The sequence below is a fragment of the Ambystoma mexicanum genome, chromosome 6p (assembly GCF_040938575.1).
Source record: "Ambystoma mexicanum isolate Mex_15411 chromosome 6p, UKY_AmexF1_1, whole genome shotgun sequence".
Taxonomy (NCBI): Eukaryota; Metazoa; Chordata; class Amphibia; order Caudata; family Ambystomatidae; genus Ambystoma; species Ambystoma mexicanum.
The window spans coordinates 276293832-276582189 of record NC_090935.1 but is presented as its reverse complement, the minus strand read 5'-3'; the positions used below and the strand labels follow the sequence as shown (position 1 = coordinate 276582189).

The 288358-nt window shown below is 46.1% G+C and overlaps 1 protein-coding gene across 2 annotated transcripts; it reads right to left on the bottom strand.

The window, feature by feature from the left end:
- Positions 1-84364: 84364 nt before the first annotated feature.
- On the bottom strand, positions 84365-287919 carry C6PH18orf54 (chromosome 6p C18orf54 homolog). Of its 2 annotated transcripts, XM_069626996.1 has the most exons (8): positions 287820-287919; positions 261863-262208; positions 246829-247590; positions 222373-222523; positions 179454-179565; positions 176072-176200; positions 112228-112301; positions 84365-84640 (listed from the first exon to the last, which is right to left on the bottom strand). In XM_069626996.1, the coding sequence occupies exons 2-8, from the start codon at positions 262152-262154 to the stop codon at positions 84547-84549; spliced, it is 1614 nt and encodes a 537-aa protein (XP_069483097.1). In that variant the 5' UTR covers positions 262155-262208; positions 287820-287919; the 3' UTR covers positions 84365-84546. The 2 variants fall into 2 exon arrangements, with proteins under 2 accessions (XP_069483097.1, XP_069483098.1); XM_069626997.1 differs by lacking the exon at positions 261863-262208 and having other exon boundaries at positions 287820-287909.
- Positions 287920-288358: the final 439 nt, after the last annotated feature.

The window sequence follows — 288358 nt, the reverse complement described above, 5'->3', positions numbered from 1 at the left end:
AGGAAACATCCCAGGTCTTGCGAGTTCCATCATTGAAACAGAATGGCCATCGCAAGAGGGGGGCTTGTGGGATGTTTTTACCCATGCATCCAAGCCCTGCCTCAAAAACTGTGCAGTACTGGCATTGAAAACATCATGATGGCCAGAGCTTCCCAGAAAATGCACAGGGAAATGCATGAAGAATAGGCTGCCACTCATTTTTGCCAATGTTATGGGCACAGAAGTACACTGCCTAAAACCACCATTGGACTACCCACACAATAGTCTGAAACCATTGGGAATGGCAATGCTGATTGCCAAAAGCAACCTAGAATTGTGGGGAATTCATTTTCTTCAATCCCAAAAAGGGGTGCAGTACCAGTACTCACCACTATCAGAAAGCCGGCGTTTTAAAACCACCAGATTTTGTTTAAAACTGAATAAATGAACCCAAGGCAAGCCAAAGAAAGACTTACTGAGAGGTGGATACAATCTAAAGTTATATTCTGAAGTGACTTGAAGGTTTATAACAAGACTGGCTGAGCTGTGGATTTCAGCAGTTTAAGTAAATTTGGACTGAAAGACACTAAAAACCTAAATGTTTAAAAGAAATGAGTGACCTACTTTTGAGTGTCACATAGGTTGAAATTGTTTTAATGTCATAGTTCTAAACTTAGAATCAGCATCCTAGCTGCATATGTAAAAAATTGTCTTGACTTAAACTGGGGAACAAAAGTGACATTAGCTGGGGCCTGGCTTAAGGAACTGAATTCTGCCCACCAGCTACCCCCGACAGGAGTTGAGACTTGCACAACAGCTGTGTTCCCAGGCCTATCTGCCTTTTGCTGCTCCCACCAAAAGGGATATGACACTTCCCTGATTGAATTACCTGGGCTCTGCAGGAAATTGAACAAAGCCCTGTCCTGACTCAGGCAAATGTTTTATTATGGGGGCCGTAAAAAGTGGCTTCCTCCTGGAAGTAAAGGGGAGGAGCACTGCCTGTGAGAGCAAGCTGGCTTGGCAGAACTGGAAAAACCAGAAATTCAACCTTGTGCTGGGGGGAACCACACCCCTGTAGCCAGAATATGGTTTTAGAAAAAGATGAATAACTCATAGTACGGACTTGTCATAATTATTTAAATGATACCATAATTCTTGTGATTTTTCTGCCCACATTTTAAGAGGTTTTTAGAACCGGTGGCATGATCTGGGGGCAAGCTAGCAGTTAAGAGGGCATTACTGAAAATGTATGCATGTTAAAAATCTGACACTTCATCAATTAATGTCCATACTCCTTGCGCACATGTGTGTAAATTTGGGGTAATGTCCAATATTGCGAAACCAGTTAAAAAGTGCAAATGTTGCCATTTCTGAATGCAAGCTCCCAGGAAGAGCAGATTTTGAACAGGGGATACCTCCTGTGATATGTGATGGGTGCATGTAATTTTAAACAAATGTGTACCTGTGCAAATATGTCTTTTGGATCAAATATAGATTGTGTGTAAAGTTGACAGGGGTGGGTTCTCTGTACCATGAACAGACCTCATCATGATGACACTTCATTTCATTCCCCCAATCAAGGGGAAGAGGATGAAGTGGCCAATGACAAGTGGAGAGGGGTAGAGCCTAGTGATGCTGCACACACACCCATTTTCAAAACACATAAAAGCAGACAGACAGGACAGATAGGGTCATTCAATTACATTTGCTGCAACGCGCTCTGCCGGACCATACCACATCCAGAGATCCAGACTTCAAATCTATCAACCTCCAGAATCCAGAGAGGCTAGAGAGAGAGCAGAGCTGACCCAGATCACTGTTAGCAGAACCAGAGAGCTGACCCAGATCACTGTGAAGTGCAGAGACCAGACCAGAGTCCAGTCTAAAACCTGACCAGATCCGTGGCGAGGCCCATTTATTTCCAAAATATATTGTGAGTACCCAGCAGAACTGTGCAGAACCAATCTTCTAGTTAAAATAATATAATTCAATTTATTTTAATCTAAGTAGAACTGCCTCCTAACTGTCACCTGTCATTTGTAAAGCTGTCACCTGTCATTTCTAGTTGCTAGCTGTCATTTGTCACTTTGAATTTTAACATTCCAAATCCGAAAAACTACCTTTATTTAATTGTTCATAACTCCGTGACCGTTTGTGCTAGAGACTTGCAGTAACTTTCCTCTGAAAGCTGGGAATCGTGGCTTTTCTACCCCCGATACTTTTGCCGCAATCGCGAAAGACGCACTCGCGAATTTACCGCGATTTGCAAATTTCTCAACGTGTGAAAACAGCAGTTTTCTTGCTTTCAGTTGCCAAAAATTCGTTTAACCTGCTAGTTACTCCTAGATCCTTGCTAAAGTGAGCCTGGACTAATATTAACTTGACACCCCTCACCCTGAACCTCTAGAGGGAATTAAAAGCATTTTAGCATATTTTTCACTTCATTGCCAGCACATATAAAAGCATTTTGGGCCTGTGTTTCCAACTTCTGTAGTCTAAGCTTGCTGGGGTGAACTGAATTACAGTTGATTGCATTTCTGAGAACTGTGTGCTTTCCTTCCATTTCCTTGCATTGCATAAAGGGGGGAGGGGATTGCCAGAGAAAAGTGATTACATTGTTTTGTTGAAATCATATTGAGTATTTTCTGTATTGCATTTTCATTCAACATTACATCCATCTGAACTTATATATAAATATAAAGTATTCTCTTCCACCTTATTCTTCTGTTCCTATTCACAAGTGTGCTAGTGCCAGACAATCCATTATTGATTACTGCTCAGATTCAGTGTGATATTCAATTATTAATTTATAACAAAGTGTGATATATATATATATATATATATATATATATATATATATATATATATATATAGTTTAAATTCTCAAATAAACCTTTAAACTTGCAAAACAGAACTACTTCTTGGCTCAGTGGGGTCAGGGGGATTCCAAGGGAGGGGTGTTATATAGGGGTAGTCATCCAGAACGCATGAACTGGACATAAAGATATATCAATAAGGGTTTCCATTCAGTATCCCAGACTAGGCATTGACTTAGCTGTAGTGTTGAATTGAATCCTCTTACAATACGGACACTAGGAAGGATTCTGCAACTATGAGCTGACTGAAGTACGATTGCGCAGGGTTTAGGAGGTTTTTGGCTTCGGGGAAAAGACCAAGTTGCTTGCATTCTGTGCGGTCCATTAGTTTGGCCATGAAGCGGGTATTGGAGATTGGCTTGTAGTTCTGGGGCAGGAGTGGGTCGAGTGGAGGTTTTTTGAGGGAGGGTTTGATGTAGGAGGTTTTTAGGGCTTCCGGGATGGATCCCAATGTAAGCGAGGATTGAGCATGAGATACTGCCTGCACAGGTTGAGGCTAGGATGTTTTTGAGGCAGATGGGTGGGCAGGGGTTCTCAGGGGAGCCTGATGGGCGGCTTTGTGCTAGGTGCGAGAGGAACTTCTGGTGTGGGGGAGAAAGAGCTGAATGTTTGTATCAAGGGGGGTTTTGATGAGGGTTGGCCTGTGAGTGGGAAAGGGGCGGGGGAATGTGTTCCAATTTAGAGTGATGGCGCAATGTCTGTCAATAGCGACATGGTGGAAGTGTGATGAAAAGGTATCACATAGGGTTTGGGAGATGGGTTGGAGGTAGGCTGGAGCAGGCCGGGAAGTTGAATTCGGAAATGATTCTATGCAGTTCCTTGCTCGGGTTGCAAGTGTTTAAGATTCTGTTCCTATAGAATGCTTCCCTGGTTTTTCTTTTTCTTGCAGGTCCATTCCAGACAGTGCTTGAGGGTTTTTAGTGATTCAAGGCTGGCGGTGAACCACCTGGGTGTGGGTCCTGATCTCTGAGAGGTCTGTTTGGTTGGAGTGAGGGGTGTAAGTGCATTTGAAAGCCAGAGGTCGAAGATTCTGATGCGTGGTGGACCTTCCTGGAGGGAAAGTGTGGGGAGAGAGGTTAGGAGGGAGTTTGCTTGGTCTGGGGTGATAACGACTTTATTCCATAGTGGAGCAAGATGGGTGGAGGTTGGTGGTGGCCGTGCGTGGCCTTGGGTGCGCGCCGCTGTAGTCAGTGGTACCGAAAAGAAAATTGCTGGGTGGTGTAAGAAACCTGAAGGTGTCTCACTGGGTAGACCCGAGGATCTGTCATACAGGTGGCCAGGACACGGCCATCACTATTGGATCCAGTTTCTGGGGTGGACTAGTGAGGGAGGAACACCTGGATGGGGAGTCCTTGGGCAGTGGGAGTGGGACACAAATGGATAAGGCGCGGTATCCCCCTTATTTCAGCACCGTTTCCCCATCCAACCATGTAGGATATTCTAAAACGCTGCCCCAACCCTTTTCCGATACAAACACTTTCGCACAACATGAAAGACAACAGACAAAAACCAGAGCCGTTTGCCTGAAATGTCCCAATACAAGAGTCAAGCAAAGTCAGGCAATTGACCAAAATCACACACACCTGGCGGCCCTTTCCCTTCCCCAATGGGATAAAAGGTGGAGCACAAGAGCACATGACGAGCAAAGCAGACCGCACGACTTGAGAGCTAACTCAGCACTGCAGTTCAAGAGGAGGAGAAAGACGGTGCCAAGGAGAGAAGCAACCTTGCCCTTTCCGACCCTGGCCGGTGAAACCTCAGCAGAACGAATTATAGGTCTGTGAACAATTGCCAGCGTGTGATGCAGCAGAGGTCTATGGTACATGAGACCCTCTTCCGCTGATAACCAGGCCAGGGAGAGACGCGGGTCTCTATGGTACCAACCTTGACTCGAAGAAGAAGAAAGCCAAGCATTTGATCACAGCTGGTGAGTCGAGGAAAGAGCCAATAAGAAACCGAACTGTGTTGAACGATAAATAGCCAACGGCTAATTTGAACTTTTGAAGAAGCATAAAGAAACAAGAGGGGGGGCCAGCAGCAGAGCGGTCCAACACCACGTGGGTGCTCGCAAAGGAAACACTGGGCGATTACCCAAAGGTAGAAACTACCGTAACCAGAAGGCCTTGGGAAGAGGCGAAGAGAGGCCAAAGTGGTCATATAGGGGTCTTGTAAAATCCTCTGTACTGTCGTAAGTCTTTGACCAGCAGATGATTGTGAAGCTGAGGGGAATGAATCCCGCATGGTGAAATCAGCATATGAACAGTGTGTTTGTCAAATGTTGGCAAGAGTGAACCCGGCAGCGGGATGCTAAGGAGAAGGGGCAAAGTCTGAAGTCCGATAGTGAACTGTTTGTTAAAAGTTGGCAAGAGTGAACCCGGCGGAAGGATGCTAACGAGAAAGGGGTGAAGTCTAAAAGTCCCATAGCAAACTGTTTGGTAAACGATTGGTGAGAGTGACCCCAGCAGAGGGAAGCCGACAAAAAAGGGACGAAGCCTGAAGAATTGTTTAAAAAGACATTGGGCCTCATTACGAGGTTGGAGGTAGCCTTGCCGGTAAAACTGGCAAGGCTACCTCCAAACTTGCAACCGGGTCCGGCACCCGCGAATGGGCAATTACCAGGGTATTCCAGCCCCGCCAGACCTAGTAATCGCCCTTTTGCGGGTGCCGAAGCCGGTACATCTCCATTCCCATTGAGCCCCATAGGGCTAAATAGGAATGGGGACGTCGGATGCACCGGCACTGTTCACAACGGTGCTGGTGCATCCGACTTGTTGTGCTTGCGGGTGCCGCTCTGCCCGCCAGGTCAGACCTGCCGGGCTGACAGGCACCCACGAGCACAGCTCGTAGTATGGCAGTACGGTAGCACCGATGCCGGTAGCGCTACCGTCACTGTTGTTACCTTATAATGAGGCCCATTAATATTTGTGAATACAAGAGGTACTGAAAGACCAGGGGAAGTAAATTGTCCCCCTTTTCAAGTGGGTCTGAGCCCGGTTGAGGGAGATCCAGGGGTGAAAAGCCATCACCCAACGTTCATTGAGAAAGGCTGTTCAATTGATTGGTTGAATACGATACATGAGGGGTCGTCACCCAGAAGAGTGGGCTCCATGGGTGAAGCCATCACCCAACGTGAACTGTGGAAAATAACTTTTTGTTTGTGTGTTTGTTGTGGAATACATCAGGCCCTATAGGGCAAGAGACTTTTTAATGAAAAGAGACTTTACCATCAAAGAACCGGATAGCTGGAACAGAATTGTCGGCTCGTGCTGAGAAAGCTTGAGCATGTGCTGTGCTCCAAGGCCTCACCTTGTCTCATGATGAAAACGTGGGGAAGGGAGACACCTGACAATCACATCCTGACTTGTTATTTGGAACACTTCTTTTCTTTATTGAAACCCTATCCCACACTCGTTCTGTAATTAGTTGTGAGGAACTGGCAATAGATTTTTCTTTAGTATAGGCCCTTTTATTTTGACACAACACCTCATCTTATTTTTCATTTGATGGTCGACGCTTGCTCCCATCTTAGATTTAGGTTAGGTGTTTTTCCACTCTGCATTCATTGTAAAAAAAAAAAAAAAACACTCAAACTGATCACTCGTGTCTGTCTTTACTGTTGCCACCATGAGTTCCTTACAGTGGTCTGTCCATGATAGAGGGGTGGGGGCAGAGTAGATATGTTTGTAGTGCTGAAGATCGCATTGAGGGTGTGACTTCCCATGTGGGTGGGTGTGGAGATGTATTGTGTCAGGTTGAGTGATTCTAGATTGTCTGTGAGTGATCGGGTCATAGGGTTTGAGGGCGAGTCAAACCAGATGTTGAAATAACCTAGGATGGTAAATTTTGGATGGAGGTTGAGGTTGGTGGCTAGGACTTCGCAGAGTTTGTCTGTGAAGTTTTTGTTGTAACCATGGGTTCTGTAGATGAGAAGGAAGCTATGCGAGGTGGAGGGTGAAAGTTGCAGTTTTACCATGAGGGATTCGTAGTCTGTGGTTTTGGTTGAGGTGTCCTTGATCATTAGTGGGAATTGGGATTTTGTGTAGTATCGCAAGTCTTCCACCCCTTTGTGTTCTGTTCAGGTCAGTAAGGTTGTAACCAGGTGAGTAGACCTTGTGTGCGATGGGCTCATAATCGTCAGCAAACCATGTCTCTGTGATGAAAAGGATGTCTGGATTTTCTTCTGTGATAAGGTCAAAGATGTCGAATTTATTTTTGGAGACTGACCTGGCATTGGTGAGTGTGCAAAAGAGTTGGTGGGGTATCCCTGCAGGTGCTGGACAGGTAGGGTTGCGAATGGTAGGAGGAGCTGGAGTGAAGGGGGATGGGTGAGGCGTGGCCCAAGTTGGGGAAGAGTGTGGTCAGTTGGGGTGTTAGGGGAAAGGGGGGAGTTGCAGTGGGTAGGGGCAAAGAACTGGGAGGTGCAGGGTGAGGGGGAGGCGCGGTGGAGTGGATGTGGAACAGCAGGGATGGGAGATGAAGGGAATAGGGTTAAGACTGGGTTGGGCGATAGTGGGGAGGTTTGGGTCTTATAGTGTGGTGGCAGGGTTTGCGAGCTGGGCTGAAGAATGGGTGATGCTAGGAGGGGTTTGCGGTGGCCTTGGTCTGGGCCTTTTCTTGACTTTTGGGTGGGCCATGGGGAGTGGGTGAGAATGGGTGGGGCTGTGGAGTTTGGAGTTTGGCCAGGGCTGCTGTTGCTGTGCTGAGACTGGGGAAACGCAAGTTGGGTGTGCTATGTTGTAAGTGGTTAGCAGCAGGGGTGGGGTGGGAGGCTTGTTCTACATGGGTCTCTGGGCAGTCCGGTATGTTCCGGGGGACAATGTTTTCTGCACCCTCTCCCCCATCTTGCCGCTCTTGATTGAGCAAAGCGGGGATCTACGTGGTTGGCATAGCAGGTCGGGGGGTGGACTTGTGAAGAGGGGGAGATGTATAGGGTGCAGGTTGACGAGGTGCAGGGTTGGGATGATGGGCTGTGTGTTGGTGGTGTTTGGGCTCGGGTGTAGTGGGTCTCTACAGGCCTATCCGTGTGCCAGCATGCAGCTCTGATTCATCCAGTATGTGGCATGGTGTCTCACTTGTGGGAAGGGTACATCAGATTATGTCACTTCTTTTAACTTCTATGAACTTGAGGAAATGTTAATTTGGTTTCTATTTTCACTGTGTGCTTTGTGTAAATTAAGATTTGTTTTCTTGTTTTATCCTTTTTATGCTTTGTAAATTTGTGAAAGATTTTCTGTAAACCGAAACACAATTAAAAAAAAAATAGATTGTGTGTCTGAGCAGAGGAGCACGTCCAACTGGGGTACCACACTAGATGTGTACTAGATGTGTACTTACCTGGCCTTGGGCACCTGGTCAGGGCACCTGGATAGAGGGGGAGGGCCGTGCCTAACAGGGTACTACAGGAGAAGGTAAGGCTTATTAGCACCTCGATTGGGGATCTTGGGTGAAAAGCCTAAATAGGGAGACAACAGTGGATAGGTGAATACAGCGGCACCTGGATTTGGGACACCTGGATAGTGGAAGAAACGCCTAAATGGGGGTTTCAATAGTCGACAGTTAAATACAGTAGCACCTTGATTTGGGACAGCTGGATAGTGGGAGAGATGCCTAAATGGGGATTTCGACAGTCAGCAATTAAATACAGTAGCACCTTGATTAGGTCACCTGGATAGTGGGAGAAATGCCTATGTTAGGGAGAATTTTCATTTCATGGCTAATTTCCCTTACCTAGTGAGTCCCTCAGCAGCTTTGCTGGATCTCTGGAGTTATTTCTTTCCACTTGGTAAGAGGGTGAGCTTTTCCCCCACTGTTACTTGTGTTTTGCTGTGTGTTTTTACCTGTTTTTGTGATTGTAGACTCTGGAATACACCAATTCAGTAACCCCCATCTTTTGTGTGTCACACAGCACCTTCTGTGCAGCGACACAGGGTTGTCGTTCAGACTTCCCACCGACTCCATTTCTGTCCCCCAGAAAAGGGTAAAGTTACCATTAACTTTACTTAGTCAAATTAACCACAGATCCAGTACACACCATCTTACATGGCGTGCTGGAAACGGTTACTCCTTAGCCCTTTTTATCTGTACCTCCTAGAGCAGAGCATTGTTTCGCTCTTAACATTTAAACATGGCTGGTGGCAGTGGTATCTACCCTAATTTTCTACCGCGGTTATCTTATATAACTGTGGTAATATTGTAGGCTAGTGTGTTAGCCTCGAACTTAAACCCGCTTGACCAAATACTTTTTCTTTTGGCTCCGGTGCAGTTTATTTGCCATTTCTTTTTGTTGAACTCCTTGTGTTTTACTTTGCGCGGCAAACCAGGTTTGCCTTCTTTGTTCACTGTCTTTTGGCGGGCTTCTGCCAAGAAGCCCTCCTCAAGGCGCCTGGGTGTCTAGGTGGGCTGAATGTGAGGGAGGGGTGTAGTCACCCCCTGCACAGGGTATCCTAGGAAACCCAAGTCGCACTTTGTCATAATTGACTGAGGCGGTTGTCCGGGCTGGACAACCCCCCTGCTGTGTGATTGACAGCCAGGCTGTGTGAATGGGGGATTTTCGGATAAAAGGCAAGTCTCTTGGGCTGGAAGTCAGAGAGTTGCCACTGGAACTACAAGGAACCGAAGAGAAGCGGAGGAGAGGTTGACTGCTGCAACTATCCCGTCCCGGTGAAGCCCTGCTGCAGTCCTGAGCTATCTACCCTTCAACGACTAAGAGGAGATCCAGTCCGGAGTCTTCTTCCCTTGAGCCTGGTGGGGATAACCAACTCATCTTCAGCCAGAGGTCCCCTTCGTGGTCGAAATCGCTGCACACTGCTTTAGTGGTCCGGATAGCCACCTGAAGAGCCTCTCCTGTTTTTGAGGAGCGCACCTTTTATTCATCGTCGCTGCTGCCGGCCTCATCCTTGTGTGGTGTAGACCCCCTTCATCGTCCTCCTTCGTGCCGAAGCCAGGAATCATGGGTCTGCAGGAAACTACCAGGAACAACTGCCGTGGCACCAGCTTCTTCTTTGAAAAGGTACTGTGTCCTGCTTGAGGAATTTTGGGTGAAATCCCTATTCCTCGCTTATAAGGCTTGCCCTTATTTTTCCCTCCTTCTTATAACTTTTGCTTCCGAACATTTAACAATATCTAAAGTACTCTTGGCAACTTTGAATTGCGAACTATCCGACGTTTGATCCTCGACACAGGAACCCGGTTCCACTTGACACTGGCTCCGGCCTCTTGACTCTTGCATTTCTGTCCATGAGTGTTCTTCGATTCCGTTTGCCTAACTAACATATTGCCTATGATTTTTGCCCCCAACTCTCTCTGGGTTTCTCAGGCGCTAAGTGTGTTTTTGCCCCAGTAGCATTTCTTGCCCCGGATACGCGTTTCTTTAGTAGACCGAACTGTCAAAAAAAAGTGATCGCTATCGTATTCACGGTAACGTGTATTGTTCCATAATACCGGTTCTCTCAAACACAGGGTACTTACCTTGATTCATACCGTACAAAGTGAATTGGTCAGTTGTAGTGTATTTAACGTGTGGTTTTAAATTTAATAGAAGTGTTGTGTTGATAACAAAACGTTTAAAAATAAATGTACTTATATTTTTCTACCTGAAACCTTGAGTCAGTGTTTGCTTGAGTCACAGTAATTGTGGTCCCTTTGTGTAATCTCTTCTACTGCTCATATACTCTTGAGATAAGCCTGGCTGCTCCGCTAATGCTACCACTTTAACATAGTAGTACAGGCTTGTACCAAAGGTAAAACCTGTATTGCCACCTGTAGTCTTAATTATGTGTAGTGGTCCCGAAGGGCACTGCACAGGATTCTGCCTAACAGCCTACATGAAGGATTTCAACAGTAGACCATTAAATACAGTAGCACCTTTATTTGGAACATCTGGAAAGGTGGTAAAACGTCTAGATGGGGGTAGAGCAGTACTAGCAGTAGCTACAAGGTTTGGGATACCAGGGTGGGGGAGTAGCTCTCGGTGTGATACTAAATGTGAGACGTTTCTACATGACCTACTCCATCCGAATGCAAGATATGTCTAGCTTAACACAGTCTATCTAGATGTGAGTTATGGCAAAGTGACACAGTCTTTCTAGATAAAGTCAGACCCAACAATGTGATAATATGCTAATTAGATGGGTTGGACAGTCTAATGGGAAGCAGTGATTTATGGTCCTCCTGTCCTGACTGCACCTACCTTGTCAGTCACTGCTGGTTGATGGCTGTAGATGTCACAGGCTAACACAGGCCAATACGGTCTGGTGCTGTTTCTGCTGGAGATGTCCTTTGCCTTTGGGTCTTTCGTCGCAGGGTCTGCACATGCAAGGCATTGCCCTGGATGGTTGCTTTAAATGGGTTTCTGTTGTCCAATCAGGGGAGGTGGGAGGGATTGTAGGTAGGCGGAGGGAGGGGAAAGAAGGAAGCTCATGGAGGGGAATGGAGCCGAGGCACTGGGAGCGTGATAGGTGCTGGGTGTGATAAAGAAGCCCACAATCTAGCAGACAAAGCCCATGGAGGACTAGGGTCCCAGGAAGCTCCAAGCACTCACTTACAGTGCCGGAAAACAAGTGGCGAGCAGGTGGAGATCGAGGGGGCTAGGCCCTGGCTGTAGCTGGTTTCTGTTGTCCAATCAGCGGAGAGGGGAGGGATGGGAGGCAGACAGAGGGAGGGTAAACAAGGAAGCTCATGGAGGGGAATAGAGCCGGGGCACTGAGAGAGCAATAGGAACTGGATGAAATAAAGAAGCCCCATATTAAGCAGACAAGGCCCGGGAGGGGGGGACTAGGGTCTCAGGAAGCTCAAAGCACTCCACTGCAGTGCCAGAAAACAAGTGGTGAGTAGGCAGAAATCGCGGGACTGGCCTTTGGCTGTAGCTGGTTTCTGTTGTCCAATCAGGGGAAGGAGGGGGATGGAGGCGGGCGGAGGGAGGGGAAACAAGGAAGCTTGTGGAGGGGAATGAAGCTGGGGCACTGAGGGCACGATAGGATGAAAATAAGAAGCCCCAAATCAAGCAGACAAGCCCCAGGGGTCGGGGGGGCTAGGGTCTCAGGAAGCTCAAAGCACTCACCTGCAGGTTTCATCAATGGACCAGATTGACCGACAGCAAAGGCAGGCATCAATGACGTCATTAGAGACATCACGACATAGTCGCATTAGCCATGAAGCAAATATTCATTCATGCATGAAGTTACACAGACATGCACTTGTTTATTACTCGTAGACATGAAAAACATGCTTGTAACTCCCGTCGGTAGATGACGGATACATTTACATAATGCTAATAACCTTTCTTTTCTTTAGCCAAAGCAGAACAGCAAGACGCACAGTATACGTGGACTAAGTTTGCATATGCTTTATTGCAACTAACCATAAGAAGCCCGGGGCGTGGCAAAGCAGCCATGGCATAAGGCATGCTCAAGACCGTCTCCTGCCAATCCGTGATGATCCTGAGGTGCATGGACACTTTAAACTTGAGTATTGACAGCCTATGAGACAACAGTGGTTGTGGGAACACTAGCTGCAGGGAATGAGCATACCCCGGCTCATATCCGACAAGAAATAGGGCAGCTACGGAGGAAACAGTGCCAGAGGCGAAGGACAGCGCACCCCGAAAAAAATGGCGGCCGGACGCATCCACCGAACAAAGGAGCGCCACAGATGCCATGCGCCCCTGGAGGAAGCACCCTGTGCCAACCGGGACCGCAGCTTAGCAGCGCACATAAGCAGGGGTATGCCTGGGAAGCAGAGGCAATGAGTGAGGAGACAATAGCTCCAACGGAGACCCCGGAGGCGAATCCTGCAGCAGAACGGGGTGAGCCACGTCTCTAATAGCTGCGCGTCCTGACAAAAAGCAGGCGGAGGGGCTGCAGACCGGGAGCACACAGCGGCTCCACTGATCCGGAGGAGCACACCCCGAAAAAAATGGCGGCCGGACGCATCCACCGAACAAAGGAGCGCCACAGATGCCATGCGCCCCTGGAGGAAGCACCCTGTGCCAACCGGGACCGCAGCTTAGCAGCGCACATAAGCAGGGGTATGCCTGGGAAGCAGAGGCAATGAGTGAGGAGACAATAGCTCCAACGGAGACCCCGGAGGCGAATCCTGCAGCAGAACGGGGTGAGCCACGTCTCTAATAGCTGCGCGTCCTGACAAAAAGCAGGCGGAGGGGCTGCAGACCGGGAGCACACAGCGGCTCCACTGATCCGGAGGAGCACAGTTGTTGCAGCGCACGCGGTGCGCAGAACGGGTCGACTACAGGGGGGGATAGACGGAACCTCCCCTGCATATACGGCTGCCCACTGCAAGACGGCCGCACAAGAGTACACGGCCCCAGCAGAGGAAGGCGGGTTGCATGAAGGATGAGAGCCTCTGCATCATTGGTGCTTTACAAACTAAGCGGGAAGCTGCTTGGTATCCTCCTCTGCACACAAGTCCAACAAAGGAGGTGGAAGGGGCAGGAGCTGCCAAACGCACAGATGTGAGGACTGGTGATAGAGAGGGGGACATCAGAGGAAGATCCTGTGGCATGGTCAGCAGGAGACTGCTCCGGATGCTAGGGTGCAGTGGATGGAATACAAGCACCGAAAATGACCGCAAGAGGGCTGTGGCACCCAGCTAGGGCCAGGGAGACAGCGGGCGACAACGAGGGGCCCCCCATGAATGACCTGGATACCCGGAAGCTGGACTGGTAGGCTGAGGAGCCATAGCGCCAGAAGGCTGGTAGACAACCACCTGAACAGACTACAGCTGGGGATAACCCAGCCACCTGAAGTATAGATCCAGGAGTATCTCGGCCCCAGGAAAGAGACACCTAGGCAGCGCATAACACCAGGGCGACCGGTCCCCAGTGGTGCATGCAAGAATCCCCAAGGCCCAAGACAAGGGCCTGGAGGTTTGGTGAACCTCTGCTGGGCATCTGGGGCTCGAAGAGCATCAGGCGATCAGGACTTGTGCGACATCCAAACTCCCCAAATCAAGGGTGAAGCAGCCCATGATGAAGTATTTTACCAAGACCCCACAACAAACGGAGGGGACGAGACCTAAAGACAAGCACCCACAGGCGAACACCACCCGATGCAAGATGATCGACAGATCCTGGAAGCAATTGCAGATTTAAAAGCCACGTGGGAAAGTAAGCTGGAGGCATCCACAGCCGAACTCAAAGCGGCGCTGGAGCTCAAAGTTGGCGCAGTACAGGAGGAGGTCAACTTGCTCAGGCTGGATGAACGGAAGATAGCTGAACACACAGACAAGCTCGGAAAACGAAGTAGCCACAAACACAACGGTCCGAACATCTCATGCCTCGGCGATCCATATTCTGAAGCAACAGGTTAGCAACCTACAGAAGAGAGCAGAGGAAGCTGAAGGGCGTGCCCGGAGGAACAACGTACGCATAGTAGGCCTTCCGGAGGGGGAAGAAGGCCCTAACCCGACAGAGTATGTTGAAAATATGCTGTTGCAGGAAATAGAAACTGGGCCCCTTACGCAAGGATTTGCAATAGAGAGCGCCCACAGGGCACTCACAAGGAGACTCAAACCAGGAGCCCCCCCAAGGCCAATCATCGCCAAGATATTGAACTACCGAGATAGGGAGAAGATATTGGAATACTTCCGGAAAGGGGCCACCATACAAAGAGCTTTGGCAAACATCTCGGCGTATCCCGACTACACGCTTCAAGTGCAGAAACGGCAACTGAATTACGGGACAGTGAAGAGAAGGCTGCGAGATGCAGGGTTGCGATATATGCTGATGTCCCCAGCAAAGCTGAAAGTGTTCCACAAAAACAAAGCCCTGTTCTTTGAGAGTCCGGAGGAAGCAACAGAATGGCTGGACACCCAAAATTGCCCAGAGGGAGTGGACAGTCGAAAGGTGGACGTCACAGATAAGTGAAGCCGGATCCTGAGACTGAGGTGCTGTATATACTGTGACTTTGGGACTTGAATATAAGATGGAGTAGGGTTTTGTTGCAATTGAGGGGCGTAGGATTTAGAAAGTAATATGGGAGGTGCACAACGGAATGTGTCCGACTACAGGAGACGCGAGGAAAGCACTCTTAAACCCCAATAGTTAGGTTAGTTTGGTTACCGGTAGGGAGGTAACCCCCTGCTGTGTCCTAGTATCAGCCTAGCCGAGGAGGTACTAAATGCGGGTGGGCCCGAGATCCAGGGATGGAGATGGCACGTTGGGGCAGGGGAAGAGTGGGGGCCAGGGGGAGGGAGGGGCGTTGGGGTGTTGGTTGAGGGAGGGAGGAAAGCAGGGAGTTGGAAAGTAAGTTGGGGTTGGGACGGGTGGGGGGAGGGGGAGTGGGAGTGGTAAAGTTTGGGAAAGAGCCTACATACAATAGCAATGGCTTATGAGTGAAACCTGCAGTCCAACACAAGGAGGGGCGGGAAGGCATTGGATAATGGGGGACCTCAAGGTATTAACTTGGAATGTTAGAGGGCTCAATAGTTACTTGAAGAGGAACAAGGTTATGAAGTACCTGCGCTGGCAGAAAGTAGACATAGCCCTGATACAGGAGACACACCTAACAAACGAGAAACTAGAGGACATTCGGAAGAAGTGGATGGGGACGGTGGTAGGCGCGACATATTCGGCCTATCCTAGAGGGGTGATCATCAGGGTGGCGCCACATGTCCCGTTCCAGTTATTACAGTCCACAGTGAAAGAGGATGGAAGGATGGCTTCAGTAAGGGCGCTAATTGAAGACAAAGAAATATGTATCATAAATACTTACGCCCCAAATCAGAACACGGTGGCATATTTTAGAACCCTGTATGCTAAATTGAGCAGGTACTTGGGGGTGGCAATGATTTGGGGAGGAGATTTTAATTGCACGCTAAACCCACGAGTGGACAGATCGGATAATAAACTAGACAGACCAGCCCCGGCCGCTATGGCATTGAAGTCATTGTTAAAGGACTTTGGGTTTGAGTACGCTTGGAGGATGCACCATCCGCAGGACAGACAGTACTCACATTATTCGGCCCCGCAAAACTTGTATACTAGGCTAGATTATATGTTTGTCACCCAAGAGTTGAAGGCAGACATAGTGCAGACTGAATACAAGGCAAGGGTCTTGTCAGACCACTCGCCGCTGGCCCTCACATGGCAATACAGACCCCCAAGAGCAAGGATCCCGACATGGCACCTCAGAGCTGAGGTGCTCAAAGATGTAATGTTCAGGGAGGACTTAAGGGAAGAAATAGTCAGTTACTTTGAGATCAATACCGGCAGTGTGGAGTTGGCGGGTACGCTCTGGGAAGCCTTTAAAGTGGTAGTGAGGGGGATAGCCATAGCTAAGACCAAAGGACTGCAGGAAGCGGAAGGGGAGTTAGAGAAAATGATGGGAAATTAAGGTCATACTGAGGAGGACACCGCAACCATAAGCAAGTTGCAACAAGAATGAGTGGAAGACCAGTGGAAGACCATGTAACCATTACTGAGGCAGGCTCCCTGCCAGGACAGTCAGAGGCAGAGCTAAGCATCTGAGTCATAGAACATACACAAGGAGAAACATCGGAAATCGCAATTGTGTCACTGGACGCAATAAAGACATTTGACTCAGTGAGATGGCCATGGCTGATAGCAGCCTTGTCCAGGTATGGAAAAGGACACGGATACCTTAAATGGGTCAAACTGCTGTACAGCGCACCGATGGCTAGGGTCAAAACGGGAGCGATAATATCAGAAAGATGGCAACTGGGCAGGGGAACTAGACGGGGGTGCTTGTGGTCCCCTAAGCTGTACATTCTAGCATTAGAGCCCCTGGCAATATATCCAAGGCAACAATACGGCATTTAAGTGCAGCCCTGCGGCTAAGTGCCCTAAAGCCAAGGGCGGCTCCAACAGATGAGGCTCCAAGAAGTGTCAGCAAGGGAAGCCAGTGGCCAGCTGTCAACCATCAACTACAAGGACCAGTAAGGTAGGAGTGGCCTGGGACAGGAGTAGAGCAACTACTCTACCTTAGATTCCGAGCCACTTACCAAACCCATCGCAAACAAGGTGACTACTCCCCACTGCATCTCTCTCTCCCTCACCCTCAAATGTAATCATAATTTAATACTGTACCAATCTGACTGGCTAGGCACAGACCCCCCTTCCTCTGTCTGTGTCTCTGTATAGACCTATACAGGTCTCTCAAATCTAGTTGGGTTTTGTGTCCAGATTGCATTGTATATTTAAATTGTATTGATAGGCCTCTCTCCCACTATACAGGTCTCTCAAGCGTAGCAGGGGTTCCGTCTCCAAATCGCATTGTGTGATACTCAGATTGCATTGATAGGCCTGTCTCTCAAATCTAGCAGGGCTTCTATGTCCAGATTGCATTAAGTAATATCTAGAATGCATCAATAGGCCCCTCTCCCACTATACAGGTCTCTCAAATCTAATTAAGTTGTGTGTCCAGATTGCATTGTATGATTTTTGAATTGCATTGATAGGCCTCTCGCCCACTAAACAGGTCTCTCAAATCTAGTAGGGTTTTGTGTCCAGATTACATTGTATGCTCCCGGCTCTGCACAAGTGAGGCCCCCCATCTAGCCCCTCGCCTTTTGGTGTGTTCTTCCCATATAATTGTGTAATAAAGTGCTCCGGCGCTTCCTTCGTGCCAGTGTCCCTTCCTTGTTTCTCCCCGCCTGCATCCCACCCATAGCCCCTGATTGGCTACTCGACATCCACACTCCAGCTGGGACCTAGGCCCGCTTCGAGCCGCCTCTGCGTGGCACTTTTGCTCCCGGCTGTGCACAGGTGAGGCCTCCCATCTAGCCCCTCACTTTGTGATTTTGCCCACAGACCCGCTTCCCTCCCCTGCTCGCCACTTCCCTCCCATCCCGCCCCCGAGCCCTGACTGGAGCTTTGCTCCATGTGACACCTAGATTTGGTCCAGAAGCACGGTGAGTGCCGTGCCCTCATACAACCGTGCCTCAGCAATATCTGTGTTGGCCCTGAGGCCCCTTCCTAACCCGCAGTAGTCCTTCCCCACCCGCACCCCCTTCCTTTTTTCCCTTCCGTCTCACCCCGCGACCCATCCCAGAGGCAGGTAAGTGCGGCCACTTCCAGAGAGCCTTTTGGGCCCATAGCATCTACTTTCTGTGCCCATTCCAGCGCCCCAGAGCCGTTGCTGCCCGCTGACCATCTCCCCCGCCCCCTGCTTCCCTCACTGGCAAGCCTTCTTCACTGGTCTTTCCAGTGCAGCCCTCTGCCTGGTAGCCCCTGCGGCTAAAGGCCCCAACGCCAAGGGCAGCCCCAACAGAGGAGGATCCAGGGAGTGTCGGCAGGAGTCCACAGGGGAAGGCATGTGCCAGCCGTCAACCATCAACTACAAGGACCAGTAAGGTAGGAGTGGCCTGGGTTAGGACTAGATCAACCACTCTACCCTATAATCCTAGCCACTTAAACCAATATAAAACAGTTCCAAAATTCATCAGAGTTTCTGTTCCCAAAATGTATTACAAGATATTCAGATTGCATTGATAGGCCTCTCCCCCACTAGACATGTCTCCAAAATGTATCAAGATTTCTGTTCCCAAAATGTATTGTATGATATTCAGATCGCATAGATAGGCCTCTCTCCCAATACACAGGTCTCCCACATCTGGCAGAGTTTCTGTTCCCAAATTGTATTGTATGATATTCAGATTGCATTGATAGGCCTCCCCCAATAAACCGGTCTCCCAAATTTAGGAGGGTTTCCTTTCTGAAATTAAATCATATATTGAATCGTATGACATTCCGATTGCACTTATAGGTCTCTCCCCCACTATACAGGTCCCCCAAATTGACTAGGGGTTCTGTCCCCAAACTGCATAGTATACAGGTCCCTCAAATTGTTCAGCGGTTCTGTCCCCAAATGTATTGCATGATATTCGGATTGCATACAGGTCTCCCAAAATTATTAGGGGCTCTATTCCAAAATTGTATTGTGTGACATTTAGATTGGATTGATAGGCCTCTCTCCCACTATACAGGTCTCCAAAATGTATCATGGGTTCCACTTCCAAATTGTATTGTATGATATTATGATATTCAGATCGCAGTGATAGGCCTCTCACCCAGTAGAAAGACCTGCCAAATTTAACAGGGGTTCCATTTCCCAAACTGTACTGTATCAGATTCAGACTGCATAGATAAGCCTCTCTCACACTATACAGGTCTCCCAAACTTGGCGGGGGTTCTGAACCCAAAATTGCATTGTGTGACGTTCGGACTGCATTGGTGGGTTTCTCTCCCACTATACAGGCCCACCCCCCCCCACCCCCCCAAGTTCATCATGGGTTCTGTCCCCAGGTTGTACTGTGTGGTGTTCAGATTGCATTGATGGGCCTCACTCCCACTGTGCAGGTCTCCCAAAATTACTAGGGGTTCTATCCCAAAACTGCATTGTATGACATTCAGATCGCGTTGATAGTTGTATGTTATTCAGATTACACTGGTGGGCCTCTCTCCCACTATGAAGGTCTCCCAAAATTATCAGGCGTTATATTCCAAAATTGCACTGTTTGACATTCAGATTGCATTGATAGGCCTCTCTCCCACTATACAGGTCTCCCAAATTTGGCAGGGGTTCTGCTCCCAGACTGTATTGTGTGGCATTCGGATTGCATTGATAGGCCCTCTCTCCCAGCGTGCATATCTCCCAAATTTAGCAGTGCATCTTGCACCTTTCAGATTACGTTGATGGGCCTCTCTTCCACTATACAGGTCTCCCAAACTTAACAGGGACTCTGCTCCGAAATTTTTGAATCAAAAGGATTACAATACTCCTCAGGGGCCCCCCACCACACGAGACTCTAGAACACAGTCAGAATTAGTCTCAAGCACAAACTTAGCCTAACCACATTAACATACTCCTAGTGAGGACCAGACCATGATAGAATAATTCGACCGCCCTCACCCCTTCCGAGAGACCTACATAGACAGCACTGAACTTTGACCTACACCCCTGACGACAGTACCCCAGCACCAAAACACCATCAGACAGCGCTCGGAGGAGTGGAAATAAGCATCATGGAACCCACAGACAATGGCTCAAGAGATGATGATGGCACAATTGTCATGACATCGATAATTCTTTATTGGATTCTGCTACTCTCTGCAGGAGAGCATTGCAGCAATAGCAGATAAACCGTCTCCATGGGTGGGTGAACCATCAGCTTTTGAGGCAAGTAGAATGGCACATGAAGGAGGCCTCATTAAAGAATTAAAGATTGCAATAGATTATCAGCGTCTACCAATCTTTTTCCTCAGTCAGACTCATTAGCTTTGATTGAAGAGGAAAGTATAGCTGCAGAACCCATAGCAGAGATCCATTCTTGTATGGATACAGTGCAATTTGCCATGATGATTTTATTATAACTGTGGCAAAATTCACGAAGTTTTGACATCCAATCCTATTCATAAACAAATAACTGCTCCTTCCAATGCTACGAATCAAGCACCCTTTGCTGAAAACAACCCAGTAGCAGCGTCTCAAGCTAGCAAAGTTAAGGACACAGTACAAGACAACCCTATCGAGGATGACTCGTCACTTGAATGTCCGAATGTTAACAAGGTAGATATTTTAGAAACTACTGAAATCTTTCTCTCGCAGAAACAGAGATGTTTAGCATTATGCAATAAGGAAAGGAACAGTACGATGACCCAAAACCCCTCAATACAGCCTGTGCTAAAGTCTGTTAAAGACAAAGAAAAAATCCAGAAAAAAACTACACATAGGAAAAAGAGACAATCTAAGAAAATGGGAACTTAAACTAGCTGGCTTCGGAATAGTGAGAAATCAGTGGCCAGTGTTTACACTGATGAGGTCCTTGATGTGTCGGGTGGGAATTTGATCATTTGGAATAAATGGAGGAGCTGCTATTTATTACTGATCCACCCCTGAACGTACTAAAGTTGTTGCCTCAGGGTGCCAAGTGCAGGTTCAGCTTGAGAAGGAATGTATTTTTAGTGTAGACCGCAAGGTTTTTACTGTGAAACGTCTAAATCGGAAAGCGAGAAACTGCTGGCTGAATCGGTCAGCCTTTCTGCAAATGTTGAAGCAAATTCCCCCGTTGCAGGTTTTAGTAACAGAGGACTTTGATTTTGTAGAACCGATGGAAACTACAAACCCAAACATCACTCTGATCCACTGTAAAGTTAGAGCTACCATGGAAATGATTTTCACTTATAAAATACAGTTGAAAAGTATGGGGGTGGAATTGGATGTGGATGAGGATGAGATTGATCCAAATATTCCTGTAAAAAATATAAACCTCAAACCATGAATTCTACTGCCTCAGAGAAATCATGCAAATACTGGAGGGGATATGGCGAAGTTGGAGGACATCAAACGAGGGTTGATGTGGCTGGCAGATTCATTACCCACACTTTCAGATGAACAAAATTGATAAATTGAGATGACATCCTCGAACTCAAGGGGATCTAAACATCTCCTGAGTCCCGGGATGTCTTTACAGCTGCTTGCGCAAAGTGAGATTTGAATGCTACACGAGACATGGATGATGTCAAAACTGGATTTTGAAGGCTATTGAATAATACAATCGTTAAAGAAGGGGTAAATGGGTAGACCCTACAGATTGTTGTTAATTGAAATTAAGCACTTTTTCCCTGCCTGAAAGATTAATACCTTGGGATGTGAATACCATGTCCTAACAGTAGAGATTGAAGGCATCTGCCCATGGAATCAAGGTTGCATGTTGGTTATTACTATTTACAACATCCCAGGAGGAACCTTAAACGATTCTATATTCGATACATTAACAGACTTATTGGCAAACTGGGTAAGGCGGGGGTGGGGGGACAATGAAGATTGGGTTATACTTGGCAGCAACCTAAATGCCAGGTGCAAATTCACTAATGAAATTGCAATGGCCTATGGAGAAGGAAGCATCATGCTGCAGAACCCCACGAACAAGCGAAGGCAGAAATGGGTAAGGGTCCAAGGCGACTGGGAATTAAATATGCTAAACGTCTGCATGAATACAGACCATCCTGGGAATTATTCATGGGCTCTGGGAGACAAGACCACCCTGGAATATCTATTCATACACCCTAATCTTAGAGGGTATATTAAACGCATGTCAGTAGGGAGGAACGATTTCAGTGACCATGCCATGATCACCATGTCTTTTTGCTCTGGAAAGTTGAACATAATATTGGCTCAGTTGAGGTTAATCATGCAGATAACTAGAACATTTGGTCAGCACAAAATGTGGAGAAGGCACCCAAAAGTGTTAGTGGAATGGGAACCCATTTGTTCGCACAAATTGCCTTGCTGGATATAGATGAGATCGAAAACTTGTTATATCAGTTCTCTAATGAAGTAGCAGTACCTAAATCTATACACGTTATATAAGAATCTGGACGAGGTACGCCCTATGATAAAATTATAAGTGATCAAAAGAGAGACATGAAAAGGGAAATTCGTGCAGCCAAACGGATGGGTTATGATCCTAATGTATTTGGAGCCATAAAGGCGATCAGAAATTGGGTACATTGGTGGCATTCCTCCCACAGAAGTGCTGTTTGGCAAAAGATGATAGCGATTAAACTCCTGTAACACAAGATATATTTGGAAACTGCTAGAGGAGGCATAGGGAATTAAAAATGTTCAAACAATAAAACCTGATAAAGGAACAGCAGTGGATAGAACATCTCGAGTCCGACATCACTCCTGAGACAACAAATACTTGCTCCCATTAGAAAGCTCTAAACAGTAAAAACTGTATCGGCATCAATAAAGTTGACATTCTGAATAAAATTGGATGTTTAAAAGCGTCTCAGTCTACGGGCCCGAATGGCCTAGTGAGTATCATGTTAAAGGAGGAACTTGAAATATGGGCCAATGTTTTGGAAATCATGTTTAATAAAATACTAATAACAGGTAGAATCCCACTGTCATTGAAGACAGCAAATTCTAATACCTGTGTTTAAAAAAAGAGGACGGAACTGAGCCAGACAACTATAGACTTTTGTCTATGTTGGATGTAACGGCCAAATTGTTTGCGTCATTTATATTAGAAGAGCTCCTGAAATGGTCAGAAGCCTGTGGTCTGCTGGACTGATTTCAAACAGGGTTTAGGCCGGGATCCTCCACTTAACATAATTTGAGGCTAATAGATCTATTGACAACAAGTGCAAGTACACTATGCTGTACTCTATGCATTCGATTTCCGGGCGACCTTCAACTGGGTATGTAGAGACAGGCTGTGGCAGAAATTCAAAGATTATGGCTACCCACATCATTTATTATACTTTTTGTAGTTATTCCTCAAGGACAATACTGTTCAGGTTAAGTTGGATGAAAAGGGGGCCTTTTCTAAACATTCCAAAATGGGGATCGGAAGCAGCAGCGCGAACGCGAGAGATGCCGGAGGGCTGTAGAAGCGGACAGAATAGCTTGAAGTCTGCAATAATTGTAAAGTGAATTGGATGTATACTCCGAGAGGAATTTGGGAAGAAAATGTAAATAGTAAATAGCGGTATTATTGTTTGTAGCGCAATCTAAATCAGCAGATGTTTGTAAGTAAAGAATGAAATGATGCAAAAACTATAAAGGCACCGTACAGTGCACCAAGAGCAACAATAAGAATGTACATATATGGCGGAATACAATCCTTGTGATATAAGCAATGGTAAGTCTGAAATAAGCTAAAAAACGAGTTTACATACAATGTACTCAGTGAAAAGAGAGAATCCATACTAATATATCGTAGTGAGTCATATTGACTTTAAGAACTTGAAAAATTGAGAAAGTCATCACTGATATTTGTTCACAGGGATTGGACCCTTAAAATGGAACTCAAACAAACTAACAAGGACAGTAAATGCTAAATTGCTGCAAAGGTAATGTGAAATCAAATTAGATTTTTAGAAGACCAAAATATGAAAACAATACGCTACAGCTGTACTACTGTGTTTTACATTGAACCACTTGTGTCAACCTGACTTTGTATTTTTGTTCATCTCTCTTATTATTTTTGTCTAATTACCCAACAATCCTCCCCTACTCCAACCCCCAATCTCGGTGTATTTTTTTATTTTTTTGTTTATGTTCATTTACTCACGTTTCTGTGTTAATTATACAATGTATACTTAATGAATTACTATTAGTATCAATAGCCCTGATTTGAAAAAGGATCTCAGTAGCCGAAACACGTGTCATCACTAGGGGGCATGAAAATAAAAATTATGGCACTAAAAAATATGGCGCATACCTTGATTTCTGAGTGTACATAAACATTATTTCACTTCCTAGGTGGTGTTGTAGACCTCCTACCACCCAACTCAGATTGGATGCGACAGACGGACAATACTAAGAAACACTTAAAATAAATAAATCAAGCATTACCAAAGTGTCGCCCGGCAGAGTAGTCTCTCAAAGGAGTCCGATCATACATATAAAATTGCAACAAGACTGCACAGTCTGCTTGACATCACCAGTGATCCTCATCAACTCTTCCCTCCACTTCCTCGTCCCAGTACGATGGGCACTGACGTCAATAATGTTTCTGTTTCCCAAAGTCACTTGGTTTCAACTGATAGTTAGAGGAAATAGCAGATGTCATATGAACATAATGTGCAAAAACATTAAATTTAGAATTTTTACCCAAGACAGAACTATTGCAGTCAGGGGGGTACCGCATGTGAGCCATTTATTCTCAAAGTGGAAAATGTATTCTGTTTAGATGGTCTCTCATGTAATAACTTCAGAGCTTTAAATGGGTGGGTTTGGTGTAGTGGCAGAATGCCATCAGGTATTTGGGGATTATAGGATCTTCATCCCACAAAAGAACAAATACCACGTCCCTCCCAAGGGAGTCACCAATTCTCCCCGACAGCCCTCTACTCCCAGGGAGCTCTACTGCAAAGCCCTCGCAGGAGGCTGCGGTGTTGAGCGACCCAGTTATGCAGGAGACGCTGCCCGATTCCACGTAACACGTTGGTTACATCCACGCTACTGTCCTATATAATCTGAGGTTCGGTATCCTCTGCGGAAAAGCCCTTGCAGGACAAGGCCGCAGTGCTAAGGGAGACAGGTTCGGAGGAGACGCTGCCGATTCCACGTAACACGTTTGTTACGTCCACACTACCGAGCCTATATAATCCAGGGTTCAGGACCCTCTGCGGCAAAACCCTCGTAGGACAAGGCCAAGGAGTTGAACGATGCAGGTGTTTGGTGACAAAGGGGTCTGTGGCGTAGACTGAGTGCGGAAATTTCACCCACCTATCTGCGGCTGCGAGGTAAGAAGTTGAAACTTCCTTGCATTATTGACCATTTGCCCTGCGCATTGCCTCGCACTGTCCACTTGGTCCCTCACAATCCTTGACTGCGCAGCTCCTCCCATCCCCCTTATCACGTGTCCTCGCAACTTCATCGCGTTCCGTGACTGTGTGCCCCGTGCATTGCCTCGCGCTGCCCTGTGTGGTCCATCGCAATCCTTGACTGTGTGGTTCCTCGCAACTCCCTAACCGGGTGTCTCGCAACTTCCTCGTGTTCCCTGACCGCATGTTGCATGCACTTCCTCACACCCCCCTAAAGCCCCCTGCTCCCGCACGTCCTCTGCTCTGCCTGGACTGCCCCGATTACTGTTTGTCCTACTTAGGTCATCTCTCTTCATTGCTGTTGTTTTTCCTCACTGACTGTCCTGTTTTGCTTACATTGCCTGTACTTCTCCTTATTCTTCCCTCATCTAGGTCCGCTTACGCCGATTTTCTTCTGTGTTGGTTTTGTGTTGTTCTTGTATTCACTTCACTGACTGCCCTGTCATATTCTGTACTGCTGTTCCTCTGGGTTCTCATATGTCAACGACTTTGTCCTTGTTGTTTTTGGTTTTGGCTTCTTAGCAAATCGTTCATTTAGCAAACTGCTCCACTATTGTCTTAGCTCTTGTCATATTGTTCAATTGTCGACTATTGTCTCATCCCTCTTTGTCTCGTCTGCTTGCACCCCTCCCTGTGTCCTTCCCTAGTGTCTCCCCGCCCCCCTCCAACCCTCTTTCTTCTTCTTCTCACCTCTCCCTATCTACTCTATGGTGCTCTCTGTTTCTCCTATCTTTTGTAACTGCTTCTCTATCGACCATCCTGCTCTCCTCACTAAATAGGGTAGGAAGAAGTTTACAAAGGACATCCTGGTCTCCAAACCAGGCCTTCCTATCGCTGACACCTATACCAGTGCCTCCTCCAGGCAAACCCTCACCAACATCCTTTTTGTCGCATGGTCTCTGTGCTTTCTCCTTTCTCTTTTTCTCCCATTAATGGTAACACCCGGTGTCTAAGGTCCTCATTAATGTTTACATGAATGATATCGTCTAGGTCCAAGGCCCTCAGACCAACCTTCTCCTCTTTGATAGACACTTACCGCGACTAATCAATTTCCTTTCCTCTCCTGCTGTCCCCTTTCTTTCCCACATGACTTCCTTGCTATCTCCTCCTTGGCTACCTTGCCCTCTCCTACTCCCTCTTCTGCCCCCCCCCCGGGCTGCTTCTACACCTCCGCAGGGCGTACCTCTGATTTGTAACCCTCTCCGGAAGTCTTTCAAGGATGGCAACCTTCTCCATATTGACACTCTCAAATCTCGCTCTGCTGTCAAACACTCCTCTGACATCTGCCACCTCCTTGAAGAACTTGACCTCGATGTACTCGGTCTCACCGAGACATGGTTCACGGCTAGCTCTGTCACAAGCTTTGACACTCTCCTCCTTGATGGCTATAATATCCTCTCTGCACCCAGATTCAACCGTTCCGGAGGTAGTGTAGCCCTGATGTTCCCCGAGTGGATTCCTGCCTCTGTCATTCCTACGCAGGCCTACTCCTCTTTCGAATGCCTCGTCTGCAGGTTCTCTCTCCCTCCTGGCTATTCCCTTACTCTGGCTACCATCTATCAGCCACCTAGTCAGATCTCCTCCTTCCTCTCCGAGTGCGCAGACCTTTCCTCTTTCCTCCTGATCTCGACCACTCACCTCCTTCTTGGAGACTTTAACATCCACCTGGATGATTCCTGTTCTTCCTCTGGACTGTTTCGCAACATCTGCGACTCTCTGTCACTTTCTCCCCTCTGGCCAGACTCACTCTGCAGGGCACACTCTGGATGTTCTGATCTCTTCAGACCTTCCTGTGTCTATCCCTCTCACCACTCCTCTCTCCTGCTTTCTCCTTTCCTCCCAGCTCACCCTCTCTACCCCTCAGGGCAAACCACCTTTAGCACTGCCACTTACCTTCTCGATTATCTGACCCATGAAGCGTGTGTCAGTTGAGGCTTTTGACGCCACTTTCTCACCCCTAGCCCTTTGGCTAACTCACATCCTGACACTGCCCTTTCCCTGCTCAGCTCTGCTATATATGATACTCTTGAAATTCTTGCCACGGTCATGAGGATCCGCTTGAAGCCCAAAGCCAAGTACAACTTCTGGTATGACTCAGACCTTGCCACCCTTAAACGCAAGTGCAGGGTGGCTGAGAGGAAATGGCGTGCTTCTGGTAAATCCTCTGACAACTGGCCTACCACCTGCTCCAAAGGCAATACTGGCTTCTTGTCCGGACCAAGAAGAGAGCCCACATAAAGGCCCGTGTATCTGCGGCATCTAACAACTCAGCCAAACTCTTAAAAATCTGCAAGAAGCTGGCCAAACCTGCTGCAGTCTCTACCTCCCCCGTCCCCTCCCAGGCCCTCTGCACGGCTCTAGCTTCTCATTTCATCTCTAAAACTCAGGACATCCTGTCCTCTCTCTCTTCCTCTCCCCCTCGTCCCTCTACTCCCTGCTCTTCCTCTGGCCCTTCTTCGGCCACCTCTCCTCCCTCCTTCTCTGCATTTCTCCTGTTCTCCCCTGATGAGGTGTCTAGACAAGTCCGATCTATGAAAGTCTCATCAAAACAGGTTCACCCCTGTTCCTCCAAAACTATCAAGGACCACATTGACACCCTGGTGGACTTCTGCAACCACTCCTTCACCACTGGAGTCTTCCTTTCCCCCCCCTTAAGAGACCCTCAGCCGACCCGTCCTGCCCGGCTAACTATCGCCCAATCTCCATAACTCCTTTCCTGGGCAAACTCCTGAAAAAACTGGCCATCTCCCAGCTTAATCTTCACACTGAATCTGTTGGTTGTCTCCATGACCATCAGTCTGGCTTCATAGGTGCTGGAAGCACGGAAACTGCTCTCCTGAACATTCCTGAAGACCTGCTCTCCAACCTCAATTCCAACCCCCTATGTCCTCATCTTACTTGATCTCTTTTCTGCCTTTGACATGGTCAACCATGCTATCCTGCTCAACCATCTCCGTGATATCACTGATCAGGTCCTGGCTTGGCTGACTTCTTTCCTCTTCTTTATCTCTGTCTCTGTCTCTACCTGTGGTGTTCCCCAGGGGTCTAACCTCTCTCCCTGGCTGTTCAACCAATACTTGGCACTTCTTGTCCACCGCATTGCCGCTCTATGCCCGAACTTTCATTGCTATGAGGATGACTCAGCTCATTTACAGGCTCCCTTCAGCCACCTCTTCTTCTCTCATCTCTGACTGTCTGCTATCCAGGAGTGGTGTGCCGCCAATGATCTCTGCCTTAATTCCAGTAAGACTGAGATTCTCCTCATCGGCACACCTGCTCCCTCCTTTCCTGTCCCTCTCTGGCCGGCCTGTTTTAGACCTCTTCCTGCTCCCAACTGTGAGGCTAAAAACCTTGGGGTCATCTTCAACACCACACTCACCTTCTTTCCTCACATCTCTGAGAAGTCACACTACCAGCACCTCCTCAGAGGTATTCTTCCTTTCCTCTCCTTCCCCCAGAAGCTCACTGTCTCCAGAACTCTGGTTCTCTCTAGGCTGGACTACTGCAACAGCCTCTTTCTAAATCTGCCTGCCTCTACTGTCCGCCCTCTGCAACTAATCCAAAACAGGACTGCAAGTCTTGTCCTTGGGCCTCAAGCCCAGGGATCGTATCTCTCCAGGATTGACATCTCTGCACTGGCTCCAAATGGCTGCAAGGATTAAGTTCAAAACCCTCTGCATTGTCCACGAGGCCTTCTGGGGGTTGGGGCCTCAATACCTTCAACTCTCTCTCCCTAAATATCTTCCTTCTCGAGCTCTTCATACATCCGCATCCAACTGCCTCAGGATTAGTCGCTTATCCAAGCAATTGTATCCTTTGTATGTATGAAACCATTAAGCCTAAGTATTCTTGTAACTGCTGCGCCCGGCTACCCCTGGGTTTTGGAGTGCATTATCAAAATAATAAACTAAACTAATGAGTTGGTGGTAGATTTCTTTCTTCGGGTGGGGCCTCCCTCTGGAACAGCCTCCCTGCATCTCTGCAACTTGAGGAGAATGATATCCGTTTCTGGAAGCACCTCAAAACCTTCCTCGTTGCTTCTGCTTTCTCTCCTCCTCTCCCCTGCTGAACTCCAGGCTGAAACTGAATTTGCACTGGTCACCTGGCTACCCTCTGTTCTCGAGCCCAGGTCCCCTCCCCACCAGTTGCATACCTGCACTGCCCCCCTGGCAACCCTTGCACACAGGGGCTGTTTCTGTATCCCTACAGCCACCTACCAGCACTTAACACCTGATGTCTGCACTTACCCTTGCACTTTCCACCAGCTGGCCGCACTTTTTTTAAAATGTATTGTGTTTATTTATTTACCGTTTATCCTATGTACTGCCCTTGCCCCTTTCCCCTCGCACTTTCCCCCTTCCCGCCTCGCCTGCACTTGCACAATCTTAATGTCACCTGACCTGGTAAGATCGTTATCTCCATCTTCCCTCTGTTCCCCTTCCCTTGCCTTGTCGCACCTTGAAACACGTGTGTATAGACGCATTATATTTGCCATATCATATATCACATCATGTGATCCTCTCTCAGAATGCCACCCCAGGGTCTTCATCAGGTAGCAGCTGCCTTCCCCTGGCCACATGGAAGGAGACTGTAGGCCGGGGACCAGTGATGACTCTGCAGGATTCATCACACTTTACATAGTCTGACTGTTGGTAGCGGCAAAGGTATACCAGACTGGTGCTATTTGACTCTTCACTGGCTTCCTGCTCGTTTAACACACACAATTTGCCTTCCGTGCAGCTCTCTGGTGCTCATGTAGGTCAGCCCCCTCAGGGTGTGCCCCTCTGCTTTTTCCTTCTCAACACCAGATGTCTTTTGCTACATGGGTCAGAAATCAAGGACCAGTGATCTAACTCGGCGCCAGACTTTCTGGGTATTACAGAATCCTGGCTCAATGAGTCCATCCCCTCTGAGGCCACTCTGGCCACTTCAGTTAACTATCATTTGTTCCGGAGTGATCGACAGGGAAAAAAAGGTGGGGGGGTTGTTATTTTCTGCAATAACCTTTTTAACTAACATCTGACCTCCTGTGAGTCACCTGATGACTGTGAAAGTCTCGTGGTAAAACTTAAAATTAACCACAAAGTTTCCCTGACTATTCTTGTCCTCTACAGACCACCCAAAGCCATGCCTTCTTTCGAAGAACAATTTATCGTCCTTCTAAACAAGCTGACTAAAGCCAACACTCCCGTCATCGTGCTCAGTGACCTTAACCTTTGGGCAAATGACACCCCTCTGCCAAACCTGCCTCTATTGGCAGCCTCAGACACCATAGGGTACTCTCAGCCAGTGACCGAACCAACCCAAACCGCGGGGCACACTCTTGACTGGATTCTCTCACACTGCTTGTCCATGTCAGCCGCCTCAGTCCTTGCATGCCCATGGTCTGACAACTTTTTGTGTCTTCTCTCGTTCACCCTCCTGTCCCACCTCTAAGTACTAATGATGCCCCTAGTTGTGCCATAAAATCAAGAAATCTAAAAAAAATTGTTTCAGAGAACTTATCTCCCATCTCATTGGTCTTGAATAATTTGACAATGCGACTGATCGGACTACTTTTCTCGTGGGCACTCTGAATGAAGCTGCCAATTTCCTCGCTCCCCTTCAAACCGGAGTAATCAAACCAGCCTCCATTAAAAATTCCCGGTTCAATCACAACATTCATGATCGCACTAAAAAGGCAGCAGAAGGAAATGGGCGTAAATCCCCCTCCACCCATGACTCTCGCCCATTACAAACAAGTGGCGCAGTACTTAAAGGCAGGCATTATGGATGCTAAAACCGTTACTTTGACCAACAGGATCACCCAGGCTAAAGTTCCCATTAAGGACTCAAAGTGGCATCAGGAAATCCACGATGAATTTAAATGTTAAATCACCAAACATCAGGACTCTATCTGTGTCCATATGAAGGCCACCCCTTCCTCATTGGTGGACACCACTGTTCCTGGTTCAACTCCAGGCCTGCCCCAGTCCACAAAGATAATGAGTTCACTTTCGCTACTTGCTCCGATGAAGACTTGTCCAAAATCATTAGCGTCATGAAACCCACCGTTTTTCACAGTGACATCTGCCCCTCTAGTGTCTTTAAAAACTGTCTCGACATTTCAGCTCCCTGGGTGACCAAGTTGGTGAACATCTCCTATGCCAAAGGTCATGTGACCCAGTTTCTGAAAGAAGCATGGATCACCCCACTTCTAAAAAAAAAAAAGAGCAACCTTGATCCATTCCAGGCAAAGAATTATCGTCCCATTACGAACGTCCCTTTTCTGCTTAAAATACTGGATAGAGTGGCTTTTCTTCAACCTCACAGCTATATTGAGAGAAACAACATTCTTGGTTCTCGTCAGTCTGGCTTCAGAGCTAAACATGGCCCTGAGACTGCCCTTCTCGATTTAAAATAGAATCTCTCCCTCATTGTGGATAATGGTCACCCCGCCCTCTTAATGCTGCAGGACCTCTCGTCTGCCTTTGAACTTGTGGATCATTCTCTCTTGATCACTAGACTGCAAGATGTGGCAGGCTGTTCAGAGGCCGCTTCTTAGTGGGTTGTGTGTTTCCTGGGGCCCCGCAATGCAAGAGTTGTGGTCGATAATGCAGGATCCATTTCAGATGCCATCTCTTGTGGGGTACTGCAAGAATCCTCTATCTCACAGATTCTTTTCAACATCTACATCCTGCCTTTACTGACGCTCCTCAACAACCTGGGTGTTCAATATGCCAACTACGCTGATGACACCCAGGGTGTCCTGAAGTTCTTGGGCACCTACGCACAGGATGCTGAAACCATTAATGTGATCTATAGCGCCATTCAAGCATGGATGGCAGCCAATGCCCTAGCCTTGAATAATGATAAAGGAACAAGTTACTTACCTATAACTGTTCTCCAGCATGGGTCTGGCATGGATTCACATGCTCATGAATATTCCCCGTCAGGCTGGGAATCCTCGGTAAATAAAAAAATAAAAAATCGGTTTCAGTTTCGTTTCTGAACTGTCTTTCTACTAATAACCAATCACTGGTCTCTGGGTCATACTGCCCCCAGCCAATGACTGCCCTCTACCTAAGCCCCTCCTCTGGCAGCCATCTTCAGATTTGGTAGCAGGTAAAGTCGCAGTAGGACCAAGAGAAGAACCGCAGAGGGGTTGGAGGGAGGGTTCACATGTGAATCCATGCCAGACCCATGCTGGAGAACAACAGTTACAGGTAAGTAACTTGTTCCTTCTCCAGCATGGGGTCTGGCATGGATTCACATGCTCATGAATACAAGAATACATAGCAGTACACACTTGCACAACCACGGGAGGTGGCAAGGCTCAACATTAAGCATTTCAATAACTCAACATTAAGTATCTCTTACCTCCTCACCAGGCTCACCTTCAAGCGAACAGTTTGCACAGCACTGCCTGGCCGACTCTGGACTCCTCCCTAGAATCCCGGTCGACGCAGTAGAATCTCATGAAGGTGTGTGTCGACCTCCACATAGCAGCCCTGCAGATGTCCAGCAGGGGCACACCAGACAGGAACACCGTGGTAGCAGCGATCGCTCTGGTTGAATGGGCTCTCGGACGGCCGGGCAACGGTCGGTTTGCCAACCAGTGACAGTGCATGATGCAGCCGCAGAGCCATCTGGAAATGGAAGCCTTCGAGAGGGCCTTCCCTTGGTTCACAGGTCCAAAGTTCACAAACAGCTGTGATGTCTTCCGAAGACTCTTTGTGCGGTCCACGTAGAACTTCAGCACTCTAGCCACATCCAGCGAGTGCAAAGTCCTCTCAGCCGGCGACGAAGACGATGGGAAGAAAACAGGTAACACCAAGAGCTCGTTGAGATGGAAGTCCAACAGCACATTGGGCATGAAGGAGGGGTGCGTCCTCAGCACTACCCTCATCTCGTGGAATGTCAGGTATGGAGGTTTACAGGAGAGGGCCTGGATCTCTCCCACTCGTCGTGCGGAGGTGATGGCCACAAGAAACGCTGTCTTCCACGATAGGAACTTCAGCGATGCCGAGTGCAAGGGCTCAAATGGGGGAACCCATGAGCCTGGTCTGCACCATGTTGAGCTCCCAAGCGGGGCTGGAGCCTTCACCGGCAGCACCGAGCGTAACAGTCCTTTCATGAACTCATTCACCAGGCGGTGAGACCACAGCGACGACTGCCCCAGAGTTCTGGTGTAGCAGGAGATAGCCGCCAGGTGGATCTTGATGGAGGCATGTGCCAGCCCCGCCTTGGCCAGCGACAGCAAGTACGGCAGCACTTGAGGGGCTGTAATCCGTAGAGGGTTGATCTTCTGTGCACGGCACCAGAGAGAACCTCTTCCACTTATGTCCATAGCACTTAAGAGTGGAGGACGCCCTGGCCTTTGCAAGTACCTCCTTGCAGTCCGCCGGGATATCGTAGCCTCTGAACTCTAGTGCTGCAGGAGCCAGGCCTTCAGGATCAGCGATCCCTGGTCGTGATGTAGGATGATGCCTCCTTCCCTGGAGAGAAGATCCGCATCCGTCGGCAGTTTGACTGGGGGGGACGCTGACAAGTCCAGCAGGTCCAGGAACCAGATCTGCCCCGGCATCCTGCACCGGGACCGTCTGAGTTGATTGATGAGTCGCAGAAGTAACGCAACGGTGGGAACGCGTACAGGAACAGGCCATCCCAGGGGAAGGAGAATGCATCGCCCATGCTCCCCGGCTGGGGAAACCTGCTGGCGAACCTCCGGCACTTGGTGTTCGCCACCGTCGCGAACAGGTCAATCTGGGGACTGCCCCATTGTCGGAATAGGAGAGCCAATTGATCCTACCGAAGCTCGCACTCGTGGCAAGAGCGCAGCTCCCTGCAGAGTGAGTCGGAGACAGTGTTTTTCACTCCTGCCAGATGAAAAGGTACCAGGAACATCCCCTGGGCGACGGCCCAGTGCCACAGATCGTGCGCTTCTTTGGGTAGGGCTGGGGATCTGGTGCACCCCTGCTTCCGGATGTAGAACATTGTGGTGGTGTTGTCGGTGAAGATCCGTACCACTTTGCCCCGAGGGCCCAGAACATGGCCCAGAGCTCCAGGATGTTGATGTGCAGGGACCTCTCCTCCGGGACCAAAGGCCTCTTGTGTGGAGATCTGCGGTGTGCACTCCCCATCCTTCCAGGGAGGCGTCCGTTGTCACCGTCTCCTGATGCGCAGGGGTCTGGAAGTCCATGCCCGCCGCGAGGTGCACGCTGGCGCCCCACCACCGGATCACTTGACGGAATGTCTCGTTGAGGGAGATCCTGTCTTCGAAGCTGCCCACTGCTTGCATCCAACGGGTGTCGTGGAACTCCTGCAATGGCCACATCCGCAACCTGCATAGACGCACGAGGTAGATGCACGACGACATCATGCCGAGTAGGGACTTGATGGGTCTCACCCTGGACACTTCCATGGTCAACAGCCGTTGTACCTTGCCCAGGATGGCCTTCGTCCTTTCCTCCGATGGTGAAGCCAACTGTGCCACTGTGTCGAGTCTGGCTCCCAGGAACAGGGCGTCTTGCGACGGTACCTAGTGGGATTTTGCAAAGTTGATCGAGAACCCCAGATCCGTGAGAAGGCGGACAGTCTTCGCTGTGTGATCGACGGCAAGTTCTCTTGACCGTGCTCGGATTAGCCAATCGTCCAGGTAGGAGTATACGTGGATCCCTTGCAGGCGCAGCCGCGCCGCCACCGGTGCCAGGCACTTGGTGAAGATCCTGGGTGCTGACTTCAACCCGAAGGGCAGGGCCTTGAAGTGGTAGTGTCACCCCTCGACCACGAATTGTAGGAACTTTCAAAGTCCTTTGTGTATGTGGAAGTAGGCATCCTCCAAGTCCAGTGAAGACAGGAAGTCGCCCTCCTCCAGCTGTCCCAGCACGTGCTGAAGGGTGACCATCCAGAATTTTATGTATTTGTTGAGAAGGCGAAGGTCTAGGATGGGCCGCCAGCCACCGGTCTTCTTTCGGATGAGGAAGTACAGCGAGTATACTTCGGTGCCCCGGAGCCTCTTCGAGACGAGTTCTATCGCACCCTTTTTTAGCATTGCTCGTACCTCCAGAAGCAGTGTGGCATGTGGATTTCCTTCCCGGCCACGGGTGGTAGACGGGGACACTTTCTTTGGAACTCCAGAGTGTGCCCGTGGGCCAGGGCATCTAGCACCCAATGGTCGGTGGAGATTGACTCCCACACGCTGATGAAATTCGCCAGCCGGGCTCCCACCGGGGTGCTCGGGTGGGGGCCCGACATCACCGCCAGTTCAGTCTTGCTTTGCAGAGGCCTTGCCACCTTGGCCTCCCTAGCGACGATGACGGTGTCCTCCACCTTTCTGCGGCATCTGTATGCTTCCTGGGATGAGGAGCGGGCCGCCTGGCGGTACGATGCGGAACTGCCGCCGAATCCTTTGGAGGCACCTTGAGACTTGCCTCCGGAGGTCCGAAAGGACGGCCGTAGTTGATGGAGAGAACCCAAAGCCCGGGCCGTCTCGGTGTCTGCCTTGATGGTTTGCAGTGACTCGTCCACTGCCTTGCCGAACAGGCTGTTGTCGTCGAAGGGCATGTCCAGTACCCTGGTCTGCACGTCCTGATGGAAATCGGTGGCCTTGAGCCAACCATCCGGGGAAGGCAAACGCTGTTGCCCATCTGGCGAAAGGCGATGTCCATGGCCACTGTGATGGCGTGGTCTGAAGCCACCTCGCCTTCCTGCAGGATTTCAAGGGCTTTCGCCCTCTTGTCGTCTGTGAGGAAGTGCAGGAGGGGAGCGATCTGGAAACACAGCGCCCTGTCGTAGCATGCCACAATTGCGAGGGCATTGGCCGCTTTGATGGTCGTCGCTGCCGCCGAGATGACCCGTCGTCCCATGGCGTCCAGCTTCTTCCCACTCGCCGTCCGACAGCGAAGTGGAAGTTGATGCTGTCGCCCCTGACGATTTCTTCTTGGCCGCCGCAGAGACCACTGAATGCGGGGACGGCTGTGCTCTGAGGCACATAGGAGCAGAGTCTGGGACCCGGTACTACTTCTCATACCGGTCCCTCTTCGCAGGGGCCGTGGACGGGTTCTTTAGCAGTGACAGTCCTTCGTCCCAGATGTCATCCAGTAACGGGACTGAGAGGACGGTCTTTTTCTTGGCCTCCTGTCCTTGGTAGAGGAAACCCCCCCTTCTGCTCTTCGGGGCATAGCTTGAACAGCTCTGATGCCCTGATGATCATGGCGTGAAAGGAGCCAATTTCATCGGGGGGGGGGGGGCCAGGCAGGGGGAGATGGGAGATCTGTCCCATCATCACCACCGTCGTCATCCGTCTCCATCGTCGCCGTCTCCATTCCCGTCTCATCCCTCGGAGGAGGGGATGGAGGTGAAGGATCGTAGGGAGGGGGAGGATGGATTCGCCTCCGCTTGTTCGGTGGGCTCCCCGACGGTCCTGGTGCTGCTGGATCGGTCGCTGGGGGTAAGGGCAACCTTGTCCTTATCTCCGTACACAGGGTCTGAAAGCCATCAGGATTGCTCCTGAATTGTCGGTTGCGACGGGAGCGACGGCTGGGGCACGGGGTCTTCCGTTTCCTCTGTGGCCCGCTGCTCCTCGTGAGCCCCACCGTTGCTCTCTACGTCCGACTCATCGGGATCCCTCCCGTAGGACCCGACTTCGTCGAACTTCTTGTGCAGGGTCTTTTTGATGCCAGCCAGCTCACCCTCAGAGGTGATATCCGTGTCCGTTATGGCTACCGTGCTTCCCCCTCTTTCTCGTCCTGGGGTTTCACTGGGGTCTTCTTGATAGGTTGGAAAGATGATTCCCTCTGGGGTGGCAGGGAAACTCTGGGTCCGGAGGTCATCTCCACTGGGGTAGCCTCCACAGGCTTTGCCAGGGCCGCCAAGACTCCTTCAATCAAGGCCTTCGCCGGGTGAATCAGGGCCTTCACGACCTTTGGCGCATCTGAGGCCTTCACCTTAGGGGGAGGGTCACCGCCTCGCCCCCCCCCTTGGCTTTCTCAGTCGGGATCGACCGGGGCTTCTCCCGAAGCTTACCTGGGTTCTCCGACTTACTTTTCCCCGAGCCAGAGCGTTGGCTCGTGGGTGACGGTGACATCGCGCCCTGCCTGGCAGCCGAGGAGCCCGAACCAACGGCGCTCCCGGTGCCCGTGGACTTGCGGTGCTTTGCCTTTTGTTGGGCCCACGTCACCGGAGCGCCCTCAAAGGTCTAGAAGACTGCTCAGACTTCTTCTTCTCACCTGCTGCTGGGCTCTTCCCCTTCAGCCAGTTGGTGAGCCGAGTATGACGGTCCTTCATTGTCCGGACGGACATGTTCTTACAGAACGCACAGTCCTCCTCCACGTGCGACTTGTCAGCATGAAGGCAGTTGAGGCACCGGGAGTGCTCATCTTCCTTGAAGACATTCTGTAGTCCACATCCTGGGCAATTCCTGAACAGTTTGGATCCAGTAGGTGTCGAAACTCCTTTGTCCTGGGCCATTTCCGAATCAGGGTAGGCCTCAAAGGTCTTCCGGAATCCTCCAAGAAGTGTCATTCAACGAAACTCTGCCTTTGAGGGGCGTAGAAAATTCCTAAACGGGTCCCCGTTGATCGGAAGAAGAATCGGTGGAGCTTGAGGCTCGATTGACCGAAAATATAAGAGTAAACTCTTCGAAAAAACGCAACACGCAGTAAAAGCTCGAGAGCTACAGCACTTGAAGGTGCGGTAGAAATCTGAAGATGGAGGAGGGGCTTAGGTAGAGGGCAGTCATTGACTGGGGGCAGTATGACCCAGAGACCAGTGATTGGTTATTAGTAGAAAGACAGTTCAGAAACAAAACCGAAACTGATTTTTTCTTTACCGAGGATTCCCAGCCTGGGGAATATTCATTAGCATGTGAATCCATCCCAGACCCCAGGCTGGAGAAACAGAGCTTCTGATTGTTGTTTCAGGGCCTCGGCTGAAAAAGCTACCTGCAGACTATCAAAGTTTCGATTTGGCTGGCTCTGTCATCCCAGTGGCAAAACGTGTGAAGACCGTTGGGATAATGTTCGATGCTGAACTCACCATGAAACCTCAGGTTGCCCTCCTTCGGGCGTCCTGTGGCTATATCAATACATTTGTTGGCTCCATTTGTCCTTTTCTGTTACCAAAGAATAGCTGTCTACTGGGATCAGTATTGGTAAACTCGCGCCTGGACTATTGTAACCCTGCAGGCACATTTTACAGCACTACAAGTGATTCAAAATGGTGCAGTGCGCACCACTAAGGTTCTTGCAAGACGAGTTCACATAACCAACACTAGGAGAGAGCTCCACTGGCTCCCGGTGAAACATTGTGTTACTCACAAGGCCTTAACGCTGAGCCACAAATGTTTTAATCTCCTGGCCCCTGTTAGGGAGAATTCTCTCTTTAGGCTGAATTTCCTAACCTAGTGAGTCCCCCAGCAGCTTTGCCGGATTTCTGGAGTTTGTTTTTTTCTCCTGACAAGAGTGAGACTCTTTTCCTCCCACTCTTTGACATGATTCATGGTGTTCCTTTGACTGTGAATGTGTTTTATGGGCTATGGGGTCCTTTACTCCATAGGATCTCATGTGTTTTTACTATGTGTGTTAAACAGCACCCTCCGTGCAGTAACACAGGGGTGTCATAGTGACACCCCACCATAGACTCCATACCCTGGGACTGACTACTGTCTCCCAGGGCATGTAAAGTCACCATTGGCTTTACTAGTGCCAAATTATTAACAGAAACCAGTACAAACCATCATGCCCCGGGGTCTGTTAGTCGAGGGGGCACGTCTCTGTCCCCCTGATCGAGTTTTGGCTCGTGGCAGTGAATACTACTTTTTATATTCGACCGCGAATATTTCCTCATGGGATTTTCCCATTGTTCGAGGCTACCAACTTTAATTATTTAATTCTCATAGCCTCAAACATACCGCCGGTTTATTTCATTAATATTAATTCGCCGGTTGGTATTTTTTGCCAGGACGCGATTCTAAAATGGCGTTTGTGTTCTCTTCTGTGACTCCAACCCAAGTCGAGCCCTTTGTTCCACTTTTTGGCAGGCTTCTCCACAGAAGCCTCCAAAAGTGGTGCCACTCTGTCTGGGTACCACAGAGGGTGTGGGAGGGGGTTTAGGCACCCTGGACTGAGATACCTTGGTAACTAAAGTCACACTCTTGTGTGATTGGCCCAAGTCGTGAGCCGGCCTGCTCACCACTTAGCATGTTTGATTGACAGCTAGGCCGAGTGAATGGGGGTATGCTGCATAAAAGCAGGGCTTTGGGGACTGGAACTTCAGAAGTCGCCACAGGACCTGAGAATCCGACGAGGGAGAAGCTGAGCCTTTTTGAACCGTTACAAGACTTTTGTGCACTGCAACCGTGTAACCTTGGACACATTTCGTTTGGATCCTCTTAAAGCGGATCCGGCCTACTGACTCTGAATTCACTGTGTTACTTTGTCTTCCTCTCTTGTTGTGTTCGTGAAAAAGTGTTGGGATCTGTTTCAATTTATTCTCTGCTTTTCTCTCCCTTTTTAAAACAAATTATTAGAGTGCCATCTAGGTTAAGCGCTCACCGCTGTCTGAAAATAAGTGGGGCTTTACTTAAGACTTGTCTAATATTCTTTTAAGGGAGTGTATATCTTTAAGTGACCGTGTTTTTGAATTGCTTACTATTAGTGCCTGTGTGTTTTTCTAGATGTGGTTTTAAATAAATAATTATATCTCTTTTACACCAAGCCCTGGTCAGTGTTTACTTGTTCTATTGTGTTCTCTTGACCTATTGTGAATACTCTGTATACTGCCTAACTCTTCTTGAGGGAGGTCTGACTGCTCAGCCACAGCTACCAAGTGAATCGGTGTGGTACAGACTGCTACCAAGTGGGTTTACTGCCAAACACCTGTAGTCCTAAATCTTTTGCAGTGGTCCTACAGGGAACTGCACAGGTTTCTGCCTAACAGCCCCCTCCTATCTCATTGAGTGCACAAAGGTCTACCAACCCTACCCACTCACTGGTCCTGCGACAGGTTAGCCTCCAAAAACCCAAATTCAAGCTCAAAGGGTTTAGTGGCAACACGTTCAAAGTTCAGGCCCCCTTAGCCTGGAACGCACTCCCCGCCCCCGATCTAAGAAAGATAAAGTCCTTGAATGACTTCAAAAAAACTATCAAAACCCATCTTTTCAACCTTGCCTTGTAACCGATTCCCTGCTTCTCCCCTTCTGTTCTTGATTCTCGTCGTTAGAGTGTGGTTTTATGTGCGCACTGAGACCTATGGGTGAGTGGCTCGTTATAAACATTGAAATAAATAAGTAAATGAAATGTGCAATGAAAGGGTACAGTTTTAAGATTGATAGGTTTTTAGGATGTGATTATTAATCAATTTGGAATGTAATGAATGTGTTTATATGTGTTTTGAGTACTGTCTTATGAAGATAAAGTGCATTTTATGTTTAGATTTTATATGTTTAAATGTGTAAAGTGTTAAACTATAACACATTAACACTTTACAATAAATACAAATAAATGAACTCACAGTATGGGGGTTAGGAATATCACAATTGTCTCTCTGGGCCTTCTTAGGACTTTCCTCCTTAGTCCTGTCTTCTCTCCCCCAAGTCAAAACAGAATAATTTGTGGAAGAAAAGTCTCTCATACTTTGGAAGTTATAGTCCCCCAAACATTTCTTTCTTGACTCTGTCTTTCTTGGTTATTGCAGATGTTGACATGCGTAAGCACTGGTCATCTGTAATACTCGTACAAGGTACACCCACCTGCTAACCTTAGGTCTGATGGGGTTGGGCAATGTGTAAAGGGTTGGACCCCAAGGTAACATCAGCTTTCGCCTCCTTGCTGCTGTGCAAGCTACTTACTCAAATTGGCCTAGCCTTAGATTCTTTGGTTCCTGTTCAAGCATTTAGTGCGGCCCCTCCTCCACTACTTCAAGAATGTTTCTTTTAATCCAGGTGGTTAAAGACATACCTTGCTTTGACCTTCTGCCCTGGATTGGTTCCCTTCTCTCCTCTCTGATGTCTCCACGTCCTTCCTGATCTTGGCCTAAGACTTTTTTTTATCATTCTCTCTGGCCCCTTGTTTTCTGCCATGTTCATTCTCTACTTTCTTTGTCTCTTATCTTTCTCTTACCCTATGTCTTCCCTCTGGTTTTCCTCTGGCTTCTCTACTTTCATCTTCAGCTACTCCTTCCCCAACGTGTTTCTGTGATGTACCTCCTCAACCTCCCACACTGCCTCTTTCATCCATATCTTCCCCTTTGGTTCCTCTGATGTTCATCCTTCTCCTCGCGTCTCGAGCTCTTCGCTCCTCTAACTCCCTCAGGGTCAGTCCGATGTGAACGAGCGGTGAGCATCTCTGCTGTTAGGTATACCATGAGTGTATTATCATTTCCTGAGGTAGCTAGTGTTGCTTAGCCATCCATTCCACTGCTCTGCTTTCTGCCATTGCATAGGAGATGTCCAGAACCCAGGGTCCTTGCACTCCTTTGCCTCTTCCTCTTACTGCCAGTTCCATCCTGTCATGAATCTTAAATCTTTATTTGGAACTGCTGCGCTCAAAATCAAAACCCAGTAAAGGAAATTATATTTAATGTAAGCTTAGAACATCCGTTTTTGACTTCCCTTTTGTTAACTCTGTTAACCCCCTTGACATTTTACTGGCTTTTTGGAAAGCTTGCTTAATTTTGTTGGCAGGGAAGCCTCTATTGAGGTTTCCCTGAAGGCTGCAATGAAGTTTAACTTGATGCCTTAAGTAAGTCATATGGCTACTAGGGTAGGCTGTCTATAAAGTGCCTCAATTTATCCCAGCATATGTCGCCTCATCCTGTAAATGTGTTAGTCTCACAAAGTGTGTATAGCTCTAAAAATACTCACTGTGTACTTGCATATTACTAAAAGCACATGCATTTTTGGTGAAATAAATTCACCTAACGTATTTAAAAACACATTTTTCTTAATTTATTCAGATGACAAATCAAGCAATTGATGAACGGGGTCATGTCACAAAATGCATACATAAACTCTGAATGCAAACAGATTATAATGCATTTAGAAGATTTAGTAAACATTTTTACAGCAGTATCCAAGTACATTTAGTTCAATACATTCTATAAAGTGCCAGTGTAGACAAAGTCTGAACATTAATTTCTATGATTTATATCTTATCCTATACCATCGACACTTTATATGATAGGTCATTTATAACGTGCCTGTTTCTAGGTGTGGAATATGCACACTCACAGGTAAATTACATGTCCAATCCTAATCTGTTCGTTTAGATTAGACACCTTAAACTTATTTTGGCCTCAATATCCTCAGGTAAGATCGATTCAATCATGTCTACAAAACAACACACACATATTGTTTCCGTTATATACCCATTCTTCTTCATTCAATGTTTGTTTCTCAGATTTCATTTTTACAAAATTCATTAAAAATGCCCTGACTCTCAAACTATACAAGAAGCTTTCCACAGGTGCCTGTTACATTCAGTTTGGCTAAGAGTGTTTAACCGCCAATATTTTCTTTATTATCAGTGGATCCATTTCTTTAATCCAAAGCATTGTCTTTCTCATCTTTGTTGTGAACTGATCCTAAACTGATTTTCAAAAATATAGAAGCCATTTTCAAACATACAACTCTCTGCCACCTTACACAGCCACTCCAAATTTGCCTTATCTTTTTAATCAACTCCAGCTGATTGAAAACTGTGCCCTCTGTGCATACATTACTTAAACTTTACCCGTTCACATGACCTTTGCTGGTAACATACATCAGAAATGAAGTGTAAACATTATGTGGACCAACTAGACTGTTACTGCTCCCTTGATAACGTTAAATGACGGTAGCGTTTCTCGTACGTAGCATCCCATGGAGAATGTTATGAAAATCACACACAAAATTTGAACTTTTTTCTAGTCTTCCCAAAACTGGCATACTTCCTGACATTCAAGGCTTTTACACTGCTGGCAAACATCATGTTATGCCATCACCAAGCTACAAAGGCTTAACAAACATAAGTTTACTTAACTAAATGTGTCTAGCAGCCATTATTTCCAACAATAAATCTCATAGTAGTCGAATTATATTCAAATATAATTTAAAGCATTATTTTCAAATGGAATGTATCATTCACCTGTTACACTCATCCGTTCACTAGGTCATTCAGCTCTTCTATAGGAGATTGTAAATTATAGTGAGTGCCAAGAGGTCCGTCACTTTTGCAAAAGTAACCTGGGGTAATTTGCCACTTTCCACAACTTTCACTGGAGAACACACAGCGTAACCCTCCACTAATTTACCATTTTGATCCCGATAACGCAACCCAAACACAAAGTAAATTAAGTCTGCATTGTGTAAGGGAGTGTCAGTGAAGTCAGCCCAGGTGTTAAATGTCTGTAATAGCAACACAGTCATGATCTTCTGTATTGTGTGGCTCACCACTGGGGAGTAGAGGATTTGGGTTCAACAGTGGGCATTGGGCCAGGGTAATATTAGAAGAATTGAATTATAATACTTCATACTTGTTTGGGGCTAGACGCAGACATGTTGAGTTTTCGATTTCAATAATAAAAGACACCACAAAGTGAAGCACAGCTACTTTGCAGAGGCAACGCTAACACAACGCTCATTGCTGTACTGCCATTGCTGCTGCAGCCACTGACCATAAGCGAGGTGGCATGGCAGCTGCCACTGCTTTACTGTAATATATCTCTGATTAGACCCATGTTTCTGTGTTAGCACTGCAAGGGTGAAACTAGTTGTCTTATCCAAAATACATGGTAAACTATTTCTTACAGTCCGGTAAACCCAAATCAGGTGCTTAAACCAATTTCTTTTTTTATTTTAGAAAATGCCTCTTCGGCTTTTGGTGAACATTTGAAAAGTTCCATTGAAGAGGAAGTGCCAGACATCGTCCGCACTCCAGCCACCCCCTTCGAAGTGCCAGGAACGTTCACGCCAAAATATGTGACGTATGGAGAACAGATAAACCAACAGAGAGCTGCAGTTGGGCCGCTGCCCAATGCCTATCGGAATAACAGCACCTAATGAAGTACCGACACCTAAGCAAACCTTGACAGTAAGGTACTGTTATATATATATATATATATATGTTGATTCCCTCCCTGACTGCCCCAGCCTCCGGGGGCCGTAAAATAAAGCTCCTACTTACCTCCACTGGTGTCGCAGTTCATTACAATTGGCGACGAGGTTTCTCTTCCTTGACACCCAGCCCCCGGAGCTCCACTGCCGGTGCCCCAGCCTTCCTCCGGCGACAGCGACGGCCCGGCGGCTCTTTTCCCCTCCCGCTGCCGCCTCCACCACCACCACCCCAGTCTTGCCATCTGTGGGGAGGGGGCCATCCGGCAGGCCACCCGGCTAACACCAGGTACCAGATCGACAAAAAAAAAAAAAGGTACAATTTCAATTTCACTGTTGTGTAAATCGACGTATGCCACCAGCGCTGTAGTGCATTCTTTGAGCACTATCCAACGGCCGTTCGAGGAAAGGACCTCGTGACGTGCCCTGCGTGCGGCCATTTTGTCTGGGCCAGCCTTAGTTTTTCGTGTCCCAGCGACCGCCACAAGGCCGCGCACCACAACGCCCCCGCAGGCCGCAGGGGGCACTATACAAACATATCAGCTGTTTTCAGCCGCCGCCTCAAGGCCGCGTCACACAGCGCCCTCACAGGTGCTAGGAGTAGAGAACTCTAAAAAAAAAAAAAAAACATTTTCTGGAAAAGCCATAAGACGTTCTCGGCGACCACAACAAGGCCACGCACCTCAACGCCCCCCAATCTCAAAAAGCAGAGAACCTCATACTCAACGACACAAACTTCCCGCGACTCAAAAAAAAAAACTCTGAGATTACAAGTTGTGCAAAACATCGTGCTCTAGCTAGCCTCATCATCCTCAAACATGCAGAACGTGCCGCACCACACCAAATTTCTTCCTTGCCCCGGAAACCCAACCTGCCCCTGGGAGCAATGGCTGGACAGCTTCCAAATATACCTCAGGGCAATTGACGGAAGTAAATTTAGCCACGACCTTAAGGAAGCGACTCTTCTAAACTGTTTAGGAACCGAGGGCCTCAGGATATTCAGGGCGCTCCCAGAGCCAGACGGCGCAAGTGGAGATGGCACCCGGAAGTTCGACACGGCATTTACAAAGCTCACCAAGCACTTCAGCAGCAAGATAAACGTAGTACTAGAAAGATATACATTCTTTTCTCGGAAACAAACGAAGGGTGAGCCTGTCGACGCATATTTAGCCTCCTTCAGAATACTCATGTCTATGTGCGAATTTACAGGTGTCAGTGATGAGTACTTGAGAGACCAGCTGGTCCTCAATGTAGCAGACCCTCGCATATAGCAAAAACTATGGCAAACAAAGAATCCCTCGCTGGACCAAGCCACTGAAATAGTGAGGAGCATGGAATTCGGGGACCGTTGTATGAAAGAGAGGCAGGTTCTGAAGGAGAGTACGGGAGTGGAAGTGAAGTATGTGGAAGACAGTTCCGACTACGACCATGATGGGGCATTAGTAGCGGCAGTAAAAAATGCCCCCCAAAATACCAGGAGAAGTTCTAGGAGGGGGAGAACATCAGTGTACGATAATCAAAATCCCACGAGTTGTCAAAAGTGTGGATGGTACAAACGCCATATTGCTGGGAGGACGTGCCCGGCCAATAATGTTGAGTGCTATAAGTGTGGCCAGTTAGGCCACTTTGCTAAACTCTGCCGAAACACCCGTGGGAGACCACGTGGACCTGGCAAAGGCAGCAGACAACCCATCAACAGATATGGGTCCGTGAAAACAGTGGACTATGAGCAAATGTCAGACAGTATGCTATCTGTCAATCAGACGCACCCACAGGCACAGATTCTCACAGTGGCCTTCCTGTAGTGTCAATTGTCTTGTTCCATTCTTCTGGTCATAGTAATTTTTGTACTTCCTTTGTTTCTCTTTTATGTTTCTATGGATTTGTTCCATGTTCGCCTTCCGTTCTGTGTTTATTCTTGCTTCGGCAGTATCTAAGAAAATCCATGCTGGTCTCAGTTGGTTGGTTGCTGTTCTTCCACGCATCAAGGTGAAGGGTTCTGAGTTGGTGGTGGAATGCGGCGTTGTTCTGTATGCGAGCAGGGCCTCCTTGAGGGTTTCTCTCCATGGCATGCCATTGGCTGTGGCTAGTTGGATGACACTTTTTATTAGTCTGTTCATTCTTTCCACCAATCCGTTGGACATTGGGTGGTAGAGTGATGTGGTGATGTGGTTGATGGATTTCTTTGCAAGAAATTCGCAGAATTCCAACGAGGTGAACTGGGACCCGTTGTCTGAGGTCACCTTCCCTGTTGAATATTTTTGTTAGGAAGTCAATTACCTTTTTCGTGGTTGCGCTGGTTTCTACCACACCCCATTCGGTCCATTTGGAAGTGTAGTCCACGATCACGATGATGAATATTTTTTCGGCTTCCAGATTTTCAAAAGGGCCCATGATGTCTATGGCCAGCTTTGACCATACGTGTTTGGGGGCTTCTACCGGCTGAAGTGGTGTTTTTCTTAACATTTTCGATTTGTTGCTGGAAGCGCAGGCACTACAGTTTTTTACTGTTTCTTCTGCTTCTTTCCACATGTTGGGCCACCAGTAGTTGCTCCTTAACCTGTTCTTTGTCAGACTCCTTCCCAGGTGTCCTTCATGGGCTAGTTCAAGTAATTTTTTCCTGAGTGCGACAGCTGGAATTATTCTGTTACCTCTCAAGATAAGGTTGTCGTTAATGGATATTTCATCTTTGAATGGGGTGAATTTTGCCAACTCTTGCCCGACATCTTCCCAGTCGTTCATTACGGCTCTTCTGATTTCTTGCTGCTCCGTGTCAGCTTTAGTGATGAGTGTCCACTCATTGGAGGGAATGGTAGAATGAATGGTAGCTATGATGTCTTCATCTTGAACTTCATTTTCAGAGTCTGGTTTGTCTTGAATGGTGGTTAGTCTGGAGAGACAATCTGCCACTTGGTTTAGTGAGCCCGGATTGTAGAGAACCTGAAGATTATATTGCATCACATCCAGGAACCAGCGTCTTATTCTAGGGGATATTAAGTGTGGCGTTTTGGATTGTAGGATGTTGACAAGAGGTTTGTGATCAGTCTTTAAGAGAATGGGTAGACCCCAAATTAGATTTCTGAAATGTTGTAGAGCCCACTTGACAGCCAAGGCTTCTCTCTCAATGGTGGAATAATTCAATTCTGCATCCCTGAGCACTCTCGATGCATTGGCGATGGTCACGATGTTGCCCTTCTGTTGTTGTTCAAGTACTGCACCAAGGCCGATCTTACTGGCATCCACTGACACTATTGTCTTAGCCTTGTAATCAAACATGCTTAAAGCTGGAGCTTGATTGATGTCAGACTTGAGGCTCTCAAACTCGTTTTTGCAATCCATGGACCATTGGAATCTGCTACTTTTCTTCATGAGTTTCCTCATGTTCTCTGTCTTATTAGCATAGTTACTGACAAATTTGGAGTAGTACTCCGTCATTCCTAAAAAACTTTTCAACTGGTCTTTATTGGTGGGTTCAGTCAGACTCAATATTGTGTCCAGAAGTTTTTTTTTGGGACGGATGCCTCTGGCATCGATGGAATGGCCAAGATAGGAAACTTGATTGCACTTTATGTTGCATTTCTCTAACTTGAGGGTGAGTCCACTTCTTTGGATTATCCGCAGCACGCCCATCAGTTTGGCATCGTGATCTTCCTCGGTTCTGGCTGATATAAGAATATCGTCTTGGAAGCATCGTACTCCATCAAGACCTCCAAAGAGATGTGACATGAGTCTCTGGAACACTGCCGCTGCCGAAGCAAGCCCGAATGGCATTCTGTTGAACATGTAAGCTCCCAAAGGTGTGACAAAAGAAGTGAGGGCCTTCGAATTGTCATCTAAGGCAATTTGGTGGTATGCCGAGGAGAGATCCAAAGTGCTAAAAAAACTTGCCGGTTCCATGGTTGAAAGAAGTTCTGTTATATTGGGAAGTGGATGTCTGTCGACCCATATGTTTCTGTTTAGATCTCTTAGGTCAACGCACATGCGTATGGAATTTTCGGGTTTCTTTACAAGGACGATGGGGGCAAGCCATTCAGAACTCTCTATGGGATGTATAATGTTCTCATTGCATAGGCGTGTGAGTTCGTCCTTGAGTGCCGCCTTGGTCCCAAAGGGCACACCACGCACCCGATCTGGGGGTCTGTGTCAGAGAACCCAAGAAGATACTCAAGGGCGAATCGAAATTTAGATCCCCACAAAAGGTCACGCGCTGCCACGGAAAGTCAGTCACTTTAGAGGATGGAAAGAGATGGTCCCATGACGATCTTGTGAAAATAACGAATGACAACCACAGACCGAGCACTTCCAAAAACAACCACATTGGTACCCGGTCAAGAGAAGATGTGAAAAGAACAACCATCGACACCTACAGACCCAGTACTTCCACAGACTCACACGTCGGCACAAACTGGCACAGCGAACACCGTCCCAACGATGAGGGATCCTCTGCCAGAAGTCTGTTGAGAAGGAACCGCACCATCATCCAGAATTTCAAGAATGATTTCGTTTACTATTGATCAGCATCTGTTCACCCCGTCTACCCTGCACTTCTTTCCTCTGTTTTTCCCGTCCCTTCCCTCTTCCCAGTTTTTATTTTTTTCCATAGATAAGGAGATGATATATATATATATATAAATATATATATATATATATTGATGTTCCCATGCATTCCGTTCCTACCAGAACGGAGAATGTTTGCCTCCCCTTGTTCCACCACGGAACGCATCGGGGATTCCCTCCCTGACTGCCCCAGCCTCCGGGGGCCGTAAAATAAAGCTCCTACTTACCTCCACTGGTGTTGCAGTTCATTACAGGTACCCACTGAGAAATCCATATCCACAGACACGACAAAAGGACGTTTGTCAGAACGGAATACTCGAAGAAACCACGAAGATATTAAAAGAAGACGACTGGTGACGCATGAGAAATTGAACTGACGCACATATAGAATATAATGACCTAAGAATGCTGATAAAGAGACGAAACACCATGGATAAGTGACATCTGAAGCCTAAGCTGAAACAGTTGATTTCAAGATGAAGAAATGTAGGCCATAGGTGGAGACATAAAAAGTCAGTTAAAACGTGTACATACGCAAGAAACCGCAAGAAGCAAAGAAATCATGCAGCTTGCTTATGCTTCGTAGAAAAATAGATTGCGGCAGGCACCAACTATACATATATCTACCTCAAAAGCACTTTACAGATGAGCGAAAATCCACTACGCACATGAGCAGAATGGAATAGAGGATACTAAAGGCCTCAAGAGGAGAGGGCCGCAGCCACAAATCAAGAAGGAAAGACGGAGAGAAACCCCGCTGAAGATAACCCTGCAAAGATGCCAAGGTTGTATCAGGCTGGAACAGGCTAGCAATGCCTACAGTTAAAGAGAAGAATAACAGAGTCTCCTGTTCAGCAAGATCGAGATAAGCCGCAGATGGCATACGACTGACAGAACTAAATCAAATACACAAAACTGCATGAAGAAGAGGCCCATTTCACGGTGTCCTAGTCACGTGGCAAGGCGGCAGAAAGGGATGAGACTTTCACACTTAAGCATGAAGCCTCGTTGTTCCAATGCTCCTTAACATTCTCAGACCAAGAAGCAGACTCAAGGCCAAACAAGGCCGTGTGTCAATTACAAAGCAGTAATTGACACACAGCCACTGAGGTGATAAATGGTTGTACCATAAATTGAAGGGAAGCTGGGGTGCAGGCTTACTCCCTGCACCTGGCTAATTATTCTGCATGCTGCTAAGCACAAGTGGATAAGAATGTGTTGGATCAATGCCAACCCATTCATAGTGGACCAAGTAATCTAGGGTCCTATAGAGAGTATAGCCAATGGGACGTCATAATTTTAGTGACGTTTACAGTAGCCAGTTCAAAGGAAGGGCTTAGTTGCCCCACCTGACATTATTATCCAATCCCATCTCCCCGTTACCATATACAGATATAGTACCTATGTTAAAGTTACCTTCCTATAACCAATCAAGTTGCATGTTAGGTTTTTAAGATTACACATCAATGATGACGAGTTTTTGGTATAAAGGTTGTGGTTTTTCTGAAATGAATCAGAGATTAAGCGAGAAAGAAGACTGAGCGGTTGCTGATGTTCATGAACTCCCCGTTTTTTGCACTTGTCATTAAACAGGCTCCCTTTGCTAACTATTGAGTTGTCATTATTATTTGATGCGAGAGTACGAATTTGCATCCCCATCCCTCTCAAGGGTGCTGCTGCTCATCTTAAAGGGCTGTTTGGGGACCCCCAGTCTTATGGGCCGGCTGGGGTCCATCCAGTTCACTTGGTAGCAGAGATTAGATGGTTAGATTAGCTAAGACACCCTTTGACCTAAGTAACTTCGGGTCCTCGGCAATATCACGAGTCCTTTGCCATCCGGCTGATAGAACGAGAATCTCCCCGTAGATAGTGTCTAGTTTAATTAAAAATCTGCAGGTCTGAAGGAACCTTTGTTTTCCCCCAAAAATCCCTTCCCACTTCTACGAGCAGCCGATTGGACGAGCAGCACGGAAAGGCGATAACGAAGGTAGTGATCCCGAGCGTCCAGAGAGGAAAAACATGCGAACAGTGAGTGAAAAAGACTGAATGCTTTGGCAAAAAGTTGCATGCCTTAAGAACAAGTAAAGGGAAGGTAACGGAGGGAGGCAGGAACAAAAATAACGTCAGAGTAAGAGTATAATGTATATAAAGGGGAAAATATTGACTCGAGAATGGCCGAGTAAGAGAGATACTGGGAGTAACCGAGGTAGATAGTATACGCCTAGTTTCCTAGGTTTTAAAAGAGCGCTAGAAGAAGCCTTCATTTAAGGTCCCGAATTGATAGGATGACGTAGAAGACCAGAATCGATTAAAGACGATCTGAAAGAAATGGGCTTACATTCCATGTCAGAATACAATTAGGGCAGAATGCATCTGAGGAAGCAGATGGCATGGGATTTGTGTAGCCGGCCGGAGTCTGTCTTGTCCGTTTTATGTTTTTTTCTTCTATGACGTTATAAGGTAAAAAAACGTTTTAAATAGCAGGAACATTGCGCGATAGTGATGATATGACGTTGCATGGCATGGATTGATGGTTGTAGTTAACAAAAGTAAAAGTGACATTTTTGTTCAAAAAACAGGATTGGAGCTTGCAACTATTGGTGCTCGCTCATATTGTTGATTTTGTTTGTGAAACGTAAAGCATAATAAAGTGTTATACAAGGATAAGATAAACAGGTTAAGCATGGAAGACATTAACCCATTGGCACACATGTGCAAACAGCTGCTGAAACATGCACCTAAGCTTAAACAGTACAGTACAGTGCAGTAAGGGTTAAAGGGACCGCAGACAAAATGTGTATGCCATGGCCCCAGGGAGGATCGCTCTCGACGGTCCTGCAGCACATGACGACATATTTGCACGCCACATACACGGGCAGAAAGTTAGACAAAGGCCTAGCTAGTTTAGCACTTTTGAAAATGTACCAACAAGAAAAGGAGGAGGAGCCACCATTAGATTGGATACTGAAAATATGCACAGAGGGGGGTGAAAAGCCTTCTGCGCCACCCGACCCGTCTGAAGTGAAAACCGAAACTAGTAAAGAAGGATTATACCCGTTGAGGGAACTTAAAGCAGCCACGGGATATAGCAACCCAGCGTATGAGTCACCTAGGAAAAGTTTTGTTTTGTTTGTTTTATTCGTATTTATATAGCGCACAACAGCCCGAGGACATTGGGGCACTTGTTACAGTACAAAGCTTAGTTACTTAGTGACATGGTCATTAGCAATATATATACAGGTTGCAATATAGTTACATAGTCATTAGCAGTATATATACAGGTTACAATATAGTTATATTACATTTGTGTTATATTACAATATACATGGCAGAAGTGGAGGAAGCAGTCCTCCACTTGCTAGTTGAGGAGAGTGGCCTTGAGGTTGTTGCGGAAGACGGAGATGGAAGTTTCAGCTCTAAGGGTGGCAGGGAGTGAGTTCCAGAGTTTCGGTGCAATATAGGAGAAGCCTAGACCTCCCGCTGTGGCTCTCTTTATGCGTGGTATGTGTAGCTGGTTGGTGTACTGAGCTCTGGTGGGGCGAGTGGATGTGGTCCTTGATATTGCTTCAGATAGGTATGCTGGAGCGGTTTTGTTGATGCACCTGTGAGTGATGGTGAGGATTTTCAGAGTAATACGGTCTTTGACCTGGAGTCACCTTGCTTCACGTCTGGAGTGGGATATATGGTCTCTTCTAGGGATGCTCATGGCGGCTCTGAGGGCATTGTTTTGTGTGGTTTGCAGTTTGTGAGTGTTTTTGGCGGAGGTGCCAGCTAGAAGGGCGTTGCAATAATGGAGTTTGGCTCCTATAGTTGCTCCAGCTATGGCCAAGCGGTTGGGGGTGGATAAGTAGGGTTTAATGGCATTGATGAGTTTGGTGCTGAACGCTGATGCAGAGGCTATGGTGCTGACTTGTTTGTTCATCGATAGATTTACATCAATGTGAACACCTAGAGTCTTGACAGAGGATGATACGGAGATGGTTGAGTTGTCTATGTTGAAGTTGTTGTATTGGGGGCTTAGTTTCGATAATGTGTTTGTCTGGCCCAGGATGAGAATTTCAGTCTTCTCCCCATTAAGTCAGAGGCTGTTGATTGCCATCCAAGCTTGGATAGTGGCACAGATGTTGTGAAGGGCCGTGGCGTCTTGGTGATAGATTCCAGATAGGGGTACGAGTACTTGAGTGTCGTCTGCATAGTTTGTATATGCAACACCCATGGAGTCAAGTAGATCAAAGAGGGGTTTTGTCAAGAGGTTATAGAGGGTGGCGGCTGTACAAGATCCTTGGGGGACACTGCAGTTTATAGTGGTAGGATCTGTGTTAGCTGTGTCGGAGTAGACCTTCATGGCTCTTCCTTCAAGGAAGGAAGTGATCCAGGATGCTGCTTGATTAGAGAAATGGGCTGCATGGCTGAGGTGGGTGGTGAGTGTTTGGTGATCTACCAGGTCAAAAGCAGCTGACAGATCGAGGCGGAGGAGCAAGGCAGGTTTGCCTTTGTCCATTATCTGTGAGATTTGATTTTTTAGGTCTAATAAGGCGGATTCTTTTCCATGCCCGACACGGAAGCCAGATTGTATTTTGCCTAGTATGGAGTTAGCTTCTATGTATGATTGGATCTGGATGTGAGCTGCTTTGTCCAGGATTTTTAGGAGGAACGGGACTGTCATTATCGCTCTGTAGTTGTTGGGTTGCGCTGGGTCAAGTGTGGCCTTTTTTAGAAGTGGCCGCACCCAGGCTTCCTTGAGATTGTTTGGGACAGTTCCTGTTTGGAAAGATGCGTTAATGAAGCAGTAATCAGGGGTGCTAGGTCATTGGCGCATTCCTTGATGATATTGGGAGGGCAAATGTCTTCTTTGCAGAGGGATGGTTTGAGGTTTTTGATGAGATTAAGGACCTCAGGTTCAGTGACATTTCTGAAGGAGAATTGAGCGTGATTGAGATTACTACGCTTGTTTTGTGTAGGGCGGTTGGTTTTTTGGTTTGGGAGGGCTTTGCAGTGGTTTTGGATTTTGTTCTGGAGGAGTTTTATTTTGTTGAGTATGGCGGACTGAATGCTGGCACACCAGGCTTTGTCTTTAGTTATCTCGTCAGCGGCAGCCTGAGGAGTGACTAATTCATTAAAGATTGTGAATAGTTCTTTAGCTTGGGAGTTGGCCTTTGAGATCCTATCATTGAAGGAGTTGGATTTTGCTGCCAAGATGGCTTTTTTATATTGGAGGGCTATTTGTTTGAAGAGGCTCTTCTTTAGATCACTCGGATCCGTTTGCCAGTTTTTAAGCGACTGGTAGTGACGAAAGCTAAGAAAAGGGCAAAGAGAGATATTACCTCCAAAGTCCCGAGGGATAAGGAGAGGTGCGAAAAGGAAAGAGGAGACCAAACACCAGCAAGTACATCTCTAGATACGGGAAGAGAGGGAAAGAGATGGAAAGAAGATGAGGATAGGACTGATGAGATGGCATTCGCACAGAACAAATGGATGGGAGGTCAGATTTTATTGAAACTCAATGGTAAAGGCATTGAGGATATGAGAAAAGGGTGAACGGGACGAATTAGAAAGGAGGGAAAAGGAAAAATGATCAAGAGACGAAGGGACTAAGAAAAAGGATAGACAGAAACAAGAGCAGTTATATCATGATGAACATGGTCAGAAGACAGGAAAAGGCAGAAGAGCAGAGAAAACGCGATCATAAGCAGAGAACAGCTGATGACCGAGATAGAATAGAACAAAGAAGGACAGAAGAAGAAGAAAAAAAGATACGGGAGAAGAGAATAAAAAGACAAAGGGAGGAGGAAATGTGAAGGGCAAATGAACAAAGATGTGAGGAGACAAGAAGAAGATAGGGTCAGAGAGGAAGCGAGAAAGCGTAGAGAGTTTGATGATGAAGACATAGAACGTAAGCGAAGACAGAGAGCATGGGTTCTTGAATATCTGGAAAGAGAGGTTAAAAAACCTGAAAGAGTAGTAGACTGGGAAGATATAGAAGAATTCTTCCCTGAGTACGATTCAGTACCAGGCACGTCTAGGGAAAATATCGAACATGACTTCGACACCAGAAGCATCAGAGAGACGATCGATAGAATATATGAGCTGGGGCTAGAAAGAGTACCCCAAAGGGAAGGAGAGGATGATCGTCCGGAGAGCACTCAGTTGTACGATACTGAGGACGCCTTACAAAGTAGCAGAAACAGAGAGCTGTCATTAGATAGGCTGACCCTAACCAGAAATGAGGAGGATGAGAGAAGTTGCACGAGTTGGGCACAGACAATATCGGAAACAGAAAAAGGAGAATGAAGAAAGAGAAGACGAGAGAAGACGCGAAAAACGCTTCTCGAGGGGAAAGGGAGTAAGATGATCAGATTCTAGTGGGTCTGCACCTAAGACATCAGAGTCAGCCACACCAGCAGATTGGCATGAAGGAGTATCATATGGTCAGAGGGGGGTGTCTCCACCACCCAATGTGAGCAGAGACATTGCCAGGTAGACGGCGATGCGGGAATATTACCCCTGAGATAGACAGAAGAATGATGAGAGAGGAAAAGGAGGGTCATGTGTCACAGTTCCCTTTAGTAGAAAAAGGAGGTGCAAGGCCACAATATATACCCTGGCCTCACATGAACAGAGAGAATCTGAAAAATAAGCTCCCAATGCCGACATCGGGAGCCGGAAAATGGATACATGAGTTAGAAAAAATGACAGAAGGGAACACGTTAGCTATAGGAGATATTAAGGGTCTTTTAATCGCCATATTTGGTGATAGAGCTGACGATGTGTGGGCACGAGCAGGTTACCCTGGAGTGACTACAGTTAATACCGCGCATGACGGAGCACCGTTTAACAATTGCAGAACCGCTGTATGGAACGCAATTCGAGTGCTATACCCGGACACTTCTGACACAGGAGCTTTAATGACACGCAAGATGAAGGAGTCAGATGATCCATTGCTTTACATTCGGAATTTCCAAGATGCCTGGGTGCTGGAAACTCATGAATCTTGGGGAAAGTCTATACCCATATTTTACCATATATTATGCTAAGGGCTGCCAGAACAAGTGCAGAAGCAGCTCAAGAAATTGGTAGGGATTGAGGCTAAGCCATGGTCTGAAATACAGTTGACCATCGCGCACTATTGCAGGCTGCTGCAAGAGAAGAATCACAAAAAGGATGCTGCACGAAAAGGTGAAGAGGCTAAATTAGTGAACAAAAATTTATCAAAGTATGCCATTGAGGCGGCAATGATAACTAATACAGATGGATCAAACATGCAGCAGGCCAATAGCCAAAGACAGTTTGATCAAAACAATAACAAGCTTTACCCAAAGGGAGGAGGCTTTCGAGGAAGAGGATGGCAGAGTAATCAAGGAGGTTTTCAAAATATGCAAAATGGAAACCAGGTTATGCAAAATGGGCAAATAATCGGACCACCGCCAACATGTTGGACATGTAGAATGACAGGGCATCTAGCACGTACATGCAGAAGTCAAGGCATGGTGCAGAACGACCAAGTCACAAGAGGAGGGATGCTGATTCCACAGCAGGGTGGAAATGGAGTTGGGCAGAATCACGCGGTGCAGCAGCAAGCGCCGAGAGTACAGCAAAGTCTGCAACCACAGAATGCGACACATTTTTCACAGGGTCAGTCTCAACAGTCACCAATGCAACTGTCACAAATAACAGGACAGATACTGAATTCAGGAATGAGAAATGCCACAAGTGACGGAGGAAATCCGTTCACTCAAAATGGGACAAGATTATATAGATTAGGACAGCTCACTGGGAGACCTGATGTGTTCTATCCTATCAGTGACACCGGACCCTCACCAGGAATCAAGGGTAGATGTCTGTATAGGGGATAAAGAATATTCTTTTTTAGTTGACACAGGTGCTACACGCTCATGGATACGTGAAGGCAAGTTTTCTTTGTCCGGCAACGCCAATAATACTAAGGTCTTCACAGGAGCAACAAGTTGTGTTCCTTTTACAACAGAACTTCCAGTCTCCAAAGGAGAAGGTGACATGAATGTGCCACTGCAATATTCAAGGCAAGCTCCGGTGAATATATTGGGAGGAGATCTGATGACAAGGTTAAACATGACAATCTCGTTCATGGGGAAGGGCATAGTATGTTCAACTCGCAGGACAAATGGCTATGAGAGCTATTCCATTGGAACCAGAAATATTTGCTTACGGAGTGCGCATATTAATGTCATGGCTACCAGGCCTTGCAGACAAAACCATGAGAATGCCAGATGAGTTTTTATTCAGACTAAGGATACCTATGCATGAGGAAAAGGGACAAGTGTTTCCCTTGACAATACAAGCAGCCATAGTGCGAAGAGAAATGGCTCTGCTTGACGGTTGTGATGATAAAGGCAGACAATGGTGTGCAGTAATTGCCATTGGGGAAGGGTACAGATTGACGGACGTCACTGATGACGATCTGTTTGAAGAACAAACAGGTGAAGATGAGATGACAGTTGAGGTTAATCTAATTTATTTGGTGAAAATGATCAACAGAAAAGTACCTCAGAGAATGATGCTGGCACAAAAACGTCTAAATATTTTGATGACAACATGGCAAAGGTGAACTACAGGCCCCTATGACGTAGGCTTACTGAAAGGAGTCAGAGAAGTGAAAATTAAATTGAAACCAGGGGCAATTCTACCAAAAGCACGACAGTATCCCATGTCTAGGGAAGCAGATGAAGGGATTTTTAAGACAATTTCTGCCATGATGGATCAGGGCATCTTAGTGACGTCAGAGTCGTCATGCAATACTGCAGTTTATCCGGTTAAGAAATCAAAGAGAGGGTCTTGGTATTTAATCCAAGATTTACGACCAATAAACCAGATAGTCGAGGCAGAGTTCCCTCTACACCCTAACCCGTCCACGATCTTATGTAATATACCCGTTGAAGCAAGGTATTTCACTGTGATTGACTTGAAAAATGCATTTTTCTCAATCCCGTTGCACAAAGACTCACAAGATTCGACATTGTTTACGTTCAGACAAGTTCGTCTGAAAAGCACAAGGCTGCCTCAAGGGTACTGCGAGTCTCCTTCGATTTTCAACAGAGTCCTGCAGTTGGACTTGAGCAATATCACAATAGAGAGTGTTGTCTTACAATACGTGGATGACATTCTAATTTGCAGCACGACAGAGGAAAAGTGTAGACACGATTCTATTCAGCTATTTATTGACTGTACTGGCTGAGAAAGGATACAAAGTTGACAAGGAGAAGTTCCAATATTGTCAACAAGAAGTGCTCTATATAGGCCAGCTAATTGCACATAAGGGGAAAAAGGTTACCCCTGAAAGAGCTGAAGCCATTTTAAGGACAGCCAAACCACACACGATAAAACAAATGCAGAGCTTTCTCGGATTATGCAACTATGTCAGGGCATGGGTCTTTGACTACAGTTCATATACCAGACCATTGTTACAAGCCTTGAAGAAAGCACAGACAATGAAAGAAATAATCGTGTGGACCGAGACCATGGAAGAAGGGTTTGTTGAACTAAAAAAGGCCATTTGCACGGCACCAGTTTTAGGGATTCCCAATTATGCAGAGGAATTCTACCTGTTTTCACACACAAATGGCAGTGTTATGACAGCAGTACTCACACAGAGAACCACGTTGGGGTACAAGCCCCTTGCATACTACAGTGGGAATTTGGACCCAGTGATGAGGGGTCACTTCCGTGCGAAAAAAAGTTTAACTACCGCACCGTTCACCATAGAGAAGGCTACAACCATTGTGATGGGATGCCTAAATAACTGATGTGCATGAGAGAATGACTGCTATAACCTTCAGCCTTGCTTCGCGCAACAATCTGGCAAGAACTCAGTTAGTAGAGCTCTAAGGGGAGGCACCACAGGAAGAGAAGAACCTATGGAAGCGACAAGGGTGTTCTTTAAACCCCTCCGATAACTTGTAGCGACAAGACAGCACTGGTAAAACGGTGTTGCCTATAGCCTTATTAAAGATAGCACTGGAACAGTTACACTATCCAGCGCACATGACAAAGGAGAATCTAGCAGCAATGATTGCTGAAGACTGGTTCATACCAAACTTGGCAGAACACGTTGGATTTTTATGAACTGTATAATTTCTCAGCAGTTCACGACTGGGCATACACTATGTGTGTGATTAGAGGAGTCATCCCAAGGCCTAATGGGCCTTTTCAGCACTTGCATATCGATTATGTCGGTATGATTCAAGTACGTAACGGGTACAGGTATCCAATTGTTGTGGTGTGTCCATTCTCTAGATGGATAGAAGAAGGTCCATGTACACACCCAAACTCTACCTGTGCGGCCAAATTCTTGGCGAGGGAGGTGTTTCCCAGATGGGGAGTGTGTGAAGTCAGACAATGGTCCTCATTTTGTTAATGCAGTACTTGAACAGATTAGCTTGTTGCTTGGTATAAAGCACAAGTTTTCTTCGGCGTATCATCCTCAAGGAAATGACATATGCAAGAAGCTCAACGGCTTGTTAAAGGAAAGGATAGCCAAGTTGAAGCTTACTCTGAGGAAGGGATGGCTACACAGGTTGTTTTCTGAGTGCAGAAGACCACTGGCACTTTATGTACTCAGAAACCAGCCTGGTTCTGACCATCATCTCACGCCACACAAAATCGTGACAGGCAGAAGGATGCGCACGCCATTGACACCTCAAAATTGAGCTAGATGTGATGCCCAGCCAACAGGAGAAGTGTTAGGATTGGATATGCAAAACTACTTGAATTGCATGACATCTTGTCTTACTTTAATTTCAGTACAGCTGCAGCGACAACAAGAAGGGTGCAGGGCAACACAGAAGGAGATACTACAACAGACGAAATTCCAATTTTCCCAGGGGACACAGTCCTGGTGAGAAACCATACAAGAAAAAAGTGGGACGAGCCAAGGTTCAACGGTCCCTTTAAAGTAGAGGACGTTACACCCTCTGCAGTCAAACTACAGGGAAGAAGAGCTTGGATTTTTCTGGGCGACATCAAGCCGTACATCGAAGAGGACCCTCTGCCCAAACCCCACCGTTTAGAGACTACAGACAACGGGGAAGAAACACAGCACGTGCAGACGAGATCCATGACGAGGAAGAAGGACGCATGACCAGCAAAGTAGAGACAAAGAACATACTGTGCAAGTTGTGGCTTATGTTGGACACTTCCTTTGAGCAAAATAAGAAAAAAAAGGGACATAAAAACACAGACACTCTGTGCATCCTAGTTGCAGGGTGAAGAAGAAGAATTCCACGTAAACTACAAAAGTAGCTGTTGATATGGACTTTGGACTGAGGCATAATGAAGCCTTGAAAAGAAAAGATATGCCAGATTTTGATCGAGGGCACGTAAATTGGAAGAGAATACAGTATCCTGAATCGTTTGATACAGAAGCCTTATTTGAACTTACTCATGGTTTCACGCAAAAGTGACCTCACCCAAGACGTTCTGATCGGTTTCGAGTTAGTATTGAGTTCATACCCATCGTTGGTGGGAAGAATCACAAGCATAACAGAGAACTGTGAAAACGAAAAAACAATCAGTAGGCTGCACACAGTGATTGCAGAGCAATTCCTTTTGCTTCCAGAATACAGCGAGGACAAGACAAATGTCCAGGTCACGAGAAGAGAAGGATCAGTGATGAAGATACCTGAGAATCCTCCAGCAAGAAGAAGCTAAACAAATGTGTTTAAGGATGTTGTTTAGCAAACTACAGGAAGACCTTAAGAATTAGAAGGATCACACAAGAAGACAATAATGAATTGATTACTTGGACAGCACAGCACACTGTGAGAACAACATATGGTACCAACACATGAAGGAAGTGGGAAGACAAACTTCAGAGGAAGAATGCTTTGTGTGTGCACTCCTACCTTTCAGTATGGGGAAGTCAAAAATCTTCGTAGCCGTTGAAGTAGATGTGCAGACAGCACACTGTCTGTCACTCATAGCAATGTGCAAGACCAGAGGTCAGTTCATGGGTAGTGATGATGAAAAGCCTGGAGTTAAAGGAGCAGAAATCAGAAGAGAGACAAACAAAAAACTGAGCGTCGAAAGGAAATCTCCAGAAGAAGCGAGAAGATGGAAGGACAGACGTCAGATGCAAATCTGGGGAACAGTGCTTTCACCAGACGAATGGGAGAAAGGAGTAGCGATCTGCAGAGAATGGATGATCATTGGACACTAAAAGAAAACTTTTGAAAATGCACAGAGGGTATGCAAACCATTATGGCCGAGACTGGCAAGACTGCTAACATGGGTCGAAGACAGAGGAGGACTCCTACAGATAGTGACATTGGAGAATTCCAAACTGTGCTTCAGATACAATGGTACAAGGAAAATGGGGGAAAATCAGAACTGTGGACGAATATTCAACGCACCAGGAATGATGCATGGAACAGCAATAATCATGAATCACTATTGGACTTGTGGATCAAAAGCCTACATCAGACTGCCTAAAGATTGGGGAGGAATTTGCACATTGGTAAATGGTTCCAGCGTTGGTGATCCCAATAGGTGACCTGAATATCGACAGTTTCCGGAAAGCAGATGCTCATATGAGGAAGAAGAGATGTGTGGAACTGATGAGCCGAATGAAGAGAGAAAACTATTTCTCTGCCAAGTCAGAAGAAGCCTTTCATGCAATCCCATATGAACACGGGTTGTTCGGCTTGACCTCATCAGTGTGTAAGTGATTTAAATCCGGCACTTCACCCAAGTCAATGCCTAGCGTGGGATGCACAACTGAAACCCTTAATTATTTATTTGTGTCTATAAGTTCTTTTATTTCTGAACGATGTACCACTTATATCACGCCCCTCTCTTTGAATCCCCCCCGGTCACACTGAACCAGGAAGCAGGCTGATTTGCAAAGTTAAAAATATTTATGTATTTCACAATATATATATCACACTATTTTTAATGGGTATACGATGATCACTAATGGGGTGATGTCACACTAGCAATCTCTTTAATCACAAGGAGTAATGATGGGAAAAAACAATGCAGCATAGAAATAATAGAAATAATACTTTTGTGTGTGTTCAATCAAATGGCAATGTGGTTAATATTTCCCCCTGCACACTCCTCAATCCCCCCTATATGCAATATAAAGAAATAGAAGGCGAGAGAACAGGTTTCAGGAATGCAGAATTCAACAAAGATATCAATCGCAATTTCCCCCCCAGCAAACAGCAGAGAAAAACAGAAATGATTGGCAAACTTTACACGTTATAGATTTGAGCCAAATGAAAAATTCGCGGAAAAACTTTTCCACGCGTGGTAATTGTGATTGCTGAAAAACTATAAGGAGTTGAGAGGCGGTTATGGGTTCTTTATATAGCTTAGGATGTTAGCTTCAAGTAGTAAATTCCGTTTCTGGCATAAAATATGAAGAGGTTATGGACGTTTTTGTGGAGATCGATTTTTCAGAAAGAGGCAAAATTGTAAAACAAGGATGCGCTTTTAAAATAAAAACACTGTTTCTTTACACTAGGGATGGACTAAGAAGAAACAAACTACACAGATGCTCAGCCACTTGATCAAGGCAACTGCCAGCCGAGACGCTTGCCTTCTTCAGATGCAATATATCAGCGCAAAGATGATTTTAACAAAATTATTACAGAAGGACTATAGGATAAGAGAGACAAAAAGGATTTCTAACAATACAGTTCTGGATATAAGATAGATTTGATTTGGATAGGGATGACTATGGACAGTACATAGGCTAGTGACAATCCTATACTATGGATACTCACTACCAATGTTTTTAATGGAACGGTCTGGGATTCTGGTTCTGGTCAGGGATACTTTCTGGGACAGACTGCTGGGCACACCGGACTGGTCTGGTTCAGCGATCAGCAAGGCACGCTGAACACCGCACAGCAGGACTGGACAGCAAGGCGCTCTGGTCTACACTGCACAGCACGACTGGACTGGATCTGCAATGGCTCTCTGGTCTGCACAGCATGGCACGACACTGCACGGCACCAGATTGGGATTTAATCGGCCCTTCTGGTTATGAAGATAATTCTTTGGCAGGCAAGCAGTTACAGCACAGCCTGGATGCTTCTTTGGTTTCCCCTTTAAGTTGAGGGATGGGTTCTGGAAGTTAGGCCCAGCTGAAAGTGGTTCAGCTATGCTCTGAGCCTTTCTGCTTGCAGTTTTTGGAGTCTGGAACAAGGAGTATGGATGGATCTCCCTCAATGTGCTTCACCAAATTCGGGATGGTGGGTGGATCAGTTTGTTTTTCTAGGTCCTCAGCTGTCTCTATTTATGTGTTTGATAAAGGGGTGGATATGCTGAATTATCCTAGGCGCACCCCCTAGGTAGTCTATTGGCTAAAGTCTGCTCTCTCCCTTGATTGGAAGGGAAAACAGGGCGTCATCATGATGATGTAGTTTATGAGGCAAAACATTCTACTCTTTGCCTTTTGCACATAAAATCTATTTTTGATATAATACATATTTACATGTGTACAATCTTTATACCACTACCATACATAGATCACATATTTTGTGGAGCACACCCTCTTCCAAGCCTCGTTGCTGTGAGATCTTGAGTCTGGATTTGGCAAAATTTCACACTTTTTGTCCGGGACACAATATCTGATTTGTCCAGAATTTTGTACATATGTGCGCATGATATCTGGACATAATCGTATGAAGTGTCATGCTTCTGACATAAATACAATTGCTACAAAAACAGAATTTTCACTGTGCCATCTCAGAACATCGCACAGATTTCTGGCACCTCTTAAAATATCAGTCTTTTTAGAAATATGCTTTGTGTTTTGTGAATCAACAAAAATGTCTGTCTCCGCCTCCATCTCGATCTTGCAGCTCAAGAGCAATCTCTGCCCTCTTCCTCTGGCAGAAGCCACTGTTGACACTTTACAATCTGCATATCCTTTCAGCCACGGAAGGTTCATTGTCTCTTCCCGGAGCAGCCCAAAATCTCCTCCCCTCTTAATCAACATCTGAATGTGAGTTCCTGATCCAGAGAGCAGAAGGGAGGTGCCTTGCCCAGTGGGGAAAGTTGCTTTGCAGTTTTGGCTCAAATCAGGCATACTTTAAAAGTCACTTTGTTAAATTTTTCTTTGTTGAAAATAAACTTGCAATTTTAAAACAGGCAACTAGAACTCTAATTCCAGTCTCTAAACCATGGAGATTAAATAGTTGCAACCTATATTACTTTTGATAACAGGTCACTTAATTTCCAGCCATTTGATTTCAATTGCACAAGTTTAAGCTTCTGATGCAATTAATGACAGCTGTCATACAGGCGGTCGCTGGTACTGCGCCCATATTTTGACAGATTTTCACAGGCAAGCACACTTTTTACTATGGATATTTTCATGACAGATTCTGCTTTTCCTGACATTGTGTGTTCCTATCGATTCCTTAAATGAAGTTGCGGGTAACACCCAGCAAAGATTTTGGATATTTTGTGGTGTTTTGGTCCGGTATTTTGTATTTTCAGCAACCAAGAAAAAGGGGCTTTAAGAGCACTTTCTGGGTTTCCTTCAATAAAGCACTGCCTTTCATGAAGTGTTCATTTTTCCTTGGTAGGCAGCCCCGTAACATGTTCCAGCAGTGAGGTCTCCTTTCCACTACTAGCAACAGGCAAAGTAGATTTGGCAGCCATCTTTGCGGGTTTCAAAGCACAATTTTCATAGGTTTTGGCGCACCCAGAGGTTTTGCGGCCATTTTGATGATTCCTGCACCATCAGCACACAGGGATGTCGCAGGGCAGAGCCTAGTGGGTTAAAGCATCCCACAAGTGTTCACGGCAATCCTGATGCCAATAGTTTAGGTTGGAGCCAATATTAAATGGTTGCAGATAACCAGATGGGAGTTACTGCAGACCATCAACACCACAATAAAGGGATTCAATGCAATCAAAGAAGAGTTAAGAGTGATCCGACTAATGACTCTCCAGAACAGATATGTCCTAGACATTATCACAGCAATGGATGGAGGTGTTAGCGCAAAAATTGGAGAATCATGTTGCACATTTATACCATCTCACGACGACGAAAATGGAACCTTAACAGAGGCCATAGGTATGCTGACAAAATTACAGAATCAGATGATTGATGAAGCCGACGAAGTTGATGATGACAGTTTACTTGGATCACTGTTTTCATGGGTTCCACCATGGATGGCAGATGCATTCAGGTTCCTAGGAGCCCTGTTGGTGATGATATTGCGTGGATTCCGCATTATCAAAATAATAATCTCTCCGCTGCAAAAAAGGCCATAGGAATGTAAATCATGGTCGACGTTGAGTCAGGATGGAAACCTAAGGACCTGACTGACAAAGAAATCAGAGACTTTGTGAAGGCCAGCATTTATGCACCAGAAGGAACAATGTTTCGTTATCAAAAGAAACAGAGAAAATATGTGGGAAAATGGATCTAATGCAATCCAAGTGGAGAACACAACTAATGACATGGAACAAAGACGAGCATGTAAGAACAGCATGATGTTTAAAGGGAGTGATAAAGATATGGACCCCAAAGGAACAATTCTGCAGACCTAGATGCCTAGATCCAGAAGATGACAGAAAAGTAAATGCAGAGAAAGAAGTAAGAGTGGTCGATGAATCGCCCAGAGGGGGGAGTGAAGAGGAAGTGCCAGACATCGTCCGCACTCCAGGCACCCCTTCAAAGTGCCAGGAACATTCACGCCAAAATATGTGACGTATGGAGAACAGATAAACCAGCAGAGAGCAGCAGTTGGGCTCTGCCCAGTGCCTATAGGAATAACAGCTCCTATTGAAGTACTGACACCTAAGCAAACATGGACAGTAAGGTACCCACTGAGAAATCCATATTCACAGACACGACAAAAGGACGTTTGTCAGAACGGAATACCTGAAGAAACCAAGAAGACATTAAAAGACGATGGGTGATGTCATGAGAAATCGAACTGACACACGTATAGAATATAATGACCTAAGAATGCTGATAAAGAGAGAAAACACCATGGATAAGTAACATCTCGAGGCTTAGGTGAAACAGTTGAATTCAAGATGAAGAAACTTATGCCATAGGCCTGACGGAGACATTAAGTCAGTTGAAATGTGTACATACGCAAGAAACCGCAAGAAGCAAAGAAATCGTGCAGCTTGCATACACTTAGTAGAAAAATAGATTGCGGCAGGTGCAAACTATACAGATATCCACCTCAAAAGCACTTTATAGATGATCGAAAATCCACTATGCACATGAGCAGAATTGAATAGAGGATACTGAAGGTCTCAAGAGGGGAGGGCCGCAGCCACAAATCAAGAAGAAAAGACAGAGAAACCCTGCTGAAGATAACCCTGCAATATGGCCAAGGTCGTATCATGGCTGGAACAGGCTAGCAACGCCTACAGTTAAAGAGAAGAATAAGTCTCCTGTTCAGTAAGGTCGAGATAAGCCGCAGATGGTATACGACTGACAGAACTAAATCAAATACACAAAACTGCATGAAGAAGAGGCCGATTTCACAATGTCCTAGTCACGTGGCAAGGCGGCAGAACGGGATGAGACTTTCACACCTACGTATGGAGCCTTGTCGTTTCAATACTCCTTAACTTTCTCAGACCAAGAAGCAGACTCAAGGCCAAACTACAAAGCAGTAATTGACACACGGTCACTGAGGTGATGAATGATTGTACCATAAATTGAAGGGAAGATGGGGTGCAGGCTTACTCCCTGCACCTGGGTAATTTTCGGCATGCTGCTAAGCGCAGGTGGAAAGAATGTGTGGGATCAATGCCAACCCAAACATAGTGGACCATGTAATCTAGGGTCCTATAGAGAGTAGAGCCAATGGGACGTCATACTTTTAGTGACGTTTACAGTAGTCAGTTCGAAGGAAGGGCTTAGTTGCCCCACCTGACATTATTATCCAATCCCCTATCCCCGTTACAATATACATATATAGTACCCATGTTAAAGTTATCTTCCTATAACCAACCAAGTTGCATGTTAGGTTTTTAAGATTACACGTCGACGGGTTTTTGGTATAAAGGTTGTGGTTTTTCTGAAATTAATCATGTGTTTAGCGAGGAGGTTGCTGATGTTCATTGAACTCTCTGTTTTTTGTACTTGTCTTTAAAAAGACTTCCTTTGCCAAACTATTGAGTTGTCATTATTATGTGATGCAAGAGTGCTAATCTGCATCCCAATCTATCTCAAGGGTGCTGCTGCTCACCTTAAAGGGCTGTTTGGAGACCCCAAGTCGTGTGGGAACGCTGGGGTCCATCCAGTTCACTATCATGTTAACACTTGTATAGAGCTGCAAGTTCTTCACCAGCTATGCATAACTCAGAATTCAATGCCTACCGAAGCCCACCATGTCAAGAAAGGCTTTCATTTGTGTGATCTGTTATAATGTAGATGTTTCAATAATAGAATGTTATTGTAGAATACCAAATGTTAAGGGGTTCTATTCAGAGTCCTCTCCCTGTTTGATTCTGGAACAGAGGACATAATCACACGGGAAGAAGACGGCCTTTGTACCGGGAGCCGTAGGGGAACTTCTGTATGATTAACATTCTTTAAGTGACAGAATAACCGTGTGGCCATCTATACTTTTCCATAACATGATCACAATGGGCTTTGGAATTTTGCATACAACCTCTTTTCTGGAGGCGGCTATGACACGATGATCCATATCAATATAATGACCCTGATAATGTACCATTTACATGCACAGTGGTAATTTCTGTTTGGAGGTTTTTTCACCTTTCTCCACCAAAGCAATTAATAACACCCCTGGATGTCCATTTTACAAGTCTCATAATAAGGGGAGTAACAAATTGTCTACATACTGCACCAGCACTGATTTCCCCGGGAATCAGATATCATCTAAATCATTAACTGATGCTGGGAAAACAGGGTAGGGGATTCCGTGTAGACCTAGGGTGCCTAGTCCATGTGTACTGGATACCTCTATGGAAAACAGCAAATCGATATGAACTGTCTTTAGGTATAGAAACAGAGGAAAGCTAAACAGAAATCTACCACTGTAACATGGGTTCCCATTGGAAATATGCATGCAAGAATGGTAGCTGGGTTGGGGATAACAACAAATGATGGGATGACTATTGAGTTCACCACTCTCAGGTGAATCTGCCATGCTTCTTGATCTGCAATATTCAGTGTTTCACTGACTAGTGTTAAGAATGATAAAGCCTTGCCTCAGGAGTGATTTAATGACTCGAGTGGTACCTTGTCCGCCTCTGGTTTCAAAGGGTATTGGGGGAATGTGTAGTAATCTCTTAGAAGAATGAATCTTAATATTTTCAGGTTCAGCATAATTAATATAACCAACGTCATTAATGTGGGCTGACCACAGAGACTGGGGTATAGAATCTATCAAATTGGGCAAATCAGCTGACTATTCCCCTACTCCTGGTTGCACCATCTTATCTGTTGAAACTACAGGGCTACCCAAACTGCATAACTGTTCCAGGTGTGGATTCTTAGAAGCACCCCTTTTGATATGCAGAAAATAGTGCAATTGAGTTCACACAATAAATCCCTACCTAATTAATCAAAGGGAGCAGAAGACCTGAGAAAGAAAGTGTGTGCATCAGCTATAGGCCTAGTATAACAGTGAGGGGGTTTTGTTTCCTGGTGTACCACAGGAACATTGAATATTCCCACCACCTTCACCATCTTGAGGGACAATGGCACCTCAGGGAAACATTCAGAACGCATGGCAGACCAGTATCCACCAAACAGGGAATATACCTTTCTACTACCACACATTGAACATATGGCCCTTCTTGATGTATTGGCATCAAAGGGCTATCAGTGGGGTACTTTCCTGTTTTTAGTCATAATGGACATAGATCTGTTGGCACCAGGTTGGGCTGACTAGGGGCACTGCTCAAGGGATTAGCAAAGGGGCCAGATGCAGTAGTATTTTGGTTAGGGTAAGAGCATGATGTACTCAACGTGGAGTTTGGGGTGGGTCCCTGCTCCATGGAACTGGGGAACCCAAATTGCTGGGCTCTACAACGGCATTAATTCTATACGTGCCCAGGTTCTTTACTATAACTACACATTGACAGTTCAACAAAGGATCCCCGATACCCCTGCCGTCCATGAGCTGTTGGATTTTGGGCTCCTCTGCCCTCAGATTTTCCTTCCTTGAAACCCAAATCTCACAACAGATGAGATTTGGCCCATGCCACTGCAGACTTTGCAATTACAATGTCTGCAATGCCATTAGTTGGTTCTCTTTCTTTTGTTATCAACAGGCCACACAGGAATTGGCAACCAAAACAAGCTGTGACAATGGTTTATTCTGCCATCCAATACAGACGGTCTTCAACTGTGCTTGTATCTTGCACAGCAAAAAACAAAAACATTTTTATTGCTTCTTGAGCAGTCTCAGAACACTATTTTCAATCGATCTTAATAACCTACAGGTGATTCCCCCTTATTTAGTTTACCATTCACTAATCGTTTTGGGGGAGGGGGGGGAAGATCTCAGGGATGGCAATGATCAACCTCTTCATGTCTTGCTCAAGGGCATCCCCAGTGCTAGCATCTGCTACTGGCCAATCAGCAGGTTGTGTTCATTTCTATCTAATTTATGTGGGTATTATTATTCTCACGAGCTGGTTCATATCATCTGAGGCAGGGTTACAACACTAAATACAAGTATGTTCCCAAATGGAACACTGAGGCTCCTTCCTAATGTTCAAGAATACAGGTGACATGGACAGTAAGTAAATGGGGATTCTCTCTTTCTGTCTTAGTGGCACTAGTAGGAGAGTCTAGAGGCACCAGAGGTATTAGGTCCTGCTGCGCTTGTGCAATAGTTGCCAGCATTTTGTGCATCAGGTGCTTGTGCGATATTCAGCATCGGGACCCTTGGACCTGCCGCTTACCTCCTCAGAGATGCGGTCCGAAAACTAGTGAAAACATCAATAATGTACTCCACTGATTGTATGCCTGAAGTGGGCAGGTGTGCCCTTCGGTGGGGCTTCAAACTGCATATGTTGTTACTTTCCCAATTTCTGTCCCCCGTTTTTGTGTCAATCATTCAGTTCCACATGCCTCTGTAGCCCACCCACTTTTATTCCACTCTTCTGCGATCAGGAGAATGAGGGGAAAAGTACTGCGACTCTGCCGAGTGATCCTAAAAGGGTATATAGGGCACTCACTCTATACCTGCCCTAACTATTCCCTAAAAGAGATTGGTTTTCAACAGGCCAACCATAACTATCCTAAAACTGACAGTATATTGCCAGATCTTTATCATGATATAACAAGTATATCACTTCCAAAATCATAATAATAGGACAGACAAAAAGAAGCAGCAATATTTCCACTCCATATTCAAATAAATCAATATCTTGTTTAACCATTGTGACAAACTCTTTGCTCCCATGTGAAGCCCATGAAAATGCACCACTTACGACTATCCTGCTCCTAACTACCGCTTGGAGTTGTTTAACCAGGACTCCTTACCTCTTCATTTGGTCATGCACATGGGGTGTTTGGAAGGAGACCGTCCAAAGGTTTGGTGGTGCACCCGTGTTGCTCTACAGATCCAAGCATCGGTCACCAAACATTAGGAGAAAACCGGGCTCATCCTTCAATTTAGCTGGATGCCAAAGCAAGATGATTTTTTCATAGGCGTGCACATCAAGGAATCCAGCATCCTGTCCATAGTGAAAAACCATGTAAGTTACTTGACTCACCTTCCAAACCCAGACCTCTGGTCACCTGACCGTGGAAGGTTCGGGAACATCCTGGCAGATATATCCTGCCAAATAATGGGCCTATTCACTGGAGACTCAAGTACATCTATAATCAGACCCTCCAGGATTTGTCAGTGTCACAACCCCGTTCCAAGACTGATTTGCACTTCCTTCATTTCGGCATTTGCAACGCTCCATGGTGTTTGAACCAATGCTACGGCCTCAGGTGATGTTCTGTTCCCTCTCGACTGCGCCTCCTTGTTGTTTCCATGGTAGAACGATGCTCAGCTAACTCTGCTCCTACGCGTCTAGGTCATCTCCCTGAGACCCCAACACCAAAGCATAAAATAGTCGTAAATCATGTTGCGAGTGCTTCTGATTAAAGTAAGACCTTTGTTTCTATTCCCATAGTTGCTTCCTCTTTTGATCCTTGCCTTATGAACGACCTTTGCTTGACAGTCTGACTAATTCGATTTACTGTTTCCTACCTTTGTCTACGGCTTCCGTGGGATTACTGTGGTTTACCCTTACTGATATTTACCTCTTCAATCATTTCGTTTTACTACGTTGCTCAAGAAAACCCTGGAATATTTCCTCTTACCGTCCTAATAGAGATCATTGAACGGAGGACGCCTTGCTCTCTGTTTTTGTTATGAGAGAACAAAGGAAGCAAATATGGCAAGGGAAACATGCACAAAATCACACAGTGAATAGCTTTGAGTCAAACAACATGCACACAGGAACCAAGACACATGTACACTAACGTCCAGGATGTGCACGTAGAGCGGGATAACAATACAAATATATGAAAAGGGATGTCAGGTCATGCTTATGATTAGAAAGAAAGTCGGCAAGCTCCTTACCCACAATTGTGTTACAGGGCAAGCAACGACAGGATCTGTGAGCCAACACCCTTGATGGTATTTGATAAGGTAACTTAAAGACAATACTCACAAGGATGAGAAATACCACCTGAAATGTTAGCGAATCCCACAAACCATGGTGATCAAACATGGACCCAGAAAGACTTCAACAGCAATGGGAAATAACTTAATACATACGACTCGTGACAAGTAGGACTAGTGATTACAGAATAGTGAGGAAAACATAGGCATTCACAAAGGAGCTAGCTACAACAGCACACCACACCTAATAATCAATAGGAAGCAAATGGAGAAGTGCAAGGCAAAACCCTGGAATAAATTGAGAGAAATTAAAGGAACAGGATCAGGGAAAACCAAATTACAAAGACAAAACCTCCCCCTCCCCATCCAGGAAAAAAAAGCAAAATGCTAAATCTATAAACGGGGAGAGACTAAACGATCAAGGTTTGAAAGCAGAATAGGGCAAAATCAAAGAAATCTAGAACAGAGGCAAACTGCACAGAAAAAGGAAAGCACTGGGTAGTGGTGCCTGCGTAGCAGAGGAAGACAAAAAGGGATTCAAGGAAGCAGAAATCACGAATAAACACATTAAATTCGAAATCCAGGAAAAAGGAACAAGAAAATAGAAACTAGCAACTAGACAATAAGCTAAGAACCAGGAACAAGGGACCAGGCACAAACAGGAACACTGCATCAATGACCAGGGAGGGACTGAAGCACACTGAGGCTTTTAAAGCTGCTTAACGAGCACACGCCTTAAGTGTGCTGCTTTCTGCACCTGCCAGCCACAGGTGTTGCTTATCCTCCACCCAACCTTGACCTGCAAGGGTGGAGATGAAGTGGGCCAGGCATTCTGGGAAGCATAGTCTTTTGATTAAAGTAGCATGCTGGCTGCCAAAAACCTGGAATGGATCGGGAAGGGAAGTAGCATGGAAAATAAGGATTTAGCGCTCCCAAATCACCACAGCACTGTAGCATAAGGTTCGGAAGGAAAGTCCAGTAAGGAATAAACCTTAAATCATGCCCCCAAGTGTTGGGAATGGGAGCAAAGGGAGCGAATTGTGACAGTTTTCCCTTAGAGCGTCCTCGTTCCGTTTGGGTCTACAGTTCCCTACTAACCATATTAACCCCTCTCTCCATTCACATTACCAATCCAAGAGATCCATCGAACAACAACAATCCCATAGAAGTGTTTTTGGCACCTTTTCTGCATTTTCTTTAAAGCTCACTTCCCAGTGTGTGCAGGTCAGTGTTCGTTCATGTTTCCTCCTTTTGTACATTGTCTTTTACCTTGAGCCACGAATTCTAAAGCCTTCCTTCCTCTTTTGCAGCCTGGTGATTGTCTGATGGTATTTTTCCCTTTCATGTAAACCTCTGTGTCCTGTTCTTCTAATATCTTAACTGATAGGCTGGTAGTTCACAGGGAGGGACACCCTCTGAGAGGAGGTCCAAAACTGGACTAAACAACAGGCTGCCTTGAATCTTCCTGCTCGCTACAGTTTTCCACTGCACTCCTGTTTCTATTGTGTATCGGCTTCTGTTCATTTCGGGCTCACATGGGTATTGACAGTCAGTATGGTTATTGGTGAGGTGTGAATGGGACATATATAGGATACACTGCATATGCAGTTGAACATTGATGTATTTATATACACTGTTTGTATTTTATTAACTGTAATGTGATCATAAATAATTTTGATATACATTTTCAAATCTGCTGTTTGCCAATGAGTTTGCTCTAAATGTACATAATACCCTCTTTTTGGATATACCTCCAGGATATTGTGTCATGAAATTGAACATTATGTGACATAAAAAAGAGGAAATTGTCTAGCATACAATTGTATTTAATAATGCATTTTTGCAGGACATTTTGTATTGACTGGTGGGTTCTAGAGAGCCAGGGTGTAATTGGCAGGTCATTATATAGAGGAGGTATGTGTGAGGATGCGAGAGAGCCAGACTGTCATTTTTGTTTGTGGTCTCTGCTATCAATTCTAAAAGGTCCCATATGTCCCCGGCTTCACAGAACCCTGTTTGCTTTGCTCTACCTTTTTGATTTGATGTGCATGCCTTTTTTATTTTATTCATTTTCTTTATCGTTATCAGTTGTAATGGTGCAAATATTCCCCTTCTATTCTCCAATCACCACGTTCTTTAAAGCGTACCAGGACGGTGCCTCTTCAAGTACATTAGGTTATTGTTGTTGGGTCTCAACAGCATTGAACCAGGATTTTCAATGTTGCACTCAGAGTCTGGGTGCTTTTGGCAGTGGCCCTTTGCCGAATCATGGAGCAGCTGCCACGGTTCCAACAATATAGTTCTGTTCAGCTTTTGCATTGGATTTCAGGTCAACTCGGTCAGAGGTGGCAGGCAATGCTGGATCACCAGCACTGGAAAATCCTACAGCCTTGCATGAAGCGAGGCAGAGACTAGCCTTTATCTGTGAGTGGCATCAGCCGGGCCAACATGCCTTTGGGGTACTGCATGGGTGTCAACTGGAAGCTCGAAGAAGCAGGTAAGCAGGTTGGGGGGCAAGGGGTGGAGTTTGAGACGCTGCTAGTTTCAGCAATGCCTCAGATGGAGTGATGGTGGAGCTTTAGAATCGGCATCTAGCAACACTCAGATATAGAGAAAATCAAGCATCAAGGTCAGAAAGGACCCCGGAAGTTCCCAACCACCAGCTTGGATACATTGAAGGTGCCCAAACGATAATTGATGCAGGGAGAGCCAAGGGTCGCTGCCTTGATTCTTTGTTGGTTGCAGCAAGATCCAGTCCAGGGCATCATGGCAAGGTAAGTCATTTTTTGTTCTTCCCAGACAGAAAGGATAATGGAGCACACTTTCAGGGACCAGCCACCTGCAGTAAGCAGGTTCCTGGGTACTAGTGTTTATGTTGCAGAGGCTTAATCTTCACCAGCATCGCGCCAATTGCCCCCTGAGGATAGTTGCATGCCTCTGCCTGGGATGCATCCAGTCTTCACCTCTTTAGCAGAGGACTTTGGGAAAGGCTGTATCCACAACTGAGGTCCAGTGAAATATTCATTTTATCTTTTGGGTCCAAAGAAGAAAAGGATTTCCTCTCATAAATGTAAAATGTCACAACCTGTTGTAAGGGGTTCACTCCAGGGTGCTGTGGCAAGTGCCTTTTGTCTTCTAACATCACACCCAGAGTGCCTTCAACTCAAGATGGTAGAACCCATCTCAGCCCACCTCACCATTCTGGATACTCTTAATCTGCCTCTTCCCAAGACTGCTGACTTTAATGGGATGTCATGGTCCGCACCCTGGTGTGAGTGCGGCTTTGAAGTATTGACTCTCAGGAGATATCCTAGTGAGGGTTCTGTGCCCATGGAGTAAGATGTTGCCCTTCCTACAAGAGGATCAAAAGGAAACACCCTGGCTATTGTCCTATAAAGCAACTTTGGAGACAATCAGACCAGACACGTATACATGTGTATTATCATAACTGGGCCCTGCTCACAGAGCAGAGACTAGCTTGTAATCAAACTGCTGTGGCTTTTTAATTGAGTGCTCTTAGTAGTGACCATGCAAGATCGAGGCGTGGCTTATATTTAAAGATTTACCAGACTGATTAAGGCATACAATTATTATGTTTATAAAGCGAGATGCAGAAGTTTTAAAAGTCTAGCCCGTTGTCAGTTTCTGTTCCAGCAGCATCAAGAAAGCACTTTTTTTCTTAAAAGTGTTAGTTTGTGATACAAACTTTTACATTATGTTGTTTCTTTACAAGAGTGACCTTCATCTGAAAAGAACAAACAATAAAAGGTTCCTCTAGTTAATTTCGTTTGACATGATGAAAATCCAGAATTGGATAATTGTGATCATTAGTTTCCGATTATTGCCAGAGCTTATTTGGCACCATGTATCTTCATCTCTGTGACTTGTACTCTGCTGGTTCATCATGCTAGAGAATTGGTTCCTTCATTCTGTTAGCAAGGGGCACTTCACCAGATGAATTGTCTCTGTTTGATCAGTGTCTTCACAGAATCTGCAGACATGTTCTTCCTTAGTTATTTGACTGGTCGCTGCCAAGTATTCTTTTGTGGGGTGGGGCATGGCTTATCAGCCATGGAATAGGCTGCTCTTCCTGGGTGCTCCTGAAAATCCGAAACTGATCCTGACGCGCAAGAAGAAATGAGATGACTGAAATGACAGATAAATACACTCGTAGCTGTTGGAATGTGGGAAGCGTGTATTGAGCGTCCTACGGAGTGAGCCATAAGATAAGAGACTCGGTCCTGCGAAGATGGCATCAAAATGGTGGACACCAACAGACAAAAGAACATGCCGCAGCACTGAACTGGGCACTGCCAGTGACTACCGATCAACATAATAATATCGGGACTAACCTGTGAGAGAGTTTGCATTGCATGCACATCGATGGAATCTACTGCCGCCAGCTGACCGCTGCAACGAATACACCGCAGTGACACATTGCTTCATCAGATCACAGAGCAGACAGGAGAGTATACAGCCGGGCGCTCCCGGTTGCTGTGCCAAGCGATGCCAGCGCATACCCTGCCATGCACAGGGATACTACGAGGACAACGAACAGAAAGAGCACTACCAGCCAGATCAAACGGGTGACCAAGGTGCAGACAGACCTCTGGTAATGAGGAAGGCGGCACCACAAAGAACACAGGATAGGTTATGCAAAGAGACCACCTGCTCCAACGATCAGCGCAGAGCCACACATAGCTGGCAGGTGCCTCCCGGAGCAGAAACGACGGACGAGTAGACTAAGCACGGCGAGCACCTCAGGCATTGGGAACAGCAGCTGCAGAGTTAGCGTTTGCAATACAATAACTTTCCTGGAAGATACAATGTAAGCAGCGAATACGGCGTGCTTATAGATAGGTGAGGCTGCCTGCCAATGATGAGCTCTCTGGCACAGTGGAGGAACATAATTGCGGGCGAGCGGAGTGCCATTATTGATGGTATAGTGCCAACTAATACTGAATAGGAGCGGCCCAACTTGAGACAAATCACAATTAATCACCGTGGGATGAAACGACAGCCAGGGTGGGTGTCATAACAGAGCAGAGCATTGCCCAATGCGACGGTGGGCGACCGCAATGACCCAGCGAGGAACCGGCACACGATCTACACATAGTAGAGACATGCTGCTCTGAATGGGATGCATACGGACCGGACACCATCACATGTGCAGCTGCATAATATGAAGGGGGCGGAAGGGTCTAACCAATAACGCATGGAGAAAGGGCAACGCCAGCAACATTCATGGGACTGTATGAGGAGCAACAAAAGCAATAGTGAGGCGGAGTGAGATGCCGGGGAACTTTCCAACATACCGCTGAAAACTGAAATCTTTTGTAGGGTGTGGCAATGCCTGAGAAAATACACCCCACGCCCCTTGCAAGGCTCCAGAACTTAAATCAATGAGTAACAGACCACAGAAGCCAACTAAAGCAGCCACATCAACACGAGGCGGACTTAGAAACCAACATACTCCACAGCAGAGCTGGGGAAAGGCGCGCATGCTGCCATACATGCTGTAGCGCTGTGTGAGACACAGTACAACTGCAGGTCCTGACAGGCACGGCTCAGGAACGGGATCTGGGAACACTGGATAGACACCAATGCATAACAGAGAACCCAGCTAACTATAGCAGCCAACTGCCAACAACAGAAGCAGGCACAGGAAATACTGAATAAAGCAACCAAGTGGGTGCAGAAGAATATACTGTTAACCGCCAGTCCGTGCAGGGCTAACATATCTGCTTCAAAGAGGTTCCCATACAACCAGGGTCGGGAGCTTGAGAGGTATCGGACAATACAGCACGGTGCAGACCAGCAGGACAGCGAGCCATATGGCGTCCACAACCAATAAGGTTAAGGGGAAGCAACTAACAATGGACATCTTCACCAAACTGCCTCAATCACCGGATGCGTCTGCACCCACAAAAGTGGGGACACGAGGGACAGCCACCCCGCTGCACGATGATCACCAGACCCTAGAAGCCATAGCTGAAATAAAAGCCTCATGGGAGAGCAAGATTGACGCAGCCATGGCGGAACTAAAAACTGCACTGGAATTCAAAATTGGTGCGGTCAGTGTCGACGTTAACCTCCTAAAACAGGATGTAAGAACGCTGGCAGAGCGCACGAGCAGCCTGGAAAGCAAAGTGAAAGCCAACCCAGACGTCAGCATTGCCAACGCCAAAGATGTCCATATACTACATCAACAGGTGCGCAATCTAGAAAGCCAAGCAGAGGAGGCGAAAGGACGAGCAAGATGCAACAACATACAGGTGGTGGGACTACCGGAAGGAGAGGAAGGCAGGGGCCCAACAAACTACGTGGAGAACATGTTGATACAAGAGATAGGAGAAGGCATGCTCACCCAAGGGTTTACAGTCGAGAGGGCGCATCGAGCCCTACTTAGAAGACCCCAACTGGGGCTTTCCCCCCCCCCGAGCGATCATCGCTAAGATACTGAACTACAAGGATAGAGAAAGGATCCTAGAACATTTCCGCAAGGGTGGAACGATAAGTAGAGCATCAGCAACTGTTACAACTTACCCAGATTACACCATGCTGGTACAGAGACAACGGGGGTCATTACGAGGTTGAAGGTAGCCATGGTGCTATTAGCGCCATGCCTACCCCCTTACCACATACCGGGTCCGGGATCCCTGAATGGGGAATTACCGAGCCATTCCAACCTTGGAGGACCCGGTATTTCCCCATTCAGGGAACCCATCCCCATTCCCATTCCCATTCGAGCCCCCATAGGGCTCAATGGGAATGGGGACCATGCTAACAACGGGCCCGTTAATAACGGGCCCGTTGTTAGCATGCTGGTCCTTTAGCGGCTCCCACTAAGGGCGCCTGGTAAAACCAGCCACCTTTAGCTGGACCCGCTAAAGGACCTCGTAATGCGGCGGTAAGGGGTTAACGGCACCAGCACCTTTACCGGCACCGTAAAACCCTTACCGCCAACCTTGTAATGACCCGCAACGTCTACATTACGTAGCTGTAAAGAGACGGCTGAGGGAATCTGGCTTCAAATATATGCTTGTGTACCCTGCGAAATAGAAATTTTAACACAAGGGCAAGGCGTTCTTCTTTGAAACACCAGAGGAATCGGTGAGCTGGTTGGACACACAAGGTTGCCCGGCCGATGCGGACAACCATGACCAGAGTGGACCGGATAAGTGAACCGGCTCTGTACTATTGATTGACTAGGCCGTGGTTAGTTTAGTGGCTCCAATATTGTAATGGTCACAGGATAGTTCTGACACCCATAGGGGCTCTCTGAGATAGATATTGACTGCCGCGTGTACTCAGCATGTAGACCCTTGGACTCGAATATTACACATAATAAATGTTATGTATGAGTGGGCGCAAGATGCAGGCGTGCGTAATATATTGCAGCATTACTGCGGGAGATACGGTTGAAGACCGCTCTTACCCCTAGTAGTTAGTTTAGTTGGGATACCAGTAGTGAGGTATCCCCCCTGCTGTGCTCCAAGTACCAGCGCAGGCCAAGAAAGGACTAGATGCGGGGTAGCCTGAGATCAAGGGATGGAGCTGGGCATCAGTTGGGGTCGGGGTGGGAAGGGAGTTGGGGAGTCTGTAGGGGTGTTAAGTAAAGTTGGGAAGCGAGCCTACACCTATAAACCACTGCGCATGGAGCGGAAGACAAGGGCGGATAGGGGTGGAACGGGGTATAGATGAGATGGGGAACCTTAAGATACTGACCTGGAATGTCAGGGGGCTCAATTATCTGAAGAGGAATAAAGTTATGTTGTATCTGAAGAGACAGAGAATTGATATTGCTCTATTACAAGAAACTCACTTGACAAAAGACAAACAGCAATTGTTGGGGAGAAAATGGAGAGGGACCACCATAGGAGTAACATACTCGGAGTATACCAGAGGGGTAATTACGTGGTTAGCACCGCATGTTCCCTGTAAGTTGTTACAGTCCATCATAGAGCCTGATGGGAGGATGGTGCTAACAAGAGGGTTGGTGGAAAACAGAGGGCTGAGTATTATTAACACGTATGCCCCAAACCAAGAAGCCACCGGCTATTTCAGAACTCTATACAGTAAAATCAGCCCATACATTGGCCGGGTCAGTTATATGGGGAGGGGACTTTAATTGCATGTTAGATCCCAGGGTTGACAGATCAGATGAGAAGAGATGGATAAGCCTACTCCAGTAGCGAGAGCCCTGAGGTCCCTATTGAGCGATTTTCCACTAGGGGACGTATGGAGGATGCACCGCCCACAAGAAAGGCAATATTCTCACTACTCGGCCCCACAAATCCTGCACACGCGATTAGACTATATATTTGCTACAACAGAGCTGTCGGGGGAATTAATGCAGTCGGAATATAAAGCGAGAGTCCTCTCAGACTACTCACCATTGATTATAGCATGGCAGTACTCACCGCCCAGAGCACAGATCCCGACATGGAGACTCAGAGCCGAAGCTTTGAAAGACACAGTGTTCAGGGAGGACCTGAGGAGAGAAATAGTGGAATACTTCGAGCATAACACCAGGAGTGTAGGAATGGCTGGCACATTATGGGAAGCATTTAAGTGGTAATGGGGGGCTATACCTAAATCCAAAGGCCTTCAGGGTGGAATAACACAGGAGTTAAACAAAGCAAAACGAAATTAGAAGCAATAATACACAAGGGTGGTCATTCCCCAGGTGAAGCTGGAACCATACGACGATTACAACAGGATTGCAGGGAGTACTGGATGAGATTATGCAACCTGAACTATAGAAAGTATGTTGAAAGGCAGCACACGGAGCGAGGTAAGCTGGGAAGATTGTTAGCCTGGTTATATAAGAGTGAGACACCCAGACAAACAATTAAAGCGGTAAGAGGGACGGATTGACAAATGCTAGATACACAGGAAGCAGTGAACAAAGGTTTTGTAGAGTTCTACCAGAAGCTGTATATGGAGGTGGTCAAGGGAGAAGAGATCGATGTGATGGAAACATTGAAAGATATCGACCTTCCTAAACTGGAGACAACGGAGAGAGAGAACTTGGAGGTCCCAATTACGTTAGATGAATTAGAAGCAGTGATTAAGCTCTTACCCACTAGCAGAGCTCCAGGGTCAGATGGACTCCCCAGCGAGTTCTATAAAACATATAAGGTTGAGTTACTACCGCCCACTGCTGGCAATGCACAATGAGGCACTGGAGAGGGGGACGTTGCCGGAGTCTCCAAGGGAGGCAATTATCATCCCGCTTCTTAGGCCTAATAAACCATGCATGGACTGCGGGTCATACAGACCGCTATTCATGCTTAGTCAAGACAGCGAGATACTTACAGTGGTGCTAGCTAATAGTCTGAGACTGGTTATCAATAAACGTATACATCCTGACCAGACCGGGTATGTTCCGCACAGAAGCATATCCGATAACCTCAGAAGGCTCCATCATGTTATAGAACAAACAGAAAAGGACCCCCAGGAGGTCGCAATAATTTCATTAGATGCAGTAAAGGCCTTTGACTCCATCAAATGGCCCTGGTTGATGGTGGCCTTGAAGGAATATGGTATTGGGCCCACGTACTTAAGGTGGGTCCAATTGCTGTACAGTAAACCGTTAGCCCGAGTTAAGACAGGAACGACCATCGCAGAATGATGGCAACTCGGTAGGGGTACTAGACAGGGATGCCCCTGGTCCCAGATGCTGTTCATTTTAGCACTAGAACCCCAGGCGATGTATTTGAGACAACAATATGGGGAAGTGGGGATCAACACGAAAGGAGAGCAACATCTGATATCAATGTATGCCGATGATATGCTGCTGTATTTGAGATATCCTGAAGAGAACCTACAATATATTCTGGAAGTAATGGGGCGATATGTGGTGCTGTCGGGCATAACAGTGAACCCTAAGAAATCATGTATATTTCCACTGGGCTCATAGAAGGGGATACCACGGGAGGAACTGCCAGTATTACCAATACAATGGGAGATCAAGTCCTTTTGATACCTGGGGATTGATGTGCATCACAGTGTCGACGTCGAACACAAATAAAACGCAGAGGCGGCCGTGGCTAACATCGAAAACAGCATGAGGCTCTGGACCAAGCTCTCTTTAAGCATGATGGGGAAAGTGGCACTGTTAAAGATGGTTGTGTTGCCTAGGCTGTTGCACTACTTTGTGAATATACTGTATATAATACCCAAGATATTCTTTGTTAAAATCCATGGTATGTGTAGGGGGTTCATATGGCACAACACTAGGAATAGAATGGCACTATGGAAACTGCAAAACACGTATGACCAAGGGGGCATTAAATTGTCCAACTTTGAGATTTACCATCTAGCCGGCCAACTACAATATGTCGCAAGGTAATTGTCAGAAGACTCCACATCAGAGTCCAGGTTGTTGAGGGTTGAATGTGGCCCGTTTTGCCTTAAAGAATGGATTTGGTTGCCAAAGTCACAACTAGTTGGAGGGACGAGAATGTTAAACTTGGGATGGAAGATATAGCGGAGGGCTTGCCGGGTCATGGAGAGCCCATTCCTGTGCTCCCCACAGATGCCACTAGTAGCACTGAATGGGGTGGAAGAGCAATTGAGGAAGATAGTCCGGAAGCACTGGGAACCGAACAGTATAGTAACGCTGGGGGACGTATGACAAGATGGGAAGGCGTTAGAGTTTGACAAACACTGGTGAAAAACACTGGTCTACACCAGGAACAAATACATCACCTATACTAGGTTGGTGCGGAAGATAAAAGACACTTGGTCAGAAATAGTGTTGGAAAGCCAACCCGACACGGCCATCGAAATATTTTATGATGTGTCAGACGGAGGCCATGAGATCTCCCAAATATACGAACTGTTGATGTCAAGGGTGGGGAAGGAGGTGATTCAGCTGAGACGGGATTGGGACGAGGAAGCTGGAGAATCTGAGTTGTGGGTAAGGGTACAGGGATACCAAAGAAAAGTGTCTAGGAACGCAAGGTTGCAACAAATCCAGCTATATGTTACCCATAGAGTGTATATGACCCCTCAGAAGATTGCTAGGTTCATGAACGCAGGAACACAAACATGCCCCAAATATGGGGGTGGAGAATGTAGGACTGATGCATATGTTCTGGGCATGCCTGGAAAAAAGGAGATTTTGGGGGGAGGTGGCTCACCTTGCTGAGAAAGGGATCAGTCTGGAGGTGGAGTCTTTGTGGGCATGCATGGTGGGGGATGGAGGGGTTCCCTAGACCGCTTAATTTGGAACATGTGAGTAAACTCAAAGACCTGGTGTACATACTTGCTAAACGTAGAATTGCCATGGGCTGGAAGGTGAGTGATAGACCAAAAGTGGAAGTTTGGTGGCACGACCTTCAAAAGTGGGCGGATGCAGTAACGGTAGTGTGGAACGAAGCAGCTAATAGAGAGGGAGATGAAGAAGCAGATACATTGATAGCCTGGAGGCACTTCGTGGCTACACTGTCTGGGTCTGCCCAGACTTGCCTAGAAGACAATGGTTTCTCAGTGGGAGCAGAGGGAGGGGGGTCCTCAGACAGAGTGACGGAGGGCGGTGATGTGGGGTAGGCTCGTAATAGAGGGGAGGGGGTAACGGGTAGACGGTAGACAAAATATGAAACGATAAATGAGACTGCAAAAGTATAATTGTTGTTTATTTTAGTTGTGTTTGGTTGTTGAAATTAATAAAAATTCTTTAAAAAAAAAAGGCTTCAGAGGTTTGTTCTGGTGCCGATATACCTGAAAGTGCGCAAAAAGGTGTACAGGGCTCTGCACTTATTGAGAAAGAAAATCTGAAGAGACACGACATTAGACCACGCACCACCCGCAAGACACCCAAAAAAATTATAGAATAAAAAATAAAAAAACACTACATTGTTCAGGGTAAACGAGAACAACGTGATTAACAAACACCAGAGCAATGCCAACGTTGGCACATTGCAAAAATACAGACAGCCTAATGGGTGATGCAGAGGGATTTTAATTTGATCCTTGCAGCAACCGGGAGCCAGTGGAGAGATTTCAGGGCTGGAGAGATATGGTCCCTGGGCTTAAGACCAAGGAGAAATCTTGCAGCCCTATTCTGGATTTGCTGGAGGGGGCAGATAGAAGAAGGTAGGTCAAGGAAGAGCCTGTTGCAGTAGTTCAGCCAGGAAGAGCCTGTTGCAGTAGTCCAGCCTGGAGAGTACCAGAGCTCTGGCGACATTGAGCTTCTGGGGGAAAGTGAGCAAAGGGAGGATGCCCCTGAGGAGGTAGAGTTGGAATTGGTCCTTCTCGGCAAGGTCCAAAATGTGTGGAATGAAAGAGAAAGGAGTCAAAGATAACTCCCAGGTGTATGTGCATTGCTCTCGAGACCACACCTTACCTTTCTGGTACTTAAATGCGATTTCTTTTTAAGAAATATTTTTCAACCATCGATATCTATTCAATGTTAGGTGGGCACTGTCACTGACTTCCTGCTTAACTTGTGCTCTTTTATTTTGAATTATATCCCTGTCTATTTTTTATTTGTATGCTTTGCCTAACATGTTTGCCCCACCTTCCTTTTTAAACTAATTACCTTTTCTTTTACTTCCCAATTATAGCAGTTGTCATAATTGTTCATGATTCAGAATCGTTGAAACGTGGCAGTGATATGGATCTTATTAAATCGATCATAACAATCTAAATTTTGAATTAAGGAACCTGGCAGACAGGAAGAGTAGTAGTAAACGTGTCCTTTTGTGAAGGCGATGTGCATTTTGAGAATTGGAAGTAGTTTCAAATTCTTTTAAATATATAGCAGTCCAGCACAAGACCATAATAGAAAAAAATAACAAGGGGGAAATAAGCTGTGTGGAAGTGGAATATCAAATACACACTTTAAGACACGCCTGGATACCTAACCATTTCTAATATGACACTTCTGAAACCATGCCAGATGGAATCAAATAGACGCATTTTTAAATCGTTCAGATTTTTGGGCTAATTATCACATTTATTTTGCTTAAGATAATGTTTTTACACAATTAAAGCAATGCTACACAAAAGGTGCTTCATAAAAAGTCTACATATAAAAATACATACAAAATCATCAAAATATATTAAAATATCAAAATATGAATATGTTTTTGAGAATACTGATTGGTTGCCAACATTTCACTCTTTGACTTCGTGGTTCACACTTTCTTGACCTTGTTTCACACCAGTCTCCTCAACCAACTCTTTTAATCGTGAGAGATGATGTAAAGCCCTAAAGAAGAAAACAGTTGCATTAGAAAAGTCTAGCTAAAAAAGTAGCAAGCTGCACACTAAAAGGAAAACATCTGCCTTGACAAATTCTCTGTCTGCAATCAGAATTAAGATTATGGGGAGGCAATTTGGATATTCAAAAATGGTCCTGCATAACCCCACAATCAACTATCCCCCTGTACTGAGGACAGTTTTGTGCACTCCCTGTAAAAACTAAAAAGGTGTTGCACAATACAACCTTGGAGTCCACAGACCCAATTGGTGCATATTTGTTGGCTTCCCAAACAAAGAAAAGAAAAGTCATAGGGCGTGATTTACACCCAAGGAAATAATGAGGCAGTGCATGGTGCATCTAGTGTGCACCATGCCTGCTGCAGGTCCTGGGAGGCCATATTTTTTTTATCGGTTGTGATCTGACACAAAGTGCACTTTAAAAAGCATCTATATACAGCAGTGGAAATTGTAGCTCCTGGGTGTCTGGGATGATCCCCAGAACGGGAGCTACTCAGCATGACCAGGGCCTACTAAATTTAGTTTCATACATCTATGTGTAGGTTGTCAAATTAGTGAAAATGTCAAATTAGTAAAAAAGACACGAGCAGGACAACAGAAATAAAAGATGGATCATAAAACATTCAGATACTGCTTTGCATTTTTAAGATTAACAAACCAGTGCAGCAAATATTATTTGAAAACCAGACTTGGAACAGTTACTAAACAGCTTCACGCTCATGTACAAATTGGAACATTGAAGACTGCCATCAAACTTTCAAAAGGTATTAAGGTCCTATGACAATACAATAATTGAATCGCTGTCCCAATTGTCCGTTGGAAGGTCCACTGGAGGAATATGTTGTATTGTATTTTTTGCAACACAAGTACTTTCTGAAAGTGAGTGTAAAATGTGACCTCACAATCCAGTCAACCGGGATTGTAAAGCTCAAATTGCATTAAAGAGCTATAGAAGAAGGGTGCACCTGAGGTAGTTAGGCACTTTACAAATAGCCACATGACAATAGGCTAGCTTCACAGAGGTACAAAGTAAATGTTCTTAAGAAAAATCCCTCAAAATGCCAACAGCTGAACATATTTAAGCGCTTTTTTTTTTAACAGGATTATAAGGTTCCCTAAATTTTAAGACTTTACGGTGAAACAGCGAAAACAGTTAGGATCAACATTTACACAAGGTCAGTTGGTAAAAGCAACCTCAGCAAATAAAGGTGAAATAAATTGCTTGACTTATGTTAGGCAGAAACCTGGGCTGTTCCCTCTGGGACCACTGCAAAAGATTTAGGACTACAGGTGTTTGGCAGTAAACCCACTTGGTAGCAGACTGTACCACACAGATTCACTTGGTAGCTGTGGCTGAGCAGTCAGACTTCCCTCAAGAGGAGTTGGGCAGTATACAGAGTATTCACAATAGGTCAAGAGAACACAATAGAACATGTAAACACTGACCAGGGCTTGGTGTAAAAGAGATATAATTATTTATTTAAAACCACATCTAGGAAAACACACAGGAACTAATAGTAAGCAATTCAAAAACATGGTCACTAAAAGATATACACTCCCTTAAAAGAATATTAGACAATTCTTAAGTAAAGCCCCACTTATTTTCAGACAGCGGTGAGCGCTTAACGTAGATGTCACTCTAATAATTCGTTTTTTTTTAAAAGGGAGAGAAAAGCAGAGAACAACTTGAAACAGATCCCAACACTTTTACCAGAACAAAACAAGAGGGGAAGGCAAAGTAAAACCGTGAATTCCGAGTCAGTAGGCCGGATCCTCTTTAAGAGGATCGAAACTAAATGTGTCCAAGGTCACACGGTTGCAGTGCACAAAAGTCTTGTAATGGTTCAAAAAGGAGTTGGATCAAAGAAAGGGACCAGTTAGAGGGTCAAGGAGGCCAGCCCAGTCCAGAAGGTTAAGGAGTTATTATTACCTTGTTGCAATCTTCAGAAAGGGAGGCCTGGCGGACACGGTACCTTAAAGTGGTGAGAACGCTCCAGCGGGGGCAGTTGTTCCTGGCAGCGGATGCAAGTCGGTGCTTGGTCCGGGGGAAGAGAGGATCTCGTCGTGGAGGAAGACAGGAGTCCGTTGCACTGCCAGGGAAGAAACCAGCCGCGGAGTTTCTCAGGTACAAGGAGCGGTCCGTTGATTCGCGGCTCAGTGGTGAGTGGCTATCCGGCTGACAGGGTGCTTGGCACGGGCAGTTCGACCACAAACCGGGCTGGGGTGCGAAGAAAGAAAAGTAAACTGGTTGTGCACACCAGTCAGGGGAAGAAGCTTCTCCAGCCGGGAGATCTTCTCGGTCGTCGGGAAGTGGTGAGTCGGTTCTGCAGGGCTCCACCGGTGGTGTCGTCGTGGTAGGTCGGCTCAGCTTCTCCCTCATCAGATTCTCAGGTCCTGTGGCGACTTCTGAAGTTCCAGTCCCCAAAGCCCTGCTTTTATGCAGAAAACCCCCATTCACTCAGCCTAGCTGTCACTCAAACATGCTAAGTGGTGAGCCGGCCGGCTCACCACTTGGGCCAATCACACAAGAGTGCGACTTGAGTTACCAAGATAACTCAGTCCAGGGTGCCTAAACTCCCTCCCACACCACCTGTGGTACCCAGACAGAGTGGCACCACTTTTGGAGGCTTCTGTGGAGAAGCCCGCCAAAAAGTGGAACAAAGGGCTCGACTTGGGTTGGAGTCACAGAAGAGAACACAAACGCCATTTTAGAATCGAGTCTTGGCAAAAAATACCAACCGGAGAATTAATATTAATTAAATAAACCGGCGGTATGTTCGAGGCTAGGAGAATTAAATAATTAAAGTTGGTAGCCTCGAACAATGGGAAAATCCCATAGGGAAATATTCGCAGTTGAATATAAAAAGTAGTTTCCACTGCCACCAGCCAAAACTCGATCAGGGGGGACGGAGACGTGCCCCCTCAACTAACAGACCCCGGGGCAATCGAATTGCCCCGACCAGTATGTCCACAATATGATGGTTTGTACTGGTTTCTGTTAATAATTTGGCACTAGTAAAGCCAATGGTGACTTTACATGCCCTGGGAGACAGTAGTCAGTCCCAGGGTATGGAGTCTATGGTGGGGTGTCACTATGACACCCCTGTGTTACTGCACGGAGGGTGCTGTGTAACACACATAGGAAAAACCACATGAGACCCTATGGAGTAAAGGACCCCATAGCCCATAAAACACATTACCAGTCAAAGGAATAATATAAATCATGTCAAAGAGTGGGATAAAAAGAGTCTCACTCTTGGCAGGAGGAAAAAACAAACTCCAGAAATCCAGCAAAGCTGCTGGGGGACTCGCTAGGTTAGGAAATTCAGCCTAAAGAGATAATTCTCCCTAACAACTTAATTACATGAGACTTCTAATTTTGTCATTAAAGCATGATCAGAAGGGACATAAAATATGCCTGGGCACCAATGGAAAATTGTGAAGTGCTTAACGATGCAGGTTCCGAAAATGGCAGCTTTCCCTTGCTTACTGGTGTATCTAGAGATTGCCCGCCAGATGCACTTTGATGGATGAGTGAGACAAACCCTCCATTGCAAACTGTAAAAGGTATTGTAGGATTTGGTGAGGCTCCACGTCTAACTGATCTATTTGTTTTTGGGAGCACCAAGTACAAAACCGATTTCACGTGTGCACATGACTGGTTTGTTGACTGGCAGCCTTCAGGATGTTTCTGCACTCATCGTCAGCGGGATGTGTTCAAACTCGTTGAAGTCAGGAGCCAAAAGTTGATTGTCCCTGGGTTGTGGCATCTCACCTGTTGGTTGCAAATAGTCAATAGGTCGGGGTCTTGACCCAGAGGAATGAGACGGTCCTGGGACAGATGAAGAGATTCTGAGAACCACAGTTGCCTCACCCAAGTCGGGGCTATGAGAATGACTGTGCACTTGTATCTAGCGGTCATTGCGTATGACTGGCGATGGGAGAAAGGCATAGGCAAATATTCCTTCACATGACAGTGTGAATGCACCACCTAGTGATTGATGGTATCGATACTTTATTGCGAACAGTGGCCATTTTTTGTTCAAATCAATGGTCAGTGTTCCCCACTTGCTGATTTCTTTTAGCTTCCTGTCCGGTAGTTGCCATTCGTGTGACAAGTCGTTGGATCTGCTGAGTTGATCTACAGTTTCGGTTTCCCTTCCTGGAAGGTGAAAAGCTTGTAGTTGCATGTTGTTTTCGATGGCCCAGTGCCAAGGCTGTTGGGCTTCCCTGGACTGTGCCCTTAATGTCATGCCTCCCTGTTTTCGCACGTAATCTATTGTTGTTGCATTTTCTGTGAACACTCGTACCACTTTCCCCTTGAGCACTGGCTGGAAGGAGCGCAGGGCATGTGCTACTTCCTTGAGCTCTAGTACGTTGATGTGGACTTGTGTCTCGGTTGGGGACCAACAGACTTACTGATAACTGGTCTGTGTGCATGCCCCATCCTGTGAGTGATGCATCGGTTATCCGTTATTAGGGTCTCCTGGCATGGGCGATCCCTGAACAAAGACTCCTTTGGTGATGTGGGCTAGTGTGAGCCACCACCACAAGCTGTTTCTCAGTGACCTTGTTACTGTTATTTTGTCGTTCCACGTCCCAGTTAGTTGGGACAACCGATCCGTTAAGAATACTTGTAGCGGTCTCATTTTAAACCTGCAGTGTTGGATAAGGGGAATGCAGGAAGACATGGTGCCCAAGAGATGCATGACGGTCATGACCGTGATTCTGGCTCTCGGAATGAATTTCATGATATGGGGGTTGGAGGGGGGTCACACCCAGCACTAGTCAGTGTTGAAATGTGCCCCTAGGAACACCAGCTTGTTCGATGGCCTGAAGCAGGATTTGCTGGAATTTATAGCAAAGCTGAGGCGTAAGAGGGCGTTGGATCACTCTTTCCACTGCTAGGCGTGATGATGCTTGGAACCAATCGTCAAGATATGGATCCACATGTTATCCTTTTCTCCTGAACGACATGCTATAGGGTCTAGGTATTTTATGAATGTTCTTGGGGCCAAGCAAAGACCAAACGGCAGGACTGATAGTGATTTGTGCCCACAACAAATCTTAGGAATTTTCTCTGGCTTTTGCCGGAACGTGAAAAAATGTGTCTGAGGTCTAATGACACCAGGAAGTCACCATTGACTTTATTACTTCTGCCAGGATGACCATTCAAAATTTTTGTTTGACATATTTGTTCACACTTCTTAGGTCCAGCATGACTATGAGAACTAGAGAGTAGGTGAACTTTTTTGTGAGCAGTGTTTCTACTTCGCACTTTAAGATGTTTAAGTGCGGTTGGTGTTGGAATATTGGGGGCGTCAGAGGCAGGATTCCTTGACATGCCACTTGAAGTAGATGATATTGTAGGTTTCCTCCCACTTGCTGCAGTTGGGCCATGGGTGAAACTGGTTGATGGAAGTCAGGCTTATTTTTGCTCTGACTGCCTCTAGTGGCTGACGTTGTATGTCGCCTGATTGGAACTTGCTTGTAGTCTTTGTTTGTATGGGTATGCCCTGCAATACCCCTGGTAGTATGTTTGCAAATATGAGGTTCCGGTTGCTGTGGAACAACCTGAGGCTCCTCTGAAGGAGCGAAAAGTGTGTCTCGCAGTTAGCATGGCAAGTGATCTTGCTGCATCTGCGTCCGCTTTTATGGCTTTTAGAGCATCCTCGATTTTGGGAACAACAAAATTGGTCTCCCTCAAAAAGGCTCGTCTATTACCTTTGCCTGCACATCTGCCCTGACATCGGTGCATTTTAAACATGCCTGTCTTCGCTGCACAATGCCATTTTATAATTTTTTTAACCCAGTCTCCGCTATAATTGACTGCACTGTTGATTTCATGATTAAAGGCATCTTCTCAAGAGGATGTCTAGGACCTGCTTTCTTTTATCTTCTGGCAAATGCTCTAGTAGCAGAGCCATATGGTTCCACATCTTGTGGTCGTATCTTGAGAGTATTGCCAGTGAATTTGCCGTTTTTACTAACATGGCTCCTGTGGCTAGAATGTTCTTGCCAAATGCGCCGTTTCCTGCTGTCATTGTCAGGCGGAAATGCGCCTTTGTGACCTTGTGAATTGGATCTTCTGCACATTGCCGCTGAAACCGCTGATGCAGGGGTGCGGTGGGATGTAAGGCATTTTGGGGACACCTCTGGTACCTTCAATTTTTTCTCTAGACAGCCTTTCAATGGCAGTTCTGTGAAAGGTTTCTTCATGAGGCCCTTCCTCCCATACATGATCTAGAACTGGCGTTGACATTACCGCTTTCCTGAGCTTGTGCATTAAATCGAACAGGAATCCATCTTATTTCTGCTTCGATGGAACTATGCTAAATTCTTCACAAGCCTTTAGAACTGTATTGTGGAATGCAATTATGTCATCAAGTGGAGACTGACATGATTGTTCTTCAGCGTCTTGCTTTAGACCCAAGTCGGGGTCCTCCCAGTTGTCTAACTGTGGTGATTTTGTGGTACAAGTGTCATTATCCCTGTTTGCTCCCTCGTCGTCCATAGTAGGACTGTAGTTCTCCTTCTTGACTGTATGGAGAATGTTGTAGTCTAGTTGGAGAAGACCCTTGTGATCTAGTTGGGTTGTGCCGTCGCCTATGTCTCATAGGCTTGACCAGTGGCATCCGTAGTGAGGTTGTATGTCTTGTGGGTGCATTACCTCTAGGTTTGTTAAGGTGGTCCCTTGCTGTTGTATCAGATCTGTGGGGTTCATTCCGTCTTCTGACCTAGCCCTTTTATGAGTGTTTGGCCTGTCAGACTTGTCCTCCACCACATTACTAGAGGATTCAGGCTCTGAAGGTGGGTACATGCCCCTATTCAACCAAAGTGCTAGTCTCTACTTTCCATCTTTGAGGGTTTTTGTGCTAAAAGTGGCACAAGCTTCACAACCCTCCTGGATGTCATTAGGATATAGACAACAAATGCACTCATAATGCTCGTCTCCCTCATATACATTTTTAATTCCACAAACCAGGCATGCTTTGAAAAGAGCGTTATGCTTTTCTTCCATATTTGAAAGTTAAAAGCAGTTATCTGTTTTTTGAAGAAAGATTTGCGAGTTTTGAAGGAAATATTTTGGCTTCTGGCCTTATTTCTCCAGGAGAGAAAGCCTCGAGAACTCAGCACGGTGTGTGCTTAGAATCTGAAGTGGGGCTTGTCACTTGTCGTCTCATTGACTGAGGCACAATGCACCCAAAAGGACAAGGATGGGCTACTAAAGTGAGCCTAAAAGTTATTATAAGATTCAATGCTGGAGAACAATTGCTCACTGTGTTTTGCTGATGGCCAATCTATTGGATTAAAGGAGTATTCTGAGCACATAATCACAAACCTCTTCCCATTCATTGCAGTAGCAGGTCTGTGTATTCGGGTTGCATGCTTCCCTCAGAGTGACCATGCACCTTGATGGAAATTGCAAATAATCAAACACTTCACCGCAATTCCTTTAGGGTCCATGCTACCAAGTTCATATACCGTAGGTTTGGATTGGATATCTGCTGCTCTTGTGGGGCAAGCAGAGAACAAGAATCCTTGGAGAAGCTGCAACAGTAAACATAGGCCGATTGAGACACCAAACCAATGTGGCGACTTGTTAGGGAGAATTCTCAGAAATGTTTTACCTGGAGAGAGCAAGGCCGTTTTCCCCCACTCATGTATTTTAATGTGATTTTCTACACAGTGTTTCTTTTGGTTATGGGGTCTAACAAACTCCAAAGGCATCATCTTTTACAATTGTGTCCCAAAGCACCTTCAGTGCAGTGACACAGGGCAGTCTTCCAGATTTCCCAAGGTTTAAATACCTTCTCTGGGATAAACTACTGTTGCCCAGAGCAGTAAAGTGAAATTGACTTAGCATTGTAACTTTCTAGACCCAGCACACACCATCTTACAATAGAGTGCTGGGGGGGTTACTTAGTATCCCCTTTGTCTAGCTTCTTATGTAAAATGATTTATGTTCCCCTTTCCTCACTGAATGGCTGGTGGCAGTGGTTTCGTTTTGAACTACTGTGGTTTGCATTTACCAACCACGCCCACGGGCTGGAACGGGTTTCTTTCATCTGCTTCTCACTGGGAGTGAGGTCCTGTTTCCACCCTCCTGGCCACTCCCGTCTGCTCCCTGTCCGCTTCCGGAACGCTAATTGGGGTCCTCCCTGCACCTTCACCACAATGATGCGGCCACCTCTCTCCTCTAAGAAATCCGGACTGCCTTGACTTTGCCACCTCCAGAACTATGGGTTAGTTCCCTACTTATGGACTCACATCTACTGCCTTTGACCATCACTGTTCTTTCCGCTTGTTGCTCCCATGTTGTTCCAAGATTGAAAAAGTCAAATCTTGTTGTTTTTGCTTTGTGCTAAAAAGTCAAATCTTGGGGGGCGTGGCCTGGAGCGCCACGGATGAGGCTGCTCCATTGATGGCCTCTGTTGGGGTCCGCGGCTCTGATTGATCTTTAGCCAGTTCCCGCTATGCTGTTACGGTCTCCTGGAAGGGATCTGTAGCAGAACAACTCCTGCACCCGTGGCTGCATTCCTGTTCCCTGCCGCGATTCAAGATGGCGGTCGCGACCAGGGCTCCTCACCACCGCAGCCCGCTGGCACTGTCCTGCAAGCCTTGCCCAATGCGGGGGGAGGGGGTTGGCTCCAGCCTGCAATAGCATTACACTTGTAATGCCTTCCGTCTCCCCCATCCCTCATCCTCACGGGGTACTCGACTCAGGCTGCTAGGTCCTGCGACCATTCTGGACTCTTCCTACTCCAACGCCGAGAGCTGCAGCGCTGCATCCTCCCCTTTGCCTGGGCCTGTTGGCGCGGGGGCTCCCAGCGGCCACTTCAGCTTACGCTCCCCCACATTTTGAGCTCCGGCCGCCCGACGTGCCTGCAGCCACAGGGGGCCCTTCTGGAGGAGGGCTCCCCAGCCACCATCTCCAGCGCGGTTGGCGTCCTGAGACCGGACCACAGTCCAGGTGAGCGCCTCTGGCCCCATTGAGCGAGGTGGGCTCCGTTCCTCTGGTCCCTGAGCCTGCGGGGGGCCACCCCACTTGCACCTGTGATCTGCTTCTCCCGGGGGGCTTGCTCCTGGAGGCCCGCTGCCATCTCTGAGGCTCACCGGATCGCCCCTCCTACCCCCCCCTTGATCGTGGTCTTCAGGCTCCCACCCACCGGGCCCCTCATGCCCTGATCCCTCGGCATCTGCCTCCATAGCGGTGGACCTGGTGCCCCTGCAGCTTCCTGGGGCGCCCCTGCCCACCATCACCACGCACCATCACCATGCACCAGCGGAACGGAACCACCTCCACTCCATTGCCCTGGATCCTAGCTGCGGTGGAGGGGCCACTTGTCTCTCCCTTCTTACCCTGTGTGGCTTCTCATCACGACACTACTACTATCCCGCAAAGGCACTCCTGCACTTCAAATCTTCCAGGATCTATCGCCTCTAACTGTTCAAAAACGCAGAATGCTCCGTCCTCTCACCCTTTTTCTCCGAGACCAGCAGATACGTTACCGATGGCCGTTTCCTACGGCGCTACCATTTTCATACAAAGGCACTCCTCGCACCATCAGCCACCTCAACGACGTAGCCTCCATTCTGCGACCGGGTTCCCTCGAGGGCGCAGGGTCCTTTCTCCCGCCTCGGACGGACCCGGCCCTGGAGCCTGGCTCCCCCAAGCCGAGACGGACCCCCTGGTCAAGGGTACAGAGATCCTGCAAACCCAGATGATGGCCCACGCTTCCCTTAAGGACCACACGGCACCGAGACTAGCTATATTCTCTCAAGCTCGCTGCGGACCCCGTGCGGCCTACACCCTCCTCCAAGGTGGATGTCATCGTATTACCCTTGGAGAAAATTTCGACCATGTTGCCCAGGTCGCCTGTCGCCGGCCTGGGGCGCCCGGGGACCCGCCGACAGTCGTCAATCGGCCCCCCTGGCCACAGTTAGGTCCTCCCGTTGGAGGCCGAAGTTGGAAGTTTGGATCTCCTGTTGGAGACTATTATCAAAAATCATCAGCCACAGGAGCTCTAACTCCGCTGAAACCTCGCAGCTATGGCTAACCTAGCTCCCTCACAATCCCCCCCACCACAGCAAATGACCTCAGACAGCCAGCCCCTGCACCAGAAATTGAAACTCACCACTTTAAAAGTTAGGGGCTTGAACTATCCCCCCCCCCCCGAAGAGAAAATCCATCTTGCACAGGCTGTAATCCGACGGAACCTCAATCGCTTTCCTTCAGGAAACACATCTAATTCCAGCAGACTTTTCCCGCCTCCGAAGCAGGCTCTTCCCCACACAATTCTTAGCGTCCAATGGCACCAAAAAGGATGGCACCGCTATTCTTCTTGCTGCGGGCTTGAACCCCCAGGTCCTCGATGTCTTGCGATGCTGAGAGGGTCGCTTTGTGGCTGTCAAACGCATCAGAATGGGCCAACTCTACACACTCGTTTCAGCGTATGCCCCGAATAAGTTCCAAGGAGGATTCTACCAGGACCTGGAAGAGATCCTCCTCCCGTTCACTGAGGGACAACTTGTCATCGGGGGTGAGTTCAAAGGGGCCCCGGAACCCCTCAAAGACAGATCGCACCCCCCAACCTCCAAGGATCGGAAGCTAGCTCTGGCCCTGCTCCACTTGTTCCGCACGCTTAATGTCGTTGACACCTGGAGGGTGCTATACCCAGAGGAGGAGTTCACCTTTTACTCATACGTACATCGCACTTTCTCCAGAATCGACTTGCTGTTGGCCTCACCCCAGATCCTGGCCTTCACGGATGACGTCACAATCGGCCCCCGCATCCTCTCGGACCATGCCCCGGTCTCGCTCTTCCTCCGAGTCCTTGGCCCGGACCCCCCTCCACGTCGCCAATGGACCTTGTATGACCCTATTCTGGGGGACATGACGGTGAGAGATGCGAATGCCAGGACAATCAAAAACTTCTTTACTGAGAACCGTAACGAGGACACGTCCCCAGCTAACACCTGGGACGCCATGAATGCTGTGCGCAGAGGGGAACTGATCGCCCCAGGCGCCGCGTTTCACAAACAGAAGGCGGCGACCCGGGACGCCCTGGAAGCCCAAAGTTTGTGCAGCTGAAGCGATCCACAAGCGGAAGGGCTGGTCCCCGAAATCCTAAGAAGCCTTGCAAATGGCGAGGAAAAGGCTGGAGGCGCTCCACGCCGACACCACCGCAAACCTGCTCGCTAGAACCAAACAAGCTCCTGGTCAGCAAGCTAACTAGGGAGAAGACTCGGAGATCCATCCTGGGGCTTTGCGACCCACAAGGGTCGGTTCACTATGCAGACCAAGAGAAAATACGGCTAGCCGCTGCCCATCAATCCAAGACTATGACGGCGGTCCCGAGGGACTTAGATGCGCAGCGCGCATACATCCAAAAGGCTGCCCTTCCACGCCTGACCCCAGAAGTTAGCCAGGAGCTGGAAACGCCAATCACGGACGAAGAGGTGGAAGAGGCTATAAAGAGCTTGAAGCCTATGGCCGATGGCCCGGACGGTTTCACCACCCGTTTCTATAAACTCTTTCGTCCCCAATTGGTGGCGCCCTTGACCCGCCTCTTCAATTCATTTGCGGCTACCGGAACAATCACTCCGTCCATGCAGGAATCCATCACTGTCCTCACTTTAAAGCCTGGAAAGGACCCCCTTGAGAACAGCTCGTACAGACCGATCTCCCTGCTCAACTTGGACGCCAATATATACTCTAAGATCTTGGCTAACCGCCTTGCACCGGTCCTACCGAACATCATAGATCCGGACCAAACCGGCTTTATTAGCCACTGGTCCACGAAAGATAACATTTGCAGGGCTCTAAACCTCATAGAGGTGGCCACACAAAACTCTCAGCAACTGGCCTTACTTGCCCTGGATGCGACCAAGGCCTTTGATAAGGTGGACTGGCCATTTCTCACACTTACCCTCGAAGCCTTTAGCTTTGGCCCAACCTTCAGGAAAATGGTCCTGGCAAACTATCAAGCTCCCAAAACCCGGCTCAGAGTTAACGGCCGCCTGTCGGACCCTATCCTTCTTACCTGCGGAATGAGACAGGGATGCCCCCTGTCCCTCTTGCTTTTCGTCCTGGCCATGGAACTGTTGGCCCAATGGGTTTGGATAAACCAACAGATAAGCGGCAAGAAGATAGGCGCCACCCAGCACAAGATTGCCCTCTACGCAGACATTGTCCTGCTAACCGCCACAAACATCCAATCCTCCCTGAGGGTGGCCCTAGCGGAGCTCCGAAGCTTCAACGAGGTAGCGGGATTTGCCATCAACTTCTCAAAATCAATAGCCCTCGGAGTGGGCCTGAGTCCGGACGAGAGGGACGCCCTGGAGAAGCAAAGCCCGTTCCAATGGAGCACCGAAGCAATTCCATACCTGGGGGTCCGGATCCCGGCACAGCCAACAAAAGTCTACCAAGCCAACTTCCCCCCGCTCTTTGAGGAATTGGAGAAAGACCTCTGGGCCGTATAACGACATGCAAACCTCCTTCCCCGCTTTCTATACGCCTGCGACTCCCTTCCCATCTTGATCCCCCTTCCTCCCATCCAGAAGCTTCAACGGAAAATGATTGACTTTATATGGAAGGGCAAGAAAGTGAGGATTCCCCAGAAAACTATGATGGCCAGCGCCAGACTGGGAGGGCTGGTGGTCCCGGACCTTCGCAAGCACCATATAGGTATGGGGACTGGCCTCAGGTCGCCCAAAGTGGGTGGAAATCGAACAATCCCGCCTGCCCCTGCCTCTTCGCTTCCTCCCGTTCCTCCCCAACGCCTTGCGCTAGAGCTGGCCAGATGTGCTGATGGCCACGAAAAACTCGATAAAGGCATGGGAGTGGGCCCGCAGATACAGAGGGATCCCAAGCAACCTGAGCGCGCTCTCCCCAATCTTCCACAACCCGGCCTTCTCCCCAAGAGCTCATCCAGCGTACTTCAGGAACTGGGTCGCAGGAGGCCTCGAAACGCTGGGACAACTCTTTGCAGGAGACTCCCCCCTCAACTTCGAACAATGCAAATCCTCCTTTCGGCTAGCGGAGACAGACAGATTCTCCTATGCCCAATTAAGACACTGGTGCTCCAACCCCCAGACCCGAATGGCGGCAGCTCGGCCCCTCACTCCCCTGGAACTCACAGCGGCTGATCTGCCTGCCTGAGGGAAGATCTCCGCCCTCTACAAGCTACTGCTGGACGACCCCCTCCTCTCTAAACCCTCCTACATGTCTCTATGGGAGGCGGACCTGGGTCATGTCAAAGAGGACCAATCCTGGGTGGACGTCTGGACCAGGACGCGCACGGCATCCCGTTGCATTACCAACCAGGAATGCGCCCACAAACTGCTTTTGCGATGGTACTACCCCCCCCTTGCATCTTCACCACTTCCAACAAGCCCTGGACCCTCACTGCTGGCATCTTTGCGGCCACTCAGGATCCTACTTCCACATTCGGTGGACCTGCCCTAAGGTAAAGAAGTTCTGGACCTAATGCCTCGCCACTATAAAAGACATCACCCAAGTGACTATTCCGATAACACCCGAACAGGTCCTTCTAGGGATCCCGCACCAAGACGCTTACCCGAGAACTGGGAGGGCGGCCACGCTGATCACTCAACGCTGCCAAAACCACAGTAGCCCGCACCTGGAAAACTCTGGAAGGCCCCCTCATGCCCCTATGGTGGATTAAACTCTGGGACATATTGATAGCTGAAAAGCTCACAGCAGCCAAGGCGGGCAGACTCCAAAGTTTCTCTGACATCTGGGCCCCGGTCCTAGACTATGACCAGAACTATCCGGCGCTCACTTTTAAGCCGCGCCTGATCGCGAACACTCTCCATTCTATGAGGGACACCTTGCCGGCTTGCTGAATGGAATGAGGCCCAGGAACAATGCCCTCTAAAGTCAAATCTTGCTGTTTTTGCTTTGTGCTAAAAAGTCAAATCTTGCTGTTCCTGCTTTGTGCTAAAAAGTCATATCTTGCTGCCCATTGCGAAATTCTCTGTATTTTACTTGTATACTGTTTCTTCTCTGTAACTTGCCAGCCCAGTGACCTCACCACTCTCTTTTGTCTCACACCTACCTGCCTTAGCCCCCCCCAGGTATCTCCATCCTCTCCTTACTTCCACCCCAATGGCACTTTCGGTTTCTCCTATCTTCTCCAACTGCTTCTCCATTGACTATCCTTCCCTTCTCACCAAGTCTGGTAGGAAGAAGTTCAAAAAGGATATCTTGGCCTCTAATCCGAGTCTTCCTATCGCCGACACCTACTCCAATGCTTCCGCCAGACAGACCCTTACTGACATCCTCTTTGTCGTTCCTTCACCAGATCTATGGACTCCTCATATGGTCTCTGTGCTCTGCCCTATCTCCTCCTCTCCCATTAATGGTGGCACTCGCTTGGAAGTTCTCATGGCTTCCTTCGACTCCTCTAAAGTCATCATTAATGTCTACCTAAATGGCAATGTCATGGTCCAAGGCCCTCAAGCCAATCTCCTCCTCTTTGATAGGCGCTTCCCTGGCCTCATCAATTTCCTCTCATCTCCTGCTGTCCCCTCCTCTCCCCCCTTGGCTACCTTGCCCTCTCTCTCTCCTCCTCCTCCTCCTCCTCCTCCTCTGCCCCTCCTAGGGCTCTTTCTCCTCTGCAGGGCGTACCTCTGATCTGTACCCCTCCCCGGAAGGTCTAAGGCTGGCAACCTTCTTCATATTGCCACTCTCAACTCTCGCTCTGCCGTCAAACACTCCTCTGACATCTGCCACCTCCTTGAAGAACTAGACCTTGATGTCCTTGGTCTTACTGAGACATGGTTCACGGCCAGCTCTGTTACGAGCTTTGACACTCACCTCCCCGATGGCTACAAGATCCTCTCAGCACCCAGATCCTCCCGGTCCGGTGGGGGGGGGGGGGGGTCGGGAGTTTAGCCATGATCTTTCCTGAGTGTATTCCTGTCTCCATCATTCCCACTCAGACCTACTTCTCTTTTGAATGCCTTGTCTGTAGGCTTTCTCTCTCGCCTACCCATTCTCTTACTGTGGTTACCATCTACCGGCCTCCTGATCAAATCACCTCATTTCTCTCTGAGTGGGCAGACCTCTCTTCCTCCCTCCTGGCCTCTACCAGTCAACTCCTCCTCCTCGGTGACCTAAATAAATTTAGACTCTCCTTGCTCCTCCTCTGTACTCTTCCGTGACCTCTGCGACTGCCTCTCCCTGTCCATCCTCTCCTCTTGCCCGACTCACTCTGCAGGGCACACACTTGATGTCTTGATCTCCTCTGACCTCCCCCTCTCCATCCCTCTGACCAATCCTTTCTCCTGGAGCGATAACTCCGTCCTCTCATCTCTCCCTCTCATCCCCCAAGCCAAGCCTACCCCAACACTGCCACCTACCTTCTCAGACATCCGTCCCATGAAGCGTGTGTCAGTTGAGGCTTTTGCCACCACTTTCTCCCCCCCCCTACACCTTTGGCTGTCTCTCATCCTGATACAGCCCTGTCTCTGCTCTACTCTTCAATTTCTGATACGCTTGATGTTCTTGCCCCTGTCATGAGGATCCGTTTGAAGTCCAAAGCCAAGTGCAATTCCTGGTATGACTCTGACCTAGTTACACTTAAACATAAGTGTAGAGCAGCTGAGAGGAAATGGAGGACTTCCTGTTCATCCTCTGACAAACTGGCCTGTCGCCTGCTACAAAGGCAATACCAACTCTCTGTCCTCACCAAGAAGAGAGTCCACATTCAAGCTCGTATCTCTGCGGCATCTAACAACTCGGCTGAACTCTTTAAAATCTGCAAGGAGCTGGCCAACCCTGCTGCAGTCTCTACCCCTCCTGTTGCCTCTCACTTCATTTCAAAAACCCAGGACATACTGTCCACCCTCTCCACACACACACCACTCCTCTTCCCTCTCCATCTGTGCTTGGTGACCCTCCTTTAGCCACCCTCCCACCATCCTTCTCGTCCTTTCCTCTTTTCGCCCCCGACGAGGTTGCTAGACAAGTCTGATCTATGAAAGCTTCTTAAAAACAGGTTCATCCCTGTTCCTCTAAAACCATCCAGGACCACATGGACACCCTTGCTCCGGCCCTTGCTGATTTTTGCAACCACTCCTTTGCCTCTGGATCCTTCCACTCCCCTCTGAAACACTCCTTTGTGCATCCTCTTCTCAAGAAACCCACAGCTGATCCTTCCTGTCCAGCTAACTATCGCCCAATTTCCATTGCTCCCTTTCTTGGCAAACTCCTGGAAAAGTTGGCCATCTCTCAGTTTACCCTTCATTCCAATTCTGTTGGCTGTCTCCATGACCACCGGTCTGGCTTCAGAGCTGCCAGAAGCACGGAAACTGCTCTCCTAAACATCCGTGAAGATCTGCTCACCAACCTTGACTCTAACATTCCCTCTGTCCTCATCCTCCTCGATCTCTCTTCTGCCTTCGACACGGTCAACCATACCATCCTGCTCAACCGTCTCTAGGAAAACCTGGGTATCACTGATCCGGCTCTGGCCTGGCTGACCTCTTTCCTCTCAGATCGACCCTCCCAGTCCAACTTGGGTCCTTCCTTTCATCTATCTTCCTCTCTACCTGTGGTGTTCCCCATGGGTCTAACCTCTCGCCCTGGCTTTTCAACCAATACCTGGCAACTCTCGCCCACTGCATTGCCATTTTCTGCTCAAATTTCCAGTGCTATGCTGACGACACTCAACTCATTTTCAGGCTGCTCTCTGCCATCTCATCTCTGATTGCCTAACTGCCATTCAAGATTGGTGTGCCGCAAATGATCTTTGTCTGAATGCCAGCAAGACGGAGATCCTCCTCATCGGCACACCTTCACCATCCTATCCCCTCACTCTCTGGCCGGCCTCCCTTGGCCCTCCTCCTACCCCCACCTGTGAGGCTAATAACCTCGGGGTCATCTTTGACTCCACCCTTTCCTTCTCCACCCACATCTCTGAGGTCTCTAAAAAGTCAAATCTCCGACTGCACCTCCTCAGAGGTACTCTGCCTTTCCTCTCCTTCCCCCAGAAGCTCATGGTATCTCAAGCTCTGGTTCTCTCTAGCTTGGACTATTGTAACAGCCTCTTTCTAAATCTACCTGCCTCTACTCTCCGCCCTCTGCAACTAATCCAGAACAGGACTGCGAGACTTGTCCTTGGCCTCAAGCCCTGGGATCGTATCTCTCCAGCTCTGAAATCTCTCCACTGGCTCCCAGTGGATGCAAGGATTAAATTCAAAACCCTCTGCATTGTCCACAAGGCTTTCTGGGGCCTGGGTCCAACATACCTTCAGCTTTCCCTCCACAAATACCTCCCCTTTCGAGCTCTTCGCTCCTCTACCTCCAACTCACTCAGGGTCAGTCGTTTTTCTAAGAAACAAGCTGGGTGTAGATCTCCGTCTTTGGCTGGGGCCTCCCTCTGGAACAGCCTCCCTGCCACTCTAAAACTTGAGGAGAACCATCTCCCGTTCCGGAAGCACCTCAAGACCTTCCTCTTTTCTTCTGCCTTCGCTCCCCCTCTCCCCTGCTGATCTGTTCTCTCTTGGCACCGTGCACCTGGCCACCCTCTGTCTTTTGGGCCCATGTACCTGCTCATCCTGCCACCCTCCCACACTGTCTCCGGGCCACCCCTTGCACTGGGGTCTGTATCTGTACCCATACAGCCCCCCCTTTTTCTTCCTGCACTTATCGGACCTACCCTGTCTGCTGCCTTAAACATAGCACTTGCGCTGTTTGTTGCCTTTATTATTTATTTATTGTTATTTATCTGTTTCTCCTCTGCTTCGCACTTTCCACCTCTCCCCCCTTCCATGCAATTTTCCCCTTCCCCCTCTCCCATGCACTTGTGCGTTCTCAATGGCACTGGGCCTAGTAAGATCGCTGTTTTGTTCTCCCCTGTTCCCCTCCCTTGCCTTGTCGCGCTCTGAAACACTTGTGTACGAGCGTGATAGAAATAAAATATCAATCAATCAACCACGACCATTCGTGGCTCCCGTAAAGCAACCGCGGGAGCCATCTTTTTCAAAATGGCGCAGAGCCATCTTTGATAAAATGGCCCCCGGTCTTCTTTTTTCACCATGTCTTTGTGGAAAGGTCCTTCTGCGAGGTTTGGTCTCTGTTCATTTTGCCTTTGGCTGAGTTTCTGAGTGAAACCCGACTCTGGCTCCAGATTATCTGCGGTAGGCACGAAGTGAGGGAGATGCCCAAAACTTCCTGTGCTTAGTCTCCTAGGAGACGCAAATGCACTCTGTGGTGATTGGCTGGCTGACTGTCCGGCAAGGACAGCCACCCTGCTGGGTGAGTGACAGCTAGGCTGGAATGAATGGCAGAGAACTGAATAAAAGGCAAGTCTTTTGGCTTGGGAGGCAGAGTCGACCACTGAACGAAGGAACCGAAGATGAACTTGAAGAGGACGTCTGCTGCAACTCCTGGACCGTTGGTTTGACCGGTAAAGCCCTGCTGCAGTGCCAACTTGCCAAGTTCACATCGACAGAAAAGCCCCTGCAAGGAGGACTTCTCCCTTTGAGTTGCTGGGACCAATCAACTCCAAAGTAAGCCACCTGGACATCCATCTCGGAGCTGGTTGATTTTCCACAGAGTGCTGCTGGAAACCGTAGAGCCAGGGAGAGGAACACCAGATTGTGTGCGTTGCTTTTAAGCTGGCCTAGAACTTTTGGAAGATCCTCCGGACTCCCAAGAAGCAGGACTGACCAAGCCTGATCCCCTCAACAGAGTGTGGGACCCCAGAAGCAAGGAAAGCCCACCTCAACAGCTAGGAATCCCATTGTTGCTAATTGTGGTGGTCGAAAGGAGCTAAAACGCGAAATAGCCACTGAAAGTGAAGTTTGCCGGTTGCAGTTTTTGCCAGTCCCAGTGCAATGCAGGAGTCCCCTGACGTCCTCCCTCTTCTCCCCATGACTGAGGCCCAGGAACAGTGAGATCTGCAGAGCTGCACAGGAACAGAAATCATCAGCTGCATCTTTTCTTCATTGCTAAGGTACTGTAAAACAAGTCTAAGAGAACATAAGCCTATTGAAATGTATGACTCTTCTAAGAGGATCTGAAAGTATTTGCTCTGCTTAAGAATATTGGTGATCTCTTGTGTTCTAATAACCTTTACCTTTTACCAATTTTTAAGAGTGTTCTGAATGCCAACAGTAAGATATTAATGTCCCCAGCACACTTGTTACTGAAGTCACCTGTGGGTGTAGGTTGTGCCTGTGGGCCTTCCTAAAAGGGTCTTGTCTGATTTAGAAACTCGGATTGTACAGTATTGAAGTGTATGTGTATGTTACTATTATACTGCTCCCTTCTAAAGAAGGCTTTATAACTGACTGATAAATAAATGAATAATTGTCTATGCAAGAACCCTTGAGTGTAAGAGTTTATTTGAATACCTGTAACTGTGAATCTTTGCTCACATTTCCCCTCTTGAGATAAGCCTGGCTTTTCAACACGCTACCAAAACTGTGTAGTACAAGCTTATACCAAAGGTTGGGTTGCCTATACCTGTAGTCATAGTTGTTTGTAGTGTTCCCAATGAGTACTGCATTCAAACTTTGCCTAACACGGCTTCACCAGAGCTTCGTGTTTGCTGTGGCAATGTTTCAGTTTTGCTGCTGATATTTCTTGGCTGATATTACTGGACATTCCCTGTAAATATAGAAAATAAACTGGCTAGCATCTTGGGTTACAGGTTTTGGGCAAAAAAGATGTTACTTTTCACATTCTCGCAACTGCCACTACCCCACCCCCCAGGGTAGGACTTCCGGAACAGTGGAGGAAGGCCTTGCTGGATGGCTGCACCAATGAGTTCCAGGTCTAAAGCAGGATGCTCCTCTTCTTAGAGATCTTGGCTCCAATGTTGACCTGAAGAATGGCTGCAAAAGTCCTCCGATTGGACATGGATTCGCCCACAATCCCATTCAAACTGGCATGGGCTGTCCAATCCTGGACTGCCTCTGACCACAACATCGGCCCAGCAAGAGTCACACTAGCATGCGTGTGTACTGGGACCAGCCAGTTCCAGCCCCCAAATCCAGCCTAACACATCCACCGCAAATTGAAAAAGCTTTCCATATAGGACAAATCTGTCCTGAAGAGGGCACAAAGAAGGCCGAAATATAGGATGGTCATGTACAAATCGTGTGCCAGAGCAAATTTAGAGTGTATGGTACTCAAAAGGCATTAAGCATTAAAATGTAAAGGTGCACAAGAGAATAAAAAAAAAACACAGTAGAAAAATATCCCAAATAACCACAAAGTTATGAAAAGCAAAGTTATAGGGACACAAATTACACCTACCACACTTCACTGGAAGGTGAAGAGCAAAATTAACAGAGAATTTCACAATGGGGAACAGATGTCTACTGCACTGAAAGCCATACAGCAGTGCCACCAAAACAGACAAACTTAGCAAGACAAGTGAAGTAAGGATTAACTTGCTTCCAAAGGTCAGGACAGGGTAACAGCAAAAAGGTGATGGGGGATCCATAGAGGGACAATCTTTCTTAACACTCATCAAGAGTGAAAATGAATGGGAACTATTCGAGATGAAGTCCAGGAGAGGCACAAGACAGCTAGCTACCAATTTATTTGCAGAAACAGAAGGCTTTGCGAGATGGGTGAAAAGTAGTGCAAATAACCAACGTCTAAAATTTAGCAACACTGAACTCTCCATGTTCGCAAGCGAAAGATTGGTTTCAATATTGGACCTTAAAAACTCCCTTCCAAATCTTATGGGAGAACTAGGAATAAAGCAAAAAGTTAGGCCTTTAAAATTAATTATATCAAATTTTCTCTCAATGAAGTAGAGAAAAATCACTGCTACAATCCTAAATCCCTTTCCAAACAGAGAAACACCATATAAAATACTTGGGTGTTAACCTCACGCCTAAGGTTTCTCATCTCAAAATCCAATTTTACTCGATTGCACGCATCTATACGTGAGGACTTGGCAAAATGGAAAAATATATCCATCTCTTGGACAGGTAGATTAAAGAAATGCACTGGAAATGGTGGTTTTGCTGTGATTATTACACTTTTCCAAAACTCTTCCAATATATACTCCCAGAACTGAACCAGCTGAAAATTTCTCCGACATTTTATTGAGCTCCACCAACTGTGGAAGACCTGGGTGAGACACACCACCTAGGATTTTGTCAAGCCACTGGTCTTGTTTTATCGGGATTATCATTGTAGAAGGTTTAACCATTGCATTCCTTTTCAGGACATATTTTCTCTACCAAGCTATTGGCTGCCAAGTTAGTTCTAGGAGTCACGTAGCGTAAAACAAAATCTCATCACATTCACTTGCTGAAGCGATAGCTTTGGTTTCTCTTGGTTTTGAAATATTAACAGCGACCATTAATGAGGTACAGTAGGAATTAAGAGAAAACCGGACTTCTCTTTTGCAATTTGTAGCAAAAAGCAAAAGATTATAGAGAGTTATGTCCAATATGTTTGAGAGGACATGTGTTTGATCTTCACAGAATATCATGATAAATCAGGCTTGTAAGGTTATGTGGGATGCAGGTTACATACTTCGACACAGCACTATTGTGCCAAACAGTTGAGGGAACCTAGATGGACTTCAGAATCATATTAAAGGTTCTTAGATTGAACACCATCACTGAGAAAAGCTGGAAAATGCTAATTTATTTATTTTTAATTATTTGAGTATTTATAATGCACCTATACACAAGTGCTTCAAGGCGCAAAAAGACAGAAGGGGTAGGAGGAAGGTGAAGAAAAACCAAAACAGTCCTACTCGGCCTAGTGACATTCGGAACAGATCATCACTAGTTGAACCTAAGGGGAGGAAGAATGGGAAGAGAACAATAATATAAAGCATGACAAGATGTCAATCTTTTTAAATAATAATGAGTTGGTCTCCTCATATTATCTGCATTTTCTTCACTTATTAAAATGTAAGCTCACAACATAGCAATACAATTATTTGGAGAAAAGAAAAAAAGAATTGCCAAACAGTAGGTTCAGTCTTATATATGACTGTCAAAACCTAAATTAGAAATCGGATCTGTGTTCTCATGGAAAGGTTTGACACATAGGCCACCATCATTTTCAAAGATTGTAAGATCAAAGAAATCAATATTGTATTTACTATATTTCTGGTAATTGTAGATGCCTATTGTGCATTAACTCCAACAATAGTTGTCCTTATCCTCTTTCTTACAACTCTAACTAACTACTAGAACATCATCGATATAACGCTTCCATTCAACAGGATTCCATTTAAACAGATTTGATGAACATATTTATTCTAGTTTCAAACACATTTACATTAATATTAGTTAGAATCAGGGCCATGATAGAATCAAAGGGCACGCCTTCAATTTCATGGAATACGGACTTTAACTCTGTTTTGATATACTGGGAAACCAGACCTCCCTGGTGCTAATGTTGGCTTTTGAGGTACACTGAATGGCTGACTGACCAAACTTTGAATGCTGCATTTCTCACCAACTGGAACTGAGGATCACCTTTTACCCCCGGTGTAGGAATAAAGCAGATACTCTAATCAAGTACTTTGTCAAATGCTGGGATTCAAGTTGATGCATTGGGAGGGAGGTCTCGCCAAAGAATGGCGACAGAGGCTCTGCACCAGCATCTCTTGGACCCTTGAAAACCAGATAACATAGCTCTGCCTCTCCTGGGACCAGAGGAAACTGATATCAGTGCTCATTTCCCCTTATCATCAGGACTAGTCAGAGCCATTCCTCAGAAAGGTGCTTTGTGTTCCTCTGGGTATGCCTGTATTGCCAAGCATGATCTGGTACTGTTCTTCCGATGGGAAACGCTCCAGTGTTTGGTCTCGTTGGGTAAGAATTGATGCAGTCCAACTGGTGTGGGACTACACAAGACTTATCTCTTGGTATTAGGTAACCCACCTTTTAATATAGGCCTGTACTACACACGTTGGTAGTGTGACCGAGCAGTCAGGCTGATCTTAAAAGGGGTAATGTGAGCTGTAGAGCTTTACAATGAAATCAGTAGATACAGGTATCCAAGTTAACACTTACACACAAAAGTTATATTATAAATAGGTATTTATATACACACAAACGATATTTAAAGCATTCTTCAAAAAGCAGCAACTAATAGTAACATTAATCCCAAAGTTAGGATTCAATTTGTAACAGAAGCAATAAGGCAGGTGAGTAACTTTTCATTGCCGGCCACAGCATGGAACCGAGACCGCCCTACTCGACCTAAAAATACAAACTGAACAAACGACAGACAAAGGCAAACCAGCTCAACTCTTGCTGCTTGACCTGTCTGCAGCCTTCGATCTGGTAGATCACATGACCCTATGCAGACACATCAAGAAGGCGGCTCACTTTTCACAGCAAGCTACCACATGGATCACCTCCTTCCTTGAAGGAAGACTAATGAGGGTATTTTCAGACCAAGCATGTGCCACCCCCACATCCATCCACTGCGGAGTCCCGCAAGGATCCTGCACGTCACTGACTCTATACAACAGTTTTACGCTCCCTCTCTTCAACGACCTCGACGATCACGGCATAATTTACACCAATTATGCTGATGATACGCAAGTATTACTCCCACTCACTGGCTCGTTTGAACAGGACGCGGCCAAGCTCAATGAGATCTATGCCATCATCAAGGCCTGGATGGCGGCTAATGGCCTTTGTCTCAATGGAGACAAGACCGAAATACTCCTAGTAGGTACTAAACAAACACTCAACCAATTGGACAGCAACTACTCCTCCTTCATCATAGACAGCACTCGCATCACCACATCTGAAACAGCCAAAACACTGGAGTCCACTTAGACTCAACCCTATCCATGTCAATACAAGTTAGCGCCATCGCCTCTTGGGCAGCTCTAACCAACAAAATCATAAATGCTGTCAAACCTTACCTCTCACCTCAAAACTGGCTGTCCATAGCCAGAGCCACAGTAAGGGCTAGATTAGACTACTGCAACATCCTATTCTTAAGCACTTCAGCCAAGAACTTAAGGAAACTCCAAACCACACAAAACAACACGCTCAGGGAAGCCCTCAGCATACCCAAGAGGGAGCACAACTCCCAAGCTCGGAAGGATACCCATTGGCTCTCAGTCAAAGAGTGCATCCTATTCAAAGCCCTTTCCATTACACACGCTTGCCTAGCAAACACAGCACCTCCCTACCTCTCAGAAACCATTCACAGCGCCACATCAGAAAGACCTAAACGTACCGAACACTGCAACCTGCTCGCTGTCCCGACCTTTTAAAAGAGCTAAAGCTGGAGGTGCTAGCTTTGCAGTCCTAACACCAAGAAATTTCAACGCACTACCACCAACACTCAGAAAAGAGACCTCATGCTCAGTCTTCTGCAAGTTGCTGAAAACTCAACTATTCCAGTAACCAGACACACCTTACAATAACTGTATTACCTTTCCCATCTACACATGAGCAGGGGGATTATGTATGCAAAAATGCCTAAACTGTAACTGAACTGTATACAGAAACTGTACCTGAACTATATACTTATGTAAATGTACAAGTTATGCTGTTTGTCGAAGCAAGTATCCTTAACAGCACCACAATGCGCAAGGGCCGATGTGCGCTATACAAATATGTTATTCATTTCCCACATTTTTCAACACAGAGTGGCATCATTTGATGGCAGTAATAACACTTATTTGTGATCACCATAGCAATATTGAGTTATAAGAAGGAAATGTTATAGTTGGATCAGAACAATCTTTGTACTTAGCAAAACAATTAGATTCTCCCAGAGGGATGTAGGCAGTCTTTTATAAGGGCAATAACAGTGTTCAAGAATTAAAACCTGTAAGGGGAACAAGCACTGGCAAAACCAACAGGTCCAGAAAGGGACCTTTAAGGAGCCAAGACAGCCAAAGTCAATGACCTAGTTCAAAGTTCTTATGCTCTCTTATTAGAAAATGTTTTTTCTCAACGTCAGTAGTTCAAATTGAAATTCACACCAACTCAAGAGGAGTCACCTTGAAGAAGCACAAGCTGAAAGGCCAGTGCAAGTGAGTTGAGGTAAGCTCCAAAGAGGATAAAAAAGCCCTCCCCAACGTAGGAAGCACCACAAATGGCAAACGGTTGATTTACCCCGAGGCCCACAGTATCTGTGAACTGAAGAATGTATTCCAGCTGTATAGCAGACCCTTGTTCCTGTTACTTGGTTGTGTTGAAGAAAGGTAGGACGCCTAGCGGGCTGTTGCAGCAGCACTCCAGAGAGAGGGACTCGGCAGCAATGGATTCTCCTTGATTCAGAGGCTCTTTATGGTTTTGGCGCCTTTTTCTCAGCGCCAAAGAATGAACAGCTCTGGTTAAAAATTACTTGATCCCTCAGTCCTGGACTCCGGTGAGGGGTCTCTGGACTCTGGATGACGATTCTCTGCTTCTGTAGGGTCCTCTGGACGCCCATGACATTTTAGCCGGATTCACGCTTCTGAAGACAATGCACTCGATGATGGTCATTGTGATTCTGCAGCCTTGGCAAGTCACAGCAAGTCGGGGGTTGCACCAAAATGAAGCTTATGTTAATGCTAGTTGGTCCCACCAGCCCAAGGGAGTGATTCGTCCCATACAGGTCTTCCTAGTCGAAAAGAAAACAGGGCTAACACAGCTGCAGGGCTTCACCGGACACTTTGAGGTCCAGGAGGGTGCTGCTGGCGTCTCTTCATGTCTTCTTTGTTGGATGTGGTCCTCCAGTGGTCGACTGCCTCTAGTCCCAAAACCCTTGCCTTTTAAATAAGTTCCCATACATTCACAGCCTCAGGCTGTCAATCACCCAGCAGTGTGGCTGTCCTTCAGGACAGCCAGCCGTCCATTCAAAACTAGTTTCACGCAAATACACCTAGAGACAAAGGACAGGGACGTTTCGGGACCCTACCTCACTTCCTGCTTTTCCAGACGCAATAGAGCCTGGGCGGACTTCAGGGCTGAAGCCCGCAAAAGGCAAAATGCAAAAAGGACTCAACCCATATTCAAACAAGAGAGTAAAAGCCCAGAAGAAACTAACAGACAAGAAATGGCAAAAAAGTAGCCATTTTGGGAAAATGGTCACCCTTGGGTGCTGTACTGCAGCTCAGAAATCAGCCTGCAGATACATGGCACAAGGTAATAAAAAAGAAACCACTGACACCAGCCATGCAAGTGAGTTAGTCTAACAGAATGTTACATGATGAGTGGGATAAAGGAGTTACTATGTAACCCCCCAGCACTCCACAAAAGAAAAGTTAAGTAAGACAGGGATCGTCGTACTACTCTTGGAATCAGTAGTTCAACCAAGAAAATGTAATGAAACATTAAGAGAAGTCCAAGGGACTTCTCAGTGGCACTGCACAATAGGAATGCAAAAAGCAGAAGCCTATGGAGTTTACCAGACTCCATTAATCAGTAAGAAACACAAAACTTCTACTCAGAAAAACCACATGAGTGAGAAAAATATCCCACTCACTAAGGAGTTAGAATTAAAAAGGCCCAAGTCCAGCAAAAGAGATGCAGGTCTCTAAGGATAAAGGGAATTGGCACAGGAATGAAAAATAGCCCCAACAGGTCTTGGCACCTTTTGACTTGAACTGTGACCTGTAACCCTGGCTGGGATTAACATTATACTAGCCTCTTCAGAAAGCTGCAGCAACGTGTCCAGTTCCGGAGCATGTCTGGGCCCTCAGATTTCATCCAAAGTCTGTTCTGCTTCCCTGGGGCTATGGTCTATGGATGCAGACAACCACGACCTCAAGTTGTTGCTATATTAGGACACTGATAAGCAGGCTTTTCATTGATGAGACTGTGTTGCAGTTTTGTCACGTTGCCTTCTTCTTTAGATTCCCTGGACTCCAACTGGGCCTTTTTGTTACATTCGTCGGTGTTTGGGTCTTCTGTCACAGACTCTTCCCATCCAGATCTGAACCATTAATTTTCTGGCTGCTCACATCAGACCTCCACTGCGTCTGCCGCGACCGGACTACTTCAGTAGTTCCCCTCAGTGTCCCCTTTATGCTCAGGCAGCATGGTGGGCAACATGTGAACATTCTACATCCTTGCCAATATAAAAGCATTAAGCCATTGACTAACATTGGGGAACACTCCGCTAAGAACAGTTGAGTTTTACAATAAAGGGTAAAACTGTATTCCAAAGTCTCTCCAAAAGGTCTGGTCGCCTTTCATCAAGACTGGACTATTTTTGCGACTCTACTGATGGGTTTCCTGCTCTGCGAGTTCTCTTCCTAAAAGTTACTTACTTGTAATTGTAGTTCTTTGCACAACTGACATATAAAGAATATATTTATACAAACACATTTTGTTGACCTTCCCTTATTTTTAATCCTCAAAGTGTTTACTGTACCTTCAGCTACTAAAAAGTCAGCATGCTCATCCATACTGTCACTTGAAGAGTGAAGATAACCCAAACGAAATATCCAATAAGCCAAACAGGTTGAGTTATCTTGGCCCTAGAAATAGGACCGAAGAAAAATCTAGTTAACATAACAATACTTCATACTTACCAGAGGATCGCAGGCAACAAGAAAACATCTGAGAGAATTATCTGCAATGCAAGGGTCTACTTACTTCTGTAGAGAATTGTTGACAGGCATCATCTCCTGATCAAATAGGTTGGATTCAGACGAGCCTTCTGTTGACACCTTGTGAGGAAAATGAGTAAGTCAGCAAGAAATAAAGACCACACACAAAAGATTCTTTTACAAAAAGGGTGGGAAAAGTAGGAGTGAAAGGTAATATAGTATAATGGTTACGGTGTATACTTTAATAAAAGAAAACAGGCTAAATAACTAAAGAGCATACTTCATTGTGAACTATTATGTACCTAGTTAAAAGCACATTTCGAAGTTGATACTATGACCCAATGAGTATAACACACTTTGTCCCATCTCACTTGATGCCCATAGCCAATGTGAAGAAATATTGTATTCACAAAACAATACCAATACCAGAAAATGAAAGTCACATAAGGCGATCCAGCCAAGCCGAACTTGCTAATTTCCCAGTCGGTTTAGAACTACCGATGTATTCTGTCAATACGTTGCTTTTTGTTAAGCTACATTCACGGGTCTCCTGAGATTTGTTCCAAGGCTTTCTGAATTTTATAACATCACCAAATGTCCAGTGAAATACAGTTAAAAGCTTTTACCACTTCAGTGAATGGGCATGTCCATGTTTTACTCCCGAGCTACTACCTACAGCCAAGCAAGTCCTATCCTGAAATATCATCCCTTTCACACTTACATTATATCCATTAGGCACACAAATGTTACTTCTAACATAGTCACTGGGCCAACTCTCCCTGGATTTAAGTCTTTGCTTGTTTGCATATGATTCCAGGTGAAAGCCTTTACCATCCAACTACCTCTTATCTGAACCAAATTCAATCTAGCATTCCACTAGCCGCCAAAACTTGGTAATACCTTAGATGAGAAATTGTCAATAAGTTTGTTAGCATCCCCAAAGCTGTGTTGACTCTTATTGATTGTGCATTACATGCCCATCTATTCCTAGAAGTTGGTTGCGGGGATTGAGCCAAAGGCAGGACCACTCCACTGGATACACCTAATTCTATACCATATACTCTAAAGACTGTGCTACATGCTGCTCTTTCTGTCATTCAGCAGGAGTAGGATGTCATTGTTTCCTTCTTTGGGTAGCTTGCATAAGGTAGCCCTGGAGAAAATCAAATAGTGATAATTTCTTTTAATGTTTCCTGATACCAAGAAACCATGCAGACAAAAATTGCTTCATCTCTTAGCAGAAATTCCTTAAGCAATGATTATTTATGTTTTAAAAGGGTAAAAAAATCAGCGAGGCAGGCCAGAGGGGTAGGTGCCGAGCTAAGAACACTGACAAAACAAACTGGTTATCCATGCACCAAACTGCTCTGCTGCTGAGTCAAAATGCGGATATCTCCAAAGGAGAAGCCTCTTCAATCAACGATGGGGTTACGCGTTTCCCCTCTCACATTCATTTTAGATGGTCCTTCTGTAGCGAAGCTCAGGTCATGCATCAATACTAGATTCAGCTGTTTTTCATTTGAAAAAAACAAAGCATTTATTAGAGAGAGTTTTGACATTGTAGGCTCAGGTTGAGCCAAAATTCGTCTTTTCTTCAGCATGAATTTCTTTGCCCCTCTACTTGCCTGATGTATGTTTTTTAATGAACAATATCGACCACCTTATTTATATGGTTCAGTTTTCTGCAAGTTGGGTCGACACCTCCCTCCACAAGTACTTTTTTTCAATAATTATCAGGATGAGTGTTGCAAGCAAACGGCATGGTGTTTTTAATCAATCTTTTGGCTTACAATTTCTCGAATGCCAAGCTGCTCCACCCATGTCTCTTCCTCTCAAAGGTAGATCAACTGAGAACTGAGGACAGCACAACTGCTTCTAGGACTGGCCTGGACACCAATTCCAACACAGTGGGCCTCCGTCAGTGCTCCTGAACTGTGCTGGTAAGTGCTTCAATCTCAAATCTCCTGTGCATTAGCTCGGCCATTTCTGCATCAATTCCGTCCTTTCGGTCAGGGACACTGCGCCATTTTCCTGCAGCACTTTGACAACTGCTTCCCCTAAACAAGGTTATGTGATTACAGCTTCTTTACTCAGTTCACTTGAGTTAGATACCTCTCGTCCGTGTGCTTGAACTACAACTTCCTCTATATAACGCTTAGTATAGCACTGGGTCTAGATTTGTTTTGCAAACCACTCTCCACCCACCCCCCGACCACCTAAAACCATCAACCAACTGTAGGCTTGTCAGACTTTAGAAGTAAAAAACACCCACTTCCTTGTTTGAAGAGTCCAGCCCTGTAGATTAAAAATGTTTTCCACGTTTCACCTTCAATAATAATGGTCTGACCGCAGTGTGTCTAATTAATAGCTAATGAATAGCGTAATGAAGGACATCCAATTCAAATGTGGCTCTAGTCCAGAGGCAGTAGATAACATCCCAATATTCAGCGCGGCAAAAGCTCAATCACGGTCCGAGCAGCTAATCGCATGATGTCCCTGCAGTTCTTTTTAAAGCTCAAACAGTTTAGTGCAGGACTCAATTGGACGAGCTAATAAATATGCTTTGCTCCTCAAGGACGTTTTTGACATTTTTAATTAAAAAAATATGTATTTTAAATGCAAGGACTGTCCAGCAATTGTCGCGGCTTCCTGCCACTGTTCAATGACAGAGAACATGAACATGTCCAGCCAAACGTTGCATTTAAAACGTAACCCTGTTAAAATGACTTTGCTGGATTACTAACAGTAAGGCTCATTGCTTTTCAACAGAACAAATATTTATTTCCATGACAAGCACACTCATGGTCCTGCTGATCTGGTGGAGTTAGAGGGGTAAACAGGCAAGGATAAACAGGCAAGGATAAACAGGCAAGGATAGCCTATACCCTGCGGCCTCTAATTCCTAAACAGTACGTTTTTCTTAGATATTTTAGCAGGATGCCTGCGCCCAAGAAAACGGGCATTAAGCCATTAGCAAGTACAGGTATGGGGGAGTCAGAGGGCCCGGGGAGCCACATGACCTGTTCCCCAGTGGATAATAGTGAACAAGCACTTGAGGTCTTGGTGCCTGGTAAATGCAGAAGACCAAGAGCGCAGCACAACCAGAACAAACCTTTAGCCACTAAAATGCCCCCTTCTAAAATATCTATCCCCCCTGTAAGGCATTAGTGTCAACACAGATTGCGGATAAATCCTCTGTGAAGGCAGGCCACCCAGGACATGTTCTGGACAATAATCCAGGAGATGTGTTACTGGGCGGCCTGCTCAGCCCTATGGATGAGAGGGAGTCAGTGCTAGTTGTAAATGTCCCACTAGCTATTAGTTCTGAGACACTTCCTATTCTACCATCTCCTGTTACTGAAGGGAGGGATGCATCACAATTTGAGCATATTGTATCCCCCGAATGGCCTGAGCTCATGGCTAACATTGCTAAAGAGCTTATCCTATGTAAGGAACCTTTTGAGCTCAGTCTCCTAGTGGACGCCTTAAATGATTTGGTAGCGGCTTCTCGGCTCTCAAAGGTTAATGCCTCCCCTCAGATTCAGGAACCTCATAGCGAGAACTCTCTGGATCCGGTGTTGAGGGTTAACATCACCTGTCGAACTCCCATATTAAAGAAAATGATTGACCAAGCTACGCAAACGGTTGTAATCATCAAACCCCTTTTGGTATACTCTGAGCCTCTGCCAGAAAAGAGTAAAAGCTTCTAACATAGACCCTATACAGGAAATTGATCCATCTCCACCTTTACAAAAGTCAAGTGGGGACCCCAAAGCAGCTAATCAGCCCTTACCCATGAACTCTAAATGGAAAAGGATACTATCACGCAATCTCCAAATAAAAAAAGCACAATGCCACGGCTAAAACATTCGAACTCTCCTGACTTTATTATGGATGAGAGAAATTTTATCATTACCAATATTCAGAAATCAACTGGAATTGAGTCCAAAGAAGAAGTGCAATTTAAAACTCTTGCATGGCTGCGCCAGAGAACAGGTCCGGGGGCAGTTAGACTGGACGATTTATTGATCATCAAAAGGCTGGACCTGAGTGAATGGTGCACCTCTCCCAATAGTGACTGCATATTAGTTGGATATGGGAAGAGCTTGTTACCGGTGTATCTCAGACGCTGCAAATACCTGCCCAAAGGGCCTTCGAACTGCAATTTAATTCTGTGATTTTTGCTCGCAAAGTCAATCATCTGTATGATCATTTGGTCTATCATTCCTATGTTCTGCTCTTTTGCTATCGTTGTATATGTTGTATTCTGTTTGTCTTTTGTTATGTGTTCGCCCTCAAGCCTTTGGGTCCTTAGGTGCGCAATATAAATGTATTAAACATAAACATAAACATAAAAAAGGCCTACAGCTAAGGACTTGAATGTACTGGTTACTAACAACAATCGATGGGTGCCGAATGGGTAAATGGGTACTGCCAGCTGTGCTAATTCAACCCAAGCCTTTTTTACCGCTTAGTTTTTATAGCTTATTTATTCTGTACAGGAGACAAAAAGGGATGTGACCTGGTAAGATTTTTGGCCTGCTGCATGTGTTCACTATGTGTAAAAAACGTGCATGTGTAGATCATCTGTGCTTAATGCCCTCGTTGTGGGCCCAAAAACAACTGGAAAACATGTATTCATATACTCAGTGGTACAAAACGCAGGTTGCAGGCTACTAACCAGATCGAACATTTAATTGCCCTTCAATTCTCCACATACAGCACACCTAATTCCTACTTGCTGAGAGTCCATTGTCTCTAAGCAACGGCTAGTGGCAAGCACACATTTTGAGGCTAGTATACAATGTCTGCATCTCTTGCATATGCCTGTGTACAGACAATCTATATAGCCAAATCTCTTTCTTAGAGGCAATACGCATCTGTAACGTGCATCAAACATATGTTTTATGTCACTAGATCCTTTATCACCTATCCCGGTTCAGACAGTAGTCTATAATGTATGGAGACTGGAAGAAACTGTGTATAGATCTGAGAACCTAATCTGGACACCAATATGAGACCATCTACAAGTTAAGTGGCAGAGGGAGTATGTTTAAGTATTTACTCATTGGTATGTTGTACATCTGGTTTTGTGATATATATGGCTCACTTAATTTACTTCATGGGCGGGTTTCAGCAGCTGGATGAGGTTTTGCATAGGGTATTCGACCCTTAATGTATAGTGTCATGTTAGCATGACTGACATTTACAAATCCAAACATTTTGTACACCTTACTAAGCGGGATACGCCTGCTTGTGATAAACGTGGTTGATGGTTTTCAGAAGCTTGGCTTGCTAGGTTTCTCTTACCATGTTTAACAAGTAATATGCTTTGTAAAATGTGTGAAGTACAAGATCTCTGGTGTACATTTAAAAGACATATGCATTTCAGCATATGTGTGTTTTGTAAAATAGGTTTATGGAGGTAAGCAATTCTAGTCCTGGCTTTCTTAAAATTTGAATAGATGTTCATGTATGCCTAGGTATATGGTCACGACTCATAGGCTAATATTCGATGTATTTAAGTGGCCGGTGAACAAATATAGTATGCAAAAAAAGGCATTTGACTAAAATGGTTAATGTTTATTAAACAAGGGAAGAAAATATATCCGGACTCAATGTTTGAAAAGATAATTCAAACATTTAAAAATTCAAAAAGTAGTTGACCCGTCTGTCTTTTCGCTGGCCTGTTTGGAATCAAAAGTTTTTTTCCAATGTTCAAAAGTAGAATTTTTTCCTTTCTCCTTTTAGTTACTGCTACTTTGGTGATCTACCCACTGTTGCTTGATTTTGTTATATGCGGCATGGTTTCTGTTTAGGAGATGCTTGTTGGTGACTGGTCAGTGGGCTCTAGGTAAAGGGTTATTGGCGTACTGTTAGTTTCTTTTTCTTTTTAGCTTCAGATACATTTTCTTTTGCCGACTGTTTTGCAGACAACAGCAGTTTCGGGTAAAGCATATGCAGCAGCAGCAGCAGCTTGCACTAGCATGGACTAATGCCTATCGGAAACTTTACATCCGACTGGGTCAGGTGGATAATAGCAGGCATGGTTTATTTAGCATTTTATGACGGACAAAAACGCGAGATAAAATTCTGTTTTTCTCCATCTAAAAATGCTTAGGTATACGCAGATACCTCCCCAGATCAACTAATTCCTTTCAATCAAACCATGCATTTGTTAAGGATTCCAATCGGGCATCACACACTGGACCAGGACACTTAGTCTTAGCCTGGAATGTAGTGCTCAATAGGAATGCTGCTTCTTTAATTTCAATTAATTCAAATTGAGCCGGTACCTGACCCGTCTCACACCCCCTTTTAGAAATTCCCCGGGTCACAATGGACCATAAACCAAGCCGGTTGGTGAAAATAGAATACAAAATATCGCACACATTTTTATATTGGGCAGCATTCACCAATGGGGTGATAATGACAATGGAAATGAAGCGAGGCACTTGCTTAACCTTCTAGTAGACCATATCCAAAGCACAAGTGAATAGGAGCACTTTTTGAATTAGGCTAGATAGCACCCAAGTTAAGGTTTCCCCCTGCAATGTTCCCTCAACCCACCAATAATCGAATTCTGAGTGGATAGAAAGAAGCAGCAGGTAGTCAGGGATAAGAGGCAGCAAACAGAATCAAAATCCGTTCGAGTGCTTTCTATTTAAAATGTTATTGTAGTTTCATAAATTTAAAAAATGCGTGTCTGTGATGGTTAGGAAATAGAGAAAGAAAATCTGCACAGGTTTTCTGTATAGGAATTCTAGAAAATGACCATCTGATATCTATATCTATGACTAATGTGGCTATTATTTGCACTTGATTTCATTGCTTTGGGCCCATTTATTACCACGTTGATAAACGGGGAATCTTCTTTTATCTTTATTGGGAGACATTCTGTCGTTTCTATTTCCCCTGTTTTTGCTATGAGTGAGATAGCATATTTTGTTAAGATGCTCTTTTTGTGGCACACTAAATGTACAGCCTTATGCATTTTTTTCATACAGTTCCAGTAGCCACCATGCCAGGTACACCTTTTGGGGTTCTATGTAGTGCTCCATTTCTCCACCATTCAGAAGTGGTACGTTCATTATTGAAATATCTCCATTTATATTCCATTTCTGTATTTTCCATAAACAATATTTTGCCTCCCACCTATTGCTGGCAACAGAACGGAGGGCTGCTCATTGCATCCGCCTCTTTTGAGCAATAACATAATAGTACCATGGGGACACAGGCATTCCTTCCGAGGGTTTGTACTGTAATAAAGTCTTGCATTTCACAGAAGCATGAATTATGATTTGCCTGCTGTTACTATGTGACTGGGAATGAATATGACCTTAATGCGGCCTTAATGTGGGCGTTTGTATTTACTGAAGGAACAATGGTAAATTAACAGAGGGTTAACTCGTTTTAGTTAATATTCAAAATGGACCTACATTTGTGTTTGGGAAAGGTGCACATTAGTTTTACACTAATATAATGAAGTTGGCTGGGAATCAAATGATAATTTAGCATAAAAAATGTATTGGGGACAAGAAAACTTGTTTTTAATTTTCGAATGTACCTGCCATCAAAACTTCTCAGACAAGGTTTACCTTTTGAAATTGCAATATAGTGACTAATTAGGCACACGTTTCAGAAAACGTCGCTCCAGTGCCGAGCAGGCTCAATAAACTTGCATGAGCATGAGCAGAGACTCCTCTTGTGATCTGTTGCTAGCTTGACAGATTATTTAACTATGGTGTTTGGCTAAACACTATACATTTTAGGCTGGTAGAGTTGTTTTCGCATTTGTTCATTTGCATTTACTTTCGTATAGTGGAAGTGTTTCTAAAAACTATTTTCTGTGGTGTTTTCTATATGCTCATTAGAGAACCATATCCCCCCTGTCCCCAAGATTAACAGGCTCAATGTGTTCCTATGTGAACGTTTGTTTGAAGAGAGAGCACAGTTACACGGAATAATGGTATGGTATTCGTGTGGAGACTCATCAGCACACAGCTATCTCGCAAATTGATCCCTGCTAAATGTAAAGTAAATGTTTCTCAGTCGAATTTACATCTTGTGACCTGTCGGGTTGCTATTATGATGGAGGGCCCCACTCTGGAAAGATAAAGTGCATAAATGTTTCTTTTTTTCATAAACTTGTCCGCAAGCATGCACAGCTGAGATAGAATCTTCCACTATCATTGTCGACTGGAACAGCGGGTTCTTCCTCCAGCAATCAATGTCGACTGGACCAGCAGGTTCCCATGCAACCAGAAGAACAAGTTACTCTCTTACCTGGTAACGTTCTTTCGATGGGATGGTCCAACGACGTATTCCATATCTATGATAGGTAATGTCTGCTTCGAATAATTTTCGGCGTCTGCATCCTGGGTCGATGACATTGATACGCTGTCCTCGAGGGCCTCCGTCGAGCCGACGTCACCGGATGTTATAAGTAGGACTGCTGGGTGTCCTGACCCACGTTTGGACTATTATGCTGCAACATTTGGTGCTGTGGGCTTAGGAAATCCAAGAGGGCGGAAAAGCCCACATTTTGCGCCAGAATCCTAGAGAACCGTGCAGTTTTGCGCACAACAAAGCGGTCCCCTGACCTGCCACCCACCAGTGCAAGCATGATGGGCCAGGAGTGTCATGAGTGAAATGTGTGCCAAAGGAAAAACAGCAGTGCCGGTTGGCTAAAAAAGCGCTTTAAAATCACCTCTGTTTCCCTGAATGCAGGCTCAAAATGCCTATTTTAAACATCACAAGATATTCAAAAATCTCAATGAACACCAGCAGACATTTGGCAGAATGTATTCTTTCGTGCATACTAAATCTGGAAAGAGAAAGAGCCCAAAACAATGTTTATAACAAAACTGGCTGAGCTGTGGATGTCAGCAGCTTAAGTTAAATGGACAGAAAGCCACTAAAATCGAAATGTTTAAAATAAATGAGTGACCTACTTTTGAGTGTAACATAGGTTGCAACTGTTAAATGTCATCGTTTTGAACTTAGAAACAGCATTCTAGCTGCATGTGCAAAAATTGTCAGTTTGATTTGAATGTAGAAAACTGGGAACTAAAGTGACATTTAGCTGAAGCCTGGCTTGAAGAGAGTGAATTCTGCCCGCCAACTACCCCCGACAGGAGTGAAACCTGCTCAGCCACTCTTCCCAGGCCTGGCTGCATTCTGCTGCCCCTGCCAAAAGGAGATGACACCTCTGTGATTGGATCAAGGGAGAAGCACCTGGGGACTACAGGAAACTAAACAAAGCACTGTCCCTGGCTCAGGCAAATGTTATATTAGGGGGGTCGTAAATGGCTTCCTCTTGGAAGGAGAAGTGGGAGGGGCACTGCATCTGTGAGAGCAAGCTGAGCTTGGGGGGGGGGGAGTGGATAAACCAGAAATTCCACCATGTGCTTTAGAAAACCACACCCCTTTGGGGCCAGAGCATGATTTTAAAAAGATGGATAATTCATAGTGCGGACTTGTAAAAATTATATAAATATCATCATTCTTGTGATTTTTCTGTGCACATTTTAACAGGTGTTAGGACCCTGTGGTATGTTCTTGGGGATAGTAGCGGAAAAAAGGGTTGTTACTCCAAATGTATACATGTTAAAAATCTGACACTATCATCTGAAACCCATATCCCTGGTGCACATTTGTGTAAAATCCGGAAAGGTTTCGAGGTTATCTGGATGAAAAGGGGGGAATTCTGTCATAAGTGGACACAACATCGTACAAAGGCAGGGATCGGATGGTTTGGTGCTACAGAAAATATGTTAACTGGACCTATAATATTAGAAAAATGATACATCGATAAATATTTATTTGGATCAGAAATAGATTTGTGTGCAATTTGCCAAGGGGAGGATCCTCTGACCATAAACCTACCTCATCACTCTGACTCACAACCCTGTTCCCCCAATCAAGGAAGAGAGGAGAAACTGGCCAATGGTAAGTTGAGAAGGTTGGGCATGCAGAATGAGCCGACCCACCCATTTTCTAAACACATAAAAAGAGCCACTGAAACGCAGGTAGGGACATAAACTTTCCACTTTCTTGCGGGACGCTTTGCCGGGAGACTCCAGACTTCAAATCCATCAATCTCCAGAGACCAGAGATCCAGAGAGACCAGAGATCCAGAGAGACCAGAGATCCAGAGAGACCAGAGATCCAGAGAGACCAGAGATCCAGAGAGACCAGAGATCCAGAGAGACCAGAGATCCAGAGAGACCAGAGATCCAGAGAGACCAGAACTGTGCAGTGCTGAGAGCAGAACCAGAGACCAGACCGCTGTGAAGAACCGCCAGGAGTCCAGTCCAACCGGTTGACCCAAGTCACATTCCTGTCCAAAATCTAGTGTGAGTACCCAGCTAGCACTGTGCCAAAACCAATCTCTTAGTAATCCAAACTATTTTAGCCTATTAGAACTGCCTCCTAACATTGTGCCATTCTGTCATTTTTAAAACTGAAAACTGTCATCTGTCATTCTGAGCTTTAAAATTTCAAATCCGAAAAACTACCTTTACTAAATCGGCCGTATCTCCTGTGCTAGGAGCGAGTTTTAACTGTCATCTTAAAGCTAGGATTCCAAGCTTTCCAAAGAGCCTAGAACCGACTTCCTACTCCTTATAGTGCCTCCGTAATTGCGCTTGACGCACGCGACTAAATTTGCCGCAATTTGACATTTTGCTTAATTTCAGCCACGTGTAAAAATATTTGTCCTTGCTTTCCTTGCTGAAATTCGTGTGCAACCCGACAATCATTCATAGAGCATTGCTAAAGTGATCCTGAATTAATTTAAGTATCTCTCACTCACCCTGCACCTCCTATATGGATTTAAAAGCAATTTGAGTATATTTTTCACTTCATTGCCACCACATTTAAAAGTATCTTGCCTGTGTTTAAAACTCCTACCTGTTTTCCTCTAAGCTTGCTAGGGGGGGGAACTGAATTATATTTGATTGCATTCCTGGGAATGGTGTGCTTTGCTTCCATCTCTTTACCTTGCATAAAGGGAGGAGGGTGAATTGTCAAAGAAAAGTGATTACATTGTCTTTTGTTGAAGTCATATCAAGTTTATTTTCTGTACTGCATTTCATTCGTCATTGCATTGTCCTTGAAGCCATAAAAGCATTCTCAGCTACTTTATCCTCTCTATATCACTTCTAAGCCATCAGAAAGAGTGTACCACTATAACATTATCCATTGTTGATCACTATCATCTTCACAAGTGTGCTATCAAACATTATTTATTATAAAAGTGTGATATATATATGTATTGTTTAATTTTCAAATAAATCTTTTAATTTGCAAAACAAACCTACTTCTTGGCTCAGTGGGGCCAGGGGGATTCTAAGAGAGGGGTGTGATATAAGGGTTGTCATCCAGAGTAAACAAACTGGACATAAAAATATATCAATAAGGGTTTCCCTCAGCATCCCAGACTAGGCATTGACTTAGCTGTAGTGTTGAATTGAATCCGCTTACAAAGTGGGGGCTCGTAGCCGGAGATTCTGGATTAGAGTTACCACTTGTGCAGTTTAATACAGTGTGCCAACTGACCGGATACACATATTCGGTTAGATCACCACGCTGTTTTACACTGTGAAAGCACTCCTCAAAGGAACGCTCTAAGGAAACGGTCTGTTTTTCAAAATAAAATACAAACTTCTGTAAGTCAGGAAGGAACATAATTCCAGAATGACGACACTGGTAGACATCAAAATAGCCAGAGAGCACTTCTTACATAAGCTATTTGTGAGAGGTGAATGGACTGAGCAGGGCCAGGATGTGTGGTTGCAGGCAAGCACACAACAGGTCACTGCAACTGGGTTAGATGTCTGGAGAGATCAGGGTCCCTTACATGTGGCCCTGAGCGAACTATACATGGCTCCTAAAGCTAAAGATGAACACGACAAGATGGTTAGGATAGCGGCATATTTGTATCTATATATGGGAGCCATGCAGGACAAATGTGATGAAGGCCAAGATCTGGCAAGTAGGCAACTGCTGGCATTAGAGAAGGCCCAATCTGACCTGGTCTCTTCTGAGCAGAGGCTGCAGAGGAGCCAGGAGTCAGAAAATTATGGTAGGCAGTATATCATTAAAATAAAAGAGGACATGGATATACTGCAACAGGAAAAGACAGACCAGGATACCAGAATTCTGGCTTTGCAGAAGGAGCATCAAGACAGTTTGGACTCCCTACTGCAGAACCAGAAAAAGCTGGAGCAACAGATCAATTTCAACAGGGCATGCACAGAGCAGGGAGCCACCCGGCAAATCCAACTAGACAGAGAGAAAGAGGAAAGTAATACATTGATTTTGAAAGACCTGGATATCCAGGCAGAGTTTGATGAAGAACGCCAGAAAGCTGGTGCCTTTCCAAGGCAGAGGGACGACCTGGGGTCACAAATGCAGGCTCTTGGTCAGGAACGGGATACCTTAGGCCAGGAAGTCTGCCATTTAAAAAGAAACATTGAAGAAAATCACTTGGCCCTCCAGGGGTTGGGTGACCTCCAAAAAGAGCATCAGGGCTTTCTAGATCACACCAGGAGGGTGGAGGAGGCTCTGGCAAGAAAGGAGCAGGCCAGTAGGGGTGGGACTCAGGAGGTAAACCTCATGCAGCAGAGACTGGCCCAGTACTCCAGGACCAATCAGGCGGCACAGAGAGAAAATGAGGCTCTCTGTCAGCACAGTGATAGGCTCCAGCAACAGGTAGCCATGCAGGAGAGACTGATCGAGTCTAGTAAGGCCTTAACTGAGGAACTGAAAGCGCAGGCTCTTGCATTGCAACAGGGAGCAGGGGCTGACGGAGATTAAGTTCGCTGGGAAAGGGAAACACCTGAGCATAACCTCAGAAGCCCTATTACCAAAGGCCTTCATCTCTCTCAGTCCCTGGACTCTGCCACCCCCATGTCCCCTGGCGCGCATGAGCACAGGGCCACAGGAATGGCAGATTATTATCCAGCCAAAAGTATGGGGCTCATAGGCCAGTACCACCCAGGAATGGATGGGCGGGCACCCGAGTATGGGCACCTAAGTACAGTGCAATTTAGTGGGGAACCCCAGGAAATTAGGCCCCCTAAGGGCATCCTAAAAACCTCTGCCCAGTTAGGTCACTGGGGGGGTACCCATCAAATCCTGGTAGCAAGGAGGGATCTGAAGACTCCTCTGAGCGTCACAGGACACAGGAGACCAGGTCCCCACATTCTGCCAGTTATTCCCAGGCTCGCAGAATCCGGGAAAACCTGGAAGATCACACGGGCACCTCTGGGAGCAGTGCTTCTGAATCAGAGGATGAATGGACCAGGGTTACCCGAACCAAAAAGGCCAATAAGGTGAAAAGGGCCTTGCTTAAGGACCCCTTAAAACAGATTAAGGCAATCAGGAGTGTCATCACGCCTTATCATAAGAACACCAAGTATTCTGATTGGGAACACTTGGAGCTCTATGAGCAAATGATAAAGACTTTCCATATGAAGGACAGCAGTAGCTGCATCCAGTACGTCAAATGGACATTCTCCCCTGAATACTCCAGTTTCTTTGCGGGGCTGGAGGACCAAAACCATTCAAGATGGTCCACATATAGGGCGGCCATCTTGAAACATTTTTACATACATAGAAACCCCCAAGAGGCTCGCAAGGCAGCCTACAATTTGCAATGTGGGGAGGATCAGGCCCCACAAGAATTTGTGGAAGAATTGAAGCGTGCCTTTGCGCAGACCACCAGAAGGGTGCGCACAGACAGCAGAGAATTCATCAACACATTTTTCCCTGCTCTTCCCAAGTACATAATGACCCAGCTCGTGAGAGATTTTTTACGAGAAAAGATCTTTAGAATGGGTCATTGAACAAGCCAACCGGATCTATGATGTGCAGAAGCCCATAGAAAATAAAATGAATGCACAGAAAAACCCCAAAACCAACAGCACCCCTGCTTCTGCCAAGGTGGCGGAGGTAAAGGTTGCCCCCGTTTTAGATTTGGAGATGGGGGGGCCTAAAAACCTGCCTGCGCAGGATAACTAACACCAGAAGGCCCTCGGGCCAGTCTCAGACAGGGAGTCAAGGAGGTCGTCCCACAAATGGGGTCCCTCGCTCCCCTGATTATGTAAGTCCCTGCTACAAGGGAAACTGACCCATCCTGGGTTATGTGTGGACTCCTCCAGCCCAAGGGGGGGGGGGGAGAGAGATCCAGTCAAGCACCTAACCCAGAGAACTTCCCTCCAAACTTCCCAAAGGAGGGCAGAAATTCACCAAACCCTGGGCCGAACTTTTTCCCCAGGTATCCACAAGGTTTCCAGCCCCAAACTCATCCATCCTTCTTTCCCCAATTCCCTGAGCCCAGACCACCTAATCCGGGAGAGGGAAGGCCAAGGGTGGAGGGGTACCCAAATCTTCCCAACCCAGGGTATTACCAGAGAAGGGATAGCTACCCTTCCCAGGATCAGCCCAGGGAAGAAAATAGAGCCCCGTATTAGCCTGAGCGGGTTTCCCAGTTAGAGCGCCAGGTTCAGAACATGGCACAGGATTTGGGCCGCATGCTGAGGGCCCAACAGAACCCTCAGATGGGCATGCCGGCACAGAATGCCCCAATCTCTGGACCTAGTGCTCAAACAATGACGGGGGCAGCACCCCGATAACCCACCGGTTCCCAGGGAGGAGGCACAAGGGGAAGGGGGGTGTAAAGCCTTGGAGGAAGCTTCCTTCCCAACTTGTAAACAGCCCCTGGAAAACCAGGAACCGGAAACAAAATCTCCTACCCCTGAAAGTCTGCCACCCAAGGAACAGAGGGGAGGTAGGAAAAACAAAGTACCCAAACAGATGACCCATTTTGTGGAGGAGGTACAGGTCTTCCAATTTGAGGGAGAGGGATCCTCAGAGGATCCTGGGGAAAGGATCTTCTCCTTCAGAGATGGGGGAACTCCTCCCAAGGAAAAATGGGTCCCGAGGGATTTCAACCCAGACTGGGTAGATGCGGGGATTGAGCTGTCGCCGCCCATCATCCTATCCCAGAACCAACAAAAACAAAAACCCCTGGTTCAAACCCATCCTGATGACTGCCTTCAAAAAAGGGGGGGCAACCCAGAACCCGAAACCATTTCCAGTTGCCAACTTTTTCTTTCAGATTCCCCAGGCTCTCCACAGAATTCTGCCCAAAATCTCTTCGCTAACAACGTCCAAAACCAGAAAATTAGCCCACCAGTTGTCCAAAAATGTGCATTATCTGTGCCCCCTTGAGGAGAAGGAGGGAAGATACTATGCCCGGGTACAAGTACAGGGGCAGGGTACAATTTTGGCACTGGTGGACACTGGATCCCAAGCTACCCTTCTGTCCAAAAGAGCCTTTGATGAACTAAATGCAGTAAGGGGGGGAGAGACACCGAATTCCTCTCACCTCTCTTCCTGGACAACTGCAGAACTTTGAAGGGAAGGAAATTCCCGTCGAGGGGACTGCAGACTTGGACATTAAAATTGGGCGACACAAGGTGAAACACCCGGTTATAGTAGTGACTCCAGAGGGCACCCCTTGTTTACTAGGGAATGACCTCCTGAGAAGGTTGTCACCCCTAATAGATTGCGTAAACAAGGTCCTCTGGACCCAGACTAGCCGACCAATAAAATTAAAACAGAGTGTCAACCATGTTAGTTTAAATGGCACCTGCCACATGGTTGAACAAAAATCTGACCAAGTCAAATTTCACTTCCAGAACAACCAGAATCCAGATGTGACAGTAATAGCAGTAGGACAACAGACTGGTGATGGGGGGTCCTCTCTATTTCTGAAAATCAACCTTCCTTCCAGTTTAAGGTGGTATTCCACACTGGAAGGAAACACTCTGAAATTCTTTACCAATCCACAATCAGACACTCATAGTCCAGAAAGATGTGAAATCAGCTCAGAGGCTGGCTGATATTCAGCAAATGGGAGATCGGTTGTTCATCCCTGTTCAGTTAAATGATGGGAAGGACTCTGTTCTCGCTCGAGTGTGTGTGAACAACGGTAAGAGCTTCATCAGCGAAGCCATGTTCCGCAGGCCATTCCCACATTCAAACTGATAGACAAATGGGAAATGGATCTGGAAACACCCAATTCGAAACATCTCCTGCCAAGCAGGTGTATGCTCAAAGTCTCCATTGGCAACAAGAGCATAGTCCATAATTGTTGGGTTGTGCGAGACGTCACTGCCGCCTTTTACTTAGGCAGTGACATTCTCAATCGCTTTGCCATTAGTTTGGACCTAATCAACTTCAAAGCTTGGTCCCGATTAGCGGATAATCCCATGGGCTTTGATGATCAAGAAAAAGCATTTAGGTCATCTCAATTGCTACCTTATGCAGTTGAAATTCAGATTAAAGAGGAAGTCACCATCCCAGAAAGGACCCGACAATTCTCCCTGGAAGTGAAAGTTAAAAGAGGACAAAAATTGAAAAACCCTGATGCTTATATTCATCTAAATGCTTCTCTCCAACAGCAAGGGTTAGGGGTAAACCCAACACCATTAGTCAACATAGAACATGACACCATTCCAATAGAGGTGGATAACAGCGACTTAAAGAGTATTACTCTAGCCGCAGGCACCATTATTGGAATGGTGGTTGATGACCGACATTTCTCCATTGATTTAGGAAATGAACTGTTAGGACCAATCCCCAAGGACTATTTTGACAGTGACAGTGAGGACAATACAACACAAAGTAATAGACCGAAGCGAGAGAGGAAGGGCATTCCCGTTAAAGGGAGCAAGAAGCTGAAAGGATTGAAAACGATACTGAGCACATGGAGGGCGAGGGACCACAAGTCTGAAAAGAAGAAGACCGGAGAGAAGGGGTCAGGGTATAGAAAGATACAAACACAGCAAGGTAATTAGGGGCAAGTCCATATAGGGATTTCAAGACAAGGCAAAGAAAGTGAAATTTAATTTGAGAATAGAAAGGGAGCCAGTCCAGTGTAGCAAGAAAGGAGTAAATAGAGTCACGATAGGGAAGAAGACAAAGTAAACGAATCAAAGAGTTAAAGACTGATTTCAGTGCAGCCAGATGATAACTTGGAAGCCCAAAGAGAGTAGTGGAGCAGTAAAAGAGTCAAGAGAAGATCAGTGAAGATATTAAGAGTTTAGATGCCTGGAAAGTGAGGGGGCGTGCCGTATGTATATTATGAAGGTGTAAACGACAAGAATGGGAGGTGGGGGAAATATGATGAAAGAAGGAAAGTTTAGAATCAAAGTGGTGGTCAAGATTACGAGCAGTAGTGGAGATTGGATAATTAGAGGGAGGGAAGGATATGAACGGGGGTCAAGAAGGAGGAGGTAGAGTGTTAGCAGGAATAACAGAACCTCCGTCTTCCCTGCGTTAAGAGTGAGAAAGTGAGAAGACATCCATGATTTAATAGCAGTGAGACAGGCTGTGATGGTATGGTGAATTTTAGGAGTAAACAAAGAGAAAGATCGAAAAAGGTGAGTATTGCCGCATAGAAGTGATGGCAAAGATCAAAGGAAGACATAATAGCCGCGAGTTGTGAAGTATATAATAAAAAAAGGAAAGGGCCTAGAACTGACCCTTGGGGAACCCCATGATCCTGAGGAAAAGATGAGGAGGTTTTGCCCGCCCTTGAGACAGAGAAAGTCTGATTGGAAAGATATGAACTAAACCAAAATAGAACAGGGCCCTTAAGACCAAAAGAGGGGAGTGAAGTCAGAAGGAGAGAGTGATCTACGGTATCAAATGCAGCAGATATTTCAAGAAGAATAAGAAAGGAAGAATGTTTAGAGTACCGAGCTGAGAGCAGGGAGTTGAGGACAGTAATCAGAGCAGTGTCAGTTGAGTGGAGCGGACGAAATTGAGATTGGAATCTAGGATGAAGAGCAAGATTAGTGACAAAAGACGAGATCTGGGAATACACAAGGCGCTCAAGGAGCTTGGAAAGATATGGTAAAAGAGAAATAGGACAGAAATTGGAGACAATCAAGGGATAAACTGTGAGCTTTTTAAAAATGGAAATAGTTGCATGTTTAAAAGAGACAGGAAAACCAGACGTCGAAAGGCAGGTATTAAAGGAGACGAGATGTTAAGGGTTTTAAGAGAGGATAGCCCTTGGGTATGAGAGCAGAAGCAATTGGATCTGTAGGAGTGGCAGTAGGTTGGGCTTTATTAAGAAGAGAAAGAACGTCAGTGCTAGTAATAGGAGCGAAGTGAGAGATAAAGACTGAATGGGTAGAAAAAGAGTGAGGTGATGAGGTGATAAACCTAGGGGGAGGGAGGCTTCAATGTATTGACAAAGAGAAAGAACCTTTGATGTAAAGAATCAGGCAAAGTCAAGAGCGGACACATTGGAGTTAAGAGAGTGATTATGTGTAGGAGGAGAAAGAAGGCGTGCAAGGTTTTGAAAAGGACGTCTAGGGTGGGCAGATTGAGTGTGAAGATCAGAAAAGTAGGAGCGCTTAGCAGAAAGGAAACAGTCATGTTCAGATTTAGATTTGAGCCACCACCTTTCAAGTTGGCAGAGAAAGCGTAGCATAGAGCGAAGGTGAGGCGAGAGCCACGGTTTAGAGGGTTTCCAGGTGGGGTGGAACGCAAATAAAAGGACACAGTTGATCTGGGCAGAGAGAAAGAGATTAAGAAAAGGCAGAAGCCACCTTGTCAGCATTGAGTGCGGAGAAAGATGAGAGCGAAGGAAGGTTTGCAGCAAAAGAGTGTAGAGTCAAAGCTGCATAGGTCATGCTGAAATAATGTTTTTGGAAGAGAGGGGTGGGGTCGGGGGAACATTGCGGGTTGGAGGACAAGAATGATGGAAAGGAGCAACACAATTACACTTTCTTTCTTATTCATCAATAGTTTGGATAATTGTGCAAGATTGTTTGGGATCTAAATCCCCAGGTTCAATCGAGTAGTGATGGAGCCAAAACAGTGCCTTGCCACCAAGGACCTACAGGTTGTCAGGCTGTTTCAATATGATTTCCCAAAATTCACTTTGTACCCTGCTTATGGCCATGTGTGCTTCAAGGTTCTCCAACAGTGAACTTATATGCTCTTTCTGCTTGGCCACATACAGCAAGGCATCTCCATATAGCAAGATCTTGTTTTCACTGTTGCAGACATAAATTCCCTCTAGCTGTTAGTGTTCCCTAACTGCATGCTAACGGTCTGATTATTGCCAGTGCATATAACATTTGGGACAAAGGGCAGCCCTGTTTAGTATATTTGTGTAAAGGGAACGCTGGATAAAGATAACCACTTCTAAGATAATATATAATAGGGATAACATATAGTAGACTAATCAATTAGATAGAACTTATGGTAAACCCAAGTCTTTCTAACAAGGCAAACATGTACTCACATTTGACAAGGTTAAATGGCTTATCAGCAATTAATAACAATTTGTGCCAGAGAAAGAGGCCCATTTGTTCAATCACCGCCTCACATTATCAACTGAGTGCTTTCCCCGATTAAATCTAGTTTGGTCATGGTCAATCAGTGCAGATATAACCGCTTTCAGTCGACGAGTGAGGCATTTTGCCTAGGAGATTGCTCTATGGGAGCGGAGCTGAGGGTCCCTCCAATTTATGAAAGGCAGCAATTATGGAATCATAGAAGGACTGGGGCAGGGAACCGACAGCATGCAACTCCTCATAGCCCAATTTGAGTTTTGTAGAAAGACCCAAGGCATATTTATGGTAGCAATTAATTGGGATGCCATCTGGTCTGCTACCTTGATGGTGTAGAAGTTTAATGGCCCCAATTATTTATAAAATAATGTCAATTGTTTAGTAATGGAGATGGTTATTGACTTCCTCTCAGCCAATCAGAATTTTCAGAGTGCTGTCAAGAACTACCGTTATTGACTGCATTCTGAACAGTGTCTTCAGAAGCAGACAGGCTAACAACAATGTAATTTCCAGGGAAGATTACATTCAGCCAGACACTTTCACTAAAGGAGGACATTTTTTCCCCCTGCAACATCCTATTTAACGCACCAAAGAGAAAGCTAAATCATGGGAAAAACTTTTCACTTTCTTTTAGATCTAGTTTAACCATGTCGCAATTAAATTTCTTAATTCATGAAGACAACATTGTTTTTTAAAGTTCTACTAAATAAAAGTAAATTTCATTTGCTTAGATAGTTTGTCTATTTACCTTACTCGTTATAAAGTAACATTTACTTCACCATGCAAAACTCCAAAACATGTAGTGCTACTACCAATATGTGCCAATAGCCTTAATGACCTCGGGAGCGGTCATTAATCGCTTGTGATAATGACCCCTCCCTGGTCTAGAAGGCTATAGTATCCACCCAGCCTGTCACACTCCGTGAAGAATTCCCATTTCCTCTTGGGAAAGCACTTGGGAAAGCACTTGCGACTCTCGTAATGAATACTTCTTCATTACTGTTGATTTCCTAGTATAGCATTTTGAATCACTTCATCTGGAGATATTCTAGAAAGGATAAATATAGCTTCCAGTGAAGCAGTGGTTTGCTGCTGCAGGTCCCCAAACACCCGTAAGTCCCCCCCCACTCCCTCCGGCTATGCACTTTCTGAAAAGAGGGGGGACCTGGTAAAATCAGAGTAATGGGTATCAGATTATTCAATGCTATACCCTCTGACAACACAATGGGCAAACCACATGTCTAATCGTGAGTAAGTGCAATGTAGGTGGGAATAGAAAATGAAATAGTGTTCACTTGTCTGTAGGGACCTCGATGCATCAACATAGTACAATCCATCTGTCAAACCGGTTTTGGGCCTTTCCACACTGGAAAATTTGCCGGATGAGATTGGCTTCCTATCCATCTTCGGCAACATGAAAATATTAAAATCTCCTTTTAAGGATGTAGGTTTGTCTTCAATGGTGCCATGAACATTAAGAAGGGTGATAAACCGCAATGTCAGAAAGCTTTTTATAACTATAAAGCATCCTTCAGGGTAAGCTAGGGTGTCAACATTTTGAATAGGTTTAGCAAGCAAAATAGATACCATTGTTTTGGTATTATATGTTGAAGGATAGGCCTGGCCCATGCAGCTCCTACACAGACACACATTTGAATTCTACTATTAAGGCATGTTTCTTAGAAAAACATTATGTTGGCTCCGATATCCGAGCCGTTGTAGCAATTGGTGTCTTTTGATGGGATGGTCAATGCCTTTGACATTATAAATAACCAGCTTAAAATGTGCCATTTCCCCACGGCATCATCACACACAGAGCATTAGGCACGAATCTCAGCTCATCTAAACCAAGAGGGTCTATGTCTAGCAGCAATAGGAAAGGGGGCTTAGAACAGACAGTACTTACTAAGTGTACAAGCTTACTGTGGGTGGAAGCTTTATGAGTCTGAATCAAAATGCATATCATATTCAGTCAATTTTACCATAAACAACCAAAACTAAACATAGCCCCAACAACAGGTTGTTAAGTTAATGGAAAATACTTTTACAGCTGCCTGGACGTACCATAGGATCAAATCTAATCTCTCTTCTATTATCAAGGTGTTGCATGTATTGCAGGTGACCAACAGAATGTGGTATTTATGGTGTGGAGCATTTCATTGAGAATCAAAGGTGTCTGATCCCAAGTCCCATTCAGTGCTAAAAAGGGCAAAACAAAGAGCTTGATCAGTAGTGATCTAAGCAGCCATCCTCCCTCCAAGGAAGTGACAAGACCATGGTAGCCATAACATACAGAAGGCTAATGGTTCCTATGTTATGTTATGTTATTGAAATTTATAGAGCGCTCGGTCACCCAGGGATATCATGGTACCGGAGAAAGAGAGAGGTCAGTAATCCATCCGCCATCTCACTGAGTCATTTAAAACAAATACGTTTTAAAGCCTCTCTAAATGCTAGGTGGTTTGACAAGTTTTTCAATGTCAATGGAAGATCATTCCATAATTAAGCAGCAACCACTGAGAAAGCTCGGCTTCCTATGTGGGAACGGCAAAATGAAGGAATACACAGCCGGCACGCCGAAGCTGATCGTAATGACCGAGTGGGGAGATAGCGAGTAAATTTAACGGCAGATATTCAGCCCCTTGATTGTGCAAGGCATGATGTACCAAGTAAAGTGCCTTGAACCCACTGCACTGGGCAACATGCAGCCAGTTCAAGGAGAGCCTGTAGCCACCCGGGTGGGTAGATTTTACAGGTGCTGAAGCCGCTGGGCCAGATATTATGCATTGCAATAGTCCAGACGTCTCCTTACCAAGGATGCCACCACTAGCGGTCGAAGGAAGGAAAGGAAGCACCTTTCTTAGTAGCTTGAGGTGGAAATAATCAGCTTGACAGACCACCAAGACTTGTGCCTTCATTGAAAGGGTAGCAGAAATAATCACACCCACATTCTTTACCTTAGCAACTGGGGTCAGAAGAGGGCCAAGGGAGGACGGCCAGAAGGAAGAAACCCAAAGTGAGGAGTCAGGGAAAAGCCTACCACAACACATTGGTCTTGTCTCCATTAAGCTTCAGCCAATTGTGGTTCATCCGAACCCCCACGGCAGACAGGCACGACAACAATTCAGCCTGATGCTGATCCAAACGGATGAGGATCTATGTGTCGTCGGCATAGGAGTAGCACCTGATGCCGAAGGAGCGGGTGAGACACACAAGAGCCAAATATAGATGTTGAAAGGGATAGGAGACCAGGCGGAGCCTTGCGGATCCCTGTATCCAAGAACAGACTAACCCAAAAGAAAAGGTGAAAGTGAGAGAATTTGAGTTCGATCGGGCAGGCAGGAAGTAAACCAGGCGAGCACTTGACCCAAAATACTAGCCAAAGCCAGACGGTCTAGCAGGGTGGGGTTGTTTATAGTATCAAAAGCCGCCGAAAGGTCTAATAGAATCAGGGCGCCAACCCCACCTGCATCGACCAGCCTGGCCATATCGGCCTGGACCGAGACTAGCATACTTTCCGTACCCTGGCCCGGCCTAAAGCCTGACTGAGCGGGGTTAAAATGATGTGAAGATTCCATAAAGGAAGACAACAGAGGAGAAACCAGAGACTCATAAAAGCTTCAAAAAGCTTCATAAAAAAAGATAGAAGTGAGATAGGGCGGTAATTAGATGGCACAGTAATTAGATGGCAGAGTGGAATCCAACAATGCTTTCTTCAAAAGAGGCATTAAACTCCGGCAGGATACAGCCTGTCTGACAGGAGGTGTTGACCGCCGCTGTGATCTCACTCAATAGCTCAGAGGAGATTTCCTTCATTACCGCAAGAGGGATGATATCAGACGGAACCCCTGAATATGTTGAATGGCAATAGATATTTCAAGTTCAGTGAATAAAGGTAATAAAAGGGAAGGAGGACCAGCCCTCATAAGCAGTCAGGCGAATAGTCTCAATTTATTGTGATAAAAAACGGTGACAATGAGACACAGAGTTCATGAGACGGGCTAACAGAAGGCACCAATTTAGCAGAGGAAGAAAGCGATTTCACCACAGCAAAAAGGGCTTTAGGCTGACATAGCAATGTCTCAATTTTCTGGGCAAAAGGCATTTTCTTTGCAGCAACAATTAACGCCGAATATGCTGCAGCACGGATTTTGTACTGAATTCTAAGGCCAGGGTCGTAGGCTGTCTGGCACTTCTCTCCGCATGTCTGAGATCAAGACGCATCAGTTTAAGGGGCTCTGAAAACCAAGGCTCGGAAGGGGGCCACCATGGCTGGACTAGCCATCGGGGTGCAACCTCATTTGCTGCTTCCAACAGAAATCGGGTGACCCGCTTTCTTGAGGGGCCAGTCTTTTGCTGTACTCGGGGCCTCTTAAGCGAATAGGTGACCAAATAGTGATCTGACCAAAGTACTGGTTCAACTGAAAGTGTGGTCAGTAAGGCTACATTAGCTCAAACCAAATACAGGGTATTCCCCAGCTTATGAGTAGGTCCTGACACAATTTGTACAAGGCCCAAGTCGGCCATACTATCAAAAAAGATCAAGTGCTGGGGCCCGAGGGGCATTCAATTTCAAATGAAAATCTCCCAGCACCACCAAATGTGTGTTTAGTTAAAGGTTAAGAAACACAGCATATAATCCCAGCGGACGATAAATAACCAGAAGGGACATGTAAAGGAAGGGGAGACAGCACAACAAAGCAGTAGGGCTTATATTGCCAAAGAATGAGAATGCTCCAGCTGTGTGACCATTAGAGTGGTTTTAAAAAGCACTGCTACCTACCTATGAAGCCCTGCTGGCCAACACACCACTTCAAAGAGAAAAGAGAAGTGACTGTCATCAAACGTCGCTTGATGTGTCCAACGCCTAGTCCTTATGCTACTAATTTCCAGGGTTTGCCATCTCTTCCATTTGGTGAGATTTTTATTATTTTTTGGGGAATTTTGCTATTAATTTCGCAGTCATGTTCCGGTTACTTGAGAGAATTTGTGCCATCCTGGACAAGTGGACAATTGAGTTATTCTGCCTCCTCCATATACAGCAGCAGCAGTCCGAACAGTCCGTTGTTGTGGGGAAGTCAGCACGCTCTCAGGTGATATAAGAGCGGCCCTGATGCGCCTGATGTGTCTTTATGAAATGACAAGTAGCAACCACAAAACTATTTAGAAATCAGTTAAAAGATCAAACAGAATTCTGAAACGCTGCATTAAAATAGGTTCAAAGTACTTTTAAAAAATGCACAATTCTAGGTATGAAAATACTCACTACTAAAATCTCGACTATCTAGTTTGCTGTAATCCTTCCCACAATGTAAAGTAGATATAAAAAATACCACAACATTCTTCTAATGGAATACCTTTGGCAGGACAGCATAGCAAATGTCTTGTTCTACAACAGTTTGTCAGGATGGTAAAGTTACAGTTTATTTCTACAACACCTTTTTGCCACAATCACACTTCAAAACAACTGTTTCTTTCCTGTTATACTTGCCTGCCAGGATGCACTACAAATCATCCATTTTCTGGTTTACTCGCCTGCCAGGAAGAAAAACATCTACAACTACAATTGGCATTTTCAGTTAATGGCAATATTTGTTCCAAGGTTCTCCACACCAGTATCCCATGTGCGGAGAGTTAAACAATGGCTGCCTGTCTTTATGGCCTCTTGGCAATGTGGTTTACAGGTTTCCCCAAGTTGATATCTCATAAAAGGAGAATTGTGCCTTTTTACTGCTTCTTTATAGCCTCTGGCTGTTGGCAATGTGAGTTATAGGCTTCCCCAAGTTGATATGGTTCCATTTAATAATGACCCTGCAAAAATATCTCCTGACAAAAAAAGTTGCAGTTTTTTGTGGAGACTTTATTACATTGAACAGGGACTTCCCCGCAACCCGTCCCCATATATAATGTCACCATATATAATGTTGCCAATGGCTTTTCCCGACGGCATTATGTATGGGGACATTATTACCCAATACCGTTGATATCTCATAAAAGGAGAATTGAACCCTTGTAGCCAATTGCTCCATTTGTTTGATATTAAAAATTATCTCTTACAGCAAAATGTTATGCTCGGAGTGCCCCAAGGTTACCTTTTCATTCAGGCCAACTCACTGATCTCCTACGTCATCTCTGCGTTACTCCCGACGGTTGCGGCAGGATTTCTGTGGTCTGACCAGAACATGGACAGCTCCCGTGTAGCTTCAGCAGTCTGCGCAGGCCTTCTGCGGAGCCCCACAGGCTCCGTTGGGTCTCTGCGTCCTATGGTACACCTGAGCAGCTCACGTAGGGTTGGGAGCACATCTCCCACATGGCTCAGTTTCTCTCCCCGCTGCCATCCAAGACTCTGCTTCCTGTTACATGTACTCTGCAAAGCCATGCTAGCGTTCCGCCTCCTGCGGCAACATCTTTTTCGGCCATCAGCGACCTTCCCGACTTCATCAGCTGCTCGCCTGACTGCTTCTGCCTCTGCTACTACTCCTCCCAACTGTAGCTCCTTCCTGCATCTAAATGACCCCCTTAGGTCTCTTGCTTGCAAACAACTAGACAAGCACATTCTTTTCAATAGCACCTCTGATCTTCACTAACTCTTGGTCCCTCTTCCTCGTCCAAGTACAACAGGCATTATGGATCTTGAAGGCCATAGTGGTTTTGCTAAATTTACATTCATTTAGTTCTGATTGCTTTGTGAACTGAATGTAATAAGAGCTTGGAGATGTTATGTGAACAGCCGTGGCATTGTTTGGCTCAGCTTTACATTATGCCATCAATATCCCAGGGAGAACAGAAGAATCATGCTTTAAAAGGGGGCACCACTGCCTCCTGGTACGAGTCTCTTACCACGTGATACTTCCTCATAATACCACCCTCAGGGTCAGGATCAGATAGCGGCTGCCTTTCCCTAGCCACGTGAGAGGATGGCCATAACAGGGTTTTAGTCATGCTTTCGCTAGATTTATAACAGAACCCACTGGAAATAAAAAGGATTGACCCACGGAGGAGACATGACAAAATAATATTGGGCTAATAAAAGCTGGCCTGAGGAAAAATGTACACCAGTAACTGTTGCCAATAGGAGAAATAACCTAGGAGCATTCTCTCAAGAGTTGCAAAGTCATGCATTGCACGCTATTCGTTTGACAAATATGCTGAAATTAGGGAGAGAAATTAGAGAATTTAAAGAGCCTGAAAAATAAGGTTAATCAACTGGATAAGGTAACGACGAGGTTGTTGGGCAATCATTATGGATGACAGAACCGACTGTGTTTGCACCCCATGCACAATCAATGCTGATAAGGCAGGGTGCGCAATTGCCAGGAGCTGGCAGTTATTTAGCTCCTATTAACAGCCAAGGGAAGCCTGGTTAGTTTGAAACAAACAGCTACCAGGAGCTACTTTTGACTCCCCAGGTAAGTGGTGACATACAAACATAGCTATGTAATATTAACTGTGTAAAACCCAAGGAAAATTGAAAGAATATTGATTAATATATAATGGGCAAAAGGTGGAGTTTGCATCTTATGCAAAAGTTAGATTTGCTATACACTATGTACTAGCTCTTGGTTTCCTAGAGGTAGCCCCTGCCTAATGGGTGTTGCCTGATACCCAGGAGCTGCTTCCCCTGTAAGGATAACATTAGTGTTACACTTGGTAACGCAGCCTTGGCAGAAGGCCACTTTGGCCTTGAATTAAGATCATTACCACCAAAAGACCCAACTACTCTAGTAAAACCCTTTTGTCCATGCATTAGCGGAGATAGGACCCGGGGGCCCCAGACGTAATTACATATATGGAGGATGTTAATTATCACTGGGTGCACTATGCCTGATCAGTAGCGGAGGCAGTTTTTGTTGCCATGGGGTGTGCGGAGAATAGGGCACCAGTGGGAGACTGGGGGTGCACTGGGCACCAGGAGCATCTGTGGTGGGGGGGGGGGGGGGGCACCCGCTGCACCACTGTGCCTGATGAAAGTTTTATGCATTCAGAGACTGGGAGTGCTCCAACATTGGGCGAAATTCGAGTCCTCTCTTGGAATTTTGCAGGCCTGAGGAAAAATGTACACCATAATGATTGGTGTTATTTCATCAGACACTATCACAATATCGGTTTCAAGGAGACCTGGATGTTGGAAAGAATTCTCATAAATGTGCCAATTCCTTTCTACCTTAGAGACCCGCAGCTCTTTTGCTGACCTTTTTTTTAGATAACTCCATAGGCCTCATCTTTTCATGTGTGTTACACAGCACCTTCAGTGCAGTGACACAGGGGTGTCTTTTAGACTTCTCACAGTCCCCTTCTATGGGATAAACTACTGTTTCCCAGAGAATGTAAAGGGAAATTGACTTTACTAGTCTTTCCAGATTCATAGACCCAGCACACACCATCTTCCAATGGAGTGCTGAAGCGGTTACCTAGTATCCCCTGTGTCTAAATACTCATGTAGCAGTCAAATGCTACCTTTTCCTATTGAAAAGGCTGGTGGCAGTGGTTTTACAACGAACTACCATGATTTTTCCCAACCGCGAACGCCGGTAGCTAAAAATCACGAGAATCATGTTTTTCTCTGGCGTGATTGGCTGGCTGACTGTCCGGCAAGGACAGCCATCCTGCTGTGTGAGTGACAGCTAGGCTGGAATGAAAGGGAGAAAACTGTTTAAAAGGCGAGTCTCCAGGACTGGAAGGCAGAGGAACGAAAGAAACCGAAGACGAGCTGGAAGAGGACAGCTGCTGCAACTCTTGGACCATTGGTTTGCCCGGTGAAGCCCTGCTGCAGGTCTGAATTGCCAAACTCGTTTCGACAGAGAAGCTCCTTCAAGGACAGCTTCTTCCTTCTAGTTGATGGGACCAATCAACTCATAAGACACCTGGATATCATTCTCAAGGCTGGTTAGGATTAACCAGGGAGAGGGACACCAGCTTGTGTTCTTGAATCTAAAGCTACTGGAACTGAAGTGGCTCCATCTTGTTTGCTTTCTTCAACGATCCCGTGCAGTGCAGGAGTCCCTGGACGTCTTCCCTCTTGTCCCACGACTGAGGCTCAGGAACAGCGAGATCTGCAGGACCTGCCAAGAACCACGACTTCAGCAGAATTTGTTTCTTCATACAAAAGGTACTGTGCCAACCCGATTGAGAGAACGCCACTCTTGCGGTGAAAGTTTGTGAAACTTTCCCAACTTGCAGGTCTAATCAGCTTGTGAGCCGACATAGGATTCTTTTTTGCCTAAACTACTTCTAAGAACTTTCGCAAAGACTTTACCGTTTGACACCAGAACTGCTCTTTCCAATCCAGAACACTAGCCCATTGACTTTGGCCTGGCCAATTGACTTGAATTGAACTCTTCTGGTGAACTGAAACTATTTGCACTGCCTAGAAAGTATATGTGATCTATTCTACTTACTTTTGTCCTTTCTGCTAAGTAACTGATCTGCCATATGGCTCCTATTTCAGGGCAGCTCAAACTGTCTCAAAAGCTTACAGTTTTGTATTTAAGTGTATAGGTATATAATATTAAGTGACCTTCTGCTAGTAAAATGTTTTCTAAATGATTGTGTAATAAATTACTAAGTGTTTTTACCAAGGAACCTTGAGTATAAGAGTTTACCGGAACTACTGTGATTGAAAGTCCTCTGTGCAGCTACTTGTACTGCTCACATTCACTCTTGAGATACGCCTGGCTGCTCAGCTCGCTACCAAAAACTGTGTGGTACAGACTTATACCAAAGGTTGGTTTGGCTAGCATCTGTAGTCCTAATTGTGTGTAGTGGTTCCAGAGGATACTGCATGCAATTCTGCCTAGCACTGGACAACAGAGAATTATATCTTGCAGGGGTACACAGTATTCGAGCGGCTTGCCAATAAGGGAGAAGGAGGGAGACCAAGTGGAGGACTTCTGATCTGTATTGATTCCATATTATTGACAAGATCTCCGAGATAGATTGGAGTTGCAGCGATTTGCAGCAGTCTTTTCTAAAACTACACGATTGTAGTAACCTCCTACTTTTTAATCTATAGTACAGACTTATGTCAGTGGACGGCACTAGAACGGTCTTGCAGGTGGATAACCAAATTAGAACTGGGAAATGAACCATCCAATCAAGCCAACTGTTATTTTACTGGGACAATCCAAATGTGCAGTCTGAATCCTTACATACAACAGATGGCTTGTCAAAAGTGGAGGATCAGATATTGGATATCCCAGATCTGGCCATGAAACATCAAAAACAGCAGAAGAAGTATGCCCTTGAGATTGCGCCGACATGGTTTAATATGAACCTTTGGGCTTGTAACTGGAGGAGTATGGGCGATATCCCGGGGTCTAGGGTCTGACTGACACCTATAGATTATATGGCGATTAACATCCAGGCTTGGGTGCGCGTGGTTACATGCAAGGTAACTCCATGGAGCTAAAGTGATTATCGCCCCCTGGCATCTCCTACGGAGATGGTGAATCACATTACCACGATGGAAATACAAGCAGCAATATGCCAATTGAGGTTGGGGGACATGCAAGAAAGTCTGAAGTGTGTACACTTGAACATGGGACATGGCTTGCTTTTCTTATATGGCAACCTCTTGCAACGCTTTGAACAGGTACTAGGCAATCATACCATTTCAGACCGTAAAGTCTTTGAATCATTTGCATAAATAGGTGCAGTCATAAGGGGCTATGTGTCTGCCACCGGCAAGACTGTTGGGAGAAAAAAACAATTAAAAATACCCCTGGTACGATGAGATTTGGTCAGAAGCAAAAAACATCCTGATTGAATGTGCCAAAAATGCAAATAGTGTAGGGAGGGACGGATTAAAACAAGCTAGACTTACATATAAGAAGGTCATAGCCAAGAAGGAGCAGGATTATGAAGTCAACCTATGGGAGGAGATATTAGCGGCATCTCAAAGTAAGGATTCCACCAGGTTTTGGAAGCTCATTACTGCATGCCTTAATGCCCTTGAAAATACCATTCACAGGAGTATTCGCGCCAAATGCTTGGAGTAATATTTTACTGAGCTTTATTCTGAGAAACAAGAGCCATTTTTAACTAATACCTGTGACGAATCTAGCACCATCGTCACAGATTCCCTGGAGAGAAGCTTCCCTTACGTGGCCAGGGAAAGGCAGAAGCTTCCCGACTCTGACCCTGGGGGTGGTATTCTGCAGGAGGACCATGTAGAGGAAGACAATCCAGTAGGGCAAGAAAATACTAGATTGAAATAAAATACTAGATCGAAATATTCTAACAGCCACATTTTCTAATGACATCTCAGTGCCCTTGAAACAGACCTACATGGCTTATTGTAATTTAATTGACGAATAAGCAATCACCATGTTTTCATGTTCACCCCACATTTGTACTGCCACAAGGAAAGGAGTAATGAAGATGACTAGGACCGGCAAACCAATGCAATCTTCTAGTGTTCCGTAGTCTTCTAAACATGCTGGGAAATTTAAATTCGACGCTGCTACAAAGCCGGGGATTGAGGTACAGAGGCTGAGTTGTGTGAGGCGGATTGTCCTGAAGCCAGTCAGAATGTAGAAAAACACAGGCCATGAGAAGCGGTGCTGTGTCTTTCATGAATAGCGAACAGAGGAACCGGAATGTAGGAAGCACGCAGCTTGGCAGACTGAGGTAATAGGAGCCGCGCATAGCAGAAGACGCGGTGAAGTAAAAGCGATTGACGGGATGCACGCTGAACCAGCAAATTGAAGGAAGCAAATACGGCAAGACACTTGAGGCACCCGGTAAACTCAGGGAAAGTAGACAGTTACCGGGTTGTCAGAGTGTGTATGCAGCGCCATATAAATAAATCAAGAGAAGCAAAGTGAAGCCAGTAAAGAGATTGACACTTATGAACTGTATCACGAAAGGGTTGGTCACCCCATATATAGCAGGAAAAAATCCTGTGTTTGAAACGAAGAACATATATTGAAATGTGGAGTCAATACGGCAATATTGGACACATATCATTTCATGGATAAAAAGAAAAGTGATTACAGGACGGAAAAGCCATGTCAGTTTAGTGAACCAGGCAAGCCAGGAGTCTGAGGGTCACAGCCAGGAACAAGAGGAAAAGAGACCCCCTTATGTGACATCCTGGCAGGAGAGTAAACCAGGAGTAGAAAGCGATGTGAAGTCTAACTTGGGAAATAGTTCTTAACTTTGTGGAAAGCTGATGTGACATCTTGGCAGGATAGTTGACAAGGGGTAAGGAAAAGAATTGGACTTCATGTTATGGAACAGTGAGTGAGTATCCTGTCAGAGGAGTAAACCAGGAGTGGAGAGTGTAAAAAGTGTAAACTGGAGGAAAGAAATAGAAACCTGTGTGCATAAAGAAAACTTAATGGGAGGCTCATACCACTAGGAAATTGATTGTGAAGAAAGTGGCAAATACCCTGACAGGAAAGGATACCAGAGGTACAAGGAAGAATACCTCTTTAAAGTTAATAGAAGTAAAAAGGAGAATCTAACAAACACTGCGAGAAAGGTATTGTAATAAAATGGACCTGAGGTTAAAGAGGAATGAATTTTCCATAGAAAGTCTGAAAGCCTAAGAAGTGGAGAAATTCAAGGCATTGAACTTATAAAATCTTGAAAGAAAAGAGAAACGTGGGGAAGAATATGTTACTAATGTTACTAACACCATGGTAACGTTCTTTTGACTGGATATTCTTCCCACATATTCATCATCTTTGATATAACCAAGTCTGCTTGCAGCTTGCTTCGGAATTTCGTTTTCATAGGGTTGAGCGTAGTGCAGCGTCGAGACATGGTCTTGACGGCCGACATCGACGATGGTATTTGAAGCCTGCGCACTGACTGTTATCTCAGTTCTAGTATGTTCCTCCTTTAATTTGCATGCTATGTCATAGGAGGATACAACCTTGACATTGCGAAAAAAGAAGGTTTAAGACAGGGAAATTCTAGACAAGCATAGAGGGGATGGATGAAAGGGCATTGTGGAATGCGTGGGAGGAACATCCAGTCCAAAGAACGTTACCATGGGTAACTAACTTGTTTTTCGAATGTATTGTGCCCTCTCACATATTTCTCATATTTGACAGACTCCCAAAGCAGTTTGCTTTAGGAAGTGTTTGGCAAGAATTTCTATTAGTTGATATTATGGAGGACTGATTTGCCAAATTTGGCCTCCTCTCCGGATAAAGAGTCTATATAGTAAAATGTACTGACAGTATGAAGGGACAACCAGGTTGCTGCTCCGCAGATGTCCGGCACTGAAAATCCTCTTTCTAGAGCCGAGGAAGCAGCCACACATCTAGTGGAATGCCCCCTCAAACCATCAGGCAAATATTTGCCTGACAGAGAGTAGTATTATTTTAGACACATGACAATCCAGCTAGAGATTGGTTGTTTTGTGACCGCCATACCTAATCTTTGTCCAGCGTAACCAATGAAAATATGGTCATTTTAGCGAACATTAGCTGTCCGTTTAATATAGTATCTTAACACCATTTAAGGTTCCAGACGATGGAGTCTTTCCTCCTCTTTTGATGGGTGAGGAGGAGGGTAAAAGGTTGCTAGTACAATCCGTTGTGCCAGGTGAAAGTTTGACTCTCGAACTCTTAAACTGCTTTGACCTTGAAAAAGGATGTGAAAAGTGGCTTTGAAGACAGTGCTTGCAGCTCACTTACACTGTGGGCAGAAGTGATGGCTAACAAAAAAGCAGTTTTTATAGTAAGCATTCGCAATGGACACCAATATAAAGGCTTGAAAGGAACTCCAATAAGACATCTTAATACTAGGTTCAAGTCCCTTGTTAGCACGATGAACCGAGTAGGCGGAAACAAATTTGGTATGCCTTTAAAGTACAATTCCTCATCAGGAGATCTCTTACAAATGTACAGTGCTGCCAAGTAGCTCATCACTGTGGGCACTTGTAACCCAGAAGGGGTCAAGTGGAGCAAGAAAGATAGAACCGTGGGAAGTTTATATGTAAATGGAACAAGTCCCTGACCAGCTATAAAAAAGTATTCCAACGGCAGCTGTATAGAAAAGGACCAAGTCTTTATATCTCACCCTTTCAGACACCAGGCGTGAAGGTTGAGAGTCCTGATCACTGGGTGAAGAATGCAACCCCCGCTTGCAAGAGTAGGTCCTCTCTTTGGGGAAGACGAATTGGAGGCAGATGGCATTTCTAGAAGGTCTTGGTGCCACATTCTCCTGACCCAATCTGAAGCAATCAGGGCCACAGTTTTCCTGAACTTCCTTAACCTCCTGATGACGTGAGGAATGACGGGGACTGGTGGAAACACGTAGAGCAGTGGAAAACTCCCAGTCCACTACAAATGTGTCCCCAGGAGTTCCTCTTTGGGAAAATTCCCTGGAGCAGAACAGTTTGTGTTAGGCAAGATTGTATGTAGTAACCCGGTGGAAGACTACACCAGCCATGTCCTCAGGTAATAGGTAACCCACCTATAGGTATAGGTCTGTGCTACACGAGTTGGTAGAGTGACTGAGCAGCCAGACTTATCTCAAGAGGGGTAAATGTGAGCTGTAGAGATGTAACACTGAGATTCACAATTACAAGTATTCAAATAACACTTATATATGATATATGAATATATGATTGGGTATTGCACTTAATACCCAGAGGTTTCTGTTTTTTACAAGTTTATTTATTGATGGTCTCGGCAGATACAACATGACATCTCAACACTTTATCGCATGCCAGCACCGTAGCTTAATCACTTTCGCCTACACATTACAGTTTAAGGAGAAATATCATCTGAAATCATTTCACACAAATACATCCTGAACGGGGCCCATATGTCCTTGGGGCGACTGGTGCTGGGAAGTGTCAACACATACTGTTCCTCACATTTATTGACAAATGCCAATTCCCTAAGGAAATGTACTATCTCTAGTGGAGCGGGGCGTTTCCAGCACTGGAATATGCATTTTTTAGCTATTATGCAGGAGATATTAAAAAGTCTCCTGGTGGTCTCCGAGCTCTTACCAATGTCCCCAAACAGGTACTTTTGTGGGGTCAGGGAGGCTGGTATTTGTGTTATCTCCTCTATAATATCCATGTTAGGCAGAAACCTGTGCAGTTCCCTCTGGGACCACTGCAAAAGATTTAAGACTACAGGTGTTTGGCAGTAAACCCACTTGGTAGCAATCTGTACCACACAGATTCACTTGGTAGCTGTGGCTGAGCAGTCAGACATCCCTCAAGAAGAGTTAGGCAGTATACATAGTATTCACAATAGGTCAAGAGCACACCATGGAACAAGTAAACACTGACCAGGGCGTGGTGTAAAAGAGATAATTATTTATTTAAAACCACATCTAGAAAAACACACAGGCACTAATAGTAAGCAATTCAAAAACACGGTCACTAAAAGATATACACTCCCTTAAAGAATATTAGACAAGTCTTAAGTAAAGCCCCACTTATTTTCAGACAGCGGTGAGCTCTTAACGTAGATGGCACTCTAATAGTTTGTTTTAAAAAGGGAGAGAAAAGCAGAGAACAAATTGAAACAGATCCCAACACTTTTACAAGAACATAACAAGAGAGGAAGGCAAAGTAAAACCGTGTATTCAGAGTCAGTAGGCCGGATCCGCTTTAAGAGGATCGAAACGAAATGTGTCCAAGGTCACACGGTTGCAGTGCACAAAAGTCTTGTAATGGTTCAAAAAGGAGTTGGACCAAAGAAAGGGACCAGTTAGAGGGTCAAGGCGGCCAGCCCAGTCCAGAAGGTTAAGGAGTTATTATTACCAATCTTTAAAAAAGGGAGGCCTGGCGGACACGGTACCTTAAAGTGGTGAGAACACTCCAGCGGGGGCAGTTGTTCCTGGCAGCGGATGCAAGTCGGTGCTTCGTCCGGGGGAGGAGAGGATCTCGTCGTGGAGGGAGACAGGAGTCCATTGCACTGCCAGGGAAGAAACCAGCCGCAGAGTTTCTCAGATACAAGGAGCGGTCCGTTGATTCGCGGTTCAGTGGTGAGTGGCTATCCGACCGCCGGGGTGCTTGGCACGGGCAGTTCAACCACAAACTGGTCTGGGGTGCGAAGAAAGAAAGGTAAACTGGTTGTGCCCCCCAGTCAGGGGAAGAAGCCTCTCCAGCCGGGAGATCTTCTCTGTCGTCGGGAAGTGGTGAGTCGGTTCCGCAGGGCTCCACTGGTGGTGTCGTCGTGGTAGGTCGGCTCAGCTTCTCCCTCATCGGATTCTCAGGTCCTGTGGCGACTTCTGAAGTTCCAGTCCCCAAAGCCCTGCTTTTATGCAGCATACCCCCATTCACTCAGTCTATCTGTCAATCAAACATGCTAAGTGGTGAGCCGGCCGGCTCACCACTTGGGCCAATCACACAAGAGTGCGACTTGAGTTACCAAGGTAACTCAGTCCAGGGTGCCTGAACCCCCTCCCACACCACCTGTGGTACCCAGACAGAGTGGCACCACTTTTGGAGGCTTCTGTGGAGAAGCCCTCCATAAAGTGGAACAAAGGGCTCGACTTGGGTTGGAGTCACAGAAGAGAACACAAACGCCATTTTAGAATCGAGTCTTGGCAAAAAATACCAACCAGAGAATTAACATTAATTAAATAAACCGGCGGTATGTTCGAGGCTATGAGAATTAAATAATTAAAGTTGGTAGCCTCGAACAATGGGAAAATCCCATATGGAAATATTTGCGGTCGAATATAAAAAGTAGTTTCCACTGCCACCAGCCAAAACTTGATCAGGGGGGACGGAGACGTGCCCCCTCGACTAACAGACCCCAGGGCAATCGAATTTCCCCGACCAGTATGTCCACAATATGATGGTTTGTACTGCTTTCTGTTAATAATTTGGGACTAGTAAAGCCAATGGTGACTTTACATGCCCTGGGAGACAGTAGTTAGTCCCAGGGTATGGAGTCTATGGTGGGGTGTCACTATGACACCCCTGTGTTACTGCACGGAGGGTGCTGTGTAACACACATAGTAAAAAAACATGAGACCCTATGGAGTAAAGGACCCCATAGCCCATAAAACACATTACCAGTCAAAGGAATACCATAAATCATGTCCAAGAGTGGGAGAAAAAGAGTCTCACTCTTGGCAGGAGGAAAAAAACAAACTCCAGAAATCCAGCAAAGCTGCTGGGGGACTCACTAGGTTAGGAAATTCAGCCTAAAGAGAGAATTCTCCCTAACAATCCACCACACCTCTCCAGAACACAGCCACCACCGGACACTCCCAGTACATATGGAACGTTCCTGCCTGTGGCATTCCACACCTCGGGCATTCACCCGTACAGTTAACTGCAAATTTGGCCATCTTTGCCGGTGTATAATGCAGTCTGTTCAGGACCTTTAACTGTATCAAGCGAAGGCCAGCATTGAGTGATACCGTTTCATTAAGTTCATAATATTTGGACAACTTCTCATCTGTAATTGTCACGCCCATGTCCCCTTCCCATTTGCCTTTAATATCGTTCAATGAGGGGGGGTGTGTTTGCACAAGTGCATATATTCTAGTAATTCCAATGCCTCCACCAGATGTTGCCGCTTGTAAGCATGCATGTGGGGGGGGGGGATTCATCGGGGAAGTGTGGCCATCTTGCATTGAATGCAGATCTCATGCGGTAGTATTGGAGTGCCCTGAGTGGTCCTCTCCCATTGAGTTTTTGAAGTCATCTAGGGTCACGTACTTTCCATTGGGGAACATGTCACACATCTTGATTTCTTTATTTGGGTCCCATGTTTTATGGAGAGTTTCATCAAATGAAGGGGAAATGCCTAGGAAGTTCCATAAAGGGACATCGGGTCGTATTTCGTCTCTATCTACAGTCTCTTGCAGATCGCCGCACAGGCTCGGACCGTTACACTAACAGGGTCAAATTGGCAAGTATCTTTATGATGTAGGCTTAACGGGATGGAGCGTAGGTCAACTGGAGATGCAGCATAGCGCTCTATCCATATGTGGGGTGCAATGTCTACAGGGTCATACCAATACTTGACAAATTGTGCCTGTGCAACCAGATAATATAGTTCAAAATTCCAGTGCAGCAATGCCCCCGAACTATATGGCTACCGATTTTTTCCCCCATTTCATTCTAGCCGTTTTCCCATTCCAGATAAACGCTGTAACCATGGGGCGGAGTTTCTCGAAAAAAGTTCTACCCGGCCATATGGGTATGTTCCCGAACAGGTAGAGCAATTTGGGGAGCATCACTATTTTCAGGCTAGCGATCCGCCCATAAATGGAAATGGGGAGTTTGGCCCACATCTGAAATTTAATGCCAAATGATTGCAATACTTGCACGTGATTATCTGTGTATAGTGTCTGCTTGTCCACGGAAACCAAAATACCCAGATATCTGATTTGTTGGGTCGACCATTTTAGTGCACAGACATCCACAAGGCACTTGGTGGCTGGGGTCAGCGGGAAGATCTCGGATTTAGCGTTGTTGATTCTGTAACCTGAATATACAGCTAATTCGTGTACATCCGTCATAATGGGTGCCAGGTTTGTTTCGGGGTTTCGGAATTGTAACAGTGTGTCATCTGCATAAAGGGATATGGATTGGGTTGGGCCTGTAATTCTTATCCCTCTGTCACCATGTTTTTGTTGTATAAATGCTGCCATTGGCTCTATAGTTAAGGCAAACAATATGGGTGAAAATTGACAACCTTGTCCGATACCTCTTCCCAGTATAAACATCTTAGACAATGTGCGGTTTGTCAGGACTCTGGCTCCAGGTGCCCTATGACATGCATTATTTACCGTAATAGCATTTCTGATGATTGTATCTGCTTAGATTCACATGCTGTGCATACAGTCCGAAATCCAGTGGTAACCGCAGAATATTGCATCTTGTCTTTCGGGGACCGAAAGGGGACATCGGCATAGGAGTGTCTGTAACACTATCCCTATCGTGACGTGTAGTGTACCCAAAATCCCTCACGCGCCGAGGTCCCTCCGATTGTATTATTTCTGCCATGAGGGAGCCCAAGGCTATAGTGAGTGAGTACATAGAGAGAGAAAGTATTAAGATGTCTATGTTTCTTCCACCCCGAGCGGGGAGGTAGGGAAGGCGCATGAGAATCTAAGCAGATACAATCATCAGAAATGCTATTATGGTAAGTAATACAGGTCTTCTGATGCTTGTTAATCTGCTTAGAATCGCATGCTGTGCACAGACTAGCGAGCAGTACCCGGAGTTGGAGGTGGGTTGCGAGAGGGAACAGGGAAAAGATGTCTTAGTAATGCTTGTCCCACCTGAGAATCAGACCTAGAATGAGTGTCTAGGCGATAGTGTATTGTAAAGGTGTGTACAGAACTCCAGGTTACCGCTTTGCAAATGGACACTAGGGGAACATTTGCAAGGAATGCTATGGAAGCCCCAGTGCCCCGAGTAGAGTGTGCTCTAGGCTTGAAGGGCAGTTCTCTCTTAGCAAGAGAGTAACATAGTGTGATGCGTTTGACAATCCATCTTGAGATAGCTGATTTAGAGACAGGATCCCCTTCTCTACCAGCTGCCACTGAACTGAAAAATTGGTTTGTTTTCCTTAGTGGTTTAGTTCTTTCCAGAAGAACATGACTGCCCTATGCACATCTAGTGTGTGTAGGCTTCTTTCGGCCATGCTAGTGGGATTCTGGAAAAAGGTAGATAGTTCAATAGACTGGTTTACATGTAACTTCTATATGAATTTAGGCGCAAATCTGGGGTGAGTGCGCAGAACTACCTTATCCCTGTGGACTGTAACAAAGGGGTCTAGAACAGAAAGTGCCTGTAGTTCACTAACCCCTTTGATAGAAGTGATAGCCACTAGAAAGGCTGCTTTATAAGTCAGATCTTTTACAATTGCTTTATGTATAAGCTCAAAGGGAGCTCCCATGAGCCTGGTCAAAACCACATTTAGGTCCCACCCAGGAGCTGGTTGAGAAATGGGAGGATAAATACTCTTAACCCCTTCCATAAAGGCCTTATCACCGGTATCTTCCACCACAACACTTTTTGTTGTGATGTGGTGTAGGCTGACAGTGCAGCCAGATGAACCTTTAGGGAATTAAAGACTAACCCAGTGTCCAACAGATGGTTTAGGTAGAGGACATTGTATGTGGGTGAGCAATCGATTGGAATGACACCCTTGGAAGTACACCAAATTATAAAACGTTTCCATTTGCTGGCATAGCAATAATGTGTGTTCGGTTTCCTAGCTTCCCTGAGTATGTCCATGCACCTCTCATGGAGCTGTAGGTGTCCAGACTTTATGATCACAGGAGCCAAGCTGCTAAATTCAGAACATGTGGGTATGGGTATAGGGTCTCCCCCCTGTCCTTAGACAACATGTTGTACGGGCAGTGTAGTTTCACTGGTGGGTAGAGGGACATTTCCATCAGGTGAGCGAACCAGGGTTGGTGGGCCAACATGGAGGCCACCAGTATCATGTTAACTGGTTCCTGGTGCATCTTGTGCACTATCTTGTTGAGAAGGGGAGACGGGGGGGAAAAGTGTAGACAAATTTCCCTGACCATGTTATCCAGAGACCGTTCCCCTTGGAGCGGGCCTGGGGGTACCTGGAGGCATAGTATTGGCATTGGGCGTTCTCCTGAGATGCGAACAGGTAATTCCCTGGGAATCCCCATTCTGCGAAGACGTTGGACACAATGACTTCGTACAGACGCCATTCGTATTCTTTGGGAAGAGGAAAATCTCTGCTGAGCACGTCTGCCAGAAGATTGAGTTCCCCTGGAACATGTTGGGACAACAGAAACATCTTGTGTCTGAGAGCCCGTATCCAAATGTTTCGGGACAGCTTGGATAGCCCTGGAGAGTGAGTGCCCCCCTGTTTGTTGAGGTAATACATGGCTGTAGTGCTGGCCGTTAGAATCAGCACCGTCTTCCCTTGCAGTTGCATCTGAAAGGCCTTTAGTGCTTTGAACACCGCTAATAGCTCCATGAAATTTATATGGTTGGATGCTACTTGAGGGGACCGCACTCCATGTGATGTCTGCTGAAGCAGGTGAGTCCCCCACCCCCTGAGAGATGAGTCTGTCATGAGAGTGGCTTCCACTGCAGGGATGGTGAAGGTTTTCCCCTTCAAGAGGTTTTCTCTTGACCACCACTGCAGAGAGAGAACGAGGGCTGGCGAGACAACTACCAGATCTTCCCATTGTCCGATGGCCTGACACCACTGGCTGTTGAGCCACTGTTGCATGGGACGCATGCACAGCCGCGCGTGGGGATCCAAGTATATGCACAACGCTATCATTCCTAGCAAGCGCATGTCCTTGCGCACAGTCACCTCCCGACTGGCTACATATTGAGGAATCGGAAAAAGCATGTTCTGAACCCTCTCGTTGGAGAGGAAGACAAGACCGTCTTCCATCCGAATTAGAGCTCCCAGAAATTGTTTTGTTTGACTGGGGACTAGACTGGATTTCTTGGGTGTTCGAAAAACATGTGTTGTATGAGTCCCCTGTGATGAGCCAGTCATCGAGGTAAGGGTAAACTGGGACAGATAGTCTGCGCAGGTGTGCTGCAGCCACTCTCAGGACCTTGGTAAACACCCTTGGTACCGAGGCGATGCCGTAGGGGAGTACCTTGAATAGGTAATGCCTGTCCTCTATCATGAACCTTAGATATTTCCTGTGCGCTGGCAACATTGAAATATGAAAGTATGCATCTTTCATGTCCAATTTTGCCATGTAGTCCCCCCGTTTCAGCAGTGGGATTACCTCCTGTAGTGTTACCATGCAAAACTTCTGGGGTTTTATGAACTTGTTCGCTGGGCGCAGGTCTAGAACAGGGTGCATGGTGAGGTCCTTTTTGGGTTCAAGGAAGTACACTGAATAAATACCCTTGTTTACCTGAAGAATAGGGACGGCTTCTATGGCGTCCTTTCCCAGCAGCGCTTCCACCTCTTGATTCAGGATCTCCAGATGGTGCCATGTGATAAAATCGTGGCAAAAAATGCCATGGTTACAAAATATCGCTGCAAAAATGCTGTGGTTTTTGTGCCGCAATCCATGTAAATGATGCGGGGGACACCCCTGCAAACAGCGGACCCATTATACAATTTAAGAGGAGCTGGGGACACCCCAGGAACCCCCGCTCCCCTTAAATGGTATAATGGGGCACACCTTTACCGGGTCAAACCACAGCATTTTTGCCGCGATTATTTTTTACTGTGACATTTTTGCCGCAATTTTATTACCCAATACCTTCCAGAGGGTCCGGTGAAAGGCGTTTTGAGCGCGGCGGTCTGAACTGTGGAGGTCGGGCGAATTCCACGCAGTACCTGTGGGCAACAGTCTTTATGACCCAATGGTCTGAAGTTCTCCCCTCCCATGCCGTGAGGAAAGATGTTAATCGCCCCCCGACCAGGGTGACATGGGAAGGGACCTGGATTTGGTGGTCATTTCTGACCAGAGGCTGCGGCTCCTCTAGGGGCCTCTACTTCTGCCTTTGCCGTGTCGCTGACCCCTTGAAGGGTAGTATGCAGGGCTTCCTGAAGTTTGTCCTGTGTTGAAATTCCCTGTGCCATAGTTGTTTTGACCTGCACGGGACTGCCCTCGAAAGGACCTCCGAGAGTTATTACCTCTCTGAGGGGAATGTTTCTGTGTGATCTGTTGCAGGGACTTAAGAGTCTCATGCTCTTTCTTGGCTGTTTCCAAGGCCTTATCAACCACTTTCCCAAAGAGGTTAGCTTCCCCAATAGGCTTATTGATGAGAGAGGCCTGCATTTTGGATTTAAACCCTAGTACACAGCCAAGCATGTCTTTTGAGTAGGGTCCCTTGGGCCAGAGACCTGCCTGCTGTTTCATCCGTGTCCAGGGTGTTTTTAATCACATTCTTCACTAGTCGTCCCTCGACTACAATAGAGAGAAGCTTGGATTTGACGGGTTCTGGAGCCTCTTGGAGGCCTTCCTGGAGCAGGTTAAACTGAGCATCAGCATAACTTGCCAATAGCGTGGTATTATTTGATAGCAAACAGCCTCTTGGATTCCTTGTCCGGAGGTGCCTCCTCAGTGGCAAGGGGTACCCCTGTACTTTTTCGGGTGGTAGTTACTACCAGAGAGTGGGGGATGGTGTGCCCTCTAATGTATAGAGGGTCGGAAGGAGACGGCCCAAAAACAAATTCCACTTTGGATTCAGTGCCCGAGTTTGAGCTGGTGATACCAAGGAGGGAGCCAACCTTCTCTTGATGGAATTAAGGAGGGGGATGGCTTGGCTAGATGGAGGCTTCTCCTTAAGGATATCCTCTACAAAATCCTGATCAGGCACAGCCTCTTCAGTAGAGATCTGAAAGTGTTCAGCTGCCTTTTTCAACATACAGTTGAAGGCCACCTGGTCATCTACAGGTGAGGCCTGGCGAACCTGGGTGGATGGAGGGGAATCCAGACACAAAACATCAGTGTCCTGATCTTGATGTGGCAGTGTCCATGGGTCCGTTCCCTCCTGCTGGGTTTCTTCCCAATTTTCTGTGGCACCTTGCTGTTCCGCTTCATAATTCTGTAGAAATGAAGCTTCTTCCTCTTCATTGTAGATGTCCCTATAGGTGTCCATGTGGACAATGTCTTCCTGCTGGACGGGGACAGAAGGCTGATCTTCTTGAAAATGAGAAGAAAATTCATGGTTAGGCTCTCCATGAGACCTTTTCGGGGATGGATGATTAGAAAAACTGATAATTCTCTCCAGCTGATCCATTCACCCTTCGAATTTCTCTCTAGTCCATTTGGAGGACCCAGACGGGCCTACGGGTGGAGAAACGTTGTCTTCCGCCCTACGGCGCCGAAAAGAGTCTCTTAGGGTGTCGGAAAGAGGCTCTTGGCTGTCTTCATAAGTATCGTGAGAATCGGGGCCCCAAACCGCATCCGAAGATTTTTCCGCGGCTTGCCCTATTATTTTAGGTGAAACCGGGATAAGTCCCACCGCCGACGTAGTCCTCTCGATGCAGTCTTCGATAATCGCTGAATCGGCGTGAGATAATTGCTCCGATTGTCTATCGGTAGGTGTGTTACCTTCCACAGCATTAGAGGGCCTAACGGTCGGTTTTTCGACTAGAGGCCTAGTCGTAGCTTTTGGGCCTACCGCAGCCTTCGGGACCGTCGCAACGTCAGATTTCCACGCTTCGATGTGTGAAGTTTTTGGAGTAGCGCCCTTACTTGTTTTTGATTGCCCAGTTGCAAGACGCTGCCGCGGATGCGGGGGAAGGCTTTGATCTCCGTGATCCTAGGAAACCGTTGAAATTTTAGACGGCCCCGTTGGCGCTCTCACCTTCTTCGAAGAGAACGTTGAAACCGGTGTAGGGGTTGTATGCTTAGTGAGATGCGTTTGTACGCCCCTGTCGCCGGGTGTTGTCCCTGAAGCGAGACCAGAGTCAGGCCTTAAAGGGTCGGGGACGGGAGTGGCAGACCTAGAAATGTCTGCAACGGATGTTTGGTCATCTGAGGTGCCCCCGTCACTCTCAGCGGGTGTGGCGGTGGGGCAAGGGCGTTCCACCCACGACATACCGTACGCTACCCACCGCTTTACACAGCACTCCTTAAGGATCTTAAGCCGAAGGAGTTTGCAGGCCACACACCGCTTTTCGTCGTGATCTAAGGAGAGACAGGCGTTGCGCGTCCTGTGTTCGTCCTTCCAAGGATATCTGACCCTACACTTAGGGCAGAATCTAAAAGGAGTCCTTTCCATAGCCAAAGGGGAAGATGACCAGACCAAAAGGGTAAAGAGGGGAAAAGGAGGAAAGACATACTGAAAATATGGCCACCCTGACACCACTCTCCCTACTGTAAAGGTCAGCCAGAGGGCCTCACCATGTTGAAAGTCCGGCTGCTGGATCTTAGATGCCAAAATCCACCGCCGTAGACGCATCCCCCGCAGTCTTCATCGAAGATGTTCTTGTGACCGACCGAAGTGACTTAACGGGGAATAACCGACAAGTTGGTGTAAGATAAACAATGACTCTTCTGTAAGAGCTCCGCTATAGGGCGACCAGTTATCTGGGCGGAAAAAAACAATCTGAGGGACCTCGGCACGTGAGGGATTTTGGGTACACTACACGTCACGATAGGTATAGTGTTACAGACACGCCTATGCCGACGTCCCCTTTCGGTCCCTGAAAGACAAGATACTTAATAAACTGGGGGCCCATTCCGAATGTTTCCAGGACTGAAAAAAGATACTCCCACGACACTGAATCAAAGGCCTTTTCTGCATATAGGGAGACCACCACAGCACTGGCATTGGGGTCTATTTGTGCCATTACCCCAAACAGCATGCACAGATTTAAGGCAGTGGATCTAGTTGGGACAAACCCACACTAGTTGGGGTGCACAAGGGTCGGGATGTTAGGCAGTAGCCTGGTGGCCAATACTTCGCAAATATCTTGGCATCTGCTTTAATTAGTGATAGGGGTCTGTAAGATGACATGTCCAGGGTGGGCGCCGTGGTTTTGGCAACACAGTGATTATGGCTTCCCTCATAGATTCAGGCAGCATATTACGTTCTCTTCCCACACCTTTAACAGTAGCGGGACCAGCTCAGCCTGGAATTCCTTATAAAGTTCAGCTCCCAAACCATCAGAGTCTGGGGCCTTCCCAGAAAAAAAGGGCCTTAATTGCTTCCGTTATTTCCTCCCCGGTGACCGGTTGTTCCAGTACTAATTTGGCTTCTAGGGGTAGCTTCGGGAGTTCTAAACCCGTTAAGTATTCATGCATTTCTTGAGCTGTTTTTTGGTCTCGGTTGGAATATAGTTCTTTGTAGAACTTTGTAAATTCTAGGTTTATTCCCTCCTCCCTCGTCATCACCCTCCCATCTACCGAGAGTATACTGGTAATTGGATTCTGTTGACACTCCGCTTTTATCAAGTTGGCTAGGGGCCAGCCCGCTTTATTGCTTTCCCCATATCTGCGTGCTCGAGTTGGGGCGGCAATGTATTGTATTTCCCTTGTAGCAAGTTTATCGAACTCTCGCAGAACTTTATTAATGTCTGCGAGCGGGTCTCTGTTGTGGGTGTGGCTGTACGCTATCTCAAGCGTGCGCAGCCACGCTTCGACATCCGTAAACACCAATCTAACAGATTTCAGGAGACCGGTTGTTTTGGATATCAGTACCCCCCCTCATCCAGGGTTTAAATGTCTCCCAGATTGTGGCGTACTGATCAACCATCCCTTCGTTATTGGCAAAGAATTCAGCTATTTTGATATGGGATTCAACCACGTTAGGATCTGTCAATATCGTGGCAGGCATTCTCCATCTCTTGGCTGGTTTGAGGGTATCTCGTAATACCAACTCCAGTGATAACGGAGAATGGTCCGACAACGTGCGGGGGTAAATATCACATTTCGTCAGGGCATCCGAGTTAGAAGAGGAAAGGAACCAGTACTCAATTCGCGACTCAGAGTCGTGCACCGAGGAATAATATGGGTACTGCCTTGCCCCTGGATGCAACTCCATCCACGCATCTATTAGTGGCAGCAGTACAGGGATCTGGTGCGGTGTAACTACTGTCCTGGTGGATGGCCTCTTCGTTTCTGTGGACCTGTCTAGTGTGGTATCTAGCCCTGCATTAAAGTCCCCTCCCCAGATTATAAAGGATTCGTCCAGCGACGAGTATGTCAAGGATATCAAGCTAAAAGTTTGGGTTGTCTATGTTAGGACCATAGGTGTTGACCAACGTGACTGGTTGTCCCATTATTCCCGCCCGCCCAAACCAGCACATATCTCCGCTGGGTATCGGTCTTGCTTCCTTTGTAATGAAACCCCAATGATGGGTGTATAATCGTGAGCACCCCTCTGGCCTGTGTAGAGTACTCTGTGTGGTAGCATTGTTTTCCCCAGTTTGTCAGGATGTTGATGTTGCTCGCCCCTTGCGCAGGAGTTTCCTGCAACATTAATATGTGTGGTGCATGTCTAGAAAGGTAGGAACTAATTTTTCTGGACTTTGTTGGGTTGTTAATGCCCGCGTACATTCCATGATATCAGGTTAATTTTCAACCCATCACCTGTTGAAGGGTTGCGTGCATTTCTAATCGGCATCTCACTCTGCGACTGTATGTGTACATTTAAATGAGGCATCATCTACACTGGCAAAATCATAAATATGAAAACATTTAACTCCAGCAACTTGCTCAAACCACCCATCTCCCACAACCCCCTTTGGTCTTTTTGAAGCAAGTTCCCCCTCCTCCCGTATCGCAGACACCTCCCGCATCATCCAACCAATCTTGACGATGTTCCCATTTTAACTTGTGGAATTTTCCTGAGATCACCATGCTGCCACCACATGGGTATCAGACCCAGGCCCTCGACCCAGTCAATCATAATGTGCAGAGCCACCTACTTAAGAGTGAAACATTTTAACCAGTTTAAAGGAAATCAAGCTTCCCATAGTTCAGTCTGCAGGGTCTCGCCTTTCCTTGTCTGGGTGAGGTCCACAGTTCTGGTCCGGTCTGCGCTCTCTGTCCATGGCTGCAGCAGGAGTTTCAAAGAAATGTGCTCTTCCCCCATGTTGGATCCTCATTTTAGCTGGGAAGATCAGTGCATATGGTACCTGTCGTGCTCCGAGTAGCCATTTGATTGGTTCGTATGACCTTCCATTTGCCTGGACGCTTGCTGCGAAATCCGGATATATGGTTTTCTTCGTAGTGGAGCGTACCTTGTTCCCTTGCCGTTCTAAGTATTGTGTCTCTGTCCCTATAGTTATGGAGGTAGGCCATTATCGTACGGGGTGGTTCCCCGGTTTGGGTACAGGGGCCTGCTTGCGGTGCGCCCGCTCAACCAGGAAGTGCTCGCTCGGAGAAGGAACCTTCACCAAAGAGGGACTTGAGAATAGACTCAACATGGGTTTCCATTGCACCTTTGCCGAATTGTTCCGACACACCACTATTCGAATGTTATTTCTTCTAGATCTTGATTCAAGATCCTCACACTTATTGTATATCCTGGACAGGTTCTCCTTCAGTTGGGCGCGGCCATGTCCATGATGGGTGATTGTGTCTTCATTTAGACTCATTTTACCCTTAGCTTCACTAATGCGTGTGCTTTCCAATGGTGGTGGAAATGTTATCTAGTTTGAGGTTTACAGCTAAGAATTCATTTTGCACAATGGTTGTTAGGCGGGCCTCTCTGTCATCTCCCCCATTTGCAGCTGGAGTATTAGGAGCATTTGGCGTTACCATTGAGGGGCCCTGTGCCTGGCTGCTAGTAAACAAATCCATTGGGCCTTCCTTTTTTGCACCCGCTCCTTTTGTCATTATCCTGAACTGCTGGAGATTTTGGCAGCTGGCACTATGACGAGCAGGGCTATGGCTCATATTTTGCCCAATATGTAATGGCCACGAGACGGTGGCTGTGGTCCACCCTTGCGAAGGCTTGTTTCCAGTTTTCCCACGACTGGACTGTGTTCTCCCGCGTCGGGTGTTCATTTTGTGCGTAAGAATTATTAGTAAGTAATGTTTTCCACACGGGTCCGATTTAATTTCTGCATTTGCTTCTAGGAGCAAGGTCTCCTTGCATTTAACTCTCCTCCACTGCCGCGCTAGTTCACCATGCACAGTGTAATTTATCAAAGTCTGGGTGGTATCACACCCCTGCCCCTCCCAGCGTGAATCTCCCAGCCATTGTACTCGAGCCCAGCGTGGGCCAGTGAAATTTTACTTAGTGATTGTATGGGGCCTGTTCACAGCCCAATCTAGTGTTTAGATCGAGAGATATCAGAGGGAGTGTCCGGGGGGTGATAACATGTGTCTTCAGTTTTTTTGAGTGTGTTGTAAGCACTTTGTCCGGATTGTCTAGTTTAATTGCATGAGATCACACTAAACAGTACTGAATTGGCGTTAACCAGGTTTCTTAACAGCTTCACTTACAGTGGGTTATCCAGGCTTCTCCGGCTCCTCTTCCTTGATCAAGGATGCTACCAGGGTTCTGCCTCGGCTCCGTGTGTGGTCGGATTTCCTGTTCTTCTCCCAACTTCGAGTGCACTGCTACCGGATCACCCAGGGTCACAACGGATGATGCAATTGGTGACCCCTAATCTCACTCGGGCCCGTCCTCCCAACTGCTATGGGAATCGGTAGTCGCAGTCGCTGACGTCCCCCACCGCGATGTGGCCACTTGGGCACCCCCGTGGTCCTCAGCCCCCTCCGGATCTCCAACTGTAGGGTGACAAAGTGCACTGCTCCTGTTCCACTGGGTGAGCACCAGCGTGGCGGAGTTGCGTCGCCGATTTGGGTCCCACCAGCAATGTGTAGGAATAGGGCCGGGCCGAGTTCAGCCCCTCTCCCAGCGCCGACCAACCTCACTCACACTCAATGAGGGTTTCTGTCCCACAGGCAACAGTCGCCTCGCCAACGACTCCGGCCATTGCAGTCACGGGGCACGTCTCCTGTCCGTCTCTGCTGCGTCGTAGAAGTCTGACCATCCCGATTCGATGCAGCCAGTCTGTTCGGATATTTCCCCCCGCTGCTTCAGTTAAAGGATCGCAGCGCTCCTTGGGCCATGTGCATCTTCACTTGCGGCTTCTTATGATTTTTCAACGTGTCTCAGACAGCAGTCCGACCGTTAATCCCATCCAGAGGCCTGGCACGCTAAGTGGGTCTGCGGCTCCTCCCCTTTACAGTCTGTTGCAGAGCTCCCCCAGCAACTAAGGTGACCCATCTCCTGGTTCTCTCAGGCGGCACACGCCATTTCCCAGGCTCAGTGGTTTTGCCTCACTGTTTTACAGGAATTTCACGCGTTACTCCCAGTATCTTCATATATGAGCTCAGAGGTGTTTCTGGTCCATAGGTGGCTTCTATGTAGGGTAGATTTTTAATCAGGATTTATGCTGGATAGGAGCTCTTGGATCGGGTGGCCATCACTGTGGTGTGCAACAGCGCACCCCCTCCCCCCAATACCCAGAGGTTTCCAATTGGGGACCCGGGGGTTTGAAACTGAGGTGCTCCGTGTTGTCTTGCTTCCAAGGTGAGCATGTTGCCCCTGAGCTATCCTCCTGAGACTACTCAAGGTTGTCTAGTAAAATAATGATTTTTTCAGTTTTAAATAAGCCTTCTTTAGAAAGGGCAATATGCAACAATAAAAATACACTTCCTCAGATTTAAGATAAGCAAGTAGATACCCTTTTGCGATGTCACACACACACACACACACACACACACACACATACACACAATTCCTACACCCTGATGTGACTTAAATTACTAGGACACTGTGGACATAGATATATCACTTTGTACACTTAATACGATGCAGAGGTTGTGGAAAAGGAAAAGGTTATGGGAGGAAAAAGGTGAACAGGTTCTCAGAGCATGTGAATACTTTTCAATCTCCCAAGGACGTTTCCCAGCAATACAAGTTAAACTTATGCACCACATATGAGGGACGGTTAAAACCAAAGTCAATGGGTCAGAAGAGTCTGCAAGGAGCAAGGACAGCCAAAGCTACTTTGCACAATGTCTAGGGAGCTGAGGGACTTCTTTAGATAGAACAACAGTCTTGCACAAGGTTTTAAGAGAGTATGTAGAAAGAAACACTGTTGGGCCACAAGCTGCTAAGACTCGTGAAGGACAAAGCTGCAAGCAACTTTGCAGAAAAAGCAGCTACTGCAAGTCTCCAGTGAGAACAAGCAAGCTACAGACCAAACAGTACCCCTTAGTCAAGACAGTACCTTACGTTAGAAGAAGAGGATCCAGTTGGCTTCTGTTCAGGTTGCAGTCCTGCAAGTCCTGGGTTCCTGGGCCTCAGTCGTGGGGACAAGAGGAAGGACGCCTGGAGGACTTCTGCACTGCAGTTCGAAGGTCGTCAGTGGCTATGGGCAATTTCCAATTCAGCAGCACTTCGCGGTTTCATCTACCGGTCAATAGGACCACTGCGGTTCCTGGAGTCCCCTGTTTCTGGGGTCCAGCACTCTGTTGAGGTGGCTCAGGCTTTGTTCATCCTGCTTCGGGAGGGTTCTCAGGATCTTCCTGGTGATCGGGTCCGGCTTAAAGACGATGTGCTCGATTCAGGTTTTCCTGACCCTGGCACCCGGTGTAAGCAGCAGCTAAGAAGTACAGCCAGCAGGGAGAGGTTTTCCAGCAGAGTTCGTCTTGGGGTCAGTTAGTCCCACCAACCCAAGGGAAGAAGTCATCCGTTCCAGGTTTCTCTAGTCGATCGTAAAAAGTGGACCTTCAGCACTGCAGCAGAGCTTCACTGGTCAGTTCAAATGGTCCAGGAAGGTGCAGCAAGCTTCCACTTTCCTTCGTTGGATGTTTCTTTAAGTGGTCGACTCTGCCTTCTGTTCAAGAGAACTCGCCTTTTATGCAGGTTTCTCCCATTCATGCACAGCCTCGCTATTACCAACACAGCAGGACAGCCAGCCAACCAATCAGCACTGGGTGCATTCAGGTAACCAAGGAAACTAAGGGCAGGGAGTTTCGAGCCCCTCCCTCGCTTCCTGCCCTGCCGGACACACTGGAGCCAGAGGCGGGCTTCAGCACTGAAGCCCACCAAAGACAAAATGAACAGGGTTAAACCTGATTTGGTGCACATAGTAAAACCCAAGAAAGACCTCACAAGAGCCAGAGGCGGGCTTCAGCACTGAAGACCGCCAAAGACAAAACGAACAGGGTTAAACCTGATTTGGCGCACATAGTAAAACCCAAGAAAGACATCTAAAGCAAGAAATGGCAAAAAAAGAAGACCGGGCCATTTTAACAAAATGGGCATCCATTCATGCAATACTGCAGCTGACGATTCAGCCTGCGGTAAAAATGCACAATGGTAGGAAAATTAAATCACTGCCACCAGCCATTAAATGTAGTGCGGGTAACATATAAATGTAACATGAGTAAGTAAGAAAAGGGGCTACTAAGTAAACCCTCAGTACTTCCACATAAGATGGGGTGTACTGGACCTGCATACGAAAAACAGGCAAGTAAAGTCAATTTCACTTTACTACTCTTGGGAACAGTAGTTTACCCAAGAGAAGGTATTTAAACCTTATGAGAAATCCAAAGGACCTCTGTGACACTGAACTGAACGTGCAGTGTGTCACAATACAAAAGGTGATGCCTATCGAGTTTGTCAGACTCCAAAAACAAAGAAACAGAGAGTCCAGATCAGATCAAAAATATATGAGAGAATGAGAAAAAGGTCTCACTAACTCCAGGATAAAAATGAAAAGTCCTAAAGTCCAGCAAAGGAGCGGGGGGTCTCTAAGGTTGAAGGGAATTAGCACAGAAATGAGAATTCTCCCCAGCAGTTCGCACTTCCAGTTGATACTGGTCGTGAACAGATGAGAATAACCAAAGAGAATATGGTGCCCAAATTGTGGACAAGTGCAGATACAGTCCGCCGCCCCATATAAAAATGGTGGGCGTGAATCACCATGTAACTATAGTCCTGGTGTCTCTATTTCTAGGATCCCTGAGGGGACAAGCATGGAACCTATACTAGCCAAGCCCCATTCGGGCCACTATACAAAAAGGACTATGAATTACAACTACAGGGTATTTAAAATATATTTTTTGGTCACCAAAAAAAAAAACACCCACTGTAAGAACTGGATTTTTACTTTTATGCACTGGAAAATATCATTTTACTCAAAACTTCACAAAATAGAGAGTTCAAAACTCCTACTTTAAAAGCCTATCTGAAGATTTGGGGGCAAGCACACAAAAGGGCAACAGAATGAGACATGCTTTGTTGAGAAGGGCACAGACTATTCAGCTCTTAATCTGGACAGGTGATCCTCCTGGGAAAGTTAGAAAGGCATACCAGTTGGATTGTACTCATTTAGAAGTACCCTAAACAGTTCATGTTCTATGCACAACCGGTTCTTATAAAACTGAAGGCCAATGGTCAAATAATAAGAATTATAGCTTGATACAGAGGTAACAATATACATTTCATGGAGTTGAACAGAGACGCAATACAACCCAGCAGTGGCGGCTGCTATCATGGGGCGGCCGGGCGCCGCCCCCCCCCCCAGAAAAGAAAGAGGAAGCTAAAAGAGATTCAATCAGAAAACTTCTACGATTGAATCTCTTTTAGCTTAGAAAATGCCTGCATTTCGTGTACCAGGCCGGGCCGGCTTTAACAGCGGGGCGCGTCCCAATTTAGTAAATGTTTTTCTATAGTAGAGTGCGTGGAGCTCCTAGCCCCACGCACTCTACGTAGCCCCTTTAATTGGAAGTCTGGTGGGGCGCTCCAGGGGTGGCCCCGCCAGTATAAAATGTGCGCAAACAGCGCACTTAAATTCAGATTCCCTCCCCTGCCATGGATACAGTAATGTCATTGGCTGGCAAACAGCCAATGACATTACTGTATCTATGATGACTCACTGGCGGCGCAGGGTGTGTACGTGCGCCTGCGCCGCCTTCACACGTCTGTTTCTCTTTCTAATCCGACGTCGAGTGAACAACACACGACACGAGTGCTGCTGCACGGCGCCGCGGTAAGTACCCCATGATCCGGCCATCCCCATGTTTGTTTAACTTTTTTTTCTTCTCTGTTTGGGACCGGGGACTCGGGAGTGAGTGTTACACACACTCCCCTCCCCGGGCCCAAACTATGTGGTCCACCACGGCCCAGGCCCAGTCAACACTGAACGACGTGTAGGCCTTGGCCTACACGTCGTTCAGTGTTGCTGCCGGGCTGTGAGCCTTGGTGGTAGCGGGCCGCCCGCTACCACCAAGGCGAGGGCCGCCTGGCCCTGGCCTGGGCCTATTTGTTTTTTAACCCCACTCCGTGCCCCAAGGGCCTTGCCTTGGCCAGTGCCTGCCCATGGCCTTGCGCACGGGGCGCAAAGCCCAGGGCAGGCACTGGCAGGCCTGCGCTGCTGCTGCCCAACACAGCCGCGGCCCGCGACCACGCATCTGCCAATTGTGCCGTTTTATATTTTCGGCATTTGTCGGAAAAAAAATGCCGAAAATATAAAACGGCACAATTAGCAGATGCGTGGTCGCGGGCCGCGGCTGCGTTTGTGTAAACAGATTGTCATCATTCTGACTGACTAATTGGAGATAAACTTAATTGTTAATTTGACTTGGCGTGGGTAATAACGCGACGAATGCATGCTGGTGTGCTGCTTTTTCGACCTCTTCCAGTAAAGAGTGTATTAAAATAAGAATGGCATCATATGCACGATACCGTGTGACTATAATGTAAAGCGTCAGCGAGCAATTTGTCAGAAATCATGGTAAACTGTTGATTTCAATGTATACCTTTTTATTGTCCTGTTATAATACATTTCCGGGAAACCCCTCTTTCACCCAACCCCCGGCTGGTAATGCTCGTCCCTCGTGTACCAAAGAAAAGATAAAAACCTGTTGTTTTATATTGGGTTAACATGCTGCGAGACAATGCAGTATGCTAAAAACCTGTTGCGGGTAACCATTATTTCCAAACTCATTCCTCACTCTAATTACAACACCAGGCCCGTTGTAGGGCACAGATAGGGGAAAGTGGTGCAGCAGGCCACGGGTTATATCTCTTCTGCCTGGGCTAACCCGTAGGCGCTCCCCTGACAGGGAGAGGAACTCCCGAGATCACTGCTGCCTCCCCAGAGCGCCGCTCCCTGTTGAAGCAACGCTCACACGCCCATGACGGCGAGTCCGACCAGGCACCCAATGAGATAGACACAGATTGGACACACTTGTGATGATGTCGCTAGTGGCAGTGTTGGAGAAGTCAGTGATCTATAGGTTGAGATCACTGATTGATATGAGCTGATTACTGAAGAATAGAGTTTTTGTCATACAAGCTGGACATTCCTCTAGGAAGATGCTGTTGGGCCCTGGGGTGGATTATTATTATTATTATTATTATTATTAATAATATCTCTTTTCGTGTATCGATCGATATTGTGTTCAACCCATAGACTAATGACCCCTTCAGAACATCATGTGGCTGTGGACACAATTCACACTACTGGGTAACTACCTAGGGAGGCACTGACTTGACTATGGTGTATTTAGCATCTGCCCTTTGAGATATTCAGCCCTCGCACAGACCTCCTGCTTCTCTGTCTTCTAGCGGCCCAATGAGGCATACGGTTCTTATCATTTGCCCTCTGGATCTCTGCGCTCCTCTCTGATTCCTCCATTTACCTTTGGCTTTGGGATCAGAGCAGATGGCTGTGGCACCGCATATCTATTTGCAGGCAGACAAAGTGTGAGCCTGTGTTGTCGTGTTTGCAGGCTCAGATTGACTGATAGGGCATTAGGGCTATGGCCGAACCAAAAACACAAAATGCTGGAGTGGGCGAGTTTATGGGGCCAAAGTGGGCCACTTTTTTGGCCAATGTCGGCCAGTTTGTTGAGTTACCTCACTATGCGCCAAATAAGTTTGACCAGTGTTGCTGAATACATATTTTTTTAAATGCACAATTTGCATGACATTTTATCAAAAAATCTCCCCCTTGGGTACTATTCAAACAGTCTGTCACAAAAGGAATGGCTTGTCATTTGCAAATATGGGCCACTTTTTCATTGATGTCCGATACAATTGTATGGCCCAGTCTGACCCTGACTGTTTGTACAAATGGCACTGGCACTGGACGTGCAGTTGCCTGGGCACGCAGTTATCTTCCCCGTTTCCTCCCCCATTGTTTAGTTTACACCTGTTCTCATGGTGCTGTCTTCTAACCACTTTCCAACCTCGTCTCGATCCCTGAGTCCTGCTATAGTAGCACTCTTTCCCAGTGTCTTTCTGCCGGCTGCCTGGTCACTCTGCACCTTCCTCGGGCTGCAGTGAGCAAGCGAGGTTCCGCTGATAGCGAGTTCCCGATGGTGTCGGCATCGGTTTCAAGTCACAGGGAAACTACATCACACGGCTAGGCTGCAGATATTAAACGCATTAATTCAGAAGGTTTGGACACTTCCTCACAGGTCAGAATTCTCTGAATTTGACAAGAGGAAATCTTTTTAAAATGGCTCTAGGTTGTATCTAAAACATCACACACAGCTTGCTGGACTGCTGCCATTGCTACCGTGCTTAGAGGATGGACTACAGCATGGAGCGCGATATTACAATGCAATTTAATGTATTAAACCCCACATGGTTGTTTTGCGATCTTGCACTGCTGCTGTCAGGAGCAGGGCCTGTGGTTTGGTGACTGCAATGGGAGCATTTATCACGGATGCCCTTGAAAGCTCTGTGTGCTGCTGCCCATGCATTGCATGTTATCTGTGTGTGAGCGAGGTTTCCACTGCTGTTATTTGCACTGCATCTGTTGCCTATGCTAGGCAAGTTTGAACTTCAGCTGCCTGCGTTGTAAATGTTCCGTCTGCTCATGTTAAGCGTGCACTGTCACTGACTGTTTCCTGACCATGGACATCCTTCGATGCTCCTGCCACTGCTGAATTAGTTCACCGTGTGTGGGGGTAGCTTTCGGCATCTGTCCTGTGCGCGAGAGCAAGGTGTGCTCGTCTTATCCCGCGCCGTACCGGTTCGGTGTATGTGTGATGCTTTTGCTGCTATCGCGAATGCTGTCCCTGTTTTGTTTTTTAGTGTAACACTTATGTCAACTGCCCTCATTGTACTTGCTGTGTGTTTAAAGGCACTGTGCACTTCTTGCACGCTTGCTGTACCTGTTCGTTGCGTGTGAGAGGAAAGTTTGCTCTTGTCATCCTGTGCTGCACCTGTTGAATGTATGTGTGAAGCTTTCACTATTATCGCCAACGCTGTCCCTGTTTTGTTTTTTAGTGTAATATGCGTTGCTGTATATTGTTTGCGTGTATGCTTGCTGTAGCTGTTCGGTGTGTTTCGGAGCAAGCACCCATTGCCTGAATGCTGGTACGGATTCTAAGTACATGCTTATCTGACTATATAATGAATTTCTTTATGCAGACACCATAGTACCAGCTATTCTCAATACAAGCTGCTGTAAAATACACCATCACACTTGCACACGTAAGAATAGTGCACCACCATTAATATGTAAAACCGAATGCTTTTTTTCATATTTCGGTGGGTTTTTTGGACAGTAAATTGCACATTTTGTAGGCCATTTTCCAAAATTTTCGAGGGGGGAGAACCCCCCCGCACCACCCTTGGGTGGGTGGGCTCACGCGCTGCGCGCGCTCGCTACTAAATTCGCCCTGGAAAATTTACGCCCCACCAACTTTCAAACTCACCAGCCGCCACTGCAACCCAGCAGGGAAAATGTCAGGCATCAACGCCCAGAAAACTATATTTGGTAACACTCTAGATGTGATAGATAAGACCCGGGATAAACGTGTGCAAAATGTAACCAAGTGAACTTCCAAGTGGAGCGTATAGATTAAGTCTATGAAACATCATAATCGTAAATATTTAGGTTCAAGAAACATCCTCAGTTATAGGCTACAGAGCTTGCAAAATCTACTAACCCACTTGCATTGGCACTGCGATTTTAGGACGAGTACTATTTGCATAGTTCACGACCTTGCTGGCGAGTATGGGGATGTTTGAAACTTTTATTTGACATTTACTGCAGGCAGTAAATGGTAAATACATGTTTTATTGTGCATGGCTGGCCTTTAGGTGGCAGCATTGCCCCAAATATGAAGTGTGTTTATGGTGACATGCACCATTTTCCAAAAAGCACACGTAAATATTATGTCACCCGTCCCCAGGCGGTGAGTGCATTCCTCTTAGGACGAGCATGCAAACTAAGGAACTCGCCGTGCAGGTGTAGTATGATGAGAATTATTCAAGGCCTTGGCCAAGTAATGGTTTAAAAAATAGCAGCTTCAAAACGGCTACATTCATGTTTTGTGATTTGTAACACAGTGATATAGGTTCTAAACTACAGAAAGGAACAAGTTACTTACCTGTAACTGTTGTTCTCCAGCATGGGTCTGGCATGGATTCACATTCTCACGAATATTCCCCGTCGTCAGGCTTGGAATCCTCGGTAAAGAAAAAATCAGTATCAGTTTCGTTTCTGATCTGTCTTTCTTAGTAGTAACCAATCACTGATCTCTGGGTCATACTGCCCCCAGCCAATGACTGCCCTCTCCCTAAGCCCTGCCCCTGGCAGCCATCCTCAAATTTGGTAGCACGCAAAGTGGCAGTATGACCAAGTGAAGAGCCGCAGAGGGGTAGGCGGGAGGGTTCGCATGTGAATCCATGCCAGACCCATCCTGGAGAACAACAGTTACACGTAAGTAACTTGTTCCTTCTCCAGCATGGGGTCTGCCATGGATTCACATGCTCATGAATACAAGAATACATAGCAGTACACACATGCACAACCACGGGAGGTGGCAAAGGCTCAACATTAAGCATTACATCCAAAACTCAACATTAAGCAATTCTTATCTCCTCACCATGCTCACCTTAGGCGAACAGGTTGCGCAGCACTGGTTGGCCGACCCTGGACTCCTCCCTGGAGTCCCGATCGACGCAGTAGAATCTTGCGAAGGTGTGCGCCGACCTCCACGTAGCAGCCCTGCAGATGTCTAGCAGGGGCACACCAGACAGGAACGCCGTGGTAGCAGCGATCGCTCTGGTCGAATGGGCTCTCGGACGGCCGGGCAGCGGTCGGTTTGCCAACCGGTGACAGTGCATGATGCAGCCGGAGAGCCATCTGGAAATGGAAGTCTTCGAGAGAGCCTTCCCTTGATTCACAGATCCAAAGTTCACAAACAGCTGTGACGTCTTCCGAAAACTCTTTGTGCGATCCACGTAGAACTTCACTGCTCTAGCTACATCCAGCGAGTGCAAAGTCCTCTCGGCCGGCATCGAAGGAGACGGGAAGAAAACTGGCAACACCAAGGGCTCGTTGAGGTGGAAGTCCGACGGCACCTTGGGCATGAAGGAGGGGTGCGTCCTCAGCACCACCCTTGTGTCATGAAAAGTCAAGTATGGAGGCTTGCAAGATAGGGCCTGGATCTCTCCCACTCGTCGTGCGGAGGCGATGGCCACGAGGAACGCAGTCTTCCATGATGGGGGCCCGACAACCCGGCCGGGTCAGTCTTGCTTGGAGGCGGCCTTGCCGCCTTGGCCTCCTTGGCGATGACGGCGGGATCCCCCTTGCTTGCCGCGACCTCTGTAGGCCTCCTGGGAGGAAGAGCGGGCCACCTGGCGGTAGCTGGAGGAACCACCGCTGGATCCTTTGGAGGCACCCTGTCTGCCTCCGGAGCTCCGAAAGGGCCGTCGCTGTTGGAGCACCCCTAGGGCCCGGGCCATCTCCGAGTCGGTCTTGATGGCCTGTAGAGACTCATCCACTGCCTTACCAAAAAGGTTGTTGCCGTCGAACGGCATGTCCAACAATCTGGCCTGGACCTCCTGGCGAAAGTCTGTCGCCTTGAGCCATCCTCGTCGTCGGAGGCAAACTCTGTTGCCCAGTTGGCGAAATCCGGTATCGGCAATGTCCATTGCCACCGTTATGGCGTGATCCGACGCCCCCTCGCCTTCCTGCAGAATTTCTAGGGCCTCTGCCCTTTTGTCATCAGGCAGGAAGTCTAGCAGGGGAGCTATCTTGAACCAGACCTCCTGTCGTAGGGGGCTACGATCGCTAAGGCATTGGCAGCCTTAATCGTCATCCCACAGAGTCTAACTTCTTCTTAGCCGCTGCCAAGACGACCGAGTCTGGCGTGGGCTGGGCCCTGAGGCACAAGGGGGCTGCATCGGGGACTCGGTACTTCTTCTCGTACCTGTCCCTCTTGGCGGGTGTCGTGGAAGGGTTCTTGAGGACAGCAAGCCCCTCGTCCCAGATGTCGTCGAGTAGAGGCACCGCGAGGACGGTCTTCCTCTTGGCCTCTCGTCGTTGGTACAGAAACCCCTCCTTTATCTGCTCTTCAGGGTAGAGCTGGAAGAGCTTGGAAGCCCTGGTTATCATGGCGTGTTAAGAGCCAACCTCGTCGGATGGAAGACGCCCGCGGGGGGGGGGGGGTGATGACGGGATGTCCGCCGTGTCATCGCTGCCGGCATCGTCCGTGTTAGGGCGAATTCTCTGTTTAGGCTGAATTTCCTAACCTAGTGAGTCCCCCAGCAGCTTTGCTGGATTTTTGGGGTTTATTTTTTTCTCCTGCCAAGAGTGAGACTCTTTTTACCCTCACTCTTGGGCATGATTTGAGTGTGTTTCTTTGACTCTAGATGTGTTTAATGGCCTATGGGGTCTTTTCCCCCATAGGGCTTCATGTGTTTTTGTGATGTGTGTCACACATCACCCTCAGTGCAGTAACACAGGGGTGTCATAGTGACCCCCCCAGTATAGACTCCATACCCTGGGACTGACTACTATCTCCCAGGGCATGTAAAGTCACCATTGACTTTACTAGTCTTGAATTCTGAACAGAACCAGTACAAACCATCATATTGTGGACGTACTGGCTCGGCAATTGAATTGCCACGGAGTCTGTTAGTCGAGGGGGCACGTCTCTGTCCCCCTGATCGAGTTTTGGCTGGTGGCACTGGATACTACTTTTTATATTCAACTGCAAATATTTCATTATGGGATTTTTCCATTGTTCGAGGCTACTATCTTTATTTATTTAATTACGATAGCCTCGAACATACCGCAGGTTTATTTAATTAATATTAATTCTCCGGTTGGTATTTTTGCCAAAACTCGGTTCTAAAATGGCGTTTGTGTTCTCTTCTGTGACTCCAACCCAAGTCGAGCCCTTTGTTCCACTTTTTGGCGGGCTTCTCCACAGAAGCCCTCCAAAGTGGTGCCACTCTGTCTGGGGTACTTAGGCGGGGTGGAGGGGGATATTTAGGCACCCTGGACTGAGTTGCCTAGGCAACTCAAGTCACACTCCTTCCTGATTGGCCCAAGTGGTGAGCCGGCCGGCTCACCACTTAGCATGTTTGAGTGATATCTAGGCTGAGTGAATGGGGGTTTTCTGCATAAAAGCAGGGCTTTGGGGACTGGAACTTCAGAAGTCGCCACAGGACCTAAGAATCCGAGGGAGAAGCTGAGCCGACCTCCCACAACACCACCGGTGGAGCCCTGCTGGACCGTCTCACCACTTTTCCCAACGACAGAGGAGATCTCCCGCCGGAGAGTCTTCTTCCTTTGACTGGTGGGGATAACCAGTTTCACCGTCGTTTCGCCTTCCCGACGTATTTTGTGGCCGCATTGCCTGTGCCAAGCACCCCGGCAACCGGGATACTACGTTTTACCACGACCGCGAATTAAAGGGTAATACCTTTAACCGGAAAACTCTGCGGCTGGTTTCTCCCCTGGCAGTGCAACGACCTTCATCTTTCCTCCAAGTCGAGATCTTCTCTTCCCCTGGACGACGACGAGACTTGCACCCACTGCCAGGAACAACTGCCACCGCTGGAGGATCCTTCCCACTTAAGGTACCGTGTCCCGCCTGGCTTCCCTTGCCACCGACTGTATGGGGTAGATTTAGCCCCCGGCTTTCGAACCTGGGTTAGCCTGGGACACCCTGGCTAAACTTTTCTGAGCCTCTCTAAACTCTTTTCAAACTCTCTGCAAGACTTTCTAAGCCTAGTGTAACGGTGTGATCTTGGGCGCATTTGTGCTCTGCTCTCTCTAAGAGTGGGCCCAGCCTATGGACTTTGGCTCACAAGTGACTTTTGCTCTTCTGCCTTGCTAATAGTGGTCCTAAATCTTAGAGTGGTGTACCTTTCCATATTCTGTCTTTTTCCGTTCCTTTTTCATAAACTTATTGGAGTGCCATCTATAGTTAAGCGCTCACCTCTGTATGAAAATAAGTGGTGTTAACTAAGACATATCTGATAAGGAATAAGGGTTGTATATATTATAATAGTAACTGTGTTTAGAGTATTTTACAATAAGAGTGCTGGAGTGTTTCAAACAGTGTTTTTAAATAAATAATTATATACTTTGATACCAAAGCTCTGGTCAGTGTTTGCTTGTATTATTGTGTCTGAGTGCCTATTGTGTATACTCTGCATACTGCCTAACTCTTCTTGAGGGAAGTCTGACTGCTCAGCCACAGCAACCAGGTAAATCTGGCTGGTACAGACTGCTACCAAGTGGGTTTACTGCTAACACCTGTAGTCCGTCCACGTCGCTGTATCCGTCGCCGTATCCTCTCTAGTCTCCGGCAAGGGGGATGAGGGGTCCACCGGTCTCGCAGGTACGAAGGGCGGAGCGGGGTGGACTCTCCTCTGCTTGTTCGGAGGGCTTCCCGACGGGCCTGGTTCTGGCTCCTCCGTCGGGGTGCGTGGTAATCTCATCCTTATCTCGGTACATAAGGATTGGATTGCCAACAAAATGGCCGCCGAGCTATCTTGGGGCTCGGGCAATGGCTGCGACAGACGGGATGGCCGCTCCACTGGGCCCTGTTCGTCGTCATCGTCGCCATCTTCGATCACATCAGCGGGAACCGTCCCCTGGGATCGAACCCCTTCTTGAGGCTCATGAACCTCTTGTTGAGGGCTATGGACCTCTCGTTGAGGCCCTTCTCGGTTTCCACCAGTTCCTCCTCAGAGGCTGATTCCGAGTCTGTATTGGCCACTGCCCCCACCCTCTTTTTCAGCCGGGGGCTTCACGGGGGTCTTAGCGATGGGCTGGAAAGAAGATTCCCTCCGTGGTGGCAGGGATACTCTGGGCCCAGACGCCGTTTCCACTGGCGTAGTCTCAGCCGGCTCCGCCAGGGTCGCAGCGACCACTTCAGTAGAGGCCTTAGCCGGGTGGATCAAAGCCCTCACCACCTTAGGTGCGTCCTGGGCCTTCGCCTTGGGGGGGAGGGTCAACGCCTCGCTCCCCCTTCGAGATCGACCGGGTCCGCTCCAGCGGCCTACCCGGTTTCTCGGACTTCCAGGGGGCTGGCTCGTGGCCGAACGTGCCGGGGAAGTAGCGCCCTGCTTGGCAACCGAAGAGCCCGACCTTTCAGCGCTCCCGGTGCCCACGGACTTGCGGTGCTTGGCCTTATGTTGGGCCCCCGGCACCAGGGCGCCCTCACAGGACTTAGAAGACCGCTCAGACTTCTTGTTCGCCTTTTCACCTGATGTACCCTTCTCTAGCCAGGCGGCGAGGCGGGAACGACGATCTTGTTTGGTCCGTTCCGAAAGGTTCTTGCAGAACGCACAGTCCTTCTCCACGTGCGTCTTGTCCTCATGAAGGCAGTAGAGACATCGCAAATGCTCGTCCACCTTTAAAACGTTATATAATCCGCATCCAGGGCAGTTCCTGAACAGCTTGGATCCGGGCGTCGAGCTTCCCTTGTCCTGGGCCATGTCCGTTGAGGTAGGCTGCATATCTTCTGGAATCCTCCAAGAAGTGTAAACTCGACGAAAACTTCACCCTTGAGGGGCGTAGAAGAATTCCGAAACGGGTCTCCGTTATGGGAAGTAGAAACGGTGGTGCTTGAGGCTCGATTAATCGATAAAATGAGAAAATCTCCTGAAAAAGTGTGAAAACGCAGTAAAAAACTCGAGAGCTAAACACGAGGACTCCCAACACTTGAGCGTGCGGTAAAAATCTGAGGATGGCTGCCAGGAGCGGGGCTTAGGGAGAGGGCAGTCATTGGCTGGGGGCAGTATGACCCAGAGATCAGTGATTGGTTACTACTAAGAAAGACAGATTAGAAACAAAACGGATACTGATTTTATCTTTACCGAGGATTCCCAGCCTGACGACGGGGAATATTCATGATCATGTGAATCCATGCCAGACCCCATGCTGGAGAATATCAACAATCTATATTTAAAATGGTAACTTTTAACCTTATGTAAAAAACAAGGGGGGTCCTGGGAGTCCCTCTGCCGGACATTAGTCCCGGGTTACGAGAGCCTTACCCAGAGTCTTTAGCTCACTATCTTTCACAGAGGAGAAATATCATCAGTCTTTGTCCTGCCCTTGGGAAATCCGGCCCCGAAATGCTAGTCAATTCTCCTCTGAACAAGAGTACCAACAGCAACCCCAGACACATATTTGGCTCACTGTTCTTAGAGAGGCACAGCTCCACCTCACTGACAAGGCCCAACCCGGCCGAAACATGTGTCTGGGGTTTCTGTTGGTACTCTTGTTCAGAAGAGAATTGCCTGGCATTTTGGTTCTGGACTGCCCTTGGGCAGCACAAAGGCCGATACCTAGTTGGAATTTCTGTTCTGTGAAAGGATGGTGAGCTAAACACTCTGGATGAGACTAACAGGCCAATGGAGAGACACTCCCAGGACCCCGATGGTGTGTTACTTTTAATATGAACCATCTGTATCAACAATAATCAACACATAATTGTACCTTGTATCCCCCGGTCCCAACGGCCCACTCTTCATATACATCACTTGCCGCTACAAGTACGCATAATGTAATGTATAGGTATATTAAGTGGTGGGATGGGAATAGACAACAGCCCCCTTTAACCAGCCACTAGACTACTTTAAAGTTCTGTTAAATATGCCTTGACATAGGGGATACGCCTTATAACCCCAGACCTAGGTTTGTGATCAATATAGTCACAAGACAATGTAAGTAATAAGGGCAAATAAACTATTGAATGTAGCATTGGCTACATACTTATCAAAGGACGATGCTGCACATTTTTAGCAGCAAATAGAGTGTGAATGCGCATCAGCAAGCCCAACTCTCCCATACACAAAAATTCAAACTGGCTTCATGATCTAGGGCAACACCTTACTTTTATCTCTTTATTTTCTTCAATGGATTGACCATGAGCAAAGCTTTGCTGCACAGTCTGAAGATTAAATAACATCTGTTTAAGGGCTTCTACAGGACCATGATGGTGTCCCCCTGAAAGAGTGCTCTCCTACAAAATAAAGACAAATATGCATGTTAAACAGTTTGCTTCATAACTATTTCACATTATCTAAGTAAATTCAATAAATACGATTTCTGATGTTACACAATGCGAGGTCTCACGTTTACTGTAGTAATTCTACTCTTCAAAACCAACATTTCCATTTATCATTCTACACATTAAACATACCCTGACTGTTTCAAATAAATTTCTCTATGCAGGTTCACAAGTAGTTGAATAAAGATTAACTTATAATTAAGAACGTTTTGGCTAAAATTAACTAAAGTAATGAAGCTTAAATGTGAAGGCTTCAAGGTTTTAACCTTTGTGGTTAAAGGAGATATGCTTAGGTTATTTTAGAAAGATAGGGTTATTCTTGTCAAAGAAGAGGTTTAATGCTATTAATAATCAAGTTGAGTGCTCCAATGCTGGATTTTAATTGCTTCAAAGCACTATATTGGCAGATTTCATGAACCAATTCAGCAGTGTGGAATGTTTCTATCTCAGGAGGAAGAAAAGTTAAGCCAGACTTCCATGATTGAAATCTGAGTAGGAGTTGCACATGGATCTCAGTATGTACTGATCAATTCGAACTTGTGCGCTTTGGGTTTCATAACATAGACCTATTGAAACTAGAGCTATAAAGAAGAACGTTTTTCATATTTCAGGAATCTGACAGAGAAACTGCATGAAGTCCAGAAATGAGTAAGCTACTAATAGGACAACAATGGAGGGAAATAAAAGTTTTTTTTTTTTTTTTACCAGGGGGAGGAGGGCCAAAGAGACTCTAAATCACCAGTGGCACCCTTACAAGATGGTTTAGTTGAGCTTTAGGTTTAACCCTACATGAGGTGTTGGACAATACACTGAACAGCAAACACAACTAAAAAGAACGAAAATACAAGGTAGGGTCCAGCTAACCGTACACATGAAAACAGTAAGAGCTTACTGGTTACATAATATTAAAAAGAGGAATCACAAAAAAAAGAGCAGCTCAGTAACATAGTATTGAAATGTCCTCCGGAACTATGGGCCTCAATTTTACTCGTATTATTAAACAACATTTTACTGTCAGTCCACTCCAGTGACTTGGAAAGTTTCGAACATCATTACGATTTATAAAACGCACAGGGAGAACTATCTGATGCAATACCTACCACAAAAGGACTACTTCAGGTGTTCGCATTAGCTCCATATCTGTTTAATCTTTATCTTTCAGATATGGGGGGAGTATATGGGAAAAGTGGCTTTTATCTCCCCCAAACTGACAACAACAAAAGTCTGCTGGATTACATATGGGGATAACGTGATTTTGATGGATCATACCCAATTGGTCCTACAAGCTTAGTCAATTTTATGAATACACAATGGAAAACAAATCTCGGGTAATAAGAGGAAATATGGTTTTACTTGGAAATTGGTAACAGAGTTGCGAGGTGGTACAAGACATCACATATCTGGGTTTTCACTTTGTCTTGAGAAAATGTAACTACATATTTGTTGAAAGACTATGCAACTCATATAGATTTCTATCGAGTCAAAGTGGTTACGTCCCTATTATATGGTCTGGAGTTTAACCATCAAATCCAGGAGTCCATTTAGAGAATTTGGAGGGGAGAATCTGGCATAAAGGCTTTGACCTTACCGAATCGTGTGCCCATTAATATTTTAAGGTTTGAATTGGGATGGATCTCTCTAGTAGCATACTATACCAGAAAGTTCTCTGCTTAGACAAATCAAGACATTAACCATTAAACACATTGTATTATGACCTTAGACAACAGATAGTAACGAATCCTGTGAGCATTCTGGCGGCCATGGAAAGTAAGACCTTTTCTACATTATAAAAACTATATTTTAAATTTGAGGCCTTGGAGTGCAACCCCACTTTTGCAAAAAAGAAGTTATTTGAGCGAGCTTTGTAGGTGTGAAATGTGCGAGGGTAGGGCTAAATATAAATTGTATAACACTAGGTTGCATGAAAATAAACCTCTTGGCCGTCTCCCGAATTATCTGTATGCCTTCCCAAGTGTGCGTGATAGCAACGCGTTTGAATTCTCGGCTAAATTTAATACCCACTGAGGAAATCCTGGGAATAAGGAATGGTCTGCCAACATGTTTAAATGTTCTGTGAGCAGTCTCAAACCGTGGAAACAAGCATGTTATAATAGAATGCAAAGGAAAAGAGGGGGAGGGAAGTATACCCCCTTTCTTCAAACTGTAGGCAGCGCCATCAAGAAATCATCCACACAAAGTAAAGTTTAAGATGAGTTTATAATTGCTGTGCCCTATAGTGAGACACGTGTTTCGGCAAATCCTTGCCTTTTTCAATCAGGGCAAATAAATGTATGGTTTGGTTGGTTGCCGACGCTTGGAGCCCGAGTAAACTATTGCCAGGCGGGATTTAACCTATTGACGGGGCAACCAGAAACCTTTCTAAGCGCATCAGACTGCGATACATTTATTTGCCCTGATTAAAAAAGGCAAAGATTTGCCGGAACACGTGTCTCACTATAGGGCACAGCAATTATAAACTCATCTTAAACTTTACGTTGTGTGGATGATTTCTTGATGGTGCTGCCTACAGTGTGAAGAAAGGGGGTATACACTTTACTCCCCCTCTTTTCCTTTGAACCTACAACGGAAGAAGGGGTGTACTCCATTCCTTCACCAGGCAGACGACACTTCCCTATGCGCAGGACATAAACAATTTGATATACCAAGACTCCCATTCTGGGATTATAATAGAATGCCCCTCTCTGACTTGTCTAAGATCTGAAGGTTTCTTGGACAAGATGAATTCTGGTCTATTGTCACATAATGATAATCTTTGGGGCAGTCTATATAGTGGGAATCATGTCTTCACCGACTATAGCACTTATAACATTTTTAGTAAAAATGTAACATATGATTTTAAATGCTTGTGAATATAATTTGTATGGTATCTGTTGGCTTAGTAAAGTCTTGTTTGATGTAATTGGATGCATACGACTGAAAATGTTACTAACATAGTATTCTTTTTCTATGTGTAAGATTTGTATTAACCAGCACAATATTATTTTTTTTTTACAGTAGCAAAAGGGATGAAAATAAAGGCAACACTCTTATACAAATTAAACTGTATTACAGTGCACACACGTCCAAAGGTTTTCCTAAAAGCATTAAAGTAAAAACATTAGGCTCCATATTAGTTTACATTTAGAAAATGCATTCACTGATAGCAAACAATTTTCAGGTGAGTAGGAAAATTAAGTTAGCCCACCTGTTCTTGCCCATCATTCTTTAGAATATTCTTATAGCAACTCCCTTCACTGGATTCTTTAACTTCTTGGGTGTCTTCACCATCCATACAAAAAACAGGTACTGGGGACTTGCTAAATAAAAAAAAAACACATTTTTTAACATCATTCAAACATACAGCTTTGTTCATATTGCACACTGCTAATACCTTCATCCTGATCTATGATCTACTTCGGATCTAGTGTTCACTTCACTTTTGCACCCACTAACCTCCTTCGTTCCTTAACCACAATAGCCTGTATATGTCCAACCTTTGGTGCTGGCACTTGTTTGTTTGGCAATTGCAGACTATATTCTGTTAAAGGGTTGGTATGTTATACATTTTATCTGGTAAGAAGCCTTCATACTTCAAGGTCAGGCTGACATAGAAGCTCTAGCTTGAGTGGTCTTAGCCAGATTGAATATGATCTGGGTGTAATCTGCAAAGGAATCAGAAAGAGACCAGGAACCCTTCCGTGGCTTTCTAGTTTATTGAAGGAAGACAACAAATCCGACAAATCCAGTTATGTTATGAATGGGGCATGGGACTATTCAGAGAGAGACACTCAAACTATGTGTTGGTATCAATCCATGGAATGCATATATTAGCATAATCTCAGGCTACCTGACAGACTGTCAGGAGCTTTGCCTTGACTGAACCACTGGATGGATTTCCGCTTACAGGAGAGGCAGATGACATAAGACATGAATTAAGTCTAACAGATGTGGTCTGTAGCCCTACTATGCACCAAGTTAGAAGCACAAGCTAACAAGTGTATGAGGAGAGGAGAAAACCAAAGTAAAACACTTATCTGTTAACCAAAGGCCAGCCTGGTACAGACTGCCTACCATAGTGTGCATTCAACTGAATCATTCTACTCTGATCTCTACCAATGTTCCTTAACCTCCCCCAACCCCTTGTGTCAAATGCAACTCTACCTTGAGTGTATATGTCCCACAAAGTCTGTTCAGATGGGAAAACGTTTCCCCCGATATGCAAGTTGTGTAAATGTATTGATCATAACTTAAGATCCACATACCTAGGTGTAACAAGAGTGAGATTCTTGAAGCTACCGTAGTGAATGCCATCTATAAGACTAGAAGAGTAAGCAGAACAAAAACTATCATATAGCTACAGTGTTCAAACTTCATTGTGAATAGCTTCTTAAATGGGTGGCTGTCCACCCAATGGGATCAGTGGAGGCACTACAGCGCTTTATACCTATGAAACTAAAAAGCTATGGACTCAGAATAACCAACCATAAATGATTTATCAGAGACAATCAACAGTAGCTTTAATTTTGACATGGCACACCAGCTGTTTACTGACATTTTCTCCATAGTGGATCAGCTCTCTTAAAGGGTGAGGAGATTGAGTCGGTATACAGAGTACGGAGAACAAAATCAATATTTGACCAACCCAGACACTTGCTGGTGCACTTCTTAAGGTTCTCATTGAAGGCAGGCATACTTAGTGAGGCTATGGGATAGAAGGAATGCCCCTGGTGGGGGCACAGAGTGAGTATATTTCAAGATTTGCCCTTGAAGGCGAATGGCAAACAAACTGTTTAGGGAGGGATGAAAGCGGGCAAAAGTTATATGTTAAAGGATAGTTCCGGGACTTTTTTTTATTGTCCCTACGGTTCGGCCATGTGTTTTTAAGCATAACTCGGTAGATCGTAGAAAACTTTCCTATGGACCTTACCCGACTTTTCGTCCATTAACGCACTCGAAATCAGCCGCCATTTTCTGATAATCCTATCATTTCCCCCCCATCGCCCTGGCTCACCTGCTTTTGCGGCACTAAATCAAATCCCCCGCCCCTGAGCCTGACATCAGCAGACGCGTACCACCCATTTCCCAACGCCAAAGCACGTTTCGTGTCAACAATCGCTGTGCCTCAGCTAATGAAGTGTCGCCATGGAAATGGCAGGACGCCTCTTTCCTCAATAAGTATAAACACACCGTTTCACAACACACAGCAGCAGATTTTCGATTCCATTACTCTCTCTGTGTTACTTTGAGTATTCTGTGACTCGTTTCTGTGCTCTGGTCAGCTACCTTCGCCGCTTCTAGGCCTTGTGAACACCTGTACCATCTCTGTAAATTATTTTACTTTCTTTACCACACAATGGCTACAATAATGCCGTATATGTACGAGCCCGAGTACACCGAGCAAGAACTACTGGAAAGGCAAGCACGCGAAAACGATGGGGATTCGGACGGCAGTTGGGAGGACCAGTCAACGGATGAAGAGCCTGGACCATGTCGCATGGACGGCGTCTCCACCTGGTGCACGTGCAATCGGTGCGAGCTAATGCCAACTGAGGACGAGAACTGCTGCTGCCGTGAAAATTCCGGGTGCTTGGCCTACATTTCGGAAGGCGAGCCAAGTCCGCAATGCATCACCGAGCTGCCAGAGTTCAGGGAAGCCTGCCTCTCACGGACCGTGTTGAGGATGATGATGGTGCTTATGCACGAACTTCGCGGCACCGTTCGTCTGCGTAATCCGAGTAACGAGTAAGTATACTATGGTTTTGATGTCAGTGATGCCACTACTATGTCATGGTCGTCTCCCACATATAAAATGACATCTACATATCATTCGAATGCATGTAAATTGGTTCCATATTGTGCATTTTCTAGATAGAATTTTTTTCAAAGCAGAATGACATTTTTTACCTGAATCGACAGTGATAAGAAAGTTTTGTCATTTTAATACAGTTTGCATCTTTCATTTTCACAGGTGGTACAGGCTGGTGGCCTATCGTTGCTTCACTTGGTGGCTTCACGGGAGGCTCGGACACCGCGTTCGGAGAGTAATACCTGCCTGTGCGGTACTTGCCATTAGACAACATTTCCCCAGCGACAGTGGACAATACCGCGGATTTTCCCTGGATGTTTATTATTTATGTTCAATTGAAATTAAGATCTAAAATAAAACCCAACATATATTTTAACAATGGTTGTTTTGATTTTTTAAATTAATCTAGTGTGTCTCCATTGAATAGTCTTCCTGTGCCTTGTCTTGTCACACCACATGTCTCCGGCCAGCATCCTCCCTCACGCTGGCCGCCCACCTTCAATCCACATAACCGTTGAACCCCTATGCAGCAGACATACATATGTTATTTTGCGGGTTGGCATCAAGCCTCCCGGCCTTGCCTCCTCCCCCAAAAATACTTACCACACCACTTTGTTCAAGCGTTGGCAATAAAAGGAAGGCCGTTGGATTTTATTGATACAAAACATGGTTATAGGTAAATAATCAATATGGTTGATCATAATAAATCATCCTTTTGGGCACCAGGTACAGAGATGACCCCCTCTGGCCCGTGCCGCCTTGCCACCACAGGCCAGCCTGCTGCTGACTAACTGCCTAGGCATCCAGGGTCTCCAGGGTGAACTGCACCCATATATTCTCCTGGGAGGGTGAGGTATTTATAAACTCACCCCCCTGCCTTCCATGTACTAGATCCTGCAGCCTGCCTCTTACATGCAGTTAGATGGCCTCTCCTTGGTGAGGCCCTGCGGCAAACGAGTCTTGTCTGCACGACCACCGCCCTAATCCACCCCCCCCCCGCCCTATCAAAGGCAGTTTGCACCGGGGTACTTGTGCTGCCAAGTGGAGCTGTCAGGGAGCGATAAAGGCCAAGAGGTGCCAAAGACCATGTACACTTCAAAGTGGTCTATAGAGCATGGGTTGTTGTTCCCATGTCTACCTCCAGACCCCGTGTCTCCTGCGAAGCATCCCCCTTCACGCTGGACGGCCCCCTGCAAACCGCATAATGCCACGACATATACACGTCATTCATTCACAAACACACCCCTGTTTCGAATTCTTTATAACCCACTTCATATTTCTAATGAGAACTTCTTTGCGCTTTGCTAGTCAACCCGTGAAGGTGCTGGTTATCTGCTCTTCGTCTCTGTGAACTTCCGTGACCACTTCGAGGAAACTCGTCAGTTTGCAACCTGTGAACTGCTCCCTGTTCTACGACAAGAAACTACTCTGATCCCTGCATCTAACTGTTTGTTCGTCAAGGTAAGGCCATGTACCATAATCATTTTGCGTCCAATTTCTTTTCGTTCAAGACAGTACATGCAAGGAACTAGTCACATGTTCTGAGTTTAGTCAAATTATCTTTCTATTTTTTAAAGTTATTCAAATAATTATCCGCATGTGAATAACGTGTATAGTTCCAAGAACCAAAACGAACCTTGCATTGAACCTTTTATGTGTCATTTAATTTTTTAACACATTGGTATTCATAGAGAATTGTTGATCTTTACTTTTCAGAACTTTCCACAATGCCTGCCTGTTCCATTGGCGGTTGCCCTTCGAAGACCCATAATAAATCTGAAGGTACTATAATGCATGTTTTCCCTAAGACAATAGATCAGATAAGAGAATGGGTCCGATATTGCGGATATCCACCGTCTGAGCTTGAAAGTAGAGTCCTAGAAGTCTTTGCGGACAAGAGGGGTGATCGATACCGCATCTGCAGCAGGCACTTTAGCTCAGACATGTACTCCACATCATTGCTAATAAAGAAGAACACACCGCGAGCGAGGCGAAAATTGCTCTCAACCGCTATTCCCACTCTATTCGTCCACATCCCTCCACTGGTGAATCAAGTTTACGTATTTATCTCTCGGCCTTGCGGTAGTGTGTAGCATTAGCTAACAATAATTTCCCCATTTATGTATCCACTCAATATGAAGGCGGAAGATTCTCCATCCGTGTCGTTATTGCAGTCATCAGCCACTTCAAGCGCCTATCGGGTAATCTTACTTAGCTATTCTGCCACTGACTTGTTTTAGGCATGTAAATCAATAGTTTTAATTTATTGTGTAATTATTTTACCTAATGGTACACCCTTGTACTCGTCCTCTAGTCTTTGTTTTCAGTTATAATTATTGTTATCCAAAATAATGCAAGTACTGTCTTTCAGGGAGATGCTGAGGAGTCCAACGCATTGACGACAACCGTTGATGTCACTCAGATGCTCGAGGTACGTTTCCGGACAGTTCCATCGATGGAGATCATCAGATCTTGCATTCTTGTAGCGTGATTGTTACACACAATGTTTCTTTCGTTTTTAGCCATTGATATGTCCTTCTGTCGTCGCCCTCCTATGTGTCTTCTTTTTTCAATATTGTGTTCATTACTAATGAAAGTCCTATGTTTCAGGGAGTCGATGGAGCATTAGTCCAAGAAGAAGGGGGAGCATGCAGTTATGGGTCGGCGCAACAGCTTGCAGAAGTGTGCACCGCAGTTACATCGTCCCTTGATGTTCTTATGCATTTCGAGGTATGGATACTGACAGTTCGATCAAGCGAAATCATATGACGTGATTACATCCGCTATACTTCCTTCTTTATTAACGCAAGTACTATGTTTCAGGGAGATGACGGAGCTTCTTCTACAAGAACATCACCCCTAGTAGTTGATGCAGATCTCTGGGTGGTGACACTTCCAACGATCGAGCAAATCGAATCATATTTACATATCCATTATTTAATTTAGACAACTGATCATTTGTGCAGGTCTATTTAGATGAGCCGTTGACGCCTGCACAAAGTTTATGTTCTTTTTAACAAAATAGAAAACCATACTAATGCAATTACTGTGTTTCAGGGAGTTACTGAAGCATCATCTTCAATAATATCATCAATGGAAGTCTATGAGGAGCCCGAGGTATGGATCTTGACAGTTCCATCTAACTAGATCAACAATGCGTGAATAATTGTCGTTTGAATGTTCTACACAAAGCGTTCATTCGTGTTTTGCTATTGAGATGTACGTGGGTATTAGTCCCCAAGTACATTTTGTGTTTTCAATATTATTATACATACTAATGAAAGTTCTATGTTTCAGGGAGTCGATGGAGCGTCAGTGCGTGATGGATGTGCTTATCATGAAAATATAGTCGTTGCAGCGCAAGAGGAAGTGGAGACATGCACACACGAGTCGGAGCAACAGCGTCCAGAAGTTGAAGTTCGAGGCAAGAAAGTTTCAAAGAAAAGAAAGCAAAAGAAGGTTAGTGTCCTGGTCACTATATTATGTTGTTGTTCACTGTTAATAGTTCAATACTGTAAGTTGTGTTTAAACTGAACATCCCTTTTCCAATCTGTCCTCTAGTTGCGAGTGGGTGTACGAACTAGATCTACACAGAGAGTGAAGCGAACGAGAGATGTTGCTTGTCAAACCTTTTGGCAGGGACTCGAGACTGGAGATGCATCGTGCCAATGGGAAGAATATGAAGTGAATGACAACGGAGCTATACCACATCCAGCCATTGATAGTGAATGTCCTCCTGGTAGTTCGGATGCAGTCGGAGATCAATTCACAGAATCCACACCCGCAAAAACTAAGACCGCGAGAAAGTTGAAGAAATTGTTTTATTCACCCATCGCCGGAGAAGGAACAGATGTTGCAATGGAAGAGAATGAAGTGGACGACAATGAAACACCATCAATATCACTGAACATAGCGGAAGACGATATCAGAGATTCTACCTTTCATGTGAGTGACATGTCCTCAACGTTACAGGCCGACCCAGCTGGGATGCAGAGTGACAGTATAAGGAAAGAGGCCAAATTCATTGTATTCGATAGTTGTTTGATTGATATTATTATTCGGATGAAATGTGGGCATTCGGTTGGTGGGGAAGTATGTGGGGAGCCATTCATTAATGTGACTTGTGCAATTCGAGGCACTAACCTTAAAATACATGCCACCTGTAAAAAATATCATCCTTTCTCATGGTCTGCACAACCCATGCTGGGGCAACTGCCAGCAGGCAATCTACTTTGGCAGCGGCTGCACTTTTTAGTGGTTCAAGTTTTAAAAAGTTAGAGTCTTTCTTTCAGTTCGTGGGAATTCATTTCATTGCGAAAACTCAGTTCTACAAATACCAAACCGATTATCTATTTCCAGCCATTAGCGAAGCTTGGAGAATGGAAAAAATGTCTATTGATAGTACATTCGCGGGCAAACGGTTCAGGCTAGCCGGTGATGGACAGTGCGACAGCCCAGGATTTTCAGCCAAGTACTGCACCTACCACTTTCAGGACATGGAAAGTAAGAAAATTGTGAGTTCAGTGGTCGTGCAGGTGTCACAAAGTACATCCTCAGTGGCCATGGAGAAAGTTGGCTTTGTAGCATCATTGCAAGAACTACAATCGCGGGGAATGGTGATCGACCTGATAGCCACGGACAGACACGTTTCAATTGCCAAGACAATGAGAGAAGAGTACAAAAATATAAATCACCAATTTGACGTTTGGCATCTTGCAAAAACAATCAATAAAAAAATGTCGGCTGCAGGTAAAAAAAAAAAGATATGCAAGGTATTTCACAGTGGTCCAAGTCAATCAGCAACCATCTTTGGTGGAGCTCAAAAACATGTGGAGGGTCGTTGGAAATTCTACTGGAAAAATGGCGGTCAGTAATGCTACACTGTAGCAACCTTCACCGCTGGAACACAAACCAACATTTCCACAATTGTGAACATGGCCATTTGTCCACAGAGGAGGCACGGAAGAAGAAGTGGTTGATTCCTTCATCACCCACTCACAAAGCCATTGAAAAGATTGTATTTGATAAAACTATAACAAGAGATTTGAGGGGACTCACGGAATTCTGCCACACAGGAGATTTGGAGTGTTCCACAATATGTGCCTAAAGTATAGGCCAAAACGATTGCATTTTGGCATGGAGGGCATGATAAATCGGACTCTTCTAGCGGTCTTGGCACATAACCATAATGTTGGCCGTCAACAAAGTAGGACGACCGGAACTTTAGGGACGCTTCGCTACAATAAGGCCTTCACTAAAAGAAGTAAACAATGGGTTATCAAACCAGTGTTTGAGGATATGCAATATGACTTTATTGAGAGACTTATTGTTGATGTCCTAGATAGGCACATACATGGAGTTGTGAACGAACCTGTGCAGGGGACAACTGCATTGCCACCCAACATTGCCTCTGTTCCATGTCCACCTAAAGAAGAGCTCATTGAGAAATACACATCACGGTTTAAATGATTGTAATTTGATTGTCTGTTCTCTCGAGTCTCCTCATGTCGCAGGCCCATTGAATATGTGTGTCTATGTAATGTGTAAATAAAAGTGATTGCTCAGTGTACATGCAATGTGTCTATCCAACCTTGTTCATTTGCGCATTAAATTAAACCAAACAGTAATATAAATCATTTTTCAAAAAATATAGAATGTCTCCGTATTTATGGTTCTCTGGGGCTGCAAATGCACGCAGACAAAATGCAAAGATGGAGTGTAAATTTCAAGTCCTGTGAGACGGCCTTACACTGAATGTAGCTAACTAGGAATGTGTGCTCGTTCAAAGTGAAGGTCAGCTGCTTTGATTTTTTGCTCGGGTGCCGGAATGGCCCACGACTCAGTATAAGGTTCTATTGTTATTTGACCTTGACAGGCCGGGACCATCCCGAAAGACTTCTTTTTGGGGGTGTGGGGCAATAACGTAAGAAACGATAATGAATATAATTTCAGAAACGAAAGCCATTTAATGTTCGTTCATTAGAAGAAATAACGTCGGCATAGAAGGAGTGGTATTTCGGGGCTGCCCTACGCACAGACACAATGGAAAATGCAAATATATTGTAAGTAACTCTTTAGATGAGTTTATACCGCAATTTAATTACTATACAGTAGCTTTAAAGACAGGTTAAGTTGTACTTGTTCGTTCTATGTGGCATATTGTTTTGTGCCGCGCACTATCTTGAGGAGAACCATCTCCTTTTACGGAAGCACCTCAAAACCTTCCTCTTTGCTTCTGCTTTCTCTCTCCCTCTCCCCTGCTACAACTGGTCCACTGTCTGCGACCTCGGTCCTGGGCCTTTCCACTCTCCACCTGCACTGCCTCCCTGTCAACCCCTGCACTGGGGGACTGTTTCAGTATCCTACAGCCCCCCCTTGACGTATAATACCCAGTTGCACTGTCCTAGCTATGAAATAATTTCCTGACCTAATATATAAAATGAATAATTTTAATAAAGATCTGATGGTGAGACTAATTTCATTTTTTATGTTTTTAAAACAGGTACATCCTTCATTATTGTATGTGTCACGAGTACCAGACACCGGCGGATGGCTTTTTCAACCGCCAGTTGCTTCTCCGCGTGAACAACGTTACCACCCTGACCATTTTATGGGACGATCGCCAAGTACAAGTATGCCCTTACGCGGTACTAACGGCTAGATGCAACATACAGACCGTTGTGGTGGCCTAGTGCCTCGTTGTTGGAACAGCCATGCGATTATCAGTGCGACCGAAGAGCTTATTTTATCGTAAACCAACACCCTGTGTACTGCACACGAACATCGCTTGCCTCAAGACAAACTATTTTGGATCGAGAGCAAAGAAAAATGCAAATCGCTGAATATTCTCAAAACATTTGATGTCAAATAAATGTACTTTGCCAAATGTACAATCTTGCCGTTTGCTTTTAAACCACAGTTACATATTCCGAATTGTGGCGCTGTATTGTGAGATGATCTAAGACCCTGTGTACAGCAAAGGAACACCGTGTGCCTCAAAACGAACTTTTTGGAAGGTGAGCAAATAAAAATGAAAATCGCTGAATATTCTCAAAACATTTGATGTCAAATAAATGTACTTTACCAAATTTACAATCTTGCGGTTTAATTTAAAAGTACAGTTTCATATTCCCAATTGTGGCGCGCTGTGTTGTGTGAGCTCATCTGTGTTGATTTCCGGGTTCTGTGTGGAGTCGCGTAGAAGACGCCTGGGCGCGTTTGCCTACGCAGCTCAGTCACGTCACGGATAGAGGCGGGGAATATGAATGTTTTGATAAAGTCTGTTTCAGGGGCGGGGGATTTGATTTAGTGCCGCAAAAGCAGGTGAGCCAGGGCGATGGGGGGAAATGATAGGATTATCAGAAAATGGCGGCTGATTTCGAGTGCGTTAATGGACGAAAAGTCGGGTAAGGTCCATAGGAAAGTTTTCTACGATCTACCGAGTTATGCTTAAAAACACATGGCCGAACCGTAGGGACAATAAAAAAAAAGTCCCGGAACTATCCTTTAAGACTACATTCATGAACCTAACTTCCCTAAAAATACACTTCAACCCAGAGATGAAAATTGTCGAGTCTCCCACTGAAGTTCTTTATATTATTGTTTTTATTTATATAGCGCACAACAGCCCATCGGTATTGTGGTTCTGTTACAGAGGTAGGTAAGCTCCTTAGTTAGAGGTACATACAACGGATATCATAGATATTACAGCGGAAGGTAACTTAGTTACAATGGTAAATGACATAAAATATCAAGTGTACACAGTTCACTTGGTTTCAGGGAACAGGAGTACGCAAGAGTAAGGCAAAAAGCGGGGGTGCAGAGGTTAGTCAAACAGCCAGGTTTTGAATGCTTTGCGGAAATGAAGGGTGGGCGGGTTCGTTTCTGATATAATATATAATACTTTGAGTAACATAAAAGGGAATTTGTGTTTTGTTCACTTTGTTCAACAGCCTACATTTTGTGGGTTACAGGCTTTTCACTTTGCTTTAGGACACAGATAGTATTGTGTAAAATTAAAATTGTCTTAAACAAGGGCTGCATTTCTGCTTCATTTTCCTCGGTCTTAATCCGCTTTAAGGGACAGCGCAGTTGAAGCAGCATGGGCATTTCATTGTCTTTTCATCACAGAAGCACATCAATAGCATTCAATGGCTTGGGGTCCTTGATCACTTGGGAGAGCCCCCCAGCATGCAGTTGCTAGGCTTTTGTGAGAATGAAAAGCTTTTTTGGTGTTCCATATGAAGATGTGTTTTTTTAGTCTTAAGATTGCATGTGTTTGTGTGCATGAAAGGGCACTATACATAGTTTCTTTTCTTAGATAGTAACAAATAGGTAGGCATGTTGTCTGAACTTGGACTACCTTTCTGACCACCACCAGCAAGCAAGTTTCATGTATACCGCTAGAAGCAGTACTGTATATATTTTCAGTGACAAAGATTGTACCTGTACCTCTCAACAGGACTGTTATATATTCAGGCAAAGAAGCCCAATTTATCAACGGAGCCGATATAGGCATGTCATGGCACAATGACAAATATTCACAGAAGAGCTGATTACATCATGCCCACATTTCTTAGCAGGACTGCTATGTTTTGGGACAGTACCTGAATGTCTTAACAGAGCTGCTGTTAAGAAAGCACAAACATGCGTTGGCATTTTCTACAGCAGGCTAAAGTACTGAACAAGAACAGTGTCTGAGATCGTCCCCATCAACCTCAAAGTGTGAGATGATGGCATTGCTGTCATACTTCAATACCTTCTACTTGGTCTTGGGCTTTTCAAAACATCTGCTTCTCCTTGTTAGGGAGAATTCTCATTTCTGTGCTAATTCCCTTCAACCTTAGAGACCCACCAGCTCTTTTGCTGGTCTTTAGGGCTTTTTAATTTTAACCGTGGAGTGAGCGAGACCTTTTTCTCACTCTCATGTGTTTTTACCCGATTTGGATTAGGCGTTTCCTCCGTTTTTGGAGTCTGACAAACTCCATGGGCATCTACTTCTTGTATGGTGACACACAATATCTTCAGTGCAGTGTCAGAGAAATCCTTTAGATTTCTCATAAGGTAAGGTTGAAATACCCTTTCTTGTGTGAACTACAGTTCCCAAGAATAGTAAAGTGAAATTGACTTTACTTGCCTTTTCTCTCTGTAGGTCCAGCACACCCCATCTTATGTGGAGTGCTGAGGGCGTTACAGGGTGGGTTACCTAGCAGCCCCTTGTCCTACATTCTCATGTAACATTTTTTATGTTACCCTCACTAGTTAAAATGGCTGGTGGCAGCGGTTAGGTATCCAACCAATGTGCGTTTTTACCGCAGGCTGAATCCTCAGCTGCAGTACAGCACCCAGGGGTGACCATTTTGTCAAAATGCCCTGGTATTTTTTCACCATTTTCTGTTTGCAAGGTCTTTCTTGGGTTTTATTCTGTGCGTTGAGCCAGGTTTGAACCCTTTGTTCGTATTGTCTTTGGCGAGCTTCAACCCTAAAGCCCACCTCTGGCTCCAATTTGTCTGGAAAGGCAGGATGTGAGGGAGGTTGCCGAAAATCCCTTGTCCTTTGTCACTCGGAGTGCATGAATGCAAGCAGTCCTGAATGACTGGCTGGCTGGCCTTTCAGGACAACCACCCATGCTGTGTGATTGACAGCCTAGGCTGTGCATGAATGGGAGAAATCTGCTTAAAGGCGAGAGTTTTGAGACTGGAGGCAGAGCCGGCCACTGGGAGAAACACCCGACGAAGAAACCATGAACGAAGCTTGCTGCATCCTCCTGGACCTTTGAATTGCCCGGTGAAGCCCTACTGCTGTGCCGAAACTTCTTTTTCAATTCGACAGAGAAGCTCCGGAAGCGACCACATCTTCCCTTGGGTTAGTGGGACCAACTAACCCAGAGACGAACTCCACTGGACCATCTTCCCAGATTGGCTGCACTTCTTCTCTGCTGCAAGAACAGAGTGCCAGGGGTCGAGAAATCCGTAGACGAGTTCAACGTCTGAAATCCAGCCAGAAGCTCCAGGAGTCTTTTAAGGACCCTCCAAAAGCAGGACGACCAGAGCTCGAGTCCCTCACCAGAGTGCTGAATAATGAAGGAACCCCAACCAGTATCCGAAATCCTCGAAGGTGCTGTATACCAAGCACTGAAACCCTGAAGTGCTGCTGAACCAAAAATAGCCCATAGCTGGCGAAGCCCTCCAAATTTCCCCCGCAGGAGCCCTCCAGACATCCTCACTGTTATCCCCATGACTATAAATCAGGAACCCATGGTCTGCATTGCTGCAACAAGCCAGAATCCAGCTGGACCACTCTTCTAACCAGAGGTACTGTTTAGACTTGGGGTACTTACCTCAGTGTTTTTTGGCTGTGCTCGTCTCAGGCAATTGCATTAGCTTATCTTTAGAGAAGATTCCAACTTTGATTTTCGCAGCCTTCACAGCTTGTGACCCTACAAGTGATTTCTACAAAATCTCTAACTTTATGCAAGATTTTTTATCCAAGAGGTACCTCAGCTCCATAGGCTGTGTTCCAATTGACTTTGGCTGTCCTGGCTCCCTGCAGACTCTTCTAGCCCATTGACTTTGATATTTTTGTCCATCATAGGTGGTAACTTGTTTTAGACTGTCATTTCTGGGACAGACTTGTCTAGATTTCATTGGAAGATATGACATGCATTACTCGCCGTAATAGCATTTCTGATGATTGTATCTGCTTATGCATATGGTCTGACATCCAGTGGTAACCGTAGAGTATTGCATCTTCGTCTTTTGGGGACCGAAAGGGGACGTCGGCATAGGCAAGTCTGTAACACTATCCCTATCGTGACGTGTAGTGTACCCAAAATCCCTCACGCGCCGAGATCCCTCCGATTGTATTTTTCTGCCATGTGGGAGCCCAGGCTATTGTGAGGGAGTACATAAAGAGAGAAAGTAGTAAGACGTCTATGTTCCTTCCACCCGAGCGGGGAGGCAGGGGGGCGCATGTAAATCTAAGCAGATACAATCATCAGAAATGCTATTACGGTGAGTAATGCCTGTCTTCTGATGCTTGTTAATCTGCTTAGAATCACATGCTGTGCATAGACTAGCGAGCAGTACCCGGAGTTGGAGGTGGGTTGTGAGAAGGAACAGTAGTGAATAGATGTCTGAATACTGTTTGTCCCACCTGAGAATCAGATCTAGAATGAGTGTCTAGGCAATAGTGTTTTGTAAAGGTGTGTACAGAACTCCAGGTTGCCGCTCTGCAAATGGACACTAGGGGAACATTTGCAATGAATGCTATGAAAGCCCCAATGCCATGAGTACAGTGTGCTCTAGGCTTGAAGGGCAGTTCTCTCTTAGCAAGAGTATAACACAGTGGGATGCATTTGACAATCCACCTTGAGATAGCCGATTTAGAGACAGGATCCCTTTCTCTACCAGCTGCCAATGAAATGAAAAACTGGTTTGTCTTCCTCAGTGGTTTCGTTCTTTCCAGGTAAAACATGACTGCCCTGCGCACATCTAGTGTGTATAGGTTTTTTTCGGCCATGATAGTGGGATTCTGGAAGCAAGTGGGTTGTTCAATTGATTGGTTCACATGGAACTTCAAAATGAATTTAGGCGCAAACCATGGATAAGTGCGAAGATCCACCTTATCCCTGTGGACTGCAACAAAAGGGTCTAGAACTGAAAGGACGTGTTGTTCACTAACCCTTCTAATAGAAGTGATATCCACTAGGAAGGCTGTCTTATAAGTAAGGTCTTTCAGACTTGCTTTATGCATAGGTTCAAAGGGAGGACCCAGGGGTCTGGTCAATACCACATTTAGATCCCATCCAGAAGCTAGGTTAGAAACGGGGGCATGAATTGTCTTAACCCCTACCATAAAGGCCTTAATAACAGTTATTTTCCATCACAACACCTTCAGTTGTGACGTAGTGTAGGCTGAGAGAGCAGCTAGCTGAACTTTAAGGGAATTAAAAACCAGTCCCGAGTCTAACAAGTGGGACAGGTACAACACAATGTGGGTAGGAGAGCAGTCAATAGGGTTGATGCCCTTGGTATTGCACCAGATGACAAAGCGTTTCCACTTACTGGAATAACAATACTGTGTGTTAGGTTTCCTAGCTTCCCTAAGTATGTCCATGCATCGTTGAGGGAGTTGAAGGTGCCCGAACTCTATAACCTCAGGAGCCAGGCTGCTAAATTCAGAGTTTGTGGGCATGGGTGTAGTGTTTCCCCTCTGTCCTGGGACAACATGTTGTACGGGCAGGGAAACTTCATAGGAGAGGAGAGGGACAGCTCCATCAGATAAGAGAACATGGGAGCCACCAATATCATTGTGACTGGTTCCTGGTGGTGCAACTTGTGCACTGTCTTGTTGAGTAAGGGAGTCGGGGGCAGGGTGGAGAGCGTAAACAAATTTCTCTGACCATGTTATCCAGAGCCCGATCCCCTTGGAGCAGTTCTGAGGATACCTGGAGGAGTAGTCTTGGCATTGGGCGTTCTCCTGAGTGGCAAACAAATCGATCTCTGGGAAGCCCACTTCTGCGAAGACGTTGGAGACGATGTCTTCGTGTAGACGCCATTCGTACTTTATGGGTAGTGAGAATGCGCAGCCTTGCGTTAGGAACTAAATAAATATATGACGCCCTCATTCCTAACAGTTGCATGGCCTTGCGTACCGTCACTTCCTGACTGGCTACATATTGAGGGATCTGAAAAAGCATGGTCTGAACCCTCTCGATGGAGAGGATGACGGGCCAGTCTTTGGTCTGAATTAGAGCCCCCAGAAACTGTTTTACCTGACTAGGGTCTAAGCTGGATTTCTTCTCGTTCATGGAGAATCCCAGACTGAACAAGAGGTCTATTGTCTTCTGAGTGTTCAATAAACATGTCTCGTAAGAGTCCCCCGTTATGTGCCAGTCATCGAGGTAAGGGTAAACCGGGACAGACAGTCTGTGCAGGTGTGCTGCCGCTACTGCCAGAACCTTTGTAAACACCCTTGGCGCCGAGGCAATGCCGAAGGGGAGTACTTTGAATTGATAGTGCCTGTCCTCCATCATGAACCTTAGATCTTTCTGTGCGCTGGCAACATTGAAATATTAAAGTATGCCTCTTTCATGTCCAGTGCCGTCATGTAATCCCCCCATTTCAACAGTGGGATTACTTCCTGCAGAGTTACTGTAAGAAACTTTTGAGATTTGACAAATTTGTTTGCTGGGCACAAGTCTAGCACAGGGCACATGGTGACGTCCTTTTTGGGTACAAGGAAGTACACAGAATAAATACCATTGTTTACCTGAAGAACAGTGACGGCTTCTATGGCGTCCTTTTCCAGAAGTGTTTCCACCTCTTATATCAGGATTCGCAGATGGTCTGGCGTCCGGCATCGTGCTTTGGGTGGTCTAAATTGTGATGGTCGGGCGAATTCCACACAGTACCCGTGGGCGACCGTCTTGAGAACCCACTAGTCTAACGTTATCCCCTCCCATGCTGAAAGGAAAGATGTTAAGTGCCCCCCGACCGGGGTGACTTGGGAGGGGACCTGGATCCGTAGGTCATTTCTGACCAGAGGCTGTGGCTCCCCTGGAGTTGGGGCCTCTGCCTTTCCTGCGCCGCTGTCCCCTAGGTGGGTAGTTGGCGGGGGTGTTGGATGCCTGTCCTGAGTTCCAGGTATTTCCCGTATTATACTGGTTTTGTGTGGAACGGGATTGGCCCCGACAGGACCGGGGGTACCCCTTACCCTCTGGGGGGCAGGCCTTTGGGTGATTTGCTGAAGGGACTTAAGAGTCTCATGCTCCTATTTGGCAGTCTCAAGAGCATAGTCGACTGCCTTACCAAAGAGATTTGTCTCCTCGACAGGCTTATTAATGAGAGCTACTTGGGTTTCCGGCTTGAAACCAGAGTTCCCGAGCCAAGCATGCCGTTTGAGCATGGTGCCTTGAGCTAGTGATCTTCCTGCTGTCTCTGCAGCCTCCAGAGTGTTTTTTAGTATGTTCTGGTTGACCTGCCTGCCCTCGGTCACGATGGTGAGTAATTTGGTTCTAGCCAGTTCAGGCACCTCCTGGGGATCTTCCTGCAGTAGATTCCACTGCACATCGGCATAACTGGCAAGCAGCGTAGAGTTGTTTGCTATGCGCGTGGAAAAGGCAGCCGACGTGGTGATATCCCGGCCCATTTCCAGGTGGTGGTAACCACTACGGAATCGGGGGTGGCATGGCCCTTAATGTATGTAGGGTCAGTAGACGATGAGCGAAACAATTTTTCAATACTCGGATTTACTGCCCTAGTCTGGGCTGGTGTGATCAAGGAAGGAGCCAATCTCTGCTTAATGGAATTCAGAAGAGGGATGGCTTGGCTGGAGGGGGGCTTTTCTTTGAGGATATCCTCCACAAACTCCTGTTCAGGCAAAGCCTCCTTGGTGGCCGTTTGAAAATATTCAGTCGCCTTTCTCAAGGTGGCGTTGAACGTCATCTTGTCATCCACTGGGGAAGCCTGGCTGGCCGGAGTGGAGGGAAGGGCATCCAAACATAAGACATCCTGGTCTAGGTCGTGAGTAGGGAGCGCCCATGGTTAAGCCTCAACCTTGTGACTGTCCTCCCAGTCTTTTGTGGGATCCTCCTGGTCATCCACAGTGTAGTCTTGTAGGAAGGTAGTATTTTCCTCCTCATCATAAATGTCTTGATACGTGTCCATCTGGATCTCGTCTTCATGGTGGATGGCAGTGTCATCTTCCTGAGAAGGTCCTACAGTACAGAAATTTAGAAGCAGGCACAGAGGGAGGATCCTCCCAAGGTCTCTTCGGGGTAGGGTGCTCTGAAAGCGAGACAAACATCTCCAACCTATTCATACACCCTTCAAATTGTTCTCTGGCCCATCTAGATGAACCAGAAGGTTCCAAGGGTGGAAAATTCTCATTTTCCTCCCTATGGTGCCAGAATTTGTCTCCAAGCTAGAGCTAGACAAAGGCACAAAACTCTCTACGTAGTCCTCGCGAGCATCCGGGTACTGTGGCGCGTCTTTCGGCACATCCGTGGGCTGCTCCTTGCGCTTTGTCATCTCTTTAGACCTCTCCTTCAGCCCCACTGCTGAAGCAATCCTAGCGATGCTTTCGCAAAATGCTTTAGCGGATGCGGGGAAGGCTGTTCATCTTGAAGATCGGAGGATCCTGTCAAAGTTTTTCGGCAGTCCTGATGGCACTTTTGCCACTTTCGACAGTACTGTCGAACACGGGCAAGGGGTTGTGTATTTAGTGTAGCGATCTTGTTCGCCCCTGTCGCCCGGTGTTATGCCCATAACGTGACTCGCGTCAGGCCTAGTGGGGTCGGGGACGGGCGTGGCGGACCTAGGAGTGTCTGTCATGAGGTCGATGGCATCCGACACGGATGCCTGATCATCACTAGTACCCTCGTCACTTTCGGTGGGGGGGGGAGAGAAGATCTAGCCTGCGGCATGCCGTGGGCTGCCCACCGCTTAACGCAGTACTCCTTAAGCGTTTTAGGGCACAAGAGTTTACAGGCCACGCACCGCGCTTCGCCATGGTCAAGGGGTAGACAATTGTTGCACTTAGAGTGCTCGTCCTTCCAAGGGTATCTGGCCCTGCAAGAGGGGCAAAACCTAAATGGTGTCCTTTCCATAGCGAAAGGCAATAAGGGCTATGACCAGACCTAGAGGGCAAAGAGGGGAAAAGAGGAGAGACATAGCTGAAAGGATATGGCCACCCCGACCCCACTCTCCCGACTGTGTAGGCCGGCCCCAGGGCCCGGCCACGTGGACGGCTCCGCCGCTGGATCGCAGGCGTCGAAAGTCCATCGCAGGAAGCACCGTCGAAATTACTTTAAGGGGATAATCGACAAAGTCGATAAACAAGGTGATAACAATGTCTCTTATGAAAGAGCTCCGCAATAGGGCGACCAGTAATCTGGGCAGAAAAAAATAATCTGAGGGACCTCGGCGCGTGAGGGATTTTGGGTACACTACATGTCACGATGGGGATAGTGTTACAGACACCGCTATGCCGACGTCCCCTTTCGGTCCCCGAAAGAGAAGATGCAATACTCTGCGGTTACCACTGGATGTCGGACCATATGCACAGCGTGTGATTCTAAGCAGATCAACAAGCATCAGAAAAGTGTCCTCACATATACTGAGGACCTGTTTAACCTTTTTCCTTGCTTAAACCTTTTCTTTCTGCAACCTCATGGTCTGCAAAGTAACTAATGTGATATATGAATGCCATTACTGTCCTTGTGAAGGAAGTCACCTCAGGGTGTAGGAAGCGTTTAAGAAGCATCCCCAAAGAGTATCCACTAACTTGTGCTGATCCTGAAAAGTATTTTTAAGTATATTAAACTTGTTACACGAATTGCCTTTTTAACAAATGCTTATTTAAAAATTAATGTTAAATAAATAAATTATTATTTAAGTGTTACTCGGTTACCTGCAGCCCTACAGTTAAGGGATGTATCGGACACCTAGCCTCCCTAAAAATAGGTAAATGCTCCCAAAAAATAAAAATAGTGATTAAAAATACCCCCAACAATAAATGGGAAACAGACACGTTGGACCTTGTGCTCCTGCTTTCACCCACACAGCCCCATGGATATGTTTGTACATAGTGCACTTATTACCACAGGAAGAAACTACTACTTCCAATCAGTCAGTAATAATAGTGCATCTTTTAAAATAACTAGGTGCAAAAGAATAATTATTAAAAAAACATTTACTTTTCCCAGTTAAAAAAATATTTACTCCTCACTTATAAAATACTCCCATTGTGAGTTGGACTTACATTTTTACTCCCTAAAAAATTATGTTACTCCCAACCTAAAACAGGGAGTAAAATACTCCCACTACAAAAACGTATCTGCCTGGCTGCTCAGTCACACTACCAACTTGTGCAGTACAGACCTATACCAAAAGGGTGGTTACCCAATACCAAGCAGATAAGCGTTGTGTAGTCTCTCACGGTGTGACTGCACAAATTCTTAGCGAACACTCCCATGTCCAATTACTGAGCACCCTGCCAAAAGAGTTTCACATTTTAAAGCCTCATTATGAATCTCCTGACTAATGTAGGATAGTCCAAAAAGGCTTAGAGCTCTTGACAAGCCATTTATGTCAGGCAACCCTCACATGAAACTGCCAGCGCCTTAACCCTATGTCGCTTTCAGTGTCAACAGCCTATTGGGAAAGGCAGCTCAGTGGGTCAATAGCCCTGCTGCAGAGATTATTGTGTAACCTGTTTGTTCAAATCCTGTTGATAGGTGAGCTAATGAGTCTGTATCAGAGATAAGCATTTAAGATGCAGGGAACAGTCAGTTGTAATAGTGTTGACTTAACTTTCAAATTATCAAAACGACTACTAAATGTTCAGTGATTCAGAACACACACATTTCATCCAGGATGCTCTACTTGTAATGGCTCATAACACAACTCACCAGGGCTGCTATACCTGTGATGGCTCAGAAAACATAGCGTTTCAGGGCTGCTCTACTTGTAATGGCTCAGAACACACAAATTATCAGGTCTGCTATACCTACGATTCCTCAGAACACAACTCTTCAGGGCCGCTAATGGCTCAGAACACACACCTCATTTGGTTGCTACACCTGTGATGGCTCAGAAGAGACATTACATTTCGCCTGCTATACTTTTAATGGCTCAGAAAAAGCACATCCCATGAGGACTGCTATATGTGTAATGGCTCAGAACACACACCTCATCAAGGCTCGTATACAGCTCAGAACACACAACTCATATGGGCTCCTATACTTGTAATGGCATACAGTGTTGGTAAAGCATCTGCATTCAAGCAAGTGCTGCATCTGGTCACACAAACCTCTAACTCTACAATTCCCAAGCTAATGGCCAAAAGAAAGTTTGCACACATCTAAAGAGGAGCACACAATGGTAAAGCCGTACTGGGTTTTAAATAGAAAAGGCTTTTCAGCTTTTAGGATATTTATTACTGCTATATTAAAAAAGAGAAACAGAAAAACAGAAGAGGAAAAGCAACTCTGAACCTAAGCAATATACAGGAGAACAAATATGTTGCGGCGGGTGGTGAGGGGGGGCACAGAAAACAAAAACATTCTAGACAATCCAACACAGGAATTCGAGCAACAGGAAGAGAGAGCAATGAGCTATATGAAAGGGCATCAAAGAAAGTGTGCAGGGAAACAGAATTAATAATATGACACAAACACAACAGGAGTGAGGGATAGAAGCAGAGCAAAAAAGAGACATTTAGAGACAGTAAAAATAAAACACTGATCAACAGCAGGTGGGGAGCGATGGAAATAGGAAAGCAAGACTAGGGAAGGGCAGGCCAATAGAATAAGAGACAGTGCAAGAAAAATAATCAAAAGGAGTAGCAACCACAACCGACAAAATGAAAAAACAGATCTAGCCAGAGCAATGACATGAGAAAAGAAGGAGTTAAATCAACGCTAGAGCGAGATACAGGAGGGAAACAGCAACAGTACAATGCAGAGATGGGAGAGGCACAGTGAAAAAGAAACAGACCACAAAACACGGCATCACAACTGTTCGGCAAGATTGTATGCAGTAACCTTTGGGTGCACTACAACAACCCTGACCTCCTGGCAATAGGAATCCAACCTTTGGTGTAAGTCTGTACTACACAGGTTGGTAGTGTGGTCGAGTAGCCAGGCTCATTTCAAGAGGGGTCAATGTGAGCTGTAGGGGAGTTACACAGAGATTCACAGTAACAAGTGTCCAAATAAACTCTATTAATTTATTTAGTTATAGTAAGCCTTCTTTAGAAGGGAGCAATGTTAAGCAACACACAAATATACTTCAACAAAATACACACCCCTAATTTTCTAAATCAGCAGATACCCATTTGGGATGGCTCGCAGACACTACCTACACTCTCAGGTGACTTCAATTGCTAGTAGACATTAATATATCACTGTTTGCATTTAGACTTTCTTAGGAGAGTGTCAAAGAAAAGAGGGATCAGAATAAAACAAGTATTCATACAATGGTTCTTAAGCAGGTAAATACTCTCAATAACACCCCAATGTAAAGTCAGTTAACCCTTTCCTGTAAGAAAAGTAAAAACACAAATAGAGGAGAGAAGAATCATTCAGGGAGCTATGCCAGCCAATGTTCAAGTTAGCAAAAGTCAAGGTGAACTGAAGCACTTCTTGCAGGTAAGTAGAAAGTCTTTCACAATGTTTTAAAAGTCTTGGTAGAATACAAGAAATCAAAGGAGGGCCACAAGCTGATTAGGCGTGTGAGGTAAAGAAGCTGATAGCAACTCTACAAATGCAACCAAGAAAGTCTCCAACGAGGACAAGTGGCTACACAACAAGAGGTAAGTTCTCTTAGACTGTACAGTACCTTTAGGTTGAAGAAAAAGTGCTGCAGATGACTTCTGTTCCTGTGCAGCTCTGCCTATCCAGCTGTTCCTGGGCCTCAGTCGTGGGGACAGGAGGGAGGATGTCTGGGGACTCCTGCACTGCAATGGGACGGTCACCGCTCGCAACCGGCAATCTTCAAACAAGTGGCACGTCAGTGTTTCAGCTCCTTGTGTCTAGCGCAAATAGCAACACCACTGTTCCTGGCTGCGGAGATGGGTTTTCACTGCATCTGGAGTCCCACACTCTGGAGGGGGCTCAGGCTCAGCAGTCCTGCATCCTGGGAGTCCGGAGGATATTCTTGGAGCTCTTGTCCAGTTTAAAAGCATCACACACAAACTGGTGTTCCTCTCCCTGGCAATCCGGTTCCAGCAGCGTTTGCGGTTGAAACTCAACCAGCTTTGAGAGGATGGCCCGGTGGCTTACTTTGGAGTTGATTGGTCCCACCAACTCAAAAGGGAGACGTCGTCCTTGCAGGGGATCCTGTTGATACGAATTTGGAGTTTCCGCAAAGCAGTAGGGCTTCCCCGGGCAAACCAACGGTCCAGGAGTTGCAGCAGGCGTCTTCTACAAGTTCGTCTTCTGATTCTTTCGTCCAGTGGTCGACTCTGCCTTATAAGCCAAAAAGCTCAACTTTTATGCAGCTTGCTCCCATTCATTCCAGCCAAGCTGTCAGTCACCCTGCAGGATGGCTGTCCTTGCTGGACAGCCAGCTGGCCAATCACCTAAGAGTGCAGTCCTGTCTCCTAGGAGACTAAGCACAGGGAGTTTCAGGCACCTGCCTTGCTTCCGGCCCCCGCCTGGAGCCAGAGGCAGGCTTCACTCGTGAATCCCGCCAAAGGCGAAATTAACAAAAGAACCAAACCTGGTTTGGCGGGGAGAGTAAATCGCAAGTAGGACCTTTCGACAAAAAAATGGTGAAAAAGAAGACCATGCCATTTTTACAAAAATGGTACCCATGGGTGCTTTATCGTAGCTGTGAACGAAGCCCGTGGTAAAATCCCATAATGTTAGTAAAAAGTAAACCACTGCCACTAGCCATTCAGTGAGGAAAGGGTAACAAAAAAATGTTACATGAGGAGCTAGACAAAGGGGATACTAAGTAACCCCTCCAGCACACTATTGTAAGATAGTGTGTGCTGGGTCTAGAAAGTTACAAATGTAAGTAAAGTCTATTTCACTTTACTGATCTGGGAGACAGTAGACTTCTCAGTGTCACTGCACTGAAGGTGTTGTGTGACACAATGTAAAAGATGATGCCTTTGGAGTTTGTCAGACTCCAAAACCAAAAGGTAACACGGACAGAAAAAACAGATTTAAAAAGTACAAAGTCCCTAACTTCAGCATAAGAGCTGGGGGTCTCTAAAGTGGGAGGAATTTAGCACTAAAGTAAACTTCCTAACAACAAAACTTAAGGGCGAGAGGTAGAGTGTCAGAAAGTGAGAAAGGAACAAGTTACTTACCTGTAACTGTTGTTCCCCAGCATGGGTCTGGCCTGGATTCACATGCTCATGAATATTCCCCGTCATCAGGCCGGGAATCCTCGGTAAAGACAAAATCAGTATCAGTTTCGTTTCTGATCTGTCTTTCTCAGTAGTAACCAATCACTGGTCTCTGGGTCATACTGCCCCCAGCCAATGAATGCCCTCTCCCTAATTCCCGCCTCTGGCAGCCATCTTCAGATTTGGTAGCACGCAAAGTGGCAGTATGACCAAGTGAAGAGCCGCAGAGGGGTAGGAGGGAGGGTTCGCATGTGAATCCATGCCAGACCCATGCTGGAGAATAACAGTTACAGGTAAGTAACTTGTTCCTTCTCCAGCATGGGGTCTGGCATGGATTCACATGCTCATGAATACAAGAATACATAGCAGTACACACATGCACAACCAACGGGAGGTGGCAAAGGCTCAACATTAAGCATTACATCAAAAATTCTAATTCTTACCTCCTCACCAGGCTCACCTTAGGCGAACAGGTTGCGCAGCACCGCTTGGCCGACCCTGGACTCCTCCCTGGAATCCCGGTCAACGCAGTAGAATCTCGTGAAGGTGAGCGTCGACCTCCACGTAGCAGCCCTGCAGATGTCCAGCAGGGGCACACCAGACAAGAACGCTGTGGTAGCAGCGATAGCTCTGGTCGAATGGGCTCTCGGACGGCCAGGCAACGGCCGGTTTGCCGACCGATGACAGTGCATGATGCAGCCGGATAGCCATCTGGAAATGGAAGCCTTCGAGAGAGCCTTCCCCTGGTTTACAGGTCCAAAGTTCACAAATAGCTGTGATGTCTTCAAAAAACTCTTTGTGCGGTCCACGCAGAACTTCAGCGCTCTAGCCACATCCAGCGAGTGCAAAGTCCTCTCGGCCGGTGACGAAGGCGAAGGGAAGAAAACAGGTAAAACCAAGGGCTTGTTGAGGTGGAAGTCCGACAGCACCTTGGGCATAAAGGATGGGTGCGTCCTCAACACCACCCTCGTGTCCTGAAAAGTAAGTATGGAGGCTTGCAGGAAAGGGCCTGGATCCCTCCCACTCGTCGTGCGGAGGTGATGGCCACAAGAAACGCAGTCTTCCACGACAGGAACTTCAACGGTGCCGAATGCAGGGGCTCGAATGGCGCCCCCATGAGCCTGGTCAGCACCACGTTGAGCTCCCACGCCGGGGCAGAGGCCTTCACCGGCGGGAACGATCGGAACAGTCCCTTCATAAATTCCTTCAACAGGCGATAGGACCACAAGGACGTCCGTCCTGTGGTTCTGGTGCATCAGGATATCGCAGCCAGATGTATCTTGATGCAGGCATGAGCCAGTCGAGCCTTGGCCAGCGACAGTAGGTACGGCAGCACTGGAGGGGCCGTAATCCGTAGAGGGTTAATCTTCTGTGCACGGCACCAGACAGAGAACCGCTTCCACTTCCGTAGCACTTGAAAGTTGAGGACGCCCTGGCCTTTGCAAGGACCTCTCTGCAGTCAGCCGGGATATCGTACCCTCCAAAATCGAGTGCTGCAGGAGCCATGCCTGCAAATTCAGTGACTCCGGGTCGTGATGAAGTATGGCGCCTCCTTCTCTGGAGAGAAGATCCACGTCAGTCGGCAGCTCGACTGGTGAGGGTGCGGAGAAGTCCAGAAGGTTCGGGAACAAGATCTGCCTCGGCCACGCCGGAGCGACAAGGATCATCCTGCACCGGGACCTCTTGAGCTGGTTGACGAGTCAGAGCAGCAACGGCAACGGAGGAAACACATATAGGAACAGGCCTTCCCAGGGGAACGAGAAGGCATCGCCCATGCTCCTCGGCTGGGGGAACCTGCTGGCGAACCTCTGACACTTGGAGTTCGTCGCCGTCGCGAACAGGTTGATCTGCGGTTTTCCCCCATCGTCGGAAGAGTCGATCCACTTGATCCTGATGTAGTTCCCACTCGTGGGACCAGCGCTGCTCCCTGCTGAGTGAGTCAGCGATGGTGTTCTTTATCCCTGCCAGATGAAAGGGCACTAGAAACATCCCTTCGGCGACGGCCCAATGCCACAGATCCTGGGCTTCCTTGGAGAGGGCTGGGGATCTGGTTCCTCCCTGCTTCCGGATGTAGAACATTGTGGTGGTGTTGTCGGTGAAGATTCTCACCACCTTGCCCTTGAGGGACGGGAGAAAAGACCTGAATGCCCAAAACACTGCACGAAGTTCCAGGATGTTGATGTGAAGCGGTTTGCGCTCCCCACCCTTCCAGGGAGGCATCTGTTGTCACCGTTATCTGGTGGGATGGGGTCTGAAAGTCGGTGCCTGCCATCAGATGAGTTCGGGTGCCCCACCACCGGATCGCTCGTCGGAAGGTCTCGTTGAGCGGGATCCTGTCCTCGAAGGTGCCCGTCGCTTGGATCCAGCGGGCGTCGAGGAACTCTTGCAGAGGGCGCATCCAAAGCCTGCACAGGCGCACCAGATATATGCAGGAGGACATCACGAGGAGAGACTTGATGGACCTCACCCTGGCCACGTCCGTGGCCAGCAGACGCTGCACCTTGCCCAGGATGGCCTTCGTCCTTTCCTCCGACGGCGAGGCCAGACGCGCCACTGTGTCGAGCTTGGCTCCCAGAAACAGTGCGACTTGCGACGGGACCAGGTGGGATTTGGGAAAGTTGATGGAGAATCCCAGGTCCGTGAGCAGCTGGACGGTCTTCGCTGTGTGATCTACGGCAAGCTCCCTTGTCCTTGCTCGGATGAGCCAGTCATCCAGGTAGGGGTAGACGTGGATCCCCTGCAGGCGCAGCCGCCCCGCTCCGGTGCAAGGCACTTGGTGAACACCCTGGGTGCCGACTTCAATCCGAACGGGAGGGCCTTGAACTGGGAATGCGGGGGCACTTTTTTAGAAATTCAAGGGCGTGCCCCTGGGCCAGGGCATCCAGCACCCAACAGTCGGTGGAGATGGACTCCCACACGTTGACGAACTTCACCAGCCGGCCTCCCACCGGGGTGCTTCGGTGGGGGCCCGACACCGCTGTCGGTTCAATCTTGCTTGGAGGACGCCTTGCCGCCTTGGCCTCCCTGGCGACAACGGCGGGGTCCACCCGACTTGCCTCGTCCTCTATAGGCTTCCTGCACATATACTGCACATCTGCATTAACAAAAGCTATGTAACATCCTTATTGCCCGGACTACAAACACTCCAGTGTCATCCTCCTCCATGACGCTTTTGCCCCATAACTTGATGGAAAACTTAAAGGATGTTTCATGTAGGGGAAATGGGGTGGTGAGACTGGGGCTACAGGTTCATCAAGCTTCTTCTTGAAAAAGTATAACCCATGAAAGCAGCCCGGTAGCTCTATTAAATGTGGAGACAGAGCATATTAGTAATCAGTGAGTGTTACACTATCTCATCAGTAAAAGGGGAATACTATGTCCCTCCAGGAACCTATTCACCCTTCTTAATAGCCTCATATTCACTTATGCTCTGTGCCAGCATTACAAATATCAGAGCAAGAGGGCACCTCTGGTCAATGGACAGCTAGAAATTGTAGACCAGAATAGAGGCTTGGGGAATACTTATGGATCCAATCACCTAACCAGTGAGGATAGGAGATCAACTGTTCACACCCTGCTGTACATGTTCAAGCCATGGTTTATGAGAGGGTGATGACATCACCCTTAGAGTCAATATCAGTGACTTCACAATTAATGTAATAAATGTGTGCATATGTGTGCCAGGTATACATCGTAAGTCGTCAGATGCAAAGAGAGATGGCAATGTAATACTCTCAATGCATGCACAGATTATGTTAATTACATGGAACGTACCCTGAAGAAAGGAAATTTATTGTAGATGCCCTAGAACTGGGGCAAATAGACATCTTTTTTATTAGAACAAAGGCATATGGATTTAAAACTAAACTAAATGTGTGTTTCCTTTCTTGTTTCTCAGTTAAACTCAATTATTAGAACCAAGAATTTCATAGCATTATACCAATTACACAATGTTGGTAGTTTTAAAAATGTTTTTATAAAAAGGTGTCCAAACAATATACATACAAACTTTCATAACACATCCACTAATATTACAAAACATATAATTTACAGTAAGTACAAGTACATCGCTGTTGAGAAGAATTTTCATTTCAGTGCTAAATCCTTCCCACTTATGCTGGACTTGGGACTTTTTAATTTTAACCCTGGAGTAATAGAGACCTTTTCTCACTCTCTCATGTGTTTTTACCGGACTGTTTTTAGAGTCTGACAAACTTCATAGGAAATCTGCTTTTTGTATTGTGACACACATCACCTTCAGTGCAGCGTCACTGAAAATCCTTTAGATTTTTCATAAGGTTTAAATACCATTTTTTGGGGGTTGACTTGGTGGCCATGCGTTGAGGAGCAGAATCTGGAACCTCCCACATGATCCGATGTAAGATCCTGATAGCTGGAGGAAAACGCAAAGGAAACCACAAGGAAAGCGGTATAGAGGCGTCTGAAGATATGGAGGTCAGCTGGCCGAAATCCACGAGCATCGGACCGGGCCATGGCCAGGCGGACGATTGAAGAGATCGCCGTCCTACCCCACAAAATGGCATGCGCGACTGCCCGTGCCATCGGAGAAGCCACGCAGAGAAATTAGGGAGGAGTGAAGCGAGAAGCATTGTGCACAGCATATATCTCAGCACACGCGTGGGATGCAAACACCGGCACACTGCTCAGTGGGCGACAGGGAGCCTGACAACACCTTGGGGCTGCAGCAAGAGACCGGGCCGCCACGTGGGGCGGACGGGAAGGGACCCAAGCAGGACGCACCATGACCACACATCGGCTCCAGCGGAGGACACCGGGGGCGAGATACAGCAGGCGGAGGGGACAATGGGGTGCTTGCAGTCCGAGTCAGGGGAATCGTGCTGTACCCAGTAAGGGTGTGAGGGAAGGCCATGTGAGGAAGCGACGGCAGCTCAGAGTGCCCGACCCACCAGAAGTCATGAGGGACAGCTGAGCCGAGGAACCGGAGGAGCCACCCCTGGTTCATCCTGTGCGGACCTGGGAGGAATCGCCCCGACACACAGGTACGACTGCGGCCAGGGCAACATGCTGCAGAGACAGGAGGCAACAGCCTGGGGAGTACCGCTGGCGCACTAACAAAGCCGGTTGCTGCTGCAAGACTGGGAGCCGTGACCGAATTGGGGGACGCCTAATATGAGGGAGGACACAGTCCACTGCCTCGGATACGTGTTATTCTTGAAGCAGGGTGAACCCTGAACAGGCGCATCGGACCCCCAAGGACAGGGAGGGTAGTCCGTGGGATTACCACCACGCTGCCCTAACACGGCGAGCCTGCCATCAGCCGCCGCCAATGTACGGTGGGGGCTGCAGGATCATGGGGAGCGCCGGATCGCCCGGAATGGAGGCCTAAACAAAAGGCAGTGGCATCAGCAGACCCACACTGGAAGGATTGTCATCAGCAGCGGCGACCAGCCAGCCGGCAAGCCCGGGACAGACATAGGGGAAAAAGTGGCAGTGGACAACCTAAGGCGGAGGGGCTCATCTCCATACCAAAGGGTATCACAGTCCTACCAAAGGGCGGGGCATGATAAACCTGCAAGCGAAGGACAACTAGTATGTGAGAGGGCACAGTCTATTCACCCTCAAGGAACAAGCCCGCCTTGGGAAGGCACCAGAAGCCAGTAGTCATAGATGGAACAGGGCAGCCGTGAACTATGCAGAACAAGATGACAGCCTAGGCACGCTCAGTGCCATCATTAACATTGGCACCACCCGAGAGACAGCATACATGGGTGAGCCCATAGAATCCTAAACTAGGGGACGGCAAGGCCCCCACCCCCGCAGAGGTGATATGACACCATATTGCTCTGCCACTGCAAAGCAGTCCCCAACTCGCAATGAGGGGCGAGGGACAGGGAAGTCACGCCGGCACAGTGACTGCAAAGGCGAAACCAGAGAGGTGCAGCATGGAGGGGTGTGTGTGTGTGTGTGTGTGTGTGTGTCTCTCTCTCTCTCTAGAGGGAAGACCACCTGGAGGGAGCAGTAGGTAGAAGCAGCTATCAGACTTGGGTGACGACACTAGCTGGAACCACTGTATCACTCGCCTGACCTGCCGAGGCAACCCATAGAGAACCCTTAGGCGGGGCCCCCCTGGATTACGCTGACAAGAGCCACATAGCAACTGTTTCGGACATGAAGGTGGCACAGTGAACGGGCAGGAGAGGGACGAGACTCCATCCATAGTTAACAGGGCCAGGTGATAAGAGAAGAAGCTGGGGCCCTGACACAGACACACACGTGCCACTGATACCGGAATGCCGGACAAACAGAGGCGGCAAAGAAAGGCAAAATAGCATGCAGGCATTCGCCAGGAAGAATGGGGAGCCTCAGGCCGAGGAGCCGGAGGGTGGCATGAGCACCTCTAATCCTATACAGACGGGAAGAGGACCGGTGAAATGCCCAATACTTGAAGCCCTAGCAGCCCTTAAAACATTGCTGGAGTGCAGAATTGATGCAGTGAGTGTAAATGTGGCACTCCTCAGGCAAGATGTGAGGAACCTGACGGAAAGGGTGAACACAGCAGAACAACAGGTGCAAAGCAACACTGCTAACATCACAATATACCAATCCCAAATGACAGAAGCGCTGGATCGCATCGGCACCCTGGAACGAAGGCCGGAAGGAAGAGCCCGGCGTAATAACGTACACATAGTGGGACTGTCGGAGGGTGAGGAAGGCATAGACCCCACGAACTATGTAGAAAACCTACTACTCCAGGAAGTGGGTGCAGGGATCTTATCCCAGGGCTTCGTAGTAGAGAGGGCACACAGAGCTCTAACCCAGAGACCCCGCCCAGGGGTACCCCCGAGACCCATGATAGCAAAAATCATGACCTTTAAGAACCAGGAGAAGATCTTGGCATTCTCGAGAGATGGAGGAGTGATATTGAGGAATGCTGGCAGAATAACCATCTACCTGGATTACACAGCATTGCTCCAGAAACAGCGGGCCCAATTCTGGCAGATTAAGGACCGGAGTGCCATTCATGCTACTATACCTGGCAAAACTGAAGGTGTTACACAACAGAAGGTCACACATCTTTGAGACCTTGCCGATGCTCACGAGTGGATGGACCAGCAAGGGATCCGGGAACAGAGAGTGGGAAACGGACAGAACAACAGAAATGCACCTTAACGGATCATAGTGTGACAGAGGAGTGGGACAGGTTAAAGAGGCCATTATCAGCAGTCCAATAAGCGGGAGCCCGAACCTCCTGCAGTGGACCGTCAGACGCCACAAGAAATCCTACAGAAAGATAGAATTTGTGATGCCAGTTTTGGGGCATTCTGCTGCAGCAAGGGCACCCATGGATAGGAGGGTGGCACGAGGAAAGTGGCGAAGGCCGAGCGGGGGTGTGGGTTGGCTGGGCGTTTGTTAATAGTTACAGTTAGTGTGTGGGTAGGTCGGAGGAGTGAAGGCACAAACGTTGGAGGAAGCACAGAGCAACACGAACACGGAAGAAGCGCAAGAAGCTGGCCTGTGGGAACAAATCCTAGGGAGAGTTGCCACAGCAATGCAATGAGAGGACGGACCCGCAAAGATCTCGCGCAGACAAGAACAAACGAGGAGGAGGAGGGTCGATACCACCCCTGGAAGGGGGGGGGGATCTAATGGAGGGAGTTACGAGGAGATCGATTGCAAGGCACAAGACGGCATATGGGCCCATGAGAACAGACTGTCCGCAAGAAACAGTAATCAAATGGGCCGGAAAGAAGCTGTAATAGTCACCTGGAATGTCACGGGGTTGAATGCTGAGGGTCTACACCTGGCTGAATAGGGCGAGAGCCCAAATCACAATGCTGCAAGAAACGCACCTCACAGCCGAAAAGAAAAGATCGCCAAGAAATGGGGTGGATAAATGTACAGCTCAAAGTACTCTAATTACGCTAGGGGAGTATTGACGTGGATTGCCCCAGAACTACCTTTCCAGCTCATAAGACAAGAAAGAGACATAGGGGGCAAAATAATACTAGTGCATGGAATGCTGGAAAACAAAGAGGTGTGCCTGATAAACATGTATGCTCCCAATCATGATGCAACAGTCGTTTGCACCCCGGCTGGCCCGATACAGGGGGGAGTCACTTATTTGAGCAGGCGACAAACTGTACATTGAACCCGCAAATGGACAGATCGGATGACAAACGGAAAATGCCAACACCACCGGCCATAGCCCTGCAAAAGATACTCAACCAGCTAGAACTGGAAGATGTCTGAGGGAAGGTACATGCCGGCACAAGGGGATACCCATACTACAGTGTTCCACATGGCATATACACCTGAATAGATTATCTATTTGCGGGTAGGGAGATCCTGGGGTAGTTCATGGGCATACATATTAAGGCACGAACATTATCAGATCATGCCCCACTGACAGCAACATGAGTACACAAGTAGAGGGGATTCCATACGTACATGACGACTGAGGGTGGAGGGATTGACTGACAGGACTTTCAAAAGCACATTAAAGAAATTATCAATTACTACTTTGACCACATGTGGGGAGCGTGAACAGCACAGGAACGGTCTGGGAAGCTTTCAAGGTAGTGGTCAGGGGGGCAGCGATAGGAAAGATGGGTGGTCTCAGAAGGGAAATACTGGCAGAGCTGGGAGAGAGAGAGAGGGAGATAGAGCGAATGGAGACACAAACGGGCACGAACGGGGAAGAACTCGCCACGCTGAGACTGAAGTGCAGCGCTATTTGGGAGAAACTGGGAAGACTGGATTATGGGAAGTATATACAGAAGTTGCACGTGAAAGGGGACAAGCCCAATAGACTCCTGGCCTGGCTAACCAGACAGGAGAGCAGACATGACCCCATAAACATAATTGAGGATGAGCAAGGGGAGGAAGTGAGAACAGGAGGGGGATCAATTAAGTATTCTCTTGATTTTATTAAAGGTTGTACTCCTGGCACCAAGAGGTGAGGGAGGAGGATATACTTGACGCCCTGAGAGAGATAAACCTCCCCAAGCGAACAGAAGAGCAAGCACAGATAATGGAGGCTCCCCTCACAGTAGACAAGCTGAAGGCGGTGATAGCCGATCTACCAACAGGCAAAACGGACTACCCGGGGAATTTTACAAGAAGTATAAAGATACCCTGGCCCCGCGATTACTGGAGATGTACGAGGAGGTGCTTGAGAGGGGACGGCTACCATGGAGTCTCTTGGATTCCATCATAATACCTTTACTGAAACCAGGGAAGCCGTCCCTTAAGTGTGGCTCATACAGGCCGATCTCCCCGATAACCAGGAGTCTAAAATCCTGACTGCAGCCCTGTTGAACCGGCTTAAGTGAGTCATTCCTGCACTAGTACACACTGATCAGACGGGATGTGTACCAGGGAGGAACACAACACAAAGCATTAGATTCCGTTAATTGGAACTGGCTCTTACGCACGCTCACCCACTTTGGGATGGAGGAGGGATACCTCTGGTGGATAAGACTCCTATACAGGGACCCGAGGGCGAGGGTGAAAATGGGTCAACATATTTCGGAGGGTTGGCCAATTGGCAGGGGTACAAAGTAGGGATGCCCACTTTCCCCGATGCTGTACATATTAGCCCTGGAACCATTTTCGTTTTTTCTTAGGAAGGAGTACAGAGAAGCTGGAATAGAGATAGACGGGGTGGTTCACCAGCTCTCGTTATATTTAGACGATGTGCTCCTCTATATTGAAAGCCCGAGGGTACACATGCCAGACTTGTTGCAAGCCCTAGGGGCCTTTGCCAGACTGTCAGGCATCACTATTAACAAAGAGAAATCATCGCTGTTCCCTCTGCCGGACTTCAGGAGGGTCCCCCCGACCAACTGCCTGAGTTAGGGCTCTCATGGATGACAGTAAGCTTCAGCTTCTTAGGAGTGGACGTATATCATGACACTGCAGTGACACACACACACACAGCGAATACACAGGCGGCCCTAGACAAAATACAGAAGACTATTGTATTGTATTTTTTCATTTATATAGCGTGCCTGGCCCAAGGGCATCTGGGCACATATCTTGAGGGATACAGTCATAGCATCAATATACATAATCATTACATATGTTACATAAGCAGCAAAATATAAATTTACAAACATATTATACAAGGTGAAATATATACAAGTGGTAACAGATATTACCAGAATGTGGTGGGTAAAGGCAGTTACCGGGAATGAGTAGTTCCTCGTCTTAGCGTTACATAGGGGGATTGATTGTGTCTTGGGTCAGAAGCCAGGATTTTGCTTTGTTCTTGAAGGCCGAGAACGAGGGTTCTAATCTTAGTGAAGTAGGTAGAGTTTTCCACAGTTTGGAAGCGAGCACCGGGAAACTAGTCCCGCCTGATTTTGTTGTTTGTATCTGGTTATGGAGAGGCAGTGGGTTTGGGCTGCTCTTTGTGGTTGGTTCGAGGCTTGTTGTGAAAATCGGATGGCCAAGTAAAGGGGAGCATTGTCCGTCAAGCATTTGTGTGTGAGGGTCAGGGCTTTAAGGGACACTCTTTGAGTGACAGAGAGCCAATGCAGATTGCGTCGGGTGCCCGAGATGTGTTGGTGTCATGCATGGTGGACATATCTCTGGACCTGGAAGACCGTCTTCACACAGACAGGATTATGCTCATAGAACTGCTAGACCTTTCAATACTAAATGGAGGTTGTTTGATGTCCTGCCTGGAAAAACGACGTTTGCATTACTCACGTCGTTGAAATTCCTGTGATTCAGGTTAGTCACGTGTGTTACTGCATTACGTTCATAAGCAGCGTGGAAACATTGCTTGCTGCTTCTGATTGAACCAACATGGCGTTTGGTAGCCGAGTCCTTGATCTGCGTCCTCGCATCTCTTCAGTTACTTCTTTGGCTTTCTTCTGCGTGTTTCTTCCACACGCGAACTCCTGGAGCTGCATTCTAGAAGTTAAGGCAGTTTTTTCCTGCTCACGTGAACATTTCTATACGCCATCCTCGGCAGTCGTCCATTAGAAGACCAACGGACAGCTTTCCTTCACACGCGAGTTCTGGCAGCACTGTCTGCGTGCACTTCAGACGCGTGTATCAACACACGGGGGTTCCTGAATCTTTGCATGCTGCTGTCCCGGCTGTGTGTACTTCTGTCGCGTGTAAAACCACATGCGGTCTACTGTACTCTTTACGCGATGCGGTCCTTGCTGCGTGTACTTTTGTTGCGTGTAAAACTCCACTACTGTACTTTTTAAAAAAAAAATGTATTACACATCACTTGGTTTTAATTAAACCTTAGATGCAAACATGTACAAAACATAACATAAAACACAAAAATAATATTCATCCTCAAAAGGCCCATTCTACAATCAAGATTTAAAAGAATAGAAGGAAAGAAGAAGAAAAAAGCAAAAGAAGAAGCAGAAGAAGAAGGAGAAGAATAAGTCTAATGCTGGTTTCATCCCACAGCTAGGCATTTAGTATCCTCCATAGCGGTGAAGATTCTTCTAACCAGCTGTAATACGGCTAAGGACAGTGAAAACCATCCACCCCATTTTATGGAAGCCCACCAATCCTCCTGCGATTTCATTGGTGATTACTCTATAAATCTACCCAGGAGATTATTTCTTATAGAGTTGAGGGGCTCACATACTAGTACTAAATGCTGCAAAGTCTCCTTACTTCTATTACAAAATCGCCAGTTTAAGATTTTTACTTCATGGGCCTTTGTTCTCCTTGATATAACCTCCTGTGTTGGATAAAGGTTCAAACGGAGTCACAAGAAGTTTTGCTGCTCCAATTTTGAGTGAAATTTGGCAAGGTAGGACACCACATGTCATCTTTTATAATGTTCCTCAGGATCGTCAGCAAACGATTTGTAAAATTTCACTGTCTGCTCAGTCTGGAACCAATCCAAATCCAACAATTTATGCTTCACCCTTGTTGGATTTTTGGTGAGTGTCGTTTCCGTAAGAGCGATATTTGTCAGTATAGAAGAGCAGGCCTCGTACCAAGAATTTAAAATTGCTAGCTGCTGCCCTTCCATAGCCTCCTTGATGATCGAGAAGCCACTCACTGCTGGTGGTTGGAGACATTTCCTCATTAAAGATAAAGATTTCCATTCCATATGGGAGTATAGAGAAGTCAGGCCCAATTCCCTTCGTACCCGTTCAATAGGTAGTGAATTTGGCAACACATAACCCTTTTCCAAAAGAGACTTTCCAAACGGTTCCAAATTAGGGGGTCCATAAATAAATTTGCTTCAGCAGCACAGGTTAGTATTAGCGCCACTTTCAATTTATAGAAATCCAAAATGAGTACCATGGAAAATTTGCAGTAGCGTCTTTTGATGAGTAAAGCTTGCGATGCCAGGTTTTTAGCTTTGCTCCTCAGATGTGCTATTCCTGGAGCATCATGTCAGCTGTTATTTAGAGACGACCCCAGATACACCATAGAACCAACTCCTGGTATCTGTTCTCCAGTAAGTATCCAGGTCCATTTCTTCCGCTTTCTCGCCTTTCCACTATCTCCCAGAATAAGTATTTTGGATTGTTTTGCATTTATCTTTAGGGCATTTTTGTCAATGTACTGAGACAGATCCGTTAATTGTCTCTGCAGCCCAATTTCCGTCTGATCAAGGAGCAGCAAATCATCTGCGAATAGTAAGCGTCCCACGGAATGACAAGCTATTTTCGGTGGAAAAGATCTGGTTTTTATGGACACTTCTGCCATGTCACATATAAAAAGACAGAAGACCGCTGGTGCCAGGCAACAACCCTATTTTAACCAGTTTTCTGAGGTTATTTCATCAGACAATAAGCACTTTCTGTCCAGTCTGATTTTTAAAGTGGTGTCCCTGTGTAATGCTTCCAAAGGTTCTCTCAGGGCTTGAGGACAACCCCATTTCTTCAATTTGTCCCACCAAATTCTGCCGTCGACTGAGTCGAAAGCCTGTTGCCGGTCAATCGAGGCGATGTAAATTACCCTTATCTTCTTTAGATGGACAGGCACTCAAGTATATTTATGATGAAAATATTTAAATGAGTCCCTATTCCCTTACGGAAACCAGACTGCCACTGGTCGTGATGGTTGTATTTGGCACTCCATTCGTTGAGGTGTCTCAAAATGATTGCTGCGAACATCTTGCCCACCACGTCTAAAAGGGTGATAGGCCTATAATTACTGGGGTTTGACCCATCACCCTTCTTAAAGATGGGGACGATAATTGAACAGGTCCAGGATTGTGGTATTTTCTTCTCCCTTACCACAGTTGTAAATCATTTTAACATGAACGCAGCCCATCTGTCTGGATCTTTCTTTAGGATCTCGTTGGTCAGGCCATCCGGGCCTGCCGCCCTTGATGAACTTGAATTTTGTATCAAGTCAACTATTTCTTGGTGATCAAATTTAAAGTCTCCTGAAGCTTCTGTATGTAGTAGTGACTCAATTTGCTCCCCTCCTTTCGCTGCATATACAAATTTAAAGTGAGCCTCCCATGCATACGCAGAAACTGAATTTGTAGTTCTTGACCCCTCCGGGGTATTTAATTCATTGAATAACTTCCACACACTTGCTGTGTTTTTGTTAATGTTGAGCTGCAGCATTTTTTCGCCTTTTTGCTGAATAATTAGTTGTTTGTAATGGTATAACCAGTTCTTGAAATTAAGTTAATTTTTGAATGGTTTTATGTTTTTTCACTTGTCACCCCAGTCTATTTATCTTTTGTTTTCTTTTGGCGATCTGCTTATTGTAGGCGTACTTGGATAAGTATGCCAGCCTCTTGAAAGGTACTGGCTTTTCTCTAAATGCCTGTAGAAGGACTGGGTATTGAAGTATGCCCCCCGTAGCGCAATGTGGATCTGAATTCAAGGCCAACAAGGACGTTGTTACAAACGGCAGATTTCTTTTATTTATCCTTAAACGATTTCTTCCCGATGAGCCTCAAAATTCTGGTCTTCTTGATGGTACTCCCACAAAGGATTTCCAGCTTCCCAGTCAGTACATACAAGCTCAAGAAGGTTGTGATCACTTGAGTCTGTGGGTATCACTTGCAATGAAATCAATTTTGCTAATAGATCTTCTGTGGCAAAGAAATAGTCGATGGTACTTGCTTGTGTCCCCCTCTTCCATGTTGCTGCCGCTGGTTTGTCACCCTGCAGATTACTGTTAACCATATAGATGTTTCTTTCAATTAACTCTGCCTCCAAGTCCAGGCCTCCTCTTATATTTGTAGTTGCATCTATAGTTAACGTTTCTATTTTGACACCTTTTTTATCAAAACACTCCATAATAAGATCTCTGCAGAGAAGTAGCGCAGAATTTGGCCAAATTGACCTTATCTCGTCAATTTCCCTTAGCAATGTGTTTTTAGTACTATGCTTGGCCCCTAGGCTACTTCTCCAGTATATATTACAAATTAGGAGCATCTGTTTATTTGGTACCCAATGTGGAGAAGTGATTTGAGCCACAGTGATTTGAATTTCAGAATTTACGTTTGTAGTGGATTACAGTTAGACCACTCAATTTTTTTGTGGCCGTTAGAAGACCGGCCATTGGACGTCCTTTTTCCACTTTTGTTGCTGGATATATGTGGACTTCATAGCCTTCCAGGATTGGTGTCTCCCTTAACCAGGTCTCCTGGAGACAGATAAGATCGTATTTCGTTAAATTTAGTTCACTTCTGCCAAATATGTGCGCAAAACCCCTAGTATTACAACTAACTATTTTCTTGGTAGTAGGGGAATTAATGTCGTTCTCATTCTGGCGTTATAGTGAACCTGCCAATGCTCCCGGCAACCAGCACCAGTCTTCCTCAGTATCAACCTTTTGCCCCGTCATTTTCTTCAGAGTGACCTGCCTGCTGCCCTTATGGATGCCAATTTTGAGTTGAACCGTTCCCATTTTGTAGCTACTTCCTTTGTACTTCGGGGCCATGGACTTTACAGGGTGAATGGCTTTTTCACCTTCTCCCCGTTGGACAAATTCACTGGTAGTTGTACTCAGATTGTCCTAATCCTTCAATACAAAGCCATGAGCATTCAATGTTGGCCCTTCTTTATGCAGTAGATTTTTAATGTATTGTGATGTTATGTGGAGAATCACCTTGTCACAACTGGACTCGCTTGGAAATTCAATTAAATCGATGTCCTTTGATTTGACTGGGTCCAAAGCCGATACACATTGCAGAAGCGTCATTACATTGTTTCTGTTCATAACAAGGTTATTCGCAAATCCTAGAGTTCTTACCAAGGATAGTTTGAACACTTTGGTTTGCATGAAGGATCCAGTGTCTTTTGTTGTGGCTAACTTGGCAGTCTTGGCTGATCCAACCGTCTTGCTGTTCTCCGCCCATGACACCAAACGTCTTTGGTCGCCAGATGGGTCCCCCTGGAAGAACTTGCTTGCGTGTTTCTCCCCCTCCTCCGTTGAGTTCCTCTGTGCTACCCTGGTTCTTTTCTCCTCCATTGTCATGAAATGTGTTTCTTGTTCAATTTGAGGACTTTCTTCACGAGAATTAGAAGAATAATCAGAAATGTCCAGGTTATTGTTTAGCTTAGACCTCCATTTTGGAGTTGTCTTTTTCTCTTTCAGGGCAAAGGGTCCCAATTCATCCCTTCCATTGAAGTCGACCCCCACAGTTTCCTCTTGGTTATTATTTGAAGCCTTAGATGTATGGCTTTGGGTACCTTGGACCCTTTGGTGGGGGCCACTAGTGACCTCCTGCTGGTGTTTATTTGACTCCTGTCCCGTTGTACCTGAGGTTTCCGAATAAGTAGACAAGTTCATCAAATCCTTATCAGAATCACCGTCAGATGTAACATATTCAGAATCATCTTTGCCGACAGTATTTAGGTCAGTCCCCCTTTGGGATGGAAGGCCTTTGGTCTTGAACATTTTCATCATGGAACCTAATGCTTGTCCTGGAATATGAATGTTTATTGGCAAGCAGAATTTGTTTTGCTTGCACTTTCCCCGAGCACTCTTTTTAGCCCCATCTGGGGCTACGTGGTTTCCCAAGACCTTTGATTGTCCATTTTGGATTTCTGATGAGGATGGTAGCTTCTTCTGATAAGTATTTGTTCCCTTTTTGTTGAGGACCATGGCTGGACCAAGCACCTTCCTCAATCCTTTATTTTGAACTTTAAACATATCGTAAATTTTGATTTGTGAGTGTTGGGCTCCAGTCACCATTTCTCTTATTTTATCTGACTTATTGCTGCCAAATGACGGTGGAATGCAAACATTTGCAAGAATACAAGAATAGGGCATAATATAGACCCCAGGGTAAGCCAATTAATTCACCTTCTGCATCCTAATCTTGCTTTTCCCCCGTTTTACTGTAGCAAATTAACAATACTTTCTAAAAACATGGAGCAATAGAATTGCTTACTTTCAAGCAAATTTATTTTTATTAGGCTTTTGGCTACATCAGGCAACAAATTTATATGTTGATTTGCTTGCAACTTAGCAATTTATCCTTACTTTGTCTTATTTTATCCAACTCCAGTGACTGACATGCTCTGGATTTCAAATTAAGATTCCACATCAAAAAATCTTTGTATTGAAAACAAGACTTGTAATAGGGATAAGGTGAGTAGCACTAATAAACCACGCTCATCAATAATTATCTCCAACAAACTATAATTGGTCAGAAATAAGAGAATGATGATGTTTTTTCTTAATATATGTGTAGTCAATCTTTTCATTAGCTTATAGTTTTCACAATTTATTGACTGATGAGATGACATTTGCAAAATTAGGTTCATGTAATTTTTCTTGTTTTAGATACTCTCCTGATGAGCCCCCTGACTTTTAAGAGGGTGAAACACGTGTAGAGAGTACATGAAAATACAATATAACGGCTTTTCAATGAAAATAAAGGAGTAGCCTTGTAAAAATCAAAAATTGTGTCATTGGACTAATTTGGCTCTCACCTTGAAACTGAACATCAGATTCTCAGTTTGGCGCAAAGGGCACAATACTATTCTCAAGAATCTACACTTCTCAATCTCTCGCAGTCAAGATAGCAGTATTTGTCCAGTGCAAACAACTGGCCTAATGTAAAAATCAAAAAATATAATTCACAGTGGAATTCGCCAAAAGAAAAAAGTCCTTTTTGACTGCATCAGATTTATAAAAAGATTACTCTGGTGGTGTCGAAGGCATCGAGGATTTTGACGACTTATTCAAATCAGTCAGTTAATAGGTAGACTGTTTAATGTGCTTCGACTTCTTCAAATGAATTGCATGTATTGGCTGTTACAATAGCTTTGAAGAAGGCTTTGAGGAGCAAGTAACGGGCTGTTTCTTGTGTGTCGATGAAGACTCCTTCGACATTAGTCGAGGATCCTCTCTTCCAAGGCTGTTAGGCGCACAGGCAGGAGACACACGAGACTCCCTACTGGTCTTCTCAAACACAGAGGGGTGTCTATGTTTCCCTGACGCCTTAAGAGGTGTACTTTGAGGAGCTTGCCTCGTTTTCGGTGTCGAGGACATGTCAAAAACGTATTGAATATGTGATTGAAGTATCTACACAATTGAAATTTTGCTGAAGCGAGTAGCTCCGAAGCACACAGCAAAGTGGAAAAAACAGAACTGAGGTAACAGCCAGCGTGCATGCTTCGTATACCTGTGTCGACATCACGCAGGACGCTACGGAGATCGTCAAAGACCAAGACTAGAAACTGCCAATGCTCAACCCTATAAAATAGAATTCCGAAGCAAGCTGCAAGCAGAATTTAATATCAAAGATAAGGAATACGTGGAGGGACACAATCCATTTCAAAGGCGGGTTTTACAGCATATCCTCTGAGTTTTGAGGAAGGAGAGACAAGGTTAGTATCAAGAGTTGTGAACGGTTTGGTCGCACTAGATGTCTGAGATGTTTTATCTTCCCTTTGCTTGAGGGAAGTCAAGGGGTAGGACGGGACTTTGATGACAATATCCCATTAACATAGAGGTAGGATAGGACGGATTGGGGCAAGGAACTGGGGAATACCATGTCTCACCTTTGGACGCCCTCCCTTAGCACCCTCTGCCCAGGTGATGCTCACTTGTCCGCCCCCAGGGTTGGGATGCAATAGTGATGGCCCTTCCCTGACCACGTGAACAACGGATCCCCGGGGACTATGATAGAGAGAAAGCGAGAAGGTCCCAAAGAGAAAGCGAGAAGGTCCCAGAGAGAAAGCGAGAAGGTCCCAGAGAGAAAGCGAGAAGGAGCAAGAGAAAGCGAGAAAGTCCGAGAGAGAAAGCGAGAAGGGAGCAAGAGAAAGCGAGAAGGGAGCAAGAGAAAGCGAGAAGGGAGCAAGAGAAAGCGAGAAGGGAGCAAGAGAAAGCGAGAAGGGAGCAAGAGAAAGCGAGAAGGGAGCAAGAGAAAGCTAGAAGGGAGCAAGAGAAAGCGAGAAGGGAGCAAGAGAAAGCGAGAGGGAGCAAGAGAAAGCGAGAAAGTCTGAGAGAGAAAGCAAGAAGGGAGCAAGAGAAAGCGAGAAGGGAGCAAGAGAAAGCGAGAAGGGCGCAAGAGAAAGCGAGAAGGGCGCAAGAGAAAGCGAGAAGGGCGCAAGAGAAAGCGAGAAGGGAGCAAGAGAAAGCGAGAAGGGAGCAAGAGGGGGCAAGAGAAAGGAGAAAGGGAGAGGGGGCAAGAGAAAGGAGAAAGGGAGAGGGGGCAAGAGAAAGGAGAAAGGGAGAGGGGGCAAGAGAAAGGAGAAAGGGAGAGGGGGCAAGAGAAAGGAGAAAGGGAGAGGGGGCAAGAGAAAGGGAGGGGGAAAGAGAAAGGGAGGGGGAAAGAGAAAGGGAGGGGGAAAGAGAAAGGGAGGGGGAAAGAGAAAGGGAGGGGGAAAGAGAAAGGGAGGGGGAAAGAGAAAGGGAGAGGGAAAGAGAAAGGGAGAGGGAAAAGAAAGGGAGGGGGAAAAGAAAGGGAGGGGGAAAAGAAAGGGAGGGGGGAAAAGAAAGGGAGGGGGGAAAAGAAAGGGAGGGGGGAAAAGAAAGGGAGGGGGGAAAAGAAAGGGAGGGGGAAAAGAAAGGGAGGGGGGAAAAGAAAGGGAGGGGGGGAAAAGAAAGGGAGGGGAGAAAGAGTGCAGAGAGTGGGCACAAGACAGGGAGAGAGAGAGAGGGTGCACAGAGAGGGCGCGCACTGAGGGAGCACTCAGATGGCAGGCACAGAGAGAGGGAAGGTGCACAGGGAGCGAGAGAGACTTGAAAGGAGGTACAGAGAGAGGGTGCAGAGTGCAGAAAGAGGTTGCAGAGTGAGAGATGGCGTTAGAGGGTGAAGAGGTGCAGCAAGCGAGCGAGGGGATGCAGCAAAGCAAGAGTGGGTGAAGCAACTGTGAAGTTGCAGCGAGTGGGAACAAAACAAGTGAGACAGAGTGTGCAGATAGAATGACAAAGGATTGATTGCTAGTAAAGCATATGTTTGCAGTAAAAAGAATAACCAACTTCAGTATCAGGTACCACATAATGTTTTTCTTACATTTGCAAGCGCATATTATTGCTTGATTAATCTACTTACAAAGTCACTGCAATCTTCTCCCAAGATCTATCTGCTTCTAGGATGTCTTCAGTCTGGGGGCTGCATTGTGTTTTAACAGGAACTACAAAGCCTCTATTGGAAGACTCCAAAGTTCTCTCTGCTTTTAGGATCAACAGCTCAATCTGGTCGTCTGAGGGAAAAGAATCCAGTGATCAACCTACATAAATTTGGGATGCATTCACTTTCCATTTACAGAACAAACTATAGAAGAAAACTTGTTTAGATATCGGAGGCATAAACCAAAGAGATAGAAGTACTATGGATACCATTTATCATGAACTCTAAACAGTTGTTCTGAATAGATGACCATAAAGCAAACCAAATAGGGACAGGTAAGTTGGGGTTAAATAAGGTCTATTTGATATGTAAAGTCAACAAAGTGAGCACAGGCAAACTGAAATTCTAAAGTTATTTACACAACATTTATGGGCAAGGAAGAAGAAAAAAAAAAAAAGAATCCCACTCAATAACGTGTTGCGTATGTTGTAATGAAGAAAATGCCTTACGTGAAATATATCCACCTCAGACAGGATACAAATATCTTAAATGCTGCAATGTCTTAGTGAGTTTAGACAGCCTCCCTCATGGGAACATGGGCAACTGTAACAGGGTCCTAAATCTGTCAATGGGGGGGGATGTGGACGTCGCTCAACCTGTGCCTACCACAGGTTTGTCAGACCCAGTCCTGTCTCAGAAGTGGGGCGAGATAGTTTGGAGGGTCCAAGTGTCTGTTCCCCCTTATGTGTCTTGTAGCAAGTGCTACTTTTAACCATCCCATGCCTGCCGCACAACATGCTGGTGTAAGGCAAGACCTCCAGACAGCTAGACAATAAAACCACTCCTCTAAGGGAAAAAGCTTGGTGCACTGCTTTGCAAGGATAAGATTTATTTTGTAAACGAAAAGTAAAAAAAGTATCGGAAGGTCCCACTGAAACACAGCTCTGTTAGTTCAAGCAAGTATGAGGTTATAACCCCTTAAGTGCAGAGGACAAGCTTTCTCATCCTCTGCACTACTCATCTCTGGGGGGTGGATCACCCCCCTGCTGTTGCACTGCCACCCGCCCCCGACCCCCAGGCTGTGAAGTAGAAGACTCCCCTTGCCTTGCTTGGGGGGGGTAGGGGGAGGGGGGGAGTGTCGGGGTGCAGCCGTGATGACGTTGGTGCACGTTACCGGTAATTAAATTTACATGCTGAAGCCAAAAGTCTTCTGCATGTAAATTTCCAGACAGGCATTTGAAAGCCCCATTTCCTTAAGTGAGGCCTTGTTGAAAAGGGGAGACTTGCCCCTTTCCAATGAAGCCTCATTGGAGATTGCTGGTCGGGGATCATTGGATCCTCGACAAGAAATAACCACTAGACCACAGGACAAAACAGCCCCCTAGCCCCATCCAAAAAAAAAAAAGCCACAATGTTTTGCCTTCTTTGGGAGCAGATGGGCGCTGTTTTGCACCCATTTGCCTCCAAGGACGGCAACACATTTTTTTTTCATAAAGATAAACTTGGGGGCATTCAGGAGTTGGCCCTGTGCCTGTGGGCCAGCCCCCCCAGAAATCCCCCTGGGAGGGGCAGATTCTTGCTGCTTCCCTGGGGGCAGGGGGCAACATTGAGAGTCTGACCCCATTTTGCCACCCCAAGGAAGCAGCAAGGACAACTAGGCGACCAGGGATATGATCTTGGGGGTGGGGGGCATTTCGCCACACCTGCGAAGCAGTAAGGATCACTAGGCCACCAACGATATGATCTTGGGGGTGGGCACTCCGGGTGGGACCCATCCCAATCACAATACACCCCCATCCTCACAAAATGCCAACAAAAACATAATGTTGTTTGGCCTTCTTTGGGGGCAAATTAGTGCAGTTTTGCACCCATTTGCCCCCAAGGAAAGCAACATAGGGCAATTTTGCCAGAGGCACACTTGGGGGCTGGAATTGAGAGTCTGTCCCATTTTGCCAACCCTGGGAAGCAGTAAGGAGCACTAAGCCACCAGGGATTTTGGGGATAAGGGGGCCCGTTTCACCTGCCATAGGACCCACAACCTTTCATTTCCCAAATGTGACCTGTATTTAGTCACTGCTTTAGGCACTGTACACTTTTGTAACTTGCGCAAGTCACATAACCTTCAAAGGGTCTGCCTGGGCTCTTTCAAAAAATGTATGCTTTCCATTCTTCAACACATTCATGTTCCTTGTTTTCAAATACTAAGTGTGTCTGCTTAGGCCGTCAGCATAAAAATACTATGTACCATGGCTCAGTTTTTGGCTCAGAGCATTGTTTGTTTTGTGAAACATTAAGCAAAATATGTGATTTCCTAACTCGGGGTGGTGGAATGTAGCGGTGCATTGCTTTTATTAATATTCACAGAAGCGATTACCTTACAAGTGCAAACATGTCGAACACATACTATTCTCTGTCACTTTTCCAATTCTTTCCCAAACTATGGGAATTGTAGGTACATAGTTGTTGCCGGACCTGCGCAAATGACCCCTTCCTGAACTTGGAATTTTGTCCACCTTATAGAAATGTATGCCTTTCTGTGTTCCCATTGAGCTTTCGTTAAATCCTCTTCCATTCTGTCCAAGCAAGACCTATTTTTTTTTTTAAAAAAAAGGGAAAAATAGCCTACCTCTCACAAAACGGATGGTAACCTAATGAAAAATGTATTTCTGCTGGCACCTTGCACATACCTTCCTACACACCAATGAGAAGATCATACTGGGCCTGCATTTTATCATTAAACATATCCAAAAATAAAAGTTACAAATATCCCTTCTCATGTCCTTTTCAGTATCCACTGGCATTGTAAAGCCCAAATACCTGTCAGAAATGAATGAATGGAAGTACACATGTCATGCAATTCGAAAAACCAGGGGTGTGCTGAAATGGTATTAGCAAGCAGAGACCACATTGTCTCTATATTCTCATTGAATCAACAGTACACTTCTTTGGCACACAGCACCATCTGTGCCATGACTATTGTAAGGGAGACAAGAAGACCCCGACGCAAGAGCTGCAAGTTTCAAAACCTTCATTGATGGATTAAAAGGTGTTGGAAAACTCCTAACTTGCCCTATAACTAAGATGGGAGTATTCTGGTCCATCAAACAAAAAATAAAGTCCTAGTCAGTCTTTAGTCAAAATTAAAATGGCCTTTATTAATAAACCTAAGGCCTGCCCTAGTTCTAATACAATAAATGTGTAAAGGGAATGTGTAATGCAAAAAGGAAAATCGGTGTTCAAAAGAAATGTCAGTATGACTGAGCAAACTATACCCCACATTTGTAGCACGGGGTAAGGTGGCACATTTTGACCTTGTGACACACTCTGACTTCAGACACAACTATTCAGTTTGACTCGTGGACCAGGGCCCACTTGGCCTTCCACGAAAAGTCACCAATTTATCCGCTAGACCGCTCAGCTTTCTCTCACTCCAGTCCAGGTCACCGTTTAGCTTGTAATACAGTTCAACAAAAGTTAGTTTCCTTCTGGTTACCACAATTCAGTACAGGTTTCCCTACGACTGGCTCAAACGTTTCAATCACAATTGGTGGGGCTTCCCTTCCCAAAGCTTTAATTACACCTTCATATGCTTCCCGCTGCCGGGCTCAAGCCTCCTTGCCCTTTCCTTCATCTGACGAAGACTTTTGAAACTGCAAGGCTTTTGCCCTTACCTCTGCATGACCACTTCGACCTTCTTTCCTCAAACGTCACTTTTTCTCTCCTACACCAAGGCCTCTTGGTAAATTTAGTTCCGAGCACAGTATTTAATTAAAAAGTACAAACTTACATACAGGTTTCCCGCTCTCTGCTGGGATCAAACCGAACAACAGTTAAATTCTTGCATCTCAGTTTCTTTCTCTTCCCATCGCTTCTATGGCATCAGACATTTCACAAAGACTTTCGATTTGGCAATCTTCTTTCACCGGATCACTTGGTTACTTTGCATCTTTAAAAATCACAGTTCTTTACAATGCTTTGATTTCCCTCAAGTCTTATCGGCACACGCACAACCTTCATTCGTCGGATACTGTTGCCATCAAGTTTCATTTATCACAGACAGGTTGAGGGGAATGAGAAGTAGGGTCATTCAGCAAATGTTTAGGACCCAAGAGCATATTTTATGCTTTTGCTGGATTGCACTAAGGTTTACTGTTGGACAGCCAACACTTCATATCCTCAATGCAGAGCCGGAGCTGATAAAACGTGTCAGAGGGGCAGAATACATTAAGAAACGGCTGGATGTCATCAGCATAGGAGTGAGAAGTGATACATTTCTGAATACGGGCAAGATGTCAATATTAAAGAGTAAGGGAGAGAGGAATGATGCTTGTGGCACTCTACACGGGAGAAGGTAGGGGGTAGAGGTGCAAGAACCTAATTTCACACTCTGATTTCTGTGTGAAAAACAAATCCAGAACCAGACTGGAGCAGGCACAATGACTCTGACAAATTCTGAGAGCCAGCGTGATAAAATGGTATTGTCCACTGTGTCAAACGTGATGGATAAGTCCAACATGACCAGAAGGGGTAGATGTCCCTAATCAGAATGGCAGACTAGTTCATTCCAATTGGTCCCATGCCTAGATCAAAAACCAGATTGAAATAAATTCAGAATTTGATTACACTCAACGTAGTCCATCAGTTGGGGAAAAAACTACTTTTTCCAAGTATCTTGGCCGGCCACAGTAAACCAGCTTTGAGCTGAGTGTTTGCCATTACTTTTGGGTCGAGAAAAATATTCTTATGGAGCAGTGGTTTTCGAATTAGGGGGTGGGGGAACAATTCCTACAGTAGTGGAAAGCTTAACAAAGGGTGCAATATGCTTTGCCAAAGTCTCAGCATGAGCTTGAGCCACAAGAGCTCGAAAAGCATTGACTTCAGATCCGCTGGGTTTAAGTTTACTCATAAGAGAAGAAACAGCCTCCTGTGACACATGTTTAAAAGAAAAAGGAGCGGGACGTGGCGTGGAGCGCCACCAATGTGGCCGCTCTCGCGAGAGCCTCCGTCAAGAGCTCGGCTTCATTAGCAAAAATACCAGACTTGGGAATTTGTAGATGAACAGCATCTGGATCAAACCTATCTACTCCTCAACTCCGCTAGCGAAAAAGATCAGATCATGAAAGAAAAAAATAATCTAAACACACTGGGATTTGACATACATTCTGTTGACTCCAAAAAAGAAGTGCAGATGGAACTAACTTTACGGAGGAAAGGTTCTTCAAAGAAACAAGAGCATCAGATAGACTACAAACAAAGGCCCTTAGAAGATGTAAAATATAATACTCAGGAACGACAGAAACGAGAACAGCACATAGATAGCAAACGCAGGAGCACAGAAGATGTCAACTACAATACACAGGAATGGCAGATGCAAAATGCCCAACAAATTGATCCTAAGATCGGCAATAAATGCCCGGATCACACCATGCATCACATACGGAGAGTAATGGAATGGTCACAATTAACAACTTCAGAAAGTGCCGACTCTTCTTTTTAACCATCATTGCAACCTACTAGATCTGAAATTTCATTATGTTCCTGGAACACTCGAGGACAGAGTCATCTCTTTCGCGAACAGTCATACGACCTGTCACAGTATGACATCTGCATACAGGAATCATGGATCACAACACAAACAATCTGTGACGGATATACAACTCTGATGGTCCCTGCAAAACAGGACGTCCATCTACAGGTCTCTTAACCCTTATTAAAATGTCAAACAATATTATAGTCATTGACTTCTTCAAATCACGATACTCCTGTCAGTCCAAACCAAAATACCACTAACTTATGACATTTTTGGCATTATCAATACCTATTGGTATCCAATGGCCATTACTGATGTTATATATTGACACATTTTTTACATGTATCGACGAAATTACTTTACAATACCCTGTTATTCAAACAATAGTATGTGGAGACCTTAACATACATCTTTATTATAGCGGAGGGACTGAACTAAACCAGAACAACATGTCCCTAAGAGCTCGACGATGGCAGAAAGAAACATCTACTAGGGGACTCTTTAGAGTGCCCTTCCTTGATACCCAAACCAATAAGCCGCTCAATACATGGACCCGTGGCACATCAAATGCCATAATAGATTACATCTATACATCAAATCAAGTTGCATTGAAGATAACACAGAAAAAAAACATACAAACAAATCATAGTGATCATGCATTAATGATAATTACATGGGAAATGTACAACCCCCAGAAACCAAAAATAAATTTACCAGAACTAGTAGTTAATTCGAACCAGACTAGACTGAGGATCTCTCAAAATGCTCTGGTGATGTTAGCAAACCAAATTACCTCGTCAACAATGACAGACGACAAACGCTTAAACTATCCACAACTCTTGCTGCCATTTAAGTCATCCAGAACACCAAATACTCTGAACAAACACTGTCATATACATGACTATTCAACAATAATAGCAAAAAGGAAAAAAAAAAACTAAGGAAAGATATTAAGAAAATACCACAAACTACACCCAGGGATTATGACCAAATTCGAGTATTAAAACAACAGTACAAAAACTGGATGAGATCCAACAGAGCACTTCAAGGGCAAAACGATGCAGAACAAATGCTGCATGCCTTAAAAGATCGCAAAACACCAGAGATCAGTGGAAACTATTGGCCCCACCAATAGATAATCTACCAAAAATGACAACTGATGTTGATGAGCAAGGATGGATTTCACATTTTCAGAAGCTTTACAACATAAACTCAGAATTACACACTAAATACTCTACAAAACATCACACCTGGACTCTCACATGGCAACTAGAGGGTCTAGAACGAGCCATTACCAACTTGATCCCTCACGCGCCCCGGGACCGGACGGCCTCTCAAACCAACTTATCAAAGCCAATAAAACCTTATGGGCACACTTTTCCTCCAACATCTATGAAACCATTAACAAAACCAAGACCATTCCACCTTCTTGGAAGACGGCAATTTTGATACCCATTTATAAAACAGGAGATACAAAAGATCCAGCCAATTATAGGCCTATTGCCTTGTTGGACCCCCTAGCAAAAATGTTTGCTACTTCTCTTCTGGACAAATTGAACACCTGGGCTAAAGCAAACAACATACACGGACCAAGACAAACAGGTTTTGTTAAATATGTGGGAACCAACATCAACCGACTCCTACTTAACTTGCTGAAGCAAGAGGCCATCCGCAATCAAAAACAAATATATGCAGCATTCATAGACTTGAAGCTCGCTTTTGGCTTAGTCAATAGATCACTACTATGGTCGAAATTGCGAAAATGGGGCTGCCCTGATGATATCTTGGAACCAATAAAGTTACTTTATGGGGAAACCTCGATTAGAGTCTAACTGTCACAAGACGGTACAGTAACTGATTCCATCCCAACTAACAATGGACTCAAACAAGGTTGTCCCCTAGCGGCAACGCTTTTCAATTTATTTACATCAGACTACGAAACCGAGACAAACTCACCAATATCAAATCCACCGAAATTAAATGCCACAACCATTGCGTGTCTGATGTATGCAGACGATATTGTGTTGTGTTCACAAACACCAAGAGTCCTTCAAAGAGCCCTATTAAACCTAGAAAACTATATGAACATAAATCAACTTAAAATAAATACACAAAAATCCAAAATAATGCTCCTGGCGCCATACCACAGAACACAACAACAGCCGAAACCATTTCTTCTTAATAATCAACCCCTTGAAAAAGTAACAACAGTTAAATACTTGGGGATTTGGATGAATCAATCACCCACTGAATCGAATTGGTCCAGCTATCTACTGGCAAAAGCTTTATCTCTAGCCCGTGAGGGTCGAGTTCTACACTTCAAGTATGGAAGATTCACATTTAAACCAAGTATATCATTTTACAGACAAAAAGTCACAGCGATTTTACTTTATGGAAGCAAATCCATGATTAACATCGACAGATCTTTTTGGCTGCGTCTGATGGCATGTTCTGGCGGAAAGTGCTCTCTTAACTCAATCGTTTCCGATGGCCCGAATCTGATACGAACTGGCACTTCAGTCTCTCACCTCACTTCAAACATGGCGAAAACTAGATCTTTACAGGAAAATCGTCTCTGACTTGCATATTCCAGCGCTACAAATTTTCCATCAAAAAGAACTCAACACAAGAAATTGCCTTACAAACTTGGAAGAATCATATGGAAAAGACTAGAATAACGGCAGACATATCCATGGAGAAGCTAACACAATGTCCAGTAAAAGCAAAACAAAAACTTGCGTGCGACGATTCGATAGCAACTATCGAAGCCAAAAGACAATTAAAACTTAACCAGGAATGCAAGTTGGACATGCACCCATTAAACGGTCTCCCGTTATATTTACAATGTTTTCCATCTGCCTCCATCAGAGACACTTTCCTACGGTTCAGTTTTAATTTACTACCAACACGAGAACTGCTACAATCCAGACAACTTCTAACCAAGGAAAATTCCTTCTGTCGGTTCTGTAAACAACAAACTGTACTAGAAACTCTACAGCACATAGTTACCTTATGTCCAGCACTTGATGAAACCAAATCCCGAATTAGAGACATGTATCTCCCATCTACAATCAAACTCTTACCAGAAGATCGATGGGCGAAATTTCTATATGGTGGCTCAAAGAAAGACATTTTCACAATTGTCAGTTTTTTTAATGTATTATTTGAATCTAATAGAGGAAAGGAGATGGTTTAAGAAAGAGACCTTCTTTCTGTTTTGGAATGTATAAAAGATGAAAGGTTTAAAATTGGAACCATATCATTTTAATAAAAAAATTAAAAAAAAACAGACTCAGGGCCCTGCTGGAACCCGAGGTGGAAGGAGGGTAGAGAACTCCCATTGCTTACCTTATGGGGTCCGCATCCACTGAAACAACAGGAATCCAATGACCCCCGGCAATTGAAGGAGACAGTCCGAAAATCAAAATGGCTTACGCCATCCGCCGTTGCAGCCTAGGTGAGGAGTTGCGTGAGGGCAAACAATCCCTATAGACCAGAGGGAGCAGAGATTGCGGCAAGACATCTCCAAATAGTAGTGCCACACAGACCTCCCGTGGGGACCCTAATGCTACGTGTAAAGGCCCGGGAGGGCGGCCAAGGCGATACCAATGGTGTAGCTCACAGACGTCACATGGGAATGGAGGGCACATAAAGGATGGCTGCCCATTTGGCCTGTATCAGCACTTTCAGCATCGACGGGGGGACTGCGTCTGTATCACATCACTGCACCTAGTAGTTGAGAGGGGAGTGGAAGGGAGCCATAATGAGAAGCTGAGAGCTGGAAAAACCAGAAGGGGGCACATGCTGATGATCCCTGGTACTGGCCAAAATATGAAGTAGGTGAATTGGCGGCTTTAAGGGCAGATACCGCCAAATTAATTGTGAGCAGTTGACCAATCTTCAACCTCAGTGGAGGTAACTAGAAAATGGCTAAACTACTAAAGTCAGCAAAGTCGGGTGATATAGCTGCTCTTCTCAAAGCAAAGGAAAAAGGGAAGAAAGGAAATGTAGTCTCCGCCATGATGCCCTCCCCAGCACAATTGGACAAAACTGCTAGCCGGCTGGCCATGAGCAGACCGCCAGAGTTTTCATTAAGGGACAGTAAGAAAGAATTTTGCAATTCTATGCGGAACTCGCTGCAAAGCTGGAGTACCTAGATGGGAAACTGGTGGAAGCGGAACAATGGATAGCTGAATTGGAAAATGCATTAACCCGAGCAAGCTTCAACCATCTCTGACCTCACGTGACGGGTAATTGCTCTAGAACACACTGATGAGCACTTGAACTCTAAACAGGAAGATATGGAAAATCGTGCTCGAAGGAACCATCTAAGGCTAAGGGGAATCCCAATTAATATATTGGATGGGGACCCATCAGAAAATGTGGGGGCGTTGTTCCATTCCTTACTTCCAAAGCATGAAGAAGGGACCATGATGCAAGATCGCACCCATAGACTCTGTTGAGAAAATGCTGTGGAAGCAGGTCCACCTCACGCTGTCATTACAAGAGTACACTTATTCACGACCAAGAAGGATATCATACCAGCCCTCCACACTTCCACAGATGTAAATCTCTGCAATGCCTCAATACAAATGTATTAGATCTGGCCACTACAAATGAGAAAGGCTCTCTAACCTGTGACCCTTCATCTCCAAGATAAGAATGTCAGCTGTAGATGGATTTATCCAGCCACCGGATCCTTTGCATTGGGGAATAGGAAGTGGACAATTAGCACTCCCCAAGAGGCAGATTAATTCCTACAAACGGACCAGACGCACCGACCATCTTCAGCTGCCTCTGACCTCTCCATATAATCGACTCAAACAAAATCACACCATACGCCATGGGCGACGGTTGGTAAGCCCTGCAGGCCAGGAGATCCTTCAAAGCGTACATAACTCTGATCAAACCCTCAGCCATTGGGGCAGCTTTGGGGTTACCGTCTGGAAAAATTCAGGATGGAGGGGACACTATCCTGGAAAAGGGCCCACAACAATTTGACTCAGATATTGAACCCTGAACAAGCTTGTTGGTTTAAGCACACCAAGCACCCACTGGAATTAGTCTGAACTACTAGGCAGATGGCTCAGAGTTGTAGTAACTTTTGCTTTATTGGGTTGTTTCTTTATGGTTTGATAATTGGGGGGCTACTCTGCGGGTTGGTAGTATGCTTGAAAAGGTGGATGCAGTGATTTGGTAAACGTTGCTTATGCACAGATGCTAAATCCATGGCCCCATTCCACGGGGCAGTTCAGGTGGAAGAGAACCTTTCGGCACGGGTGTGAATCCTTACACTCAATGTTCCGGGCCTTAACTCCCCTTGTAAACACAAAACAGATCTCCAAAGGCTTTCAGATAGGGGGTGTCCGATCGCCTTCTTAGAGGAAACACACATAGCTCTGCCAGACATAGGCAGACTACATAATAGGTTGTACCAGCTACAGTGTATAGCTACCATCGGTTCCAAGAAAAGGGGCCCTGCTCTGCTGATAGCAAAGTGGATCCCATTTGTAAAAATAGAGACAGTGATGGACCCAGAGGGCAGATTTATAAGCGGTCAAGGGTCTATGTGAGGACAACTTTTTACTTTGATTTCGGTATATGCCCCTAATGACAAACAAGGCGAATTCTTGGCAAACTTCATTACTGAAGTGGCCCCATCTATCAAAGGCCAATTAATCAATCATAGGGGAAGATTTCAATATCGATCAGGAATCCTTAAAAGATGAGACACATCCCTCTGCGGCTTGTAATTTCAAGAATGCCTTGGCGCTACAAAATCCTTTCAGAGTACTGGGGGAGATGGCAGCTAAAACATCAAGAGGAACTGGACTATACACACTTTTCACATGTTCACCACACATTTACCAGAACCAATCGCTTGTTGAGCTCTCCGCTATTGGTACAATTTTCTAATGGGGTGTTGATGGAGAACAAGATTTTAATCGGACCATGCAAAGGTCTCAATGGACATTAGGATTCGCAATTTGTCCCCTCTAGCAAAACCGCCCTGGAGAGTATATGACCCCTTTCTTGGCAATTTCACCCTTAGGGGTGATATCGCAAAAGCAATTAACACTTATTTCTTGAAACTGCGACAGATGCTCTTGGATTCAACAATCTGGGATTCGATGAAGGTGGTCATTGGTAGAGAATTGATTTATGGATTGTCAGCTTACATGAAGCATAGAAATAAAGTCAGGGAAGAACTGGATAGAGGGGTTTAGTGTTGCAAACTGGCGCAAGAGAAATGCTTCACTAAAAAGACCAAGATATCTTCGGATGGCTCAGAATAAACAGCAAGAGCACTTGGCAGAAAGAACGGCCCAATCCCTGGCTAAAACAAAACAGTCGTACTACGCCAAGGGCAATAAAGCAAATAAATATTTGGTAATAAAGTTGAAAGCGATTGGAAATAAAACTACGCTAGTTGGACCAATGGACATGACCAGGGCTACGCACTATACCAAAGATTCAAAAAGGTACAAATTACAAAAAAAGGTATTTCACAAAAACCACGTCACGCGCCCCAGTAGGCCAAGCAGATTATATTAATAAAGCCAGTTTACGGAGACTCTGAGGCAGACAGGACACATCAGGAGCACCCAATCAGTTCAGAAGAGGTAGAGGAGGTGACCAAATCCTTAGAAAAAAAAATGAGCCCCTGATGGTTATACTACACTCTTCCATGTAGGTGTTCAGGGATCAATGACTTAAATCCCTCACTAAATTATATAACACCTTTCTTCAAATGGGACAGGTGACCGCCACAATGGCGGAATCGCAGCTATGATATTACTCCTCACGAATGTGCTTCACTATTAAATATGCACCCCAATATATACTGGAAAATCTTAGCGAACATATTGCCGCAGGTCATGCCACAGTTGGTAGACCCAGATCAAACAGGCTTTATTAAGGGTAGGATCACCTTCGAGAACATACGTCGGGCCCTAGACCCAATAGAAACAGCTTGAGACGATAAACTGAAAGTGGTGCTTTTAGCCCTGGACGCAGCCAAAGCCTTCAATACAGTGGTTTGGACCTCTATGCATCTCACTCTCCAGACATTTCATTTGGGTCGGTTATGTCAACACATGATACTGGCTAACTATTCCCCCGTTACTAAAATATGGATGAATCGCTCATGCACTAGCTCTATAACGATAACCTGCGTCACGAAACAGACGCCCCCTATCCCCTTTCATTTTCACTTTAATAATGGAACTCTACGTGAAACGGATCAGGGACAACATTAAGATATCAGGTATTGAGACTCTGGAATACACTGTAGAATCTACCTGTATGCGGATGAGGTCATGTTAACACTCACATATTTGCAAACTTCGTTACAAGAATACATGAAAGAATTCCAGTTGTTCCAAGAGACAGCTGGCTTTGCCATCAAGTACTTTAAATCAGTAGCCTTGGGTATAGACAATGGTGGGTGAACTCTCGACAGAGTATGCAAGATGTGCCCAATAAATTGGGCAACTGAGGCTATAGAATATCAAAAATGAACCTACCTAATAACTGTGGCTTCTCCACTATGGTTCGGCCCTCCTAGTCAAAATTCCAAAGCCGGTACTACTAAGTTTACAGAAAATCTGGAGCGGTAAAAAGTCTGGGCTATCGGGGAAAGTCTTGAAAGGAGATGCCCGCCTAGGAGATCTGGCAGTTCTGGATTGGACCAGATATAATATTTCCACCCAAATGCCAAAATGGAATGTGAAGGAGTGTTGGGGAGAATTCTCAGAAATTAGCTAATTCCCTCTACCTTAGAGACCCCCAGCAACGTTGCTGGATTTTGAGGACTCCATTTTTTTAACCTGGAGAGAGCAAGACCCTTTTTCCCCACTCTCTCATATTTTAATGTGATTTTTAACACTGCTTCTTTTGGTTGTGGAGTCTGACAAACCCCATATGCATCATCTTTAACATTGCGTCACACAGCACCTTCAGTGCAGTGAGACAGGGAAGTCTTTCAGAATTCCCAAAGGATTAAATATCTTTTCTGGGATAAACTACTGTTTCCCAGATCAGTAAAGTGAAATTGACTTTACTTACATTAGACCCAGCACACGCTATCTTACAAAAGGGTGCTGGAAGGGTTACCTAGTATCCCCCCCCCCCTGTCTAGCTTGTCCTGTAACAATTTTTTCCTCACTGAATGGCTAGTGGCAGTGGTTTCTTGTTAACTACAATAGTGTGCATTTACCGTGTGCTGCGTTCACAGCTGCAGTAAAGCACCCAAGGGTGCCATTTTTGTCAAAATGGCCTCAGTCTTCTTTTTTCGCCATTTTTTTTTTGAAAGGTTCTTCTTGAGATTTACTCTGCGCACCAAACCAGGTTTGGTCCCATTGTTCGCTTTGTCTTATATCTACTCATATCTTCTCACGTTATGTTTATGCCATCTCCCTCCGTTACTCACTTTTTTCTCTTCACTCATCACCCATACGTTTTGCCAACACTCTCAGTTTTTACTCACCACTCGCATTTCCGTCTTCCGACTCTTTTACTGCCTCTCGAGTCAAGTCCGCCTCTGGCTCCAGGGTGTCTGGGGTGGGCAGGAAGTGAGGGAGGTGCCCGAAACTCCCTGTGCTTAGTCTCCTAGGAGACCCAAATGCACTCTGTAGGTATTGACCGGCTGACTGTCCGGCAAGGACAGCCACCCTGCTGGGTGACTGACAGCTAGGCTGGAATGAATGGGAGAGAACCGAGTAAAAGGCAAGGCTTTTGGCTTGGAAGGCAGATTCGACCACTGGACGAAGGAACCGAAGAAGAACTTTAAGAGGACGCCTGCTGCAACTCCTGGACCGTGGGTTTGCCGGTGAAGCCCTTCTGCTGTGCTGAAACTCCAAATTGGTATCAACAGAGAAGCCCCTGCAAGGACGACTTCTCCCCTCGAGTTGGTGGGACCAATCAACTCTAAAGTAAGCCCCCTGGACATCCTTCTCGGAGCTGGTTGAATTTCCACAGAGTTGCTGCTGGAAACCATATAGCCAGGGAGAAGAACACCAGATTGTGGGCGTTGCTTTTAAGCTGGCCTAGATCCTCTGGACTCCCAGGAAGCAGAACTGACCAAGCCTGAGGCCCCACAACAGAGTGCGGGACCCCAGATGCAAGGAAAGCCCATCTCGACAGCCAGGAACCGCAGTGTTGCTATTTGCGGTAGACGCAAGGAGCTGAAACACTCACAGCCACTGATTTGAAGATTGCTGGTAGCGAGCGATGACCGTCCCATTGCACTGCTGGAGTCCCCAGAAGTCCTCCCTCTTTCCCCACGACTGAGGCCCAGGAACAGCGAGAGCTGCAGAGCTGCTCAGGAACAGAAGTCATCTGCTGCACTTGTTCCTCAATACAAAAAGGTATTGTAAAAAGTCAGAGAGAACTTACCTCTTGCTGTAGTGTTGCTTGCATCTTCTACCACTCACAAGTCTAACGGCTTGTGGCCCTACATTTGATTCTTCTTTTCTTCAGAGAGTTCTAAAACATTGTGCAAAGACTTTTTCTGCTTACCTAATACAGGTGCTTCATCCTATACAAGACTTTTGCCCATTGACTTTGGCTTAGCCTATTATACTGAATGACTCCGCTTAGGGGATCCAAACGTATTTGCCTGCTTAAGAATATTTGTGGTCTCTTGTTTGTTCTAATCACCTTTTCCTTTTAGCAACTTCTAAGAGTGTTCTAAATGCCAACAGTAAGATAGTAATGTCCCCAGCAACCTAGTTATTGAAGTCACCTGAGGGTCTAGGCTGTGGCTGTGGGCCACCCCAAAAGGGCCTTTACTGATTTAGAAACTAAGTGTATACAGTATTGTAGTGTATTTGTGTTTTACTATTCTATTGCTCCCTTCTGAAGAAGGCTTAATTGACTGATAAATTAATAATTGTTTATTCAAGAAACCTTGTTTGCAAGTGGGGGGGGGCGTGGCTAACTGGCCATGGAATAGGACGTGCTGCGTGAGGAGCTTCTGATGATCCGACTTTATTTTTGCCAAAGTTACCTGTTGAAACTGTAACGAGCGCCTAGAACTTTGGGGATCAGGCGTCGGAAGCCGCACGCCAAGTGAAGTTCGCTGGAGAAGTTCATAGTCCCGGGGAATCGTGAGATATACATGTTTTTGTTGGTACGGCTGTGTGGCCGCTTCGGCACCAAGATGGCGGCTAACAAAGGAGAGGCCTCCGAGGAGAAACGAAACTGATTTCCCGGAGCTTCGGGACATGGCTGTGGTAAATTGCCTGGAGGAATAGTACAATAGGGAAATATGGCAGAGTGTTCGAACTAGCACCATGAGAGCGCCCGGCCTGGCATACGCTAATGGAGCCTCGGCGATCTGACTGCAGGAGGAGATAACATTGGATGCTTGGGCGACGAGGCCTACGGAAGTTGAATGGGGAGTGTGAGGCCATAGCCCACCCGTAAGACAATTCGAAGTGCCATCTCGAATGCGAGTTAGGAGACTTGGGAGCCAGACCACTGTCGGACCAAGGACAGTCCAACAACTGCACTAAGGCGGAGGCGTACAGGAGTGGAGGGCAGCGCCATGTCGGCGAAAGGGTTGACAGTGAAGACTAAGAAACCCACGATGGAGACTTTCACGAAAACGCAACGGACCCCCTCAACATCGGTGCAGAGCATGGTCGTGACCCCTGCGGAAGACGCCCCCGAAGGGGACAAGCACCAGATCCTGGAGGCTATAACGGGACTGAGTGCTAAATGGGACTTGGCTATGGCGGACCTACGCACAGCTCTAGAGAATAAGATTGATGCTGTAGGTACGGAACTCATCCTGCTACGTCAAGATGTAAGGGCGCTTGCAGAAAGGACCAGCGGTCTGGAAAGTGGGGTGAAGATGAATACCGATGTTAGCACGAGCAATGCGAAAGACATTCATGTCTTAAAACAACAGGTCGCCAACCTGGAAAATCGTGTGGAAGAGGCGGAAGGAAGGGCGAGGAGGAACAACATTCGCGTGGTTGGCCGTCCGGAGGGGGAAGAAGGCCAAGACCCCACAAACTATGTTGAAAACATGATCCTACAAGGGATCGGAGCAGGGAATCTTTCGCAGGGATTTACGGTGGAGAGGGCGCACCGCACCCTAATGAGAAAACCCCGGCCGGGGGCCCCGCAAAGACCGATCATCGCGAGGATCCTGAATTACAGGGACAGAGAAAAGATCCTCGAATATTTTCGGAAGGGCGGCACGATAGAGAGCATCCACCAACATCACAGCATACCCGGACTATACGATACTGGTGCAAAGGCAGAGGTATAGTTACGTCACCGTCAAAAGAAGGCTGAGGGCGGCGGGAGTCAAATATATGCTGCTGTATCCGGTACGATTGAAGGTGCTACATAAGAACAAAGCGCTATTTTTTGATACCCCGGAGGATGTTGTCACATGGCTGGACCTGAAGGGCTGCCCGGAACAAGAAGCGGATCGTGATCGGCAGGATCATACCAAATGAAGATTTTGTAATATGGACATTGTGAGGGTGAGCAGGACCCTGATTGTACAGAGAAACTGTAACTGACTGAACTTTGAACACAATCCGAGCCTGGTGCTCGATTTGGACTGGAATATAGTGAGTGTAACTGTAATTGGTAACTGTTTGGCATCTGTATGCGTAATGTTTTTTGAAAGGAGCAACAGAACGTGGACGACCTACCCCAATAGATTATTAGTTTCAGCGGCCATTAGGGCGGCTTTACCCTACTGAGCCCCGAGTAGAAGCTTGTGCTAGGCAGGGCTAGATGTGGGGGTGCCCGAGATCCAGGAATGGAGCAGGGCAACGGTTGGGGAGGGTACTGTTGGGGGCGGGGTGGGTGGGAAGAAGGTGGGGGGATGGGAAGTTGAGTGTGTGTGTGGTTATGGGGAGTTTAAGTTTTGTTTCGAGCCTATTTGGAGGAATCAGCATGTTGTACTTGCGGTGCATGAAGGGGCGGAATCGGCAGAGGATCGGGAGGGTGCTTACTAACGAGCTATGGGGGACCTCAGAATAATAACGTGGAACGTCAGGGGCCTTAACAGTTATCTGAAAAGAAACAAAAATCATGATGTATCTGAAAAGGCAGAAAATAAATATCGCACTATTACAGGAGACGTACTTGACGCAAGAGAGGTTGGACCTGGTTAAGAGAAAGTGGAGAAGGACTGTAGTGGGCTCGCCATACTCTGCATATGCCCGGGGGGTGTTAATCTGGGTGGCACCGCATGTCCCGTTCAAATCGATACAAGAGGTAGTTGAAACTGATGGAAGGATGGCTATATTGCGAGGGCTGGTGGAGAGCAGGGAGGCATGCATAGTAAACACGTATGCCCACAAACAAAACACAGATGCATACTTCAGAGCCCTGTGTACCAATCTTAGTACGTGTATAGGGAGCGCGGTGATCTGGGGTGGGGACTTTAATTGTGTGTTGGATCCTGTGGTGGACAGATCTGATGGCAGGGTTGGTAAGCCTAGCCCAGTGGCGAGAGCGTTGCAGACACTGCTAACTGATTTTGGCTTTACAGATGCGTGGAGGATGAAACATCCCACTGAGAGGCAATACTCGCACTATTCAGCCCCGCACCAACTGCACACTAGGCTCGATTACGTCTTTGCTACAGCAGATGTGATGTCTGAGATTACTCAAATTGAATATAAGGCTAGGGTCCTCTCGGATCACTCGCCCCTGATCCTCGGATGGCAATATTGCCCCCCGAGGGCGAAGATCCCTACATGGCGCCTCCGAGCGGAGGCGCTTAAAGATCCAGTCTTTAGAGAAGATATAAGGGAAGAGATTACTAACTTCTTCAAAGAGAATACTGGGAGTGTTGATTCTGCAGGCACATTATGGGAAGCTTTTAAGGTGGATATGCGGGGGGCGGCCATTGCTAAGTCAAGAGGGTTACAGGGTGGGGTCTTGGCTGACCTGCAGAGGACGGAAACTGAGCTAGAAACAGCATTGAAGAGCGGTGACATAGACACGGAGCTGGTACTCCAACTACAGCAGCAATGTGCAGGGCATTGGGAAAGACTCTGCAATCTCAATTATAGGAAATATGTTGAGAGGCAGCACGCGGGGGGAGACAATACAGGGCGCCTTTTGGCCTGGCTATACAAAAGCGAGACCCCTAGGCCTCCAATTAGAACCATTATTAAGGAGGACGGGGATGAGGTGGCCACGCAAGAGGGGGTTAACAAAGGATTTGTGGAATATTACAGAGTGCTGTACGGAGATGATGAGATGGGTGACCAACGCAAGATAATCGAAACGTTAGAAGACATAGGGCTGCCCAAGATAAGTGAAGAAGAGAGGGAGGAGTTAGATGAGCCAATCACATTGGAGGAGTTAGAAGAGGTTGTGAAGCAGTTGCCTATCTGTAAGACCCTGGGAGCAGATGGGTTCCCCAGCGAATTCTATAAAGTATACAGAGAAGAAATCCTCCCCCCAATGCTGGACATGCTTAATGAAGCGTTTGAGATAGGACGGTTGCCTGAGTCACTCAGAGAGGCGATCATAATACCGCTGCCCAAGCCCAATAAACCGGAGCATAGATGTGGTTCCTACAGGCCTTTGTCGATGCTAAATCAGGACAGCAAGATTCTTACTGCTGTCCTAGCAAATCGATTACAGAAAGTGATTGGTAGACTCATACATCCTGATCAAACGGGTTATGTCCCGAGCAGGAACATAACACACAACCATAGGCGACTTCACCGGGTGGTCGAATGGGTTAGTAAGAACGCGGGTGAGATGGCTATAGTGTCTCTAGATGCAGTTAAAGCTTTTGATTCGGTCAAGTGGTCATGGCTATTGGCTGCTTTGGAAGGTTATGGAATGGGGCCGGGCTATATCAGGTGGGCTAAAATGTTGTATAGTGAGCCGCTTGCCAGGGTCCGAACTGGAGCAGTGATATCCGAAAGATGGCAACTTGGCAGAGGCACCAGACAAGGGTGCCACTGGTCCCCGATGCTTTACATCTTAGCCCTGGAGCCTCTGGCAATATGCCTTAGGGCACAGTATGATGCGATTGGCATTGAGGTAGGAGGGGAACGACACTTGATATCTTTGTACGCGGATGATTTGTTACTGTACTTGCAATACCCAGAAGAAAATCTCTTATACATACTTGAAGTGATGGAAAGGTATGCAGAGTTGTCAGGCATATCGGTGAACCCCCAAAGGTCTGTCATATTCCCGCTAGGTAGCTATAAGGGGACCCCTGTAGATAGACTACCGGTGCTACAGGTACCATGGGCAACTAGCTCTTTTCGCTATTTGGGCGTAGATGTATATCACACGGTGGAAGAAGAACACAGACACAATACGGAAGTAGCCGTTGAGAAAATGAGGAACAGCATGCAGTTCTGGGCAAGATTGCCCTTGGCGATGATGGGGCGGGGGGCTATGCTTAAGATGGTAGTTCTGCCCAGGCTCCTGCATTACTTTAGTAATATCCCATATATAATACCCAAGAAGTTTTTCAGTAAATTGAACAGCATGTGTAGGGATTTCCTGTGGCACGGTACCCGAAATAGAGTGGCGTTTTGGAAACTGCAGAACATTTATGAAAAAGGAGGTATCAGACTGCCTCATTTTGAGGTTTATTATTTGACGGGACAGTTACAGTATGTGGCCAAGTGGCTTTCTGATGAAGTGACCCCTGAGCACAGGGTGCTTGGACAGGACTGCACCCCGTTTTATTTGAAAGAAATGATTTGGCTGCCCGAAACTGAAATGAGGGGGCGTCCTGCGATGTTGAGGCTTGGATGGAAAATTTGGCGTAGGGCTTGTCGTTTGATGGAAGTCCCATGCCCGTGCCTCCCGCAGATACCGCTGGTTGCTTTGACAGGAGAGGATGTTCAGCTGAGGGCGATTGTTAGGACCTACTGGGAATCGGTGGGGCTGGCAACGCTAGGCGAAGTTTGGCAAGAGGGATCCATTAAGGAGTTTATAAAACTCAACGAAGAGGCGGGGCTACACACAGGCCAATATGTCACGTACATTAGATTGGTGCGGATGATTAAGAACACCTGGCCAGAGACAGTTTTGATAGAAGAACCAGATGCAGTTTTGGGAACAATATATGATATATCCGAAGGAGGTCATGAGATCTCGAGACTGTATGAGATGGTGATGGCTAAGGCGGGGAAAGATTTGACACATTTGAGACTGGACTGGGAGGTGGAAGTGGGGGCCCCGATGGAGGATGGGGTGTGGGAGCGTGCTCTGGGCTACCACAAAAATGTGTCTAGAAAGGCCAGATTAAAACAAATACAGCTGTATGTAACGCATAGGGCATACATGACCCCCTTGAGGATATCTAAGTTCCGAAACGCTGGAAGACAAGAGTGTCCTAAATGTAACCTGGAAAATGCTGACATGACACATATGTTTTGGTCGTGCCCGATCATTAGGTGTTTTTGGGGAGAAGTGGCGCAGAAACTGGCTGATAAAGGGGTTACTCTTGTCACAGACACGGCCTGGGCCTGCTTACTGGGCGGGTTCCCTAGGTCACGGAAACTCAAGCATATTGAGAAACTGAGAAATCTAGCTTATGTGCTTGCAAAATGTAGGATCGCCATGGGGTGGGAGAAATGCCACAAACCTAAGGTGGATGTATGGTGGAAGGACTTGCAGAAATGGGCAGAGGCTGAAACGGTGGCATGGCAAGAAGCGAGTAGCCGGGCTGATGAAGGGGAGGCAGGCACCCTGTTGGCTTGGAAAACACTAATAGCAGAATTGTTTGGAGTAATATCAGATCCAACAGACTCCGAAGAGAACGAAACCCGGCCGCATGTGCCAAACATTGAATGAGATTGACAAATAGGCTCACGGGGGGAGGGAGGGATAATGGCAGCAGTGATTAAGATAACTTGATGTGTAATGGAACTATTATGATTATGCTGCTTGTTTGGTTTTTTTAGTTTTTTTTGCATAAAATCAATAAAAGAAATGTAAAAAAAAAAGCAAACCTTGTGTGCAAGTGTTTATTTGAATAATTGCCACTGTGAACCTCTGTGCAACTCCCCTACAGCTCACACTGACCCCTCTTGGCTGCTCAACACGCTACCAAAACAGTGTAGTACAAGCTTATAGAAAAGGTTGGGTTTCCTATTATCTGGAGTCAGGGTTGTTGTAGTATTCCCAAAGGGTACTGCATACAATGGTGCCTAACACAGAGCTAGCCATCCCTAAATGGGTAGGCCTAGAACAAGTGATGTCGAAATCCCCCCCCCCACATATCCTTGCCATATATATCAGTAACAGCCCTGGCGAACTGGACACATTTACTATTGTCCACAAAAGCGACACTATATTATTGCGGTAAAGCACTGCAAAGCAAAGGTATCCTCCCATTATCACTGGTATTTAACAATCTGGACTTTACACCGGGGATTACAGTGAGGGCCTTTGATGCCTGGACATAGGGGGACAGAGGGACCCCATATTTCCCAGTTGGAGAAGGAAGATATACCCTTAACATTCATTGAATGTAAAAGACAATTATCAGTTGAATAGTCTGAAAGTTTCCGGTATTCCCAAATCAAGCATTGGGTTTTTCATTCACGAGTTAAAAGGGCTGCTATACGAGACCCCAGTGCCATGGAACTGTCCTTGGAAGAAGGGATGTCTTGGGGGTGTATTTCCACAGTATATGGGATACTACGGAATGATCTGTTGATGTCGAAACCGAGATACAAGTCCACATGTGAGACAGATTTGGGCCAACCCATTGAAAACCTCATCTTCTAAGGCCCGTATCTTTGTATCTGTTTCTCTGTTTGTCATTTGTGTGTGCTTTGAGGGCTATGGGCACTTGGCGCATTAGAAGAAGTGAATAAATAAAAAATAAAAAATGTGGTTGCATAATTTCTCATCTTCTAGATGCGTGACATGTCTATGTTTTAGCTACCATATAGGTGGTACTACCACCTCTCCAAACACGGCTACACAAATTTAACCAAAACCTAGATATTAACTGCTGGCGTAAATGTGGCCCGAGAGGCTCTTACTTTCACACATGGTGGGACTGCCCGATTGCCTGGGCCTTTTGGAAGCAGGTTGTTATCAGCTATTAAAGATATAACAGGAATACAACTGCCCATGGACCTGATGAGCATTCTGCTGTGGACCCCAATGGAGGGTATGTAGCGAAACGAATTAGGCTCTTCTGCTAAGTTAATTACACACTTGTTAGTGGCAGCAGGAATCACGCTGGCCCATTGTTAGAAATGGGAGGAAGGCCTGACTCTGGTGATTTGATGGGCTGCGTGTGGGATTTACTTGTTCCAGCATCTTTGGATAGCCAACTTAACAGGTTTCAGGAGATATGGGCCCCTCTTTTGTAATTTGATCAGGACCATCCAGCATGGTCTCACAAGCCAACCGTTGTTCAGGCTTTTTTGCGCCACTAAGCAATGTTAGCAGGGTTGAGTCAAGTACGCAGAGGGAAGGGTTTGACGGGAGTGGGAGGATCTGTCTCACGGAATATTGCTATATGCATTCAATGCTACGATCAGTTATTGTGCATACTATGCCGCAGCCGAAGTTTATTAAATTAAAGTTGGTTAAAAACAAAAGAACAAAAAGAGCACTGGGAGAAAAATGACTGCGGAAGAGTGAAAGATTATAGTTGTAGTGGGAGTGAGATTAATGTAAATAGTGTGAATCTTTTCAAGACAAAATGTATTGAAATCATTGACGAGTAGCACTGAAGGTGACAGTGCTTGGGAAAAGCAGGAAGGATTGAGGAATGTATTCACTAATGAAAAAAGCTGATATGGTTTAAATACCCAAATGGACCTTATTGTAAAAATAAGTCGTTTTGGCTGAAACAAGAGCAGTACGCGCATCACTCAAATGAGATGCCAGTCTGGTTTTACGCCATAGTTTTTTAATGGAATTCAAATACGAATTTTGAAAACTTCACAACATTCTATTTTGCAAAGCACTTGGTCGTGTATGGAAAGGTGGTTGCACAATACTAAATTTTGCTTTGGCATATCCTCACTGAGTTAGGATTAGAAGGTGGTGAATCAAGAACGATATAACGCCCAGGTCATCTAGTTCATCAATCCTCGTCTCATACATCCTTTCTCCCCAAACCCTGAACATACATTTTACCAACCAACCAGCCTATGTAGCATGCTTATTTACAGGACGATTGCCCCAGTTTGTGCCAGTTTAAAATGAGAATGCCGAAAAAAGGTGGACAGGAGGAGTTTCTGGTCATGCAAGATGCATTTTTCTTCAGTGACTACGACCAAGATGAACTGGACTTGGCATAATGGAAAGTCCCTGGTAAGTAATTAAGTCATTATGTATAGGCAAAATGTAATATAACAGATATACTAAATCGATGGGGCATAAGATAGAAACATTCTTAATTAAAACACAATGGACGAACCAAGGTCTTTTCTCCTGGAAACTAATTTTAGAACTAAAGGTCACTATATAAAACTGGGTGGGACAGACTTTAAGGAAAACAGCAGAAACCTAATATATATATATTTGTAGAGGTAGGGCAGCGAAGGATTCATAGAACAACATCCCAACCGAAGTGGTGATAACAAAATGCCAAGTGCATCCGGAAAGGAACAGGGGCATTTTATAGCAAAGATTTTAAAAACTAAGTTTCCGGGGAGCACATGGCTGCTCTGGTAAATGAGGACAAGAAATGGGGCACAGTCCTTGGGTTTAGCAGTCCTTATTTGTCATCAACCTTTACGTACAAATATCAGAGGTGAGACCATCAGTATGATTAAAGTAAACACTATCAAACTGTTTAATTAAGGACCCCAATACAGCGAATAAAAACATTGCTGCTGGGCACAATCAAGACTTTTATGCCTGCTGTCAAAGGAGGAAATCAAATGTTAAAATAAAACTCTAAGGTCCAGTGCTATTACCTTTAAACTGATTGTTGCCATTCCAGAGAACGTTTTCAGAATCAGAAGGACTGGCATATGGGTCGATCCTTAATACTCCTTCATTGGCTCCATGTGAATCAACCTTGTCTCTCTTTTCAAGTGTGGGTTTATACCGGTCAAGAAATGTCTCATTATATGAAGACTTGTGTGCTGTGAACACATTTTCCTCTGTTGTTTTACCAGTATGAGAACATTTCTGGCCGATTGAGTCAGACAAAAGATCATAGTTTTTTAACCAGATTGGATATTTGGTCTCAGATATACTGGTTATTCCAGAAACATTTAAATCAGACTTCTGGCTCGTCAGCCACCTTGGATAGTCTTTGGAAGAGGTGTGCAATGAAAGCAGATCACGTTGCAAATCGGTGGAACGTGATGTATAGAGTCCAGAATTCATCCTTTGATTTGGTGTTAGATGCCTGCTGTCTAATGTGAGCTTCCGCTTTGACTCTCTACGTGTCAGATTCCTTTCATCCGCAACACTTGTCCTGTAGGAATCATATTTTGCATTGCGATCTAAGGAAGATGCTCTTTGAGAGGAACGCATATGTCTCTTTAACCTGCTTTGCTTCTTACTCTCAAAGTCCATCAACATGTCATTTTGGTCAGTTGGCAATGACCCATCAGATGCAAAGCCCAGCAGATCATCAGTAGTGAGGCTAACTAGCTCTGGGTCTTTAGTAACTCTTCTCGTCGAGGGTGAAGAAAAGGAGCAATGTTTTCCATTCCAAGCTGTGGACACTGAAAATTTCAAAGAGATGATTTAGTATATCTCACAGCACACACACACACACACACCCACACGCATGTCAAGCAGTAATGCAACAAAAGAAAAAGTCCAACAAGTGGTGCACTGAATTATGGTGCATAATTGCATGTCTACCATAGCACTTTATTGACACTGAATTGTTCAGACTGTTACTAGAAAATGTAATGGTCTGTATCTTTCAATAGGTTTTAAAATGTATCCATTTGTTTTGTCAGTTTAGACTAACAGGGATTTATTGCTAAACGATGCAGAAACAAACTGAATTGTCAAATGTTTTAATGAAGTCACAAAAGGGATTATTTACAGAGTAAATACCATGTCTTAGACAGAAAACATTGAAATAGATATTTTGGAGCAGTTTCTGCCGAGGGCTGTTTCCATCAGCAGAAGAAAGCACTGAAGAGGGCATATCCATGCCATTAATCATGAGTGATTCAAAATCAAGTACCTTCACATATTTCAAACATCAAAAATACAAAGAAAATTGAAGGAAAATGGAGGGGGTATACTTGGCTATGGGGGATGAGGAGTGAACGTTGATATAATTGGTGGCAATTGATATTCAATAACAAGGGAAGAGGTGGATAGCACACACGGAAAAGATGTATGCACTGGTGGATGGCTGCCGCGCTAGTGGTGGGTGACAGTGAGGGAGGGAGAGGGCTAGGATAATAATAATGGAGTATGTAATGTGATGTTTTCTGCTTTGAGTAATTCCAAAAAAAAGTTTGGGTAAAAAAATACAAAGAATATTATTGTAAAGACCGGTAGGGGGTGTCTGTACTTCCGCTCTCTATATGGTAGAGGAGAGGCACAGCGGACCCCAGCCAAGATTCTCTATAAGGTAGCAATGGACGAGCAATCAAGGCCTAGCTTCTCGGGAGGTGATGCAGGCTGGTTCTTAAGTACAGTGTAGTCCCCGAACCCCCACAAAGGAATGTCCACACACTGTATTACTGAAAACACAGTCTTTATATAATTAATATTCAAAGGTATGTACACGATCACAATAACGCACTTTGTACCGGGAAGTCAATAATGATATATACACGTCTAGAGTGGTACCACTAATGTTATCAAATCTCATTAAAGTGCATCAACTGTATGGTTAAAATGTCACACAGATCAATAACGAGTAAACCAGCAATAGAGATAGGAAGGAACGCAAGATGGTTGAAACAATAGGCAGAATACGGACCCCTACCGCTAGGCACAGTTCTGTGTGGAGATCCCCCCCCCCCACCTGGGCAACCTGTAAATAAAGATATATAGCACAAGCCCAGTCCATATATTGTCCAATAGTCTTGCTTCTTCCTATTAAGGTTTTACCCCCCCAATGTACCTGGTGGAGTAGAGTTCTCCGACGATACACCGACCGATCCTTCTTGAGTGCCTCCCTTTCAGGCGGGAGCCACGGATCGTCGAGAGGTGTCGGGGAACTTGGCGTTCGGTGTCGTGGAATCGACGGCCCTTCTTGAGTGCCCTCCCTTTAAGGCAGGAGTCACGGGTCGTCGAACGTCCGACGGTGAACAGGGTGAACTACGGCAGGGAAGTGGCAGCTTCATTCCTACCGGTGCTCGTCGACGACAGAGCGTTGGCGTCCTGCAAGGAAGAGGCGTGCGGGCCACCTCGATGATGATAGTTCTGGACCACAAAGAGATGATGAAGAACTGTGGCCCAGCAAGGGCGTCGAGTCGTCCGCGTCTCTGCGGTCTTTAGGTGGCGGGAAACCAACCGGCGGATGCTCCTCGGCGCGTCGACGGTCGGGCCTTCTCCAGTGGGAGACAAGCGGATGCCGATGCAGACGAGAGCGTCCGATGATCAGTTGAAGTTCTTAGGCAAACGGGAGCATGGCGGCTCTGGTCGGCGACGGCGGTCGTCGAAAGTGGCGGACAACAGTCCGGGTGCTTCTCCTTGGAGTTCCGCAGCAGTCCCCGTATCGGGTCGGCAGCCTGTTGAAGGTCTGTCTACCAGGGAGCGTTGGCAAAGATCAGCTGTGCACGATGGTCCCTCGTAGCTCGGGAAGAGGGCGCCTTACCAGGTCCTCTCTGGGTCAGTCCTTGGAGGCACAGCAGCTTTCAGATTGTGAAGGAGAGCAACAGCAATTCTTCTCGTCCAGCAGGGCTTCAAGGTCAAGCGTCAGTTAATCCAGTTACTCGTCGTAGTGAACTTCAGCTTCTGAACACGATTCCTAGCAGTGAGAGGTCCCCAGATACACTGTTGATCTCCCATTCATTCCGCTGGGTCACACTCAAGCATCCAATCACGACTACGGGCATTCATGCAGGCAGGCAGCCAATCAGGCACACAAGGTTTCAGGCCAGTCACTTCTCTCCAGACACTCACAACAAGTTACGTGTACCAAGCCATTCAACACTCCAAGCTGCATTCATACCGGTTTCGGGCAGGGTTGTCTCAGTCATTGTGTCAACCACCAGATACTAGACACCCACAACACAGAATGCATATTCGTCACACACTCTATTCACCCAGGTCCCACCCACAGGAGGTACCCACAACATACATCACCGGGAAGGCTCCAGCTAGTCTGACTGGGCCTTCACAACAACACCATATATGGCACTTCCATCCAACAGCCAGTCAGGGGGAAGGGACAGAGTCAGGGCCTCCCAGGACTTTGGGAAAACAAGGTAATGGGTAATAGAAAGCAAGAGACCACCGGGGCCATCTTGTTTTCCATCAGGGATCAACTGATCCCAATGGAAGGGCTTGGGAATCCCAAAATGGAGGATACTCTGCGCACCTGTCAAATTCAGCATGGAGCTGCCACCAGCCCATACCCCGCTCTGTGGGCCACCCACAGGTGCCCAATAACATACACTATGCCATAAGGGTATCCCATGGGTCCGTTCACCAAACCAAAAGAAAGAGAGCTGCACCGCCAGGAGTCCCACATGAACTCCTGCGCGGAAAACACGACAGAACACACGATAAAAAGCAGTAAAGGACAAGGATACGGAGGCCCTGTCCCTCTGATGCATTTCCAGCATCACAATTATGTTTTGGACATTTTTATTGTGAACTTGTCACTGGATTCAGAATTCAATCTGAAAAGGGAGAGAAAGAGTGTGTGGCAGGGACAGTGGGGAGCTGCTGGGACAGCTTTCAATAGAAGAGAGGACACAAAAAATTCCAAGAGTATAGATGAAAAGGTGAGTTTTACCACCTTTGTTACACAGAATGCAACGCCTAAACGTTCAACTCTGGCCGCAATAGGTAGTCTATAAAGATTTTTCAATGCCATCTTGGAGTGATCATGGGGTCCTAGATTATGGATAGGCAATGGTCTTTGTTTTGGATTGACTGCTGCTTGCTCCTGGTGGGACAATGGAGGCCCATGCTGAGCAGGTTGGCACATGCCACCTTGAAAATAATGAAGAAGTTTGACATTAAAAATCATTTTTGAATAATGGCGATAAGGGTACAATGGGCCTCATTACAAATTTACCGGTCCGGTAACTATGGTACCGGTAAGCTTTCTGGTACTGTAGTTACCGGGCCGGCAAACTACAAGTTCTGCTCGGGGGTATATTTTCTCCCGCCAGGTCTGACCTGACGGGCGAAATGGCACCCGCGATCAGAGCATGTCGGATGCACCGGCACCATTCTGAATGGTGCCGGTGCATCTGACCTCCCCATTCCCATTGAGCCCGATAGGGCTCAATGGGAATGGGCAGCATTTAATTCCGGCGCCCGCGAATGGGCAATTACCAGGTCCATCTGGGCCGTAATGACCTGGTAATTGCCCCTTTTCACGGGTGCTGGAAAGAATTGCAAGTTTGGCGGCAGCCTGCCAGTTTTACCGGCAAGGCTACTGCCAAACTTGTAATGAGGCCCAATGTCCCTTACTCGAAGTGAGACGTACATTTCCTTTATTTGTGAACTTGGGCACTATGATAGGAAGAAGTGGATACGGACACGATCCTCCTAGCTGATTTACAAATGCTCATTGTGAAGAGAAGGTGCAGCAAAGAAGCAGTCGTGTGCTACCCCGAGACTATGTTTGGTGCAGAGGATATAGTATGGGGCAATATCCATCTCTAGTGGGGATATTTGGCACTTCATACATTACCCAAATGTGACTACTTTTTACTTAATAAAGTCCCTCATGGATTCTAAGATGGCCGCCTGCAGGAACTAGACGTGTTGGCGGCGCTCCCTTGTCCCAGACCTAGGGATTGCCCACCACTCCATAGTTCGGAGCGGAATTGAGGCGGCAGGCACTGCGGCTCAGTGCTAGTGCACACGGACGGCTGTCGGAGGACGGAGCTGCGGTTTGCCTGCCGTGGCTACCGTAGCCGCCCTGGAATCGAAGCGGGCCAGAGCCCGAAGAAGAGAGGAGCTGTTGGGGGCCCAGGCGGGCTGGTCCACAGCCCACTTGTGTCAGAGAAGGAGGGGCCGCGGGGAAGGCGCGGCACCCAGCCAGCTGAGAAGGCGGGTGCGGCTGCGGGACGCGGAGCTGCGGAGGAGTCGAGGTGGGAGAGACCGCGCTCTGAAGACAAGGAGGCGGGGCCACGAGAAGCACCCCGGTGCCTGGGGGGACCCGAGCATGCTGTGGCAGCCGCGAAGCCCGGGCCTAGCATGCCCACAGATCGGAGTGCAGCCGGAGAAGGAGCAGCACAGAGTCGGGTGGCGAGGGGCCCTCCCACCATTTACAAGGAGGAGAAGAAGCAGCACAGAGGCGGGTGACGAGGGGCCCTCTCACCATTTACAAGGAGAGCCGGGGGCCTGGCACTGGAGAGGAAGCTGAGGATAGCCCCTTGGGGTGACGCTGGAGGTGGCTCGGGGCAGCGGTGAATGAGCCTTGGCTTCCGGCTGGGGACATACCCCGTGACTTGAGGCCCCGTGACTTGAAGTCCCGGGACGGTGAGTGATGGCACTGGGTATTAAAGCAAAACGCGGGAGAACCCCTTCTCCCCCAGGAGAGTGTCTACCCAAGGGGAGCGGGGGAAAGGCGCATCTCCCCACCAGTGGGACCACCCAAAGGAGCGTATTTATTTATTTATATATATATAGCGCGCAGACAGCCCAGGGGCATTGTGACGCTGTTACTTGCAGAAACATAGTTACAGGGGGTACAGGATTGGTAGCAGTCGTTGGGACATTATGATTGCTACAAACAGATTAGTCATTACAGCTCATGCATCTTTGGTTATTACATTACAGACAGTTTATTGGGAAACATGGTGATGTGAGAGACCTTATGTGAAGAGGATGTCAGCGAAGAGGGCGTGTAGGGCATTGGATTAAGCATCTGAGGAAAGGAACCGCTGGAGGAAGAGCAGCAGGGGGGAAGGACCCTAAAAGACCCCTGGAGCGGACGCTCCGACCCCACAGGAAAGATAAAGCACCCAAGGGCCAACGGACATTGACATGGCCGCAAAAAATAAAGGGAAGAGCGGGAGAGCACTGCAGGCCCCAGGAGACGCCCCAGGCACTCTCCCTACTATCTGTTCGCTGCAGGAGATGAGGGAGCCGGCCAAACACGTAAGAGACGGGGCAGAAAGTAGTGACAGGTCATCCGAAGGAGAGAACTCGGCCATGATGTCAAGGCAGGGCACCCTGCAAACCAGCCTAACTAAGACATTCCAGGAACAATTCCAACTTCTACGAGCGGACCTTAATTCGGCCCTGGGGGAAATAAAGCAGGAACTGCGGTAACAGGGCGAACGGACGGATCTCTTGGAGAGAGTTATGCGGGAAATGGACAAAGAAGTGATGGACAACAGTGAAGCAATTGATAGGCTCGACGCAGCCATGCAAAATCTGGAGATCCAGATGGAGGACATGGAAAATAGGTTCCGTAGGATCAACATAACAGTCAAAATGTTGCCGGAAACAGTCCAAGATAAAGAATTAAAAGTCGTGGTCGAGACTATTTTGCTGAGATATTAGGAGTGTCATCCGCGGACAAAGTGGAGCTTGATCGTATACATAGAGTGGGTAGAGGGGGCAAAGGATCACTGTCGAGACCTAGGGAAATTCTGGCGGCATTTACCAGGTACGCCCAAAAGGAAGCAGTCCTCCAGGAGGCAAGAAAACATGAGCCAATCATGTACAATGGGCACCGCAACGCACTGTTCCAAGATCTGGCGAGCAGCACCCTGATAAAGAGGCGTCAAATGGGTCCGGCTCTTAAGGCCCTCAATGACAGTGGGATCAAATATAAGTGGACCTTCCCATTCGGTTTGGTGTTCGAGTCGGAGGTGACCCAAAGGCGGATAACTTTTTTGCAGGAAGGAGCAGACATTCACCACTTGGATCTAGACGATCCCCCCCATTGGATCCGGGAAGCAACCCACGGCCTCCAGACCAGGGCAAAAGCCCTGGGCCTAGATAACAGTGGGAGTAAAGAGGGGGGGGGGGGGGAAGCTGAGTGGAAAACCTCCCAAGGAAAGGAACAAGAAAAGCCGTGGGGGTGTGGGAGGGCGGGCACAGGAGGAGTTCTGAACAAAAAAGCGATACAAGGGTGGTGGGCCACTAAAGGGTGTAATTGGCAGAGAGGTGGGGGGAGTAACCATCTATGAATCGGTAAGGGTGGGTATGCCCGTGGAGCAGGGGGAATGGGAGTTGGGAAGAGCAAGCCCTTCTAGAAGGGGGGGAGGGGGGGCCGGTTTGGAGGGAGGAGGGGGATGAGAGGGAAGGGGCAGCAGAAGCTTTGTACAAGGGCTGGGACTGGGGAAGTAGAGACCCGCTCCAATTGGGGGGGTGCAGGTGGGACCAAAGGGGGGCTCCTAGAGGGGTCTGTCTGGGGGGGCAAGTGGAGGAAGGGGGAGGGACAAAAGGTAATGTGGGAGCAGGGACAAGCTAGTCCACATTCAAATGGTTAACACATAACATGAGGGGATTGAACACTCCCCTCAAGAGGAAGAAATTGGAGCAATTTACGAGGAAAGAGAGACCAGATATTTTGAGATTACAGGAAACGCACCTCAGGCAAAAAGACCAGGAGCACCTAAAGCTACGGGGGTTTGGTCAGATCCTGCAAGCCTCGGGGGGAGCAAGTCCAGGGGGGCTTGCACTAGCGATCAAAAACACAGTGTACTTTAGAGTTACAGAAACTATAAGGGATAAGGAGGGTAGGTACATTATAGTTAAGGGGACGCACAGGAAAACCCATATACGTTGGTGGTGGTATATGTCCCAAATTCAGGTCAGGAACAGTTCTTGAAGCGGGTCCTGGGGCTACTGGAAAGCAAGGCTTGGGGGCAAATAATTATGCTGGGCGACCTTAACATCGCTTGGGAGAGGAGACGGGACAGGTCAGGGGACCCCACAAGAGGAGGTGGAGCAGTGATGTCGGCTGATCTTAAAGAAAGAATAGGCGAAGCAGGGCTGAGGGATGTGTGGCGGGAATTGAAAGGGGACGAGAAGGGTACACCTTTCTATCTGGGGTCCATGGATCTCAATCTAGGATTGATTATATTTGGGTCACTTCGAGCCTGGTGGGCCGGATCAAAGAGGTAATGACGTGCCCCATAGGTATAGCGGACCACAGAGTGGTCTCCATGAATATGGATTTAGGTCATTGGGAGAGAGGGTTGTGGACTTGGAAGTATCCTAGGTCTCTTATTAGAGATCCAATAATTAGGCAAGAAATGGAAGAAAAGATTAGGAACGTCTTTGCGCTCAACAGAAGGGGGGACACGAGGGAGGAGACGATATGGGATGCTTTCAAAGCTACATTGAGGGGGGAGTTAATAGCAGCAGCGGCACAGAGGGAGAAGCAGCTGAAGGCATTGGAATCTTAGCTGGAAGAGGAAGTTGGGGCAGCGAGACAGAAGGCGGGGATAACCCCGACTAGGGCCTCCATGAGGGAGTACCACAGAGCATTGGGGCAGCTAAAGGTCCTCCGAACTAAAAAGGCTGAGGGGGCACTACTTAGTGTTCGCCAAAAATGTTACGCTAAAGCGAATAAGGCAGGTGCGCTTCTCGCACGCCTTCTAAGGGGAGCACAAGCTAGGAATGCGATCACGGCCCTAAAACGGGGTCAGGGGAATGGGTGACACGGGCAGGGGAGATACTGGAAACGCTTGTGGAATTCTACGAATCGCTGTACGCATCACAGAAGCCTCGGGTCTGCGCACAAGTAGAGTTTTTGAAAAGGGTGGAGTTGGGAAAGATCGGGAAGGAGGCATTGGAATCACTGAGTAGGGAGATCACAGAGGAGGATGTGAGGAGAGCGATCAGTAGCTTACCACTGAATAAAACTCCAGGCCCTGATGACTACACTGCAGCTTTTTACAAAACCTTATAACGCTCACCTGATTCCCACGGAGGCGCAGGTATGGCTTCGAGTGCTGATGCTTCTTCAATGGTGAAGCGCAGGACTCTGAAGATGGACAGGAAGGGCCCTCTACTCTGGCTTCTCCGGCTCGCAGGAATATTCCCCTGTGCGTGAAAAAAAGGTAGTATTACCTACTGACTGAGTTATGCTCAAGCCTCCCACTCTCTTCCAACCCTCCACGATACCCTTCCACGATTCCCTGTGAAGTCTCACCTTAGGGTCAGGAAGGATGAGCTCTCCATCCTGCTTCTGATGCAGGGGCGCGTTGAAACCCAGTTACTTCACTGGATTGAGGATTGATGGGAGCTCAGGTAAGCTTGACTATTCAGGTAAGGCTCTGTAAAAGTTCTGTTGCAAGTTCAAAAGTCCAAGCTTAATAATAATGTTCATTGTCTTTTTGCAGCAAGCGCTAATGCGTATGTATTTTTTCCCCATAGGGGCCGGGGTCCGGAAAATGCCTGGAAGCGGCAAGACCCGAAATGAAATGGGAATGACCCAACAGGTAAGTCTTATTCCCTTCCTTCTCTCATCTCTTATTCTTGTCTTTTTCTCTAGGCTCTGGGAAGTGTCTGTATATCCGGATGATCGCTGCTGAAGATGGAGGAACCCAGGAAAGGTGAGTGAAATGCAGCGCTGCAGCGATCGTAACGAAATGCTTTTAAAAATAATGTCTTCCCTTTCAGGATCGTCGGTGATGTCTCTGTGGTGCAGATTTAGCTGGTAAGGTCTTTTGTCTCCCTTTGCAGGTGACCCAGGATGCGGACAGGCGTGGCTGAAGTCCAGATGCAGGAGCTGACACTGTGAGCGTCCAGCTGCGAGGAGAAGAACAACGCGAAGCGTGAGTTGCTGATCGGGTGTGGTTTAAATAGCTTTGGAAGAAGTTCCAAGTGTGTATCCTTCCACCGACCAGGTATGTATCCTTCCCCGACCACACCCGGGTGGAAAGTAGTCCCACAGGTAATGTAGTTCCATTCAGGCCTCAAGAGGGCCTGTATGTAGCAGCATGGTCTGCATCAGGTAAGTGCACATTAAAACACTTGAACACATGTCTAGCTTTATGAGCCTGGCGCTTAAGGCGCCAGGACAGGGGTCTAACATGAGCCTGGCGCCTAAGGCGCCAGGACTGCGTCCAAAGGGCCCCAGCTTGGGCCCGCTGGCACTCCCCTGGGGGAAATGATGCCTGCCTCTGGGGTTGCTGGGTCGGCCCTGGCTCCTTGGAGGTAGGCATCATGACAAACCTTCACAGTTGAACTAATTCCTCACCTGACCTACCTCTTCAATACTTTTAGGTCAACAGGGAAAATAGCTCCGTCCATGGAGGAGGCCAGGCTGACCCTCACCCTAAAACCAAATAAGGACCCCGAAGAGAGGGCGTTTTATAGGCCCGCAGCGTTGATTAATATCGACGCCAAGACATTCACAAATATATCGGCGAACAGGCTGGAAAGCTATCTCCCGGACCTAATCCACCCGGACCAGGCGGGTATAATAAAGGGCCGGCAGACAGCGAACAACATCAGGAGGGTGGCCCACTTGGTGGAAAAGGCTCAAAGGATGGACACTCCCGTGGTCCTCCTATCCTTGGACGCTGAAAAGGCGTTTGACCGCGTGGAGTGGTCCTTCCGGTTTAGGTCATGCAGAAGATGGGCATCGGCAGGGATTTCCTATGAATGGTCCAGGCCAATTATCAGACACTAGTCATGAGGATAGTGGGGAACGGGACTATGTCTAGGCCCTTTAAATTGAGCAGGGGCACCAAGCAGGGCTGCCACCTGTCCCCAATGCTTTATGCAATTTATCTGGAGCCTCTTTTGCAGGCCATTAGGGAGGAGAGGATACTGGGCATTCCATTTGGGGGGGGGCAGAATAAAAGGTGGCGGCCTTTGCTGATGATATGTTACTTACATGGACGGCGCCGATGGAGTCCATTTGGGCAAGCCGAGCTCTGCTAGAGGAATTTGGGGGAGCCTCTGGCCTTAAGATTAATGGTGGCAAATTGGAGCTGCTGAATCTGACCTTAAAAGAGGGAAGTCGGGAATCGTTGAGGGCAGCCACCCCATTTGTTTGGAGCCTGGGGGGCGTTGGGTATCTAGGAGTGAAAATCACGCCAAACCTGGCAGGTTGGTATCTAGCAAATTACCCCCCCCCCCATTGCTAAAAGACATTAGGCGAGACTACCATAGGTTGAAGGGCCTTCGAATATCGTGGCTGGGCAGGGTGGCGGCGTCAAAATGGTTACCCTTCCGCGCCTGTTGTATTTCTTCCAGGCAATACCTCAAGCGATCCCTGCCTGCTTCTTTAAAGAACTGGGGCCATTGACCAAAGAATTTCTGTGGGAAGGGAAAAAGGTGCGGGGCAGCAGGCAATTGCTGATGGCACCCAGACAGGAGGGGGGACTGGCACTGCCGAACTTCCAACAGTATTATGAGGCTACGCAACTGCAGGTAATTAGGGACTGACTTCGGAAGGGTGAGGCTGCGCAGGATAAACTGTGGGTGAAAATGGACAGAGCAGTAGTGCACTGGAATCTGGCAGAAGTGTTGTGGCTCCCAAAACAGCTTAGACCCAAGCAGCTTTACGAGAGTACCATAACAAAGCTGATGGCGGAGAATTGGGAACTGGTGGGAAATAAGGGGATCACAACTTTTCCCTCCCCCTTCACACCCCTAGTCGGCAATGGAGGTTTTACCCCTGGGTTTGAGGCGGGGGCATTTAGGCAGTGGCAGGAGGGAGGATGTAGACTGCTGGGTGATATGTTTCGGGGGGGGTGAAGGGGGAGTATTCTCTCGCTCGAAGAATGTAAGAGGGAGTACGGGATTAAGGAGGGGGGGGGGGAGGGTCAGATATGCGCAGTTACGGCATTGGGTCTTGAATCCCGAGAACAAGCAGGCAGCAATAAGGGAAAAGACACAGTTCGAGAAATTTCTCTCATCCAACGATGGGTCTAAGGGGTTAATATCGAATCTATACAGAATCTTGGATGAGGCAAACATCAGAGGTCAATGGCACTATATGCGGAGGTGGGAGCAGATCTTAGGAAGGGCAATTGAGCGAGAAGAATTGGAGAGGTTATGGAGGAAAATCCCCAAATTGGCTAAGACATCCCAGCTACAGGAAATGTGGTATAAGATTTTGTTCGGGTGGCACTATACGCCAGCATGTCTCCGGGAGATCTATCCCACCACTTCGGGGAACTGCTGGAGAAGATGTGGGATGGAAGGCACGGCGCAACTTATCTGGTGGGAATGCCCAACAATTAAGCCGTTTTGGCAGGTAGTGCATGAGGCTCAGGAACAGGCATTCGGGCCAGGAAATAGTAGACCACCAGAGGAGGTTCTCCTGGGAATCGTGGGAGGCGCTACAATGGAGGGGCCTAGGTCCCGGGAGAAAGACTTTTGTGAGTTGGGGAATGTTCTTTCTTTATTATACATCTGAAGTCGTCGGCGACTGGTCCATGGAGGAAATGGATCTAGAACACAGTGATGCTGCCTTCAGGGGGGGGCGGGGAGGGGGAGGAGTTTCAAAAGGCATTTCTTTGTTGTAAAACTAATAAAAAGAAGTTTCAAAATAAAGTCCCTCATGGAAACCCTCCGTTTGGAGGCGGGTTACAGAATGAAAATCCCCATGTCCCATAGGTGTTCATTCAAAACCCATTTCCTTTTTGCTATCAAGCGCACACAGAATATTCTTGGCAAAGGTTAACCCTCAAAGATCGAGAAACCGAGTTTACTATAGAACCATTTGCCCTAGAATCCAGACACCACATTATTTTACCAATCCGGACACAGATTTAGACTGTTCAAAGAGGGATTCCCAGCTGTGTTCCAAATAAACCCCTTGAACCCTTGTCCACAATGGAGATTATTCCAATCCACCCATGTTTAACACATTTGAACTTCTATCTTGTGCGTCCACGTGGTTTGTAGACCTGCCACTTCTCCCAATATCAATGCCTTGCTGCCATTTATAGACATAGGCACCTTTAAAGTTTCGTACATTGATATAAAAAAGTTTCGTACATTGATATAAAAGTAAAAAAGGCTACAAAAAATTACATTTAAGAAAATGAAAGTTGAAATTAATCATTTTGCCTATGTCATTTGATATTTGTTTAGAATGTAATACGTGAGCATTGTCCCTTGTTATCTAAAGAGCACCAAATCTGTTGTGTGTCTACAATGACATCTACAGTAGCACTCAATCCTGAAAAACGATGTCTCAATATTCAATTGGTTGATGGTATTTCATATGACTAATAAGGTAAGATGTAACTACGATTTTCAAATTAAGTTACTTTCTGTGTCCCTAATCCAAATGGAACATACTCCAAATACTTTTGTTTGTGGGATAAGGAAGTGGCCTCAATGATTCCTCTAAGTAGCATCAACTGGTGTTTCACACGTAGGAGTATGGGAATATAGAGACTGAAAGAATATTAGTAAGCGGAGGAGGAGAAAGATTAGAGATAATCTTAGAGAGAGATGGTCTGTGAGAGATACAGGGTGAAATATACTGAGCAAATATGTTTGGTCTGGGATGACAGGGGAGGAAAACTGAGGGGCGAGACACACTCCACTGTGAAAAGAGTCAATAAGGAAATTGAGGGGGAAAAGAAGCGCTTAGAAAGAGAAACTGGGTAGAAAGCGGTTAAATTGCAAAAGCTAGATGAAGCTAAAGAAGAAGTGGTTAGGTTTCAGGTAACCAGGATGTTGAATGTTTAGGAAATACCATTAATAGTAATAATATTGGGCAGATTGAGCTTTTTGGTGGACATTTCATTTGGTGCAGTAACATGTTTTGGTGGGGCAAGTTATTAAGATTGTCTGAGGGACTCAATGCAATTTTAGGAGACATTTGGGGTTCTTCAAGCAAAATATGCGTCTAAGTTTCAGAAGCGGTTAACTTATGTTTGGGACATAATGGTGCTAGAATGCCAATTCCATTCGAATATTGGACAATTTAGTTCAAGTATTTTAAATATTTTAATAATGAACTATTTAGCACACTTTTTGACAAAGTAAATCTTTTGGAAAAACCCTTTTTCGAAAGAATGTAAATATTGCCCAGACCATGGCTTCTCTCAGATGTATCATTTTCAGCTTAATTTACAAGGTCAAATTTTGTTTTAAGATAATTTTATTTGATATATATCAGTGACATAGTAAGGCATAGACACATAATCCCAAGCCAAAGACAATGCATAAAGTCTTCTACCAGAACGCTATACCTTTGTACTGGTGATGCGCAGCCAGCTCTTAAGACATTTTGAGCACTAGCATTAAAATTGAGTACTGAAATATAAACCCTAGCATCCATCACCTAGGTACAGTGTGACTCGTATAACTAAGGACTGCAGTGTATATGTACAGGAGAAATACATTATTCACCCACGCCACAAGCAAAGAAAATAGTGCACATGCACCAGGTAGAAATCTGCACACATTCTGGTAAAACATTTCAGGAAAAAGAAAACAAATCAATATCGGTTTTTGCATCTATTGAAAAGAATATTATTTTCTGCATAAATTTAAAAGAACCCCATAGTTAACCATTTGTTCTGAATTTGAGATCCCGGATAGAGATAGATTTAAAATCAGCAGATCCCCTATTCTTGTTTTAAAAAAGTTAAGCACATACAGCAATGTGATGAAGGGCCGGTATAGACCCAAAGGTGTCCCGATTCTGCCAGAAAGTCACTTTCAACTACAGGAAAACATTTTGGATAGCACAAGTATGGCAGAAAAAGAATGGACTGATTCAATAGAAAGATCTTATCGCCAGAACCTCAAATTTAAGTCCTCATTGAGGATGCAAGACAAATAATGGCAAGCATTTGTCGCGGTTTCCCCATTAGTGAGGTCTGCTTTGCAAAAGTTCAAAAACCTCACTGATCAACAGCAAATGTGTGCAACTGCCTTTTTGGTGAATATACCCACCTGGTTTCTGTTGTGAGGCATGTGCCAATGTTTTCATTGGGACAGAAACTGTATGTATGCAAATGTTTCCAGTGCTTGCAGCAGGAGAATGAAGGCTTTCCTCATAGTCTTCAATATAGGCTTCTAGGGCTTTGCTCGCCGAATCGTAGAGCTTGTCCTTGTAGTGAATGGAGCTTCCAAGAGAATGGGAATAGGTGCCAGAGCTGCCAAGTGTGCAGCTGGCCAGAAGGGAAGAAATTGTGATGGTAGACGGTGAAGAGCAGATATCACTATCGCCAATAATGCTGGCCATGATGGTTTCAACTAAGACACTTGATGGAATGTGGAACCATTATCCTATTCCAAGCTGTGAATAGAAAACAAAGCAAGCCCAGTTAGTCACAGATTTGAAATTCAGAAGAATGCTGCCAAGACTCTACAGAAAGACCAGGGTGTTGTGCCAGAACAAAATCTGGTTTACGGGCGTGTTGGGCATTTTATTTGACTGAATGTAATGCTTTCCATTAAAAATTAAGAGTTACATGGCATTACACTGATAAAACCAAATGTTCCACTAAAAAACTAACTTAGCTAATGCAAAGGAGCTGCTATATTTATGGCTTTTTAAACAAGGTAATAGAGTTAACTGTGGAACCTGTATTTTACTATTCTACAAGGAAGCAACAGAAAGAATGGTAAATGCAAATCACATGAGAGGTTTAGTGCATTTATGTACCATTTTTTATTTAAGTGGCATTATGAATAAAGATAAGGCCCATTACACATTTCTGTTAAAATAGGGTTATACACTGTGAACCCAAGCCGTGTACGCTGGTTCACCTAAACTGTATGGCTATGCAGAACTCAGTTTTCTAGAAAACAAACCCCATTATTCATCATTGTGAGTAAGGCATTAAAGAGGCTGATGGCACAGCTGTGCTTACTTTAAACACAAAGTACTTTGAGTAAAATACCAAAAACAAATTCAAAAAGCGTTCCAAACTTTCTATGACTATATGGTTTAATATTTAGCTGGAAAGCCACCCTGGTAAGAGATTAATTAACACATGGTCAAATCAGTAATAGCAACCTCTAATTAGCAGGTGCCATAAACAGATCTTGACCTCAGGCCCTAAAGTCTGAAGTGAATGTGATGGCTTCTTTAACGTAGCCTACTAAAAGTGCATTTTGTTCAAGGCAGAAATTGTTACTGATACCAGGATGCTAGCAACATGTAATTTAAAGCCAAATTGTACAATAGTGTACTGAATAAGGAGTAGCAGGAAATACATTTTTGGCTTTTTATTTTTTTAACTCTTTGCTGATTTGTAAACCAACAATTTGAATTCAGTGGATCAAGGGAACAGTATGCATATACATTTTTATTTAAGTATACTAAAATGTATGAACTATTTATACATTTGCATATTTTAATCATTGGAATGTACAGTCACAAAAATGTAAAGGATGTCTCTGGGTTCAGAATATTCTTGTGAATCTCAATATATCATTCTTATTATTAGATCACATGTGCATATCGGGAATTATAAGGCAAATAAATATTTCAATTACATTTTGGTTTTACACTCGAAAGAGGGGGGCTACCTCATAGTGAACACATCCCCTTATGACAAATAGTATTTAATGAGCCAACCCAAGTAAAGAGGATGGTTCTAGTCCGTGTAAGTGAAGTGAAGAGAGCCTATCAGAGAATTTTTAAATAGTATCAGAAGTTCAAAAGACAAATACATTTCATAGAAGAGTAGACTTTTCCCTAACCCTGAGACCACCTCTTTACTGCCCAGTATTTCTCTGGGAAATACAAATAGATCTGGAATATCTGGTCCCTGCCAAGACAATGGAGGTGCCAGGAACACCATTTTCTCCCTTCTCAATCACACCTACAGTGACAAGAAGAGCAAAGTTTCATGTCAGATATAGAGGACTATTTAGACCTTCGAGTGAGAGGAAGGGCAAGTGGTCCACTTATCTCAGGAGAGAAAAGGAGTACTCCCAAAAATAGTTAAAACAAGAATGGCAACATGCAACCAACAGAGACCATTAAGCCCACATGGCTAACCTTGAGAAAAAACGCTTTCTAAAAAAAAAAAAGACAAAAAAAAAACCTTTGACATAAAGGACTAAATAGAAAACCCAGAACCTCTAGCTAAGCAGTGGAACATTGTTTTTGAACGAGAACAAGAAGAAATATCACATAATCCAACCACTCAGAAAGGATTATGGGCCCATAACCAAGAAGAGCAACGGGACAGGGAAAAAAAGAAAAGGAGAGGAGTATCTGTACCAAACAAATAGGAAACCAACATACAGTTGTTCTGACAGGAAGAGTAAATATGAAAACAGGATGGGGGGTTTAACTGGCAGCTATGACTGGTGAGGGAAACTAGACTCAAGGTCAGAAGGCATAGAAAAGGAAATCCCCAATTCCATTGCCCGTTTTGTGAACTACCCAAACAAACAAGAGCCCTCCAAAGCATCCAGCAGACATTCTGCATCTTTTCAGACAAAGAGGAAAGTGTATCAGCAGATGCTTCTGTGTAGCCACTCACTTACTAGACACCATGGCAATGCCACCCCCACAGACCAGCAAAGCAGCAGTCAGTAGAATACTCCCCGCCAACAAAAGCAGCAACAAGAAATCACACAGAGGAGCATTCCCCTGCTGCCAACTCATGAGCCGAGTCGTAGAGACGAATCCCACGCTCCACACATGAAGCTCTCGGGTCTCCTAACGTGAACCAACACCATGCCTGTCCAAACAAGGACCTTGCGGCAAAATCAGAATCATAGCTTGTCCCTACCACCTCCTTCGCACCAAGCATCCAGGCACGTGCCAAAGGACCAACATCCAGTCAACACGCCATGCAGCACTGGCGATGGGAGCAAGCCCATTTATAAAAGGAAGGTGCTCCCTCTCCAGTGAGCCATCATGCAAACAGCAATAAAAACAGTGTGCCCAACAGGAGCAGAAGGCCCCACTTCCAGCCACACCACACTCACCAATTCCAGGAACCGCCATGCCAGGTAGACAAGGACCAGCATCCCTCAACCAGTCCACCTGCCAAGCTGAATGGCCCAGGGGGCATCCACCCTAACTCCCATGCACCCAGCGCCCAGACAGGAGTGCAGGGAGAAGGGCCAAATACAGATGCCCCTCCCAGAACAGAAGGGAGAGGATAGACTGAGCAGCAGGCAGCCCAGCCACCAATGTCTGGATGCCAAGAAAATGAAACTGGCACATTGTGGGAGGCTGGGAGTGTTCTACTCTCAGTGGAGGCATTTATGGTATGTCAAAAAGATGGAATAGATTCCTGAAGTGGAGGTTGGGACCTTACATGTAAATTAGTGGGACAAGGAAGAGGGGTGTGTAGATAATGCTCGGTTACTATAACGAAATAAAAATGTTTCAATATGACAAGAAAGTCACTGAGGAATTCGAGCATCTGCATGGTGGTTGTGCGCTCACCTGGGCTTTTTGAAATGTTTAATTAAATAGCATGATGGTAGACCAACCTCAGGGAAATGTGTGGGGCTAATCCACACACATTTTCCTATGCTCACACCACGACAAAGGCATATTCTGGCAACACCCACTTTCAAATTTAGTTGGAATGTGACAGCCAAGGAGTGCACAATGCCATCTCCAGGAAGAGGGGAGGGCCAACCTTCCCCCTGCCATAGCCAGCCTGATTAACTAACAAAAGCTCCATGGAACCATCCTGCTCTTTTGTTAAGCGCTGCAGCTAGTGGCAGCGATTAACATAGCAATGGAGGGTACTTCAAACAGGCCCACAGGGGGTCTGCGTGCAGTGGTTAGCTGAGGAGACGGGAAACTAAACAACCTTCATATGCAACCGTGTTATCCTGTAGCCAGCTCCCGCCCTCAGTATCAATGACAGTAAGATCCATTAACCCAGAGAGACTCTTTGATCAACAACAGTCAGGAAGATGGGTGGGATTTAATATCACAAGGGAGCGTGCCCAGAGCTCTTTCTGGAGAGAAGGTTTCCGCCATATTGTCCTGGACATTTCCGGTTCCTGTTTTCACCCCTTTACCTTTTCCTGTTGCAAAGCACTCCGGTTACGATATCACGCATATAGAAACTGTTGGTAAGGACCCTAGGATTGGTTTATTAAGGTGGGCTTAGCCTACACTAATCTCATGTTAGGCAGAAACCTGTGCAGTTCGCTCTGGGACCACTGCAAAAGATTTAGGACTACAGATGTTTGGCAGTAAACCCACTTAGTAGCAGTCTGTACCATACAGATTCACTTGGTAGCTGTGGCTGAGCAGTCAGACTTCTCTCAAGAAGAGTTAGGCAGTATACAGAGTATTCACAATAGGTCAAGAGCACACACTAGAACAAGTAAACACTGACCAGGGCTTGGTGTAAAAGAGATATAATTATTTATTTAAAACCACATCTAGAAAAACACACAGGCACTAATACTCAGCAATTCAAGAACACGGTCACTAAAAGATATACACTCCCTTAAAAGAATATTAGACAAGTCTTAAGTAAAGCCCCACTTATTTTCAGACAGCGCTGAGTGCTTAACGTAGATGGCACTCTAATTTTTTTTAAAAAGGGAGAGAAAAGCAGAGAACAAATTGAAACAGATCCCAACACTTTTACAAGAACAGAACAAGAGGGGAAGGCAAAGTAAAACCGTGAATTCAGCGTCAGTAGGCCGGATCCGCTTTAAGAGGAGCGAAACAAAATGTGTCCAAGGTCACACGGTTGCAGTGCACAAAAGTCTTGTAATGGTTCAAAAAGGAGTTCGATCAAAGAAAGGGACCAGTTAGAGGGTCAAGGCGGCCAGCCCACTCCAGAAGGTTAAGGAGTTATTATTACCTTGTTGCAATCTTTAGAAAGGGAGGCCTGGCGGACACGGTACCTTAAAGTGGTGAGAACACTCCAGCGGTGGCAGTTGTTCCTGGCAGCGGATGCAAGCCGGTGCTTCGTCCGGGGGAAGAGAGGAACTCGTCGTGGAGGAAAACAGGAGTCTGTTGCACTGCCAGGGAAGAAACCAGCCGCAGAGTTTCTCAGGTACAAGGAGCGGTCCGTTGATTCGCGGTTCAGTTGTGAGTGGCTATCCGGCTGCCGGGGTGCTTAGCACGGGCAGTTCGACCACAAACCGGGCTGGAGTGCAAAGAAAGATAGGTAAACTGGTTGTGCCCACCAGTCAGGGGAAGAAGCCTCTCCAGCCGGGAGATCTTCTGTCGTCAGGAAGTGGCGAGTCGGTTCCGCAGGGCTCCACCGGTGGTGTCGTCGTGGTAGGTCGGCTCAGCTTCTCCCTCGTCGGATTCTCAGGTCCTGTGGCGACTTCTGAAGTTCCAGTCCCCAAAGCCCTGCTTTTATGCAGAAAACCCCCATTCACTCAGCCTAGCTGTCACTCAAACATGCTAAGTGGTGGGCCAATCACACAAGAGTGCGACTTGAGTTACCAAGGTAACTCAGTCCAGGGTGCCTAAACCCCCTCCCACACCCCCTGTGGTACCCAGGCAGAGTGGCACCACTTTTGGAGGCTTCTGTGGAGAAGCCTGCCAAAAAGTGGAACAAAGGGCTCGACTTGGGTTGGAGTCACAGAAGAGAACACAAACGCCATTTTAGAATCGAGTCTTAGCAAAAAATACCAACCAGAGAATTAATATTAATTAAATAAACCGGCGGTATGTTCGAGGCTATGAGAATTAAATAATTAAAGTTGGTAGCCTCGAACAATGGGAAAATCCCATAGGAAAATATTCGCTGTCGAATATAAAAAGTAGTTTCCATTGCCACCAGCCAAAACTCGATCAGGGGGACGGAGACGTGCCCCCTCGTCTAACAGACCCTGGGGCAATCGAATTGCCCCGACCAGTACGTCCATAATATGATGATTTGTACTGGTTTCTGTTAATTATTTGGGACTAGCAAAGCCAATGGTGACTTTACATGCCCTGGGAGACAGTAGTCAGTCCCAGGGTATGGAGTCTATGTTGGGGTGTCACTATGACACTCCTGTGTTACTGCACGGAGGGTGCTATGTAACACACATCGTAAAAACACATGAGACCCTATGGAGTAAAGGACCCCACAGCCCATAAAACACATTCACAGTCAAAGGAATACCATAAATCATGTCCAAGAGTGGGAGGAAAAGAGTCTCACTCTTGGCAGGAGGAAAAAAAACAAACTCCAGAAATCCAGCAAAGCAGCTGGGGGACTCACTAGGTTAGGAAATTCAGCTTAAAGAGAGAATTCTCCCTAACAGGCCAAGGCTCACTTTCGACAGATCTGAAGACTTCACAAGAAGCAAGTAAGGGTAACTCAAACTTGGACGCTGGCTGATGGTACAGTCTGCTTTACATCTTCCGGCAGTGAAAGAAGGCCAGGATATCCAAAGAGGGAAGCAAGATCCCTCCCCTAAACATCTCACAGGGAACAGAGGGAGATAGAGAACTCAGAGGACCCTCCAGCCGCTCCAGAACCATTACCCAGCAAGCACACAGCATGCCCTCCTAAACTCTGCAGCAAACTTCCTGGATAGGAAGTGCCAGACGGTCTCTGAACCTAAAGCCAAGGACAAGGCTGCAACACACTCCTCAGCTACGGCCATCCGCTTTAAAGGACGACACAATTGCATTGAAAGAGCTGGAAGAAGTGCTGCGACAAGGGCATTTGAGCCACTTGAGCTCCTCGATACATAACCAATGGCAACCCTGAACATTGTCAAGCCGCCAATGCTTAAAGACATCGGTGATGAATCCTGTGGACTCATCCCTTAATCCCAAGCCTAAAGTCTCCTGCCATGTGGCCAGGGGGAAGGCAGCCACTACCTGATCCCAACCCTGAGGGTGGTGTCAGGCGGAAGGATCACATGGGAGGAGACAGCTGTCAGGGGAAAAGTGGCGACTCCTTTACGAGAGACACAGTATTCATCTTTGGAGGATGAGATTTCTTTTATGCCCAAATAGCTAATGGCATGTTGTCACTGCAAGACTCCCTCTCCCAGAATTACCCAAAGTGCCAAGACCTTTTCTATACACATGAAAATGGTGCACGGGGTGGGGTATGGGGGAAGAATGTGGGCTACATTGACCCACAGAACAGAATTTCGCCAAAACCAAGCTGCATTTGCGCAGAAACAGCAAAATAGTTGTGCTGGCTCCTGTGAGCACCATGGCCTCAAAACTGCGTTTTGCAGCAACAAAAAGATGACTGAACCATTTTGCCAAGCACACATTGGGCAGGATGGAACAAAGGGGGCACACTGAAGGAGCTTGCCAGTGTGTTCTGACATATACCAAAGAAATAAAGTGAAAAATCAGCGCTGCCTTGCTGCAGGTCCAAAATCCCCATTAAAAAGGAATCTTTTCACCTTTAAAAAAAATGCTGCTATGACGCTATTTCCATCTGTTCTTCCTTAAATCACTGATTAATAAGGCCCTGCCATGCCCAGTATATATCATTGATCATTGTGCTTCAGCAAATCCAAGCATGATTTCTGAATGACAGGCCCTGTCAAACCAACTCTGAGAAAAATCAACAAGGAACTTCACTTTTTCCCGCAGGGGAAAACACGTTCATTTCTTTACATAAAGTATCAAAGCTCAGTAGTTCAAAGATTCCAGCTATCTGGGCCATGTCAGTTTCAATGTATCTGTGCTTCAGACAAAACTCCTGCATTCAAGAAAATAACTATGGCTGCAAGACAGTGTGGGAATCTGATGGAGATGCAAAACCGAATTTAAAATGAAATGCCAGCTTGTCACCATACGTGTATAAAAATGTGCTTTGCAAACTAAAAAGGAGAAAAACGCCTGTTTAAATGTAAAACTGTTGAATGAAAGCCTGCCTTATCTAGCAATGTGAAGGGGTTTTGTTGCTGGTGATAATACACAAATGGGCTATTTTATTCCACAGGTTTGTTTTAATTCAGGACCCAAAATAAGAACATAAAAGGTTTTAAACCACCTGGGCTGGAGTTTGCAAGCTCTTAAAAAAAAAAAAAAAAAAAAAAAAAACTGGTTATTCCAATTGGCAGAGCCAAGGCTTCCCCCAGAGGAAGGGGACCACCATAAAAACTGCTACATCCCAATGATAATTACTAGGTTGAAAAGAATCGAGTCTGGGATGAAACCCCCGACAATGGCACTCCCAGTACAAGAAAGTGTGAAGTGGGAAAGGGGCAATAAACCTTTAATCAACCCCCAACCCTCAACCTTGCTCTGAAGGAAATGACAGTTGGTGGCAGCTGAAGGGGATAAATGGTCCAGTGAAAGACAAAGGATTGCCATTTGCTTTTGGAGATAATTTCATAAATATTTTGAAAACTTTCAAACTTATCTCTGCAGCAAGACTGTAAAAATGCAAAAATGTTACAGTTTAAATTTGATTTTATGGGCTTTCATTGAAGACATGGTAGAATTCACTGACACCTTGGGAATAGAAATGGCAAAGCATTGTGGATTACAAGAAAAGCATACATATTACCAATGCACATTTTTATACTTACATCCCTTATGATCATCCACACGTTAATAAAGTTATGGAATTTTAGGTCGAATCTTTCATACTCAAAATTACTAAAGTATTAAACGTACCAAAAAATGTCTCACAGATTGAAGGATTAGACCGTTATGCTCTACATAAAATCTGTAACCTGATTAGGTCATTTATTAAGGTGCTGCAAATGTAAAAATGTGGAAATTCTGTTATGACAGATGTTTGTCAAAAAGGTCTGTGGGAAGTCTTTTTACACCATAAAATGCAACCTCCTAAACTGAGTCACATCTTAGGGGAGGCAACCAACATTGATTCTCAAATCCAATTGCTTAGAGGCGTGCTTAGCTAAGCCGGCCCAGCAATATAGTCTAGGACGTCACCATGCTCTATATAGAGTCCCTGACAAGACTCTAGCCACACCCTCTTCCTGAAGTTCCTGCTCCGTTTTTCCAGATCTGCTCCATCCAGATTCCAAATCCCACCACAAGGCCAAAGCATTGCTGACCCTACTCCAGAGTCCACTGCAAAACCCAAACACTGCTGATCCTATTCCCTGCAAGGCCTCAATTCTGCAAACCCACTAATTATTTTGGGAAGAATCCTGAACCAGACTGGCTAGCTGCCCACTAACTTCATGCCCGCTGCAATCCTGCCATCCAGCTGACCTTTAGTATCCAGTGACCAGAATTGTCATTCCGCTGTCCTTGCCATCCGGTGACCAGACTGGCCCAGCTGTTTTCCTTTGCCAGGCGCACAGCCGTGTGGTGACCAGAACCTGTTGACGGTCCAATAATCCCAAAACTAAAAGTGGACTGTGAGTATAATTCCCACCTCATAGAAACACATAATTTATCTTGTCTTGCCTTTGTCCTTATCCCACTCTCTAAGCCACCCTAGCCGTATCCTGTTAACTTGTAAAACAAAAACTGTTAGAATGATCTGTGCACTCTGCCCGTGACTTTCTAAAGTGCTAGCGCCATCTCTTTTCAATTCTGTCTTGTGTAATCCTAAACTATTAGTCCTATTTCAAGTGATCGGTCTGGTTTCCACCAGGGTTGGGAACTGGAGTGACAGGGTTGAAATCGCAAATCAACCCTGGATCTTACTGTGTCCATCTTTGGTGGTCTAGTCTGAATACTGCATTTTAAACTAAAACTGTTCTCGTCACAACTGATTTCCTTTCCTATTTCACAGCTTCATTTTATTCAAAGCGCACCTTTTTATATCTTGCATAACTCACCCAGTTTCATAGCTAGAGACCTATTTTCACTTCTATATTATCCGTGTGATCTATACTTATCCCCAACCCAAAAACCACACTCCAAATGAGACCATTTCACCCGTATTTCAAAGAAACCGTTTTTGACATTTTAAATGGGAATTCGGTAAAGTGCAACTTTTACACGTGTCATTTTGCTGGAATCCATTTTAAACTTTCCACTTGTTTTTCAATTGCACGCTCTTGGTAATCCATTGCTTGTGATTGTTAGGGTCTATGCATGGTTGCTTTAGTGAGAAATTGTAATTACCTTAGAGTTTTAAACACACATTCATTATTAATTTGTCCATTTCCGAGTGTCATTTCTTAACATTGCAAGGGGTTTAAAATCCGTTTTCCACTCTTATTTGATGGGGTAAGGCCGGATTTGGATTCCGTTTTCTGCCTCTTATTCCCGATTACCTGCTGTGTCTTTCTATCTATTCAGAATTAATTTATTTATGGGTTGAGGGAACCTTGCAGGGGGAAATCCTAACTTGGGGCTATCTTTCCTAAATCAAAAACTACTCCCATTTCCTGGTGTTTTGTACATGTTCCACTAGAAGGTTAAAGCAAGTGCATTGCTTACATTCTCATTGTAATTATCACCCCATTGCTGCTTGCTGCCCCATATTAAAAAATGTACAATTTCTTTTTAACTTTAAAATAAATAAATAAATATTGCATTTTACCAACCAGCTTGGTTCATGGTCTACAGTGACCTGGGGTATTTGAAAAGGGGGTGTGATGCGAGCTGTGTACCATCTCAAATTGAATCTGGATAAAATGAGGAGAAAAGCATCTCAGTTGTGCGCTACATACGAGGGCGAGACCTAGGTGTGTGAATCACATGACTGAAATCCTTAACAAGAAGTTACGATTTCAACTTCCAGTGTTTATGATTCTACTTTATGTCTCGATCTAAGGAAAACATCAACTCCTTTAATCCTTTAAAACCATGCCTTAAGTATAAATCCTCTCAATTACCAAATCAGATTGGATTACATTTTCATCTAAAAACAAACAATAACCTTATGGACTCCAAGTCTCAAAATGCTCTAATTACTAAGACGAGGAAGACAGGCCCAGCTGTTGCGGTCTAATTGTTGTAATAATCAACAATTGATCAGGACCTTTAAACATTTAAAGGGCTATAACGTCCGTGCGAGGAAGAAGCAGCAGGGCGAAGCAGAGGTTACCTCGGTGCTTGCTGTGTAATAGATGAGGCTGCGGTCAAGACCTTCGATATGCAGAGGACACACAGCGGGAAGTGACATTGAAGTAAGCCACCCCAGGAGAGAGAGCTCTATTCACGCCGTGAACCGCTCCGTTATTGAATGTCCATCGGAGAGTACACAGAGCAGTGGAGGCTCTAGTGAAGGTCAGAGCGAGTGGCAGGCGACCAACAGGAGAAGTCAGAAGCAGGAGAAATCCAGAAGAGAGAAGCAGCACTACCAGCGCAAGGCATAAAATAAGCAGTGTTGCATAGCAATTTGCCATGCAATTCTGTAGGTTTGATAATCAAATGGACACTTGTGTAGCAAAGTTAGCTATTGAAGTTGCCTTCTTGAATGAAGGCACAGCTCGCCCTGCATTCCTCTCTTGATGTTCTCTTCACCCTCTTTTCTCCATTCACTTCAAGTTCTAATATAGAGAAAGTGCAGAAGCAATCATCTCCTCCACTCGTAAGTGACAAAGGTATGTGTGGGAGGGCTAGGAAAGAATTTCTTTTTTAAATAATTGCAAAGAAGAAATAATCAGGATAATACTTTTAAGCAGCTTTCTATATCCTGTCTGGCAAAAACCAGTATGTGTCAACTTTACATTTGTATAAAATGTCTTCATGCGATTCCATTCCAAAAATGGAAGTTATTGCATAATGCATAATTACAGTATTGATACTGTAATACACAGCATCATCTCCATGTGTTACATTAAAGTTTATTGTTGGAAAAGATGCATCATAATTACAAGTGAACACTTTTGAAAATGTACATGATCAAATTCTTTTGATGGCAAACCTAGTTCTGAAATCAGCAGGTTGCATACATCTTGCAACTGGTGCTCAACCTATGCGCAAACCCATATTTATTCAAATTGGGTATCATCACTGTGTTGCTTTATACCATGTACCCCGAGAGTGAGAGGACCACAAACTACAATATTCCACCTAGTTTTCCCAGTTCTCTTCCGGCTACGTAATCCACTATGCTTAGTCTCTTTCTTACCGCTTACATGATAAATACATAAAGCAAAGTAGATGCCTACGCAAAATCGTGATCAATAGTTCCATAACGGTCTGTATATCTACAGATCTACTGCAATACCAAACACTGTAGTCGGCCTGCAGAGTACGCTTTGCTTTACGATTGCATTATATATTCCTACCTGCAGGAGACAGCTGGCCAAACTGTTTTCAGAGCCTTTTATTTTATCATATATATTTGTGTCCATTCATGCAGCTAACCTTTTACATTTTACAGACACTCCTCTATGGCTCGCAAAGTCTTTTTGACCACTTGTATAGTCAAGTAGATTTTTATAAAGGGCAAGTAGCATTTGCAAGAGATGTTTGAAACTTTTATTTAACATTTACTGTAGAAGAATGTAAAATAAAAGTTTCAGTGTGCATGCCTGGCCTCTGGCTGGCAGCAGTGTGCCAATCATAAAGTGGGTTTGTAGGGACACCATTTTAAAGAAATCACATTTTAAATGCGTTGTCCACCATTGCTATTGTTCGAGTGCATTTCTCTTAGGTTGAATAGGTAAACTAAGTTACCCGACCTGCAAGTCTAGTTGTAGTTTAAAGGCCCGACTCCCCTCACTAATGTCTTATTTCAGCGGTACGCAAAACTGCTTTATTGTTACTCAGTTCATGTCTTGGGTACAAATAACTTCTAATGACATTAACATTATTAGTACAGCATTACTAATCAAATCAACCTGTTTACTAATGAAAAAGAATTTTATTAGCAAACTCTGCTAATCAATTTTTGAAAACTAATGTATGCCTTGCAGCGAGTCAGAAGGAGACAACAAGGCATACCAGCGAGTTGGCCTGATGCCGGTGATCCTGGGGCACGCCGGAAGAGACCGCTATGTAATAATAAAAACTATTTTGAATACCAACAATCAAATTAAGCAAATTGGGCACACCTCTCCTAAAGAGGGATTCTAAATAGGGGAACACTGTAACATGCATTGCCAAAGCCCGAAGAAGGTGATAAAGCGAAGGGGACACAAACCGGGTGCCACTCTCCTGAGAAAGGGTATCCAAGGGGAGATTATTATAACCCACATTGTCAGTAGTCAAAAGGTTGCACAGCTAGAGATCAGAGAAGCAGTTGTTGGTTCAAATCTCACTGATGAATCTAGTGTGGAGAGTTTGGAACAGGCCTTGCAACAGAGTACCAATTGTAGTAGTAGTAGTAGTAGGAGTTTTATCCCAGCAGGCGAATAAAGCAGGAAAGGGAACAATTGTAGTTGGTCCTGGTAGGTGAGTGGATCAGGAAGAAGTAGTGATTCGAAGTACTGGGATTGTGGTAAAAGGTTGTGGTGGAAATGAGATGTTGATTCCATCCATTTGTTTTTGATAAACTGCTGCATTTCTGAAAGTGATTGCTGAAACTATCCTGACATTCTCACTAAAGTGGAGAAAGAACACTTGCATTTGATTTCTAGACTTATGTTTGGAGAATAGGACTTTGTGGTTTATCAAGCGAGAGGTTGTGGAAATATTAACAATTACTTTGAATTGCTAAAGGGCTTTTGAGAAACCAGACAGACACTTTGCCAAGGGAAAGAAGGAGACATTGAATGGAAAACACTTTGTATGCTATATCGAATGGAACTTTGTTGTTGACCATAACACGCTTGAATCTGAATTTTGTTACAGCTAACCCTGAATGGATGCAGGAAAGGAGAATTCAATCCTTAGCACAAGGATTAATGTTTACAACTTTTGAGTTTGAAGTTATATATTATTTTGTTTAGTTTAAAACAGCCAAACAATTCCTGTATAATTGTATTACGTATATATGTGTGAAGGCCAGATCGTTTTTGGAGATTAGGTCATTTTTCTTTGCCTTAGTTTATTAGGCTGGAATTTTCTTGTTCGGTTAGAAAAAGATGGGAGTTTGTCTCACCCCTTTTAATTTGAATAAAATGGCAAATTGTGAAAAAACTATACCTTTGCGTCTGTCTCAAATTTCGGACTCCTCACACATCAGAGATACCTCGACCAGTGCTTCAGAATCGCTGATCAACACAGACGATTCCTGACCTAAGCCGCAGTGTAGGCTAGCCTGCAGCCGTTCGTCCAGCTTCACTCGGCGAAACCGTTGTGCCCCCTGATAAGCGCAACTCTCATCTCAAACTCTGTCACAGAAGCCCGCAAAGTGCCCTGAAGCCAACTCGACCCGGTCGTGCACCAAAAACATCTACAGCACAAGGTAATTGTGGTTCTGTGGAACTGGTCCTTCTCAGAAGGACCCTAAAGACATTTTAAGACCCATTACTCCGTTTGTGCTAAAGCCAAGAAACCTAGCTAGCTAATTTTTGTATCGTGCCACTCATCCAAAGGCCTCAGGGCGCTCACGAGACTGACAAAGAACAAAAAATGGGACGCAAACGGTCTTGGTGTTGTATAGTTATAACAGAGATCATGTGCATCATTTAATCTATTCCTCTAACAAAAAGAAGCATTTTCAGTTGATTTGTTAACTGGCCCGTTAATGCACATGCCCTGAGATCCAGAGCAAGTGATTTCCAGATGGAAGGTGCCCATGCGTTAAAGCCGCACCACCAATCTTTTTTAGGAGGAAGCGCGGTTGGTACAGCATCACGCTGTAGTTCGAACGAAGAGTCTGCCTAAAGGGAGTTATTTTTACTCTCAAAGAAAGATAGAAAGAGGCTTCACCTGAGAGGTATTTAAACACCAGGACCGAGTGACACTTGTAACTTATGTTAGCTTGGGAGGTACCTACCAAGAGACTATTGCAATAATCCAGCTTCATATTTACAATAGCTGCTGCTGCAATCAAAGCTCCATTAGCAACCGACAGATATGGGCGAATCATCCACAGCAGATTGATGCAGTAGGAAAAGACGAGTTGAGGTATGAGATGCGTTTCTTGAAGGGAAGTTGTGAGTCAAAGAGGATTGCTAGGGTTTTAACTGAACCGGACACTGTAATGGCATTACAATTGACTATAAAACATGTGTACCGTGCATCTAGGTTTTTTAACTTTTGTTGTGTCGCAATGACAAGCACCTCAGTTTTCGAGTCATTCAGAGACATAGAATTAGTAGCTATCCATAGCTGTATGGCTTTAAATACTTTGTTCACTATGTCCACATCTTCACTATAGAGCAAATAGAGTTTAAACACTATCTGGGTGTCGCCTGCATACTTTGCAAACTGGACCCCCAAAGAGGCAAGAAGGTCGCATAAAGATTTAGAATACACATTGAAGAGTAACGGTGACAGGCATGATCCCTGTGGAACACCACAGGTTAGAAGTATTCTTTATGACTGGGCATTACCCTTAGCCACATTAGCCGTACTTGGTCCCAGAAAGGAATCGAACCAGCTTGCAGCCATGGGGGGGGGGGGGGGGTACATTTTCCTCCTTAACCAGTCTTTTTGCCAGCAGTGCGTGGTCAACCATATCAAACGCTGATGAAAGGTGCAACAATAAAAGTAAAGCTGCACTACCTTCCTCAATAATTCCTGCAATGTTTGATTTTAAATCTAGGAGGGCAGGCTCCGTCCCAGGATTCATACGAAAATCATATTGTTCATTAGCCAGAATATTATTCTATTCCACGAAGTTCTGATATTGAGCAAAGGCTATTTTGTCAATTCTTTTTAGTATGAACGGAAAATTAGTAATGGGTCTATACTTTCCAGGGACTATAAGATCAAGGTTCTCCTTTCTTATTAGAGGAGTTATCCATTCCTCCTTGATATTTTCTAGGACATAAGCCTCTTGAAAGGAGCAATTAACAAATCTTGTAACCCATGGGACAAGCATTCTAGCCAAATCTTAAAGAGCGTTATTGGGAAAATGTCCCCCTTTCAAGATGTGGGCTTCATTTTTTGTATGGTCTCCATTAACTCACTTCCCAATACTTCTTATCTAGATTAATAGTATCACAGGAAGATATTGTATTGGCTTGAACAGGTTGTAACAACTTAACCTGATCTAAAATGAATTGTTGATGTTCTGTTTTTTCAATAAAGCTTTCATGGATACATTTACACCAATCATTGTCTACAACAAAAGTTGACTCAGCCACAGTTCCTTTAAGTTCTTGTAGGACTGTAAACAGTTCTTTAGGTTTTGATTTAGCATTTTCTGCTCTTGCATTTAAATTATTTTCTTTGGCTTTAAACACTTCTTTCTTCTGGCTGCAAGTTTGTAAGTCGCTGCCGTAACATTCGATGGATGTTTACGCCAGTGGCGTTCCACCTTCCGTTTCATCCCCTGGGCATACAGAGGTAAACCACTGATTGAAGCTGACCACTTTGTTCTGTTTGACTGATCTTAATGGAGGCAGCGAGTCGAAAGTTTGATTTGTAGCCACTCTAAAAGAGGATATAAAATCATCATGGGAAACATAAAAGGTTACACTTGTGAGTCAAAAGCCTCAACAAAGACTCTTTTACAATAATGAGTTAGGATTTAGAGTCTAACTACTTTCAAGGATTTAGTTGGAAAGAGAGGGAGAAGTGATCAGACCTTATACACTTTTCCACGGACGTTACCAGCACATTTTCTTTTTTGGGATAAAATCCAGTCCAGGGCGTTTCCCCCATTATGTGTTGGGGCATGAACATGCTGTTGAAAACCAACAGACTGGATTCTTGTAACAATGACAAGGCCTCATGATCCAAAGGATTTATTCGCCAATAAGTTAAAATCTCCAAGGATACAGAAGGCTGTTGTATCTTTTGAAGCACCACCAATGAATGCTAACAGTTGCTCTTCAAAAAGCAGTGTTGACATAGGACATCTGTATAATAGCAAAACACTAAGTGAGTTAACAGAGATGGTATTCAATTTTATTAGCATAGCTTTGCATTAATCACATTTTGGAAGGGCCGACACATAGAATTTCAACTCTTGCTTAAAAAGTGCAGCAACACCCTCTCCCCTGCTTCCGTCACGATCAGTGTGGAGGCAGCAGTAGCCAACTGTAGTGGCCATGGATACAGCATGTTAACTGCTTCCTGAAGCCAAGTCTCAGTAATTACTAAAACATCAAGATTAGTTTCCGATATAAAGTCAGCTATTTCAACAGCATGTTGAACTAAAGACCGAGTATTTAGTAGACTACATTTTAGTGTGTTTCTCTGAACCTCACTAGCTGAAAAGGATCTAGTGCAACTGCTGTAGTTATCTGCCTTGCCTACATGAACGCGAGTATCTGTGTAGGTCGTGGTAATTTCACTTGAAATTTCTAGTGAGGATGAGCTGCAGGGAGTACTTGGCATATCAAGTTCCGTGGCTTCTGTCACCACAGTAATATGCAATCCCCCCAATTGCTGTCCTCTGACATGGCACGGAGGCAGGCCTTACAATTTCTCTGAATGTCAGCAATTAGAATACACTGTGTAGACATGCGAAGAGATCGTATTAGTAGACGAGATCAAGTTTGATAAAAACGCTGGGGTCACTCACCATATACGAACCAGCACAAACCGCTAAGACGCACCGCCACTAACGTGCTTGACTTTGACTCTAAAAGGCACAAAAACTACACGTTTTATGGGAGCTGCAGTTCAGTCTCATCAGCGGTGCCACACAGGAATACAGAGAAGCAAAGGTCAATTAAACTAATTAAATGTGCTAGGTGCTTTCACTAAGAGATAAAGAACTATTTTCTACGTACAAGCATAAATCTACCCACAACTGATTTTTAAAATAAGAAATTCCCCAATTAAAGCACAAGTAATTAGCAGCAAGATAATAAAAATGTTGAGCAAAGAAAAATCCTTTGAACAACCTTAACAAACTGTTGTGGTTATTAACCATAATGACTGTCAGTATCCAGAGTGCATCCCTTTTTCTTCTTTTAAACAATCATCTGCATTCCTTTACACAGTGGGTTGTATTTCGTAGTGTTGTTAGACTGTTGTGATTAATAAAGTAGGTATGTTCTAACATATCCTTGACTTTACACTCCTTTTATCATTGGGCTAGAATTGTATTTTTGTTTTGTTGCAACTAACCAACGATCTACGACCTTTCAGAGATAAGTCTGCCGTTCCGTCCACCTTACCAAAATTGAACGTGGAGGTTTATAATTTTCTTGTTATTCCAATCTGTTTGGATTCCTTCTGGCGTTTTAGAGGTGTGGGGCAGATTGATGGTTTAGAAACCGATTTTCACCCCTGGACCACTGATACCCGGAAGTTGATTCGTCACAGTCACTAACAGCAAACACAATAGCTCAGAACAGTTTTGCCCAAGAGCACCCAGGTCTAAAAGGATGACTTTAGAGACCATCCTGGGGTCATCTGATGATCATCGAACTGCACTAAAAGTCATTCCCACATCAGACGTCATCACGCTTTACTTTAAAATCATCAGCAAATATCTCAGGATGGTGGGTGATGATTTGGGGATGAGCTTAGGACGACTTAATGAATATGCTAACATCATCCCCTTTTTAGAAAAGTCTTTGTTCCTGATGCTTTAGGGATGACCTACTGATCACTTCAAGAGATTGCACGTTTGTCCCTGATGATTTGGGGATGATTCTGGGATGACCTGCTGATTACTTCAAGAGCAATGCCATGAAACATGTTTGTTCTTAATGATTTGGAGACGACATACTGATTACTTCAGAAAAGTTTGTAGGATGATATGCGGACCAATACAGATTGTCATTCTGCTTTTGCTTAGTTGCACTTACGCTGAATGATCACCCACTGTGACAAGGGTAAAGCCTGAGACTATGTTTGGCCAAAGTGGAAGCCAGAGGCCTAAACATAGCATGCATCCGTGAGAATCCTTTGCCATCCCAGTCAAAAGCAGGCACCCATCACCCTCACAATCCCCAATGTGGCATGGATAAAGCCTGAAACTATGTTGGGCCAAAGTGGAAGAAAGAGGCCTAAACATAGCATGCACCCACAGTGTGAGAATCCTTTGCCATCCCAGTCAAAAGCAGGACGCAGCACCCTGACAATCAATACATTTCCATGCTGACTTGTTAGGTAAGAATTGGTGTAGTCCCACTGTGTGAGGCTACACAACACTTATCTGCTTGGTATTAGGTAAGCCCCGGTATAGGTCTGAACTACACAGGTTGGCAGTGTGACTGAGAAGCCAGGCCTATCTGAAGAGGGTTAACTGTGAGCTGTAGAGCTGTACAAATGAAATCTGTAAATACAAGTAGCCAAGTAGCACTTACACTCAAGGTTTCAGTTATAAATAGTTGTTTATTTAATTAACATCAATTTTTAAATAAGCATTCTTTAGAAAGGCAATTCATGTAACAATGTAAATATACTTCAGAATCAGAGCAAGTTAGTGGATAATCTTTGGATATGCTTCATATACAATTGCTACTCCCTGGGGTGACTTCAATCACAAGGACAATAATGGCATTTATGTATCAAACTAGGTTGCAGAAAGGAAAGGGTTTAAGGAAGGAAAAAGGTTAAACAGGTTCTCAATATAAGTGAGGACAACTAAATCTTCCAATGAAATCTAGACAAGCCTTTCCCACCAGTTACAGTCTAAAACAACTTACTACCTATGAGGGTCAAACCATATCAAAGTCAGTGGGCTAGAAAAGTCTCCAGGGAGCCAGGACAGCCAAAGTCAATTTGAAACAGTCTTTGGAACGGAGGTACTTCTTAGAATGGAAAGGCTTGCGCAGTTTGTTAGAAAATCACTTGTAGGGTCACAAGCTGTGAAAACAGTTGGAATCAAATCTAAAAGTAAGCCACTGCAATTCCCAACTGAGAAAAGCAAGGCTACAAGACAGTGAGCCAAGTACCACAAGTCTAAACAGTACCTGTGGTGGTCCAGCTGGCTTCTGTCCTGCTACAGCATTACAGACCCTGTGTTCCTGCTCCTCATTTGTGGGGACAAGAGGGAGGACATCTGTAGGGCTCATGCAGTAGTACTTAGCAGCTACGGGCTCTTTTCGGTTCAGTGGCACTTTGCGGTTGCAGTGCTTAGTAAACAGCACTGTTGCGGATCTCTGGTACCGGTTGGGCTTCCTTCACTCCTTGGGTCTGGTGAGGGGTCTCTAGCTCTTGTTGTCCTGCTTCTGGAGGGTCCTAAGGAGACCCCTGGAGCTTTTAGCCAGATTTCAGACGTTTCACTCAACTATGGATTACTCGACCCCCTAGCACTTGGTTCTTGCAGCAATGAAGAAGTACAGCCAGACAGGGAAGATGGTCCAGTGGAGTTGGTCCCACTAATTTAAGGGGAGAAGTCGTCCATTCCGAAGCTTCTCTGTCTGAAAAGGGAGTTTCAGCACAGCAGCAGGGCTTCACCAGGCAACTCAAAGGTCCGGGAGGATGCAGCAAGCTTCATTCACGGTTTCTTTGTGGGGTGTTTCTCCCAGTGGTCGACTCTGCCTCTAGTCCCAAAACCCTTGCTTTTTAAGCAGGTTTCTCCCATTTATGCTGTCAACGACACATCAGGGTCGCTTTCCTGAAAGGACAGCCAGCCAACCAGTCAGCCATTCAGGACTGGTTGCATTCAGGCATTACTAGAGACAAAGGACAGGGAAGTTTCTGGAACCCCCCTTACATCATGTCCTTCCAGACATACTGGAAACAGAGGCAGGACTCAGGACTGAAGTGCGCCAAAGGCAAGACAAATAATTGGCTCCAGTCTGTTTGATGCACAGAGTAAAACCCAAGAAAGACCTCACAAACATAAACTGGCAAAAAAAGAAGACAGGGCCATTTTTATAAAATGGTCACCCCTGTGTGCTATACTGCAGCTGAGGGTTCAGCCTGCTGTAGAAAAGCACAATGGTAGGAAAAATTAAACCGCTGCCACTAGCCATTTAAAAGTAGGGAGGGCAACATACAAATGTTACATGAGAATGTAAGATAAAGGGCTACTAGGTAACCCCCCAGCACTCCACTTAAAATGGTGCGTGCAGGACCCACAAAGAGAAAAAGTGTAAAGTCAATTTCACTTTACTATTCTTGGGAACAGTAGTTTACACAAGAAAAGGAATTTTAAGCCTTATGAGAAATCTAAAGGATTTCAGTGACACTGCACTGAAGGTGCTGTGTGTCACCATACAGAAAGTAGATGCATATGGAGTTTGTCAGACACCCAAAAAAGTGAAAACACATAATCCAAAGGTCAAAACATATGTGGCAGTGGGAAAAGGGCCTCACTCACTCTAGGGTTAAAATTAAAAAGTCCTACAGTCCAGCAAAAGAGCTGGGAGTCTCTAAGGTTGAATGGAATTAGCACGGAAATTAGAATTCTCCCCAACATGACTGCAGCAATATATGGCAGTATTCACGTGCACTCCTTCACACATTGTTCATGTTTGCCTTGCGCAAAATCCAATAATCAACGACCATAACGAAAAGTACCTCCAGGATAAAAAAAAAAAAAAGAAAAGAATCCAAAAAAGAAAGAAGCAATAAACAAAAAGAACCACAAAGTCCCATCAACCGAGGTCTAAACTACCCAAACCTACCAAATACAAGCAACAACAAACCACAAACAGCAAAGACTAAACCCAAAAGACCAAGAAAAACACCAATCGAAAGAGGACGCCCACTAAGGAACACAACCCACGCATCAGGCCTCGCCACAAGACAGACAAAGAAGTCAGAAAAGACAACAGAAATAATAAGAAATCCCAAACCACTCGGGAAGGCACGGACCAGCATGATCCCACAACCCCAAAAAACTCGACAAACATCCGAGATGGCCCAAGCAGACATACAAATAACAGAGCAAAGACAGACTACAATGCTCGCTTCCTGTCCACATTCGACAACATGGTAAACAAAAACCATCACAGCAACAACGAACCGACAGCCAACAAGCTTCACGAATACAGACCCAACCAGGACACAAACGGATGACAACTAATAAACCATCACAATCCGGTCTCCACCATGGACAATACCCCAACCGGAACAAGGAACAAATTGGAAATAATCACACTCACTCTACAACCCCTATATCACCAAGGCTGGAACAACAGAGGGGTAGCTGTCCTATTTACCACCCACAAAAGAACCAACCCCACCATAAACCTTGTCTACTCGACAAAGAGATTGACCAACAAATACCTCCCCACCCAAAAGACTCAACTGGGAAAAACCCACCTGGAACGGAAACCCAACCAACAACACACTGGTCAGAACAAACAATACTAACAACAACACAAAAGGTAAATCCAGCAACTACACTGCAGCCTCCTCAACATTAGATCCATGGCAAACCACTCAACAGAAATCAATGACCTCCTAAGCGAAGGAGGCACAGACGTGCTCTTCCTTACGGAAACCCGGCTATCAGACAACTATAAAGCCATCACAAACGAAGCATTACCCGACAATTATAAATTAATACACGCCAACAGAGAAAACCCGATTAGGAGGTGGAATCGCAATTATACACAAAAAACACACCCAAGCATTTCGAATTATCACAACCAACGCAGAAGACTATGAATCCCTCCAAATCAAGATCGAACTCAATGATCAATCCAACATAGTATTCCTACTGATCTACAAACCATCTTCTTACAACCCCAACTTAGCAACAAAACTATCGGACGAGGCCGTCAGGCTATGAACCCACCACGACAACCTAGGTGAAAGAGATCCCACCGATACAAACATAGATACAACAGAAGACACACTCAACAATTGGATCACCAAGGCAATTGACCAATTAGCACCAGCTAAAACATTCAAAGCAACACCAAAAAAACTGGCAGCAAAATGGTTCACAGAAGAACTGGAAAAAACGCCAAAAAAAAAAAACACTACAAAACGGAAACAAAATGGAGAGAACAATACACCAGAAAAGACTAAATAAAATACCAAAGACAACTCAATTTTTTTGAAAACGTCTACGCCACAAGAATCAGCAAACAATTCACAGAAAAAAATCCCCCCTACACACTTTGTGACAGACACTTACACCAGAGCAGGATGTGTGTAGTAGCTGCACAGCGGTTACTGCGTCTGTGGTCATTATCCTGTGCAGGTATTATTAGATATGTAGTCACTTACACCAGAGCACAACCTGTGTAGTAGCTGCACAGCAGTTACTGCGTCTGCGAGCATTAGCCTGCGCAGATACTATTATATATGTACAGGGTCTGTGTAGCGGTTGCACAGCAGTTACTGCATCTGTGAGAATTAGCCTGCACGGGCACTATTACATAAGTACAGGCTCTGAGTAGCAGCTGCACAGCAGTTACTGCATCTGCGAGCATTAGTCTGCGCGGGTACTATTATATATGTACAGGGTCTGTGTAACAGCTGCACAGCAGTTACTGCGTCTGCGAGCATTACCCTGTGCAGGTACTATTACATATGTACAGGGTCTGTGTAGCAGCTGCACTGTCAGCAGTTACTGAATCTGCAAGCGTTAGTCTGCGCGGGCACTATTACATATGTACAGGGTCTGTGTAGTAGCTGCACATCAGTTACTGAGTCTGCAAACATTAGCCTGCGCAGGTACTATTACATATGTACAGGGTCTGTGTAGTAGCTGCACAGAAGTTACTGCGTCTGCGAGCATTAGCCTGCGCGGGTACTATTATATATGTACAGGGTCAGTGTAGCGGTTGCACAGCAGTTACTGCGTCTGTGAGAATTAGCCTGCACGGGCACTAATACATAAGTACAGGCTCTGAGTAGCAGCTGCACAGCAGTTACTGTATCTGCGAGCGTTAGTCTGCGCGGGTACTATTACATACGTACAGGGTCTGTGTAGTAGCTGCACATCAGTTACTGAGTCTGCAAACATTAGCCTGCGCAGGTACTCTTATATATGTACAGGGTCTGTGTAGCAGCTGCACAGCAGTTACTGCGTCTGCGAGCATTACCCTGTGCAGGCACTATTACATAAGTACAGGCTCTGAGTAGCAGCTGCACAGCAGTTACTGTATCTGCGAGCGTTAGTCTGCGCGGGTACTATTACATACGTACAGGGTCTGTGTAGTAGCTGCACATCAGTTACTGAGTCTGCAAACATTAGCCTGCGCAGGTACTCTTATATATGTACAGGGTCTGTGTAGCAGCTGCACAGCAGTTACTGCGTCTGCGAGCATTACCCTGTGCAGGCACTATTATATATGTACAGGGTCTGTGTAGCAGCTGCACAGCGGTTACTGCGTCTGCGAGCATTAACCTGTGCAGGTACTATTATATATGGACAGGGTGTGTGTAGTGGCTGCACTGTCAGCATTTACTGCGTCTGCGAGCATTAGCCTGCGCGGGTACTATTATATATGTATAGGGTCTGTGTAGAAGTTGAACAGCAGTTACTGCGTCTGTGAGCATTAGGCTGTGCAGGTACTGTTACATATGTACAGGGTCTGTGTAGTGGCTGCACTGTCAGCAGTTACTGCGTCGGCGAGCATTAGCCTGCGCGGGTACTATTATATATGTACAGGGTCTGTGTAGCGGCTGCACAGCAGTTACTGCGTTTGCGAGCATTAGCCTGCGCGGGTACTATTATATATGTACAGGGTCTGTGTAGCAGCTGCACAGCAGTTACTGCGTTTGCGAGCATTAGCCTGCGCGGGTACTATTATATATGTACAGGGTCTGTGTAGTAGCTGCACATCAGTTACTGCGTTTGCGAGCATTAGCCTGCGCGGGTACTATTATATATGTACAGGGTCTGTGTAGCAGCTGCACTGTCAGCAGTTACTGCATCTGTGAGCATTAGACTGCGCAGGTACTATTATATATGTACAGGGTCTGTGTAGCAGCTTCACAGCAGTTACTGCGTTTGCGAGCATTAGCCTGCGCGGGTACTATTATATATGTACAGGGTCTGTGTAGTGGCTGCACTGTCAGCATTTACTGCGTCTGCGAGCATTAGCCTGTGCGGGTACTATTATATATGTACAGGGTCTGTGTAGTAGCTGCACAGCAGTTACTGCGTCGGCGAGCATTAGCCTGCGCGGGTACTATTATATATGTACAGGGTCTGTGTAGCGGCTGCACAGCAGTTACTGCGTTTGCGAGCATTAGCCTGCGCGGGTACTATTATATATGTACAGGGTCTGTGTAGCAGCTGCACAGCAGTTACTGCGTTTGCGAGCATTAGCCTGCGCGGGTACTATTATATATGTACAGGGTCTGTGTAGTAGCTGCACATCAGTTACTGCGTTTGCGAGCATTAGCCTGCGCGGGTACTATTATATATGTACAGGGTCTGTGTAGCAGCTGCACTGTCAGCAGTTACTGCATCTGTGAGCATTAGACTGCGCAGGTACTATTATATATGTACAGGGTCTGTGTAGCAGCTTCACAGCAGTTACTGCGTTTGCGAGCATTAGCCTGCGCGGGTACTATTATATATGTACAGGGTCTGTGTAGTGGCTGCACTGTCAGCATTTACTGCGTCTGCGAGCATTAGCCTGTGCGGGTACAATTATATATGTACAGGGTCTGTGTAGTAGCTGCACAGCAGTTACTGCGTCTGCGAGCTTTAGCCTGTGCGGGTACTATAAGTACAGTGTCTGTGTAGCGGCTGCACTGTCAGCAGTTACTGCATCTGTGAGCATTAGACTGCGCAGGTACTATTATATATGTACAGGGTCTGTGTAGCAGCTGCACAGCAGTAACTGCGTCTGTGAGCATTAGGCTGTGCAGGTACTATTACATAAGTACAGGGTCTGTGTAGTAGCTGCACATCAGTTACTGAGCCTGCAAGCATTGCAGAGCCTGACTGCAACGTAAATGAGCTTCGGAGCAGCTACGGTGTCTATACTACCAACAGGCTGCCCCGGGTAATTTCCATACCAGATGTTTAGAATATCACGTACTTACAATATTTAATTTCAACAAGTGATAAGTACAAGGAATTACAGCTTCAACGTGCATTTCCAGAGGTTGCAAAAGGGATTCTCTTAACAATATAACAACAAAGGGGTGAGAATGTCTAAGTTGATGAATGGTAAAAGAAATGCATATGAAATTCATTAAAAGAGCTGGACCGCATGCACTCACCTGATGCTGCCTGGAATCATGACATGAGCGTTTGTGTCTAGTTTCCACCCGAGAAACGGACCATAGCAATGCTCCACCCCCACTTCATCACGTGGCCTGCTATGCATCACGTGGGTTTCAACGTCCACTGCATCACGTGGGTTTCAACATTCATGTCGTCATCATATTTGGTGAAAGGCAAGTTGTTGCGGGGGCGATTCTTCCTTTCCAAAGAACATTTTGGTTTCTGTTTAGTCTTAAAGTTATCTCTTGTTGATTGTTACTGTAATGCAGAGCGGCAATATTGGGAAGGGGATATTTCTGTGTATTTTGGTGGTTTGTAATGTGCATCAGGGATGAGGTTTAGTTAAAGTACAGGTGCATTCAGTTTAGTTTTGTTTCTCGTTATTTCAGTGTTTTTTGAGGATATGTAATGTGCATCAAAGGGGTGAGGTAATATTGGGGAGGGGGTATTTCTGTATATTTTGAGGTCTGTAATGTGCATCGGTTGAGATTTTACTTAAAGTAAAGGTGGATTCAGTTCGTTTTGGGGTTTTCTC

What these genes read in the sequence shown, in the direction of transcription:
- C6PH18orf54 (XM_069626996.1), bottom strand. Translation starts at nt 262,154, where the DNA reads ATGGCCAGCATTATTGGCGATAGTGATATCTGCTCTTCACCGTCTACC. An exon ending in AAGAAAATAAAGAGATAAAA is followed by an intron (nt 112,302 to 176,071) that starts GTAAGGTGTTGC and finishes TTTCCTCACAAG; the next exon opens with GTGTCAACAGAAGGCTCGTC. An exon ending in GTCAACAATTCTCTACAGAA is followed by an intron (nt 84,641 to 112,227) that starts GTAAGTAGACCC and finishes TTTCTTCTTTAG; the next exon opens with GGCTTTACATCATCTCTCAC.